Source organism: Megalops cyprinoides, chromosome 12, assembly GCF_013368585.1.
Source record: "Megalops cyprinoides isolate fMegCyp1 chromosome 12, fMegCyp1.pri, whole genome shotgun sequence".
In the NCBI taxonomy this organism is placed as follows: Eukaryota; Metazoa; Chordata; class Actinopteri; order Elopiformes; family Megalopidae; genus Megalops; species Megalops cyprinoides.
This window is the reverse complement of record NC_050594.1, coordinates 29,014,782-29,303,139: the sequence shown is the minus strand read 5'-3', so window position 1 is coordinate 29,303,139 and position 288,358 is coordinate 29,014,782. Positions and strand designations below refer to the sequence as shown.

General features: G+C 42.7%; 12 protein-coding genes across 17 annotated transcripts; 9 read left to right on the top strand and 3 right to left on the bottom strand.

Annotated features, from left to right (window-relative positions):
- Positions 1-714: 714 nt before the first annotated feature.
- Positions 715-18,881, bottom strand: bmf1 (BCL2 modifying factor 1). Of its 3 annotated transcripts, none has more exons than XM_036541580.1 (4): positions 18,667-18,881; positions 10,077-10,271; positions 7,573-7,757; positions 715-867 (listed from the first exon to the last, which is right to left on the bottom strand). In XM_036541580.1, exons 1-4 carry the CDS (start codon positions 18,812-18,814, stop codon positions 751-753), a joined length of 645 nt encoding a protein of 214 aa, XP_036397473.1. In that variant the 5' UTR covers positions 18,815-18,881; the 3' UTR covers positions 715-750. The 3 variants fall into 3 exon arrangements, with proteins under 3 accessions (XP_036397473.1, XP_036397474.1, XP_036397475.1); XM_036541581.1 differs by having other exon boundaries at positions 7,573-7,727; positions 18,667-18,880; XM_036541582.1 differs by having other exon boundaries at positions 10,077-10,267; positions 18,667-18,727.
- Positions 18,882-86,137: 67,256 nt separating this feature from the next.
- LOC118786962 (adhesion G-protein coupled receptor G2-like) lies at positions 86,138-88,900 on the top strand. The gene is made up of 3 exons (XM_036542321.1): positions 86,138-86,230; positions 88,379-88,506; positions 88,612-88,900. Exons 1-3 carry the CDS (start codon positions 86,138-86,140, stop codon positions 88,898-88,900), a joined length of 510 nt encoding a protein of 169 aa, XP_036398214.1.
- Positions 88,901-131,113: 42,213 nt separating this feature from the next.
- Positions 131,114-133,233, top strand: LOC118786658 (cytochrome P450 1B1-like). The gene has a single exon (XM_036541866.1). It carries the CDS (start codon positions 131,202-131,204, stop codon positions 132,780-132,782), a length of 1,581 nt encoding a protein of 526 aa, XP_036397759.1. The 5' UTR covers positions 131,114-131,201; the 3' UTR covers positions 132,783-133,233.
- A 5,309-nt stretch (positions 133,234-138,542) lies between these two features.
- LOC118786659 (cytochrome P450 1B1-like) lies at positions 138,543-140,480 on the top strand. Its single transcript, XM_036541868.1, has one exon. The coding sequence runs from the start codon at positions 138,875-138,877 to the stop codon at positions 140,438-140,440; it is 1,566 nt and encodes a 521-aa protein (XP_036397761.1). The 5' UTR covers positions 138,543-138,874; the 3' UTR covers positions 140,441-140,480.
- Positions 140,481-148,307: 7,827 nt separating this feature from the next.
- On the bottom strand, positions 148,308-182,352 carry LOC118786960 (regulator of microtubule dynamics protein 3-like). The gene is made up of 12 exons (XM_036542320.1): positions 182,301-182,352; positions 181,569-181,758; positions 180,964-181,104; positions 179,593-179,899; positions 178,184-178,286; positions 174,722-174,782; positions 161,154-161,229; positions 160,559-160,636; positions 153,975-154,073; positions 152,975-153,028; positions 150,344-150,421; positions 148,308-149,488 (listed from the first exon to the last, which is right to left on the bottom strand). Exons 1-12 carry the CDS (start codon positions 182,350-182,352, stop codon positions 149,438-149,440), a joined length of 1,290 nt encoding a protein of 429 aa, XP_036398213.1. The 3' UTR covers positions 148,308-149,437.
- A 2,885-nt stretch (positions 182,353-185,237) lies between these two features.
- Positions 185,238-188,609, top strand: LOC118787266 (GTP cyclohydrolase 1 feedback regulatory protein). Its single transcript, XM_036542771.1, has 3 exons — positions 185,238-185,442; positions 186,272-186,366; positions 187,294-188,609. The coding sequence occupies exons 1-3, from the start codon at positions 185,275-185,277 to the stop codon at positions 187,421-187,423; spliced, it is 393 nt and encodes a 130-aa protein (XP_036398664.1). The 5' UTR covers positions 185,238-185,274; the 3' UTR covers positions 187,424-188,609.
- Positions 188,610-190,554: 1,945 nt separating this feature from the next.
- Positions 190,555-241,128, bottom strand: dnajc17 (DnaJ (Hsp40) homolog, subfamily C, member 17). The gene is made up of 11 exons (XM_036541522.1): positions 240,969-241,128; positions 232,102-232,171; positions 229,535-229,593; positions 229,316-229,403; positions 228,101-228,177; positions 227,370-227,484; positions 226,223-226,272; positions 222,099-222,176; positions 219,705-219,785; positions 219,034-219,165; positions 190,555-191,628 (listed from the first exon to the last, which is right to left on the bottom strand). The coding sequence occupies exons 1-11, from the start codon at positions 241,044-241,046 to the stop codon at positions 191,503-191,505; spliced, it is 954 nt and encodes a 317-aa protein (XP_036397415.1). The 5' UTR covers positions 241,047-241,128; the 3' UTR covers positions 190,555-191,502.
- LOC118786466 (cdc42 effector protein 3) lies at positions 205,009-209,163 on the top strand. Of its 3 annotated transcripts, none has more exons than XM_036541525.1 (3): positions 205,009-205,233; positions 205,352-205,475; positions 207,797-209,163. In XM_036541525.1, the coding sequence occupies exon 3, from the start codon at positions 207,899-207,901 to the stop codon at positions 208,478-208,480; it is 582 nt and encodes a 193-aa protein (XP_036397418.1). In that variant the 5' UTR covers positions 205,009-205,233; positions 205,352-205,475; positions 207,797-207,898; the 3' UTR covers positions 208,481-209,163. The 3 variants fall into 3 exon arrangements, with proteins under 3 accessions (XP_036397418.1, XP_036397416.1, XP_036397417.1); XM_036541523.1 differs by having other exon boundaries at positions 207,794-209,163; XM_036541524.1 differs by lacking the exon at positions 205,009-205,233 and having other exon boundaries at positions 205,348-205,475; positions 207,794-209,163.
- A 5,332-nt stretch (positions 241,129-246,460) lies between the features above and the next one.
- On the top strand, positions 246,461-263,152 carry LOC118787038 (inverted formin-2-like). Its single transcript, XM_036542438.1, has 5 exons — positions 246,461-246,589; positions 259,450-259,866; positions 260,623-260,738; positions 261,436-261,595; positions 263,115-263,152. Exons 2-5 carry the CDS (start codon positions 259,467-259,469, stop codon positions 263,150-263,152), a joined length of 714 nt encoding a protein of 237 aa, XP_036398331.1. The 5' UTR covers positions 246,461-246,589; positions 259,450-259,466.
- A 507-nt stretch (positions 263,153-263,659) lies between these two features.
- Positions 263,660-271,032, top strand: LOC118786959 (inverted formin-2-like). The gene is made up of 16 exons (XM_036542319.1): positions 263,660-263,749; positions 264,105-264,237; positions 264,732-264,812; positions 265,095-265,352; positions 265,513-265,672; positions 265,958-266,060; positions 267,491-267,576; positions 267,845-267,945; positions 268,345-268,415; positions 268,606-268,713; positions 269,363-269,433; positions 269,592-269,712; positions 269,801-269,965; positions 270,164-270,266; positions 270,377-270,473; positions 270,794-271,032. The coding sequence occupies exons 1-16, from the start codon at positions 263,660-263,662 to the stop codon at positions 270,942-270,944; spliced, it is 1,899 nt and encodes a 632-aa protein (XP_036398212.1). The 3' UTR covers positions 270,945-271,032.
- Positions 271,033-274,785: 3,753 nt separating this feature from the next.
- LOC118787100 (adenylosuccinate synthetase isozyme 1 B-like) lies at positions 274,786-282,203 on the top strand. 2 transcript variants are annotated; one of them, XM_036542527.1, is made up of 13 exons: positions 274,786-274,992; positions 277,414-277,516; positions 277,650-277,712; positions 277,840-277,890; positions 278,045-278,111; positions 278,243-278,350; positions 278,496-278,577; positions 279,904-280,030; positions 280,245-280,399; positions 281,049-281,173; positions 281,345-281,442; positions 281,807-281,956; positions 282,151-282,203. In XM_036542527.1, the coding sequence occupies exons 1-13, from the start codon at positions 274,804-274,806 to the stop codon at positions 282,201-282,203; spliced, it is 1,371 nt and encodes a 456-aa protein (XP_036398420.1). In that variant the 5' UTR covers positions 274,786-274,803. The 2 variants fall into 2 exon arrangements, with proteins under 2 accessions (XP_036398420.1, XP_036398421.1); XM_036542528.1 differs by having other exon boundaries at positions 277,650-277,721.
- Positions 282,204-284,749: 2,546 nt separating this feature from the next.
- On the top strand, positions 284,750-287,899 carry siva1 (SIVA1, apoptosis-inducing factor). The gene is made up of 4 exons (XM_036543074.1): positions 284,750-285,016; positions 286,547-286,732; positions 287,241-287,394; positions 287,780-287,899. Exons 1-4 carry the CDS (start codon positions 284,896-284,898, stop codon positions 287,826-287,828), a joined length of 510 nt encoding a protein of 169 aa, XP_036398967.1. The 5' UTR covers positions 284,750-284,895; the 3' UTR covers positions 287,829-287,899.
- The last annotated feature ends 459 nt before the right edge of the window (positions 287,900-288,358 follow it).

Below are 288,358 nucleotides of genomic sequence, written 5' to 3'. Positions count from 1 at the left end.
CACTGAGAAACATTTTAAGACTACAATAAAACGGACTCATTGAAACATACCGGAAGAACAAAGAATATTCAACAATTAAGAAAACTTTTTTTTGTTAATACCAGTACGGAATAGTACGACTTGAGGTGCAAAAAAAGTTTTGTTCTGAGAAACTGCCTCTTTGGAAATGCATTTGCTGTCAAGTTAATCTGGTTACCTGGGAAACTTCAGAACAGAACCCCTGAAAAAGTGAGATTAAGGTTCCTGCCTTTCTGTACCCCAACCCCGCATCTGATTCTTTGTCCCGTTTTTTCCCTTTCCCTAATATTTAACAGTCATTCCACTGCCGCAGAAGAGAATAAGGCATTCCCAGGACAAATGGAGGTCGTTCAAAATGTACATGTACAGAAGTGCAAAAAAAAAAAAAAAAAAAATTAAGAAATCCAAAATAAACAATAAACAAGAACATACTGTCATACTGTACAAAATACTATCTTACATGTTTATGAAAATAGGGACATGTTCCTGTAGACGAATCTCATGAACAGCATGGCTTCCTCTTGGAAAAAAAAAAAAAACTTAAAAAAAAAAAAAAAAAAAAAAAAGTAGTCTCCGTCCCGCGGCGACCTTTGTTTTTTTTCCTTGTTTTTTTTTCCTTTCTTTTTTCCAAACCCGTGTTCAATCTTACAGTGCCATCTAAAGTTCAGTCCCTCATTGAGAAAGGGCAGGGGGGCAGGGGGGGGGTGGGAGCTGGTGGGGAGCCCAGCTTTCTCACCTCTGGTCAGGTCGCCGTCGTCGAGCAATACCCTCTCTTTCGAACACAAGTGTGTACAAAGCTATTGCCAGGCGCCACCATGCTGGCTGCTGGTTCCTTTGGTTTCTGTGGTACTGCAAGGAAAAACAAACAGAGAGGGAGAGTGTCAGACAACCAGCGGACGGCAAACAAGGAGGATGCGCTCAGGCCGTGCTTCAAACCAGCCCCGCTGTATTTATTTGCCATCGGTGCCCAGTTTCAGCCTTTTATTTGTGTTGTTTTGTGACGCAATCTGAATGGCATTGTAGCTTCTTAACTGCAAGGAATGAACTGGGGCGAACTTGCCAAGACCAGACACCAGAACAGCGCTGATATTTTCACAACAACCTGTGTTTGTGCCCAACAGAGCTGTCACGCTGTCTATTCTACACAAGTGATCAAGAGCGACTCCCTGCCGCTGCAGTTTCCAAAGGTAATTACTGCCTTTATACCACCGCCTTGTGTTAGCTGAAAGTGATTCATTGTGAACTTGACGAACTGAAAATGATTAAGGTATTCAAAAGCTGAGCCTTCAAATTCAGATGTGTAAATAAAATGAGTTTGACTGCATTTACTCAAAACGTACTATTATTTCCTTGTGTTTGAACTTCCTGGTTATGAGGGGTAAAAGCAGGGGCAGGAATATACAAACGCATCGTCACAACAGTGATAGTCACGAGTGATTACAGCTCTTAACACCTCCTCAAGCTCACATAAGAACATTATTTCATAATGTTCCCACAGACAATTGTTTTCTTTAGTTTTTTTTTTTTTAGTGATGAATACAAATAGAGAAGTCATGTGCTGGGGTAGTGAACTACACCACCTCTCTAACACCTAACACACACACACACACACACACACACACAGGCACATACACACACACACACGCACACACACAGAGGAAGAACTGGTCAGCTGCATGGAGGCGTGTTGCAGGGACGAACTGAGAGGTCAACACGAGGGCAGCCTTTTCTCAAGAGTCCTGGCAGCTTGCAGTGTTTAGCAGTAGGTGTGCTGAGGGCCCGTGATGCCGCCAGTTTTTTTTTTAGGAGCCAATACCTTGCCCTCCAGCAGAGGCTTCCTTCCTCCTAACCCCCAGAGAGGCCAGCGCGGGTCCCGTGCGTCCCCGCCAGCGGCCGTGCCAAACTCTGATCCTGATGCATAAACAGCGCGGCATGGGCTGGCACAAGCCGTCCTATGCAACACAGCATGGTGAAGCGTGGGGGGAGGCAATGCCAAAAGCCAGCCACCTCTCTGAGGAACCGCAAAAAACCACCGAGTAACGCAGGAGCACGACCCCAGGCAAGGTCCAGCAAAGGCGGACCGCTACAATTCCAAGGCTACTTAAAAGCATCTCTGGAGCATCTCAGACTAACTGCTCTGAAAGTTTTGTATCTTCAACTGTCTGATAACATTTTTTTCCCCCCCCAAAGTTGCTGATGGTGCCTTTCTTTGCTGGCAGCAGAGCTAGTGGGATTTTCTACTATTTTGAGGATAATGATATCAGTCCCATTGAGAAGGGGAGATAAGATAATTGCACTAAATAGGATTAGGGAGCTCTGGAGGCAGGAGCGTGACTGGTTGGAAAAGATATCCTCATGAGAGCTGAGGCTGGCCTCTCTGAAGGATCCCATCCCTGCGCTCCATGCACAGAACGACAGGGCCAGATAAGACGGGGCCTACCATTACGGGGGGGAAGAGACGCCATATCAAAAATAGGACAGGTTAAAAGAAAGAATGATTTGCATGGCATGGCAACAAAAGAGTGTGCTTGTGATGTACCAATGAGCTTCTCTCCATTTTTCAGTGTGTTCTACATCAGTGTGCAGCACTCATCGGATCAAACATTTTTGGAGGCGCTTAATATTCCCTAATTATATCCACCGAAATCAGTCAGGATTTTACAAAAAACACCAACCTCACAGACGGCAGACAGACAATGAGCTGTTTACATTAAGGCTTTTTCCCCCTCCATATTTATGAGGTACAGGCTGCTCTTCTCAGCTGAGCACAGTGAAAAATTGCACTACATTGCATAAGCCCTGCTAGCTTCCAGCAGTCTCCGGAACGCTCTCCACAGACCAGTTTTTGCAATTTGTCCCTCTAAAATCAGGAGCCGCCATCAGCTATTTGAAGTACCGCCGAGGATTTTAATAGCTCTAGTTTTCTGTTGTAGCATTTTTTAAACAGTACCCTAGGATATTTTGACAAGTGCCTTGTTAGACAATCGGCAGTTGAGATTCTTCCTTCCCTCCCCATGGGGCTGTTTAATGTTAAAGGAGAACACACAAAGATGGTGTGGGGTGGACACTGTTAGAGTTTACTCAGAACAGATGCACGGGGTATTTGCCCATTGGACTCTGAGCGGGAACAATGCTCTCTTTATTGGCAGCACTTAGTAACCAAATACAGTAATGACCGAGGCACCTCTCTACGCAATCCTGATAACAACCAGACGGCAAATATCGTCCCGTTTCCCTAGTTACCAATTTAAACAGGTACACACAATGGGCAGTCAAACCCAGGCTCACAGGTCTGCAAACAAATGTAGAGATTATGTTTGGGGAGGTCAGGCCACACCAGGGACCGACAACTGTTGCTGGTGCATAAATTGAGTACACTTTGACTGCAGTGGTAAGCCTTCTCTCGTTGGAGCTTTTTTTCCAGCAAGTTTGATTTTCCAGTTAGTCATGCAAAATGTAACTCAGCAAAGCTGTAGAGCAGCACACTGGCAAACTTTTATTCCAGCCCTCACAGTCGACAGTGGTGATACAACCCATTCATATTCACTCAGTTACAACTGTGCAACACAATGTCAATAAACTTGCATAGTGTCTCCAACACAGCTCCTCCTCTTTGCACACATTCAAACAGAAGTACAAAAGACAGCAGTTTCAGACCAGCCTAGGCTGTTTTAAACAGAGAAAACAGTTTCAGAAAGTCCCTGAGAGTGACCTTTCTCAAGAGTTGAGAGTCAGTCAGGTGAGCACGGCATTGTGGGTAAGTCACGTTACTGGCTGCCGAATATGAGTCAGAGGCTAAATATAGCCGCAGATATAAACACGGAGTAGAGTTTACCCAGACACGCAGTTTGCCGTTGCTCGCACACTGCTCTGCTGGGTCTTATCTGTGCCTCGCGCTGGCTCAGTCTCAACTCTAGCACTACAGATATGCCTGCTTATCAGCTAGCCATACTACACTCATTAACACCCCTAATTGTGTCATATTTAAATCCACAGAATTGATTGCTCAATGCAGAGTTTCAGAGGTTTATGCCAGATAGAAAAAAACAAAAAAGAAAAACACAAAGAGTACACAGATTATTTTTTTCTGTTTAAGGCCAGGGAGACTGAAGATCAGAAACTCAGGTCTGACACCGTACACTGCAGACACGAAGGACATTCAGCTTGCTTTTCACATCGACGCTGACAGCACCCGAAGGCTTTTGCAGAGGCCATAGGAGGGATACATTTCAGACCCCTGTTTTTAATAAACCCCGTAACCCAACTCTGGTCCCTCTATACTTTGTCTGTGCAAATTATGGCTGCCATCCCATAATTGCCACTGTCATTGATGCCATAGCTGACACGGACTCCTCTATTCACTTCACCTCTGGCACAGGTACTTCAGCATCCCTTTCAGACTGAAGAGCAATTTACCTTTCAGCAAGACCACATTCTTTAACACTCCATGGTAAGTTAGTCTACAGCATGCCATTAGTGCAGTGTTATTAAAGGGCAAAAAAGCGACGGTGGGGGGGGGGGGGGGGGGGGGGGGATCATCAGATTTGGTCAAACATAAAGGGGCTTGTTTTCTAGTCAGTTTGAAGAATTAGGATTTGTGTGCTCTGGTGAGACAGCTCTGCTCTGTCACTCACACCAAATCAAAAATGAAAAAAAAAACAACACAAAGTAAATGTCCATTTTCTCCTGCCTGAAACACAGATGTGCCAGTATGAAGCTGAGGTTAGGCAAGGCCAACTGTTCCTTCTATTGCCCAAAAACGAATCTCCTGCATCCAATATTCAAAGCAGGCCTGTGTGTTGCCATGGGAAGGCAGACACAAAGACTTTTCCTTTCAGACTGTGTGCTTCCACATTCTTCCTCCACCGGCTTTTGGGCAGAGATCTTTCTCAGCAACGTCAAACATCACCGCTTCTCCCTTAGCGTTTCGGTTTTGAGAACTTTATCATCCGGTGTAGGAAGACTCCCTCTCCCAGGCAGCAGCTCTTTCTGCAGTTACCCACTCGCAGCCAGCTCTACTCTGAGGCATCTCCTCGCCTGGTTAGTTTTAATGGAGCTCAGTTATCACCAAGTATCTGTGACATGCCGCATTCACCTGGAACATTCGTTGAGTAGCAAAACAGATCAAATCAGGCAGAGGGGAGGTGCGGAGTATTCCATCGCCTGAGGTGTCTTACCTGCCTCGTGGCTGACAGCTTAATTACACAGCTTGTCCTGTCAAGCTACCCTTCCAAGAATAGCAACCCCTGGGTAACTGGAAGATCACGCATCCACAACCACACAAATCTGTCTGGGTTTCTCTCCTGAATGATTTGACCTCAGCAGTACACCACTGGAGCCTCCCATTATTATAACAGACCCATGGTTTCCCCAATTACAGACTCTTATATTTAGAGTCAGTTTAATGAGAACCACACTCACCCTTCAACAGCCAGCACACTCAAAGAGGCATTGTGCACTGCAGCACAACTCACTACAACTCCCTATTTATCGAAAAAATTCTGTTTCACCAAAACATCCTGTAAACTATCTGCAAGGTGTTGTAAAAAGGTGTTGTAATGCACATATCTACCTGCCCCACAATAATAGTCCTATTTCATTGTAAATTCAGACCTAGCCTGGGTTGCTTAGTTTAGCTTTTAGGTAATTTCAAAGACTTTTTTGTAACTGCATCAGCTAAACCCACTTTGGTTTCTAATACCAGCCCACTTATAAGTGAGCCACGGGCTGGGTTGTAAGCTACGTACCTCAACTCTCTCAGTGACAAAACTAAAGATAAGCTAAACAAAAGACTCGTGGAACAAATTCAAGATGAAAAAACAACTGAAGCTAGTCCCAGCATGACCTCATGCTTCATCCTGGTGAACCTGGGGGTCTGCAACACTGCCCACTGTGGCAGGAGACTTTCAGAGAGTGTCTGCCATCAGATGCTACGGCTCCGGTTGCAGGTAATAAAAAGGATGAGTGCCGGCCCACACAGCTTTGGCTGCAGCTCAAGCCAGCCTAGTGCCAGCTCCAGTATAAAGGTGTATTGTCAATTTGGCTCCTCCTTACATTGTCGGGGAGGCCCAAGGAGAAATTCAATGGGCAAATAAGCATGACTCATCGTCACAGCCCATATGAAGCAAGTCTTAGCTTTGCTTCTGTACCCCTCTGCCCCATTGCTGTGTCACTCCTCTCCATCCGTGTCAGACAGCATAGATTCGCGTGTGAGGTCTTGTGACACCACAATGTTTGCTCAATATCAAACCCCTCAGTATCCACCACAAGAATGCAGTGATATTATCAGGCTTAAAAAGTAATAAACAACTCAAAGAGAGACTACGGTCAAAAAGAAACCCCACTGATTCAGTCCTCTCAGTAAATTCAATTAGCAGTTCACGGCTCTAAAAAAATTCCCCAAGCGCACTGCTTTATGACACACAAAGCACATTAAAGGGACTTAATTTTAGTGGCTTGAGAGAAAGAGATCTTTGGTTTGCTTTAAAACAGAGATTTAAGATGGGCTCCAGTCTGTGAGGATGAGGAAGGCCCAGGATGCTCCTAAAATGAACCCTTTGGGCTGCCTAGAGTGGCCCTGCTGCCCTCCCCACCCCCCCCCAGTGAGACACCCTCCGACAGGGGTAGCAGGCTCTTATTTGGGAGGCTGGCAGGACTCGCTGGAGACTCCCTAACCACAGCCGCTCCCCGGCTCACGAGTTTGGCTTCGGGTTACAACATGTTTATCTTGTCCAGCCACTTCTTCTTTTTCTAAGTGTGTGTGTGTGTGTGTGTTCCTTCCTTTTCTTTTTCTTTTTTAAACACACACACACACACGTGGCCATGTTGCAATGACTCTCTCAAAGATGCTTAAGTTAACACAAACTCGACAGGTGGTTTAAGCATCTCTAGTTGTTTTAATCAGACCCTGCCAAAAAGCCTGGAAAACATCACTCCTCTGAGGGGAGGCTGATTGGAGAGTTGATGCGGTCAAACTCAATGGAGACTCAGCTGTGTTGACGGCTACCATGCTGCAATCCAGCATTGTGGGGCATAATTCCTTAACCTAAGTGTGCCTGGCCTTCATGTCATCTGCTCCCCACCACCTGCAGAGGCAAGCTTCTGGGGGAATGAGGAAAAACAGGAAGTTGAGAGTGAGAGGGCCGGTGGGGGGGGGTCAGGGTGCAGCTGTGTCTCCGGGTTGGATGGGAGGTCAGAACACAGGGTCTGCACTTGGGAAACAGGCTGGCCCCAATCCAGCCCAGAGAAATTAATCGTGGCCTCTTCGCATGCTCCTATAGGGCTGTGCTTGGTTGTTAAGTTCCCATAATAGCCTTTGCATTCAGAGCTGATGGGAGGAAAATATCTCAGTGCTACATAACTCTTAACATGACATGTAGAGTGTGAGTGAAATACAACATCAGCTTCTTGCCTTCCCAGAAAATGTACAAAAAACTAAAATTGTCACTAGTGTCTGTCCTGAAGAATCTGTGGACTGCTCTGAAGAATCTTTGGACTGCTCTGCAGAATCTGTGGACTGCAGAGTGTTCCCCGATCGTGTGCTTTTCTCCTTACCAGCTGGAGGTGTTCTTGGTGGAACTGGTCTCCGATCATCTGGAGCTTCTGGCCGATGCGAACCTCAGCGCTCAGTGCTGGCTGTTCTGCCGACCGCTCTGCCTCCCGCTGTCCCTCCTCCTCCTGCTCTTGGTCCCCAACGTGCTCAAACCGCGCTGGGAAGTGCAATCGAAAGCCTGCGTTACCTGGGCCAAGGACAAAGTCGACTTTGTTAAACTTTGAATCAACCGCAATGTGGAATCTACCTCCTAGTCCCACCTCCCACTTTAATATCACATGAAGCTGACAATGAGTAAGAACCAGAATCCTTCAGTCACTGTAGGTTTCTCCAGGAGACTACTGTCTCCTGCCTAGGGGACCAGACTGCCTTCCAGATAGTGGCACTGTACACTGTGTGACAGAGGGTAAAGCACAAACAAGTTCTCAGACAACAGCTTTAACCATTTCAGTGGAGGCTTATCTTCTGTTTTCAATCATCATATAAACACTCTCTCCCCTCCAGTCTAGTAAGAGCACGCACGTTCTTGATTTACTGCTAGGGTTTATGACCCAGACATAACAATCTCTTTTCCTCAGCGTAAACCTGGCATGCGTACCGTATTTACAGCGTGTGCCACTGTATCACTGTCAGAAACACAAAACCGGTTCTATCAGATCTGCTCAGGCTGCTGAACTACAGATAATGAAGTACATCTTACTTTTTCAGGACACAGTGACGAAAGGGGAAGGTGAGGCCTGAATCAAGCATGAACAAGGGGAGAGAAAGCACAACTGAAACAAAACCCAATACCATATAGCCAAAGGCGATCAGAGGCGAGCCTATCTGTGCGTGGCTCTGCCCACCACTTGAAACATAAGTTTTTTTGAAAATATACATACTCCAGCTTGTTTAATTAAAAAAGTGGTTGTTGTTTACACTGTAAAATTGGAAGATAAGTGAAAAACTGTGCGATAAACTTTTTCTCTCTCACTTACAGAAATGCCCACTGGTCTTTTTTTAATTTGATTTAAATACAACTTATTGATAAAGTTATTTAATTATTTGTTATTTTTAGTGTGGAACTCTGAGTCCTCTCCAAAGTCAGTTGTCTGCGGAGAGGAAGGGGAAGAGGGTGTAGAGATGTGGCCAGGCACGTGGGCTCCTGTTTCTGTGGGAGGTGTCCGGTGACAGCTACAGCTGCGTGTTATGGAACAGGGCGCACGGCACAGGTAGCCAGCTCACCTGCGTTCCAGCGAGTGGCCAGACAAAAGGATGACTGACACATCTCTCAGCAGGAGCCTATGCTGCCGGCACATTAGGACGCCTTTTGAATTGCAAAGCAATTCGGTACACAGCAGCGTAAGAAAAAAAAAAAGCAGACTGGGATTGGCAGGACCGGGGACAAGGGACACTATCCCAGAAATGAAAACAGACGGTATCACATCTCAGACAAATGGTGCCACAGGTGATGCAATTCAAAATTTTCCTCACCATTTGTGCAACATGGTGAATTCTTAATTCCACGAAGAATTGATCCTACGCAACAAAAGCACTTACACTCTACGGAATGTGCTCCCTTTTATCTCCCTTTATGAGTGCATCCTGGAGTAGAAATGTACCTCCTGGCCCCGAGGTATAATGTTGGGTAAATAAATGACACCTCCTGGTAAATGGTTCATATACACAATCTCGCAGGAAAACGCTCTAACTGTGGCAGTTTGTTTTGAGATGGGGCTAGGCATGCGGGCTCTTGCTTCTAAGAGAGGTACCCGGTGACTGTGTTACAGCTATAAGGATAAACGGCAAGGCTTGAGGAATTTTGATGTTTACATTGCATAAAAGGAGCCAATCTACTGCATTAAAATTTCACATGAAAAACATAAAGGTTCCTTTAAAAATTAAAAAACCTTAAAATTTGTTCAGTTCAAGTGTGCTGATTGAGAAAGAGAGTGAGCAATATGCCCTACAGTGCTAAAATTAAATATTCATAAATGTAAAGTTTTGTTGCTGAATTGTAAAATGAGCTGTCATAATTATTTGGTAAAATAACAAATGCAAAATGATTATAACAAAATTGCTATTATTTTCATAACATCAGAATTAATTGTACTTAACAACTACTATGCATTTCCAGTAATTTAGTATTCAGTAGGTTGCTGAGGGCTATTTGTAGGGCATCAAACACAATTTGGCAATGTACAATAATACTGGTGTATTGACAGCTCAAATAAGACCCGAATTAATTCAAATTCATTCAGGAAACTGCAACAAATTTTCCATAAACTGTTATTCAAATGCTTCTTTGTGTCAGTATTTTCACTATGCAAACCTAAAATTCCATCCAAATGCTCTCCTCTCATCTGGTCTGTAGTGCCTTACCCACAAGTACAGCACCTTAAGGAACACATGCTGAGCAGGGTCAGAATGGCCTTATCTTAAGCTGACGTGCTGACGCAGCCTTTTTCAGATACCTGATCACATGCGCCTGCGTTGCCCCGAGGCAGGCAGTGAGGCCCCTCCTTACCGTAGAAGAGTCTCCGTGGTTCCTGCGCCACGCCGCAGGGCAGCATGTTGTCGCCCTGTCCCAGGGCGGGGCTGGGTGTCTGCGTGCCCCTGTCCTCGTACTTTATCTCCCTGAAGTGGGTGTTCCAACAGATCGGGATACGCTGGAACACGTCGTCTTCATCATCGTCCATCAGGAGCCTCAATGATAATCTGCCTGGAGTCAGAGACAGGGGGCGTTAATGCCTCTGAACAGTGGGCATGAGCAGGAAGCTCAGGTCCAGCCCTTCCAGCTGGCTGTAGTTCGCTCGGAATCATAATGAAACAGACTACATACGCAGAGTTATTCTGTGCTTTGGCTTATTAATATATATATATATATATATATATATATATATATATACCCAATAGACCACTCAGGAAGGTGAGCACTCATGCCAAGGGAATTTCACCACCTATTATCAGCAGTTCCCCCTGCATTTTGAAGTCACAGGCTAAAAGATACACATAGCCAGCTAAATCCCAAGCAGGCTAAGGGGGTCCGGGGGCCCCAGTGGTCTCTGGTGCATTCTATTCTACTCAGTTTCTCTCAAAATGCACAGCTTGACTCCCCAGTGTTTTCTGTTTAGCTTACTGGTCGTATCGCCTGTCTTTGTTGCATCCACAGAATGTCAGTGGTGTAAAAGCAGTGTATATTTCTTTAAGTGTTTGATAATGTAGTCAGCAGCGCACTCATTACCATATCAATTCAGTACTAAGAGTTGGTGTGCCAACTTATGTCAATGAAACTACACTTTCTCTGACAAAGGCAGAGAGGGACTCTTTCCATCCTTTCTCTAGAAGAAAAAAAGAAAAAAAAGAATAGGTTGAATCTCATGGGTTTTTTTCATAAATAATATTCACAATGTCAAAAATATTGTAAATTTAATTTTATCCCACCATAACTTGGAAGGATATTTCACCTTATCATGTATTAAGGACACTACAATTTACTTTGAAAGTAGGTGTAAAGCCTTTAAAGTTAGCACGGTTAACCAGTACATTATTTTTTTCGATATTCAATATCGATTTCCTGATCATTTAAAATACTACAAAAACATGCACACTTTATTGTGCACAACCTCAGTGCTACAGAAGAATAGTCCAAACACTTTGTATACATGCATACGTACAATGACTCATTTGTTGCTACTTCCATCTCAGATGGTATCAGAGACCTTATGAGGCCCAGCAAGGCATTCCTTAATTGGCTACCAGGTGCCAAACCTGGCATTTAGCGCAGGTTGACAGTGGCAATGCCCACCGTCAACCAATTAGCCGGCCTGATTGCTTCTCACACTAAGTAGCTAGTTAAATCAGCTAGTTAGCTTGCTTCACCTTGGCTCAAGTCGCACTCTGATAGTTATACTTTGATTGATACCTTTAAAGGCAATTTCTGTGCACTCAATTTTGCTACAAATTTTGCTAAAATAAATTGACACATAACCACAACTATCAAGTAAGCTCTAAATGAAAGATGTAACTGTCCATCACCTGCTTCTGCCTTCCTTTTAGGTTGCACAATGTCACAATAAAGAGCCAGAGTGGCCTGGCAAAGTCAGAGGAAAGTCTGCATAGGTTACAGTGAGCTTGGCGCTAAATTATCTTCATGTTCCATAATATTGTCTTGGAGAGACCGGTTGCCAGTAAAACTCATTCATTCATGAGATCCCACTGAGCAGCCTGAGAAATGCTCTTCAGAGTGACTCTCTTGTGCACTAACAGCTTAGTCTTACATCTGAGAAAGGCCAAGCCCAACTGTAAATTTGCGTTTCTGACCAGAACATTCAAACAGCACTAAAATACTACACTAAAGAGTTGTAATGAACCATTTCTTGGAGGTCAGTGTCACTTGGAAAGAAACGATTCTCTCCCTCTCTACTATCTATGACAAAAACAAGAAACCCCAAGATCCTATCGCACTGTTCAAATTCAAGTAAGGAACCACTGATTTCTGCAATTATGCAAACAAGGGTGTTATGCCTGTGTGTTAGTGAGTGGGCATAGGAACTCCTAATGCCTCTTAGTTTCTATAGTTAAATATTTTATTATAATAATCATTTAGTGGCATGGCGGCTGTACTCTAGGAATGGTGGCTGGTACGGGAAATTGGGACACCTTGTCTCCTGATTGGGCGCCGGTCGGTCATGGGGAGGGCTTTTCTTTTTAAAAAGCCAAAACGGAGGGAAACGGTGCATGTTGGAATGCACCTGGGACCTGCGTGCCTGTCAGAGAAAGCTAACCACCCCCCATTTCTTTGTCCAGGCTGTTTTGTTTTGTTTCCGTGTGCCATGCTTTTAGAAAACTCTTACATAAACTAAACTCGAAAACAAAAAAGACGCGGAGCGGCAGCTTGGGCTTGCCCGGTGAACTTATGAAGCGACCTGGTGAAGGTAAGTTCCAGTTTTCCTTCCAGTTTCACCATTCCAGGCCAGCTGCCTTCTTTTGTAACCGAAATTATACCCCTAGACAAACGTGACCACGACAAAGAGGTTATCTGCAAAGTACCTAGCTCAAACCACTAGGGCAACCGCCAAGAGAAAAAAAAAAATCAGCCTGTATGTTGACAAAAGAAACCAAAGCAGAAATATTACAGCAATTTGCAAAGACCCATACAATCTTAAAAGAAAAAAAAAATGAATAATACATGTTCACATCAGGTATGACAAAGAGAGGCAAGAGCAAGTGAGAACTGGCAACCTGTGGTGGCCCTCGGCTCTGGGCCAAATGCTGAAAATCTCTGCCTTAACTGTCAGTGGGAGAGGTCTCAGAAGGGATTCAGTGCAGTAGTAAATTCTCAGAGGCACACATTGAGAAAAACCACATCAGGCTGGGATGCTACCCCCTGAGGGAATCATACTGTGCAAACAAGAGCACCAGCTGTAGGATATGAGAGGGCGGAGGTTGCTTGGAGGCAGAGACATTACTTTACATTGACCCACCTTAACTCTTGAATACAGGTAGGCTCATAACCATTACTAGCTCGCTTTAGCTAAGTAGCTGCAGTAAATGTGGGCTGGCTGATCTCTGGACGCAAAATCCCTCTGACCTTCCAAAGAAGCCTTACCATTATAAACAAAATAATGCTCATAACAACAAAATAAAACTATCCCAAATTACTCTCTGGAAACACCAAGCCTCAGAAGTCCCTGCAGATTTTTAGAGACACACACAAAGACACCCAGGGGAGAACATAAGGCGTTGACCATTTAGTGGTAAAAGTGGCCGTTTCTTTCATTTTGAGAACATTACCCCCTGGCAGCTCTCCATAGGGCCAGTATTTTAAAATGTGGAATAATAAAAATGAAAGTGGAGATTAGCATAGCTCTTGCGGACGATCCTTGTTCTGATTTAGATAAATAGAGTTTGTGACAGTGATGAAACCACACTGCTGGCTGTGGTTAGACGGCTCGTTTACTAAATTTATCGAAGTGGAGGTTTAGCGGCTTGGGGTGGGAAGCCATGTCTCCATTTCCCTTAGTGTGTGTGCTTTCTGAGCTGCTCAATTGTGGCTCCAGTTCTGGCTCCAGGTCAAGAGCTACCTGGAGGTAGTGGCTACCAGCTGTGCACACACCCACCACACGAAACAGGCCGCCCATTCTGAAAATCGTTATCCACAAACAATTTGTCATAGAGATGAAATCGAAAAAAGGTGAGGTTGATCAAAGCAGCACAGACACGTCAATGAGAAGGACGGCCGAAGTCTCTGCTGTTACGGTATTGCTGGCTTCAAATCCACTAATTCTCAGCAAATCCTTCATACGAGACCAAGAGCCTCTCTGCTACAATAACATGGTGAAATATTGATGGTGTTTCTTTTCTCTCAGGGTAAGGGCTGGGGCTCCACGTTGCTTTGACATGACTGTCGGCTGCTGGTAGGGCCGAGCCATTACTGCTTCAGAATCAAGTAAAGCCCTTTTGCAAGCACAGTCACACCAACCAATCAGCAGGGCCTTGTGTATCTGGCATGCAGTGCTGTGCACTGTGTCTACCTGCAATGTTGGTTCGTTACAATCTGAACAGAGTGGCTTTGTAAATTTGGACTGCCTGTGCTACTCCTGCTCACCCACATTCATACCCTCTTTGTACGAGAACTGAACTACAAGGCCATCAACTCAGGAACATATCTGAAGTGGTTAGCTCAACATCACACTGGGTTATATCAAAACAGACACATTTTCCACTGAAGGCCCTACGCAACTGCTTAATTACCAAAAAAGCAAAGACTGAAACCACAGTCCTTTCCTCACACCTGTCACCCTGCCAGCTTTTTAAGGTCTTCTTCGATCTATTTTTGGCATATGGTTATGTTTTTGTTTTGCTTTCAGTGCCACATGAGACAATGACAAACAATGAGGCTTTCCAAATGGCGAGTTAATCTGTTATGCGCTGACATGATGAAAAGCTGTCAACACAAGATGATTGCCGCAAAAGGGAAGTTTCCCTTCATCCAGCTGCGCGATAACATCAAAATCGAATTACATACTGAACAGACAACTGTGACTAGAGAGAATCACACACAAACATGATTATGCTGCATCCCTAGACATGGGATATGAGACTGGTGCTGTCAATACCCAGTCATTGACTGTCTGTGTCTGAGCAGACTGTACACAATCCAGGACAGCCATCTGAGAAAGGGAGCTAAATGGGCCATCCTGGCTCGTGAGTATTACGCTCGGAAGTGTGTCAGGCTGTTCGGCACTTGCCCCTGTTTGGGCCAAAGAGACAGATGCGAAAGGCAGTAGAGCGGCTGGGGAAATAATGTTGAAACAAAGTGAAATCTGAGGGTGCCGTTGAGGGCAAGCGTCGGAGCTCCTCTGCCCGCCCGCCCACCCCGTCATATCCCGGGGACCCGGTAGACGCGTGAGGACCCGCTGCGCGCCGGTGACAGAGCAGGTCCCTGCAGCCGGCGCAGCGTCAGCGCACAGCTCCCTCTGCTGCATCAGCCCGTGCCACTCTGCCACTTCCCTCAGCCACAGCGGCGAGCGCCGCGGGCCTCAGCCCCCTCTCCCTCTCTCTCTGTCGCACAGCCACGCAGCGCACGCTGCTGCCGAAACACACGCAGGCCGAGGCCGGGAGGTGTCACAGAGGCCCTGGCCCGCACAGGAACTGACGACACCCTGGCCCCCGCTCGCGACAGTGCAACGGAACTCCCATGTGTCACAATGCCCAAATAAACCCCACATCTCAGATGACATCGCACGATTGAGGTCAGCTCTTTCAAGTCCTCTTGCTCAGACATTAGGTGGAATCTGACTGACCTCAAATCTACCACACCCTCTGACTTTCAGTGACAAGAATTAAATACAACACCTCCTGACAATGTAATTCACTGATCATTTTTCTAACCTCAAAAATCAATACCTGCCTTGTGCTTATCTGAAACACACTTAAGGCTAAATAGGCTTCCCACAATCAGATTCATTTCTATTGCTTTCGTTTAAGTGTCCCCCATAAAGGGAACCGATTAGCACATATTATGAGCAACTGTGACCCTAATCACCTTAAAAATGACTTGAAAAATGACTGTGCGTCTCATAGACCAATGAGTCACATGAACAGCAGTCTAGAACTTCCCTTTCCTTACAAGCGGTTCAAACAAAACATTCTTAAGGCTCGAGAAAACTGAAAGCAAACAGATTTGCTCTTAAATGTCTCTCTACAATCACCTGCTGACTTCAGTTAGAGCCTTCTCTAATTTGCAAGTAATAACATTCAACACATTTCATATTTAGCATGCAAGTGAGCATGTGAGAAAGTATATAAGCCAAATTCTTGTCCTAAGGTAGACACTTTCAAAAAAATATATCCCTTGCCGGAGTAAAAATGCTACATAGCAAACAGTAAACACTGGTTGTTAGTGGTTACCTGCAGGACAGCCACATTATAAGATTAATGCTGCAGTTCTCAAGAGTTAAGGCTTTATGAAAGACCTATGTTTGTTTAGGACCCAGGAGAAATAATTGAATGGCATCTCCCTGTCTCACTCAATACACAAACCATGTTGCATCATTTCTTGAATCACGTACATGCCACAGGATGGTTTAATTGACACAGTTTGAGGGGGCGGGGGGCGGCAAACATTTCCAACAGCACCAAATCTGTAATGTTGAATTGGATTGTTAACGTTAACTGTTGTAAACTTTACAGCTCCATTTGCTTTCATTAGACTATTACCATACCTAGCCAGAGGTCCTTGCATGAAAAGTCTTTACTTTTTTTTATATTTTAGTTTTCAGTTTTAAGTGTTCTGTTAAATAAATGTTTTCATTCACCTCCTCTTTCAAAAATTCGTCTGCAGGAGAATAACTCCGATCCACGTCTTCCAGGCAACCGTCGGAAAAACATATTTTTCCCCACCCAGATAGAGGGCGGTCATCGCTCTGCGAACTACTACAGTGAGACGGGAAAAACTGTAGGGCGCGACCGCTTCAGAAGAACAGGGTAGGACGGCGATTTGCGAATCACAAAACCTTCACTTTTACTCCCTTTAGACATATATAACGTTATTTTATGTAGAGCTAAAGGAACTTTACGACGACGCGTCGACTGAAAATGTAGCTAAGGCAGACTATGTAACTAGCAAGCTAGGCAATAATTTCCTTTTGACGACCATTTATCGTAAATAACCCTAAATTGGCACTGGAAGCGGACAAACGGTAGCTAACGAGTCGAGTCAACAATCCGAAGAGAAAACGCCAGTTTGCAAACGTTTGCTAGATCTAGCTAGACAAGCTAGCTAACGTTAGCTAAACGCCAAACCAACGTACCGCAGGTTAGTCATTACAATTTAGATGGCAAACTAAAACTATAGTGAGTAGCAGTTAGCTAGCTGTATTTGCCTATCTACAACAGGTTAAAATATAACGCTATATAGCGAGTAAAATTACAGACAGCGCGAACGAAATATGTATCCACCTACCCATTCATAACTAGGTCTAGCAAGATATAAGATATAATTTACCCAACATTAACAGATCTGGACTAGATACTGTTAATTTCACGTTAGTGCTATGAAGCTGAAAAAATATGGCCAGGACTAAATGTAATTAGACAGCTAGACTAATGTCCTAACTTGGGTACGAGCTGACAGCGAACTATCTTTTTTTCCATAATTCGAATAAAAGTGGCGGTCTACACCAGAAAATCTCACCGAAATCTGCGGCGTTTAGATCGCTAATCTAGCGACGATAGGGACATATATATATAGCAATGCAGTTAGCCACACCGGACTGTTAACAGTTTGTGTGTGTGTGTTTGACGCTGATGTTGGACTCTAAACTTGGCGCTGCACATCAGATCATTTTATTAATCACTTTTGTTTCTATATGAAACATGTCATCAAGAATTTGAGATTCTGCTGCAACCAACATTAGCTGTCTAATCAAGGCAGAGAACATGAGTTTAATTGTATTGAACGCCTCCTTTCCCGGATCGGTGTGGGTGTAACTGCTTTATCGTTGGCTGTTGCTGCGTGTCAACATTTCGATAATTACCATAATTTAACGGGGAACAGGAAATCAGTAGATTAAGTGATATTTTGCATGCACGAAGTGTCCATATTAAATACACTTAATGCTAGCCAGCTAGATTTGTCTGTATGCCCCCAAATAAACCACTACCACAATAATGCTACCGCTAACAGGCTACCATGTCCCGGAAGAAGCATGAACGTACACCAAAACAAAACAAACTAACTTTGCTACTCAAGCCAAACGCAGCAGGCGATTGACAGTTCCCGTAAACTTCTAGCCAACCGGTTGACTAGCAGGTGAAGTTAATCTTGTTGCCATTTCATTGCTAACGCAACGTTAGCGATCTAGTCTAGCCTGTGGTCTTGCAAAACATTTCAATTTACCTATACTGATAACTCGCTGAGTAGATTGTTTTAGCTGACTAGCGTAAACAGCATAAACACCATAGACCATTCATTATGTATTTACGGACTTGTGATAAACAGTAGTTTACGTGATGTTAGACAGCAGCCAGATATGCTGTAGATGGCTAGCAAGCTAAATGACATCTCGATAGATAGGTAGTTTATGTTCAATTTTGCCTGCCCATTAGCTGACCAGAGGCGCTTTTGGAGTGCGAACAAATCCAAACGTTTAGCTTGCCAGCCAGCTGAGATTATTAGTTTTATTTTAGTAATATAATGAACTTAGCTAGCTGGCTAACTGCGGTTAAGCAAACTAATTAACCTAACGTTAGCAAGCTATTCGATTAACTGGTTAAAAGCAATACAACTGGATCGGTGCGGTATCTTATTAACTCACTAGCTTGCTTGCTACAACATTATTTGGCTTGCAAGCTCTCAAACCCACTAGCACCACTAGCAGCCACCACGAGCATAATAAAATGAAAATAAAACATTTAAGGCAGCTATGTTCGGGGAATAAGGCAAAGCTTTTTTCCTAAGATTTGTTTTCAGACTCTAGACAACTTTTATGAAACGTTTTTTGAGGATACAGATATGACTACACGTGCGTTATGTTTGTAGAAGTTAGCTATACTTCTAGCTGCATATTCACTGTTTGTAGGAAAAATATCGCTGTAGCTGTAGTACTCACCGCCAGTTGATATGTTCTCCGACGTAACTGGTGGTATCTTGAGCCTTGAATGAGGTTGATACTTTACTCTCTTCAGACTGAATCTTGTCCTTATCCTTCCACGACAACTTTCATACTGACAGGCATTCGGCAACAAACTGGAGTTCATTTTTCTGAAACGTCAGCGGCAAATTATTCCGCCCCTTGAAAATGAACGTCACACAAGGAAAGTAAATAAATTGCTCTTAAAGTGACAGTGCATTCACTTTAATTCCGCTATTGCTCCAACATGCAAGAAGGGTGATGTGACTGTTGTTATGAAATCCAAGAAATTGCTCATTTTACGGTGGAATTATGCATCGCATAATGATAGTTGTGGTTTTATTTGGCAACAGTATTTGGCATGTGATATGTTTTATTAATATTTAGGACAGGGTTGGTAGTGTATCTTCCTTACGCCAGTGTTTTAGCATGTTAATATTCAAAAGGATATGGCAAACACTTCAATAAGGGAAATCGTTTATACCATCTCCTGCACAAGAAATGAAATCTTCCAATATGTTGAATGTGTATTATCTTAAATAAAAGGTAAATTAAACTGTAGTAAGATGTTTAAAATGCATCGTGACAAAAAAATAAATAAAAACAAATAGAAATAAATTGAGTTTTTTTTTGTTTTTTTAAATAAATAAATAAAATACGTTCTCACAATGAACTGTATTTCGTGTGCCTTTAAGGGAGTAAAGTGTTGCGCCGATGATGTATTCTAAACCAATCAGAATGTTTGTTTTGATCCCGCCTTCTATGTGGCGTATTTTGACACGTGGATGGGAAATTCCCCGTAGCCAGCGTTTCCTTCAAAACCCGGGAGGGAAGCCAAATGCATTTTGCCGCGCTTTAGTCAGCTGACAGAGACGCCGCCAACATTTTGCCGCGCTTTACTCAGCTTACTGAACTGCCTCCTGGCAAGAAGTGTCAGTTTAGCTTTAATAGGCTGTGCATTCACCACTGTTTTATGATATCAAAATGAGGACAAAATGTATGCGAGATGTGAAATTTACAGCTGCACTAACATTAGTTACAGCTGCTGCTAATCTTAGGATTTCAATATGAACAGTCACCTGTGAGCATTTTAACTGTGTGCTGAGTTCCTGTCGTGTCTAGAGAGGGGCCACATAACGTAGGAAACACAAGTCACTTTTCTCCTCCACATACAGTGCTCTTCATATTTATTACCTCTGACAAAAGAGGAACAACAAATCATGTACTTTTGGGTAATTTTTTTCCACTTACATTTTTAATTGCACAGATTGGCAGATTGTACAGAATGATTTTTACAGAAAACATGAGGGTCACATTTATTCACACCTTTAAGTAATCACTTAAAATGCAATCAGACAAAACTAAGCAGAATTAACTTTCTGCTTAGTGGAAGCCTAATTAAAGCTCCTTGAACTATGTAGGCACATGCAAAGATATCCTCTTTCCATGTAGTGTAAAAGGAGGTGACACAAAAGAGATTCATTAGTAGCATGTATTTGAGAGAGAGAGCTCTCTAAAGACTGCACTTAAATGGTCATTGAGCTCCACTAGTGGGAAAATGGGTATATAGGTATTCACAAAAAGTTGAATCGATTAATTTATTGTGTAGTCTCCATTATTAAGACATTTAAGGCTAGAGGTACAGAAGCAACCACACAAGGTATCTTGCTTGCTGTGAGACAAGTGGTTGGGGGGTGCAACCAATATAATAAAATAAGGAAAGGAAACATAAACAAATAAACAAACTGGCATCTCAAGGTTATGAAAGGTCAAAAAGAACCCTTCCAGAGTCAAAGGTTTGTTGCATTCTTGGCCAGGTTGCAAAGATGAAGAATCTTTTTGTGGCTTGCCTTCTAAACTACAGCAGCATGACTGTTGGAAGCAGGTCTTATTGTCAGATTAAATGAAAAATGAAATTAAATGAAAAATGTAAGTTCTCATCAGGTTTGTATTTGATATGTAAAGGTGAAGTTTGTGCTGTGAAAGGATCCATGCCCACTGAATTACTGTGTGTGTGTGTGTGTGTGTGTGTGTGTGTGTGTGTGTGTTGGGGGGGGATTTTGGGATTGTGTTGCATCTGCAGGTCCCTGTGCTGTTGTCTTATGTAAAGGGAGTTATTGATAACTTGTACCAGGACATTTATGTTCTCAACTGATCATTTCAATCACCAGATTTCAATAAAATTGAACACGTGGGACTTGAACTCAAGACAGCAGTTCACAGACAAAAACCAAAGGATCTTGATTTATTTGTTTTTGAAAAGATCTCAAAGAGCACACATTCATTCTGTCAGGGGGAGTAGTCAAAATTCCCATTCAGATGTGCCAGAACCTCATGAAATGCTGTACGAAGCATTTTGTCAGTGTAATCCATGCCAGAAGAGGATTTTAAAAAATACTAATTACATGTGAAGAGAATCCATTATTTGTGGATGCCTTTGCTCTGTGCAGTGCTATTAAGATTAAAGTATAACAAGTGTTTTAACAGGAAAAATTGCCCAGTGTGTGGATTTTGTTCTTGTTTTGTTTGTTCTTGTCTATTCATGAGTATGAATAGATGTGGAAAGTGTTGTATTTGATGTTCTCAGACAGATGTTAACCACCACAGGCTATCATTGTTAAACAAGTAATACAAATTTACTTATGCAAGGGGTAAGGTTTACTATAAAAACTTCCAGAACATACTGGGGGTAGTATTTTCCTGTTTATATGGGTATATATGTTACTCAGTGCAACTCTTTTTGTTCCAGTGTCTGGGTTTTGATATGGTTATAGTGTTCAGTTTCAGGTGACTGGAAAGGGGGAGACAACCCCAGAGGTGAAAAGTTCACATATCACCATTAATTTATAACCCTGACTGAGCGGATCCATTTACACAACTGTCTCTAGCTTCTCCACAAAAAATAATGTCCAAATTTGTGCCAGTATAAATACTTGCAACCTTCTGGTCAATATTAAGCGCCATATTAAGTAACACTATTCACCACAACTCTGAGTTAGTACATACTCTCATTTGTTACTGTGATTCACTACCTGTTTTGCGCAAGTCAATATACTGTCATCACATAAGATGGCAGTGCAATGTCACTGCATATTAAATGCTTCTGTTCAGCATGCTGACATTCCTTTGGTAAAGACACATTATTTCAGTTTAAATTTTGGAAATAAATCAACCATAAGCTCATAGTGTTAACCACTTGGATGGCCATACATAATTAAGAGTGCAATGTTTCTTATGATAATTTATGTGCACTTCTCCCAGGGCCATCTTCACCTATATCGATGGCTGGTACACTTGTAGGTGCACACAGCTAAGCCAAGTTAAATTACAAAGCTGTGTTAACAGCCATATTTGGTACTTGCTCTGAGTGGGAATAATTTCAACTGGCTTGGATAGCGTAGTGAGCATGTACAAGGGCACATTAAGGAGCATTAAAAATGCGAGCATCTATGAGGCCTAAAAGTTCTTCAAATAGGGGTGCAAAAACAAAAATGACAGCAATGCCACCATATCAGTCAGGGGGGTCTTTTGCATGGATTCCGTATTTCCATAGCTGCTGAGGACTTGGTATAGAAAAAAAAACAGAATTAAAGGACATACCAAAGCTGAATGTCAAAATGTGCACTTCATGGTTGGGATTGTTCCGCTGGGTTTGTTCTGGCAGTACAAGGCCGTGAAGTGTTCCAGGCTGGCATTCGACTGGCGAGAGGAGTGGGTCTGAGTGCCATGTTTGTGTCCTCTCTAGCACCCCGAGGGCAGACACTGTAAACACAAGGGCTATCTGACACTGTCTGACAGAGACAAAAATAAGAGCCCAAATGAGAGAATATAGTGCCACCAAGACTGTTTTATCTCTCCGCACAATTCAACAATTCCACTCTTACTTTGCTTTGAGGATACTGAAATGTGTGTGGATCTTATAAACAGACATTAGGAATGAGTTCCCCTGATGACACTGGATTTGAGCTTGTCAGTAAAAAACATGCTTTTGGTCAGTGATACAAACATGACCCAGGACTGTGCAAGTGGAAAGGATAAATGGAATCTGCAAGGATTTTCCTCCTTAAATGCAGGCTCACTGGTGTTTAAATTCTTACTTATTTTAAACCAGACTCCTCAATGAACATGTTCTGTTACAGGTGATATACAACAATTCCTGTAGGCTTGGTATAGAAACATTTTTATTTTGCATGATAAGGTATGGATCAACATCCACACCACTTCTGTTAACCTTTCAAAGTGTTCTGTGGGGCAAAACAATGCCCACAGACAGAAAGGAGCAGGTATTGCTTTTTTAAGATTACAGCATTTGTATCACAGGAAGCATTAATTGTAGTGTTTATATTCCTACCATTTTTTGAGCTTATTTCTGGTGAGCTGGTCATCAACAGCTTGAAGTAAACAATAGAAACTGCAGAAGTAAATTGATTTGTCGCATCAAAACTTACAGATGTGTGCATACTGTTGTAATGTTCCTTCATAAGTGGGCATGAATTTTGTGCAAATTATTTTCACAAAACTGCATATCATTTTACCTGTGTCTTTCAATTTTCATAGAAGTGTTGAGTAAGTTGAGTAAGGAGCATTAAGGTTGAGATGGGTGACATGCCATGGCATTCCATAACATATAAAACTGCATGTTTTTCACTATATCTGCAATGTGTTTTTTTTTTTTTTTTTTTTGCTTTTTTTGTCTTTCAGCCTATTTAATCACAATCATTAGGCTTTACCTAAATAAACAAACACAGTAACACCCGTGTCTCTGTTTGACAAGTTCTAGTTAGCCCTGGAATCAGACACGGTCAAACCCAGTTTGGAGGACAGGGCAGGTGGTTGTTGTTATTATCTTCTCACGTGCCCCTAGGGTATGACTAATCAATAAACACTTGGACAGCTGGGCTGAAAGGCCCACCCTGCATCTCCCCACTAAAGACAATTTCACTATCCCCGCCCTCTCTACCTCCTGAACTGTGACATTCCAGCAGTCAGCAGAATGATTAGCTGCAGTACCCTCTCCTCTTTGCACTTCATATGGTGAGAGTAGGGTGCACAGGAGTGTGCCCTGACTGTAGTGTTTGCAGAGTAGAAAAAAACGATGTGATTGAGTCACACAAGGGGGGTGAGGGGGCGAGCCTTTGGAAATGGGATGAAACATGCATGACAGATGACTGAGAAAAAAGCAAAGCTATCTCCGCTGTCTTGACAGCAGTTTGCTCCCATACCCACACCAAAACATTTTCAGCTCTGGGTTTTAAAGTGTGCTAAAGAAAGCATAGCCTCACACACATGTAGTAATTACTGAAGGACAAATGCACAAAATAACCTGATTAGCTCCTGCCAAACATTTCTGCGGGAAGTTTTCTTCAGTGGAAAGGAAAAAAAAACAACAATTTGGAGTCATCTTACATAATTGAGTGTTTGTATTCCACCTGATCTTCTGTAACTGGATGAATGTCTTTTTTACTGAGCAGGTGATTATAGGTGTGAAGACAGGTACTCACCCCCTGGAGTCACAAAGTCAGTGGCTCCCTTTGAAGAGTGACTCACGGCCTGGAAATGGTTCATCTCCTTTTTTCCTGTGACTTACACCTATTCAAATAAGTGGATAAATAATCAAGTTACTGACTAATTTAGAGGAGTAACCATTACATAGATGTTTGGCCAAACTTCTCCTATTAAACTCAAAATATTTTTATTACCACACCAATTACCAATTACCACACTTAATTTATTTACAATGATTTTCATAAAATCATTATAACACATTCTTTGAACTTCTTCTAAAATCCCTGAGGAAATTGAAGAGAAAAATCGTGAAATAAACACCCAGCAGAAAGTAATTTTCTGCTCCTTTCAGAGGACACATTTCTTATAGCAGTAATGAGTCCTTGGTGGGCCTCATTCGATAAACAAAAAATTTTATTGTTTCAGATGAGGGCCTTATTTCAGCTTAGATGTCTTTTCTTATGGTGTATTTTTCTCACAAGGGGTGTGTTTTGTGAATTACTTACGTGTATTCCTTGAATAGGTCAGATGTAAATTTCAAATTGTAGCCCCCTGGCTCAGAAAAATCCGCATTTTTTATTCACTCAGGCTGAAAGAACTTCAAAACATTCCCAGTTACCACTCTTGTTTACTTAAAATGAGAGAGTGTCCACCTGCTGAGCAAGCTCAAGAGTCTGCATCATTTCAGGAGACACGTTTTTTACTGATCAGAAGCAAGAGGGTCTTACATTGAATATGAAGCAGGCAATGGTGACAGTTCAAAGCAAGATGTTTTGACTCTTGAGGGATAGAGATATTTAATGTAGTGGTCTGAGTACATTCAGTCAAACCACAACGGTGCTTTGTCCTTACCAAGAGCAATACATTTATGCAAGTGTTGCATTCTTTTATTTAATGCATATCTTTATTAATTTGTTGCTGACTTTTTTAACAATCAATCAATCAATCAATATGGCTGAACACAAAACTCCAGTTTTTGTATTTGTTACTTTAAGTGCACAACACCATAGCTGTTTAATGGAATGCCTCCCACTTTGGATTTGGATGTGGGTATTGCTAACAGCACACTTCACTGTGCAGATACCCTCCTGTCTGTCACTGCCATGTCTTCATGAGAGGGCTTTAATTTGAGCGGCCCAGGTGCCCCCGTGATATCACAGGGCCTTTGTCCACATCCACAGTTCTATGCATTTTTAATGGCCAAAACACCAATTGCAAGTTGTCTGGCTTCCCTGCCCAAATAGTGCTATATTTAGGTTTTGAGTTTGGCCTTAATAGGATTTTTTTTCTTCAAATATTAGCATATTATTGTAGACTCTAAGTAAAACAGATGTGTCTGAGAACAAAATACACTTTGCAGTGTAACTATATTAAATTTACATTAAGTCATTTGGCAGATGCCGTTTTCCCAAGTGACTTACAACATAAGGGTGCAGACATGTCAGGCAGTCACACTAACCCGTGAGCACAATTTGTATGAAATACTATGCGAAATAACTGATTTCGAGAGATACCCTAATATGAGGTTATTAAGGATCTCCCATCGGCAATTGATGTGACTTTAGCAGATGATATAATTCTACCTCAAATGTGACGTTGCTCAGAAAAGGTTTTAACAACGGTAAGTAGCTGTCTGATACTGAAAGGCTTAAAGAGGTGTGATCATGGTAATTTTCCATATTCTATAAGCTGGACTTTATGAAATCATGTTCCTTTGCTCATAAAATATTAGTCTATTTGTAAATCTACATAAATCGCACTGCACTAGTACATGTCGTGCCTGTGCTGAAAGAGTGGCCTATGTTTCCCCTCCTGAAACTGACACACTGAGACACAGCCAGAGTTCACCCAGGCAAGCTGGGATCCCGCCAATCAATTAGTTCCTCATCAAGTTCAATCAGAGGTCATATGCATTCCTTCTTCTTGTCAAAAGTGATGAGAACGGAATAAACACAACAATGGCTTGCATTAGAGGCTTCCATGCAAAGCATTGCTCTTGTTACCTTTCTGAGCCATGGTTTGTCAATCTGGTAAACACCAAATGGATTGAACGTGGACACTACTTAATGGCATGGGAGCTGATCTATGGGTTCTCCTAATCTTCTAACCTCCTGTTAACTCACCCTTGCTGCAGATTGGTAACAGGCTGCTGCAAACTCAGCAGGTAAGTTTCTCTGAACATTGGAAGGCCTCTGCAGCAGATTAATGCCACATTCACATATGCACATTCTCTTCAGAGGGAATTTTTGGGTGGCCTCTTGGCTTGTGTGGTCAAAAGCTGCTGATTTACAAGAAGAGGAAGCAGGGCAATTTGCGTCATTGCAAAGGTGGTTTATGATTTGTTCACAGCCATGCAAATGCCCCAACTCCCACTATGACTTGTTACAAACCTTGTCATTTGTACAAATGATTATGGGCCTTTATTTTTCTTTTTGTAATTATTCAGAATTGGGAAGATTTTTTCTAAATAGTATTCATCTGCTAAATATTGCTAAAGCATCACTTAAAATCATTGGATTGCATATGAAAAGCTTGTGCAACAATGAAGTAAACAATAAATATATCATCACTCACCAAATTTCCCTCCCTCCCTTCCCGAGCGTGCCTCGTCCTGCATTTCCTCTGGATTCCGGATGGATTTCACTGAGGTCATGTCCTTAACATTGGCATAAATGTCGCATTGAGAAGATGCATCACAGACCCTGGCCGTGGTTAAATTCAGCCTCAGTTGTGTTTTGCGGACATTAATCATTCAAGTGAAAAATCACATTCAGTCACTCCCGTGGCTGTTGAATTCACTCAATTGGATATGTGGGCATGCTCCAGGTTGCATGCTTTCTGACAGAAAGTGTGTTTCTGTCACTGGCCTCAAGCAGGGGATGGGACTTTGGAGTGGGGATTGCTGAAAAGCCTTCAAGAATGTACTCCATCAATGCACCATGTGATATGCCAGTAGCAATGCTGAGAAACCTCAAAGCTCATCTGAGATGGACAGTTAGGAATTATTTTTGGTCTTATGCAGGGATTGGAGTACTTCAGCAAAGATTACAGTGAGTGACAAGGGTTAATGCTGTTAAGTAAATGTGAGAAATGCATACAAAGCTGCTATGGATAATATGTGGTTGAACTGAGCCTCTCCTTAATTCAAGACTATAAATTCTGCATCTGACATGACATTTTAATCACTGTGAGTGTGGCTTGCAAATTGCTTCTTCCTTTCTGCAATTCATACCACCAGTTTGTTCACTGATACAAGCCATGTAACATGAAAAAACTAAGATGAATCATTTATAAAAATAGACAAGGGCACTATCTTAAATAGAGAGCTTGAGTTGCCCTGTTTCTACGGTAACTGTGGATGGGGAGGTGCCAGGGATGGAAGAAGAGACAAAACAAATGGCTCTCACCGCCTCCTGGCTCAGATAGCAACAGCACCGCCATTGGCTTATGTTTCCTGTTGGAGGGAGGGAAAAAATCAACGACTAGGTCCCCAAGAAGGTGGAGAAGCCAGCGAGATGCCTCCACCGCTTTCTGTTGCATCAGAAAGCCTCCGCCAAGAAACACACACATACACACACACACATACACACACACCATACACACACATGCACACACACACGGCTGCACAATCACATGCTCCACTTCCCCTGGCAGTAGCCCCCCCCCCAATCTCTCATTCCGTCTCCCACCAAAACATCCTCAGCACATGAATCCTGCCTAGAAACTGAGGGAGGGAATTCCACCTGCTCCAATTGGACGAGCTCCCTAGCAACCGCATGTGCACAGCCAGCCAGTCAGGCATGGCAGACAAGGCACACTGACCCAATGACTGAGATCACTAGCAGCAGACCCAGGCAGGCACAGTGACCTGGTAACAGTCAGGCAAAGGATGCCGGCCGGCCAGCAGGAGCCTTCCTGGCCCCGCCCTGTCCCCACACCATTGGCTCACAACTGTCCTACCAGCACCCTGCATGCTCGCTCCTCACCAGCACTTGTTTACTTCCTTACGGACCCATTCAGCCATCCCCTCATTCATACATTTTACTTGATTTTTTCCCCCAGCTCTCAGCAAAATAGAACCCATTCTACACAGAAGGACATCTGCCCCTCAAGGTCAAGAGCCCTCAATGTCAACAAACCCGGATTGGTCCAGAAGAGCTCGAGCAGAAACTATGTTCCTAGTAACAAGATGCAGCAGCGCAGCACACACGCTGCGCCACTCTGCATAAACCCGCTGCAGGATTAGCCTCCGGTCTGGAGTCAGACTTTTAAAGTGATGTGTTGTTTTTGCTAATCTGAACATGGCTTTGAGATATTTAAAGGCAAAGGATTTTGCCACAGCACGGTGGTTGTAAAAATAATTACAGACATCCAGAGAGAGGATTTTCATGTTGTAGTTAATCAATTAGTCCTGCATATGCAACCATTTTCTAATATGTCAAAGGGAATGCTTGCTAGGATTAGAGAAAATTAGAGAAAATTTCAGTTTCTATGAATAATAATCTATGGAAAGAAAAATATCTAGGAAAACTGCTTGATGCAGTGCAGCTGAGATCAATTCACGATTTCACGTTAAGCAGTGCTCACAGGCTTACTTTCACACCTGCACAAACAACACACTTCCTGGATCGTTCTCATCCTCTCTTGTGCTTTGTTGAAATCCCCCACCACAAAATGCGGGGTGCAAAGCCCTGGGCTGTCAGGTGACCCCTGAGGAAGGTGCTTCGCACAGCCTCAGAAAGGGTGCTGGAGCAAGCCAGCCTCCTCCCCTGCCTGTGGAGGGAGACCCTGCAGGAGCGCGGGGCTGGAGGAGATGAGAGAGCCAGGTGCGCTGAGGAGTGAACTCCTCCATCTGTCACTGTCGAGGAGGGAGAGGGGGATGGGGGCTGGAGCGCGATGAGAAAGAGTTGATATCACTGCATGTGCAGATGTTTCTGGCCCCGGGACACTCCCATCGTTGCAAGAGCACACATTTACCTGTTCACTTTGATGAGGAGTGAGTCCTCGAGTAAAACCGCTGTCTCTCTGCTGTGTTGTCACCTGGGTGTCAGCAATACATGTACCAGTTACTTTTAATATTTACTGATTCACACAATACAGAGACATCACTGATCTGTTTAAGGCTCACAATCAAGATGATGGATTAGAAAAGTATTCTAGAACATTATTACAGACACTAAAGATAATGACTTCACTGACAACCAGCAGGTTGTTGGAACTCACATCTGTCTGCAAAGATTATAATCACCTGTCTTTGCGAAAATAATCCTTTAATTAACTGGTTTGCATGTAAAATGTGCTCTTAATGCAGATTGTACATGTAATTATCATTGCATTGTCTTTTATCATGAAATGCTAACAATCTAGTGAGTCCGAAAATGTGGGTTAGGCCTTAACGGCAGCTCGTGAATTGGGTCAAGGTGAGTATCACTGCTCGGACGTTAGCTGAAAAGATATTGATCTAGACAGCTTGATGTAGATCGAGGCATTGAACTACACTGTGATACCACCGATGTGGAAGAAAGCACAGCAGTTGTGCTGTCCACAGCAGTTAAACTCTCTAAGTACTAGATGTATATGTGGCCAGATTTAGAGAGAGCATTCAAAATTATTTGCAAAATCGTGGTAAAGTAAGGTAAAATAAAATAAAGTATAAAAAGAGGTGTAGGAGAAACGCAGAGGCACATGACTGGGTTCTGTGTGCCCTTTGCCTTGTGTGAATAGAAGGAGGCCAGAGAAGCAGGGGAGAGACAGAGCAGGCGACAGAAAAATGACAAGGTGAGAGGACGTCTGTAGCCCCTGCAGGTCGTCTCAGGTGAAGCCGTGGTGAATAATTGAGCAGTCAGTGGGAGAGGTAATTTCGGTCTGACCCCAGCCTCCTTGAGATTGAGAGCTGGTGAAGACGCTCTGGTTATTAGGCAATGATACCCGATCACCGGCGGGTAACCGAGAGCCCAGACACAAACGGTCACGTCTTCCTCGCTCCGTCTGGTAAACATACTTCCCGCAAACCAGAATCATCATCCTGCCCGATGACACTGTCATATCATCCATGGCCACTAGCCCAGCCCAGTTTTTATGCTGGCAATGCAAGGGATCTGCACTCTGGATAATCTGATATTCTCATATTCAAAAGCTGCCAAGATTGAATATTCATACCACTGCATGAAATTCCATTTTTGTGTTTATACATAATGGCACACTGCAAAGAGATCTACACTCATACTTTCAAGCAGGAAAATAATAGAACTTAACTTTTTTTATGTAGGCCTCTAGGCTGTCCTTCATGAATACTGAAGAGAAATAATAGGACTTTTCATTTTTTATTCATTAACAAGGATGAATATACTGATCAAAGCTATTGATTTAAGATCATATACATGATTTATATTCATGATGCTATATGATCAGTCTTCATTATTATAACTGAATATTCAGTATCATAATCATGACATGCACATTTGACTACATATTAAACAGGCCGTGGCACTGAAAACCTGAGTCTACAGCTCAACCATATACACATGGAATGAACTGAACACATCTGGCCTATCCATTGTCAAAGCAGTTTTCATAGAGAGTGGTTATATCAATGTCTCAGCCTGCATTTGTTTTTGGCATAGGGGTTGACTTTGAGGCAGTAACCCCCAGTGTTCATTAGCTGCTATGAGTTTAGCATGAGTCACAGAGCTGGGTTTGAAGAGAATAAATCTGCCTGTGTCTGTGAAAATTTGGCTTCCCCTCCTGCCTTTGGTCATGAAGAATATGCCATAGAGTTGTAATGCTGCATTACATCATATCCAAAAAGAGGGGTTTACATTTTATAATGCTCTCGCAGGGATTACACCTTTGCTGTTTTTATCACCGCAGTGACCTGTAGCGCTAAGGCCCTGGAGCTGGTTGCTGTGGTTTTCTCTGGGGCTAATTCAGTACACCATATGCTTGAACCTTGCGAAAAATCATTCCATCATAAAAATGGCATTATGGATTAATATGATGCTGTGAACTGCAAACATAATCCTGGATTTTAAATAAACTGCCATCAGCAATTCACTCAGAGAAATATGCACAATGATTAATGAAAGGGCACTCCAATTTATTTTATAATGATTGTGGGTACAGGCCAGTATTTTTTGCTTTTAATTACAAGATTATGGCAGGCAGAAACATGCTCAGACCATAACATGCCACTGCTTTGATATTAAAGAATGTTTTAACATTTAAAAAAACTTTTACTGTAACCATACCAGTTACTATTACTCTGATTCCCTCCTAGCCAATACACAATAGCTCATCCCGCAGGGTGATGCTAAATCCATACCATCCAATGCTAGATCCAGTGCACATTTTATCTTTAACCCTGGATACGATATTAAAGAACACATTTAGGTTAAAAAACTATTGCACCTCAGGTAGTCTGTGAGTGCTATGGTCCCAAAAAAATTAAACAGCCTAATCAATATTTAAAACAGTTCACACAGGTCCCGTGGAAACAGAGGCTCCTGTCTCCCAATGGGCCGTGCGGTTTTGAAGAAGCGTGCTGCTTAATGAGACCCCCAGTGACGTGACGCGTGCAGCTCTGATCTGTGCAGCCCTGTGAAGATCTTACACACAAAAGGAGGGTGGGAGCTGACCTGTCACCTCTCTGCCTCAGCATTGCGCCAGCCGGCCGAACACTCAAACGGCGCCACCAAAGAGCCCAGCATCACACGATCGCCGTTACCAACTGCAGAGCCAACCTCTGGTGAGCAGGGGAAAAGCGCCAGAGTCTTGTGGAGGACCTCGGAGGGTGAGGGTAGCTCCGAGTTCACGCTGCGGGAGTGGCACAACCTTACAGTGTGTAAACTATCAAAAAGCCTCCAGAACAATTCTTCTCCCCCTTCGGCCTGCCAACATCCTGCTTGTTATAAGCCGCATCACTAACTACAGCAGAAGTCATTGCTGTATCTCTTTGTCCCTTGGGCAGGTGAAGGTTTGAGGGCCAGAACACTGATTGGTCTTCCTGTGTATACTGGTCTAAAAAGTCTAACTTCTCTGCATTGCCAATGGGGGGGGGGGCTTTGAGGAGTAAGAAAAGGAATGATCTGAATGTTCCTGATTTCCCCAGGGAGTTCTCCTGGATTGGTAGTATCGAAGAAGAGCCTGGGCCTTATACAATGATATGATATATCAACCTATATTTTACCAGAACAATTATCTTTCTTTCTTTGCTGTTCATCTGAAAATACTCTATCAGCACACACTGCCCATCTTTGGGGTCCCCAGTTCACAGTGGGTATACTGAAGGGTTAATGATGCACAGATGGGTTAGACTGGGACTACATGCAGACTCTGGTAAAGGGAGCACCATGCAGCAGAGAAACACCATTGATATCCCTCTCTCATCAGCTGCTAATTATTCTGCCTGAGCCCAATGGATCCAGTTTCTGCCTCTGCTCCAGCTACTAAACATTTATCTGCCGCCATTCATATTTAATCACAGCCCATTATCTCACTACAATGTAGGAAGCAGACAGACAGACCCTCACCTGATACCAGACACGACTGCACACACAGACAAATGCACACAAAATCACACACAGACACCTGCATACAGACATACAGGGACTCTCTCCCTCTCTCTCTCACACACACACACACACACATACACCAGCACAGAGACACAGACTTGCTTACATACACGCACACTCACATTAACTTTCTGCAGAAACTGAACTGACCTTTCACAGCAGGATAAAATTATTAACTTTGTCAGGATTTTGTAACACTTTCATGTTCTGACACAAACTTGATTTTTTTCCTTTTAAGATCAGCCTTAAAAATCACTGTTAAGTAAAAGCCATTTCAATCAAAGGGGAAAATGTTTTCAAATAATGCCTCCCCTTCACACCAAAGCCCCTTGGTTTTTCAGCACTTCAGAAGATTCAAGTCACAACAGTGGTACAATTTCCTGAGGACAACGGGCTTGGTCCAGATATGTAGCCACGCAAACATGGCTGTGGCCGGGACCACCCACCCCAGAAAGGGAGCAGCCATTCCTCAGTGGACGAGTCACTGGCAGCCTTAGCGTGCCTGGCCTCATTAGAGCTGTGAGACTGGGAGCGCCCTTTCAAAACACGCCACATCTAAACAGTAATGAAAAGTCCCCTGATGGTGTTAAAACATGCCAGAGAAGGTTCAGTAGTGCCATACATAGGGACAAAAGTGATATCTGTTATTTGCCAAAGTTCAATAGCTTTGACTACCATGAGTGTCTGACGAGTGCTTGACCTTCCTGTAAGTGATAAACGAAAGTGCAGCCTCTTGAAACAAGAGAGACATGGCAGCTATTAGCATGTCCTGGGCCTGCAGACAGGTGTGTATGTGGGGTGGATGTTTCTCTCAGGCCCAGGTAAGAGTCAGGTGAGGGCCACTGGGGTGACTCCAGTCTGTTGCCAGAACCTCACTGACACGCATCAGCAGGTCCTTTCAAGACCCGGACCGAGCAATTTGTACTTACACCAGCCGGGATAATTATTCCCCGCTCCTCACTGCAGCTCTAGGACGCTGGCCAGCAGTAACCTTACCTGCTCCTGAAAGATGCAGGAGCTATTAAACAAAAAACACACAAATACACCCCCCTTTACACACTATAGCCTTTCAATGACTGCATTTTATTATTCTCTCTTTGTCTTTTCCCCCTCTGAGATTGACTCAAAGGTTGAATGCCACAGGATTAGGGTAAAAGTGGAAGAGTGGGGATTTAATCTACTGAGATACAATTCAAATACATCATGTTGTTCCAGGGGGGCACAAGAGAACGGTTTGTTCATGTCTTCATGGGAGGCATTAATAACCCTCAGTTTTCACGGTGGGCATGTGATCACACACACACACACACACACACACACAAGGTCTCTGACTCAGCACTGGCTCAGACCACCCAGATGGCGCACCCCGCACCCTGCAAGGCAGTGAATTATTCTTGGCAGAGGTGATCCCATCATGTCATTAAAAAGGAGCCAGGACTCCATTCAAACGACCTCTCCAAGATGAATCGGCTCACAGCTCATCCCCTGGGATGGCCACACAGGAGAGGAGGACACCACTGGTTCACATTGCCAAGACCGTGGCTGGCTTGTCACAGAACTTGCTGAATCCAGTTAGATCTCCTTTACATGACTGGAACACTAAAAGCACTTACACTAACTTTGATGCAGGAGCTAAAAAAAGCAATGAAAGGAAGAGCATAGATGCAAAGGCATTTCAAATGCCATAGAGAATCCTTTTCCTCATTTCATAATGCGTTAATCTGACTGTGAATTTTCTCAGAACAAACAAATCATGGATTTCCAGAGTTATCCTAGTTAGTGCATAACATTTTTATAATATAACTGAAATGTGAGAGCAACATTACGAGTGCTATGTGTTAGCAGTTTTGACATCAATAATTTCAGGACAATGTAAGCTACTATTTAATTGAGAGTGCCATCCAAACATAATAACCAATATAATACATATAATATAACATATCCTCCAATATAATATCTTCAATTGGTGGATTTGAGTCCCCTTTCACTCACAAAATGAAACTTCCTTAAACCTAGTTACATGTATCATTTCATATCATGTGTACCTTCCAGCTTGTGATTGCCAGTAGGTGCTAAATATGTGTTGAATAGACCATACAGACCACAAAACACAATCCTATCTCACACAGAAGTGCATTATTGGCTAATATCTAAAGAGTGGTCCATATAGCTTATAAAATAACAGGCTGTGCTTTGCCATCTCTGGCCTCCCTTTACTCAACCAGTTCAAGACAAAAATCTCTGAAAATCACAGGTGACCACTCTCAACCAGCTTTTCTCTATTTGAGCCCTTCACCTCAGGGAGAAGGTTTAGTTCTATCAAAAATAAAACTGACAATTTTTCCAAAAAAACTGAGTCCACCCAGTTCCTAAACTCAAATTAAATTATTTATTGCTGTATGCACTTTTTATAGAGATACAGTCAATTCCATCTCTACTATGCTCTGTTTTAGCCTCATGGTATTGGATAAATTGTGATTATGTTGTACTGTGTGCATTTGTGAGTGTATATGCTGTTGTGCATTCTGTATTTTTTGTATCTTTCAATGTTCATGTCCTTGCTTTAATGAGCACACCAAATGAAATTCATAACAACCAAATGGTTGTTCTGGCAGTAATGTTGACCTGAACTTGAACTTACATTCAGGGTAAGTTCTGCAAAAATTGACTGCTTGAGGATCTATCTGGAAAATGAAGGCAAATGAAATGAAAGCAGAATGAAAATGCTTGATTAAATACCTGCAAAATCTCCTCCACTGCCTTGTTCTTGTTCTCTAGCACTGTCTGACTTCTATCCCTTCTCTAAACTGAAGTCACACTTCCATTGAAGTTTTTGCCAGCGATAATGACGTAATTTGCTGCACTTACGTACATTGAGGGAACACAGAGAGAAAGTGCTGCAATGAAAGGATATCAAAACTGGATCATTGCTGTAATATGTGCATTTAAGACAGGAAAGCTTACGGTAAAAAACAGTTTAGAAATAGTAATGCTTCTGAATGACGACTGAGGAGAAGCTGCAAACATTTCAACCCACCCACAAAGCTATAATCATCAAATAGCAAGCTAATAATGTACAGTTCCATGTGGCAGAGGGACATGCGGTTAGATTGATAAGCAAAAATAAGCAAGCAAATCTTTACCTTTTTTTCATTGTTTGGCAATCCAGTTGATCTGAAAAAAATGTATGCTTACACAGTGGATGGTGTTGATATTTGTACGTGCTTTTTATTTTGCTATTAATCTCTTCACCTCTTGCAGAAAACAGAAATGAGCCTTATTCACCAGCTTTAAACTGGAAGCTTCCAGGGTAGACATTATTCTATCTAGCCAGAGGTTGGTATATTAGATGCCATTACATTTTAAGAGCGCTCAAAGCACTACCTACCACATTTAAAGTAAAATTATATAACTGATAAATAGTGGATTCTCACCTCAGCTATGAAATATTCATTATCCTTAGGCAGAGGTGCTTTTACTTCTGATAAATATCTCAGAACTGCATTAATAATGCATTTTTCCAGGTACAGCCTAATGGATAGCCACATTCTCTGGACTGAGTGGGCTCAGACTTAAATCTTCAGTGTGCTGAGAGGCTTACTATGACTTGCAGAGTTCCTTCACAGATCTGAGAGTGTGAGCACATCAAAATCAGCTGCCACAAAGAAAGGTTCTCTCACATCACACTGAATAAAGGAACTGCTGTTCCTCAGCAACCCGCTTAAAGGAGCCCTTGTTCTCCCCCCGCATCTATACAATGGGGTCAGAATTGACAGCTTGAAATTCTACTGTCGCCTCGCAAGCCCTTTGAAGGGGGAACACTGTCAGGTACCGTGCTTCATCATTTAATAGCTGTTTAAGCAACTCTGTCCGATGCTGGATCCCCGCCAAGCGCGGAACACGGCCCTAATTGTAAACCTTCTCTGCGCCTCGTGACTTTTGTTGAGCACTGCGTTCAGTGAAGCTCACCATTCAAAAACAACACTACAGAGAAAAGAGAGGGAGGAAAGTACAGTGTATCAAGTTTCAGTCAGATTTCATCTCCGGCAAGACAGCACATGCTCAGTTATATTTCTCGAGAGGCTTCAGATTTTCCTATGTCAAAAACATTGGAAAGAATAACATTTTCACACACCTTTTGCCACTTTTGGCACTAACCACATGAAAGGTGAACACTGAAAAACTGTTTAGATTTCTGTCTATAGAACAGGCATGGCATGGTTAACATGCTGGCAACACATGTTCATACACTAAACTGATGTAAGACAGCCCAGATGATGTCATGGGTTTAACAGTCACTGACTAACTTACCACAAACAATGAAGCCATTTCCTGGATGATAAAGAGGGTGGGGAGTCAACAGTAAGAAACACATTATATTATTTATATGATATAATTTATGATTTATAATTTATTATATACCTAAATATTGTCACACATATACACACAGACATATATGTGTTTAATGTCTTAATTGTTAAACACCACATAAATATGTTGATGTTGTTCATGGAAGTGGACAACAAAAATAATACAGGATGTTATTCTTGACTTGTACTCAGGATGTTCAGACATGACAATATCCTCATACCCTCTTCCATTTTATTTTGTGCTTCTTGTATATAACTTGTATTATACATAAATATTAATTTTAAAACTTCTTTTGAAGTCTCATTTCTTAAAAGGATAACCAGGTCTTTTAAAAAACACAGCATAACTGTATATAACTGCATATGAGAGAACCTGTATAGAACAGAAATACAGATTAAAATGCAATACAAAATATACATTATGCAAAATGTGCCTAAATATGTGTTGAATATACCATATCACAGATTTACAAAATTACAATGTAGCGTATTTTGTATTACATTTACAGTACATTAGAGTGACTTTAAAAGTGCTTTCAACAGGGTTAGCCACAGTGCTGTACAGACACTGAATCATTTGTGTCCTGTTTAAAATGTAGTGCATTTGTGGGAAATATTGCCACAAATGTCACAAGTACTGTCATTAGCTGCACAACCATATATTACTAATGTCAATTTTTAGCTGCCAACTTTGCACCACCACAAACTGGTATCCCCACAAATGAGCTCATCAATGAGATTTTGCTACAGCAAAGGGTTATATCGCCACCAGGTTTTTGCATTCAATGCTTAAAACCATCAAGTTTTACTGATGATCACAATATCTAGGGGAAAGAGTCTGGGGATCAAGATGTAGTCTAAAAAGGTTTGTGTTGAGTTTGTGGATGAAGATGCACAATGACCTTGTTGTCCTGACAATGATATTGACATATTTATATCAGACTTTGCTAATACATACATCACGCCACACAGGATTATAATGTAACATCACTATGCAATTAATATTTGTGGGATTTATCTGGAGAATGAGTAAAGGGGGTAACATAAGATTGACATAAAGGATTTAATTAGTTTAGTTTTTTTAAATTAAATTAGTTAATAGGTTTTTCACACTTGGTCATACAGTTATGGAAGAATTGTTGGTTCATCCTCACATCTGACACCAACCACAGAGTGTCCTTTCACTCCACTCAAAGAACAAACACCCTTGAAATGAGTGCAAATGAGGACACCTTTTATTTTAACCCATTGAGCACACATATTTACGGATCTGACCGTTATCTCCTCTATCTCTGGCTAAGCTGGTACTGTTGCGTCCATAACTCAATAAAAAGGTAGTGAATATCGCCTTCGTCTGTGCAGCAGCGTTGGCCTCGGATCAAAGGCACAAGTGTAAACAACGCATTTAAGGGTCATCCGAGCCGACGTGGGGACAGGTAATCAGGGAGTGACCTCAGACGCGGCCATATCCCGTTTCAGGCCCCATCACTGTCACACACAGGCAGCACTGGAGCAGGGAAAGTCAGCTCCTCCCGCCCTCCAACACCCTTGCCACAAACAATCACACATAACGCATACCTTTGATTTCCATCTTTTAAAATAAGAACACTGTTCCATACTGACAATGAAAAAATAATTCACTATAATTAAACATAAATATCATACTTTCTATAAGAATATGGAAATGGGATGGCCATGAAGACAGCACCAGGTCACGGTAATGAATATGCTGAAGGTGTCTTTGAGTATAATATTGAATAATTAATTGGAGCAGAGCCCTAATGATAGAAAATCAATCAGTCAATCCTTATTTGATCAAGTGTTGCTCCCCTATGTTACAGGAGAGCTTGGTGAAATACAAGCTGGAACAAAACAATCATATATCAACTGAGGAATGCCTCTTAATGTATATTCCATTAAAAATTTACACTTTCCCTCACAGAAATGCAAACATCACCCAGAGCCCCCAAACTGCTTAGTGAGATTGGTCTTCGGTTTGTCAAGCTGACCTCATGCCAAGGGGTCTGGAGGGGTGGGTGGAGGTGGAGGGGGGGTCACTTTGTCCACTCGCTTATGTGCAGAGGCCTGGCGTCCCGGGGTAATGCAGAAGGAGGGGGTCACATGCGTCAAATGACCTCCAGGCTTGGTTACGTGACCCCCCTCATGGGGCGGGATGAAGTCAGATTCTCTAATACATGGAAAACAAAAGTGCTGTCAATCAGTCGCGACGGGACATAAACAGCGCAGGGGAATTCCAGTGGAAGACTCTTAGTGCGCCTCGTAATGTCTGCATTTCACATGAATGATGAGGAAATACATGAATGTCAAAGGGGTCCGTGCTGCAGATAAACAACTTGGCCATGCGTTTGGCTTTAGATTAAGCTCTTTTATCGTGAAATTGGCCGTTAACTCCGTTGCCCTCCGTTTTTTTTTTTTCATTTATTTAGACATTGAATTCATGAGATAAAGCTCTCTGAGATGCAGTATCTCATTTTTGAGATTTAGCAGCACAGAATTTAACAGAAGCCAAACCATCAAATTAAACAAAAAAAAAACAAGCACAATAAATTACAGTTAAATATTCAGCTGCTAGAACATTCTGTTTCTCTAATAGTAGCTTTTTTAAACAAGATTACAATTGTACTGTCTTTTAGAGAGGCTGACAGGGCATTCCAGTTCAAGTGCCTTAAAACTGAAAGGCTTTGTGCCTTGGAACTTTAAAACAAATGGCTTGGCTCAGCTGATTGAAAATAGTAAAAGAGTAAACACACACACACACACACACATACACGCACACACACCACATGTTGTTATCAAACAAGTTGAATGCATCTTGTAAAATGACATCCATGTAGTCCAGCATAAGCATCAGTAAATTTTCCTTTGTGTTCAGTGTAACACATGTCTTGAGTCTACACCGAGTTTCAAGCTTGCCATTTAACCCATTTTTGCCCTTCTTGGTATGATATTATGTCCAATTTCATCCGAAAAAAAACAACATCATATCCTACGCTGGTCTGTAGACTCTCCCAATGAATATAACCCAGTTAATACAGTTGCTTTAATGCATGGGAAACTTAAGCATTAATTGTAAGTCTACAATACCTCAGTAATAGTAAGTAAGTCTAAAATACCTCAGTACTGCAATAAATAAAATCAGTAAATTCAGTTCTGGGCCATAATGTGACACACTGATCTCTAAATGTCAGTTGTCACTGTCCTTTTGAGAGGAAACTACAGAATATACATATACAGAAAGTGAGAAGGCCTAATCACAAACCATTTGGTCCTGCAAGCTTTTTAGAATGTTTTATAGAGCCCATACTGACATTTAGCGTAACCTGATTTGGTTCCCTCACTTCTAAAAATCAGAATAGGCCAGAGAAAGTGGTGTCACTGAGTGGCAAGGTCATGCAGTCCGAAAGAGTTTTTTCTAGCTTTATGCTAAGCTCAATAAGGACATGAAATAAATGACATGTTTCTGTCTTATCATATTAATTCACCTCCCTGAGCTCATGCATCATGTTATGGGTTGCTGTGTGTCATGTCTCTTTAAATCTATGTTGTCTGGTACTGTGCACATCATAACGCTTGTGTCCAATACTACATATTAAATTCCTTGCAGAAAAGCAAAGTTCTCCTCATTATAATTCTAATCCTAGTTCTAATTTTAATTCTAATTCTAAAACTGTGCCACAAAGTGTAAATATTAATCTCCAAATAGGCAGTTGCATTCTATTTCCTCATGCTTTAAATATTTTGAATCAGGTTATTTAACTGTTAATATCTCACTGCCACCTTGAAACAGGCAGTGATGTTGTGCTAATCCTCAACCACGGATAGGTTTCCTGTCTCGGGGGTGGGAAAAAATGTAGGAATGAAGTAATATACATATAAAACAAGTGTCGCTTTGAGATGGTGAGGAATACATGTCTATGTGGAGATTAGAGAAATCTCCTTAGCTCCTGCCTGTGCTTTGAACATGTCTCCTTCAACTGCAAGCTGTATTCACCAGAGGGAGGGGTTCATTGTTCTGAGGTTGCGTCTTGTTATGAGATGCACTCTCTGCCAGGGGCTGGACAGCTCCCTCATGATCACAGCCAGCCTACATGATCTCACTGTGGTAAACCCCACCCTGGTAGTTAAGGTCTACTTTTGATAGGAGCTTATATTAGTCACCTGAGGCGGCTGAGAGCAGGAGCAGTGGAACTCCCCCCGGTGCAATGACCACAACTATCCATCACTGCGCAAGAGGGCAGGGCGTTTAACATACCTTTCCTCTGGGTGGAGGTTCAAAAGCCCATTAGTGTGGGAAGAGGCAATTACACGGAGGTCCCCTGCCTCCATCAGCGAAGGTCTGCTTCTTCTGAAGTTAAACAACAAGGCCCAGTCTGTGTCTCTTATAGATCATGGAAGGTCTAAAAAAAGACATTTTTGAAAACAGGTTTGGAAACCCAGCCTAGATTAAGAGAGGAAATGGTTGTTTATTCAACGTCTGGGCAGGCCAGAGGCGTGCCAGGCACAGAAATAGCTGAAGAAATATTGCCCTTTTCCAACTGGCAGGATCCGTGGCATTCGCCTGCGTCAGAGGGGACCTGCGTCCCCTGAGCTGCACGTGCCTCCTATCCTCTTAACTCAGCAGCACATTGTGTGTGAGTGATGTCATCCCAAAAGCAGCTGCTCGTCCTGTCCCTAAACGACCTTTGTCCCAGAGAGCCACCTGCAAGCCCACGACGTGGGGAAAACAAAGCAAGGAATGGGCACAGATGGCCATGCTGAGAGAGAGAGAGAGAGGGAGGGAGAGAGGGAGGGAGGGAGAGAGAGACCTGAGCATGGAAACATTCCTGGGGCATGAAGTGACCAGGGCAGCCTGGCCCTGTGAGGAATGCCTTTCAAGGTGTTTCTGTGTGCACCGCGATCGATACACACACCGATCAAAAAAATCAGCATGCTTTCACATCAAAGCACACCACTGCAGCATGAGAGGAAACCTGCTTGCATGGTGTGCTAATTATTAATACAGTGAGCAAAGGTCTCTCCTTTTATATAAAAAAAAGAACTAAACAGAGAAATACACAATATTCCTCATAAATTTGACATGCGTCTTTCTGTACTTTCTTTTCCTTTTCCTGCTGTTCAAAGACTTGCTGTTGGTTTGATACTGTAAATCACTGTGTAAGTTACAGACCCAACTGGTCCTCACTTCAGAGCAGGTGTTGAGCTTGCTCTGAAGACTACGGTCAGAGCTACTTTTTTATTGTCTCACATCAACATTACAAAACTTGAAAACACTGGGAGACTCACATTTGGCAGTTGCTGGGGAGCTGTATGTAAACTCTTCACCCTGTTCATAGTCTGGGTTGGGTGGATTTGGCTACCACAAATGATGTTCTAGTGACCCCTGCTTTCTCTCTGAACTTTCATGCCATACAATGGACAGTTTAGGTCTCCAGCTACAAACAGGCAATTTTGAAATAAAATTCTTCACACAGCTCTATTGCACTGGTTTGACAAGGAAACCCCTTCAGACATCCCTGTGTGCTTGTTGCACATGTTCCTTTACTCTCATGTGTCTAATTAAAGCTCCGGCTTTGCTCTGCTCTGTTTCCATCACCTCTAAGCTTCCATCATCTCATATAGTCATTGTTTGTCCAAGGTTTTGTACATCCAACTCAAAACCCGACTACACTATACAAAGCACAAACCTGCCAAGCTTTGCTGATTGTCAAGTCACATTCCCCAATTTGTTCACCTGCCAGCCTAATCATCAGCAGAGGAGCTGTCACCATCAATGCTTTTAAAACATCTCCCAAAGCATCTGTTTCAAAACACCTATAGGTTTTATGTGCGGTTCTGACTCCTGCTGTGTTAAATATTCATACCCAAACCTCTTGAACATATGGATTAAAATAAATATTTCATGTTAAGAGCCACTGAACAGCAGCTCAACTTGTCTTTTACATGCCAATTGCTCTCACGATGAAAACAGCTCATCACTCCTCTCCTCGGCGCTCGCTCAATCCTTGCAGAGTTAAACACCCGTCGGCAACATCCCTCAGTTGTAGGCAAACGTAGGCACATATATCTTAATGAATCTGAGTGTGTTTTTAGGTCATCCTCCTCTGTGAAGTGCTGTGAATGCAGCTGTATTGATTTCTCAAACCAGCCAAATGTGATCTGAAATGTGCTCCAACCCCCTTTGACTGTAATCCCCTCCCGGGTAGCCTAAATAACTGTTCAAAGCTGCTGGGTGCAATGCAGAAAAGCAATACCTGTTTTTTTCAACCTGGTCCATAACGCTAAGAATCAAAGTCTGTGTTGCTGTTTGAATCTACCACAATGCCACATGCTGCTGTCTCTGACTGATAAGTCCTTTTATTGTCTGTTTTCTATGGAAATTCGATCCCCCTTGCAGAGCAAAGATGCTTTTCGACATGAGCAAAGCTGACACTGTGCTTACAGGTCTTCATATTACTGGACTAAACATTTTGAAAGCCTATAGCCTATACACCCCAGTCTCTCTGGTGTTATGGAAACATGTAACATATATGAAGTGTATATAAAATTATAAGTGTTGCACTGACTGCATCAGTTTATTTACCCAGAGACAACAGTATCTGTCCTGGAGAGGAGCACATATGTGAGCACATATGTGGCCTAGTGCTGTGTGTATGTGTGTGTGTGTGTGTGTGTGTGTGTGTGTGTGTGTGTGTGTGTGTGTGTGTGTATGTGTGTGAGTGTGTGTGTGTGTGTGAGTATGTGTCTGTGTGTGCGTGTGTGTGTGCGTGTGTGTGTGTGTGTGTGTGTGTGTGTGTGTGTGTGTGTGTCAGAGAGGGGGGCTTGTTTATAGCTTATGCGCATACTGCTCTGTGGGCTCGGCTCAACAGGAAGGGAAGACAGCATTCAGAGTGAAAGTGTGCTCACAGAAGCAGCCTGGCTGTGCTAAAAATATCCTCTGTGCATAATCCTTACCCACAAGAGTCAAAGTACTTCATGTTCCATAACATCAATGATTCTGCTGCTAATACATGTAGGAGCAAATTTAAGTTTTTTCATGGAAAAGCTGTCATGGAAGAAATTAGGGATGAGAGACATGAAGCTGCCTTTTTTTAGCCACTTCTCTTTCTAGATAGCACAAGCTAAATCGCAATTGCATGTATAATATATTAGAGAATGAACACCATTCATGCCAAACTGGTGTTTTAAATGAGCTGTTGTGTTAATAAAATCATGTCTGAAGCAAATTATCTGCCCTAAGCCATGACAAAAGAGGTCAGCACTGGTGAGGTTAATGTATGTGTGCATGCCTATTTGTATATATATGAGTGTTTGTGAACGCGTATGTGTGCGTGTGTGTCTGTGTGAAAAATGTACATGCGTGTGCACAGACGTGTGATTGGTCAGGGGGGGTGCATGGGTTTTGACACTTGCTAAATCATATTCTGCATCTTACATGACACCTACCCTGTGACTGAACCTGTGAAGAAATCACACATCATGTTATCTTTTGTAAAATTGCACGGTGGTAATTCTGATTCCCTACAACCAAAAGGCCAAGTGAATCGTGTAAAGGACGCTTTCTTATGTATGCGCTCATCAGATCATAGAGAGCTAAGAGCAAAGCTGTCACGGGGAATGAACACTTCGAAACCCTCCCTCTCCTGGGGTCCCACCCTGCTCCTTTCCATTAGAGCTTTGCCGCGGAGGAGGGGGTGAGATATACAGTGAGAGCCATCGCCGTAAAGCAGCCACGCCTCGGGGCGGCTGAGCTGCAGTATGCAAGCAGCGTTCCAGCACATTAGCCGGTGTAAACACCAAGCGGAGAGCTGAGCCCCAGTGTGAGGCAGCCTGTCACAGCCCGGGCCACTGCAGGGGGTGCTCACACCTCCGAGCTGCTGGCTCATTCAGACGCAAACGCACCGCATCGCCATTCAGGCAGGCCGTGGGCCACCTGCGGCTCGGCTGAGGGGGGAGAGGGGATGACATCACCTTCCCCAAAATGTCCCTTAACCCCTGCCTGCAAAACACAGGCATTGTCTCCAGCCTTCTTATCTGTCTCAGGCAGATGGATGACATCACTTAGTGCATATCCCTTTTTCACAGATGAGGCCGGCACGCAGTCCGAAGGACTCAGCCCAGCCCCCCCCCCCCCCCCCCCTCCACCAGCCTTCACACTTCCATTCGTCTGAGGGCTTAAAGGCACAGGATGACACTGTTCATGAGAATTCAACCTTCGCGTGCTGAATTTGTGCCCACCGGGGTTTGTTGTCCTTGCCTCAGATGGATCAGACAGCTTGGAAGAAGTCGTATCTGGCATCCATTCCATCACAATAAGCTGTTCTTGCTGGCCTTTGCTCAGCTCCACGAGTCTGAATTCAGCGAGAGTTGCCAGCCAGTCAGTTACTTTTATGACAGCCTGGCCTACAATCTCACCAGCACATGCTGTTAAATGGACGGCAGATGACACCCCCCCCCCCCTTAAACTGTGAGACATGCTTGAAACTCCTACACTAACAGCAACGGCAGTGGTGTGTGGAATCCTTCTGAAGCAGCCCCTGCCCTGCTCTTCACCCCCCTATCTATGGCCTGTCCCCAGAGATCATCATATCATCTCAACAGCTGATCCCACTCCAACCAGGCCCAGCGCTCTGCTATTTGCAGCCAATTATTTGTGTGTTTGTGTGTGTGCACGTGTATGGTGAGTATGTGCGTGTGTGTGTGTGTGTTCTAGTGCCTTTTGCATGACTTTCTAAGACTCCCTTATGCCCTGTGTACACCAAGCCAACAACTATGTGGATGACAAGTGAGATGACAAGAGATTAATAGAGTAACAGTGCTATGTGTAGGGGGACAGGGGGTACAGGCAATAGCAGAGAGTCAGAATATCAGCACCACGCTTCACCAAGCCCTCAGACACAACTTAGTTTTATGAAAAAAGAGACAAACATTATGGCAAATGACTATGAAGAGATGTTGGTGGACCTGACAAACCCCCCCCCCCCCCCCCCCCCCGCCATGTGAAACCCCACTGTTTTCTACAACATATCGGAAAAAAAATAATTCAAACAAAATTATGGGAAACACTGAAAAACTAATTAGTGGGTAGTAATAATTGTTTTTGTCTGCTATTCAGAAATGAAAGGAAGCAAGCATGAGCTCATTTTAAGCACCCCTCCTACTGTCCTTGAGTGTTCATTTTGTTTTTCTGATGCAGATTAAGTGGGACCTAGCTGCACTGTGCAGGTGGACTCTTTGTACTGAATGGTACTATAAAATGTTAATTTGTCCTGACATACAGGAAGACTGTCAGAAATCTGACAGTGAGCAGTTTATTTTGTGCTGTATTTTATGTATAGTGGTCCAGTCGTTTACAGCATTTTTTCATATAATAAACAAGGTCTCATAAAAACACCCATGTGAAGCCACAGGTGTTTCACCTGTTATTTCAACAGCTGTGACAAAGTCCTCACACAGAGCCTTCTTGTCACCATCACTGTCCCTAAAGCTGCTTTAGAGTGTTTTCTCAATCTGTCAGCATCCATGTTAAACTCACCCCCATCCTCCCCAGCATGTCTGTCTGAGGGACATCCTCTCCGATCCCGCTGGGGCTTGGCCCAGTGCCCAGGATTGCGACCTGGTGGCCCACGAGGCTTATCATTTATTCAGGAGGGTGGCAGCCACACAGAGGTTCCTCTGAGACATACATCAGTCAGGGGCATCCAGGCAATAACCAGCATGATATACTGTATCTAGCAGTGAACAGCCCATCAGGCTGCCAGTGGATGCCTAATCAGCTACTCTACCTGGATGATGTGAACAGGTACATGCTGCCCAGGCTGGTAATGTCCAATGTGCATACAGTTCTCCACAGAGCACTCTGTCTCAGTATTAACAGCAGTAGCACTGAACTGGTATAAGGCTTTCACTTTTTTGAAGGAATGATCCATGGAAAAAACGTTGCTTGAGTTTGATGCAGACAGAATGTATTCCAGCAATTTGATTTACATTATTTTAGCATCTGAATGAATTCCAGTTTGATGCTCATAACAATAACTCTAAAGTTCTTCTGTGACAGAGAACTGAAGGATGATATCCCTGTCACACAGAAAACATATCTCCATGACAACATGCAAATGGCTTCATCTGCGTTGATGCCATGAAGTTCAAGCTGTCAGCTGATCCAGCCTTAATTGGCCCTGACTCATGCAGTGGAAATTTTGCAGCATCCCTGGGACTCCAGAATGGAAGGCTAGAAGATTCCAGCACAGGGCAGAGCTTTCGGCCTGTACCCTTATTATGTATGACCAGGCTGCTTTGGATGTAAGTGTTTGCTTTCATACAAACAACCCAGCCCTAATCTACATGTGGAACATACAGCAGATATGGGCACATGAAGTTAAACCAAGCATCAAAAAATTCTTTATATATTATATATTTTATATATCTTTTAAACATATTATCTGAAACTTGTTAATGTCTTGTTAATGGCTGAAGTCACAAAACTGTCTTAGGATATGAACAATGATGCTGGTTTATGCATCTTTAATCAGGAGTTGCCATACATCCCCCAAAAAGATTACTACCCTCCTTCAAACCCAAGACACATCCTAAATGTAAACAACGATGAATAAGGAAATAATTTTCTGCAGATGAAAATTGTAATGTTATCCCCTTAATGTTACCATAAATAATAATAATAATAATAATCTGTGGCTGCACATTATGTATCAGGTTCCCGTGCTTGACATTTAAATAGTTAAATTCACACTATTTCCACTGCACAGTATTCAACCAAACATTACAAAACAAAACCGAATTGAGAGGTACATTAAATATCATTGATGCTTGACTGGCTACTGAGAATGTAAATGATTCATTGGGCAGTGTGTAAATTATCAAATAGTTTAATAGCCATAAACAAGCATGGAGCAACCAAGTCTAAGGCAGGTCTAGTAATTAATTAACTAGTGACAACTAAGGATTTAGGAGAGGCTTTACAGATTAAGTTAGGAAAGAATATACACACAGCAGGTGCAACTGAGCCCAGGTGGTAAACAGGGTTTGCTATGGGACTAGCAGAGGAGACATAAATCTTGGTTCACACGCACATTGTCTTAGTTTGGGAGAAAGTCCTATCCTGTCCAGCTGCCACACATTTCATGGAAACACAATGAATCAACGTTTAATTTTATGGTTTTGTGGCAATTGTACAGATGTGGTGTACACACCAGTCGTCAGATATGGTGATTAGTAGTGGTGTCATTACCTCACGTTTTCTCCCGAAAAGGCTTTATCTTTTTCTCCCTGAAAGATAAAGCATGTATACATGATTTGACAACTGCATTAAGTCCTGAGTTACAGTACCACAAAATGCCCGTTCCAGAAAATGGCCTGCCATCAGTTATCAATATCCATTATTAAAGTCAGAATTGCAGCCCATCATATGATCTAAAATAGTCACAAAAATAATAATGTTAAGATAGAACAACCAATACAAATGCTGCTTGGTCCTGGCCCACAGTGTAAGAACTATTAAAATGAATTATTGAAGTACCTTAATACAGGATACATTTAATATGGTAATACAGCCATTACCACCACAATGAAAGGTTCAAATAGGTTCAAACAAAAGTAGAAATCACTTCATGACTATAGTTGCCAAGACCAGAATTAGATAACATTGTTTTACAGCTTTAACAATCTTAAACACCCATCTACCAATTCACACATTTTCATTATCCAGTCTCTCTGCAATGCCTCCACAAAGCCCGCTCAGCAGGCTCCTTAATGACCCTCAATCAAAACCAGGCCCACATTCCACTACTTTTGTCTCCATTCCTCATAGAAATTTGGGGCTCTTGTCTTCCCACTTCACACCTCTATTGTGATGCTGCCCGGGTCTCTAATCCAGGACCTCTCGGGCTCTTCACACCTGTGTGTGCTCTCCATGTGATGGGATTATCTGACCACTCAGCCCCCCTGCAGCCTGGCGCCCTGTCTTCACTGTGCTCCTGTGTCACGGCCCCGGACCCGCTCCGCTTTCCTCCTGACCCACTTAAGCAAGCTGGGCCCTTTGTCCCACAGAGGCATCTGACTGCCCAGGGGTCCAGTGTAGGTTTACGCGCAACAGCCCCAGACTGCTACAGACTGATGATGTCATAGCGAGAGGTGCTGGCGCGACCTTGGGAAGCGAGATGAAGCAGGTAGAGGGACAGGCAGTTATTGACTAATCAGAAGGGTAAATATTTCAGAGCTCTTCTAAGGGAGGGGGTGAAAAAAGCCATCACCCACATCAAAGCATTCCTTGCCATATTCTTGAGCTCAGAGCAGAGGATTGTGGGCTTCTAAGGCAGGTCTCGTGGTATTCGGTGTAACAGTCATCGTTCTAAAATGCTCAACACCCTCCACCCTACCCCCCACCCCTTAATTAGAAATTCCAAGTTTCCATGCTGAAATGAGTCTGAAAGCCAGATTACAGTTCACTTTTTCCAGATGCCCTTGTTAGGTTGATATTTGTTTCAGTTTGGTTAATTTGATAAAAAATCAGATTTGAAATGAATATACGGTGCATGTCACTTCTTATAAAAATCACATCTATCCAAGATGATTTCTTTCTTATGAGCAGTCATGAGCAGTAGCTCTGAAGTAGAAGTAGGAATGAATGGATAAAATGGACATTTATGTTTTAAACATAATAATAATAAGAAGAAGAATAAGAAGAAGGAGAAGATTATTATTATTATTATTACTGTTGTTGCTGAGAATTGTCTTTAACTACATTCTTTAAGCACTATTTCATCAGAGGAATGTTTCAATGTACAGTATGTACCAGTGTGTATGTAAAATAAAGTAAATCATATTATTGCTATCAACATGTAACCATGTCAGTACAGGAATGGTTGTATACCATTATCTGTATACAGTTAATGCTTATGCCAGCAATTCTTGCCAACGGAGTGCGATGAGTCATACATATCTCTTGAATTCCAACAAATAATATATAATAACATAGGTATCTTTCCAATCATTGCTTTTGCAATGCAATATTTTATGTTAATATCATGATGTCTTTGCGTTCATAAGGAGGCAATAATATGCTAGCAATTTATTACAAATAATTAATTCACTATTGAAATTTCTGGCATTACAATCAGAGTCAGTCAAAATACTGTCTCTAATAACATGTTCAGTCATATCACCAAAGCAGATTTTTTTTTTTTTTTTTGGTTTATTTATATACTTACTTACTGTCTTATTCATTCATTGACTAATTTATTCATTCACTCATGGTGTATTATACCACCATATTAATCACAGTTAGCAGGCAGGATTAAGTCATAGGACATAGTGCACCCAATCCCACAGCAATGTGCTCATCAGGCTCCGTCAAGATGCGTTTAACAGTCTTATATTGTGCATCCTGTAAACCATATATGATTATTGCAGTATTGCCCTGTTTAATATCTTTAGGATTCTTCATCTTTTTGAAATACTCATAACTTAAACGCGATATGTCACTGGAGTGTAGACTGTTAAAGCCATGCCCGCAATGATGTTCTGAACGCAAACCACATCACAGCGATGTGTGGCTTTTTCCGTATCAGTTTGGCCAGGATGCCTTGTGTAATCTGGGAACTGCTAGAGGATTTAAACGGTCTGCGTTCACACCTTGTCCTGTGACACTATAGCCCTTTACCCACGAAAAGTTTCCACTGCCTCGTCACCCTGTGTTTTGGAGCTGGTGTTGCTTTTTGTCCTCTTGTGTTTGTTTGTTTGTGTGAGGTCTAAGAGACGTGAAGTTGACCAGTATAGGGTGCCACCTTGTGACCTTGTAAAAGAAAACCAATGAAACATTGATGTGAGAAATACGACCGCCTGTTTTGTTTCGCTTTTTAAAAGCTCTTGGGTCATAAATTATTTTTTACCCATTTTTCTCCCCTCTGTGTTTTCTTTTTTTTTGGCTTTCAGGCGATAAGCAATTGTACTTGGAGCAGCGAAAGCAGCCGCAGTAATTTAGAGGTAACAACGGAGGGCTCGGATTTCAGCGATCTGATTTATTTCACCGATGCGAAATATTTCACGGTTCTGCCGATCGGGTTTTGCAGTGGTAGTAAAGCAATCAGTGACCTCATCACAGTGTCACATTAATCATCCCTGGATGTGTTGAAACACACGAGACTGAAACCAGAATTATGCCACGAAAAAATCACTCCATCCACAGGTTTAATTCAATCATAGTAACCACAGTCTTCCATAATGACGCTAATAACATTTTTGTTATTGATAGCGCTGTACTTAAAAGGCTGATTCAAACAAAGCCAATATGCTGCATAAAGAGAACCGCGGTAGGCAATATGCACACAGGGATGCGATGTTGATGGACCTATAAATCACAATTTGGACGAACATGTGAAAATCACTGCAAACAGAATTTATAAATAACATTAAACAACCTAAGGCTACCCAGTGAGGATACCGTGGATTACATTATGCACGCAATAAAAAGCCTTTGGGGGCAGTAGGAACCATCCTGCCCAGAGGGAGGACGTTTGTGTCTGTCTACCTCGGGTTCAGTGGGAACGTGTGGGTCACCTTAGGGTCTGGCAGCCTCTGAGAGGCACCTGTTGCGGATTCCAATTCCTGTGGCCGCGCGGGTCCAGGGGAGGCATGCCCTGGCCTGCTGGGAAACACAGCCACAGTCCCAGCTGCTGTCTCCTGCTCTGATGCTATTTCTGATGTGGGGGCGGCCAGCAGCCAGGGGAAAGAGGGGTCAGCCATGCGCTGTCCCACTGAGGAACGCCCCCCCCCCGCCCCCCCACCCACCCACTCCCTCTGATGTCCCACATTCCAAGCACGCTGCCCAATTGCTGCTCCTTGTCGACCAGGACCACACCAAAAAACACCCTTTTGCCCACAGAACAAATGCCTTACTTATATGATTACTGCTCAACAGGCTCCTTTTTCATTTTTACACATGGAGAGGCATCATCACTTAGGACAAGCCACATATAAAATCTGGTGGTGAGCGGAAAACTGACACCTCATTGTCTGGCAAAGTTTGTGGAGGAGTGACTATGGTTACATCCTCTGCACTACACAAATATTGTAGGATAGTTGACTTTCTGGTTTGTTCAGTTGCCTTTCACCTTCTAATAGGCATTTTTCATAGAACTGGCCCATTAGTCACTGCTCAGCAGGAACATTTTTGTGCTTACAGATGTGACTGGAAGACATTTGTTGCCTGAGGGAGGAAAATTCAATGCAATAATAAACACAGTTTGTTATGTGTAATAAGCAAAAATAGGCAAAAGAGTTAGTCCCATGCTTTGATATAGCAAAACAAGTGCCTTCAGAAAGAAAGGCATCCAAATGCACATTTATGTAGATGGTCAGTGAAAACACAACAAGAAAATGACAAGAAAGCATCTACAAGGAAGCTAACAAAGAACCAGATTCCTCAAAATGCTGTCCTTACATGTAAGGAAAACAAGGGTGAGGACACCTGACACAGCGGATTTGGAAATGACAGGTAAGAACAACAGCAGCTGTGGGAAACAGCAGCTTGTTTCAGCATGCAGGTTCATTTCTGCACCAGTCCTGGGGTTAGCACAGCAATAACAGTGGTCACAGAGCACGCTCACAGGGTTCATTTGGGAGGGTGACAGGGTGACACTGCCTCAAAAGATCCTCAGTACAGATGGTTGAATCTGTCACAGAGATTCTCCCAAGTTTGAGAGGGGTTCTCATTTTAATGCATGTTGCCTTGGGTCACCATGCCCCGGCTGCTCAGCAGTCTGAAGGAACCCGCCCCCCCTTCCCAAACAGCTGTCCAGGACCTTGTGGTGGCCCACTGACAGACAGATGGCAGCTGGTGTTTTCAACAATATCACCAAACTGGTACCACATACGCCAAAGGGACAGCGGGTTCAGTCCCAGCGCGGCTGTCTCCCCTTGTTCCCCAGCACAGAGCACCTGCCTGTCACAGGAGGAGGCCAATGGCTCAATTATGGGCCATTAATTATTAATCACTCATACACTGCTGAACCAGTTAGTGAGATTCTTTTACCTGGAACACCTAGCCGCAGAGAAGGCTATTAACAATTCAACTGTTTAAGCTTGAAAAACAGGAGGGGGAATCCTTTGAAAAAAAGAGCAAAGAGAACATGTTTATCTCCATAGCAACTGGAATTGTGTTTATTTCCAAAATCATTATTAATTGAAGATGTTTCCCATGGCAGCTCTAATGGTGCACTTTGCTTGTTTTGTTTTTGCTTTTTTTCACCCCCACAAATGCATTGAGTTAGATTTGAATTAATTTCATTTCTGGTGTCATTTTGGTTGTTCATAAGCAGCTAAATTATCTTGTGCTGAAATGTTTAAATGAGCTATTTCAAAGCCAAATGATAACCCAGTATCTGAAGAAATGAGTCTGAATGGCCACTCCACATATTGCTGCCAGCCTCACACTCTTTGGGGACCCTAAATCAGTCCTCTTGCTACCTGTGAACAAATTCTCCCATTGTTCTTAAATTCAGAAAGGAGGACTGCCAGTGTCAGACACTGGCTGTCTTCTGAAAGCATCCACTGTCTTGAGTCGACAGGGAACTGATGGAGATATTTCCCTCCATGGAAAACTCTGTATGACATCACCCTTTGATCCTCCAGATTGATCTGGTGAGTTAACTTGAAGTCGGACTGTCAATGAAACCACAATCAATAACTCCACACTCAATGATCCCCATCAAAACGTTTTAATGTGTTTTGTTTTACTGTCAGAGAGCTAAACCAACTTAATTCTCTGACTGTGTGTGGCTTTAATTCAATTACAAACATGTTAACAGCCAAAGTGAACTGGCCAAGGCCCCTAGCGGGTTCTAAATGCATCATTAATTTGTCAGATTTTGGCCTATCATATTTTCAACTATCTATCTTGTAAATGATTTAAAATACACATAGTATAACAATATGGTATAGAGTATTACAAATGTACTTATTATGGAAACAACTTGAATTGCTGCACATCAATAGTGATAAGAAAATTAATGCATAAAAAGCACAAGAGGACATATATAAATACAAACATACATACAAGGAGTGCACTGTAGTGGTCTGTGAGACTTGTGTGAACAATGGCCTCATTGGCATACAAATGTATTGGAGGACTACACTTGTTATGTTCACAGTCACAGTGAGAGGAGCTTAATGATTGCAATTGATCATTACCAAAACTGGATTAAAATACCGAAATGCAAAAAAAAAAAAACATAAGTGAATTCTTACTCATGCCTTCAATGTCTTACCCCCACCTGAAATAAACCTAGTAAGAAAACTGCATAACTTCAGTCATGCATAGCTTCAGTCATGCATAGAGTCATGCATAACTTCAAAGGCTGACAAAGAGAAGTTAATCAGTTGGACAAATCATATGCTGCTATATTGTATGCATACTGTGTTTGTAGATTACAAGAACATACAGTGACTCATCATTTAGAGCGTATTATGTATCAATTGCCAGAGGCATATGTACGTCTTGCATACCAATGACACACTTTGAGGTCAAAATAAGTAGGTACAATATTATGTGAGAATCTATGCTAAAGTTGAAATTTGATGGGTCTTTGCAATACTGCAGTACTGCCACTGCTTCTTCATATCTTCAGAGATCTACTATATGAAACTTCTCAAGTATCCAAATGAAAGGCGTATACTGTAGTTTGCTGAGTTAATACTATGCCTGGGAAAACCACACAACCATTTCAACCAACCGTTGTCCATAATCGGTCATAACTTGTTTGATATAGTGTGAATCAATACAGAGCTAATTAATCTGTTGGGTTTACCAAAACTAACTTGTAAATAAATGGTATTTTTTAGTTCTGGTTGAAAAAATAAAATTCCTGGCCTCTGATCTGTGATACTATATCACTTATTGCTTCAACTTTATAAATGTAGCTAAAAAGATTATCTGTTATAGTCTGACAATCAAGAGCTCTGACAGCTCTGTAGCATATCAAAACAACAAGGAACAAGAGACTGTGGTATAGCAAGAACATTGTGGCACAGCTAGGTGTTTTGTTTCACACTCTAGTGTTTGCTACCGGCCCAGCCATGTCAATATTCCATATTTACCACAGGTCTCAAGTCCACTGGTGCTTTTGTAAAACACATCTGTATTCTTAAAGAAAGGATTAATTTATATTTAAAAATAATTACCACATCATAGATATCCTCCCACCACAAAATAGGGTAAAACATAGGATGTAATACTTTCAACATTTTTGAAATATTTCAATATTTTTGTCTTGAGCTATTTAACATTTCGTAGATTGTAACAGTAGAATTAATGTAGAACTTCACATAAGGTATCTGCCTAACCATGGGTTTCTAAAGTTTTTTTTTGTTTGAATTGATTTGGCTATACAAATAGCATTTAACTAACTCAAAATGTTCCAGTTTGAAGATAAAGGTAACTGACTCACTGATTAATTCAGTTCCTCTCCCCCCACCCAACAATATCAAAGAATGAATGGTGAGAGTAATTTCAGATTAACAGTGACTGGCTCTCACTTCCCCACTCACCACTTTTGACGTACATGTAAATTCAGGCCTTGAGATATTTTCTTGTTGTTGTTGTTTTAGCAGGATAAAGTACCCAGAAAAGTATGCATGTGCAGGAAACATACAATAACGGGTCTTGTGTGTTGAGGTTTCTTTGATGTTTATACGTTATACGTGTCTTGATTATTTTTGATTATTGATTATTTTGTCATGTATTATAACATATCTCATTCATAACATCAATAAAAATTGATATTCTTTGCACACCACAACCCCTTTTCACCAACTAACTGATTCATTCAGTTCCCCTGGCTCTTTCAGCACATGACTATGTGAATCTGGCTGTTTGTTCAGTGGGGGTGTTTCATTTTCCGACCACAAGGTGGCACCATGACTTTGTGATACTGTAGCATAGCTTTCACCAGCGTGTAAAAACTCAAATTTCAGCATTCCCTAAAAAACTAAAAACAAATACATTTAGTTTTTAGCAGGACTCTCATCATTAAGAAAAGTACAGGGGAGAATGAGGCTGAGAGTCTTTATGATCCACTTTGATCAGGCTGTGCTACACTGCATGATTTTGCTGCTAAACCTGCTGTCCAGGATGTGCTGACTTATCCCAGGAAGGGCAGTAATGGACTCTCTAACCCCCTCCGGCCCCGTGACTGACCAGTGGAAGCCTATCCGCGCTGACCGCTCGGGTTCCTGTGTCCATCATGTGAGCGGGGCTGTTTACCTGGCCACCCTGAAATTGAGCCCCCGATGGCTGACGATTCTGATGGCAACACAATAGCAGGCCTGATTATTGTGATATGGATAGGCCCTGACCGCAAGCATAAGACGGGGGTAATTATTGTCTGATGTTTTGTTGCTTCGACCATTGCCCTTCACAGGTGCCTGTGAAAGCTGCAGGTGGAAAACTTAACCCAGGACCACGCCCTGGATCTTGCCAAGGACTTTAATTGAGTGCAGTTGAACAAGGAGCAAGTTGACTCCAATCACACACACACACACACACACACACACACACATTTAGTGGCTGTTTTGCGCATGCCCCTGTGGATGCACGTGCTTGCAAATGCATGTGCATGAATGCACGCGCTTGCATGAATGTACATGCAAGTGTGTGTGTATTTGTGTGCATGTGAGAGTGTGCGTGTATAGGGAACACTCTGGCTGAGTGTGATCGCCTCAGTGGTATTTTCAGCCGTGGTCATTTCATGGTGATTTATGACGTGCAAGGACAGGACACAAGGGACTCATTGTTGCCGTGGACACCATGAAGTGCACGACTGCATGATGCCCGAAACCTGAGATGCTGCCCTCAGCAAACCCAGGAGCCCCCAGCTGTGAGGGATCACTAGTAGAACACAAGATTGCCTCTCCCAGGACACACCAAACACCCAGACGCCTACTTTCATAAACATTTTCATTCTGGAAGATCCGCTAGGGCACTTTTCAGACGTAGGGGACAGGGACCCTGAAAGTGAATGTAGAGATTACAAACAAAGCAATCATCTGGCATTACAGCACAGGCAATATGCAGACTTTGCTCTCTATTTCCAACCTCTCAATCCAATGTGTCAGTGTTGTACCTATATGTCTGTGCGTCATTCCAAAAGATTTGTTTGCCTCTCAGTCCAGCATTATGTGTCTAACCTTTTTTTAGGAATAACACTACCTTTGCCCCAATTGTATTGCATGTGCACCTTGTTTATGCTTTTTCCATTGTTATCCACAAGACATGAAAAAAAAACACTAAAAAATCATTTATTTCCTGACAAAGACCAGCCTTTCAGAACGCACTTTTTGTCACAGCTCACCATTCTCTGGACCAATACTGTCAACTTATCATTAGGCCTGATGATCCTGTAACATTTACTTCTGAAATTCTGCATAATAATACATAAAAAAGCAAAATCTCATAAACAGCTATTTGCTGCCAAGCTTTGAGATATGGTTTGATACTTTGGTATTGTGTGCATGGGATGGTGGCATAATACTTACATTAGATGGGTTTATATTGAGAAGGGAAATAATTTGAGAGCCTATGCACCTAACAAAGCAACAACACTTACCACCAAACTATTTATATTATCTTTGAGGCTCTATGTTCCCTTTAGATTACATTACATTAATTAACCAACAGATGGCAATATAACCTCTGCAAACTGGGAACGACAGTCCTCATTCTTTCAGTGCAGAATTTCGGTTTTACATTAAGCTGCAAAAATGGTTGTTGGTATCACTTAGCATTCTAGTGAGAATTACATTCTCTGTGTGACCATGAAACTTAGTTTGCTATTAATACTTGTTCAGGGGACAACTCTCAACTGCTCATCTAAGCTTTTAAGGGACTGCTTGTGAGCAACACATCCAGTAATACAGACACTGACCAGATTCTCTGATTGATTCTTAACATAAACTAGTATCATCTTTGTCTACGTACTCTCTGTGAGGGTGATTTTTTGTTAAAAATACAAAAAGACAAGTGGATGAGAAGAGAGATATTTAATGTCAAAGTATCTTTTAATGCTGTTCTGAAATCAAATGGTATAAAAATCAAGTGTCAAGCCATTTTATTGTCCTATGTTATGTGTTTATTTTATTTTACATTGTGCACCTCTGTTCTCAACATACTTGACTGTTGACAAGGCAATTTCCTTTTTGGATCTATTGTGGGAGGTGAAATACATTATTCAGAACAGATTCTCTATGCCCTAAATACAGCAGTAGTACACCTGAGTTTTGAATCAGTGTGGTTTCAGTAATACCAGTGTACATTTGCCAATGTCTTGACCCCAGATTTTTTTTCCCCAAGACTGACTTAATTAGATATAATAGCAGAATAATTCACAAGTCATCAAATGGGAGAATTCAAAGATGAAATCCATTCCATCACTTATACTCCATAGTACTCTTTTCCTATATTAACTGCCCATTGTCCTTTTAAAGGATGTCATTGGCTGAAAAATTACATCAGAATAAATAAAAACTATTTTGATTAGATCTTTTTCACAGTTTTATCAAAACAACAAAACATATAGTAAACCAAAACCAAGCCTGGCCCCAGTACTAAGCCTCCAGAGGAAATCCAGCTCAAAAACAGGCATGTTGATCTTACCCTAACAACAATCATGTTGTTACTTAATACTTTAATAATTTCAGACATTTTTGTTAACAACTTGTTAAAATATTTGCTGCCTTTCTTGATTTAGTATACATCACTCATAAGAATATACCAACTTCAATAAAGATGGCTGCTAGAACTAGACCTACAAACCTATTCAATATTAAATTCTTTACTGTATACCTATATTTTCCTTTGTGTGTATTAATCTTGATCATGGATTGTCAGACATGCCCCTGTTTTCTAAGCATCCCCCCACCCTGAGGAGTGAAATCAAGATATTTAAACCTATATGGCACATTCTTTTTGCCTCTGATGGAATACCTGTGACCTGACTGTTGTTACTGTGTATGTGACTGTAGATATGAATACAATCTGTGATTAAATAAAAGCCCTTCTTAAAATGCATTGTTTCATGAGCTGTGGATCGCATCATGACCACCGGTCACAGAAAAGTCCTCCCTAGCCCACCACACCATTACGACCATTTATAAAGAATTTTTAAACCATTACACACTGATCATTCGAGCTAATGCTCCACCTTCTTTCTCCCTGGCTGTCCAACACGTCCTAGATCCCTCTTGACCCTAGAATGCCCTCTACAGGCAAGCATGCATAGTATATAGTGCATACCACATATCACTCCGGTGCAGTCGTTTCTGCCTGAGGCATTGCAATCTGAGTTTAGCTTGATACTTTACACAGCATGACAGAATCTAGTGAACATCCCCTGTCTTAAGCTTGCCTAAGGCCCTATTTCAAGTGTGCAGCGATCCCACCCCACTACTACCCAGGAAGTAGAAGCTATCTGGAGCACTTCCATAGCCATCCACATATATGCAAGACATAAAAAAGTATATCGTCTCAGCTGGTGCAACTTCTTTATGTCAAGGGTGCTAAAACACACACACACACACACACACACACACACACGTGTCAGTACCTGTGTCCCTCTCGTCTGCTTCTCTCCAGGTTTGCCATGCTGCTTTACCCTTTCATCCTCCACCATTGATGTGTGGGTTTAGCTTAGCAACCGAGCTCTCCAGCTACCAGTCTCACACTCACACTACCACTCCAGAAATAAATTCCCTTAGCAGTACAATGCCCCCCCCCTTCAAAAACAAACAAAAAAATCATATGCTGATGAACACACATTTCAGTGAAATGGAAACTACATGAATGTGACAGCCAAGTCCTACATTTTAAGGCCACATTAAGATAATCAACTGTGTCTGCTATCTGTCCATTGTTGTTTTGATTGGTTGTGCACAGATCCTGCATTAATTCACTGACCCTTGTAGTTTCTGAATGGCTCATCCCATTCAATGCAAGCTCTATAATTCCTAATACTCTTTATGAAGGAGAACCTTCACCTCTTCCCCAAAACTGTTTGATTGTTCCATTTTCACTTTGTTAAATGTTTAAGGGTTGTTGTCTTTCCATTTTCAACCGTGTCAATAACTTAGTTTTCATCTGAACATGTAGATTGTTTAATTGTTTGTGGTTGCCAGTATGTGTTTTAGTAGTCGTTGTCTGTGTCAGCCAGCCCATTGGTTAATCAGCCACACCTGCCTAATTAAAGGCATATTAAGTACAGGTGTGTGGGTAGAGAACAAGAGGCTCATTTTTTTCAGCTGCCTGTGTATGTAGGCTGGTTTTGGTTTTTTTTGTTTTTAAATTAAATTATTGGGCTTTTGAACATTTGCTCTTTCTGTTCCTTTTGCGAGAAGAGTCAACCAGCTTCTCCACACTAATCATGTCGATAGGTTGATAGTGGGTATAAATGAACTAAAACTAAGGCATCTTTAAAGTAAATTGATTTGAGCAGATGCTGACAGCACATAGCTAGTTAATTTGATAACAAACATGTAAATTATTAACAAGCCTCTCAATCCATTTTGCAACCCTTGTCTTAAGTGGTATGCTTAAAAACCATATGCTACTCTTGCTACTCAGGCAACATTTATATTAAATGTAATAATATATAAGTGATAGTACTTTTACAGATTCTACTGGACTCTATTCTCAGGTCTCTGCTATTCCTGGACTGCATGCTCAACCCCCCACTCTGAAAAACTTATTAGAGTCCCAGCACATGCCAGGCCTGGCACATACTGTTAACCATGCGTGCGATGGGCTAGGACTGAACCCAAGACCAGTTTTTGTATTCATAAAAGGTTTTCACAGGATATGGTCTGTGTGCAGGAGTCTGTTCAATTTGGTCACTTAACCATTTTACTCCCAGTCCAGGCTCATTTCGCTGTCTTTTCTTATGAAATCTGCTTTCCTCAGATGCTTCTGCATGTCTTTGTGGTGGAATCACTTCCCCAGGTGCAGCTTATGCAAGCTGTTGTAGCTCTGCGGCATGATCCACATGTCAGGATCTGAGAGCATGAACTCATTTTTTTCAAATAGACACAGAGGGATGGAATTGAGAAAAAGATTTTTCATGTTAATTCAGCACTCACTGATCACAGTTATCGTTATGCAATTTGGGGTAAATACAATATTCACAAGCTGCAAACTCAGAACTGGTGCCGATATTCCAGGAAAGCACTGGAGAGAAAAATTGTTACGACCCCTGGTATAGGCTCAGGGACTGCAACTAATATAGTAAGTGGAGTAGCCCTTTTCCCGTCCCCAGCATTAATCACGACAGAAACAATTTCACAAAAAGAAAGCAAATTTATTATCATAAATAAACAAGGAAGCAAAATCAAAACTTCAGGAGGGGGAAATGCCTAAATAACAAACAGAAAATACAACTACATGATCAGATTAAGTAACTACTTACCTAACAACGAAAATTAAAATATTCAACAGAAAACTTCACCTCACTCCCTAGTTGAACATCAACAGGAGAAAGCAGACAAAAACAGCTCCCACCTCCCTATGAAGTTTCCAATAGTTTTAGGTCAGGTATTTATACTATTTACAATTTTTTTTTTCAGGGAAGACGAAGGCAACAATTCTTTTCTCAACAGCCAATTTTTTCTCAAACTACGCAATGAGTCTGAAGCGGGAGAGGGGAATCTTGACCTTCAACCCATGATTGCAGGTTTATCCCCCGTCCTCCTTAACCCCACACCAATCACGCTGGCGAAAGGCCATGTACTGGTAACCTGCAGACAGGAGAGAGGGAGGGAAAAAGATAAAAGGAAAACAAAACAGCCTAACAAAGTGCAAACTCGGCAGGATTACATAGTCTATACGCCCTTGGACATAACGCTATGTATTGTCTGACATGAAAGCACAATAAAGCTGTTTCCTGCATCAGATTTATTTCTGTAATGAATCCTGTACTGGTTTGGCTACAGGGATGACAACTTCCACAAGGTTTTTGTAATAATTTAAAATGGTTACACCATTTGCAAAAGCAATACACAGACCTTTTGGCAAATTAAATGATCTTACCCTCTCACTGAGTTCACTGGCTGTGGAGATATAATTGAGACTGTAGGTTAATTGTAAATCCTGCTTCACTGCAGAAATTCCCACTGTAATTCATTTGAATGTATTCTGTTACCACAATCTAGACTGAGGCTCCTGCTCAACCAGTACATGCTCCGAGGTGGCGCTAAATGGTTTAAGCTTTGGCACTTCTGTGAACAGCTGTTGTGGCTGAAAAGTGTTAGCTCGTACTGTTGAATTCAACAAATTCCGTGGCTCATTTGCCAGGCAGGTATGAGTCAACCTTTGAACAAATGAAATGCAAAGGCACGCCATCTGTCTTGTGTTGTGGCTGAATTAAATATCCTTTTGTTAGTTTCCCTGGAGATAACTTGTGATTGCTTACATGTTCGCTTATAAAAAGCACTTAGCTAAACTCTTTTTATTGTGAGTCTTCTTATTATTCATTTTAGTCTATTTTTTGAGAAGTGCAGTAGTGACTTTGCAATATGGCTGCAAGAAGCAAGCTTTTTTCCCAGCAACTTGGGGAGATCAAAAACAAAATGAGGGTGAATCGAAAGACTGGGGGCTGTCTATAGTCCATAGCAATTGGAAAGTGGCATTAGTGTGGTAAGGGGCAAACTCTAAGTGAACACAGGGAAGAGGATCGAAACCTGTGGTCTACTTTTGATGATTTAATGGCGATAATAACAAAACAATGAGGGAAATGGCAAATGAAATTTTGGATGTGAGGCAAAAATGTGGGGATATAGAGAGGTCTGTAGTAGCCTTGATCTCTGCACACCAGAAGGCAGGAGGGGACTGGCCCCATAGCCATTCACCAGCAGCAACACTTGGGGGGACTCCCACAATTATATGTGCAGGCTTTTCTCTACACAAATTTGATAGGAAACCATCAGAGGATACCCATCAGTTCCTTGAGTGTTTTGAACATACTCTGAGACAGAGTGGCTGGAACATTTGTATGGGACAGTGAGGGGTCATGCCAAAACATGAAAATACAAAGGGAACGTCTTTGAACATTGTGAACGGGCGTTCAGATTCATGGACTGATTTTAGACAGGCCTTTTTGGCAGGCAACAGGTACCAGCTAAGGAGAGAATTTGACAAACATTGAGTTGGATCAATTTGTAATGAGAAAATGGGAACTCTACAGAAAGCACCATCCCACTGCTGAAGAAGAGGAGATAGTACAGTTCATTGTTGGGGTGCTGCACACAAACCTGAGGAGGTTGATGATTGCTCAGATGCCCACCTCAGTCAAGGAGCTCATTCTGCGTGGCTGAATGTCGCATCAACAAGCCAGGCAGTGAGAATAATACAGAGAAGCATGGACTAACAGGGAAGGAACAGGCTAAGGAAAAAATAGTAACCAATCATGCCAAAGTATCCAATGTTTTGCTTGTAAGGGGAAGGGCCACATGAACTGTAATTGCACAGCCAGAGTGACTAAGAAGGAGGATGGGGCCAAGCTGCATGTTCCAGCACAGGACGCCAATCTGGTCGATCCTCAAGCGAGAGACAGCCTCATACCAGTCCCTGTTTAAGTAGCAGGAAAAGCATGGAAAGTGATACTCGACACACCACTGTCTCTGCCCGTGTAATATACTCAGACCCACATGCAGCTGAGCAGGTGAACCTGGCAGAAAAGACAGAGTTCCTGCTGTTGTCTGGGCTGGTATGTAATGTTAGTGGCACGGGCAAGTTGAAAATCAGGCTCTGGCGCCATAGTTGGGAAGGGGAGGTGCTAGTGATGAATAATGTGGCCCCAGTGGATATCATCTTGGGAATGGACATTATGGAGCCCCTCAGTGTGTCAGTTGATGTCAGCGAAGGGACAGCAACAGCTCTGGAAGTAACAGGGGCACCAGCTGTAACCTGCAACCTTGCAAGGGCCGCTAGAGACATACTGTCATCGTGGATGGACTTCTTGTGGAACGCACAGAGCAGCTGACATGCCAGGCAGTCATACCATCCAAGCTCAGAGAGAAAGTGCTACAGTTCATGATAGCACAGTCACTGGGCACCTTGGACACACAAAGACCTGGCACTGTGGGTATCTTCAATTCATCTGGAGAGGATTGAGGAAGGAGGTGGAATCATATGTGAAGTCCTACTCAATGCCTCAAACAGTCAAGGCGGACAATCAGAAGCCGGTGTGTCTGGTGGTGAGTAATTTAGCCAGTGGACGCTGGGTACAAGTAACCCTGGACCTCGTGGGCCCATTTCAGTTCACAGTTCACAACTTAAATTTATAGATTTGCTTGAAATAGATCTTGCCCAAATGATACTCTTTGGTTATAATATATATTGAACTCCTGAGTGAATGGATGAATGAGTGTGTATGAGTGTGTGTGCTTTCCTACACTACTCTGAAATAATCTGCATGAACAATTCCCACCCCCATAAAAAAATTCTTCATATGTGTGATTAAAGGACAACCTTAACATTATGAGGCTGCTATTTGCCTCTGGATAGCTTCTGCCATATTCATGGAGGAGCTCCAATGATGGCCAATAGGTGGAGCCAAGGGGCCGTATCCTGTGTGCCCCAGAGGCAAACACAAGAATCTGGAACAGTGAGAATTTGGGAACTTTTCCATCTGTGGAATACAGATGAAATTGTCACTGGGATATACCTGTAGTTTGTGTTTCATGGGAAAGGCATGGATTTGCTGGTAACATTTCTCCTGCTGAGATGTTATGAAATATCACTGCATTAACTTCAACATTGATAAGAAAATCCTTCCACCACCCCAGCACCTTGCTTTCTTTTTTTCCATAAACTGCTGTCAGGTGGTGCTAACAGCTCTGCCTCAGGTTCATGGGGTCCACTGCTACAAGGGCTTTATAATAACCATTTTCAGTAAGACATTGTGTTCGTGTATATGTTTATTTTTCATTTAACCAACCAATTTAGTTCTGAAACAGCTGTTAATGTCCCAGTGTGAAAAACAATAGATTAGGAAACTCCAGTGCCCTTCATAATCCTGTATCTCCCATGTCTTCCACAGTAGGTGGCTCAGTGGGGAAAGCACAAATCTTTCTGAAGAGCCTGTCAATAAAGAATCTGTGCCATACTCCTCCATGGACAAGCCCCTCTGCCAGCATGGAACCCTCTGCCCTATACTATCCAGAGAACAACACTGGGCACAGAAATAAGAATGATTAAAACATAGAAATAAATAGGCTTCAGAATGGTGTCAGAATGGTGATCAAGACACCTCCTCTCTGATGAACAGGGGACTGTCCCTCACAACTCTTATAAGAAGCCTCAAAAACTCTCTGGTTGGGCCTCCTTCATCCACTGCCCCCTTCTCCCTCCCTTTTGCAGCCAACAAAGACTGTTAACAGCTTTGAAAACAGATTAAAGGACATCCTCATAAAGGCCCCAGTTGCATTCCCCAACAGACCCTCTCTGACTATGTTCAAGAAACCTGTGTGGAGACACGCCTCCAGAGAAGTCAACCTTATCAGCCAAAGAGGCCAGTAATGTTTTCAAACTGCATCTGAAAACAAATGAAAGGAAATGCTCAAAAATAGATCTACAAATCAAGTTGAATATATATTTCAGAAAATCATATCTTTGATATCTTTATTCAGATCTTACTCTTCCTATTCCATCATGGTCTTGACGTGGGTGTTTAAACATGGGGTAGAAGAACAAGAAGAAGAGAGCACATTCCATGCAACCTCAAGAACTCCCTCCCTAAAATTAAATTTACAGCAGTAAATAATTTGAAATGAAAGGTGTTACAGTGCACAGCTATTTAGTGCTTTAGTAGTTGCAGAAAAACATACTACTGTTGTTGTATTACACAAATTTATTCACCTCCACATACACCAGGGTCTTCAACGGCTCTGCAAAGCATACTGCCATGAACAGATGATGACGTTGCCTCCTGTATCCTGAATACCTTGTGTCCTCATTCTCCCCCATGAAGTCAAATAATACCTGTTTTAAAGATGATATAGAAAGACAACTTGAAGACCTGTTTATATTCACAAATACACATCTTGACTGGAATCATGGAGAGGCTGAATTGGTCAACATTGCGTTGCCCTGTTTGGGTATTTGATTTTCACTGGGACAGCTTCAGATGACTCTGACAGGCTCACCATCCTAAACACTCTCTCGTCAATAGCCCAGTAAACAGTAGTGTCACTGTTGCGCTCTTTCACACCATAAACGTGAACATACATTTTTAATACACAAACCTTCTTTTCACTGGCATGGATGTCAAATTTGTAGATGTTAATGGCCACATGCATGCAACAGCTTAATAAAGACAATGTTCTTTAATTATCCTCAAAATGTGTGGACTATGCATGCAGGTAGATGACAGACAGATAACTCACAATACGTTTCCAACAATGGTGTGAAGCCTCACTATATGTTGAATCTTAACTGATTTTTAAGTTCTTGTTTTGTTTTTGTGTTTTGCTTTATAAAATTACAAAATACAGAGAAAGGGAAATATGTCTGTACAGAATCTACATACTGACATAAATCATACAATAAGCTTTAAATAATAATATGATCAATAATTCAACTTAGATATGCATACATTCAGTATATAAGCAAGGTAAGCTCATATATTACCAAGTTAACATGGCATGTATTGAGCTTGCCTAACAAGCTAGTTAATGCACATGCATGGCAAATGCCTAATTGACATAAGCTATTAACCTACCAGGGAACCATTACAATGGTAACGATAGGTTAACATAAAGGATCCCTATATACTTCAGTAATTTACCTTATCCCACAACTCTCCCAACTTTCTCCCCTATTTAGTAAATCATCATCATTTTACAACAGAATCCACTATGTGAGGGAGAGAGGGGTCAAAAAACATACTACTATTCTTATATTACACAAAATTATTCACCTCCACATCAAGTGACAGCCAACAAAAACAGGGCTGAAGGTCCTGTTACACTATTAAATTAGCTATCATCAATCGAGCATAAATTTGGCTACTGGGTCCTGAGACATTTTTAAAAGTGTAGGGTATATGACTACAGCTGAATTTTGATGATGTGACAAAGGTTTCCATCGATCCTGGAGTGGGGCCTTGTCCTTGGTCGGCAGTGCCTTGTTAAAATGTCCATTGTGCGCATCTACTGTAAAGTTATGAGTAATTACTGAACAATCAAAGTGAAATGTTAAATGTTAAATGCTAATGTGAAGTTCTGTCACTATGTCTATAGTCAAGTTCAAAAAACACCACAAACATAGTAAAAATACACTGATTGGTCAAGACATTATAGATTGGTTATTAAATATAAATAAATATAATATAAATATAAATATAAATAAATTGTTTCACATGTTCATTATGTTAGCATCAACACATCACAAAAGTCATGATTGTTATTTGTGGGGTGAAAAAAATTAAAAAACATCAAGAATCCCTCTGGCAACTTAGTGATGATCAGTGAAAAATAAATCATTTTTCAGATTTCTTTGATGGATTTTAAATATTAATAAGCTAGCTTGGTGTTTTATTTCACTTGCTGCCTTGAGCTCAGTCATGAGCTAGATCACCCTGCTCTTCAGTGAAGAGACTCTTCAGTGCTAGGTTAGCTTTACCTCTGAGTGGTGAGTACATTAGCAAGGATGTAACCAGCCTCCCCAAGATATTACAATGTACCACGTTATTACTGTGGGTTTTGATTTGGCATTATGTGGTTCTAAAAAAATGCCACTTGCAGAGCTGCATGTTAGAAGTGAGCATTTCTGAGATAATTCGCACTGCTATTTCAAGTACCTGTTAGCAGTATCTATAAAGGTTAGCAGAGGTCTGCTAGGCTAGTATATCATTCATTTTTTATGCATTTCATATGATCAAGCTAGTTACCCTCCTCAGAGAAAAAATAGCTATTCTAATACAAATGTCGATTTGTGCTGTACATATCACACAAAACTTGACAGAAAATATACCTAACATTACTGTAATACTGTATGATTACCTCAGTCAATAATGTTGTTAGGCTAGAAGTTGTAGGCTGTATTGACACAGCTGAATTTTTAATTTGATTCATTTTTGCTTTTAACCCAAAAACAGGTGTCAGTTTTGCAAAAAGTTTAGATTAATGTAACAGGTTAACATATTAATCAATACAAAATACAATGAATACAAATTCAAATTATGAGTACTCAGCTACACATTTTTCTCTCCTGTCAGCAGTCCAATATGTTACATCTGAATAAATTGCCATGTACCAATCCTTGGCATCTGTTTTGATGGAATTGGCAACCTTCGGAAGGATTTCCATTTGTCAAGGTGGTCTATGCGTCATTTCATTGCAGCTCTGCGCGGGGGGGGGGTTGACCATAACTGGGGGCAAGACCACAAGGTTACCTCTTTGTTTTCTGACTGGCCAATGCAACAACCTACCATGTTCTGTCAAAAGCATTTCACATACCAAGGTCCAACTAAATCATCAAAATCCTTAGAGAAGTAATTCATTTCCAAAGAGAGGATTAGCTGGAAGCAGTGGACCCTGGGTTCGCGCCACTGGTTAGTCCACCTGCCTTCAAAATCATAGGTGGAGACATAGATGACTGCCAGATCAGCATCAAACCTCCTGCAGCTGATGCCCCATGTAACCTAAACCACAAGCTGTTCCAATCTGTGCACTTACAGGCAATCTGTGATGATAGGGAGATTGATTGATGTATTTGTGGGGTACTTTGGGTCAGTGTATGACTGAAGAGTATATAAGAACAATCCCCTATGCACAAGTCAACTCTACTCACCAGAGGGATTGTAGATCTTCAAGGATGGTGGATATATCTGCGTCTCCAGCCCCATCTGTGTAATGACCCCCATAATGGAAGAAAAAACAGAGTACGCCACCCTCTGTTACGGGAGTGACCTTTGAGTTTCACATTCGTTTTTCTGTGTGGCAATGTGCAGTACACTATAAGTTGGCGATTCACTCAACCAGGGGAGCCAACTGGTAGAAATCACCTTATCATCCTATCACCGGTGAGCAGACACTGAACACAAGGCCTCATGAGCGCAGACAGGACATACAATCAAAAAAAGAAATCCAAATCCCATGTGCTGTATTGCAGCACTTTCCCAGCATCCCAGAACACTGTAATCCTTATGATTGCATACACAGTTAAGGAGAAAAACAGCGCACCGCACAAAAACACATGCGTACTGGCCTAATACAGTGAGGCAGCGTCAACAACCACCAAGCCCGAGCAGAGGAAACTTAATAACACTACTACCGCGGTCACTACATCTGCCATTTATTGGCGGTAATTGTTAAAAAAGCAAGGCATTAAAATACATTACTAGCCTGCACAAGGGGGAAGAACGTGAGTTGGGAAAAGCAATGCAACTAGTTATATAAATAAAAAAACTCGCAGGGTCCAAAATTGGCACCCACCACTTGCAAAATGTGAGTAAAAATCTATGTTGGCGAATAAAACAATTGAGGTCAGTCGCCATTGGCAGGTTGCTGAAATAGGCCTACTTCACTACAAACTTTCATCACTACAACACATAAGTTGATTGACTACATTTCGTAATCCTTTGATTGACCCTCACTGTCCACTGTCACTATAGCTATAAACCTAGCAGCAAGCGCTAGTATGTGGCGGCCCAATGCTGGAGTAGAGCAACCAAGAGCCAAGAGTGGAAGCACGGTGGAAGTACGGTTAAAAGAAAATTTAACGAGAAGTAGCGTTTTCACAGATAAGGGGGTGAGGAGAGATTGGCTTTTTTATGATAGCAACGCCAATACAATGAGCTGCAGCATTTGCCGCAGGCACTCAACAAACAGGACCTACTCGTTTGTGGTCAGAACTGTATGAAAATAGAATCTATTAAAGACCCTGAAAACTCAAAAGCCCAGATTAGCTGTGTCAGGACTTCAACAGCTGCAACATTACCCATTGCAATGACGCCAACCATGCAGAGCCTTACCGCCATGAGCGATCAAACGGCCACAAAGATGCGAAACCTGTTTCACACAGTTCATGCCCTAGCTAAGAGAGGAAGGCCCTTTTCTGACTTTGTGTGGATATGCCAGTAAGTACTTTCATTTACCTAGATATCACCGTAAGTTGGTTATGTAGCCAATTGTGTGTTCTTAATTTCACCAGGGTTATATTATATAGCGCTTAAAATGTGAACAATAACGTTTAGCCATTTACTTCTATTCAGCTAACATTAGCTAACATTACGTTAGCAGTCTCTGTGATTTATAACTAATGCTAGCTAACGTTAACGTCTAACTATTTGTACATGAGTGGAAAATTGGCTAGCCATGTTCAGATCAAGCTCAGAGTAGTGCTAGTGCTAAGAAACGTCCACTGTAGTAGGCTATACAATAAATAAATGAATAAATATGGCGTTAAATTGATAAATGCAATAGGATGACATCAATAAGATAATATGATGCATATTACTAATCTAGATTTCTGCACTTAATTTCTTTCAGATTTTGCCGATGCAGAAATCAATGCTCTTGTGGAGCACTTCTCTCAAGTCCTCTCAAACCCTGAAAAAGTCCAGTGGACCATGCTGAAAACAAAGTTGTACCTGGAACACAAATCCCTTGAAACCCTGACATAGGCAGATGTTGGTCATATGCATGGCAGCACCTGTCCAGATATAATGGACTTGATTCAGACTAGTGATGTGCAGTTTGTGAATGAACAAATCTTTTTGAACAAATCTTTGAGGTGAACTGAGTATACTGAATCACTAGTCTAAAAGATTCGTTCCTTCCTCTTTGCAAACATGCGTGCTGATTAGCTCGCATAGCAGCTATAACTCTCGCTAGCTCTTAGTATAGCAGGCTTGGGCTACATCTGCCATTGACTATGACGATGCAAAAGGAATCAGAGTGCTTCTGTGACATTATTATAGGAATTAAAACTTTTATTAAATATTATTTTGCTCACCTACCTGGGATATTATTTTATATTTACATTTTTAACAGTAGCATATTTTAGGTGTGCACAATGTATCGCAGTTCTTGTTTATCACAACTACAATTTTACACAGGCTATGATTTATTTAATGTTGACATCACATTTTCTTTTAACGTGAATAAAGTCCTTATTAATAAATACTGACAAATCAACATAGTAGGCTACAAAACAAAACAGAAATGTGATGCATAAGCCTATGTATCACATTTGTAGCATACTATGTCTACATTTACAACAAATAAAAATACATCATCACTGACTAGGCCTACAAGTATATTAAAATGTTTGGGCTTGGTTATATAAGTGGTATAAGTTTTTCGCTTCAGATATAAACGTGGCTCTTTTTCCTTAGTGCTTTTTTTAGTTTTAGCAAATGACATGTACTTGGGCTATTATTATTATTACTATATTTAATTAATTGAATTATTTAACTGATTAATTGTTTAATATAATTATTATTATATTAAAATGTGGGGTTCTATTATATTCCTAAAGACGAAGTATACTTTGCGGCTGCATGATTGTTTGAATAGCATGGTGCAGTTTCACGTAATGAATATTACGATTTAATTATTATTCATTTCATTGACATTTGGTTTCACACGTGCTGTTTTGCCGCAGAGCAGGCTAATAATGGACATGATGTTTGGAACAATGTAGAGTAATTTTTAAAATGCAGTAAAACTATTTACAGATTCGTGTATGCTGCCCGACCGGATATGGAAATGCACGAATCAGTGAGTCAAAAATTCGAATCATTTTATTGAACGAAAGGAACCGAATCACTAAAAAGAATCATTTTGAACACCACTAATTCAGACAACACAGGCTGCATCAGCAGACTGTGAGAGGGGCTTCAATGTTATGAAGATGGTGAAAACAGACTGGAGGTCAAGGCTGGGTGTGGACACTGGGTGTGTCTGACCTTCTACTGGTACAGATCACATCCCAGGCATTCCAGAGTATGACTCTGGTCCTGCAGTCGAACTGTGGCACTCAGAAAATGTGCCTCAGACGTCAGAGACCTAATTTCATGGAGCGTCGGTCTGAGAGAGAGCTTGTATCTGAGGACAATGAAATTTAAGTCATCGTCGGTTGTGTATGATATGCAGCACTGCCAGCACACAACCATAAGAGTAATTTAGAGCATTTTGAGTATATGGAGTTGAGTACACACATGTTGTTTGCAGAGTGTGTGTATGACATGTAATATCAATTAACATTTTAAAATAAAAGTTGAGTCTCCTTACAACAACATCTGAAATTTTCATTATTAAAGTTCCCTTTAAAAAGGTCAATTGAAGGGTAATTAGTAATTACATTGTTTTTAATGACATCGTATCTTATGCAGTTCTATGGCCGGTTGAAAAATATTTTGGGCCCCGGCTACCTGCACACAAAAACGCAGCAAAGACAAATAAAATCATCAGTAAATTGTAGCAGCTTCTCCCGTCTCACGGGTTCCTTACAAATTTAACTGGCCGGCCAACAACACACAAACACTTCGTGTCCATTTTAATAGATGTGACTTGGTCAAGTTGCCATCCAATTGGCTGACTGTCATGCTTATTCTCCCATTACCTTGGCAACGTGAGAGAGAGAGAGAGAGAAAAGAGAGGAGAGAGAGAGCGCATTGTGCCTGAAAAACATATGGGAGGCTGTTTAGGACGAAATCATTGATACATTTGCACGTTAACATTTCACGTGTGCATACATACGATACGAAAGACTTACACATACACACAGACTACTTGTGCATGTAAATGATATAGTTGCACATACAGATACACACGTCGATATAATAGGCTACATTGCACACACTACACACTTGTGCATCCATTCACCTGCACACACACGCTATTTATACTCAACACTGAGTGGTTGCATGCATGTGGGTGTTGTTTCATTGTAACAGGAAGGCACACTTGTGGTGCGCAGAGCAACTTTACGCTTCATTTCAAGACTAGCTGCACACCATAGTGGACAGGAATGTTACTGCCGAAGCAGTGAACATTCTGCGAACTCTTCTTGGTTCGCCTGTGCTGATTAATTCAATAGCTAATACCATAGACACGAGCTCCATGACACCTGCACATTCCAGTCAGATTGAATCTGAAATTAGTACATTGTTTTGACCGATACTGAATACTGGACAGAGGATCGTAAATGTCACCAGCCTCTAACTTTACCCAGCACACCAGCATCGGAATCCCAGACTCCTCATTATCAAGTGAGATAATACAGCAGCTGGGGGTCCAAAGGAAAGAAAAGGTATGTAACTAACGTAGTCCTAAAGGTCAACGCAGCCGATGCAACCCCCATCACGCTGGAAGGTGAAGCACTAGAAGAGGTGGCTTCACCTACCTTAACAGCATCTTCGACAAGCAGTGTGGGACAGAACCACCGTAACAACCATGAAGCGAATTCAGACATTCATCAACACCTGCCTAAGAAGGATCCTTCAGATCCACTGGCCTGACACCATCTTGACCTGAAAGTGAAGTGAAGTAAGAACCCTCCATACTAATTCATGATTTGTAGTGTTGAGAAGGTGATGTGATTTATGCCAGAGGTGACTGAGGGAGTGTATATTAAAAGAAAAAAGGTGTGATTCCTGTACATATGTTTACTTATCAGATGTTCTATAATTGACATTGCTAGCTGATGGATCTACCATCTGACCTGCAGGAACACTGCTCTTCTGTTTATGATTTTTCTGTTTTATGCTTGGTCTAAGTAAAAGAAATATGTGTCTGTTCTTTGTAAATACATGTACTTTTTTTGCTAGACTAGTGATGTGCAGTTTGTGAATGAACAAATCTTTTTGAACAAATCTTTGAGGTGAACTGAGTATACTGAATCACTAGTCTAAAAGATTCGTTCCTTCCTCTTTGCAAACATGCGTGCTGATTAGCTCGCATAGCAGCTATAACTCTCGCTAGCTCTTAGTATAGCAGGCTTGGGCTACATCTGCCATTGACTATGACGATGCAAAAGGAATCAGAGTGCTTCTGTGACATTATTATAGGAATTAAAACTTTTATTAAATATTATTTTGCTCACCTACCTGGGATATTATTTTATATTTACATTTTTAACAGTAGCATATTTTAGGTGTGCACAATGTATCGCAGTTCTTGTTTATCACAACTACAATTTTACACAGGCTATGATTTATTTAATGTTGACATCACATTTTCTTTTAACGTGAATAAAGTCCTTATTAATAAATACTGACAAATCAACATAGTAGGCTACAAAACAAAACAGAAATGTGATGCATAAGCCTATGTATCACATTTGTAGCATACTATGTCTACATTTACAACAAATAAAAATACATCATCACTGACTAGGCCTACAAGTATATTAAAATGTTTGGGCTTGGTTATATAAGTGGTATAAGTTTTTCGCTTCAGATATAAACGTGGCTCTTTTTCCTTAGTGCTTTTTTTAGTTTTAGCAAATGACATGTACTTGGGCTATTATTATTATTACTATATTTAATTAATTGAATTATTTAACTGATTAATTGTTTAATATAATTATTATTATATTAAAATGTGGGGTTCTATTATATTCCTAAAGACGAAGTATACTTTGCGGCTGCATGATTGTTTGAATAGCATGGTGCAGTTTCACGTAATGAATATTACGATTTAATTATTATTCATTTCATTGACATTTGGTTTCACACGTGCTGTTTTGCCGCAGAGCAGGCTAATAATGGACATGATGTTTGGAACAATGTAGAGTAATTTTTAAAATGCAGTAAAACTATTTACAGATTCGTGTATGCTGCCCGACCGGATATGGAAATGCACGAATCAGTGAGTCAAAAATTCGAATCATTTTATTGAACGAAAGGAACCGAATCACTAAAAAGAATCATTTTGAACACCACTAATTCAGACAACACAGGCTGCATCAGCAGACTGTGAGAGGGGCTTCAATGTTATGAAGATGGTGAAAACAGACTGGAGGTCAAGGCTGGGTGTGGACACTGGGTGTGTCTGACCTTCTACTGGTACAGATCACATCCCAGGCATTCCAGAGTATGACTCTGGTCCTGCAGTCGAACTGTGGCACTCAGAAAATGTGCCTCAGACGTCAGAGACCTAATTTCATGGAGCGTCGGTCTGAGAGAGAGCTTGTATCTGAGGACAATGAAATTTAAGTCATCGTCGGTTGTGTATGATATGCAGCACTGCCAGCACACAACCATAAGAGTAATTTAGAGCATTTTGAGTATATGGAGTTGAGTACACACATGTTGTTTGCAGAGTGTGTGTATGACATGTAATATCAATTAACATTTTAAAATAAAAGTTGAGTCTCCTTACAACAACATCTGAAATTTTCATTATTAAAGTTCCCTTTAAAAAGGTCAATTGAAGGGTAATTAGTAATTACATTGTTTTTAATGACATCGTATCTTATGCAGTTCTATGACCGGTTGAAAAATATTTTGGGCCCCGGCTACCTGCACACAAAAACGCAGCAAAGACAAATAAAATCATCAGTAAATTGTAGCAGCTTCTCCCGTCTCACGGGTTCCTTACAAATTTAACTGGCCGGCCAACAACACACAAACACTTCGTGTCCATTTTAATAGATGTGACTTGGTCAAGTTGCCATCCAATTGGCTGACTGTCATGCTTATTCTCCCATTACCTTGGCAACGTGAGAGAGAGAGAGAGAGAAAAGAGAGGAGAGAGAGAGCGCATTGTGCCTGAAAAACATATGGGAGGCTGTTTAGGACGAAATCATTGATACATTTGCACGTTAACATTTCACGTGTGCATACATACGATACGAAAGACTTACACATACACACAGACTACTTGTGCATGTAAATGATATAGTTGCACATACAGATACACACGTCGATATAATAGGCTACATTGCACACACTACACACTTGTGCATCCATTCACCTGCACACACACGCTATTTATACTCAACACTGAGTGGTTGCATGCATGTGGGTGTTGTTTCATTGTAACAGGAAGGCACACTTGTGGTGCGCAGAGCAACTTTACGCTTCATTTCAAGACTAGCTGCACACCATAGTGGACAGGAATGTTACTGCCGAAGCAGTGAACATTCTGCGAACTCTTCTTGGTTCGCCTGTGCTGATTAATTCAATAGCTAATACCATAGACACGAGCTCCATGACACCTGCACATTCCAGTCAGATTGAATCTGAAATTAGTACATTGTTTTGACCGATACTGAATACTGGACAGAGGATCGTAAATGTCACCAGCCTCTAACTTTACCCAGCACACCAGCATCGGAATCCAAGACTCCTCATTATCAAGTGAGATAATACAGCAGCTGGGGGTCCAAAGGAAAGAAAAGGTATGTAACTAACGTAGTCCTAAAGGTCAACGCAGCCGATGCAACCCCCATCACGCTGGAAGGTGAAGCACTAGAAGAGGTGGCTTCACCTACCTTAACAGCATCTTCGACAAGCAGTGTGGGACAGAACCACCGTAACAACCATGAAGCGAATTCAGACATTCATCAACACCTGCCTAAGAAGGATCCTTCAGATCCACTGGCCTGACACCATCTTGACCTGAAAGTGAAGTGAAGTAAGAACCCTCCATACTAATTCATGATTTGTAGTGTTGAGAAGGTGATGTGATTTATGCCAGAGGTGACTGAGGGAGTGTATATTAAAAGAAAAAAGGTGTGATTCCTGTACATATGTTTACTTATCAGATGTTCTATAATTGACATTGCTAGCTGATGGATCTACCATCTGACCTGCAGGAACACTGCTCTTCTGTTTATGATTTTTCTGTTTTATGCTTGGTCTAAGTAAAAGAAATATGTGTCTGTTCTTTGTAAATACATGTACTTTTTTTGCTAACAGTCATTGATTTCAATAATGGCTATCAATCTTATGTTGTGGTGCTTTTTATTTTGAATCCATCAGAGGAAGAACGAACAAAAAAGCTGGAGGACATATTAACATTTGCAACAGGATCCAATGTGGTGCCACCCATTGGATTTTCTCCTCAGCCGTCTCTAGAATTTCTTCATAACAAAGGAAGATTCCCACTGGCCAACACCTGCATCAACTGCTTTCAACTGCCAATTTATAAAACCTATGAGGACTTTGCTGTCCAAAAGGACTCAGGGTTTTGGAATGGTGTAAACTCATTAAAATGTGTAACCACTATAAACTAGACACAGTATATAACTCTCAAGAAAGAGAGTTTACGATTGTTAGAGGCACATTGTCCAATAAGTTCATGGACCAGCAGACATGCAATAATTTTGCTTGCTTTAGTGCTTCAGCTCAAATGTTCACAAGATAATAGTAGCCTCTTAGTTTTGAAATACTCTTGCTTGAAGGTGTTTACTATTGTTGGTCTGATGTTTAGTCAACTTGCAACTATGCAAAAACTTGCAAAAACGCACTTTTGATTTCAGTGGTTGTTTAAAAGACAATATAGTGGTCCTGCTTGTAGGTATTTACTACTATTGGTCTGAAATAATTAACATTTTAATTTCTGGTAGATAGAGTTGTGTCTGCCATAGTTAACAGATGCATTGTCTGCACCATAAGCACTGATTTTGCTGAGTGACAAGCTGTTTCGGTCCATGACATCAACTATTTGTTGATATACTGCGCTACTTCTCTTGTCCAAATCATCGTAAAAGTCCAATAGGCCGCGCACTACACCCTCGGTCGCTTTGAAATATTGCACAGTGTAGGGGAAGAGTTTAACGTTTCCAGAATTAGATGCATCTGAACAGACACCAACAAATGCAGCAGATTTTAAGTCCTCCTAATGGGCCAGTTCACAAAGGGAGTCTGTTCAGATTTAGAAATGGAGGAGCTTGAAATTCGGCCCCTGTGGGCCATGGCGGCCATTTTGAAAAATGGTCGCCAAATGATCATATAAAATGACTACATAAGTATACATAATAATATAAGTATACATTTAACATATTTTGAATTCAAAAGAAATGAATTATCTTGGCCTACATTTATGTTAAATTGTATATTCATTCAATTGTATATTATATATATTCATATAACACTTGGTTATATGAAATTTTTTTTGTGCAGTCTTAAAGAAATGAATGGGAGTGAATGTGGAGACACCGAAAAGGTGAAAAAAAATTGAATGTTAAATAAACTGGAGAGTGTTATTTAGTACACACAAGTGTACTAATGAATAATATTGGTAATTTATCTATGATTGATAGAGCCATTGTAGGTTTTGTCTGTTGGTTGCCATAGCAGCACACACAAAACAATTCCAGAGTTGAAAAATATTTTAACCTGGTATTTAAATCTTGACTGCAAGTGACCGGTTCAGTAATTGTGACAACTGGTGATGGCGTACACACCTGTTAGATAAATTGCAAGTGGGTTAGATGTGTTACTCACACAGCAGGCTAACATATAAGTTTCCTCACAACAAAAATAGGCGATTAGCATGTTATCAAGTAACCTATCATATTAACTTAGATCACTTCATTTAGGCTACATTTTTTGTGTCAGGACTAGGTAAAATAAAATTTTCCCAAAAAAATAATTTAGCTGACACCCTAATTCAGTTGTATTTCAGAAAACATTTTTTGTATTTTAACCAAAAGTTGTACCTTAGGCCTACCTTAATCTAATGCTATGGCTAAAACCTTTGAATTATTTAATCCTAGATCCTTGACAGAGGAGTTCTGCAGGAATGGCATGATGGTGGTTCTTCACCCTTTCAATGCAGTTTGAAATATTTGTTGTATAGTTAGCAAATGAAGTTTTTAAATGGTAAGACTAGTTGTTTAAAGTTAACTTCTCTGGTTCTTCTTAATTCAGATCACACTACATGAATTTACACCTCAATTCATTAACCTCCGTATGATAATATTTGGTATTACAGAGGCCAAATTTGTAGATCTCTGATATTTAAGTATTTAAGGACCTTCTTTGTGAGTATGTCCCTAGAATTAGATTGATTTATGGTAAAATATATACTGTAATTGTATTAGTTGCTAGTTTCTGCTTTCAATCCTTTTTCACCTAACAAAAGCCATATTTGGCCACCATTTTGAAAATTTTTTAAAAAATTGAAAATTTTCCGCGCCATCCTTTTCATTCATCTTACACTCAGCGTTCCTTTAGCTTGCTTAGAAAATAAACATTGGCGCATCTTATCTACATAGAATAAGGTGTTTTAAAATATGTAAATATGTATATTTAACTGTGGAAAAGACTCAATTGAATTTCTATAATATTTCATACCCAGTAAACATGTATACCATCAGTTTCCGGGACATTTTGCATCCCGGAATTAAAATTTATTAAAATTAAAATTATTAGCCGCCTACCTAGTTCCACATCATTAGTTTCCAGAGGACAACCGTTGTCTGTTAACTACCTATCTACAAAAAAGTGAAGGGGTCTGAATACTTTCTGAATGCATTGCACATAACCTAGATGTTTTGAATGTGTGAATACACTTCAGGGAAGACATTTGAATCCTTCTTTGTATGTTGTGGTTTGGATTTCTTGCATGAAGATTACTAAGAAATGATGCTGTGGCCTCCAGTTTCCAATGAAAAGAGGTATTCTTGCTTGAGGACTCCTGTTAGACTGTCTGGTTTACAGATTACATATTTACAGTCTGGAGATTTTAAAATCTAGTATTTCAAGTGGATTTGTCATATCACCACATGGGAGGTTTACTTGTTGGGAACAAGCACAGGTTTACCCTTCTCCCCTGCCCCACTTAATGTAAATGATGTGGTTACCTGCCCTAGCAGGGGGCTACAAACCGCATATTGTTGTACAAACCAAGTCCAACCAAGTTTGGACGAACCAAATTTGCACGACAAACTGGTCTCAACATAAATGTCACAAAAAAGTGATGTACCTCACTTCCACCGTCAGTACTCCCACCACCATCAATGGTGAGCCACCTGACATTGTTGAGGACTTTGTATATTTGGGAAGTCTGATCAGGAAAGACAATGGAGTTCAAAAAGACATCCATCTAAGACCTGCACAGCTACATCTGGAAATCGAACCAATACAGTGCAAGAACCAAAATCTGACTGCACAAAAATTTTGTAAAGACACTTCTCCTATAGGGTTCTGAATGCTGACAGGTGGCCAAGTGTGATATGAGTAAGATCAAGACCTTCAACTACAGCTGCCTAAGGAATATCTGAAGAATCTATTGGGCTAACAAAATCTCCAAATGCCTTAGTGTGATTCAAGAGGCCACCGCCTAAGATGGCTTGGACATGTTCTGAGGTGGCAACTAGACCACATACTCAAGGTGGCTTTAAAATGGACTCCTCCTGGTAAAAGAAGAAGAGGACGCCCCAAGCCCCCTCCTCCATGGCGGAGGACCATTGAGCAGGAACTGAAAGAAATGAATCTGTTGTGGGGAGAGGTACAAACAGCTGCAAAAAAGCATGGTTTGAAGACAATTGTGGATGCCTTATGCTCCACAAGGAGCAAGCAGAATAAATGAATGAATGACAAAGCATATATTGTACACTTGTACATATTGTACACAACATCATCAACAGACTTCTTTTTCAAAATATTAATGAATTTACATAGAAATGAAAGGGGAACACTCTTGCTCTTTCCAGAATGATCTCCCAACTCTGGTTCTCAAGCTAAATTTCTAAAGAGCAACTGGGCATTCTGGGTATCATTACTGTAATTTGATCATTACTTAAAAACTGTAAGTATTCAATTACAGTTCATAATTATTAATAATTAAGCAATAATTATTAATTATTCAACAGGTTACACTTTCACACACCTACCTAGTTGCTATGTTAACTTTTTTTATCAGCACACTCTTTTTTAATAATGAGCCAAGAATATATCAAGTGTATCTATATCAAATTCATATATGCATGTGATGAACCAGAAAATGAAAATGAAGTAGACATCAAAATGGACCCCATACTTCAAAATAAGCATTTTCTGTTTCCTGCTTAATGTGGTTTGTATTAGGATTGATAAACTGAAGCATGGAGCAAGTACGCCCATGATGGGCGGCAGTGTAGCATAGTGGTTAAGGAGCTGGACTCGTAACCGAAAGGTTGCTGGTTCGATCCCCGCTGGGACACTGCTGCCTTAGTAAATATCCAGCTGTATAAATGGATAACATTGTAAAGAACTGTAACCTAATGTAAGTTGCTTTGGATAAAAGCATCTGCCAAATGAATAAATGTAAATGATCTCTTAAATTGCAGACAAACCCAATTGACATAAAAAATAATTGAAAAAAAATCAACTGTGGAAATAAGCTCATGAAGCCTGCAGAGGTATGCGTGAGTATAGGCCATCATTCTTACCCTTAGATAAGAATCTCAGATACTATTTTGTTTCGCACGTTACATAGATTGAATGGCTATATTGTGTGAATGCATGTCTCTGTTTTGCAAAGCAAATTTGTCTGAGGGAGGGTGCACAAATGCAAAATCATTTATTATTAACCTGCATCCTTTTCCCTTGGACACAGCAAAATGTTACATAATCCTCCACAACCCAAGCACTCACCAGTTGGCTGTCAAATCATTCAAGGCTCTCTTCCTCTAGGTAAGTCATTTTGAGCTCTTTACCATTCTGATATAGAATTAAGAAAAGAATCCCTCAGTAGCTAATGCACAGACCGCCTATGAAAGAACAGCAGGAGATTCTGTTTCAGATGGTGTTCTTTTTTCCTATATGTAATGTTGTGTGAAATGCGTGTTCTTTCTGAGGGTTGAGAGCTCTCAGGCACTGAAACATGAGGTTGGATCCTGGATGTGAAACCACTGTTGTACCCTTGATCAAGGTTCTTTTCATGATAGCTTCATTAACACCTGACCATTCAAGTGAGAAGATGATGAGCTGTCGCATTAAATGATTGTGTCTGTGATTGTGTCGAGACTTAAGATGCTGTCCATTATGGAGTTTAAGGTCTGGAGGTGTTTACCGTTCACAGCCTTTCTGCTCATCTGCATCAGTGACCCAATAGCGTCCCAGTGTAAGTATGGGTCTTGCGTCAGCTTCTGCTTATAGAGAAGAGTAAGTACAGAGCAAATTTATAGTGTAGACTGACTTTAGAGGAGAGTAGAAGATGCTCAACCATTTTCGTTGTGCCATTTGTGAAATTGAGCAATATATACAGGTAAACCCACAGCAAATAATGTTTTGTTGTGTTTAAATCAGATGTAATAATTTTAGATGTAAGGATTAGTTAACCTATTATCCTGACAGAACTTTTTCACATACAAAATATCAAAAATTATATATTCTTCTGTCACTTCCAATTAATACGTCAAGACCTAAACAATTGATTCCTAAAACTTTGACGACATATAAATAAAATAAATTGTTTCTCTTCAGACACAATCAAGAAGGAGTATTACTCACAACAGGCAACCTGCCTGTAACTATAGCAGATGTTTCAAACAATATTTGGTGTTGTTTGGGGGTATTACTGCTGAGTTGTTTTCTCTTTGTCTTTATCAGCTCCTTGTTATGAAAGGCCTGATGTCTCAGTCAGCTCACAGAAGCAGTCTGTACTGTTTATTAATCAATCTTATACAGGACCCATGCAGAAAAACCAGTCTCAAAGTAACAACTGTTCAAGTAAGTTCTGTCCGTGCCATTTATAACCACTCTCTTGCAAGGAACATATTCTAGACAGCATTTAATGGTTCTCAAGTACCAGAACTGGGTATGGAAATCATAGAGTAAGTTCTGACTGTATTTCACAATGAAGTCAATGAAAAGTAGCATTTCTGTGAAACACTAATTTAATTTAGGTTTAGAGCACAGAAATGCATATAAACATTTTTATGTGTTTGATAGATATAGTTCTCTTTGAGTTAAAGTGAATGCTGTTATTAGGAGGTCAAATATCTAAAGTGCTTAGCCACAATATTGCTTTTGCACATTCAGTGTCTTCTATTATTATTTAGAAAAAACTAATGAAAATGTATTATTTTTGTCTTATTGTATTTGCTCATTTACCCTAGACGATAACCATCAGCTGAGAAGTTTTTACTTTTCAAGTCTGGAATTCAGGCATTTATGTATTGAAAACTGAGCTTGCTCCTCCATGGATATTAAAATGAACAAAAAGTGCTGTCTAACAAAAAATGGACATGGGTGTGGCCCAATGCATTTCGACCATGGGCAATTTTCCCTGGGTAGAGTGGTCTACTGACAAAAACAGCACCATGTGCAATATTGTATGCGCATACTTGCAAATGCTGAAGCTTCTTTAAGTTGACTTTAGATTAAACTAATAGCTGTCCTTAACGTCAGCACTGACTAAAAATGCAAAAGTAGCTGTTCACAGTTAGGGTTAGGGTTGGGTTCAACCAAAATGAAGGGCAAAATGTTTTTTAGTCAAAGTTAGAGACAAATGCTGACTGAATCCATAGGTCAGTATTTGTACCAGTGTGTAGGATGCCGATGTCATGTACATTACTGTACTGTATTTACTGTTATGTACTTACTGTACATTGTCCTCTGACAGGGAGAGGTGTGCTTTAAAATCCTAAGAAACTTTTTCCACACTCTTTGAAAGCATTCTCAACTGCACATATTTACCATCAATTAACAGTCACTTAGTAGCAGTTGACTCAGGAGAAAAAATGGCTTTTTAATGTACTATTTATGTGTATGTACACACTTTTGTCTACTATTGTGGAAGACAAAGGTATCACGTATCTCTTGTTTTCATCTGAGAAGTGAATAATTAGATTATATGAGATTGTATGCACTGAGATTGTATGCACTGTCAGTCCAACACTTGTGATGGTAATTGATTTTTTTTTTTTTCAGAATGGAAGACTACTTCCTGCAGTAGTTTTGAGAACAATTACTGCACAGTTAACACACACAAAAATGACACATGTAGGTGAATATGGTGTTTGCTGTCATAGCTTTATTTCAGTCACTAATGTCAAATCAGTATAACAGTATGACATTTCAACTGAATTCCTAATATAATTCAGATTCATACGCATCATCAAAAATACAATGTGTTGTGTTCATTTTTCCTCAGGGCAAACCCAGCATGCAATCCTTGATGTGAATAAATATGGTAAAACATACAGTGTATATTTGGAAAAGAAATATATAACCGGTCCCTCTCATATATGGTTCTTATATGAAAACACACAGAATGTGACATGTTTTCCATCAGACTGGACTGTGAAATATACATGGTCAAATTCAGGTATGGTAAAATTAAAATTCAGATCTCAGATCTTTACTGAATGTTGCATGAAACAGTACACCACTTGAATTTAGGTATCTCTCTGATAATTAACAAAAAACTTACATTAATGCAATAGTCACTTTCTGGTGCTATATCTAACTGTTATGACAGTATGTTAGGAAAAAGTAGTTGTTTCAAGTTCATCTGCTGTATAACAGCACCCCCTGTTGGCGTCACCTTATGATCATAAATGCATGTAAACCTGAACAGATCAATGTGGGTGTAATACCACTGAAGACATTTATCACTGGGTGAGGAAATACTTTGAGGTCAGATCTACAGGCTCTCCTATTTCAAAGGCTCTGCTCATCTAGAGCGTGAGAAAAATGCCATCCCTACACTACAGGCTAAACTACAGCCTGGACCTGAGTGAGCTCCCGTGCTAAGGGTGAATGCTCACAGCCCTCTGAACTGAAACTTATTACAGCTCTGAAAATTATTTACCTGTCCTCCGTTTTCTTTTTCTTCAGTGTAGTCTTTTACATTGTCTATGATGTCATATGCTTTCTTTTTTTTTTTCCAGAGACAGATAAATATCATTGCAGTTTATCAAATAAAGGTAAACTGTCCCTATTAGCAATGAAGTTGTGTTTTGGTGGCTTTGTATATGTTGTCACATTATCATTCTCTTCTCTGACATATTCCTTTAAATACTTTATATGTGTACATCTCCGTGTATATCTCATATTTACTGCCATTGATGGTAAGCAGATGTCTGTGAATGCTTTTTTCTCATTCCCTTTTTACTGTAGAATATCTTATATTGACATAACTGTTCATCTTTCCATTTTTAAAAGGTGCTTGCCCTATTTTTCCCGTGAACCCTCCAAAAATCATTAATCTACAAAAACCATATGATGAAAAGGTTTGCAAAGGTAAGAATAACATACAATACAGTTTCATAAATATAATTCTAGTTAAGTGTTTAATACACTACATGAATAGAAAACAGTATATCGATAAAATAACCATTATTGTAATTCTAAGTTTTGTCCATCTAATTTAACACCATGATCTATCCTCCTTATAAAGGTAGAAGTTATTTTGTTGAAGATCATTTTATATACTTGAATATGCATATGAATGTGATTGCCATGCAAAACTGAAATTCTTTCTCATGTTTGTCTTTTTAACTGAAGGGCGCTCAACGAGCACATACATTGTCAACATCACAATTCATGAGAAGGCTCTGGACTATGTTTGTATGAAATGTGATGAAACTGTAAAAAAGCCAGAAAAAAACATCCCTGCACCTCCAGTCAACAGTTCAGGCGGTGTCATAACTGCCACTTCTGCCTCGTGAGAACTATGAACATTATCATCAATCATCAAAATGATTGGAAAAATTATAATAAAAATATTATTATTCACATTATTGATAATACAATCATCAGTAGACGCAACAACAGTAGTAGCAGTTTATATTGGCATCCCTGGGATGACCTCAACTTTTTCCACAAGTAATATCTTGCATGTCTAGAACCTGGTTTCCCCCATTTAACTTCCTGTAACATCACTCATGATACTGTCCTCTGAAACCTCTTGTCAACGGGCGACTTTGACTGAACTACCACTATTAAAATGTCTCAATGAATTTTGAACCTTCACAGACAGGCAATGAAAAGTCTCGACTCAATTGTTGCTCAGATGGGAAATGATGACATAGCAGCTGTGACAATGGGAGATGCAGAGGGCATCCTCAAGCTCAGTCCCAAAGAGCAAGAAATAGAGGAGGTTCACTTCGGCTTCACAGCCAGCAATGATTGGGCTGTAAGTATTGTACTAGCCCACTGATACATTTCAGTGGCCACAAACATAATTTGTTTCCAATCATAACTGATATCAGTGAGATGAAAAAAAAAATTGGGGCAGTGAAATGAGATGGGCTCTATGGACATTCTGAGACTGCTGGACTGACAAGGGCCTTTTACTTTGGAGAGTGAAATTAAATGGACACATACAGGATGTGCATTCTATCAAATCTGTCCTTCGTTAACACTGTTCTGTAGGTCGTCGAAAATGTGTTCGCAGCAGCAGGAATGGTCAGAAAAACAGTATCCATCTCAAAGGAAGCATTCAAAAAAGTGCAGTTGATTAACAATGGAAGTGCCTATGTTGGTGTTTTTAATTTTCCAAGCCTGTCAAAGGTAAAATATCTCAGTTAAAATATCCATTTAAAATGTCAAATGGTTATGTTAAGGGCAAGACACGAGCTCACAATTGTATAACTGATAAAGAGTACCTTTATTCAACTATAAGCACAGCTTATTCATACAATATTAAGTGACATTTTATGGGATGAAAGAGTTCATGCCAAATAAAGTGTTGCTCCACTGCAATATATTGATGTCAATGTTTGCCATTTCTTTTAGGATGAAAAGAATAGCACGATTTTAAATAATGAGGTCATTGCCATTGAAATGGGAACTGATATTTCTAATCTAACAGACACCATAGACCTTCAATATGATCAGGTTGATAAGGTAAGAAAGATGTCTTAATCCTATTGATGAAATGTGTTGTAGACATTGAGAACATCCCCCCAATGAGAATTTACAATATATTTTATGCAGGGGGATGCCATAATATCATGCCAATCTTGGGATGGCACAGGTATTTCCATGTTTTCTATTTATTTGGTTACATTATTTATTTCTCTGCCATTCACCAGCTGACATTCTTCATAATTCATACAGCATACAATTACACAGTAGAGCTGCTGAGGCTTACTTTGTAATATTCAACAGTCAGAGTAAACTATATAGACATTAGTTTCAGAATTTTTTAAGCATGACAGCAATGTCCGAGATGGGAACAGTACAAGTAGTTCTCTAATCACAAACACTGATTTTTTCAAAGCAAGATTTTTTTCTTCATCAGTTCTGGATTTGTGTAGATGATGGTGAATCATTTAAAAGGTTAATTGAAATAAATAATGGTAATTATTAACTATATTAAATTATTAACTATATTAAATATATATTTGTCTTATTTCCTCATTTGTTTTTTCATCTTCCTAGGAACAAAACCAAACTGGACAAAAGATGGCTGTGAAACTCTGTACAGGGACAACACCATAACATGCCGGTGCAAACATTTGACATTTTTTGCTGTTCTAATGGTGAGTCCTTTGCTTCAGTGAAAAAGTCCCCATCAATAACCACTTTCAAACAAATGCAAATAAACACCTTTTCTCTCTAAAGCAAATCAGTATCAAATTTCAAAAGCAAACTTGTCAATAGCTGTTTTTGTTACCAGATGCCTATCTATCTCCCAAAATGATCTTTGAAACAAGGAAATATTTCTGAAGTAACAAGCAATTGGAATGGCAGGTATGCCATCCACCAAGTAACAAATTTCCCATACCTATTCCGCACCGAGAGTTCACCTGTTGTTTTTGGGTGGCTTCTATTTACATTAACATTTATTGATTTGGCAGTCACTTTTATCCAAAGGGACTTACAGGTGAGGCAAAGTACAACACAAGCAAAAATCCATATAAGGAGCAAACAATATTAGATGTGCTGTATGACCAAGTTGTTGACCAGACAAGGTACAAGCTAGCTGGTAGAGACACAAGTGCATTAAACCCTTAGATTTGAATTTTTTAAAAGGAAAACAAAGTCCAAGACATAAGAAACTGCTTTAGGTGGTAATGTTTCAGGTGATCATGTGAGCGCGTAGGAGCTGTCTTCAGATGTTTCTTGAAGATAGTGAGGGACTTGACAGAACAGATGAAATGTGGAAGATCCACCATAGAGGGTGACAACGGATGGATAGTAAATTTGTGCCGCAATGTGACAGGACCACCAGACACCGTTCGGTAGTAGAGCATAGTGGTTTGGAGGAAACATAGGTTTCCAACACTATTCTGAGGGCCATGACTGTTCACCTATGATTTCTTCTGCAATTCTTCAGGACTCCCCTGGAGCACAGTCAAACCTGAGTACTTCAGATGTGAAAACTCTTACGTATATCACCTACATCGGCTGTGGCATGTCAATGTTCTTCTTGGGTGTTGCTCTCTTTATGCACTTCCTTTTAAGGTACCATTTGCCTTTTCCTGCTCACATTTTTTGTAAAACAGGGCTGTACTAGCCGATTTAATAAAAAAAAATACTAACAGCTAATCAATATATGCAATTTTTCAGCAAAGCCAAGACCAGCAAAACCACCAAGATCCTCATCAACCTCTTCCTGGCCTTGTTTCTACTGAATTTGACCTTTCTGGTCAATGACTCAATCGCCAAATCGCAGAATTTATCAGCGTGCAGATTCATAGCAGGGGTCATGCACTACTCCATGCTGTCTACCTTCAACTGGTTCGCCATCCAGGCCTTCCACCTGTACCTGCAGCTAATCAAAGTCTTCAACATAAACATCCAGCGCTACCTGCTGAAGACTGCCATTGCCGGATGGTGTGAGTTCAGTGGGATGTGATGCCATTGTGCTCTGCAGTGGATGTTAAGATTTATTCAGAATTTACCTCGAACAGTGGTTATGAAGAGCTAACTTTGCTGTGAAGTGTTTTATGAAACCGTGAACTAGTGTAGAGCCGATAGTAAGATTCCAATTAAAACTGCTTACACTCCTGAATCCATTTTGCTTCTTTTTACCTGTCCCTCAGTGCCTCCTGGTCTGGTCGTGATTGTGATTTTTATATTGAATGAGTATGGTTTTATCAACATTAACACGGATGATGGGGCATCAGTACAAATGTAAGTTGTTTTGAAGCAGTTTCTCAGTCAAAGTGATTCTAAAGTTTTGAATTACACTTTTGAAATGTGAAACATTTTGAAATGAAATATGAAACTCTGAGAAGTTCTCTGTTATGTTCTGTGTAATGTATGTATTCAACACCTACAGTCCAGAAAGTATCCAGAATGTTACCAACCCTGGAAGGACACTGGGTGAATCTCTTTATCCTTTTCATTGCAGGTGCTGGATTAAGAACCATTATATTCACTACATTGTGAACATTGGATATTATGCTCTGGTGTTTGCCTTCACTTTGTTCATCTTCATAGTAACAGTGCACAAGATTATGCACCTGAAGAAAATGAGAAAGGGAAGAGCCAAACAACAGTCAAAGACAAAGGACATGTTCACCATTTTGGGCTTGTGCACCATGCTAGGCGTCACATGGGGTTTTGCCTTTTTCAGCCACGGAGCCTTTCGGATTCCTTCATATTACATATTCACCGTCCTCAACTCCTTTCAAGGTAGGCATTGCAGGACACTGCTTTAATTGGATGTTATAGCAAGTGTAACGAGTGTAGACTGTGTTGTGTATTTGACTGGATGTTACGTGGATCAGCAAGCAAGCAAGTTTCGAACCAGGGTTTTCACTGCCCGCTGACTCACTGTACCCAGATATGGTGTGAAAACCAGATGATGAGATGAGATGAGATGGGAGGTTATAGCCAATGATTTTAAAGTACTGATGACACTAGGAATCACAATTTACCTAGGTACAGTACTTAGACCCCACATTTTCATGCAGATACATATGCTACTCTTTGAAGCTGAAAATATCAAGCAGAGTATATTGCAAAGTAACACATATTAGCTCCTTCCTTGTCCAGGTTTCTTCCTCTTCCTGTACTATTACAAAAGCAACAAGCCAATTGGAGAGGAAAGCTCAAGTAGCTTCAAATCATCCAGTGGAACTTTTAAGCCAAAGTTCAAACTTAACAAGTCAAAGTCTTCTCCCAGCAAGCACACTCAAAGAAAGATTCACAGCACTAGAACAACTGAGTTTTGAATCAGCATGGTTTCAATAATTCCAGTGTACAATTGTACATTTTTTTTTTACAAGACCGCCATAATTAGATTTAATAGAATAACAATTCACAAGTCATCAAATGGGAGAATTCAATGAGGAAATCCATTCCATCACCTATACTGAAATCCATGGTACTCTATTCCCATATTAAGTGCCCATTGTCCTTTTCAAGGATGCTATATAAAATAATAAAAACAATAAAAGCAATAACAAAACAATACACAGTTTTATCAGAACAATACATATAGTAATCCAAAACCAAGCCTGGCCCCAGTACTAATTCTCCAGAGGAAATCCAGCTCAAAAACAGGCATCTTACCCTGTTCTCTTTTTTGATGAAGTAATTCTGAAACTAAATTTGTGAAATCTATACAGACACCTGATGTATATTAAGAACATACAAAGATACAAAGATACAATATTAATAGATCAAATTAATTGAAGCCTCCAGTTCACATCTCTGATCACAGTATTAAACAGACTAAAATGTAGAGATTTAGACATTTTATGTTCTTGTTTTCTGTTCTTCATGTGCATTTTATTAATTACATTACTTAATTATTAAAGAAATGTTAACAGATTGTTAAGATATTTGCTATTTTGTATAGCATACCACGTACCACATTTAAAAAAGACGGCTGCAGACATGTATACAGTGTTGCATATTATTCAATATTAAATTCTAAACTGAATACCTGTGTTTTTCTTTGTGTTTACTAACTCTTATCATGGAGAGTCAGCATACCCCTGCCTTCTGAGCATCCTTCTGCCTTGAGGGGGAAAATCATGATATCTTTTATGATAAATCTATATGGCAGTGGCATTGCTAGGTCCGATCATTTATGGCTATAGCCCCGAATATTTTAAGCCTAGCCCCGAATATTTTCGTCCTGAAAAAGGAGGTGTTTATAGCAAAACAACAGACAGACTGTGTAACAGAGCAGTACTTGACTTGCAGTGTCCGAAGGTGTAGTAATAGGCCTATTTATTTATTATAAAGGTAGATATAACCTCTCCAACCAACCGATGCCGATCTCCCTTTAGAAAAAGAACAAAAACAAGCCCCAGGGAAACTTGACTTAGCCCCTGATCTTTTCAATTGCTAGAAACGACCCTGTTATATGGCACATTCTGTTTGCCTCTGATGGAATACCTGTGACCTGGTTGTTGTTATATGTGACTGTAGATATGAAGACAATCTGTGATTAATAAAGGCTCTTCTTTAAATGCATTGTGTCATGAGCTGTGGATCGCACCACAATCACCTCTCACCATCACAGAAAAGTCCACTCTAGCCCACCACACCGTTATGGACCAAACAACTCATAAAATGTTACACGCCAATCATTCAACCTCTTTCTACCTGGCTGTCCAACACCTCCCAGATCCCTCCTGCCCCTAGAATACCCTCTACAGGCAAGCATGCATAGTGTATAGTACATATCACTCCGGTGCAGTCGTTTCTGCCTGAGGCATTGAATTGTGAGTGGAATATTGCATCATATTTTTTGACCACTATCAGATAATTATTTGCCAGAATAAGCTGTCACTATGTAGCACTTTTAAACTTGAAACCATGACAGAACTCCAAAATATATTGAACAATAATTTTGATTCAATGACACATAATTTCCATGTATTAAGAGAACTGGACAGCATCAATGTCGATATTGAGAGTGAGGAAACCTGTGCAATTTTCATGTATTCACATGAATTTCTGTCTCTGAGATTAAGAACACATTCAGTTAGTAGGGTTTAATGTGTGTATATTCACTGTGATTTAATCCTTATGGGATCCTTTAGGACAGCATTTCCCAAACCTCTCCTGGAGGACCCCTTGTCCTGCATGTTTTAGATCTCTCCCTGCTCCAACACAGATGATTCAAATGATCAACTCGTTATGAACTGCTGAAGCTGCTAAATAACAAACTGATCAGTTAAATCAGCTGTGTTGGAGCAGGGAGAGATGTAAAACATGCAGGACAAGGGGTCCTTCAGGAGAGGTTTGGGAAACACTGCTTTAGGAGGTTACTTGTTCCTAGTAATGGCTGAAATGGTTTTTCTCTGTGGCAAATACAACAGATATAACTTTGCTTTGATATATCTTAAAGCTTTGAGATATAAATGCTAGTCTTACACAGACAACATTTATAGTTACATTAGTTGTGTATACAGTAAGGCAAGGCTCTAAGTTGAACTGAAGCATATACTATACTCTTGGATATTAATGCCTTGTTTATAACTGGTGGTAGGGCAGCTATGACTGTATGTAGCTTCAGCACTTGTCCACATCCAGAGTAGATCCTTCTAATCCTCCTGGATGAAACTGGAATGAGTAACACTTTTTCTCTCCAGGTGAATGGGTGATCCAGAGCTTGAGAGAAGCAACCCAGAGAGTAAAGTTAACACAAGCAAGAGGAAACATGAATTGCAAATCAGGGTCTTGCCTGTATCAGTGTTTTTTCTGTTGTTATAAAACATGATGTCTATAACCTTTACACAGTACATTCCCACTTCACTACTGGAATTTTAATTTGTAATACTCATTTTTTTATCATTATCTTTCTATGGTTTCTGTGTATGTATTTGCATACTGCATACAAGTATTTAAGGAAGTCAGATAGATTTTGGAAGTATCACAGGCATTCAAATACAAAACTGGGAATTCATGAATATTTAAATGGTAAAATCTGAGCTTTTGAGGTTTGTATGGAGTACAGAGAGTTCAGCCCACTCTCTCTAAGAGCTTTGAAAATTGCATTGTAAATACAGTTTGGAGCATTCTATAGATGTTATTCTATTCTATACACCGGAACATGCTAAAGCCTAAACTTCTGAAAAATAGGATAAAAGAGAGGTAACTTTTTCTGTAGTCAATATTTTTAAAAATATTCTGTAAGTTCCACTCGAAAAGGAGTAGATTTTTGTCATCTGTTTCTGAAAGCCTCCATTCAATGAGAGCAAGAACATAATCCAAAGTGAAGCTTTGAAATGAATTTGAAATATCAACAGTTGGCTGACTTCAAGGTTGACCTTATCATCAATTTTTCTTTCATTTAAAATCAAATCATTGGAAGAAATCGTATCTGCAGTTTTGCCACCCATGAACTACTTAACCAGGACAGTGAAGAAGCGTGAGGTGGCATTCAAGACCTGTGCCAGTAACTTACTGCCTTTTGTTTAACATTTCAGTTGAAATTTCTCAAGAGAACAATATGGAATATATTCCAATCTTGTTTTTGCCATTAATTGGTGTTTCTGATTTTATCATCGTACATTATCATGTAGAACACATATGACTACTTGCAATGAATTCATAAAATTATTAGAGAGACTAAAATTATATGGGACAGTAAAGGAATATGAGTTTATCATTTATAGTTTGCAATGTCAAATAGAGTGGTGGTTAACTTGATCTACACAAGGGGGCAGTGAGAGATTGTTCTCAGCCTCTTCATATGCAAACTGGATATGGCAAAAATGCGGTTTTACTGCTCTGAAAGAATTTCTTGGGTTACTGTAAATCATATGAGGCTGAAGAGGTTACTCTTATGCTAAACTATACTTCTTTAGCCAAAAAGCCATTTTGATGAAGCCTCCGTGAGAATGAAACTGACCATACGAATGCCCAAAGAATCTATTCCCCAGTGATTGATTTGTTTGTGTACTACTCCTATTTCTTCCTGCTCCAGGCTGTTGAAATCCCTGCTGATTCACTCAGAATGTTTCAGAAGATTCAATGATTCATATTGACTCGTTGAGGGTAGAGAGGGGGCAACGACACCAAGTCATGCCTGAGACATTTGTGCTACACAAGGCTGCCTTATGTCCTTTTCCACTTGTGTGCTGTGGTGTACCCCAGCAATTTCAAGGAGAGGGGGAACCACAAACACCTCCCTGTTTAACAGTGCAAGCATCCATCATAGGAGCTAGGATTGCAGACCTAGGAGGAATTATTACTTGGGCAAATGATGACATATAAATACCTGACTGATATACATCACCGGATAGCCAGCAACATACTACAGAGAAGGATACCAACATAGAAAGCTTGGAAGTGTTTTCCAGCATAAGTATTTTTGTGTGAAATCCATTACTGCTTCGGCACTTCAGTGTAGTCATTGCCACAGAGTTGCAAGAGATGCGTTTGTCGCAGCCCTGACAAGTGAATGCTGTTGTGTTGTTGAGGAAAGTAGAAAAAAGCTTTTTTTTTTTTTTGGGGGGGGGGGGGGGGTCATAAACCTCACATTTCAGATGATCTGCGCAACAAGATGCAAAAGGGGCTGTTTTACATAAAAGTGTAAATATGTGGTTTGTGTACATTTGTATAATATACCCCTGTATTAGTGAAACAAAACAACTACAATGCACATCTGGACATCGTATGTGACGTCATTAATTCTTGCCAACTACAGAGTACCCACGTTGCCAGCTCCATTCAGGGTCTCTGCCCCAGGGGAACAGTACCCGCTACGTTTTGGAGCCAGAAATCCTCAACAGGAGTGCAGGCTTGTGAAATGAGACTTTCTCTGAATTTCTGTGCACAGTATGCTGGAAAAGGAACCAACAAGCTCGGGGCTGGAATCAAGTGGACTTCCGATCATATTACAAATTCCCTTGCATCAAGTTACCTCAGTTTTAGATCAATAATGTTGATCAGTACATTATGATCGTTGAAAAATAACTCAAGCGTACACCTGTGTTTATCATACTGTTCGTCAAAACCAGAATGCGGGCCATCTGAGACATGTGTTTGAAGCAGGAAATTAAACAGTGACATTCAACACATTTTATTATATATTCCGAGAGAGAGAAAAAAGAGGGCCTCTTACTCACACTCCAGTGAAACCAGGGGACTAGCATTGCGTGCCTGTGAATAATTACGCAGAGCCTACAGAGACCAGTATCCACAGACAAGTATCGCCTTAACAATCTGACTGCAAGTGATCTCATTGCTACCTACAGCAGAAAGCAGCCTGAAAGCAAAACCCTGAGTAGCATTTTCTGTTATCATCTCTGTCAGCATGGAGTAAGGTCAGAATCCAGCTTGATTTAATTGGGTAATGCTGGATTTTGAAGCTGTGTCACAGGCTGTGAAATAACGATTGAAACTCGTCCAGATTCTGTCAAATTTATGTTCATTCTTACTTAGACAGAAACGAATGAAACTTAGTTTAAAGTGTGTTTCCTTAGTGGATTGTAGAAATGTAAAATTAATTACATGTTGTTTGATGGTAAGGGAGACAAATGACTCAATTTCACATTGTGACTGCAGCCTGAGTGTTCAGAACAATTAAGAATGCGTCTATAGATGAAATAAAAAAGTGCAACTTCATGCAACCACTAAAAACTCTGAAAAGCATTGAAATGGGAAGGGAACAGAGAATGTGTAGTCTCCATAACAATTACTGATCTGTCTGCCTCTTTAGCAGGGGAGAAAGAATTGATTGCTAACCATGTAGGGATGCAGGCTAAGCAATATTTAAGTTGTCAGTCAAATAAAATGGCTAGCTGACTAGAACAACAGGAAAACATATGAAACATAATGGTATATGAATTAAGTCCATACTTGTAAGCTTGTTTACCTATGGTCATAAATAGCACTGTTCAGGTGACCCATATATAGTTGCATAAGTTAAACCACAGTAAATTCGTATTTGTTCATCCTGCTTGTCAGTGTTGTCTATCTACTAACTGTGGCTTTTTTATGTCCAGTAAGTGACAAATGTCATATGTCAAAACAGCAACCTCTGGGAACACTCAAAGAAGTTACAGGTTTATGCATGTCAGTACTCACCTGAAACATATAAAATCAAACCAACCAACAGCCATTCCCTAGAGGACACTAAAAGAATACCTTTCAATTACCACTCAAACTACAGCTGCCATCTAGTGGCATGAAGTGCATCTCCTTACATATTGAATTCAGGCAGTTCCTTATATAGTTTTTTAATGAGGATACTTATTTTATGTCACACATACATTATTTTATTGAACATGGCCGGTCATGTGATGAAAAGCCTCAGACATTTAGGAAGATCTACATCAGGATGAACACCTGAGGTTACCTTCATATACACTCAGCAGTCACTGTTCTCTCTCAGCTTTGAAACAGTTTTTGTTTCCCTGTTCCTGCTTTGACTTATCCCTCCTACGTGGTTTGACTGGAGGTGGAGGTGGTGAGCCTGGCACATGTGGGTTTGGTCATATCCACGACTCCATTCAGAGCAGAGCAGAGATCACACGGCTGTCCACAAAGACCAAAGAAGTGGCCGAGCAGCTAGGTAGTGAGTCTCCAAACCTCAAATACTTTCAGACGGATGGTACTTTAGATACATGATTTTGTCTAAAGCAATTGACAAATTGTGGAGCCCGCTTGTGCAGCCGAGACACTGACTGGGTAACGCTGGGTAACGCTGACCACCACTTAGCGACTCCTGAATCTGCCCTTTAGAAACACTACATTGAAACACTGGATCAGAATTCCTGGTTATGCAGCTGTTGCTTAAATAATGCTATAGTCTTTTGTGCTGCAAATTCCACAAAGGGTGTGTAGTTTCACTGTGAGCACAACAGTTTCCTGAATTATTTTGCAGTACACATGCTAAATTTATAACCACCCTCTGTTTATCTCGTTAAGTGGTTCACTAAGCTGATGGAGTTCATTGGCAGGTGAAGTTTGGAGTGCAGCCATATTACTGTGTCTCATGCAAAAACACAGACTGAAAAGATTGTCCCCTTGAGTCAGTCTGGCCATTATATAAAAAATAGTGAATTTTGAATGTTTGTTGCAGATTGTTGCTGATTTTAACAGCTTTCTACTGAAGCCAGGATTTTGAACACTGCATTGGTTCTCCAGCACTGTGAAGGAGCATCAGGACTCACTTGAACACTTACCTGTACAGTCTATAACGATCTCTTCATGTATACATATCCAAAAGTCACTGTGCACAGTGTTGCTCAGTTCCCTTCATTGGCACACTTGTCCTACAAAAGTACTTCAAATGGATTCCCTAAATTGTTTTCCAAACTAATTAAATTTTATTTTAAATTAATTTAAATTAAATTAATTAAAAAAAAATTTATTAAAATTTTCTCTGTTTCATTTTTGTAACTACCATTTCTGACTGCAGTTAACATTTCAGTTTGCTTCACCTGATTTTATCAGAACCTGTATGACTTCCCTTCTATCCACAGCTTTAACCATTACTGTTTAATTGCTGACTACTCTTTAAATACTGAATCTTTGAATTTTACAAAGACAACAGATTTTTTAGTTTTTAACATTGTTTATTTTGTTGTTTTTGTCTTCCTGTATAAGGTTTCATCCCAATGTTAAAAAGCCATATTCATTGGCACTAAAATTACAGAGCAGATTCTGGAACTTATTTAAACTATTATTTTAGCCAATATTGGTGATGAATTTCATATAGTGACAATGGCATTCGTGTCATCTGTGATATAAATCTTCAACTGAGCTCCAAAACACCAGTTTAGGACCATGTCTATGCACATTTCACTTTCAGGAGTTGCAGTACAGCTAATGTGTATGATTCACAACTCCCAGAGTGGAAAGAGATCAGAATAGAATTCCTACTTTGTGAGTGTGCTGTGCACCCTGACTTCTTTCAGTGATTTCAGTCCACAAGTCTGCTTCATGTAGAGCTCTGTGTACTTCCCCCAGTCCTCTGTGCTCTGTCTAAAGCATCTGCTCCCTCTCGCTTTACAAATGAAACCACAGTATCCACTTTCTCAAGCCAATACAAAAATGGCACAAAAGAGCTTCTGCCCACACTTAACGTTTTCTGGCAGCATCCTGTGTGTGGCCACAGGTTTACTGAAGTTTATAGTAATTTCCCCCCGTTATAACCCTTAGATCTTCCAGGGTTTACTGTAAATTTGAGATCTTGGGGTCAGGCAAAGAGGAGGCCCTGATGTTTTCTGAAACCGTTTGAAAATGTCAAACTGACATTTTGATGTGGCAGGATGCAAAAAAAGCAGAGCTGTCTCAGTCATCCTTGTGAAATTTGAGTGACAATGTTTTATTTTTTCTTTTTGTTATAACTAGTGGTGGAGGCTTTGGAGGGACTTGTCCAATCAAATGCTCAAATGTCAAAAAGCAGGTGCTAATTTGTATTGATTTAAGCCTGAGGCCACACGTTGTTTTATTTTTATAGATCTTATCAATTTAAAAAATAGCTTCATTTCCATTTAACAACTATAGCAATTACTTTCACATTAGATGATTCAAATTTTATTCAAAGGTTCAGAGTAAAGTGCCCTGTAGGTGTCCCTCACTGTGTCAAAAGGTGCTGTACATTAGTCATGGTCATAGGCATCATTTATGCTGGGGACGCTGGGGACATGTCCCCATCACTTTTTGTTGTGGCCCATTTTGTCCCCACCACTTTAAAAAGGTGTGAACACGTTGAACCCGTCATTGTCCCCAGCACTTTTCAAAACAAACTGACGCCCATGGTCATGGTGGCTTCAAACCCCTGATCCGATTTTCCACAACGTTTGGAGCTTCCCAGAAATTCAGTCAACGTGGTTAATGATTTTAAAAAATAGCATGCTTCTAAACACAACAATTTCTAAAAGTTTGCCAAAACTATAAATACGTTGTATAGGCATTGAATATGTTCTGCCTCCTTAAACAACAGAACATTGTGTGTGTGTGTGTGTTATCATTTCCTTTGTATTAAACCATATGGGATCACAGAGCACATATTGTTTGCATCAGGCAGTCCCTGAGTCTGGAGACAAAATTATCTGTGCATTTTACAAGTGGTATTATTTGCCTGCTTCCTTTCGACTTGTGACTGAGAAAATGTTTCGTAGTGGTGGATGTTCATTGTGCATTTTCTGCTTTCTGTGAGGAACTGACTTTACACCTCGTGTGAGATCATTTTTGAAGCCCATCCCTTTATTTAAGACCTGCACTGGATAACTACACAGCGTAGAAACCTTATGAAAAAATGTACCATACTGAGCATCATTCCACAGAGTTTGTAACAAAGCAATATTGAATCATACCAGCATCAAGAGTTAAACACTAGAATATGTGATATTCTTCCATCAGAGCTTTTTACCTAATACTGTGGCCTATAACTGTTTTTTTTTTTGGATGATACATTTTTTAACAAAAGCCTGTATGCTTAGTTTAACCCTCCATTAATTTTGCATGAGATTACTGCTTCTTGAAAGTTTAACCTGCATTAAACACACACTTGCTTGTATAACGCAGTCAGATTATGTCAGCACTAAAATAAGTAAATTATCACAATACTCCAGTCCACCTCCCTACATGAGTGTGTAAGCACACCTAGACTGAATGTGTCTAATAGCAAAGAGGGTGTTTGATTTTGTCTTTGAATTTGAATTAAATCGTAAGAATTTTTGTTCTTATGCCAGGCAGTATGTCCATAGCACTCACCACTCATTTCAGTATTTCTGACAGACAGGTCTGTAGTGTGGAATCAAAGATGGGCTCTGTGTTGATGCTAATACCATCCACATTAACACAACCTCTTGGCATGCCGTTAATAGTTATTTTGAGGATAGCTGATTCATAGTTCTGCATAAATTGTGTGAGAGGTAAGTCAGGAAAGGCTGTTTTCATAAGATACCAACCTAAAGCCCATGCTTTTTGTCAACTGTCTGTCCAGGTACTCTGACATGGATCTCCTCAGTTGTACTCAGCATAACCTGTATGGATCTATTAGTATTTGTCAGGACAAAGTTGAAACCTGAAGGCACTTATTGTTAGGTAACCCTCAGATCCTGACACCTCAGGAGCATTATCATTGATGCCAAATTTACCCTGCACAATTTGGCCATGATTTTACGTCGTTGTATGTCCTCCTGACTGTCTTTCAGGATTGGCTTGAAATCATGATGTCCCACCCAAGATGTCCGATCCTGAACTGTGGTGTCCTGAAGCTGTCTGAAGTGTGAGGATGTGTATCACTGCTACGAAAGGTTGTGCAGTTGTTAGGTGCTTGAAGAGCAGCTTTTAAACTTGAAAAAACAAAAGAGTAGTGAATCATGTTTCTGGATTTCAAAACCATTCTTGATTCTGACCCAAAAGCCTACAGTAACAAAGATTAGCACTGAAAATGAATACATTTTTGCTGAGGGGAAAAGTAAGCGGGGATAATTACATTTGAGCTGAAAGGAAAACGAAATACTTTTAATTGCTCCCAACATACCGAGTCTTGGAACCGCAGTTGTACAGTAGTGGTTTGGATAATGCCCAAGAAGTATTTCAGCACTGGCATCTCTCTCTTTTCTCAGACACCTCATTAGCAAAGAGGCCTTTTCCTCGCTCAGCTTTAATGGAACTAGACTGTGGAAGCGAGCTCCTGACTGAGAGGATGTTGCAGAGTGCAGAGGCCTCAGGTTCTTTATCAGCATCTGGCTTTGCGGGGTCTTTCCTTGGGGCTCAGTGCTGTAGATTCTGTTGTTCCAGCATGTGGAGCTTTGGTTAAGTAGCCCTTAAAGGGCGCATAGGACAATCTTCAACAAACACTATGATTGGCTTTACCTTTCAGTTATCATTAGGTGTAAGAATGTAACTGGATCTTGAATCAAATAAATGTCTGTTAGTAAAATGTTTGTAAAAGTCTGTTTGTAAAATGAACCCCAAAGCAATTGCTTTAGTTGGCCATACCAAGCACATGCCAGACCAATGGCCCTTAGAAAGCTGATTTATAAATGCTTAGAACATCCAACAAAACTTGTTGGATGTTCTAAGCAGAACCACCCTAGGTGCCCTCTAACCCCTCTGAAGCCCTTGAAGAGTGATCTTTGAAACTCCTATATCAACACCCACCAGGGTCATAGGTCATGGACTCAGAGTGATTCAGAACTCAGTATCAGATGCTAATCAGTGTGTCTGATAGTCTTATCTCCCTCTTGAAGATTCTATTCATTTCTTTAAATGCTCAAAAGCAGACAAAGAAAACATCTGGAGTAATATCTCCAGTGTGCTTTTTTCCCAGAAATCCTTACAGTCTAATTGTTTTGAAACTAGCTGTTATTGTGGGGCATGCTTGCATGAAGGTACTTTTATAACATACATATTTCACATTAAAAAAGCCCATGGCCTCACAGGTATTTGACGTCTATGGGCCTGTTCCGGATCAGGGCCGCTAAAAGCCAAATTGGCTGTCTCAGATGACCCTTAAAGCTCAGGCCTCAGTCCTTGGAAGCAGATACATCTGGGTTAAATCTGATTAGTGTAATAGAATTAGCTGAAAAGTGTCCTGAACTGTTATTTCAGAGCGGGGAAATGTTGATATACACGGAATACTTAATCACACGTAAGTCTCATATCTCTGCCTCTGTTCCACAAAGTGATCAAAGTAGCGTGAAGCCCATCTCAAGCAGTTGGCCTCGGTCCCTGAATGGAATGTGACCAGATACAAGAAGTTGAAAGGATTGCTTGTTATCACGGTCAATATCCCCTGAAGAATGGGACTCTTAGACGTTTTATCTCCCTTCACGATGAAAGAATTACGATAATGCATGAGATGGAGAAGATTGTTTTTGTTTTATGTTCTGCGGATTTGAGGAAGTTCTCTTTTTTTTTTTTAAACCCCCCTTCCAGCTGTCTCAGAGATGATTTATTTCCCAGTAACTTTTCCCTGTGAAATGGATGTGGATCCAGTGCCCTTGCGGTGTCTGCTGTTCTCGCCGCCTGCTGTAAAACCCCAGCCGAGGCCTGCTCGCGGGGCAGTCCTTGCGTGACTGCGGGACGGGAGATCGTCCGCCATGTGTTTCAGAGCAAGGGGGGCACCTGTGGGGGTGCGCACTCCTCGTGTGTCACCGCCGTGACCCTGAAATTGCACTTGGTCGAACAAATTTAAAAGGCGCTGCATTAAGCTCGCAGATTTATGGCCCACGTTTCAGACATGTCAGGAAAGCGAAGTTACTGTTGCAACGAGCATGTAAAGAGGTCCTTTTCACTTTAGTCCCAGGAAGAGAGAAGAATAAAAGCAAGATGTTTTGGGTTAAAAGCCCATAACTGAGGAAAATCCCTACCAATGTGTCTGCTCCGCAGGCTGGCACTAATAAAGTGCAGAAGCTCTCTGGAAGCAGACCAGGTGCACTAACCACGCCGTCAAGCAAAGATGTCAAAAGGCAAGGTTGGCTTTGGAGTCTGTTTCAACACACCTTCACCGTTTGAGTACCTCCATCAGGTAGGATGAAAAGAAATGGGAGAAAGCTGTGAAAGAAATTAGAACGTGAGCGTGACCTCGACTTTTATGCTTCCCTCTGCACCGCAGCTCCTCTCTGCTTCTCACGGCATGCTGGTCATAACGAGGACTTGCTTTTCTGCTGGGCCATGAATCCCACTGACCAGTATAACAGACAAGCCAACTGCATCTGGAGTCAAATGAATAAAGTCCATTTTTCAAAATGAACTGCAGAGAAATTGTTTTGGTTGACTGTATCAACCACCCGCTGGACCTTACATTACATATACTATACTGTATACTATAAAAGCTATTAAACCACACATAAACAATGTAAAACTTAAACAAAAAAAGAAAATGGTTAAAAAAAGAGAGCAGCTTTGTCACTTTAAGAGTATGAGCGCATTTGAAGCAAAAGCCATTTTAAAAACATTTTTAAATGCAGCTCAAAAGTTGTAATTCACGATGCTGGTCTGATTTGTTATGTGTTATGAGTTCTGTGACATTAATTAATCCAAAAGAGTACCCACTTCACTCTCAACAGCAGGCCGGCTTGACTGGGTATGTACTTTGCTGGAGGTCAAACTTTTAAAAGACCTCTAATAGAACTTAAAAATGAGTGCTAAAACATACAATATGGGAAATATTGTGCCTGCATCAGCAGAAATGTGTCCTCTCTCATCTGCATGACAGTCTTCCTCTTGCATCATTCAATGTTGTGAGAACAGATGAAACGGTTTGGTCTGGATGAAACAAATACATGCATTAATCTCATAGTGTCAGTCTGGGATAATACTGCTCTGACTTTTCATGTTTCTCGTGGCACTTTTGAATGAGTGAGATACTAGGACTTGGTCACAGGCATCTGTCTATATTTATCTATGTAATTCAATACCAGTCTTTCATCCTTGAAGATCACACTGCTTGTCTCTCCTTTCTTGAGTTCTATAGTCTCTATTATCTTTTCCTGGTTCTTAAACATGCATTTCTTCTCTCATCTCATTGCCATCAGCACTACCCTAACAACTGCCACTTTGGTTTTACACTTTAAAGGGATGATAACAACTGGTTAATAAGATGAGATGATCTGGCTTTCCCATAACCTTATCCGGGTGCTCTGCCACTGATCCAGGTGCCATTTACACTTTAAAAGTACATAAACTTTTTTATTGGTCAGATTTTTCTTGCACTGACTGTGTGTTCCTTTGAGTTCCGGCTGAGCATTGTGTAAAATAAATATCTGTCTTTCAACACATATTAACATGGTATTTACTCATTGATTATATTTTATTATTTATATCAACCAGGCACAGAAAAAAACCCTATTACAGCCGAAACCTGTTCAAATCTGAACTTTTATTTCATTATAGCTAAGGGTTCCTATAGACAGGCAGTCATTAGTGTGCATAGTCAAAGTTAACTTCTAGACTTTTTACATACTTGGCACACATATCCCATTCTTGAAACACCTACATTGCTCATTTCTTTCAGTTTTGAACTTGATTTTTGATTTAGAGAGCAGTGAATGCTTTAGAGGGGTAGTGAATATAGGTAGGCTTCTCTGAGATTACTTTCTGTTTTACAGTCTGTGCAATAACACTGCCGGTAAGGATGGTGCTGGAAGAAAAGGGCTGGCACTGCAGTCCGCCCTGCACTGTAGTTTGGAGTGAAGGGCAAAGACTGTGACAGGAGATGTTCACAATTATGCAGGGACCACTTTGCATCAAAGCTTCTCATATATGCAGCTTCTCCTTTTTATCCCTCTCGGACAGTAGAGAGTGACGTCCTTGACAATGTGTCTTACACTCAGCCATTCCATTCAGAACACTGGGTCCATCCTCAGTGGCAGGAATCTGCCCTGAGGGATGAACACAGGTGAGCACCCCCCACCCCCTCACCCCCGGCCACCCGCAGAGGAACAGGCGCCACTGCCAGGCATCGCTGACACGGGCCGCTGACAGCGCAGAGTGCTCATGGGATTTCTCCGGCATTCCGCTCTGCAGCAGCAGGAAAAACAAGACGCTGAAACCGCAGGGACAATCTGCCCGGAATCTGTGTCGCAGGCAGCCTTCCCCCTTTCTAAGAGTCTCCTCTTCTGGGAGTCTCCCCTCCCCCCTCTAAATTATCACTCATTAAGGTTTCCCAGGGAATATCAGCTTCCTCTGAAAAGGCCTTAAAAAACTTAAATGCTCCACATGAAATCAAAAATGTTTCCACCTTGTCAGATTTTGGCGTTGTTTTCACTGTGTTGGGGGTGTTAGAAACTATTGTACATGCCCCATTAATTTCTGATGGCGAAACGGCAGAAGCAAGTGGTCACTTTGGAGAGAAGACTGGGGAAGAATTAGGGCGGCTTTTTTTTAAGTTGTGAGAATGATTTTGCATTTCATGGCATCCTATACCCTCATGCATTTATATGAAATGTCGATGTTGTGCTGTTCATCTCATGTACGCTCTGCTGGGGCATGCCAGCACCCTCTACAGGACAGAATAGTCATTCAGGGGTAGATCCGGTAGCCACTGGGGCAGAATTTTGCTTTCATTGCTGTGGCTGGAATTTTTTACTGCACGTGGAGTGGGTGTGGCCATCAGCTGGTTGTAGCTGGTGTCCGTACACATACTGGTGTTGCTCTGTGCAAACATCACGACTCGGAAGGGGTGCGCATGATATGACTCAGCTTGTGTGTGTAATGTGTCACACCAGACCCTTGAGACTTGTGCCGTGTCACTGCCAGTGTGTGTACGAAAGCATATTGCTGGACACCATCTCACTGTCTGGGCCACATTACATTTTAATTGGAGTGCACGCATATCCTCTGAGGAAAGGGAAACAGTCTGGGAGCTTCATTACACTTAATCGATTGACTTTGGAAACCCTCAAAAGAGGAGGCAGCCCTTTCTAAAGGGGATCACTGCATTGCTGGGAGTGCAGGATGTGGTCTGCACACTTAGCTCACTGGAATCTGCTTTTGGTTTAGTGCAACTGTTGCTCAAGTGTGGCATTTCTGCGTACTGCTATTTAGACTGAACAGAGGGAGGCCTTGCTGTCTCTTAAGGGGTTTGCCTCTGGCACAATGGGCCCAAAAGCAGGAGTGGCTCTCCCATCGTTTGCAAACAGGAAACTACTTCTTTGGAGCCCCTCCAGGAGCACAAAGGGAACAGCCATCCTTCTGCCAATCCCTGTTGAAGAGCACGCATCACCTTATTTGCAGTTTTACCGAGCAGACCACCGGAAGAGTTTGTTTCTGGGAGGAATGGTGTGGATCCTGAAAATGGTTCCTTTTGTGTGTCCTGTTCGTCATTTATGGGAAGTCTCACAACAGACAGATGCGCTTCAGCAAAGCCCCTGGGCACGACCAAAATATGTGGTCACACCGCTCGTGTGTAGCGCTGCACAAACCACACAGTTTTTAAGGTTTATGACAGACATTTGGAGTGAATAAATCTTTTGTTTTATACATACGGCTTCCTCACTCTCCATTAAAGTTCTAGAGATTCTTGACAGTAAAATGCTTTCCCGTCATAGAGCATGAAGACAAGTTTCAGGCCAGCATGTAAAACTTCATAATTTGACACAAAGACCAAGTGGCCTCTAAATCTAATAACATTTGGTACCATGGCGAAAAGACAGTGCGCTGGCTGTGTTTCGTTGGTGAGCAGGATTTCCAAGGCCTGGCCCTCCACTACCCGCATAACCTGAGAGGTACTGACTGAAGCAGTGGCAGAGGTTAATCTACAACATACTTGTGAGACTGTCAGCGAGTATTATCCAGGCGGTGTTTCTCCCGGCTGATTTATTGCAATCAGCTCCTTGCTGTCCAGTGGGTCTCCTTTCTGACTTAAAGGATTAGCTTGCGTCATCTGTGCCTTCCTGTTATTTCATTTCTCACGTACTCCCAGATTGGGTGACTGATCTCTGCTCAGTTTCCGCTGTCCGTCAAAGGTTGCAGATGCGCATGTACACATGCCTGTGTGCGTGTGTCCTCTAGGTGATGCACGTTTAAACAGTGAGTTTTGGGTTTTGCCGGTTTCATTGTAGTTTGACGTTGCTGCGGGGACAACCAAACAGTAAGTGGGCCAGGCAGACACTGCTGCTGTGTGATCCTCCTGGAGGCTGTGTGCTCCTACAGTTCAGACGCACCTCTGTGTTAATCCAGTGGTAGTCTGTTTGACACTCTAGATACAAAAGAACAAAAAAATCAACATGGACAGCGCCAGAGAAATTTGCCAGGATGGTGAGAATTCAGAAGTGCTTGTGGGTTGCTCTCCCTGCTTCAGAAGGGTTCATTCACCATTTATTTAGCATTCGCATTAAGGTTCTTAACTGCAATTCATGACTCTGCAGAGCTGCGTGGGCCAGGGTATCTTAGGGTGAAGAGACTACCACCTGTTGCTTTTCATAATGGCCTCGCGAGTAGCTATGGAAAAGTGTCTACCAAATGAATAAATGTAAAGTTAGAAACAGTGGCAGATCTCAGTCTCTGGTATGACATCGAATCCCTGTTAGTGTTATGCACGGCTTACTGAGAGACAGTTGTGGTCTCCAGGTGAGTTCTCCAGGGATCCTCCTCTTCCCTCCAAGTCAAACAGGCCATGCATAACTCCCCTTGACTCCCTGTCTCTGCTAGAAACAGACATGATGTACTCTTTCAGGATGATGGAGTGGGGGGACTACATCAGCCAAGGAGCTAAATGCTGGTGCTCTCTCACTGACCTCCACAAAAGGAAGTATTTCGCTCCCCCAGAGCCATGAAGCAAATAAAAGAGAATGGAAATCATACCAATACAGGTAATTTAAAGGTAAATTTAATGTGGGTAAATGACAATATTTAAAGTTTAGTAATATTTGTTAATAACCCTGCATAATGGACACCATCTACTAATATGTTTTGAAACAAGCAAGCCTAATTGATTTAAATGGTGCAACATTTTCCTACTGTAACAATATAAGATTAATTCTTGTGCTACATAAATATTTACACAATTTGTAGTCTTCGTGACTGACAGCAGCATTGGTATAGTTTCAGAATAACCATGCATATTATTTTTATTGTCTGTAGCATACGTGACAGCATTACAATGTGTCAACTAGGATGTGAGCCTGTACCCAATTATTAGTTGGCTCCCTGGATTTGTATGGACCATTGCCACAGAACCCCAGCAATGCCATCACAGACCGCTGCTGTAGTGTAAACCAGGAGGAAATTTTACCAGTTCATTGGCCTTGTACAGAAAACCACATTTTGTCATTTTAATGTTTTATTAACTCCAATACTTGAAGCCACTGGATTCTTTGGTAATTTAGTTTGAGTTGTTTTGTGCTGTTTAAGCAAATTCAGCTTGTATTTATTTGTAGATTTTTGTGGCTATTGTGCTGTACATTTTTTCAATTGCTTTTACCTTGCATATGTAATTGGCTTCTTATGTATTTGCAACCTCTGTGCAAAGCAGGGTTTGTGCATACAGTTTGAGCTAGAGCATCTGGTGCATAAATACACTAAAAAATGAGATGCTTCATGTACTTAGACACCCAACACAAGCAGTTGCCGGGACATTAGTACAGTTAGTATTTGCTTGATCTTCCTTCACCCCTAGTATCAGGACACACTTTCTGTAGCCTGTTACAGATTCTGACCCTGCTCTACTGATTGAATGTCACTCTCTTCCCACCAACACTATCATCTACTTGTATGTGCCAAAAAATTAGATTAATCCAATTACCTCATGACAACAATGTTTGATTTCAATGTTTGCTGTGAGCAGTAGTTGCAGTTGGCTCGTATATGGCTTTGATGGTGAGAGTGTACAACAGTGCATTGAGGAGGAAAGGGTTTAAGCTCTATACAGTCTGATAAAAAGGCGTTAAAAAGAAGGCATAAACAGAGCGTGGAGGCTCGCACAACGCACAAGGCCTTGGAGGCTCATCCTCTCTGTGAAAGAAATGCTGTGTTCCAGCCCCTCCCAGATTTTGCTTGGTTGTGGGGTGGCCCACATGCTGCCCAGCCCTTGGGGATAGTGCTACACAGATACACATCTCCATTTAGAGCTAGCCACCTGGTGGAGAGCACCTCCCTGGGGTCTCTATAAAGTAATGCTGTCGAATCCTATTTATTCCTCCCTGGTCTTGCTGCCGTGAATCATTGGCTCAGTATGGTACCGATCCAAGATGGCACAAGGTGGTTTCCTGCATGTTTACAGCAGCTTGTCGTCTGCACCATTTTGCTTTTTGCGGTGGCCGGGTGCCACTTTGTGAATCAGGATGAGGGCAGCAGTGTGGTGTAGTGGTAAGGAGCAGGGCTGGTAATCATATGGTTGCTGGTTCGAGTCACTGCTGCTGTTGTTCCCTACGGCAAGGTATTTTACCCACAACTGCCTCAATAAATAGGCAGCTGTACAAATGGATAAAGTTGTAATTTATGTAAGTCACTATGGGTAAGAGTGTCCACAGTAATGTAATGTAATGTAATAACTTTGCCCCTCTCGCGGTACTAGACCAGCGTATTCATTTGTGTGGTGGAACTTGGTATAATTCACAGCCAGTGCCGTTGCGTGTACATGTGCAGCGCTGGCACAGAGAGCCTGTTGGGTCTACTGATAGGCTTTTCTGGAATCAATGGAGACTCTCCAATCTCTGCGTGCCGATTGGCAGACACAGACTCTCTAAACTCTGAGTGACCCGACGCGTGCATATTGTTCCTCAAAAGCAGCCTTCAGCAGGACATCTTTCCCCGTGACCAGGCAGGGAGGTCACACGCGCTGTCAGGCCGGGGGGCGGGGGGTAGAGGGGGGATGAGAGAAGAATGCCTCACCAGGCTTTCCTGGGCCGCTGTCCCCTCTCCTGGTGAACTCAGCCATGAACGGAACACCACCTCTCCCCGTGCCCACCCCTCCCCGCCCCCCGCTCGACCCTGCACGCTCCTCTCCGCAGCCTGGTCACAATGTGCCTTTCACATGGGCAGCCGGCCAAAGCAAATAAACCAGCAGCGCGCTGGCTAACGAGGGCGTGAAGGGGGTCAGAGGGGGCCAGCCAGGAGTGACAAGAGGGAGGGACATGGTCACGCAAAGAAAGCAAGCCCAGCCAGAGCGGGGCAGGCTTCTCACGCAGGGCCATGGACATGTGTCTTGTCATGCAACAGCCAGCCTGTCAGGCTGGATTACTGCTGACAGGGGTAATAAAGCGAGGAGGAGGAGGAGGAGGAGGAGGAGAGGGTGGGGGTGGGATGGCCAGAGTGACCAGCTCTGCTCACTCACAAGCTGTTAACAGAAAATCAATCAGTTTCTTGTTCTTTTTTGGAGGGGCGTGACCTCAGCGCAATCAATCAGCACACTCTCGCTCCTCCAGTCAAGGGATTCAGTTTGGATTTATCTGTAGTGAGCCTGATGTTTGATCTCACCTTCTACAACTCTCCGCTGTACGCAGCTAAAGGACTGTGTTTAAACGTAAAGAAGGAACTTTCCTTCCAAAAAAACGCATTGGCATCAAAATCCTCAAAGTATGGCTTGTCTCAAGCCTTCAGTCATCGTTGCTGGCATGAGGTCACACTGAGTTAGAAAGTCTGCAAGATTTCTTTTCAGGGATTCAGTTCACTGCACCCCAGAAAAATGACCACGTGTGGCATTACTCATTGTGAACAGTTTTTTGGGAGCGACATCAGCATCACCAAAAACAGACTGGTTTGGTTCTCACCAGTCAAGGAGCGCTGTTCATTCAAAAAACTTTAATCACTGATTCGCACGCTCAGTGCGTAGGTGATCATGTACCTGTTTGCTTTTTCAGGGAATCACAAAATAATTTCTTAACGCCTGCATTCGAGGGTATGGGTTAAGACGGGATTATATTATTACGAATAATATTCTGAATGGTGCTGGATTACTATTACTATTATTATTATTGTTATATCACTGCGAGGATGAGAAAAGCAAAGCTGCAGTAAGACGTGAATGTGTCTGAGAGACAGAAGAGGGCCGCAGTCCTGAAACGAGATCCGGCGTGAGGCCGTTGGAAGGCCTGTGTGTGGGGATGTAGTATAGGTGGTCTGCACCAGATGTGAGAAGTACAATGCCTCCTGGCCTCCAGAGGAGCATATGGAACACATTGTGCAAGCCAGTGCCCTCTGGGACAGCGGGGTGAGAAACTATGTGACTGGCGCGGCAGCCCCTTCTCTTTGGGAACAGGAGACGGGAGCACTGGGAAATGCATCACCTTGGGCGGGGGGAGGCCTGGAGGTCACGAGTTCCTGTCTGGTTCTGCCTCCACAGGATGGCTTGGGGCTGTGACCTGTGGAGCAGGGGGTGGGGGGAGGGCCTCAGGGTTAAAGTCTTCCTGTGGAGATGCTGCTCTGACTCCAACCCCAAGCAGAGAGAAGAAAGGGTTGGTCCTGGTCGATTTGCATGGAGTCCTGATTCAAGCTCCTCTTAATAGCTCTTCCACAGGCCACCTTTTAGCTTTGCTCACTAGCCTTTACCCATGAGAACTCTACTGCTGTTTCTTTACCTCCATGTACTTTGTATTCGTAATTTTGAGATCTTGTGTACTGTCTGCATGCATTTGTTGACCTGCAGATGGTATTGGCTTTCAACTCAGCTCTCCTTAAAGTTATTACATGCTAAAATTGCATTAAAGTGCATGAAATCAGAAAAAAAGCAAGCACGTCATTCTCAATTAAATGAGTGTCCGATGTCTGAATTCGCCACACATGCCTACAAAATTGTTCCCAAATACAAAGCGCACAGGTCACTCCAGCGAGGCCTGTGGGTTCTTCCCAATCACTCGGGACAAACAGGGCCCATTGTTCCCCGCTAACACTGTTTTCTTTGGTTTCGCTTTGTCAATTACCAAGAGTCCAGTCGGCTCCACGGCAAGCCGTCCCAGATCTCAGCAGGGGTGAGGAGGAGAGAACGCTCCTCTCGGAATCCTCACAGAAACTTTCCTAAACACAGTGTGAAAAAAGTGAGCGTGTAGGGTGATGTAACAGTGCATGAAAGCAGGGTGGCGTGTGCACGAGGCCCCACGTGATGTCTTGGTGGGAGCCCGGGGAGGAAGGCCGGGAGAGTGACGTAAGAGGAGCACACAGGAGCGTGACCGCGTGGAAGCGGTGTACAGCAAGGAACTTCTGTGGGCGTTTACCTGCACTTTCACTGGGGGAGAGATATTCTTGCACACAACGCCTTTCACTGTTGCTCTGGAGAAAAGGGGGAAGGGGAGGGGACACCGCACACAGAGACAGACATGTGCTATAACCATGATCGATCAGCATCTGACGAGAAACAATGCACAGGCCCGCTCCAGTACACTCTGGCCCAGACTGAAGGTCTCTCCTCCCATCTCTTGTACCATCCTCTTATATTTCTACCCAGTCACAGTGGAATGGAATCCTTTCTGCAGGATTGAGTCCTATTGAATGAGCAGAATCTCCAGAAAAAACACTTCTCTTATCTCACCTCCACATTATAATGCATTGCTTGTGTGCCTTGCAAACATTCCAGATAGTGTCCAGGGAGACTTGCAACACTTGCTTTTTGTTTTCTGTCCTTTTACACAGCCGGATACTTACTGAGGGGTTTCAGGTTAAGTGCCTTGCCCAGATCATCCAATCCTACCTAGAAATCAAAGCTGGTTATATGTCGCCCTCCATGGCCACAATACTACCACTCTGCTGGGGAACCTGCTCTTCCTCCAGTGGATCCATAAGATTTAGCCAGAACTGTTTTACGTGTTCAAAATAGATTTTACCACACATGAGGAATGAGTGATCATTTTATCAGCAAGAAATGGAGAATGTTTGGCTGACCTGCAAAATTCCCTACCCCAAACAAGGAACAGCAATGAAGCCCTCGACTGTGTCGTCTCTCTGACTATTGTGCCACTCACCTGCCAATTCACCAGTCATTCAGTGCACCGCGTCTCTGCCCGGCACAGAGAGCACCACATCAGACAGGGATAGTGAATTATGTGCTTGGTCGCTATGGCAGTACTTCCATGTCAGACAGGGTCACGCAAGGTGCCATGAGCCAGGGAGCCAAAGAGAAAAACAGCCCCGCCGTCCAAACAAAAGAGCTCTCTGTGCAAACAGCTGCAGGGCCTGCGTGCGAGGGGGAGGGCTGGAGGGCCGGAGGGCTGCGGCCTGGAGCATCCAGAGTAAATCCTGCAGAGAGGGTGACCTCCGACCCAAATTAGGGGTGAGAGAAAACACTGGCCTTAAGTCATGGCACCTGAAGGACTTGCGTCAGCTCAAGGCCAGTGACTTCACCTGCAATGAGTATCTGCAAAGCTCTTCATCTCACAGAGGCCACATGATGGAACTCACCGTCCAAAGAGAGAGAGAGAGAGGGAGAGAGAGGCGGGCTCATAAAGGGTGTGTCATCAATGTCATCAGCTGCCTTAAACAGGCACCCACCGCCCTCCTCTTGGCTCTCCCATGATCCCTGCCTCTCCTCAGGCCCCACTCAGCTGCAGCCACTCTGTGCCCAGCGACGTTCAGTGGGTTTACATTCCTGAATGACCTCAGGAGAACTTCGGGGGCCCTGAACTCCACATTCACGCAGCAGTGATTGCCTGTGCCACACAGAAGGAAAATCCCTTTGTTCAATTTCTTTTCATGCCTGCTGTTTCCATGTAGGAAAATATGAGGCTTGACCAAGCCGCTGAGTGATCTCTAACACAGGCGCAGTTTACTATTTATATCCGCTGAGTAGTCAGGACATTAACTGGTATTAACCTCACCCTTTTAAGTGGTCCCTGCATTTGGTCAATGAGGAGCACTCGAAAACTAAAGGCTGTCACCTGAAGCCACCAGGACTACAGCCTTTGGGGCCACAGTAGTTTCTACTTTCACTCTTTATTCCTTAGGAGCCTCTGTGTTGTCAGGAAATGATTCTCCAGGAGCATAAACGTGAAAATAAAAGTGTACTGTACAAACATCGAGGAGCACAGTCCTGCATTGTCCTCCACTGTGGTGCAAAAAACGAATGTCCCCCACAGAGCATACGTGCTCAGCTGAGCCCTTCCAAAACCTCCAAGGGAAGAAGTGCCAGATTCATAGAGAGCGCAAAATCGGTGAGCTCCTGACGTGACCATCATTGTTCCACTTCGTTACAATGACTCACTTTTCACTGCAGATGATGTCTAGAAAGAGCCCTAAAACGACATGTTTCCCAGCAATTCCCACATTAACCTCTGCCACAGCTCGAGATACGAGCAGAGCCGCAACGAATCGGGCTGGAGGAGAGAGCTCCCTGGAGCTGGCGAGACCCACACAGCTGCCAGAGTGAAATACGGCCTGCGAAGGGCCGGCATTTGAGGCCAGTGATTTGTGCGAGATGAAGCTGTGGGACACGCAAGTTACACAAATCGCCCGCAGCACGCAAATTGGATTCCTGACCCCTCGCTTCGTCCCAGGGGGTGAACCCGGTCTGCTCTACGCACGTCTTGCATGCATTGTTTTCCTTGACAATGGCTGCATTTATTATTCGAGAAACGGACAAAATCAGCAAGTGTTGGTGTTAATCTGTAACCCCAGGCATGCAGGTCATTGCTTTCACAATGATGGAAAAGAAATGAGTTGATACTTCCCCCTGTAGGCTGATACCCTTTGCTTGTAACTCTTAATGAAGGGAAGGGCTGGCATTTGAAAGACCTCAAGTGAAACGCTTGTATGAAACTAAGCCTCAAAAATCATAGGAGATCTGCAGGGCTTTTTGCTCGCTGTCTGTTGGATAAAAGAGCCTAAAGTTCTCCATCATCTAATTAGCAATTATGTTACCCAGAAAACACAACAAAACAAGACAGAGGAAGGTTAACTTGGAACATCTTCATGCCATCGAGTTGAATCGGCACACTTTCCTGGGGGAAGAAAGATATCTGTAAAGCTGCACATGCTTCACCCTGGAAGTAGACAGGGTCACGGCCATCCCTCGGGGAGGAGCTAATTTGGCAGCATAAACCTTTGGAGTGTCGCGCTGGAGGATGGCTCCAGCATTGTGTCATCCACATGGCTGACTATGATCTGGTCTTCTCCCAACTCGGCAGCTGTTTACTCTGGATTGTCCCTCATACTGTGATGATCACACATCAGTCTTCAAGATTATTCTGATCCCGCAACAGGACAGAGGAGGCCATCTGCTGGGTGTAAATCCGTATGCTTATTATGGTATTCATTTTCAATCACATACTCTTATTTTCTTCTGAGAGAATTTTCCTCTCAAAAGCTTTAAAGACACAACAGTATATATGTGTAAAAATGCAATCATACGATAGGTTAGGTAACACTTCAAAGAATAGCCCCGAGTGCCCTTTAATGCCATAATTTAAAAATGTGTTGGGACGTTGGGATATTGTGGGGGGAGCTGTTAGCTCCCTGTCAACCTCTCTGGACCAAGCTAGATGTCGAGAAATTTGATCCCAGCCATGACTTTTAGGCTGTTAACACCTATTGGGAGCTTTGCATACAGGGTGGAGTAAGTGAGGCATGAGTCTGCTGGATGAGGGACACAAGCATTCTACTGCCCACAGGGACCTGCGTTCTGGCTGAGGCCCAGTCTAGGGTCCTGATTGCTCTGGTCCATTGGTCTCTCTTATCCTTTTCATCCAGCGTTAGCCCAAAACTAACATTGTAGAGGTTAGAAACACCACCGTTTCCTGAACACAGAATCCTCTATCCAAGCACCCCAGGTCAGTGTTTGCTTTCCACGTCCCATTACAGTCATTGTGCTTCTGGGTTTTTTGCCATCCAAGTTTTAGAGAAACCCCTTGCAAGACAGAATGCCTGCTTTTAATTCCATGAAATTGCCAAAGACAGGGTTGTGCCTTGATACACATCCATCTCGCTGTGTTCATTCTGCACTCAATTTAATTTGGTCTTGGGTCACAGCCCATTGGCGCTTTTGGTGAGACTGTGTTTGGTTTTATGAAAACTCTCTTTTCCACTGAGCAACCAGCATACAGTTCATTACATTAAAGTGTGATTCTCCTGTGATTGCTCAGCCTTTAGGCATTTCATCATTTCAGGCTGTGCAATCAGCATATTGCTTTGAGTTTGTGTCCCTTAACTTCAAAAATTAGTAATGTGTGATTTATCAGAAAGGCTGGAGGGGGATCTGGAAAAATTAAAGTGAGGAACATATATCTTCACAATTTATAATCCACTGTTCTCAGCAGAATCAGATGGACTGGAAATCAAAGTTGAGGAGTCTGGAGGGGGAAAGGGAAGAGGACTAATCACATGTTTAGAAAGGACATTTATTACATGTTAGGCAATGCAGACCAGCTCACAGAGGTTGTTCATTAAAGGAGAGTACTCCTAGGGGAACGTGATTAGAAAATAATGGAGACTGACTTTGTAAATGATCTGTCAGATTCTTCCTTTGGCTTTGTATGAGTATCATGGCCAGACAAGATTTGTTTGCAGGGAGCCAATCCCATTGCAGAGAGGAAAGTAATCATTGCTGGATACAATCGGAGTGAATCCAGTTACAGATGCCCAACAGTAATTGGAGATAATCCCCCTCTCATCATAGCTGACAACAAAAGAGCCTCTAAAGTGTACAGACAAAAAGAGTTATTGTGGCAGAAATTGGGGAGACTTACATTGTGATTCTGGCATTGTGATTCAAACAGTTCAGAGGACCGTGGGGTGCACTAGAGGGGGACGCAGAGGCCTGCGGGATCAATGCAACACGCTGAATCTTACAATCCACCAGACATGCTTCTATGTAAATGATTCTCTGAAAGTCAGGGGGACAAAACACCTTATCCACTTTTTTTTCCACATGCATCTCCTCTTCTCTAAATAGCGAAAATTCATGTCCAGATGGTATGTGCCTGATGCGAAAAAGACTGATGGATTAAAGCCCCCCGCTGATGGGCAGGGTGTTTTCTGAACCACCTTCTGAAGTTCCATCCAATCCAGTCCACTTCCTGGCAGGGGCCATCAAGCGCAACGCCTGCATTCATCATCTCCACAGGCTGACAGACTGTCTCTGTCATGTTTCCCTGCTCCGCCCGTCACGCGTGTGGACAAGCTGATATTTTAACAGATTGTAAACAGATTTGAAACAGAAGGCAAGGTGTAATATGAAACAAGGGTTCCTGAACAAGTTCTTCCGACTCCGCGGGACAAAAAACATAAAGGAAAAGGAGGTCTTTAAAGTGTGCGTAGAGGGCCGACAGGGCCTTGACCTCAGCAGCTAACCAGGAGACAAGACGAACTTTTTAATAGCCTCAGAGGAGATTCTGGTATTCCAGTCTCCAGATATATGAGTCTGGTCTTGGTCAAGGCTTCTCTGAGCTGTCTTTTGGACGAGCCCTTTCAGCCCCTGTGAGAACAACTGTGGCATACATATGTGCCATTTTGAAGAGAAACATGCAGATCCACCATATGCCAATCATACTCACACTCTACTCAGTCCAAGGCCAAAGGACTGAGGGTTCCTCTCATGCCTCACAATCACTGCACAAGCCAAAATGTTAACACATTTGACACGTTTGTGAAAATTTACGCAACGTTACACATATAGCTACACATTACACAAATAGATCCTTTCGCGTGTGCCAAACTCTTGTTAGGCCTAAGTGTCAAAGCCACAAGAACCTCACTGCCATCAAGCAGCCCTAATATATGTGTTCTAGGAAAAAAAAAAAACGTTCATGCTTTTCATCCCCTACAACAGGAATGTGTTCCGCCACAAGAGCGGCAAAGCGACTGTGAGCGCATCTGAGGAGTCGGAGCACCGAAGGGGGGTAACCCGACCGTTAGCTGACCCGGCTTCATTTTCAGGATACTAAAAGGCACAGAGCCGCTGAGGCGGAACACATGGAGGTGCAAAAGAGAGGGAATCACGGAACATTATCCGCCCAATTACACAATTGGAAGAGCGACCTGCTGGCACCGGCGGTGCTGCACGTAATGTTCAGTGTGTCCTGTGAGCTGGAGACGCTGCCCTTCCCCTGCCTCCCACCTGCCGAGAGAGGGGAGCTGAAAGAGGGAGCCGCTGCGCGAGCCCAGAGACCCAACCAGAAACCAAACTGCTCATAAATTTGTAAACCTTTCACTTAAAAAAAGGAACAAAAACAAAACAGGCACTTCATGTTCCGTTTTGGTGCCTCGTGCAGATGTTTTGCAGATCATGCGGTTTTGGGCACCATGTAACCAGAGAACCGTTTTAAGCAAATGTTACAGGTAGACTTTGTGGTACGCCTACTTACATATGTGTTTTGTGCTTGTAAAGATGATTTAAAAAATAGGAAATGACCATAACTCGTAACTGGGAAATGATAACAATAACCTGCCATCTACTAACTCGTGCCCTGCCGCAAAGTTTGAATATTTGTTAATGATGCATTGAGGGCAATGTATTAGCTCTCATGTTGAAGTCGGTCGTTTTGTTTTCAGGCTCCTAGCTCAATCGGGTAAACCGTGCACTCAGAAACGGCCCCGTGTTCTACACAATATTTGTTTCAGAACGCTAAATCAGTCGTTAGAGAATACTTGGCAGAGCATCTGAGGAAAGCGCAAAGCAGCACAATCAAAACGCCACGGCCATAAACACAAAGGTATCCGTAACTTTCGAGCGGGATTAGTCACGGTGCCTCGAGCGCCGCGGAACATCCAAACCTATAGGCCGATTAGTAGAAAAGCAAGCAAACTGGCGCTCACGCTGCCAGAAAATCTCCGCTAGAAAATCCGCTCCGTCTGATGACTCCAAAACTTGCGGGGAAACACAGCGCAGCCAAATTAGGAGAATTACCAATGAAGAGGTCCACCCATATTTAGATCATTGTTATGTCTGCTGTAATTAAATTGTTGATAGTTAGATGACTGTCATAAATACTGCCAAATATAACTCACGCACAAAGGCTTTCTGCTTGTCTTCATTCCATTAATTTCATAAGCCACAGAAATATAAAGAGTGTTACCTGTTCCATGATGATGATGGTCTAACATCAGTAATGACTGGATGAGAATCTCAGCAGAAAAAAGTAAATGGAGCCAGCATTGCTGGTGTTGGTTTCCCTGTCTATGTAAACAGAAGAGACTTGGCGTTTCTTCATCTCATCCTAAGCACTCTATAATGACACGACAGACAAAAGCCTGAATGGCTATGGAGCACATCTTAGTCAATCTTATATTCTTTACAAATATGTATGATAATTAAGACAGCAGAACATGAAACTATTGCAATTTGGTCATTTTAAAGAGAACAGGAAAAGTTCCATGACAGAGCAACATCTGTGATTATTTCTTAGTCAGAGAAAAAAGATTAGGCCTACACTTGCTCTTTGCACTAATCTGAAGGTATGGTCTAAGAGGCTAAATCCTTAACATTTGCATGTTTTTCAGGTTTGACCATTAGCTACAGGAAAGAACAGAGTCTGACTCCTCGCATCTCATATTTTAATTTTGTTTTTAGTTGAGCAATAGGCCGAGAATTTGTTTTTACAAGGGGTACAACTCATACCTTGGACACATGTTAATGATTTGTTAAGTGAGTTTGCAGGTATGTGGGAGTTTAGCATGACTGCATTCAATGCATCAGCATAGGTCCATTAATTGCATACCTGTGTTACTAACCCGTCTAAAAAGAATCAAAAGACATGGAACTGCACATGACCTGCAGAGGCAACATCATTTTATAAAAGCAGTACACAGTTTTTTGTCTTGACTCTTCTCAGGCTCTGAGAAGCATTCAGAATAAAGCAGCGCTTCCCGATCGCTACACGGGACATCATTACTCGAGTAAGGCGCTGCGGGTGAAGACTGCGTAATTAAGTGCGCCTCGGCTGATCCGTCAGTCAGAGACGGATGAGCTAACTAAAACGAAACCAGGGTCATCTGGAAGCCATTTCTACTTAGCCCTTTTTTTCTTTTCCTTCTCATTTTAATCTCTTAGCAGAATCTCCACCCCCCCCCCCCCCTTCTCCCTGGGGAGGCTGGGGTTTAGTGACCAAGATCTGCACACGCTAGGCTGACATGGCACGCAAGCTCACCCCTGTCCCTCTCCCTAGCACGCAAAAACGCAGCGCAAAAGAAACAAAGAACTGTACATTATACATGGCCTCCAGTGAGCGGCACCTAATGCGAAAGCATGTCACGCAGCCCTCCTAACGGAATTGTGAAGTAATCTTTAACAAATCCAAACGGGTGTAAAACGTAAATGCAAAAAGGAAAAATGTGAGATGTTAATTGTGAGGCAGTCATTTGACAGACACAGGGCACTTGTAAAAATATATTTTTTTTAATTTTAATGTTGAAATGGCCTCTGTCTGAAATATACATATATCTGCATTTTTTAATCTGGGAAAATACATGAAATAAATATAAATAATATATAGTTATATATAGTTACATAGTGTATCAAAGATAACATAGCAGCATCAAAATTAAATATGACTGCACATTAAAAATATGTTTGTTTTAAAAAAATGCCATATTTGCTCATTGCAAAATAGTTATATCAGTCTTAACACTAATTCTTATAAAACAACAAGGGAAAAGTGGTTTCCATTTAAAAACGTTTTATTTAAAAAGCAGAATTTACTCTGGTGCAAAAGTGTTTATTTCCATATCCACCCTTAAAACCCAGCCCATCTCTTCAGTCTATGTATAAGACCCAGGAGGAATATTTAATGAATTATTTCATAGAAATTATATGTCATTTAAACATATTTTTTATATTTTATATAACCATATTTTAAAATATTAAATATATACATTTAAACCATTTTGATATTTCCTAAAGCTTCGAATAAATGTTATTCCAAATCCCAGAACCATATAAGGACATAAGTGGTCCATATTTCTGTTTCCCATCCCCTCTCAAGACTTGAATTTAAATAAAGGACTGCAAGGACTGCACCTATGCGTGAGAGCACAACCACATATGATAGCATACTACTACTGTGTACTGGCACCAGTAAAATGTATGATGCAATGAAAATTTATTTTTCCCTTTTGCATGTTCATGAACATTGTGAGAGTGAAAGGTCAGATGTTATTATTATTAGGAGTAGTAGTAATAGATAGTAGGATGAGTAGTAGTACTGCAATCATAGCATAGTAAAAGTAGTAACAGGCCTAGCAGTTACTAGCAGTAACAGAAATGCGTCTTGAGGCTCATATTTCAAAAAAAACTGATTATGCAGTCTAAACAAATAAGGTCCTGGAATAGGTGGAAGCTACAGTACAAAAGGTCTTCCGGGTTATGTGATTTGTCTCAATATCAAATACAAAGGGTGGCCTTGCCTTGCGTGCCACACATAGGAAGGTGGCTGTCAGCTCCCTTTATCAACATGGAGCTAAAGGAATGCCATGATACGGGATGAGGAATATTTCACCAACACCATCACTTCCGCAGGAAGGCTGGGTTTATTTGACTTAATTGCTTTCAGTTCTAGCTTTGATTTGCACTTCTGTGAACTTGTCGTCAGTTCAGCAGGTTACACAAACAGGCACGGAGTGGCACCAAGAGGAGCATGCTAAAATTGGGCGAGCAGGAATTTGTTTGCAGTAAGCTATCTAATTTAACCTGCCAACAACAGCTGTGCTAACTGGCCAGCAGTGTTAATCAAATCGTAGACAAAACAAGCATAACAGAAAAAAGTAATGGTAAGTCTCAAGACCTGTGACAAAGAAAAATAAACTTTTTAGACCAGTGTACCCTACAGAGATACATGATTGCAAAGAGCAAAGCGGTTGATTTAGGTCTAAAAAGTATAATCTGATTATTTCAGTTTTACTTTTTATCTCACAGAACGATCATTATTTACCAATTTAGGAAAGGTTCATTTAATTAAAATAATTGAATGCAATATGTAAAGACACTACTAACCCCAGTTTGCAAACTTGCAAATATTGTCAAAATGTCATCCAACAAATATTCCTTTGGACATAGAAGCAGCTCTATATCTATATCTGTGTTATTAATAACTACCCCTCTAATGTCGACTTAGGAGCTCTCCAAGTCTTACCAAAGCCAAAAAAAGTCCTCCTAGTACAACATGTACTTGGCTCTCAGTAAGTCAAGAGGTTAACAGCAGACACTTGAGTGGTTATCATGACGTCCCGAAGGCTTGACCCAGCTTAAATGCCAGGTTGTTTGAGGTCACCAGCTGTGCGAGAGGTGCTGTGTGGGAGCCCCTGGCTCTGACATTTCTTCTTGTCGATCGCAGTGGGTTTTTTTTTCTTCAGGATTATGTATGCAATTTAGCCCATGAAATCTGGAGTCAAGCAGAGTTCACTGTAAACAAGCCCAGGGAGACGCGGCGAAGGCCGCACGGCGAATACGCGGATAAAGAATTGCGAGTGGTCAATAATTCATGCGTCTACTGCCAGTGGCCCTCAGAGAACAGGGGGCTCGGGTTTTTGCATGGCTTCGCAAGGGCCGTCCATAGGCACAATGCATCATGTGACCTGCCGGCTCACACTGGCCGGCTCCCCTCCTCCTCTGGGGTGACTCGCTGGGTTCCCTCCGGGGCTGGACTCGTGGGAAAGGGAGAAGGTTCCTCGCATGGAACGAAAAAACAGGTTGGCGTGGCGGATGGCAGGCGTGCGCAGCATCCCTGAGTGTGGGTCACAGGGTGAACGTTCTGCACGATGAGCAATTTGGTGCTGACCTCATACCATATTTATGGCCACGCGCTATTCTATGTACAGTATATAAGTCTTCGTGTTAATCATCATTAATTCATCTCGCTCTTGTCTTGAATTATGAATCTATTGCTACAATCCATTATAGGCTGCATGCAACAAGGCCCAGAGGCACGATCAAACCCGCAGGGCAACTCCAACTTCCCTCCTCAGTGCTTTCAAGGAGAGGTTAGAATGAAAAACCACTGTGCTGAATGTGTAATTATGAATGTGTGCTGCCAACTGAGTGGAGGCACCGAAATCAATCACATTTTTTTTTACTTTTTTATAACAACTTTATTCATTTTTGGGTACGTTATGAGAAAAAGCTTATAATGTCTTCAGCATGATTTTAATTTGTTGTGTTATGTTTTGGTATAAAATGAATACTTTAGCATTGACACCCCACATATTTGGCGTGGCAGGAGTTGATGATAAAAAGGCTCCCATATTGCAATTTTAGACGGAGGGCCGAGGCCAGAGTTTGTTTTCGTTTGACCAATATTTCAATATCCTTCATGAAAACATATCAGTCGGACTCCCATATGAAAAGAGAATCACGACCAGGGAACTAAATGCTGTTTGACAGAATGGAATGGCATTTGACAGGATATAAGTCTCTTCAAAACAGGATGATTCAGAGCGGCATCATTCCACTGTAATGAAGAAAGAACCCCCAATGTTCGGCTGTCCTTTCTGAACTTCTTGCCCCTCATCTAGAGTTCTCAATCCACACCATTTTGAGGGCATCAAAACTACTGCTGCCAATCTCACAGTAATGCATTAATCACAAACATTTCATGCCAGCATTCAGTTCCCCTGACAGGCTGTGTCCAGTGGCATTCTCCTGTGCCCACTCAGATGACAAAAGCCTCAAGGAAGTGTCTGCTGTTGTTTTTGCAGAAACACAGATGTTACTTAAAATTCTGTCTTTAAGTGATCCTGTGAATGTGTGATATGCTTAAAAATTCCTTAAACGCCGCCCCCTTTTCCCCAATAGCCCCCAGCTCCTTAACTACCTTTGGGACCTCTCACCTCCCCTCACCCCCCTTCCTCCCTCTCTGGGCTATGCGTGACAGTAGCTCCCCAAGAAGTGGAAATGAGACTAGTAAACAGTGATTAGCTCCAGAGCTGGGGCAGCCTCGTCCACCGTGGGTCCCATCTCCTTGAGCCTGCCGCCAGACTTTTAAGTGCAACGTGAACCCCCACGCCCCCCCATCCACCCCCCAAAAGAGTCAGCGCAGGGTCAGGGCCAGCCTTTCACAGCCAGGTTACAGGAGATAATCACAGGCAAACACGGCAGCCACACGCAAAAAACACACATATGCGACCCGGCCACAAACCTGGCTCTAATTAGACATGATGGGGGTGTGAGTGGCCGTGTGTGCACGGAGGGGAAGGGGGGGATTTTGAGGTGTCGGGTTACGCACTGGGAGGGATTCCCCACCAGGCAGGGAGCGGAGAGGCAGGAGGCTTGCAACAGTTGCACCGACTGAGTACTGTCCTCAGAAACAACGTCGTGTCCAGCGTCTGCTTTCCTTTCTTCACTCAGTAGCCATGATATTATTAGTCTTTTCACTCAGTAGACCCATCATTTTCATCAGCCTTTCCACTCTGTAAGACTTTGCATTCAACAAACTGGTGAGCGAACCCTCAGCAATGTCCCTCTGCAACTGTAAAGGATGAAATAGGGGCAAAGGAAGAGTTGAGATTTGCTCTCCTTTAAGATGTTCTGTTAAGATGAAAAGCTCTTAGTGGCCATGAGAGAAGGTCAGGATTCCAAAGCCTCCCATGGCAGCTTTTCAGCCAGGAGATCATATAAAGTGCTGCGGTGATCTTAACATTTGACACTACAAATTGCAATCATTCTGGCTTGGCGGCCTCACAGCCAGAGCCATGTGTCACGCCTTTTATTTCAATTTCAGAACAAAATGTTGAACATTTTTTCATCACCTTATGAGCTATTTGTCATTCAAAACGAAATATTTTCATTATCTTCAACGTTCCTGCAATCACACGCAAGCAGCCAAACAAACCAAAACTCACGCTGCAAAGCAGTGTAGTCACTTCTCACCCTCCCTATGAGACCTGCAGCATAACGGTAGAACTCCGGAGCAGGGATGTTATGAGGTGCCACTCAACATTTGCCTTTCTAGGTTTTTTTCTTTTTTACACGGGAGGCTTACAAAATTGACGAATTTGCAAAAATGAACTAAAAGCTTGAGAGCACAAATTGCTGCTCAGGGCACCGTTTTTTAAGGTTACATGTAATATTAATTGGAAGTGTTTGGAGCAATATGCCTGGGAAAGCTGGGGCAGCTGAGGGAGAAGGGTTCGACCGAGCCTTGCGCACGACAAGCCAGGCTGAAAACAGGGGGCAGGCACGAAGAAGAGGCAGGCGGCGCCGCAGAGGGGAAATGATGCATGTAAAGCATAAGTGCTATACATCCTCCCATGCCCTGCGTAATGCTTTCTTTTTAACCTTTCTCTTACCTCCAGCTCCACAGCTGATTCTCCTCTGTGATTATCAGCTGTCAGGCAATTCCACCACTCCAATGGCTTCGCTCTTTTCCCTTTGAAGACCCGGGTGCAGGATCAAATGGAACTATGCAGAAAGAGATAAGTCCGAGCAGCCTTCACTCGAATCGCTCACGCAGATGCTGGAATCGCTTTGCCGTGACCAAGATTGTGTCAATTTACTGAAAACAATGCTACCAAAATGAAAGGGCTCTTTTTTCCCCTGCAGGAAGGGTGGATCCCGCCAGGTGAGGCACCCTCCCTCTGTAAGACGGCTGACCCTGTAGAATGTTCCTTTACAGACAGGGGTCAGCCGTGCGACCCTGCTGTGTTTTTCTTGCGGGTGTGTGGGGCTCATTTGCAGGTTAATTAGGGTTTTCTGACAAAGCTTTAAAGCAGTGAAAGGCTGTGGTGTCACGCACACCTTCAGCAGCGGGAAGTTTCATTCCCAAGGGAGCCCCCCTGCTATTTAAATGAACAAATAAGCTTGGTGTAGACTCTATCCCCCACTCCCCACTCCCCCACCCCAAAAAACAGTGCCCCTCACGTTCAGCCATTAACCCCACAAATGTAAACTATGCACGGCATCGCGTCATTTCAGCTTCTTCCAGTTTGAGGAGCCTGTGGAACTAAAAACTAGTAAAATAAACAAAACCTTCTATATTTCTCCTCACAATAGCTCTCTCTTTGATTTCTCAGAACCCCACATTCACTTGGAATCCCCTCTCGTGTTTTATTTTACCTACTTCATTACTGAAATTCTATTCTCCCCTTTTGAGATGATAAATAGACATGTCTAACTTTATTACAAAACCCAGTACCCAGTAGGCAGTATTTTTTTCTGGATTTACACCCTCAGAGGTACAGCATGAGAAATTTTATTCTCTAGCAATGTAAATATGACACAATAGTTCTAAATAACTATGAGAAATAAAAAAAAAAATTAATAGCTTTGTTTCTATGATGCATGATCAAATAATGTCTATAGTCTACAAATACTATATCATTCTCATCACTGATGAAACAGGTAGACAAGATTCATCACACACACACACTTTTAGTGTGGTCTTTAGTGATGCAGTGCCTGGGCTAGTTTCTCAACAGCTGTGTTTGTAATGCACTTTGAGTTAGATTTGTTTTTCCTTGACTTATTTTTGAAGATACATTATGTCAGTCAGTTTCCAGTGCGGGGTGATGTTGGTGAGCATGGTTAGTGAGTATGGTGTTCTTTGAAGGACACAAAGAGAAACTATAGAGACCCATCTCCTGTTCTATGGTCCACCAATCAGGCATGTCTCCATCTCGCTCTCTCTGTCTCTGGATGTTCAGCAGAGGCTACAGGCCTCTGACAGGGACACAGTGTGCCTTATTAAGCTGCCCTGCCCATTGTCAGCCCATGGTCAAACCTCCCAAGCTCATCTCTCTCCTACCTGGCAACTGTGTATTTCAGTGGTCACCTCACTCCTTTAGTGCTCCTGGCTCTGCCCTCTGATCGCAAAATCTCATATCCACAGAGATGCCGCAATATCCCTGTGAACACAGACGATATCCTTTTTCTTTCTCAGTTATTTTGCCCACAGTCTTGGAATGCATGAGGAGAGCTATTTTAAGAACGCCGTTAATGTTATTCAGTAGCTGGACTATTAGGCACTGTCACAAGGGCATACAATTAACCGTACAACATGTCAGTTTGGCACAGCTGCCAGCAATTACTGACATATTGCTCGCAGAGGCAAATCACACATTTAAATGAAGAAACACTGAATGGGAAAGTTGGCTCTTTAACAATCTACAGAGCTTCCTGAAATCAGGTGATAGAAGTTTTAGATGTATCATCTGTAATGGAATTTCCCTTTCACAAATAATTTTAATGAGGGGCAAGGCATCCTAGCGCGAGAGTGAGTTCGAGAGGGTAAGGTAGTAGGCGTCTTGTTAGACCTTGAAGGTGTTCAGAAGTGAAATGGGGAAAAAACACCTATTCCTCATCTTGTTGTGTAGATCCCTGACAGTATGATGTAAGGAAATGATAGTGGAGCAAAATTTTGTTATTAATGTGCTTATTGAAATATGACTGGTTTATCTTTTTGGTGAGATTATATTTGTTTAGTTAAAAAATAATTATCACTGATACATGATGTATGATCATAACCATATAGGCTATTCATCTTCTCATTGGATCATTATAATATGCATTTAAGGACCTCCTTAATAAGTATTTATCTGCATATCGGTATTATTTTATGTGGTTTTATAGTGATTTGACTATCAGAACTATTAGAGCTTTGCAATGTAACCACTGTAGCATTGACTGTTTTAACCAGCGAACAGGTCCCTAAAATGTACAATACAAAAGATAGAAATGCAGCTGTAGAAAGATATCAAGTAACAAGGCCAGTGCATACAGGATTCTTTTTAATTGACTGTAATCAGCTTAAACAAAAATAGTTTCCTTTTGATTACTCCTCTAGAGATCCCTAAAATAGACCTGTGGGGCAGCAAGCAAATTCATCCTTAACTTTCATTTCATTTCATTCAAATAAATTGCTGGAAATTATCAATTTATTTTTGTCTTTTCTTTACTCTGGGAAAACAGCAAACAATCTGAGTGAAGCACTTGTTAGCTGTGAAGCAGTGCCACTAGTTGATCCAAAATTTGCATATTTGCCACCTTTACATGTAATCCAAGTTGGAACTAGTGTTCTAGCACGGCAGTTTTTTCTATGAAGTGTCAAAATGTTTGACAGGTTTTTTTTCTTTTAGTTTTGGTGTGTGGAGTGGAACACATCTCACCACTGAGAAAACATTCACTCTGAAAACTGGCATTCAGGGCATCTGATATTTTCATTGGATTAAAATATTTCAAATTGGTTGCAACTGCTTTTTTTTTCTTAACAACACCCAGAAAGGAAGACCCCCTCCTCCTAATTCCACATGATCCAATAATGCATGACTGTACAGTGAGTACTGCCGAGGTCTCTGTCCCTCCAGCTCGCTCCTGTGCTTCGGAAATGTTTTAGTGCCTTCAATTAGGGTCATTACCTCCCTGCAAAAATAAACTTCACAGTTGGTAGAGAAACAAGAAGCATAAATTCCCTCTTTGGCACCGAGCGGAAAAAGCCTTACCAAAGGAGCTAAAATACGGCTTCAAGCTGAAAGGTTAATGGAATCAATGGAACAGGGGGTTCCACTGGGCATAAACCTTGCTTCGTAATACACGCACAGTGATGATGTGTGGTGACCAAAACAAAGTGACCAATTAAGTGCACTCACATGTCCTCACACATTTTCACTGGAAAGGGACCAGTCTGCACCCAAAATGTCAGACCTGCTGGTGTCTTCTATCAAAGCAGCATGTTTGTGTCCTGATTTTCAGAAAAGAAAAAAAAAAACTTTGAACTTTTGAGGGCAACTGAGGTGTACTGTGACATTATGTAAAGAACCGCTGAGGTGGATGTCACATAACAGAGACAAGGTTCACATGCAATATTGTAATCACTCTAATGCCTTGCAAAAGAAGGCAAAATGAAGGGGAATGAGACTCCCTGGATACACTGATATCAATTATAAATAGCATTTATGTGCTGATGGGTTTATTTTCATTTTGGGGGAGAAAAGCTCTTAAAAAGATGAAAAACTATGCTGTAGAAGCAAACTATTTGTGATTGTCAAACACAATGCCCTCCCAACCAGGACCGTACAGCAGTTATTTTCCTTGCTATTTAACTTGGAGAGGAAGCTGAAAGAAATCAACAATCAAATATTTTGGCTTCATCTGAAGCAATTCAATGTTTTGACTTTGTTTACAGCCAAAGTGTATTGCACTGCCCTCCACCTGTTTCTCCGTATCTGGATCATAAAAAAAAATGAAAACGAGAGATGCGGTTCTCTCTTCGTCTTACGTTTCCCAATATCGTTTGCATGGCATCATCTTATCTGCAGAAGTTTACAACACTTGAGTTTTTCTACATTATAATTATTATTATTCACACTCCTGGACGTTTTAAACAATTTGAGTTGATATCTTACTCAGATATACAACACATTATGTAATCTTAAACTTCAGTTCACTATTGAGGAGACATATTATTAGCCGATGCATTGTAACTACATTTGCGTAAACCACTCTGGTATAAATGATGCATATATATACAACAGATTAAATCATGTAATCTTGAACTCCAGTTGACTAACTAGGTATCTCAACTATAAAGTAGATTAGATTATTATCAAATGCATTGTGATTAGATTTGCGTAATCCACTCTGGTATAAATGGCGTGTATAGATAAACTAGTGAGATTCCACTTTGAAATGAATGTTTCAAAAATCAGATCTCTCTAGTTTTTTTATACCCACCAAACTTTATATAAAAGCCTAAGACTTTCATCTTCCAAAACAGATCACAGTTAATGGGGTAACTTTTGATGTTTTTTTTTTTTTTTTCGGCCCTTCGAGGGTACCCTTCGAGGCAGACTTACTGTACTAAAATCCTCCCGGCACTTAGCAAAATGTATGGAGTCCCCAAAGTTCTCCCGCCTGTATACCCCTCCGTGAACCTCATTGAGCAGTAGCACAAGCTGCAAGGGAATGCAGGCTGTCAGTGACTGATCACTCTTAGGGGATCCCAAACAAGCTTGTTTTCCTGATCTCCGTAGCAACTGTAGACCTACAATTCCCTGAATCACAAATGCTGACCTCATCCTTATAAAAGAATATCAGCTGATAACGAACACCTGACTCGTTTACATACAGCTACGCATACATTTTACGGAATCGAATCGCAGGCGTGCGGTCATAATCGTTCCCCACTCCAATTCACCAAAAACGGAATTCATAGAACAAGGTCAGTTTTTATATATTAAGCTCAAACGCCTGTGTTCGTACACTCCGATATGTTTGGCATCCAATAACATACAATTTTACTTCATTAATAATCCTAAATTGCGACCTGGTATCATTCAGTTATTTTATCAGTGAATATCTCTCCGGAATTTAGCATGGTTTTTTCACAAAGCTGACCAACAGGAACAACACTTACACCAAAACGAAAACAAAAATCACGAGCAATGGTATTATTTCTCATTAAACCCCTGGCGCGCAAAAAAGTTCCTGAAGAAATTAATGAGAATCAGTCGTATGGTATTCTGATTATAGAATTCCATATACAACCTTTATATTACTAAAGGGTACACGTGTGTAAAAAAGCTGGCAGTCAAAGTGTTTGACATTTTTATTGCTGTGTGTATTACAGATGAATTCGGAATGTGGAGTGGTATATTAATTGCACTTTGAAAAGTGACATTTCATCAGTTAGCAACAAAGCAAAACTAAAAGTTTTCATGTTAGCATTTACTTCTTCAGATCCCTTTCCGTTATCAATAGCACATACACTATGCTGCCTTCACGCACTACTGGCGTATGCTTACTTCTTAAAATTCCCAATTCCCCATCCCACAGAGATGGATGTAACAGAATACATCAAAAATAAGAGGATTTCTCATTCACCATCCTCACCAGATTCAACTAACAAAACACATGAAATAGTGTGCCATGTAAAATTTTATTGGCATTGATTTATAGTTTTATTGACGTATTGCCTTCAGGGGTAAATAACACCAACAGTTTCAAGTTTTGTTTATATGCGTATAAAGTGCACATGTGTTCCTGCACCGTGAATTCCCATAACCAAGCCGTTTGACTTGTTAACGAATCTTTTACACATTCACAATACAAATTTACTTACAGCATGCACACAAGCAAAATATACCTCTACGAATGCTTACGTTTCAGTTAAATACATAAACACAAGTCGTTCACAAAACGGCAAAGAAAACAAACCGTATGGGCTTAGTATTCCGAAATACGGCAGAAAGTCTTCAAAGTTTACAAATCAACTCATTTCCCAGATAATCCTGAAACCTATGAAACTCCCCATTCTCTCCCCACGCGTGTCCCCTATAAACTGCTACCTCTTCAGTCACCACTCGCTTGAGTTGTCGCCAGTTGCTTTTTTTTTTTTTTTACCTCTGCGGTCGCTCTCGCGCTTTGTCTCGCAACGCGCTCTGAAGCCCAACAGGAAAGAGATAATGTAATGGGGTCTCCGGGGCTACCACAATGGGAGGAGTATGATAATAACGCTGAGTCCGGCCCCCGAGTCCACTAACATATATAAGCAACAGAGGTATAGCTTAACCGACTATTGCGAAGTCTGAACTTAGAGAAGAAGAAGAAACTTAGAAAAAAAAAATCCTGTTTGAATGCGACAAAACGCATGCACTGCCGGGGCTTAGCTTTGCACTTGGACTGGAAGCTGACCATGTCTGCTTAGGAATACAGAGCATATTGTATGGCATCTACATAAGATCCTGAAATTTCATTAAGGGAAACAGAAACTTAATTTTTTTCAAGCATTGACTCATTTTCATGTTTGTGCATCAATTGACTTTGAACTTGAATCTGCAAGCTACCTCTTAAATCCTACTCTCAATAATCTGTGAATTTTTTTTTTTTTTTTGCAAACAGCTGTTTATTTCATTTTTAGAATTCTTCCTACATGATCATTTTTCCTTGATATCAGCATTAATTTCTGAACATAAAAAAGCAGAGGTAACCCAGCACCATGGCTCTGTGGGACACAGAGTTTGGAGTGAAGGGCAGCAGCATCATCAAGGAGTGGAGCGGTCAGGTCCAGCCGGCTCTCGTCGCCTCCTTCATCTTCCTGTTCTGCCTGGAAGCCTGCCTGTGGGTCAGGAACCTCAGGCACAAGAGGAGGCTGCCTGGCCCCTTCCCCTGGCCAGTGGTGGGTAACGCCATGCAGCTGGGGCAAATGCCCCACATCACTTTCTCCAAACTGGCCAAAAAGTACGGTAATGTGTACCAGATTCGACTCGGCTGCAACGACATTGTAGTGCTGAACGGAGACACTGCGATCCGCCAGGCACTGATCCAACATAGCACTGAGTTTGCAGGGCGACCAAATTTCATCTCTTTTCAGATGATTTCTGGAGGCAAAAGCATGACATTCAGCAACTACAGCAAACAGTGGAAGAAGCATCGCAGAATTGCTCAGTCCACCATCAGAGCTTTCTCTTCAGCAAACAGCCAGACCAAGAGAGCATTTGAGCAGCATATTGTTGGAGAAGCTTTGGATCTTGTTCAGACTTTCCTGAGACTCAGTGCAGATGGACGGTATTTCAACCCCTCTCATGAACTGACAGTTGCTGCTGCTAATGTGATCTGTGCCCTCTGCTTTGGGAAGCGTTATGGACATGATGACTTAGAGTTCAGAACTCTCCTGAGTAGAGTGGACAAATTTGGAGAGACAGTAGGTGCCGGCAGTCTTGTGGACGTCATGCCATGGCTACAGTCTTTCCCAAACCCAGTGCGCAGCATCTACCAAAATTTCAAAGAGCTGAATGAGGAGTTTTTCACCTTTGTGAAAGACAAGGTGATCCAGCACAGAGAAACATACAACCCTGAGGTAACCCGAGACATGAGCGATGCCATAATTGGTGTTATTGAACATGGAGAAGAAAATGAACTGTCTAAAGACTTTGTTGAAGGAACTGTTACAGACCTTATTGGTGCTGGACAAGACACAATGTCAACAGTCCTGCAGTGGATCCTGCTGCTGTTGGTCAAATACCCTCACATCCAAGCCAAACTCCAAGAGCAAATTGACAAAGTTGTGGGACGAGACAGGCTTCCATCCATGGAGGACAAGAGCAGCCTGGCTTACCTCGATGCCTTCATCTACGAGACCATGCGCTTCACCAGCTTTGTGCCCGTCACCATTCCCCACTCCACCACCTCAGATGTCACCATCCAGGGTGTCCACATCCCCAAGGACACTGTGGTGTTCATCAACCAGTGGTCCGTCAACCACGACCCTCAGAAATGGAAGGACCCCCATGTCTTCAACCCCTCCAGGTTCTTGGATGAAAATGGCGCCCTTGACAAGGACCTGACCAGCAGCGTCATGATCTTCTCCATAGGGAAGCGAAGATGCATCGGTGACCAGATTGCCAAGGTTGAAATATTTCTGTTCTCTGCCATCTTGCTGCACCAGTGCAGCTTTGAGAGCAACCCCTCCCAGGAAATAAGCTTGGACTGCTCCTATGGCTTAACACTGAAACCTTTACACCACTCGATCTCCGCAAAGCTCAGGGGAAAGTTTCTAGGCTTAGTCTCACCAGCATGAAAAGCTAGGAATTGTCTTACTCCAATCTAGTGACTCAAGGCCAGAAAAGACTGTAAATTTGCCAGAGACAAACTGATGCCATTTAACAGTAAGTATTAACAAATGGTTTAACCCTTGGTCAAGATGAACCTGCACTGAACACCATTGTTAAGATTTCATATTTAATATTTAATTCTTATTCAAACACAATTTATGAAGTTTATTTTTGTAAAAAGGTAGTTAAGAGTTGCTTCACAGCAAAGATTTAGTAAAAAATGGAAAGATTGTGCTGTTAGGGGGGTGAGATCCAATTTGTGCAGGGGGGGGGGGGGCATTATCTGTGAAGTGTGATACTGTACTATCAATCAGTGAAGTTTCAGGGCTTCTCAAAATGGTTCTATAAACATGTTCACCATGCCACCGTGAAGAATAATTTTGATTTTTCATAAGTATTGTGTTGAGTGTACTTTATATTCACTGCCCTGCATGTGCACCTGATAAAATAACTGCAGGAATTATATATGAAGTTATACAAGTAATTAAATACCTTTTGAAATATTCAGCAATTGTCATTATAAATATGTATCACAGTATTTATCTTGTCAATGTGTGTGTGAATAAAGCATCATCTGAATTTTAAGAATTGATTGGACTGACATCTTGAGGACTTGTTGAATTACCCTTATAATGATGCAGATGTACTGATGTATTTACCCATTTCACATAAAACAGTCACTAAAGAATTTCTTTGTAAATAGACATATATTTTGTATAAGTATGGAAGGTCTGTGTAGCAACTGAAAATAATAGATGAAATGAACTGAAATTCACCATCTACTGTAAATAAAAGCAAACAACACATGGTGTTCTGGATTAAAATGAAAGGAAGTATTGCTGACGGGAAAGAATCATAACTTTAACCTGAATTTGTTTATTTGTAATGTTTTATGAAGTCTGTCCAAAATTACAAACATTCCAGTGATCCATATTCAATCATGGTTAGCACATAGCCTGTAATGGTAAAGCAAATGTGTGTATAAGGTAAATACACAAAGCAAAAGGGAGCATTCACTAAGATTCTTCTCTTTGGAGTCAGGAATATTTGTTTGCAAGAAGCTGTCACTTCCCCTATCCCTCACACTAACCCCAACCTTCACCCTACCCCCAAAAACTACCCCACACCCTGCCCCTATCCTTCCCATATTTTTGTTTGGCCAAGTATTTCTGGCTTTATATTACTGCCTCCAAACAAATAATTCCCAATAAATGTTTCTACATGTTTGAAGAACATGCTTTGTAACATACACCTGTGCTTACACTCCCAGTGTACTATGTTGTTTCTTACACCATTACAACTTCAGGAGAAGTACAATGCTGTACTTAGAAATAGACTTGTGTTCTCTCTTGTGTGCCCAAATTTGTTGAATGTCTCTGCAGAACATTTATCACAAAGCAAATTCATATGTGGTTTTGTACTTCATGAAATAAGCTGCATCTGTTGTGAATAAACTGGTGTTATTCAAAGGACATACTGTTATGTAATTCTTCATTATTCAACACTTGCATGTTGCAGTGGAGTGTGCCATACCATGACCCCTCAGAAAAGCTCACTACAAAGGCCATCACACTAGACCAAACTTAAAATGAAAAAAGATCCGTTGAGAAACCCATACACCTGTATCATGAGCAATGACATGTTCCTAGACTAGCCTTAAGTATGTTGTATAGGAAAACACTAAAGACAGGTGTTACATTGATTACACATTTGCACTCCTTGAAGAAGATAGTCTGGTGATTAGTTTCACTTGAATATCTTTCAAAATTATTTATTTTCAAGAAACAATGTAATTAGTAATTCAAGTGTTACCTCTCAGTTTTTTTTTAAAAAAAAGGTTACTTTTTTTCTTATATGGGCAAAAACTGTAACAAAAAGAAGCACACATAACTCTTATCAGTGACCTGCACTGAGGAAGTACTTCCATTAGCATGCATGTTTTTGGCAACTTCACATGGTGAAATCAATGTAAGTCCTCACCCACTAGGGTAACTGAATTCCCATGGCACAAAGAGCAATGATGTCGCCTGGGTTCCATGGCCAAATTTCCAGTCTCACCCTATCAAAGTGGCTGTTGTAATCATTCACCAGTTCAACTGGCAAAACAGGTCCTTACCTTTTCACCACTACACTGTTTAAAGAGTGCTATGGTGAAAAATGGCTGCCGTGCATCTCATAAGGGAGTGCTACATGAGGTTCCAAGATAACCAGCGTGAAAGAGGTCAGCACCTCCATGAGTGAGATCTGAACCCCTAGCATCTTTGGCAGAACTAAACTCTTACCACCAGCATAGTTACCAGTTATGCTAAAGGCAATTTGCCCCTAGCTCCATAGGCAATGGCGCTAGTTAACAAAGTCTCGGGGTGTGACGTCATCGCTGAAAGCGCTCTGCTACCTGCCACCCTACCAGTTTCACACAGGACTCACAGAAGCTACAACTTTCAGGTCTGCCACACAAGAAGCACCAGCAACATTTAGCATTGTGGCACCTCTCAAGACAGACAAATTAATTGTTTCCACATTAACTTTGATGGCTTAACATACAGAAAAAGACTAAATTTCCTTTGAAGTGCATCATATTAATTATGCCTCAACTGCACTGTCGCTCATGATCCACCATTTAAAATGATGTTAAAATTAATGGTTGTAATAAGAAAAGTGCATGCTGACATTTTTCTCACTTTGTAAAATAAAATACATTTTCAAATAATTGTGGATTTTCAAGGAACTGCTTTCTAGGTAACTTTAGAACTGAGGCCACTGTCGTCTTAAAAGATTTACAGCCGTACCAAAATAAAAAGCATCCAATTATATCTGATGTGCTCCACTGAGAGAGTATTTCACAAGCTTAACTGAACCCAATGTCATTTCTTTTTCCCAAGTTTGTCGTATCTTGTTAAATGTTTGGAGTCACCTGTCATATAGTGGTGAAGGATATGAGAATGTGTAGGGCAAAGCTGAAAGGTGAAGAACGCATTGAGGGTGAAATATACATGAACCAGTGTTTCACTCGTCTGAAAAAAATATATGCTTTTTGCAAACGGGCGTCATTCCATTTACTGTAGCCTGAACCCTGGAAAAAAAAACTCTGTACAAAGTGTTCTAAGAACAGAGAAAGTTTGTTAGCATGGCTGGCTCTACATGTCTCCTGCCTTTATTAGGACTACATAGTCAACAACAGGCAAGACAGCTTATTTTCAAAATTCCTCATTTTTTGATGTGGGAAGCAATGTATTGTGGATTAAATTTAGTACAGAACAAAGACTCCCCCCAACACACACACACACACACACACACACACACACACACACCACCGCCACCACTCCTACCCCACAGCAATCAGATTTAAGTGAGATTTGAATTTCAGTTGAGCCCATTTTAAACTCCTTTTTAAAATCCATTATGCCAGTTCTTTGTTTCTTTATGAAGCCCTATTACTGATGTTATGGGCATAGCCTCTGTTTTTTTACCACTGTTGTCTGACCACAGCCACAATTCTAAGTATTGTATCATCTCATTTACTAAATATATTCCCATGTATTTCTGTATAGATATTTTTAACTCAAGTAAATACATACTATATTAGCACATTAAAGCCACTGCTTTCATTTTTGTGCTTTGTTGATGATGTAACACTAATATATACTTGCATATATTTAGAAATACATTTATATTTATTTATATAAACTGATATGATGTTTTATTTCAAAATGAATAAAGTGAGTTCAGTATACAGTATTTTCCTCTCAATTATTGCCATCCTTATCAAAATAATATTGTTTACTAATCTTCCTTTGATTCTGTAAAAGAGGGATCGATATTAATTGATGCAATCTATATTTAAATCAGTAGCCAAGTATATGATGTGAATATGAAATCGCGCTTTTGATTATACATATCAAATACATTTCATCACACTTTAATCCCAAAAACTATGCCAACAATTTAATGTACCTTTTTTACCACATTCTTTTACTTTTCAGAAATATGTAATCTATTCATATCATAGGAATTATATTATCAGATATATCTATTTACAGACCCCTTCAAAACAACCATTACTTCATTGTCATTACAGCTTCAGCAGCTTAACACAAGACTTTTATAACACATTGTGAAAGCAGTGATTTCCCAAAAACGGATGGTTTTTACATACAATACATGTTATGTCGATTTACCATTATGGTCTAGCTATCATTCCTGTGACCTTCTACAAACTGAGAGATAAAATGTTACATACAACATATATGGGATTCAGTATGGATGGCAAGAACAGGTTGTAAAAAGAAGGTTGCAGGGACAAATCCATAAATGTGGACAAACTATCATTCGAATAACTATTGTCCAAACCTATTTAACCTAAGCAACATTTCTTTTGGTGCTTGCAAGGTTTGGCAGGGGTTTATCTCCATTGAACAGAACAGATTTCCAGAGACAGTCTGCTAGGACTGTGACTGGAGGTTTTTATACAGTGCTCTGTCCAAACCCTAAAGCAAATACTTATGCTACTCTGCAGGCTTGGAACCATGACTTTGATTTGTTTCCTGATGAGGAGACTGGAACAGGAATTTGGGAAAATGCAAATACAATTTCCATAGGTAAGAATGGAACAAAAAGAACTTAGGAATGAGCTGAAATGTACAATGGAGGTGAGTAGACATTGTATTTAGACATGACAATTAATTATTCCAAATACTTCAGATCAATCCACTAAACTGAATCAAATGTTATTTTATATAGCTCTCTAAACTCATATGGAAATGTTCACAGAGCATATTTCAAAGAAAGAATGGATATTTCATATATATATATACAGTATACAAAGCAACACACAGCCCAAAGAAGATATATATGGATAAATATTGTTATTCCTGAGTGTCATTGGATTGGATTTATGAGAAGTTGCTCCATACACTTATGTTTGCTAAATGAAAATCAGTTTATTAAATATCTGTCCACCCACCAAAATTTGTAGACAGCATGCAACCATGTTAGGCTGAATATCTATTGAAAAAAACTTACTAGAAGAACTGCCAAATCATAGCTACAGTTCCCTTTCCAACCTGACAGGTTCCTAATTAAAGTGGCAATATTAAAAAATCAAAACAACAACAACAGAAAAACAATATGAAGTAGAAAAGCCAAACATAACAAAAATTGCGCAGTTGATCCGAGGAGCATCCCTTAAGTTTAAAAGTGTGTAAGTTTAACATGATGCCATTTACCAAACAGTGGACTGAAAATCTCTGTTCATGTGTACATTTATACAAAGTGCGCTGTAAGATATGAAAACTTTTAATAAAAAAAAACAATCTGTGATCTTATACAAACTATACATATATATATGTGTGTGTGTGTACACACACATTCGCACACATACATGAACACACACCTTTATAAAATAAATATTAAATATATTGGCAGTCACCTCCCTCTGGCTGCTCTTTCCACCCTCACAGCTCCTACTGTTGCACCGCTTGGCTTCAGGACAATACTGGTCACAGATATTTACTCTAGCTCTCCAGCGAGTTCCCAGCCTGAGAAAGACTGACATGGTGCTGGAAGGAGATCCTGTAACAGATGAATGGGGATCCTGGGGTCTGCAGTACAGCCACAATGGGAGGAGAATGGTAATAAGTCCCTGTTAAGTCCCTGCCCCTTTCAAATACAGAGATATATAAGGGAGAGTGTCAAGGCTGCAAACTGCATTCCTCTGATCTGGTCATCTGAAGGCAGACACCACAACATCACACACCACTCAACCTGATACGGCTCATTTCGCAAGTCAGGGAGGGATAGAGGAGGGGGAGCATCTGGTTGATGTCTGAAACCTTGGTTCATTGCTTGGATAACGTCTTCATTTACAGACATTAATTAATGATCTGACTCCTACGTCTCCACTCTTCCTTAAACAGGCTAAAGACTTCAGGACGACTAAACCGTTTCATGCTCGCTTTCATACTCGTAGGAAAAATAAGACCTGGACAATAGTAAATGTAGATTAAAGTCATAGATCAAATCTGAATATTGTGCCACACTCCAGGAGCAGTTGAGCACCATGTCTCTGTGGGACACAGAGTTTGGAGGTAAGGGCAGCAGCATCATCAAGGAGTGGAGCAGTCAGATCCAGCCGGCTCTCGTCGCCTCCTTCATCTTCCTGTTCTGCCTGGAAGCCTGCCTGTGGGTCAGGAACCTCAGGCACAAGAGGAGGCTGCCTGGCCCCTTCCCGTGGCCGGTGGTGGGTAACGCCATGCAGCTGGGGCAAATGCCCCACATCACTTTCTCCAAACTGGCCAAGAAGTACGGTGACATCTACCAGATACGGCTCGGCTGCAACGACATTGTAGTGCTGAACGGAGGCACTGCGATCCGCCAAGCTTTGACACAGCACAGCACAGAGTTTGCAGGGAGGCCAAATTTCGTGTCCTTTCAAGTAGTGTCAGGTGGAAACAGCATGACATTCACCAACTACAGCAAACAGTGGAAGATGCATCGCAGAATTGCTCAGTCCACCATCAGGGCTTTCTCTTCAGCAAACAGCCAGACCAAGAGAGCATTTGAGCAGCATATTGTTGGAGAAGCTTTGGATCTTGTTCAGACTTTCCTGAGACTCAGTGCAGATGGACAGTATTTCAACCCCTCTCATGAACTGACAGTTGCTGCTGCTAATGTGATCTGTGCCCTCTGCTTTGGGAAACGTTATGGACACAATGACAGAGAGTTCAGAATTCTCCTGGGAAAAGTGGACAAATTTGGGCAGACAGTAGGTGCCGGCAGCCTGGTGGACGTCATGCCATGGCTACAGTCTTTCCCCAATCCTGTGCGTAGTGTCTTCCAGAGCTTCAAAGACCTGAATAAAGAATTCTTCGCTTTTGTGAAAGACAAGGTGGTGGAGCACAGGGAAACGTACAACCCTGAGGTAACAAGAGACATGAGTGATGCCATAATTGGGGTCATCGACAGGGCGGAGAGAGAGACAGGACTGACTGGGGCTCACACAGAGGGGACTGTCTCAGATCTGATTGGTGCTGGTCTAGACACGGTTTCCACTGCCTTGCACTGGATCCTGCTGCTGTTGGTCAAATACCCTCACATTCAAGCCAAACTCCAAGAGCAAATTGACAAAGTTGTGGGACGAGACAGGCTTCCATCCATGGAGGACAAGAGCAGCCTGGCTTACCTCGATGCCTTCATCTACGAGACCATGCGCTTCACCAGCTTTGTGCCCGTCACCATTCCCCACTCCACCACCTCAGATGTCACCATCCAGGGTGTCCACATCCCCAAGGACACTGTGGTGTTCATCAACCAGTGGTCCGTCAACCACGACCCTCAGAAATGGAAGGACCCCCATGTCTTCAACCCCTCCAGGTTCTTGGATGAAAATGGCATCCTTGACAAGGACCTGACCAGCAGTGTCATGATCTTCTCCACAGGGAAGCGAAGATGCATCGGTGACCAGATCGCTAAGGTTGAAGTGTTTCTCTGCTCTGCCATATTGCTCCACCAGTGCAGCTTTGAGAATTGCCCCAAACAAGATCTCACACTGGACTGCACCTATGGTTTAACGCTAAAACCCCTCAACTTTAAGATCGCTGCCAAGCTTAGAGGAAATCAAACATAAATACACTTGTAGAAAGACTGACCCAAGTACCTGTCCGCAATAAGCCAACGCACTTCAAGGTATGTAATTTGCAGCAAATAAGTATGTTTTTGTATATAGAACAGAATATTCACTACTGCATTATTATTTTACATTTTTTTATCATTTAAATATCAAAATATCAAGCATTTTTATAAATATTTTTTTCCTGTCTGATGCTTTTGAACTTTCCTTACTTTGGAATCATAGATTTTCCTTATTTCATAATCGCATTGTCTTAATACTCATTTTTAACTTGGGTACCCAGTTTCAAAAAACTTTCAATTGAAATTCCATTAAAATTACAGATGTATAGGTATGTGTGTAATATCAGACTTGTGTATACTATGTAACATCATTTATTTATAATATTCCGTTTAGCATTTAATAACCAAAATCTCCAACGGATAACTGCACTCATCTTGCCTGTTGTTATATAAGATGTCAAACACATGATGAGATATTGCAAGCTGTGATGTGGTTGTCCAAACCACAATTCACCATAAATCTTAAGCCACTATTGTACATGATATATGGTGTTCGGCTTGGCCACTAGAATCTGGCATCTAAACTGCCTGTCAGGAAGTGAGCCATTTTAAGAGCACAGTTTCTTTTTTTGAAGTGGGAAAATTATTTGCACCCCCCAGTGGGAATCCATTGTACCCCCTCTCCCTCACATATTTAGCTAGTCACCCCATTTGAGTTGTCTTACTTGCTTGCGGTAAGTAGTGTGTCCCATCTAGACAATTACAAACAATCAATGAACAATGAAGGGTTTGAATTTGAACTAAATGCTGTGACTTTCAAGGACTGTTTACCTTAATTAAATTTAAATCACAGAAAGATTTTAAACTGCAAGATTCACATATAAAAATATAACACTGTGTAAGTGCGTGCAAAGGGTATATGCTATATGTAGATGTAAGGTTTGCACACATTTTAATAAAGTGGTGTTTTAAAATACAGAAAAATTGTGAGTGATATTTCAGACTACATATAATGGAATGGAATCATACGCAGCAAAGATGAACAGAACAGTTGTAGTCTTGAACACAAACATGGATATTTTCAAAACAACAATGGAAGTCAAAGAGATAAGAATAGAACATGATATCATGTCTGTGTGATGATATCCCTCACCTGGTAGAGTGCCATCTACATCTTAGCCCTCTCACATTTTGTGGCTTGCATACATTTTTAATGACAATTTCTAACGCTTCACTGTAAAATTGCAATAACTCCTGTAGTATTTATAAGGTTTTTAATACACTGAAGTACAGTGATTTCACATAAAAAAGCAACAGATTTTTCCCTCTTACAAAACATTTCAGAAAGAAAAAGCTGAGGAAAAATAATGTGCCAGTTATGAAATATGACACAAACCTACACATGAAGCTTCTTAATGATTAGGAAGATATGTCGCTCTGGATGAAAGCATCTATTGGATGTCAGCAAGGTGAATATAATGTTATACATACACATCTGGATTAGAGTGTCTGTAGGCGACAAAATGTAATGTGACATAGTGATAAAATAACTGCCTATACAATATTGCTGATTCTGGTCCCACTTCAGCCTGCTCCATTAACACAAACAGGTGACAGCTCTGATAATGAACACAGTGCCATAGGTATTGGTACATGGATCTGACGAGCTGTGGCTGAGGTTATTGTGATCGATGTAACATGGGGATACATGACAGGCCGCCCTCCTTAACACCGCGTGTCACCTCTCCATCTCCTGCTGGAGCTCACAGCCTGCGGGAAGGAGTACAGAGGGCAGCCTGTAAAGGAGGCTTGTTTTCAGGGAGGCGAAGTCAGAGCAGGCCATACTGTTCTTTACTGTTCCAGTCCACTCACTGGGGCTCAGGAGCACGGGGGTAGCATTAGAGCCGGGGAGACAGAGAGGTGGCCGCAGAACGTGCTTTCAGCCCAGCCAGCCAGCAGTCGCAGCACCCATATTACCCCCCCACCCCCCACCCCAAAGAAACACAGCTCTGCTGAAAGGTTCTCTTTCTCCCGGCCGCCCAGCCTGCCCACCGTCCCAAGGTCCCAGAGCTGCTGAATTTTATTCCTGACAGGAAAACAAAACTTGTACCGAACCAACTGGCTTTTTTTCCCTTCAAATTTCTTCATGTTGTGCACGTACGCATAGCCCCAGAGCGACCTCCCATATAGGCCCCCACCACCACCAGCCCCCACAGTATAGAACTGACAGCTACAAGTACCACACACAGCTACTCAAGGTCAAGTATGCTCCAGCTCTCGCTCTGATCTGAGACTAGTTTAAGGTCCATGCGTTATATAAAAGTTGGAGGAAGCATACAGAAGTAATTAAGTATCTCTGTGGAGATTTGCACACATGAGCAATCTACTCAGCCAGGTGCATTCCCTGAAAAGACATGGTGCATCGATTCACATTGTAATCTCACTCATATGGAACCTGGACACTGGTCTTCCAGAAAAATCTTACAGTGGTGAGAGATGGCAGCTGGACCCAGTCAAACTGTGTTCATTTACACACCTCACCCGAGTCCTTGCACAGCAGATGCCAGACCCACTGGCTACATTTCAATTACGTGCCTATTAAGCAGTTATTGTTTGAGGTAATTTCATTACAAAGAGCATCTACACAGGACCGAAGCACACTGAAGCCCATAAAGAGCTCCTCTCTGGAAAGAAGGGTTTCGTCCCAGATTAAAGATTCTGTGGGGCACTGTGGTGACAGAGAGAACACGGGGATGACTTTTATTGCAAGGAACACACAAAATGCGCTACCAGGAGCCTCTTGAAATGAACTGAAATTAAGTGAAATGCAGGATGGATGGCAGAGTGCTCACACAGAATTGCGAGGGGCGAACAGTCCCCTTCCGTATTCCGTATTTCTTCACATCTATAGAGTTGAATTTACTCCTCTCTGGTAGGTTGAGAAAAAAGCCTGGAGCTTCAGGGATGTATCTGGTGAAGGGAGCAGTGGTTAAACGGGAGGTGTGAGCCTTGGTGCCTCTGCGGTGTTGTCCAGAGAAACAATCATGCAGCTTTACCATTCTACCAAAAAAATTAGTTGGAGCTTTTTATTTTGGGTCTGCTTTTGATTTACAGGGTAAAAAAAAAATACATCTCACATTTCATAGCCACAAACATCCTGCTGGAACTGACGGACACCACAGGACAGGGCAGAGCAGTCCCTGGGAAAGGGTTCCAAACAGCACCCACTTAGTCTGGACCTGGTCTGGCTGTGAAATCCACTGGACAGAGTAATACCTAACCCCCCTTTACATACCATTGAATTATTCTACACAATTCCTATAGCCCAGTCAGTAAAAAATTAGAAGATCTCATTGTAGAGAGGTTTCTCTTTATTTATTATGGGGTTAATCCATTTTCATTAAAATCACACACTGAATACACATGAGTTTCAATTGTACGTACGTGAATGAGAGCGGGATCAACAGGCTGACACAAATAGGGAGCAAACCAAAAATGTGATATAAATATCAGCTTTTGGTTTGGAGTATATGGAAAATATTTAACACAGTGCAGTGTTAATACCACATTTGCAAAAGCACATCTGATAATTACATCTGCAGTATGTCTTTTATACACTAATTTTCTTATGGAGCACTGCTATACACATGTCAATACAAAATTGCTGCACAAAGGCCAACATCTTTACCAGAAGTGAAACGTTCTATTTTATCTATTTATGACATATTTATAAATGTGTTTCAGGACATTTCACTCAGTTAAAAATTGTATATCTCACAAATGACATATATTCACAACACAGTTAACAACTTACTTTGAACTTTTGAAACATTTTTAAAAGATAAAAAAAAAGTTTTGTTTTCAACACAGTCAAAGGGAAAACTGAGTACAATGCACACAAATGATTAAATTCTCATAATCACTACACAATCCAGTGGACCACAAATATTTCTCTCGCACTGTCTATATTTTACAAGGTATTGCTCTTGCAGTTAAGGATGATGACAGTGTAGTTGTAAGCTAGGCTACTAAATCTATATCTAAAACTACCTTAAATTAAATCTAAAAATAAAGTCAGTTGAAAAAAATGCATGAGGCTGTTCATATTGTCTCAGTGCTGTAATCAAACACATGTAAGAACTTGCATGGAATTCTAATTCAGCATGCTGAATCTAGTATAAAATCTTTATAATAAAGCATGAATCTGTTCCAAAGAATAACCAACACTATGAAAGATGTATAAAACAGCAGCATATGGAACTGTGACATGTAAACAAACCGTTGTCATAGAGACGGGTTTTCAGTTCAAGTGATTCTGGGGCTCCACAGGCAGCTATGCAAACTGAAGTGTTTTTCACTTGAACAGTAAAGACATGCTTGTATGCAGTGCCGTACGCTTAACACACACCTTAAGGTTGCACACAGAAAACCTTTTGTTTAGGCAGCATCTACAATGGAACCGGTCTTTTATGAATGAATGTCTATTACCTAAAATCTAGAATGTCCGGAATCTAGAATAAGTCTCTCCCAACAACAGAAAATGCATCAAGGCAGGTTCAAAAGTATATTCTGGTATTAGGGACCAGACTCTCCTTTATGCAACAAGTCTAACAATGGATCTCCACATATCTTATTTACAGTTGTTAAATCTGTTATTATTGCCAAGCTGACCTCTTATTATTCTACAGAACCAAAACTAACTATGAATCTAGTCTATGACAGACTCTACTGTTGGGAGAATGGCATCTGTGCTTTCAGCAAGAATCGTGCATTGCTTTTCTCTCAGAGACAGAAGATATTACAGTAACTAGAAATTATAGTAATATCTTCTATCTTCTACAGTGTTACACTAAAGCCTTGCATCTCTTCTCCCATGAATGCATGCTACAGTGTTTTCTCAGGTCTCCTCTGCTCCCACATCCTCCACTTCAATTCTCACAGCTCATTGGTTCCCATTTCCCTAAGGGCCTGGAGAGGTGCTGGTCTGATGGTCAACTTTCAGTTTTGACTCATGGCCGTTTCTGTTACAGTTAAAGAACAGCAAGGGCTCACGCACAGCATGCAAGGCCAACAGCCCTCACTCATTTCTCACTGAGCTCCCTGATTTCCTCCAGAGCGAATGTAAAAACAGTCAGTACAGTACCTCCCTGGGCTCTGGAGTTGGACGACCTGGGCTTCAATGGATCCAGCCTCTGCCTCTCTCCTCCCTCCACTTCTTCCCACGTCAGCCACTTCCTGATCTAATGACAGTCACACTCAGAGAGCCCCAGTTTCTACATACAATACATAAAGTGCATATATACACATATATCAATGTGGGACCATTTTATAGGTGTAAAAATGAATTACTGCAAACCATTGTTGCAGGAATGTGGGAATTGGCCAGTGCTCAGTCATAATTTTCCAGCTGCCTGTGCTGCTCTCTGCACCAGGTCTGCGCTGTCAAAATGGCGTAATCGTGCTGACTCTACCTCTTTCTTCCTCTTGTCCGTTGCATGTTACCAACATGTCTTTGTGCTGTTAAAACTGGGCACATAGACCCAGACACACAACTGTGGGCCTCACTGCCTGAGGCGCAGAAATGAAGATGTTAAAACACACTCTAAAAGGCCCCACTCTGACAGGAAAACCATGCCTGCATCCTCAGCCCTGGGCGTGTCTTATATCATCGCTTTTCCGTTACTGAAAAGCTCCAGGGTGCCTCCCTCCACACTCCAGGGCAGAGAGTGGTGTGTCACACATCTGGACACAAGCACGCGCACTGCCATCCTCCTGGCAGGAAAACGCCTTCCCTGTTTAACACACACCCATTGCCAATCACGGACAGCATGACAAAACAGGGCCCCTTTGCAGACAGTTTTTTAAATCTAAACCAACCAGACAGGCATAAGCACAATTTCCAAGTCAAAAGCCACGTTTCCACAACACACAGGATATACAGTGTACCAAACTGCATACCTGCTAGGGGACAGGAGCAAGCCAGACACAAGACATGAGAAACCGCTCATCCTGTTGTCTTCATGATACAGAGTACCTCCCATCAGAAAATTCTGACTGAATGCGTCATTGCGATTACACAAAATTTATATGTAATCATATTTTTGAGACACTTTGTGCAGCTCTCTGGAAAAATCTTATTTGAGAAGCACGCAAGGCTACAGTTTTATTCATCATTTGATTTATTAGTTTCATAAGACTAATTGTTTCATAGTTTCATTTCATAGACTAATAATTTCAGAAGAAATGGTTGTTTAAATTTAATTGACTGGTCTAATCGATCTAATGAACCATTACAGACTGATTATGTGACTATTCGAGGCCCATTCTTTTCAACAACAGCAATAAACAATGCGGGACAAAAGAGCATGTTTACACCTCAATTGCAACTATGCCATTACTAGTCCTGGGTGGATTGTGCTTGGGTGCACTTGGGAGTCACTTTACTTCTCTTTACTCCATCAGGCTTAAGTTGGTATTAGCGCTAACAGCATAAGCGGCCGCAAGGGTGTAAATTACGTCGGCCTGGTGCACTCATTGGCGCCACCACCTCATGAGTCAGCATAGCCCAGACTTTAGCACTCCTCAGAGCACCTGGAGCAGGTGACCCACCTACACACAAACCGCGGCGACCGTCCCAACGGACCCCTGGGGACTACAAGCCAGGTAACCCTGTCTGCTGCTACCTGGTCTCACTCTCACTTTAACATGACAATTTTAATGGTCCCAGCTGTGGATTTACACTATAGATAAATCACATTTACACACAGTTATAACCATTTCCTGTATAAATTGTACAGTTTGACAAATCTTCACATCCGGCACCTTTTCAAGTAAATCCGTGTGTAGTGACATCACGAATGCCTAGAGTGCCTACTTCTACACCAAACACAGCAGCAATATTCTATGTACCATACATACACTACCAAACACACAAACCATTAGGTTTTCTACATCTACCAAAAGTATTCTCTTGACCAACTTGCATAATTACCCAAACAAGGTAATCACTGTGTTGGTAAAACATGCAGGGATTTCCATTCTGAAAGTCATTAAACGTTGTCAGTACCTATAACCAGTATACGCTGTATTATCAATATGGAAAGAAAAAGAAAAGTCTATCACTATGCCTAAATTATACTTCAGCTTAATGGGACACACTTCTAGTCAGTTCAGCATAATAAAAAGCAATTTGACATTACTCGTACAAATCCGGTCCAGTTTATAGTGCAACCCTAATATATTAAAAGTGCTTTAAAAAAATTAAAGGGCAACATTTAAAAAGAGAGAAATAAATAAAATGGCTGAAATGAGCCAGAAAGAAAACAAGTAAATAAAGTGAAAAATCTGTACTGCAACCGGAAAGAAAGATCGTGCTTGGAAAAGTGCTAACCTCAGTCCGGCAGCATGAACTGGCTGTCATTTCTGGACTGAGTGGAAACCATCAGCCTGCAACTGTCAGCTTAATAAGTATGATACTTCCTTTAACACATCCTTTTTGTCTTAAAATATTTTAGTCTGTCATCAGCGTACAGAGAGAACTTAAATGTGTACAACACCCCAACATGGAAAGAGGCCTTATTTGTATATTATTTAAACTAATGTATTCCAGAATTTCTTTTGGTTCTTCTGGTTAGCCCAAAAATGTTTTTCCCTTCTTTCCAAAAGCCCTTTGGAATTATGTCATACCCGTATGCATTGCACAACATTTACAATATTGTTCCAGTGGACATTGGTCAATGTATTTCTGAGAAGAATGAATTGTCTGTACACACAAACAATATATAATATATATATATATATATATATATATATATATATATATATTTGATCAGTTAAAACTATTCTACATAAAATGTGTGCCCTAATGTGTGTCTGGGTATATGCATAAAATTTTATCGTGACACCAAAACCTGAATATTTTCTAGTCTGTTTGGCATCACAGAGTAAAACTCCCCTTTTTCTGATTTGCATCATCATCAAAGTGATGTGGATTATTTAACAGCATCTCCAATCATGGCCACAGTACTACCTTGCATATTTAAAAACTGACTCAAGACTGGTCTTAAACAGGTGGAGGGTGCTGGGCAATAACAGGGTAAAAGATTTGATTTGTTATGATGAAATATGTCCTCTGTGCTACTGATTTCATATTAATCAACTGCTGAAAAGGTGGGGCAAACAACAATTTGACCGTGGCTAGTTACCAGTTAGTTTTATGCACATTTTCCAATATGTTCAAAACAACGATCAAAATGCAATTACTTGCATTTAGTATAAACTGACTTATTTATATTTAAGTGCATGTTAGTAATTTTGTGGGCTGACGTACATCCTTACACAAATACAGAATACAAAATACTTCATCCTTCAAAACAAGCAAGAAAATGGCTTATGGCTTAGCATTCATATTCAAAACTTTGTATCTATGGTAATGCCACAATCTGCATTTCCTCAGTGTCATTACATTTGGGAAGAACACTCTGATTTCCTAAGATTCTGATTCAAATTTCCCTCATATAACAAACAAGCGTAATCACTCTCAGGGAACAAGGAGGGAAAATGGCACCCAGGTCATACATACATGGAACAAACTGCAAGCACATGGTTTTCCATATCGATGAGGTCTCTTTTTCTGGTGGCCATGTATAGCACTGCAAAATTAACCCAAGAACCAGCTCTCTTCCATGCACATTCCTGTATCAGCTGGACAGCTGTCCTTTTGTATGTGAGAAAGATGGTCAGTGTGACGTGCTGCGCTATGCAGTACATATGAAAGAATGTGTTTGGTGCTTGCTGTTACATGAGAGAGACTGTTTCCGTGTGGGGCCAGGTTAGGCCACTCGTTGTTCAGTGGAGGTGGAGAACATAATGTACATTCAGGGCAACTGCGTGTTACAGATCAACATCCTCTGGCCTCCCTGACATCGGTGGGGGTCCCCGGGCCTCCTCCTGTGTGGGCCCCTATTGTTCCCCCACCTGAAAGACGCGCTCCTCAGTTCCTCAGGGCCTCTAACGCTTCTTCCAGACCGGCGTTGTCTCCGTCCTGAGGAGCCAGGAAGAACACAGACACAAGATTTACAGCGTTAACCTCTCACGGCTTCCTCTTCGCTCCAGCGCACGGAGCTGCTGAAAAGGTGAGGTCAGCGGAGCACAGCGTGACCACGCGCACCTTTTCCTGCACGGGCCCTTCTCACCGCAGACACGCACCGGCAGACAATGTGGGAACCATGACCCAGCAGTTATGCAAGGGGTAACTGAGGCTTATGGCAAAGCGCCTCCAGATGGGCAAGTGAGGGAAAAAAAAAACAACTAGCTGGTTCATAGATCGATTGATTAAACTGGCATTGACTTATTATTGATTGACAACCAGAACAGCAGGTTCTGAATGGCAAGAGATGACAATGAATTGTCTGTCTATCAAGGGTTAGAGCAGGAAAGTATGATAGGCATACTGAGCACATAGCATGTCTGTTATCGGAAGCTACACACATGTATCTCTTTATATGTATCAGCATGCATGTTATCAGAGAATGTATGCTATCAGAGGCTCCAGAAACAGTGACAGACACAGGAAACACGCTGAATTAAGAGAGGCTGGAGACGTTCTGGCGGGGAGTCCCCTGAGCCCGCCGCTCTGACCACACGGTGCCTCCGCTACCACTGAACCGCAGCCAGAGACCGCACGGCATCTGAAGCACAATTCGAGCGCAGAGGGAGCGGTCGCCTTTGCAGGGGGGTGTTACACCACAGGAGCGAGTGGCAGCGCCTGGCTGATGCAAACTCAGGCCAATCAAAAGCCAAGACAAAAGGACCCAAGTGACAGAAGAAAAATAACGCTATGAGTGGGAAAAGAAAACCTGAGGTTTCAATGACCGCTGCGTCTGCAATACGCGCTTACCTCAGAGACCTTGGGCATCTTGAAGGCGAGCTCGGCCCAGTTCTTCGCCTCAGAAATGTTCCCCAGTTCCTTGTAGCACTAGCAGAACAAATTAAAATTAAGTGTTTAATCAAAAGCATACCCGAAAGAGCTAAGGAATATACATTTTTAACTTGCTCTGACCGCCAAACCCATTTTTCCAGCTCTCCGCCCATGACGCATGCAGTTCCCTTACGCGGGTGCCATTGGGCAGCTGACAACACAGGCTCTCGAGAAAAGCTCTGGGGCACTCTGAGGTGTGGTGACCGAGAGGAAACATTTCTCTGATGACCCCGCTACACAGTTAAGCCACAGTTAGGCTTTCACTTTACTTTATGAAAGTGAACAATTTGTTTAAAATTCAGTCGGAAGCCTGACACATGGCACTTCTCACACTGCGGAGAGTGTCGTTAAACTAATTCTTCTTCCTACCTGAGTGCTAGTCCACACTTACAGTCTACTGACCATAAATGGAAGTGCGGTGAAGTTTATGTGAATGTTTGCCTGGTTGATTGCCCCCTCCCTGCTAAGGTGAACCCCAGGAGACAGAAACGAAATAATCCCAAGCCAGATCACGATCAGATAAAGCTGGGCAGTATAGCCATCGCGATACATCGAATAGTTATTTTTAGTGCAATAACAGCTATCCCTGGCATGTGGCATTTGGTTTCTTCCCGTATTTTGTTTCCCTTTAGTCATACCTGATGTGGGAGCACACCTCCAAAGTTCAGTGAAATGCTTCCAGGGCAGAAAAATATTACTTGTATCAATATGTTGGTTAATTTACCAACTTATGTTGGTTAGCTTTGAAAAACACATATGTTTATGTTATGCATATGTTTCACTCTTTATCTTTGTAGCCATGTGCTTCTATCTACCACATAGCATAGTGCTGTTGCTGTGATATCAACATTGAATAGATATGAGTGGCGTTTTTCTTCCCTGGAAGCATTTCACATGGCCTCGGAGAACTGGAGGTGTGCTCCCGCATCAGGTATGACTAAAGGGAAAAAAAAACAGGAAGAAACCTAACGCCACATGCCGGGGCTAGCTGTTATTGCACTAAAAATAGCTATTCGATGTATCACGATGGCTATATCACCCAGCCCTACGATGAGACTATCGTCCCAAAGCCTGCGTTTCTGTCTAGAGACCTGAGAAGGTCAAAGAGACTGCCAAGGTCACTCATTATGAATTATCATGGCCCCGAAGGAAGGTACATGGCGGCAGACTGAGGGACCACACAGTTCAAACTGATCTGTTGGGAAGCAGTGTTTGGCTAATCTATGCCTTTCTCTGCGTAACTTCTCATTTCTGGAAATGGTCTAAACCCTACTTCACACCTTTCTCACACCCCACACCTCCCGTCAGACTATCCTGTGAAAGAGTTAACACAATCAGACCAATGTCTTGCTGATAAAAAAAAACATCCCTCGGTGACTTTTAGAATTCTGGGAAAACCATGACGTGACTTCAGCAGCCCCCTTGGAGGCTATAAAACTTCTATAATGTCAAAGATAACAGCACCGAAGACTCTGAGTTCAGACCAAAACACTCAGCTGGCACCAGCCTTAAGCAGTCCATGTGAGAACGTCTCAGAGCCGTGCTGCAAATTATCTGCTGTTTTCCTTTTTTTCCATTCACAGTGTATTTGCAAAATAAGTATAATGTATTTCTTTATTCCCTTGTTTATTTTCTAAAACAACAAAAACAGGAAAGGCAAGAAAGCTGGGGCCACATTTCCATGCAGGGTTACGACATGAGAAAATTTCATAAAATACTAACGTTGACAAGGCAGCCTTCAGAATCAGACACATCTGCAGCCGAGAATGGGCATAATCATTAGCATTTTCTGCTGCAGCTGCACAACAAACAGACAAAACCTCCCCCCAAATAAAATAGAGACACGACACAGAGCCACAGGGCCTTGGGTATGGTGACACCCCCCCCTTCACCAGCATGGCCTTGTGCTTTGAAGCCTGGTGCTGAAGGTGAGTAGGTGCCCCTCGATTGCATCACACCAATGAGATCATGGGAAGGGGGGCCACACCCTGACGTGTGATCTCCCCTTTGATGCCCACTAGCTTCCTGCTAGCCCTCATTTGACAAACGGCTGCAGTTGATTGGATAAACAACCATCATTTCCATGGACAGAGCAGTTCATGGAGGAAAAAAACCAAATGAAATCAGCTGCTGAATGAGTGTTACGCAACTGCTACCAAATTCAGATTGGCTTCAAAAACCCCCACCCATGTAACAAACCGGAATGCGAGAGGAGGAAAGAAAGCCAAAGCCCTCTTAGTAATCAAAGCAAACAGGGATGGCATGAGTCTGACAAGCCATTCTCCATGAATGCATGTTAAACTTTTACATTCCCTGAAGCTTCAGTGACATAAGGCTCCCTGGGTAGCCAACCACCCCGACACAGGCTTCCAGCTGGGCCCGCTCCAGCTATGGGCTACGAAGAAAATGAGACGACACATGCTGTGGCAGACCTTGCCCAAACACATCAGCTGGCCCCGCATTCTTGGCGGGCGGCGCGGTGTTTTCAGACGGACGCCTGCATGGCAGTTAATCAGGCTGCTGGGCCTACTGAAGGAAGTGTTCCGTTACCTTGGCGATGTAAAGCCTGGCTGTCCTGGAGAAGCCCGGGCTAAGTTCTTCAGCCTGTGCAGGAAAACAAAGCAGAACACAATGTAAACACAGCCAGATTATGGAAGGTCCTGGAATGAAAGAGGGGTTTTCATCCTGAAAATCATTAGCTGTTCAACTTTCCATGCACCTGCCAAGCAGGGTGCGCAATACCGAAGACGACCGCCAGTCTCCCGACTGAATGAAACTGACAAATGAGACAAGATGATTTACTGAGAACGGGCATTCGGTTGCTGGCTGACACCTTGTGGATTGGGCGGTAATCAGTCATACCTCCCAGAGAAGCGTAAGAGTGCATTTCACTGGAACATGTTTGAACAAACGCAAAAGCAGAGCTGCTGGTTCTTATCAATATCGCTTTACCCACTGCATATTGGCTCTTAAGTTCGAGAAGGTGAGATTCCCTGGTCCCATTAGGACCCCTCATCCAAAAGTTTATCTCACTGTCTTATTCAGACATATTAAAAAAAAACATGTAACTTCCATTTCCTGGCAGCTGAATTCTATAGCATTATACAAAAGAGCCATTCAAACGCACAAGCATTACGTAATGGTTTTATGGTAACAATGAGACAATAAGCAGCGGGAATACATCATTGAAGTCCTGACTACAGCTTCTCTTGAAGCCGGCATGAAAGGAGGCAGTATTGGGATGCATAAATCAATCTACCAGGTTGTCAGTGCTCATGACCTCTATATTACATGGCAAGTGACAGGAACATGCAGTACTGTTATTACGCTCACTTCAAACAGCAGAGAAAAAAAAACACTGGATGAGCTGTTCAGTCATTGCTCGTGACTTCAGCGTGAACCCCATACTCCTGACTGAAGTGTCTATAAAGAGTAAGAGTACAGACAATTACTCATTTCCTTCACCTTGCATGAGCCTGAACAGAAAGAAGGACCCTTCCGCGTGTAATGTCATTCCATCAACAGCACATTGAGCACGCAGGGGCAGTACCTTGAGGAAGTTCTCCAGGGCGTCGTGCAGCGTGGCGGTGGGAGGGGTCTCGTACAGGGCGGTGGCAGCCTTCTTCTCCAGCCATCCCAAAGACGCCACCTGGGGATGGGGGGGGTGGCAGAGAATGCTATCTGCTTAGCAGGCACACTTACTCAGAGTGATTTAATGACTTACTGTGTGCTCATGTACCTGTATATTTATAGGAGAAGTTGCGATGGCCGACACATAACCACAGTTCCCGCATCAAATAAAATTCCTTAAAGCGAAGAGGTGGCATTATTCTATGTTATTCTATATTATGTCTTAGTATATTTTTGTTCAACACCAATCAGGAACGGCTTCTAAAATTGCCCAGTTTAATTCAAAGGCCATTGTTCAGTATATGTACGCATATCTATATGTGGCGATTAATTCCTTTTGCCAATGTATTTATTGGATTTCCAGAACTGGACTAGCTTGTACTGTCTGTACCACAGGGCAGAGCCAGGAGAATAGTGCAGGTAAGCTACCTGCTCTTGGATGGCCGTTACAGTACAAGCCACTCTGTCTTTTCAGATGTTAACATGTGCTGGCTCCCTGAGACCCAGTCAGGTCGCTCCTTCAAATGTGAGATCTTCTTTCTGATGTGTCAAGGTAGTGCGCAGGGGTTTGATAACGAGGGACTCTCGTGCACCAGACAGGGAGTTATGCCGCTATCTCTCACTAACCCTCGCCGGCCACCCCACCAGGAGTAGTCCATTTCTCTTCCGCTCTTTCTTAATGCTTCTTGGCAGCACATGAGCCCAGACCATTACAGTTCAGCAATAAGAAATTTGTGTTCAGATTCATTTACAGCAGTTTTTTATTTTTTTATTTCTACTTTTTTTTGGGTAGAGGAAGGGGAGCGTCTGACTGTGCCTGTCAGTGATTTTCCAGCTTTGGTATAAACAAGGAAAGTAACTGTTAACGTCTGGAATCAATCACCCGGGGCTAAAAATACCCCATTTGGAAAGGTGAAGTGATATGTTCTGTGTGCACGGGCATTTAGGAGCAGCAGCGTGCTCGCGGCCTGCTAATCCAAGCTGAAGCCTTTTCAAATAAAGCCTGCTGGTAAGGGCCTTACATGTTCCGCTCCTTTTGCTGCTGATGCAGCTCGGCTGAATAGGAGTGGCGGCGCGAGTCTCTCCGTTTTCTCCAAGCGTGGAAACTAGCACGTGGATCCCGACCCAAGCGGGGGCCACGGGAGGCCGAGGGATCAACTGCTTTTCAATCTTGCGCTCTGCAATAATGTGCTATTTTCTGGAAATTGGTGCATGTACTAAAAAAAGTAGAAGCAGACTGCTATTCCTTAATCCTCTCGACTCTCCTGGCTACATGTTTCACTAGCACCAGCTTTGGACATATAATAGCTAAATGGGTGGGAGGGCTAGTATGTCACACAAAGACTGTCAATGGTTGAATAGTAATGAATATGTTTCCAACCGCTGTGGGAGTAGGGTAATGTCTAGGCTTCTCTGCTTGAGGTTGGAAAGGAGGGAGGGGTTAGGGGTTACTGTGTGGGGCATTTTTACCCAAATCCAAAGCCCCCCACGCACCATCTTTGGTGGTCGGACAAGCACAAAGTCCTACCTGGAATAAGTCTGCAATTTAGTGAAAGATGACACTTGAGCCATGCCTTCTCATGGGAATGCAAACAGCCCGTGCGTGTGAAATTGGTCCAGATCACACACAAGGTAGCCATTCTCTTTATGCTGTGTGTGCGTATCAACTGCAGTTTCAACAGGTATACCACGCATAGACTCTGTCTGACAAGACTACCCCAATGTACAGTATAAATGCAGGAGCTTTTGAATTCTGTGCACACTGAGTTTCACATTTTTCAGAACAGACACACACATGCATACAGAAACAATCACCAAACAAAACACCAGACCCAGGTGATGAAATACACTGCTCCTTGGTCACTGCTTCTAATTACGCAGAGGATATTGCAAGCTCAGAGTAAAAGCGCTAAATTGCTGTTGACATTTGTTACCATCTTCCACATACCTTGCACATAAAACCGACTTGCACACAGACAGCTTTGTCTAATTAAGAAGGATTTTATCATTTCAACATGCCAAAACACCCCAAAAGCAGTACCATTTCTGAACTATTTGTTAAGAAGACTTCTTAAACAAAACAAAATTCAAACAGGAGCAGGAAGAGGCTGGGAAATGTCGAAAGGCTTTTTCTCTACTGCATTCCCTCGTGCAAGAACACAGTACACTCCAATGCCTTATTCGTCAGCCATTAGATTCACTGCAGAATGCTGTCTGCAGAAAGGGTTCCACTCAGTCAGCCATACAGGTGGAATATGGCAGATGAGACACACACAAGCAGGTAAACTGTCTGACAGGAGCACAGGTGGGTGTCAGACTGAGATGATTAATGTTTAGGTACCGGCGATCACCTAAGGCCTCAAAATTACCATCTATATCACTAACATGCATGTTGTATCTTGTTACTTTACCTTTGTGTATTTTTTCTTATGAAAATGGTCAATACCGTTGTTAGCACTTAACTTTGTGTGTGACTGTAGCAAATTAAACAGTGATAGCAAATTGGAAACTTTTCACAGAAATGTGTGTTACCCTGAATATTATTCTTAGCCAAAATAAAATGGCCCCTTTAAAACCATTTAATTTACATAAATAAAAACAACTCCTATGTCACCAGGGAAATACAGATATTTTGCAATACAGTGATAATACTAATATTATGACAAATAATAACAACAATAAAACATATATATGAAGCTAATTATGAGACTATATACAATGCACCCTCAAAGTCACTGCTAAATATACATACAAAAATAAATTATTTATTTGTTATTAATTAATGCTGATCCTTTTGTCATTTTACACCTTTCTTCTTTTAACTGTCCTTCTATCCTTGTGAAGTGCTTTTTCTATTGAGTAAAAAATACCCATATTGTGGTTTTGAGGAGTTCCAAAGCGTAACGGCTGTAAAACTATATGCTGTAACCCATACAGTGCATCTTACAGAGGAGGTAAATCACAGCCTCCAAGGAGGTATACAAGGCTGAAACTGATTGCACAAGGACAAGAGCATTCAGGGCTTTAGAAGTAAGTAGAATGACTTTGTACTGTATATGAGACTTAACTTGTAGTATAGCAATTTGAATAATGTACAGTATGATTTGTTGCCCTGTGTCAGGGATCTTGGCAGAATTCAAGATTTGTGAAGAGACGCTACAGGGAAGCGCTGCACAATAATGTAGGTAACATGAGACCAAAGTACTAGAGTTAAAGCTTCATATAGTCAGAAAATTAATTTCAGAAAATTAGCATGCATCCAGTGGTTACAATTTTGCCATAAGTAAAAGAACAGGCTTGCTGTTAACCTGTTTGTTGTCAGCATGACAACTGACACCAAAACTCAAGCAGCAGTATGCAAACGATTGCGAGCACAGGGCCAACCACAGTACCTTGAGGGACACTTTGTGAAACTGGAGTCTACCCAAAGAAAGTATTTCTGTCCATCTGTTCAGTGAAAAATAAAATTGTTTACTGTTATGGCAATCTTGTTGGCTGTAAAAGTTCAGAAGCACCAGTCAGCAACTATATAGATATTATCATCCACTTTTGTCAGGGCTGTCCCAGTACTGTGACTTGTACAGAATCCAGATTGAAGGGGTTAATATAACTTAAAAGGATGACATGATAGACTGTATGCCACACGCACTCCTAGATTTTACAAGAAAAAGAGAGATTTCAGACTGAAAAATTAGCCGTAGAATCAGCATCAAGACCAGGTTTCTTGAGAACAGGAGTTATTGCAGCAGTTTCAGGCGCTAATGGTACAGTGCCAGATTTCATTGACTGGTTGATGGTATCAGTAACTGGAGTAAAGAGGGAAGGAAGTCAGGCTTTGACTAAGGCAGTAGGGATTGAATCAAGCATGCACGTAGATTTACCTCTTCCGCTGTCGTTCGACCATTGAGCCACTTGGGCAGAAAGAACACTCACAAACCAAAAAAATGTTAAAAACACTAGGAAGAACCTTGGAACGAAGCTTGCTGCTACTTGACCGCCTGACCATCGGGGCAACGTCAGTGAATTAACAAAGGGCCGCGTGAAGGCTGTGCGTTTGGTTACACAGCTGCCGGTGCCCTAGGCCTGCGGTGCATTAGCGGCCCGTGTGCAGCGAGAAAGGTAAACCCGCTTCCCCATGTGGTGCCGTGTAATAAAACATCCGAGTGGATCCTGAGACACTGCCGGACAGCGAGGCCCCGGAAGACCGGCTGAGCCGTAGCGGAGGCGCGGATCGTAAAGAATAACAGCAGGGGGATGAAGGGTGCTTACGGGGGAACGCTCCAGCTAACACCGGGTTCCGGAGACGCGGTTTACTCAGCCTGCTGCCATTAGAGGACTTTGCCTGCAGTTCCTCTCTGACTTTTAGGGCGCCCGTGAATTAAAAGTTTTCCTGATTCATGAGAAAAAGCCCACATTAATTTAGGGCTGGTGAGTTTTGTTTGTTCAATATTATTCTTCTGTCAGCCTAAGTGAGTATGAAAAAAGACAAAGCAAAAATAACAAGGGGGATAACTGTTTTCACGCATAAAAAGACATAATAAACAGTAACACTATGAACTGTCAGTTACCTCTTGTTACTGTTGTTGGGCATGAAAAGCCGCATACTGTTTGTGCACGCCATGTTGGCTCTGGGTGCCCAGCTCCATAAGACTATAGCCTGATTCTGATGTAATTATGGGTAACTGGTGGCTCCTGATTGCTCCCATGTTAAAACAACACAGACCTACCTCACAACCAACCACAGGTCCCTAAGACCAAATCCAAACTGAATGCAAAAAAGCAAACATTATTCTTCATTTTCTTCTTGAAATATTTTGTGATGCCTATAATGTAATTTGGAGCAATAACAAAAGGTATTGCCAATAAAACAAATGGCTCTAATAAATTTTTATAATATCAACTTCAAACATAAGAGTAATTATACTTTTCCTTGCCTGGTCAAAACTGCACAGGAGAATGTAACTAAGCACAATACAGTGTGGACTACACAGCGACACAGACATAGACGCGACTGCAGACATTTACACAAAAGGCAGAGAAAACTGGGCAGTCCTACATCTGTAAATAATTGTAGCTTTTTGGTAACACCAGTGTGAGAAGCTAGCCACAAGATAAGCCAGCGCTTACCGCAAATCCTTGCAGTACACCTGCATGACAACAAACACCTATTACTGCATTAAAGGTCCTTGGAAGATCTAAAATCACTGTTTGAAAAGATCAATCCAGCTCCTCGCCTGCAGCTCCTGTGAAAACCATATGTGAAGAACCCAGATGCACTGCAGACTAGCCTACCTGTGTGATTATACGTGTACACCCCCAGCTCACTCATACTGTAACCAGGACTTCAACCTTACCATATTGTTTAACATTTTGAAGTTCACGGAAAATTCACACCACCCAAAGAAAAACTGGGATTCTTTCATGAATGGGGAGTGGCCTTTTAAGGTTATGTATCTGACTACAGTCAAATAAAGTTTTAAACCATCAGAAATAATGCCTTTAAAATAAATTTAATTGCATGGTTATAATAAAGTAGTGTAGCAATTTAGTTGCAACAACAACACAACTCTAAAATTAGAAATCATTTCTGTTTTGTCATCAAACATTCCACCAGGTCAATAATTTGGGTTAAAACACAGGCCTATCTACATATTGCCTGTAAAGCACAAGAGTGCTGGCAAAAACTCAGAAGCTGAAATTCAGTTCTCTCAACATTTTTATTCATTCATTCTTCTGTTGAACATGTGTTTTTAGGAAACAGTGCACTCATCAAACCTGTTTGCAAATGAACTCCACAAACAAAGATGGTAATTCCACAGCTTTCCTCAGATTCCTTATCAGCTTATGAGATGCTACTTCTCATAGCGCTGATCAAAAGATCAAAAGAAAACAAAATAATAGTAACAAGTCTGAAAAATAATTGTTTAAAAAATGCATGGCTTAAAGAATGAAAATTACACCCATACATTCTGTCGCTTGCAAAAATCCTGATTTTAATAATTCAGTTTATATTTAGGTTTGTAATTTAGGAAATATTCTTCAGACCACACAAACTAAATTTAAACATATTTAATCTTAACTTTGCTACACAATGAGCAGGATCTCTTTATTCTTACACATACTCTCTACAAGTGCCAACGATGAATCACACAGGGTGCGAAAACCTTTTAGTTTAAAAATGCATGATTTCACACGAGTACCGCTGTGAACTAACAATGCTTGTTAAGTATGTGTTAACCACATACACAAAGCTCTCCATTCAATTGCTGCTTAGGGACTGTGACTTCAAGACAAGCACAGATGCTTTCAGTGGAGCCAGAATGATGACACTGAGACAGAATCTGATGACGCGCTTAATTCCCTGATGAGTAAAAGGGTCCAGCGATCTGTTAAAAATGTGGAGAATGCAAACATGGCTTCTAAGGTCCTCTAGCTGATTTTCAATGTGGAAAAGGGAACAGAAAGGGATTTCCTGGGATCTCAATTCCTAGTTTTCAATCTTACCTCATAGCACCACCTCCCCAGCAGGTAGAAGCACAGGGGGTCATCAGCCTTCAGGGCAATGGCTTTGTCAATGTGCTCCTGGGAATTGGAGAGGTCAGGAAGGCAGATTATTGGCACAATCACATCTGACAAGTGAAAAGTAAAACACTGCATTTCGCTGTAGTTTACATTCAATGAAAAGTATATGAAGAAAAATAAATTCTGACTCAAACTATGTTTTGAAATTCCAAGTTCACACTTTATCTGGGTCTCTCAGTCGAAGTTAATTAGGCTTTTAAAATTTCAAGATTTTTCTACGCAATCATATGTTGCAGTCTCACTCGACCCCAGCTGAATAACCAGCTCAGTGTGTTCAACTACCTGTAAACTGTAACTTTGGGGCACCAGCTGCTTTTTGTTACTTCACAAATTTCATATTAGACAATGTACATACAGCTTAATAACTGGTATAACTTACTAATAACAAAAGTTGTCAGAGTACCTTAAACTGGCATGACATACATAAAGAATCAGCTACTCAATCAACTAACGAAAGAAAAAAATTACCAGGATGTCACACAGCTGAAAGGTCAGGAGTTTGTGCACTGTGATTTACCTTAAATATGTGGCTGCTCTTCAGTTTGCCATGCATGCTCTCGTAGTGTGAGGTCAGGCCGGTGAGAACTGCGAACCTGGAGAGGACAGGCAGGGTCAAACATGGAGGAGTCATTTCCTTCATCTGTCACCCGCCTGGGTGGCATAGCCAAGCTGTGTTTATACTCTGACCGCACAAGAAGCCGGTTAGGCAATTGTCCACTAGGATGGTTTGAGACAACCCCCCCCTACACCTTGGTTGAGCCTGGGTTCGTTGTGATCATACAGCCCTCTTGGCCAAGCCATTGCAGTGGTAGGGCTGAAGGAGTCTTTCAAATGTTGGACATCTTTCCCCACAGTTAATTCAGTGACATTTTAGGTGAAGCCGTGACCTGACACTGAGTTTTGATCCACTGCCTCTCCGTCTCACGCACTGGAATGTTAACTGTACACTGCAGGCTAATGTAGGAGCTACACACACTGACGCAAGGACTGTGATTTGGCCGAGACACAGCTATTAGGCCCCTTTAGTGTGCGCGTCTCCCCAAACACTTCAGGCACAGACACGCACTCTTCGTGAGAACTCTAAGTCTAGCAAAGTGGTTTTGGATCAAACCAAATGTTTCTCGTGTTATTGTTTTTAAACTGCCCATGTGACATCTGGTAAACCTGTTTGGTGAAAAATGCGTAGCCTATGTTTTCGCATCTACAGGCTAAACAGTGTAGGCACTGTGTGCGGCGTTCCACAGAGCACTTTCTGTCTGGCTGAGAGCTCTTCGTACGGTACTGTACATTGCAAAATTCCTGCCATGCATTTCAGCCATCACCAGAATCCCTAAATCCTATGATTTAAGGCCCATTTGAGCACAATGAGAAGAACCAGAGTAAAAATAAACATTCCAGTCTAAATATTTCCCTGGTTCCGTGGTTGCAACGTTTAAAGTTACTTCAAGAAATTGCTCAGAAGCATGATCAGTCTGCTATGTTAAATGGCCCCACTGTCTTATTTACCAGATAACACACTTCAAGAGAAATCAGAGGAGAGACAAACACTGTCTCCAGTTACCTAACCCTGGCACAGAGACAGAGGCTCTATGAAGAGCGAGTATATTAAACTGTGGAGGAGTCAGGCCCTCTATATGCCATGCTTCCAATATAATTTCTGGTCCATGCAAATTAGACCTGTTTTCTTTAGCCAAAAAAAATTAATGACTAAAAATACTTCAGATCCTGGGAATGTCTAATTAATTAAGACAAATGACAGAAGCCAGGCTTCCAAGGATCAAACGTAGGATTAATTATAATTTTCCCTTCATTAGTTTAATAGACATTCGATGTTGAATAAAAGGAAGCTGATATCCAAATCCAGTCGCAACCGGAAAGCTTAAACGCGAGGAGAGGAGAGACCAAGGAGGCCTGAACCGTGTCAGCCAAGTGTGGAAACCATTTATGAGGAATTTATGACAAAATAATTTTACAATATTTCCACTCGCACAAATAACAGTGAGCAGTGTTCCTCTGTGTCCCTGTTCTTTCTCCAGCACACGGAGGCACCATGGTATCTGTACAAAATCTGGCAGCAATATCAGCTGAATCACACTAAGGACGCCATGAGAGCGGGGCAGTTACAGAGAAAGAAATTCACAAAGCTTAGATTTATTTAGACTTCATTTAAACTCCGAGGCTCAGTTTGGTCGCAGGACATGAGGTACAGAACGATCCTTCGACACGGAGGTGTGTATAGCTGTAGACCCGCCACACGGCTACACTGGGGACACGGGGCACGCTGGCAGTGAGCAGGAAAGCGCCCTCGTGGTGGGGACACAGCAGACCTCGTTTGGCGAGAGCACCAGCGAGTGCGTGACCCTAGTCAAACCACAAGATTCCAGATGGCCGCAGTTTAGTAACAATAACTTCCCCACACGGCGGTGGCAGCGGAGCTGGGGGGATCGGGGAGGGGGGGTGGGCCTCCGGAGCACCCCTCCAAGATAAAGTCCACCGCATAAGCGAGCTCAGTGAAGACAGGAGTCAGGGTGTCTGCTCCAATTCTCAGAGCTGGGATCACATAGCAGCGGAGAAGCCATTAGAGGGAGGCCTGCACTTTGGCTGACTCCCCAGCAGAGGAGGCCTCTTTCCCCTTTTAGATCCCCCCCGCCCCCCCACCTCCCCTCTATCCTCCCTCTCCTGCTGGAGGTAAGATATATGGGCCTCGGCAGCCCACCACCTCCAAGGTAGCGTTTCTCCATGCTGCCAATAAAAATAACTCCAGCCCCCTTTCTCTCTTGCCCGACCAAAGCCGTTCTGCATCACAGAAGTCCTGAGAGCTGCCAGAGACTGTTGCCAACAGCTACACTGTTTTTATGGGCTTTTTTTCCCCCCTTCTTTCAAAAAGGAGATTACTTTTCTCAAATAAATTTGCGTGGGGAGCGCGCAGCCGGTCGGGGCAGAGCGATCGCACCAGGACGGGTTACAGTGCACACACACGTTGCAGGCTACTTGTTGTGTTTATTGTTCTTTCTTTGGAAATGGGGAAATTGCACGGGTACGCAGGTATCCGTGCACTGCCGCAGGTCTGAGAACAACAAGGACGAGTTCAGGAACACACTAGCTGAGCTGAGAGGCAGTTGGGGGGATTAGTGGGGTGAAAGAGGAAACACTACATGAAACAGTTACACAATGAATATGTGACTTTGTGATATCGGGCTCCTGCCATGTGATATCAGGCTTGTTGCAGAGCTCAAACATACGTACAGTAGTTGAAACAGTGAAATGTCGGTGAAATATCACTGAAATGTCTGTGAAATATCAACTCTGCCTATCCTAAGCCCCCATATCATGCCATATCATAATGTAGAAAACACGGAGCAACATGTCACCATACAGACACCACAAGGGCACCATGTGATATCATTATCCTAAATGAAAGTGAAACAGACAGAACTGGAATTAATGCCAGGTCACAATCTATTCCAGCTAAAAACCCCTGATCTCCCCATCTTCATTTCTATGCACACAAACTGGACATAACGCATCCTAACCCTACCCCATCTATGTGAAGTGCCCTCAGTCAAGCTCTCCCTACACTCAGTCACAGATTTCAGTCCTACCCAATACTGATACTATAATCTTGATTTGTCAGCATTATCATAATTTTTCCTCGCTGTACTGGACAGACATCATCAGGCTGTTTGTAAACATTCGGGCCCTGAAAGCAAGGTGACTGTATGCTACATTGAGCTGACACTCAGAGGGACACATGCTCTGACATGTATTCACCGTCCAGCTGTTACCGTTTGTTAACCACTTGCCTGGCTCTCAGATCCATACACTCTTCTGAAGCTGTGAGCTTTAGTAGCTGCAAATTTTATAGTCTTGGCTTTTTGTGGGACTAAACTCTATTTAATAAATTATAAAATACGCTGGTTAAAAACACTGAACAATGTGACTCTCTGCACACAGCTGAGTAACCATCAGATAATGAGTCATTTCGGATATGAGGTTGTAATCGCTTTGCTTTGTAAATGAACTATTTTATTATCTTTCCAATAAAGACTCTCCGTCTGCTAAGTTCAGAGCATTAAGAAAGGACACAAACACAACCAAGCACTAAACCCAATGCAGCCAAAGAGGTCTCCCTGCCAGCAGCACTGTGAAGAAGCCTATCCAAGAACAATGACTCTGTAATGTTACAAGCTCTAAACACGATCTGGCATTTACTGAACAAGAGTCAAGTCTGGTGCCAGTGACTAGACTCCAAAAGCACAAGGTGATTAGTGAAACAAACAAATTAGCAGGTTGTACCTCTCTCTCCGCAGTCGGTCAGTCATATGGGTGTGTGAGTGAGTGGGTTTGTGATGCAGTGATTTCTGATGCTTCTCTCTGCTTTTAATTCCCATATCCGTTAGTGCATCTGTCTGCACTCCTGCTGTGCACCGCTCTGGGTGCGTGCATGGGCGCCCGGGTTGTCTGTGAGCGTGCATGTGCACTTGGGATTCCATGTGTGGCCATACGTACTGCCACCCCGAGGTTCCTTCACGCACCAGCACCTACGTGTCAGCCTGCTTTTCCACGCTCGACGCGGTTCGGCGCACAGCTTCCGAACTTGAAGCATCCCTGTTATCGGTGCCCGCCGCATAACAAGCAGACCCCGGGAGCGCGGAGCTCCGGCCCTCCCCTAGGCAGTGGCAGCTGAGAAAACATTCAGCCAGATACACTGAGGAGAAGCATTCCCAAACACGGACGCCTCATGTCTGTTTGCTGGTTTGGTTTGGCGCCCCCTGTATTGACGTCACGCGCCTCTCCCACTAGGTTCATCCGCCAGAGTCTGTCTGTGAAGCACTGATAAGATAATCCTTACGAACTAATAAATCTATCACCTTCTGAAACCACATCATAACCATGTTAGAAGCCCTGTCAGTCAGTTATAGCTTCCCCCGCATTTGCTGGCTTTAGTTAATTGGTCTCCGGTTCACTTTCAATAACAAAGGAGTTTTAAACTGACAGTTGTGTGCAGGATACTTGATGTAGCCAAAGATATTGTGCAATACACTTGTTGTGAAACCTACATCAGTTCTGCTGCAGTAAATCCAAACAACCTGTGCTGGGAAGTCATCATTATTTTGTGTTATGGTCCAAGCACTTGACTTGTCCTTTGTAATGGCCACCCTCACACAACCAAAAAAAAAAAGTTGACCAATAGTTACAACAAAGTGAACTCCCTATGACCGCGTATCAGATAACTGCATACTACGATTTACTACGCACTATAAAAGTATTCCCTCTGACTTTAAGATGGAGTAGACAGTAACAAAATACTGTACTGCTAACATAAAAATGTCTAACAACGTTAAATGTGAATTCAAAAGGTGCAGAAAGGCTTTTTTTGTCTACCTTAAATCACAAGTCCTAACTGGCAATACTGTTCATCGTCACACTACACTGCTCCATGGTACAACTGTTACTACAACTCAGATAAAAACATTTCAATGATTTTTGCTTAATGCTTTTTATTTGACTTTTTTCGGTCAGCACCACATGAATTGTAATCAATCGAATTGGGTATACTCTCTGACCCCAAATGTTTTTAATGCTACAGTACCACTTGGATTCAACCCCCTCTTGTTTTTGAGCATCTCAATTCACCTGGACATGCTGGAACTCCCTCTAAGCACCACTAAAATCTCTGATTCTCTAACAGGCTGTCCAATGGCCATCATCATATCACTGTGGATTTTAAAACTACCATATGGAACAAACATGAAAAAGGGGGAGGGGGGCCTTGAGCCCAACACGGTATACAGTATGAATACTGAACCGCCAAATCTGATTGATTGATTTGATTCATTTTCCATGTGTGCATATGGTACTACCCAGGTCTGCCACAGATTTCATACATCATTCATACATTTCATACTTTCAATGCTGAGGGAAACTTTTCAAGTGATAAGAATAAGGTCACTCAAAGGGAGATGTTCTGACAGGATGGGATGAAACCACATCTTCAGGGTGGCTTCAGGGTGTCTTCAGGCTATGAGCCATTCATCCCCCTAACTTGCAAGCCCAAAAGAGGAACTTAAGAAATGTACAAAGATGGGCTCCCGAGTGGCTCAGCTGGTAAAAGCACTCGTTCTGAGTGTAGACTGAACACTACGGCCCAGGTTCAAACCTGACTGTGTCACTAGACGACAGTGACTGGGAGCTCACAGGCGGAACACACGGGGATAGGGGTGGGTACGTCGGCAGGGGCTTCAGTCCCATTAGCAACAGCGACCCCTGCTGGTCGATCGGGTGCCTGTGGTCCACATGCTGCCAAAGCTGCATACGAAATGTCTTCCTCTGACTCATCTCTGTGCTAGCTTAGCTTGTGGACCGCAGTGCGAAAAGAAGCAGCGGCTGACACCACGTGTCTCGGAGAAGGGCACGTGACAGTGGGGGTTGTGCAATGGGACCGAACATCGATGACACATTGGGCATTCCAGAATTCGGGGAATTGGCCATTCCAAACTGGAAAAATGGGGGGGGGGGGGACACGGCACAAGAGCCAGCATTGCCACTGCAAACTCCAGGGGTTTTGCTGGATCGGTCTAGGTTACAGTGTAAAACTGCATTAATTTTAACTGGAACTCAAGCTCTGTTCTGCCGCTTCCAGATGATGAGCAAGCTTTAAGAGAGAAATGTGCAAAAGACTGACCGTTCCTTAGGAAAACAATATATTGTGTTTTTTCTCTCTGAAAATACTCTTGCCACTTATTAACTGACAGAAAAAGGCACCAGTATTTCTAACACAAGCCAAGTGGCTGGATGTTAAATAACCAAAATGATGATAACCCAGGATGTATTAGCACTGGGGCAATGAGTGAAAGGACTTTTCCATGACCCTGATGACATCATAATCCCACTGTGTGGTAATGGGGGCATTAAACTAACGTTTCGCCCGTAGATCTTGTTCAAAGACCTCACCCCAAAGAAGGGTAATGATGTCACCCTCACGGTTGCTTAAGTGCTCAAAGTGCAGCCAGCTGTAGGCCCCGGGCGCTGGCCCGCTTTGAAGGGACACCTCTCTGCCGGTTACACCGGGCCCTTGGTGCAAGCGCTCCAGCCCAGCTGACAGCAGCTGCTGCTGGAGGCTCCCGCCCCCTGGAGGCTGTCCAGCGAGATAATTCACCATGACCTCTCCAAACACGTCGCCGCTTCAAAGCGGTCAAAGGCACGACGTGTAACCACAATGAAAACGGGGGGGGGGACCAGTAAAACAACAAGAACAAAAATCAGGTTTCCCAACCTCTTAATGCAGCACTAATGCCAACCACCACACGCTTTCTCATTAATGGTCTCAGCACTTCATTTTTATTGTATTATGTTTATTTGACAGAGGAAATTCCCACTAAGCAACATTTCCACAGATGAGTCTATGGAAGTGCCAAATTTTGCTGTAACATTCATTTTCATCTGTAGCACTCTGGCAAATCAAAACCTTGAATTGAGCTCACTTGCCTGGACTGACAGATGACAACAGGCATCATAAGACAGTGCCGTTAAAGATAGATAGTGATTACAGTCGTGAAAATATCCTCAATGCTAACCTGTTTTGTTTTCTCAAAGAACAAAATATTCTGTGATATCTACATGTTAAGAAAAGCATTCATTACTTCCATGCAGCCATTCCCCTGCATGAAAGCCAATTTGCCGATGGTGGCTTTGGGATTGCTGTCCATCAAGCATGCCGCACGCCGTTTCCCATCCCTGTGCCGGCTTAACGTCTCTTGATCTTGACAAAGCTTCTTCAGTTTTACTTTTAATACATCCCTGGAGTCCCTACTATGAAAAATTGAGCAAGATTTCAAATGCAGTTCAGTTCCATTTTACTCCTACGGAGACCTTTCCCACTACTGATCTACCAGGGAGGAAGGGAAGGCTCCAATTGCATTAAGATGAATACTGCGCTGAAAGATTGACCGAGGGAGAAGAAACCACAGAAAAAGAAAACCACAATCAAAGAACTGATTGTGAACATCCTCACAGTCCAAATAATACACAAGGCCCACAATATTGAAGGAACTATAATAATCCTGAGCCATAGAAAAAGAGTAACAACAAGGAAGGGACACCAAGCAAGGACACACACAGCGCCAGGGGAACTTTAGTGACATAGCTACAAAAAAAAGCTGGAAGAAAACAGGACAGGAAAAAATTGTAGCATTGGGGGTGGGAAATCCACTATTTATTCGCAAGAGAGACCAGAAAAAAATGAATCTGAAGCAAATTAAGACACTGGCACTTCTTCACACTGGTAATGGTTAAAATATTGTGAAAATAAGATACCTGGGGACACGGCACAAGAGCCAGCATTGCCACTGCAAATTCCAGGGGTTTTGCTGGATCGGTCTAGGTTACAGTAGAAAACTGCATTAATTTTAACTGGAACTCAAGCTCTGTTCTGCCGCTTCCAGATGATGAGCAAGCTTTAAGAAGGGAACATTGAAGATAACGAAAGTTTTGGTTGAGCCCACCGGATACCGTGCCAGGGACCGGACGGAGCGTGGAGAGGGTTAACCCTGCTGGGTGGTTGTTTGTACAAGTGAGGAGGAAAGCGATAACTCTCTGCAATCCAATTTTCTGGACAATTTTCCTGGTGGACCGTAAAACACTCTGGCGGGGGAGGTGGGGGAGAGACGGGGGGGGGGGGGGGGTTAGAATATGAAAATCATTAGCTCACATACTCCTGAAGAACCCCCTGCCCAGCCTCGTCCTCCTCCTCTCTCCACTGACCCCTCAGCCGCGCTTTGGTCCACGTATGGCTCAGAGATAGGAAAGGTCTCTGGACATGCATGAAAACAATCACAGATCCCCCCCCCTACCCCGGGGAGCCAGCCACAGCCTCTCTCCACATGGCGGCACGCTGCCAAGCCAAACAGCCCGAGGTGCGGGGGACAAACCCCCCAATGGCTAACCTTTGGGACGCCACTGCTAGGATTTCCACAGAGGAGGGGGGGTATTTACATTAAGAGGGGGGAGCAGGGAGCTCTGTTGTTTCAGGGCCTTAAAAAATGAGAAACTGAGGGCTGAGGAGGGAATATGGAGGGAGGGAAGGCTCCCAGAGGCCGGAATTGGACTCCGCTTGTGTGCTGATGTCAAGGCACCTGTGTTATGCTGCTGGCCTTCCGGTGCTCCGGCGCACCGAGGCTACTCCGTCCCTGGTCCCGCCCCCCCCTGCCCCCGCGGGCTGACCTCCCCGGTGCTGCACGGCGGCGAGCCCTGCCAAGTCGCACATCTTGAGAAGCGCGGAGGTCTGGGAGCCGGAGGGGGAGAGTGCTACGTGACCGGGAGCAGGTCACTGCCGTGCGGAGGGGCGGAGAAGGGAGCTTGGCCCTGCAGTCTCCTAAACGGGGGGGGGGTATTGCAGCGACAGGGAGCCAAGAGGAAGGGCACGCAATGTAACATGCCTCTTCCCTTCTCATTCACAAATATGCCTTATGATTGACGTTTCATACTAAAAATGATGCCCGGGGCATTTTTCAGACTGCATCAAGCCGAGCATCTTCCTCAGGGGAACCACGGCACTAAGAAAGCACAAAGTCATTCAAACGTGACTCCCAGCCCTGTGATTCATGAATCTAAACCTCTGCTGCGCCCCCCTAAGCACATCTGCTCCATCAGAATATCACACAGTGCGGTAATTAGGCTGAGGTACTTGATAAGAATCTACTCCTCTGAAAATATGCAGAGCACTATATTTCAACAAACACAATTATTTCCAAGGCTGCAAATGTTGACAAAACTACTCAATCAATCTCCAAAGTCACTTCAGTGTGGGCTGAGCTGGTCCTCAGGGAATAAACCTGTGCACCTGCTCTCTGCGTGCTGAAATGTACACCATGGAGATCGAGGGGGGCACATCCACGCTATCCTAACTGAGGCTGCCCCACACAGGCAACTCTTAGCGTGATTTTCTCACTGTGTCAGAGGAAATGATTCATAAACTGGCAGCACGACAAAAAAAAAAAAGAGAGGCAGTGATGTGGACGTCCAGCACGCAAAACGAAAGGAGGCCGAGCCCCCCTCCAGGGAGAGAGGGGGTCATGCACTGTGTGCATTCTGCAATGAGGGGGAAAGCGGGCTCTGAATCAAGCGGCTGACAGCTTTCTCAGTGACCTCGCTCCTGTGCTGCCCAGCACCTCGCTTCCAGGAACACCCGACGCGCTGCCAAGGAAACTGCTGTGGTGCGTTCAACTCCGCCGCAAACCTCCCCACATCTGCTGGTACGGAGCCACTGCAAGGCATCGCAGGAGTCAAGAGTGTGTTAAAGGCAACAGAAGCACGATTCCTTCTACGACCGCTGCCATTCGCCCTATCGCTCAGATGGGCCACAATCAAGCCCAGCCAACAAGTCAGCATTTCAAGAGAGATATGCTTGTTCATACATAACAATTACCTGCTGGGACAGAGCACAAGCCTGAAAAACAAGTCTGAAAAAATGAACATTTCAAGGGCGGCAGTGAGCTTGTTCTTATATAATGATTACTGTAAAAAAAAAAAAAAGGCTACATATACATATACATATATCTCCTTTCAACAACCCTGACACCAACTGACACATCTGCCACACAACTCGGACCGAAAGAGAGCAAGGAGTCCCACTCAAGCTCCCGCCACTGCCGGTTGCAGGTATTGCTCTGGGGCTGAGGTTTAGATGAGAAGCAAAAAAGGCCCTTTGAGTCTCAGAGGCTTCGACTCCCTATAACCGTCTCTCCCCGGTGGGCACAGAGCTGGAGTTGGAAGGGAGGACAGAGACATGTGAGATACTACCCTCAGGCTGATTTACCTTCCTCCCACCCTGCTTCCCTGACAGCGCAGAGTTAGGGAGTGGGTGGGCTGTCAGCCAGTCCCCTCGCCGACCTGCCTCCACGCTCTAAGCCCGTAAAATGTGAGCTGATGAGGAATTAGATAAGTGTCTGTGAGGTACGGCCGCAGGAGAGATCTGGAGGCATCTGACAAAGTGACTCCCTGGCCTTACAGGCGTGCAGGATGGAAGAGGACTGAACCAAAAAGAAAACAAACGCAGTCAGTTGGAATAAATCAGTTGTAGATAAACTAAGATGTACTTTTGATCAAAACATCCTTTTTATGCATGAATACATTCCCTTACACAGTGCAAGCACATTCACTGTTTTTTTTTGGTATGAATCAGCTGTCCAGATAAAGGATAATTCAATTACAAGGTACAAATGAAATGTTAACATTTATTTTCTGAAGTTTAAAAAATGCATTCCATTAAGGATAAACTTCCATTTTAAAAATACTCCTGCACGCATCACATACACACAGTGAATCCATTACCATCGAACCGATGCCTGACCTGGACAAAGGTTCATTGATGGCATTCATTACCACATACGATGCGTAGCAACAGCAAAGAACAGCAAATCAATTGCATGGCAGAGGAGCTATGTTTCTAGAATGTTTCTAGAATAATATATTGAATATTGTTTAACAGCATAATCAGTCTCAGTTACAAGCCTGAAGCCTAAACACAGGTACAATGATACATATCACACATACCCCTCTATAGAGCTGTTAAATTGTTACAATTAGGCAGGTATGGGGGAATGGAATCAGTGCAAGACACACCCAAAAGGGATGCAGTTCAGATGAATGCTGTCAGCTACTGGGCAATCCACACTGGCGAATTGGGCCGGGCATGGATCCACGTGCACCCATAGCAGCCACCAGCATGACTGTGATCCCAACTGCCACCAGGCCCTGTGCTTCAGCACTGCTCTGTGAGCAGTGACAGGCTGGCTCAATGCCAGCAGGATCACAGTAACCCCAAGTCACATCAAATAGCTATTCACAGGCATTGACATTCCAGGTGCAAAGTGTCTGGCTACCAGCAGTTGCGCACAAAGCTCAATATGTCAAAACATACTGTGTTGAGAGATGCCAATCTGGCGCAAGCAACTGTGGGGTCGTGACAGTCTTCTTTGGGCCAGCGTGCGTTTAAAGAGGCTTGTATATTTCCTGACTTACAGTAAATACTTAGGCTAACTGGACAGAGAACGTCAGGGAAATAAAACAATAGCGTTGCAATCACTCACATCAAGGGCCTTGTGAGCAGCTAACCTTTACCCCAAACACGGTAATTTATTTTATAGAGAACAGTGTATTAAATGGAGGAGAGGGTCCACACACTAACCCCCTTGCAGTGGCAGATGTTAGCTCTCTTTACTCTGAAAGGGAGCATGTGGGAGAAAAAAAATACTTGGAACAACACGTACAGCTCCAGTGCTGGAACTTTATCAACTCAAAAGAGATTCTCAGATGCTCCCAGGTCCAGAGCTGTGATTCAACGATCCTCTTGGTCACCACCGAAGAACCGCGGCCGTCACCTGTACGTGTTGCACTGGCGCGAACACCAAGTTCATGACTCCACGGATGACGCAAGTGAGCGTTATCTGTCCCAGGACTGCGGTTCTTTCTTTGGCGAACAAGGCAGGGGAAAGAGCTCACTGCTGACCAGGGCCAGACAGCTCAACTCGCTGCCCGTGTCGCACCGGGCCAGCGTTTCAGCCCGGGGGTTAGTTAGCTTTGTGGATGCTGAGGTTAGAGTGCTCATTACGGTTGCGCTCCTTGAGAACCACTGTTTATCCGTATCACTCACTTAGAAACAACTGTGTGGACGGGCGCTTTCATTACATTTCCTTCAACTATATTTAGTTACTGGAACAAGGGCATCTGTGAAGAAGCCGTTTGTAGATTACACTGGATAAAGAGGCCGTAGGGGAGGGGAAGAAGGCATATACACACGTACTCTGATAGAAATACTATGCTGGAAGGACGCGGAGGAGTAGACTACACATCCCAGACACCCAGAAACGCAGTCTGCTCCATTATGTTTGATCTTTAAATACAATCCCTGTCGAGCAGTTAATCACGCGAGGATGTAAATCGTGCTGCGGCTCCAGTTCCCCATCTTCCTCAAGGTGAGAGGGAGCACACAGACCCCTGGAAACAAGCTGCTGTCACGTTCTCTAGTTTCTCTCTTTAGACAGGGGGACGGGGGAGACGCGAGTGGTTTTAATTTGCGAAATCAGAACGAACACCCCGCGGCAAGCCTGAAACATACGGACTCCATCAAACACAGTAGTCCAATGACATCATTGTCACATAATTGACTTCCATCACATGCCCCTTCTCGTGTTAAGCGTGAAGCGGTGGATTAGTTTGAGGCGCTGTGCCCTTTGTGTCATTTGCCTCTGCAATCTTGGGCATACTGTGCCTGAGCTGATGTGTTCCTCCGCAGATACCCTGGTTCACGCCATCAGTGTTCTTCCTAAAAGCCACTCCAACAAGGAGCACGCCGATTTAAGACCTTTATTTCAATGGTTCAATGATCTGCAACGTGTAACAGCATATTCAGGGGGCAAACATTCACCAACATTAAGAGTGCACAATGTAGGCACAGAAATTCAGGATTCATGATATTAAACCAAAAGCAGGCCCTTACCATGCTTTCCCAGCTACCAAAGGCTAATTTACCTTTGTTGGCAGTAACCATGATGACATGGTGTCAAATGATGTCACCAGTGACAAACTTCAGGCGTTCTCACCCATGAACCTTTATTCTCAGCCTGAACTCTGGACAGGCCCCCCCTGCCCCGCCCACCCCACACACACACCCAAAAAGACAGGCCTCCTGTCGCGTCCCCTTGCCAGCAGAGCAAAAACCAACCCAGCTGGTATCAGCAACAACGTCATAACGAATGGGTCACATTACCTCAGGTTTTGGACGCTGCTGCCGGTCATACTTTCGATACAAACAAGAGGAATTCTGCTCGCATCCTGTTCTGTACAGGCTGGGTGTCTGGACACAATTTCATTGCGCTGTTGTTGTACGTCTAACAAACTCAAGCTGTCCCAGCGCTTTCGTTTTTTTTCCCCCCCTTCCCCCTGAGAGATCATTTCCTATCCAGAGACCATGCACTGAATAGATTAGCTCCACCGGCCTGCTTGCTCATAAACGACCAGTGTACGGTGCAGCCCAGTAAACTGCGTGATGCAGACTCTGGGGTATCTGAGACCGGCCTGACTCACCACTTGTGGCATTCCGCGTTCAGGTTGTCCATCTGCAGCGCCGCTGCAGCCTCGTCACGTCCTGTGGGAAAGAGACGCGGGGTTAATGTCAGCCCCGTATTCTACCAAAACCCCATTCCAAAGGCTAAAAGACCAGAGACGTCTTCGTGACAACAGATTCTCAGACAGCACAGCTGCACTTCCCTGTGCCTTGGGAGGGAACACCTGGCAGGAACAAATAGGAAGACTCTCCTACAGACAGTGCAAGTCCTGGAAGCCCAGGGGGGAGGTGCAGGGAGGTAAACGAGGTGAGAGCCTGAAGGCCGCACTCACACAGTAGCCGGAATAGGCACCAGGGCGTGTGGGGGAGCTGTAGGCGAAAAGCATGCTTTGTACAGGAGAGGAGTGCGCAACAATTTAGCCTGAGAGCTAATGAACCCCAGCTGGGAGAGGAGCTGCGCCGTCTGACATCAGTGCCGCCACCGCAAAAGACGCAGCTGGTTCCCCCTTCAGGTGGACACACACAGACTGCATGGGCAGACCCGGCTCATCCAAGTGTGCAGGGAAACTCTAAACTCTACTAAACCGATCATGTAAGACCTGCCACGCAACCATGTTTAATGGCTGTAGTACAGGAGTAAAAAAATTTTTTTACATTTTAAAAATGAATTGATTCAATTTCAAAGAAGCAATCATTTAATTTCCCAAAAGTTATTAACTCACGGAACATCTTCCCAGGATACATGCTGGAAGAACAGACCTTTAAATTGTTCAAGGCCAGGCAAGACATGGTGCACAATAGAGTATCAGCTAAGTGACAAGTTTAGATCTCATCATTAACATCTAATGTTTGTCTGTGTTTCGCTGCTCTTAGGAGGTAAAGTAGAAAGATTCTCCCCATCCTCAGTCTTAGCCTTGAAATGGCTGGTCCTCTCACATCCTTTACATCATTTCTTCTCAAGTGTTTAAAGACTATAAATACAAAAAGGAAACGTTTACTTGCAAATAATTACTTGACCTAGATTTGTTTAGTTGTTTTCCTTTTAAGCTAGCATGCAAAAGTCTGGTTTATTTTATGATATGACTTTTCTTTCTTAATGGCTGCAATTTAAAAAGCAATTCCCCTCTCTTTTTCTGGGGAAATAAAAAATAATGAATTTGTCAGGGTGGCAGCCAGAACCCAGCTGAAGTGGAAGTTTCAGCCCTGAGAGCACTGAAATGTGTGTTCTGGTTTTCTGAGGCATCCAAAACAACCTCCAGCCAGCGGACTGTTGACGATTAATCAAAGTGGATGCAGACAGGGCCTTGGGTTGGACGCGAGAGGCGGGCCTTGGCTGCAGGAAGGCAGCGACAGGCCTCTCACTGCAGCCAGTCAGCGGCCAGTTGTTATTATCCCTTACCCACCGCACGAACTTCCACCCACAGTCCAGGCCAGCACCATTTCCAAGGCTAGCAGCACCTCCAAGGTTTTTGTTCCTGGCTTGGGAGTGACTCATTGTTGGGCTTACCTAACCAGTTAACATACCATCATCTGAAGCATGGAAATGAACTCTTCCTTCAATTCTTCTGGTAAAAATCAGCGATCCGGGGCTCCCCAGTAGTTCAGTGGTTAGGGCACTTGCCTTGAGCGCAAGCTGAGCTCCCAGGTTCAACCTCAGCTGTGTCAGTAGCAAACAATAAACAGAATGACACAGGGTCAGGGTCCCCTCATCTCTCCATTCTCAGGCGCCTGCGAGATGCTCAGATGAAGTCAGCAGAGTAGTGCCTATCCTCCAATCAGCAGCCAATTCACTGTATTGCGCTGTGTAAGCTTTAGTGCAACAGACAGCTATGCGAGGGTATCCCGGGGTGGAATTTTCCTTGCCTCAGCGCCACTCCACAAGGTTGCAATGGTGAGATGAGTCTAGTACACAAATGGCCAGAAATGGTCTTGCATAAAGAGTGAAAAATCAATAGAAAGCCAGCAAGCCAAACTGAAAGCATGTAGCACTAACTTTATGTAAGCCTGAACCTTAACTGTCCAGAACTTACAGGAACTTCATGTACAATAATTGATACAGACTTTGTAACCATTTCTCAGGGTCTATTCCTATTCAGCCAAACAAAGCTGAGAATATTAGTATCATTATTAAGTTTGGCCCTCACCATCTTCATACTCTGGCACCCCAGACCTGTTCTAGTGACTGCTGGGATACATGTGAGCCGGAGACTTCCTGTTCTCTGTCTGATCTCAGAGCAGGTTTGCGCTGCGGTTGATCTGGTTCCAGGCAAGCTGCGGTCCATCCCGTTCACCGGGCCCTGCCCAGGGGCGTCTGTTCTCCTTCCCACTTCCTCCACCCACGCCAGATCGGGCCTGAAACAGTGCTCGCACATTGTTCCGAGAGCCATTCTGGGAAGCTCTTTCATGTGCGCAACATCTGAGGCCGGCCCTTGCGAAACCATCCGGGGCTCAGCTCCTCTCCCATTAGCCGCTAATCTGGAGCAATGTTTGCGCTGCAGATGTAAAACCCTCTGCCGGCGCTCCCAGACCACAGTGTAAAAGCAGAGACCGAAATCAAAACCAATGCCACAAACGTGCACTGAGGAAATCACTGAGAAGAAAGCACAGCACACCTAGACAGAAATCCTTGCCTTTGGACGCTGTAGTCAGAATCGGACACTCAGACACAAGCTTTGCATTTGGATATGTCAGCTGACATCTTCAACACAAACAGGGTAATCCCTGCTAAAGTCATGAGTGACTGTTCAAAAATATATATGGCGGCCTGCTAATAGTACTCTGGACAGGTTCTGGAATAGTAAACAGTCTTCACCAAACACCTGATCCATCACCTGCCTCTGCTTGGCGGGATGCCTGGCCTTTGCAGACGCTCTCTACTCAACGCCTTCACTTTCAGCCGACTCCTCATTTTTCTCGAGCAGAGTAACCACAGTCACTGTACTCCTTGCTATTACATATAATCTGTCTGCTCTGTGACCCAGTCCAAAGATTTGAGAAAACCTTTTCCAGGTAGTCCCTTTTGTAATGTATTAGTGTCTGGTATTCACCCACCAATCTTCTTGGAATATAAATCGCTCCCCCGCACACTCGTCTCACGCACATCTCTCTGCTTACAGCGGCCCCCTTCCTCTTGCAGCTGTCTAGGACACACGGCTCTCCTGGCCGCCCTAACTTTGGTTATCAGTCTTCATTCCACGAGATGTCAAGTTTGTCCCAGTGGTTTCTGGGAGCAGCTAAACTCGTTAGCGAGATTTGTAGTGATGCCGGTCTTTCATTTACTCGAAAGTCTTTAGTCATTTCACTTCAGGTCTTTTCTCCTTTTGGGTCTACACATCAAATTCAGCTACCAATAATTCAGGGTGAAGAGATGGAGCATGCTTGCACAAACAATCCTCCATATTAATAAAAGCTGTCAGTGGGGTGGAGCTTTTATCTGTTAGACAGTGCTGAAAGGCAGAGAGAAAACTGAAGCCATGTATCACCTTGTTCAGCGTATAACTTCTTCTCTTCTTTGTCCTCAGTGGTCTCGCACATGTCATTGTAAGCACGAGCTAGTCGCCACAGAAACTCTTTGTTCCCTCCATACTGAAGAAAAGAAAAGGAGGAAGAGGACAAACATGGAAAGGACATATTATCCATCTATACAGCTGTACATTTACTGAAATTACCTACCACAATGATCCTGTCCAAGGATACACCACTAGGATCCCAGTGGGGATCTGAACCCTCCTGGTTCTGGTTACCAGTACAATGTCCAAACCGCAATATCACACTCTTACTGAAATGACAGTCTATACCCTGTCACAAATATTTGGAAAAACCTGATGCAGTGTGCTTTTCAAGGGATAAAATAAGGCATTTTGACAAAGACATAAAATAAGACAGCAAGTCTGCACAAAGGGCTCAAAGCCCTGGCAGCTCTGACACACTATTATATAACAGGATACAAAGTCCATAAATTTCTGAGAATAATTTTGCAGAATTACCTAATTGTAGAGCACGGGTCCATCCTGGACCAAGACCAGAGCGTTTCCTTCCTCTAAGGTGTGTAAAATATGGCTTCCTACAAAACCCTGTAGAGGAACTTAAAAGTGCTCTCCACAGCCGTAATTGACTTGTTTTGGACATATTCTAGATACTTTGCGGCTGTTTGATTATCCTGTGCAAGCCCTCGACTGATGGTGACCTTGAGGATGCTGCCAGTGCATAAACACGGGGAAAACTGTTCCAGCCTTTCAACACGCTGCATCTGCTGTGTGAAGCCCTCCCTGCAGGATCATTACCAGTTATCTGTAATTGATATAAATGACCACACACCGAACAGGCCATTTTCTCATCTGAAAGGTGCATTTTACAAAATGGTTATAATTTGATGTTTGTTCCTGCATATAAAGCCGTGTTTGTTCTCTAGCAAACATGCCCCCTTGCATCTGACAGGACGGTAACATGGTTCAGTCAGTGGTAAAAGGATTAACTGAGTTGAAACAATAGGAGAGAAAAGACACTTGCTAGTGATAAGCATTGATGTATAAACACTACTGATATTTACAGATCAGATGGGGTATTTGATTAGTGTATTTGTGTTATTATTATAATGGGAAGGATGGCATCCATCATAAAAAATACTTAAGCTCCTACTGTATCAATGATATAACTGTTTTGCTATTGTAGCTGTATTCATTATAACCAAGGTAATTACCAGGTTCGGTAATCCTATAGATCAGACAGTAAATATTAAAGAGTAATTAGTATCATGCTCAATAGAGGCTGTTGGGTTCTACTGGCATACAGCAAAACATACATCCCCATAATCAAAAGCTCTGTACAGAACTGGTGTTTAAACTCTGACCATCCCTTCCAAGAGCCATCCCAGGCTTCACCTCCCACTCACCATGGGCTTATTGCTGCAGAGCAGCTGAAACCCCTCTGCCTTCTCCTGGGTGCTCCCAGAATGCAGTGCATCGCACTGGGACAGGAGGCCAGCTAGCTCCTCCGTGGACCATTCAGCATCCAGCTGCAGCGAGTTCTCCTCGTCTTCCTCCTCCTCTTCCTGCGAGTCCTGCTTCAGCGTTCGCACCGTGGCACAGCTCTGTTCGTCCTCATCCTCGCTGTCCCTCTCCGTCTCCTTGTCTGTCTCCCGATCAGTGTCCCTGTCCGTGTCTCCATTGTAGTCAGACTCTGGGTTGGCCGTGGTGTACCTGGACAGAAGTGCAGGGGTTTGCCACAGTTTTAAAAAAGAATGCGTTTGCATTATTTCATATACATCAGTATATTACAAAAATGGCTCTGGGGTTGTCGTTTTAGGTTCTACGACTCCTCATAGAAATGGCCTTCATAGAACTTTGGAAGGAGATAACCCTGAAGCCCTTCCCAAGACAGTCCTGCTATTTCCCATGATTGTTTGGTGACTTGTCTGTATTTCCGCCCACAGGCAGGAAGGAGGGATGTTTTTAACACCTCTAACGGCTAATATCCCTCCGACTGGAAACATTTCTGAGAGGAGATGAGGGAAAGGCCCATGCCTGTGTTGTGGATGAGTAAAACCACCCCTCACACCTCTGGAGCTCTCTACCACTTCCTGCAGCCCTCCCCCGTGACCAGGCCTCATGTAAAACCAGGTCACAGGGAAAGTGGCCCTGGACATTAATAACACTCAACAGAGGAGCTGGGACAGGAAGTCACACTGGGACCATAGGAGGTTGCTGGGGCTCAAGGAATACATTCTAAAAGCGTGTTTTTTTGGCAAGATGGATTCTTAATTTGTTTGCTGACTCCAATGTTCAGCCCCACTGGTTTCCTGTTTTCTTTCCTGGACAAGGCCTCTTCTGCTCTTTGGAGAGAAAAAAAAAACTGAAAAAGACACTTACTAGACACCACCCTCCCACCCCCTGTTAAAAAGCCAGTTAACTTTTGAACACAGTTTCCCATTTCTTTTCATAGTGCCTCTCTCAAGGCCAGCAACCAGCCCCTCCTGGTAGGGGAAGGAAACCGTATGTCAGGGATCGCTGTTTCTTTGAAGTGTTTCTTTTTCTGTAACTTACCAGAAACCCAACTGTGAAATTGTGAGAAACTACTACATTCCTGTGTGCATGCACCAAGACTTATGCTTTCTAAGAATGTGTAGGTGTAAATTTACTTCCATACTACTCAAACCAGTCATTGCGCCAGGCTCAGGAATCCACCTTGATATGATCTGCTTTCTTTCTGGCCCTGAGAGGGTAACTGCAGTGAAGGGCTAGCTCACAGGTCATGCAGGACCTACCCCCCCTCACTCTCCCCATCATACAGGCTGGCACCGCTGGCTGTGAAGTAGATGGAGCTGGAGCTCTGGGAGTCACTTCGCTCACGTGGAAAAAAGTGCCTGCGCCGCCGCGCAGCCTTCTGGCTCTCCTCTATGCCAGTCCTGCACAGAAACAGTAAAGGAGAGCCATACGGTAAGTAATCACACATGCAGAATCTACAAATAGAAACTATGTGGCAAGATAAAAAATATTCTTCAATGTTATCCACCATTATTCACAAAAAGTCATGGATCCTAGGGCATGTATAATTATGTAAGTATAATTATGGATGTGCCCTGCTTTTGTGTAGTCCTATTCTGCTGGCTGTTAAAATGGTAGTTACAAGGTACATTGAGGCCAACAATATTTGGAGCAATTTAAAGAGATCTTTCAATCTGACACTGGTTATCGCGAAGAATAGAAAGTAACATTATCATCACTGCACCATTATATCACTGAAAGCCAACGTCCTAAATCAAGCTCCAGTCCTGGACTGGTTCAGGTACACAAACATTACTCAGTCATTCACTTGAGTTAATCTTGCTTTCCAGAAATCTTTTGATGGGCAGGGAAGGATGGTACTCACTTCACGTCCTGGACAATCTGCACAACAATGCCCTGCAGGCTGCTCCTAAGATCTGAGACCTCCTCCCGCAGGTTGGCAACACACTGGAGTACCTCATCCAGACGATTCTTCAGCTCCACCTGCTGCTCCGACTGCAGGTCTTGGTCTGCCCCCAGCACAAGTGCACCCTGTGACACCCGCGCTGGACTCACTACGCAATCACAGACTGAAACACAAATTGCACCATGCCAGACAATCATCCTCTGGGGCTTAGTTATGACAGACAAAAATTAGTTATGATGTTTCGGAATCTACTCAGCACTGCTTGCGTGCCTTAAGTTAACATACAGACAATCTACAAGCCTGTGACAACTTTCCCATCACACAAATAACGGAATTGGTTCATTTGAATCATTTAGTTGAATCATTTAGTTGATGCACCCCCCCCCCCAAAAAAAAAGACGACATAGACCTACATCTACAAAAGATTTAGAGTGTAATCCTTCATAAAGGTGTAGTCTAAATCTAAATAGGTCTACTTTAGTTATATATAAGGTATGTGCACCTCATAGCATTACCGCTCAGTATTTAACTTTATATACCAAATACTTAACGTTATGTCTAACTGAAAGGACAGAAACCTGCAAAGGTGTGTTTAGCGTCTGTAATACCGCTGGAAAAGCAGTACATTGAGAAAGCTGAGAACGTCTTAAGTGAATGGTTAACTTCAGTGCAATACAGACAGTACAGTACCTTGCACCTCATGCACTTGTGTTGCAACAACAGCGTTGCTTGGTCCATCCATGTTACTCAGCACGTGGGCAGGCGAGTTATTCTGTGAAATCCCGGCTCTTCTCCTTTTCGACTTTTTGTATATCAAAAATATTATCAAGGCCGCTCCTGCTGTGGCACCCACGCCAGTTCCAATCCACGCATTTCTTCCTAACCTGATCATAGTGAAGCAGGCTAGTAAAAACAATATTTTTTCTAAGGTAGCTACCTTCCTAGTCTCTGCGTTTTAACAAGTTACAGAAGTCAACGCACAGGTTGGTATGTTCTAACATGCAGCTTGCTAGCTGGCTTAATTAACTAGCTACGTATAACTTCACTAAATGATTCCAGACATAGTAGCTAGCTAGCGAGCAAACGACATTATGCATTGGCTTATTGTTGCGATCTATCATTTAATGTCACGCGTTCTCTAAAATATTAGCTGTCCCTTCTGCATCACCCAGCCAAGACAAGATGACATATGTTTATCCATCAGTGTTTGCCCTCTTGAAAAACAAAATTGTTTTTCTGTGGATGCTCTTTCGCTGTAGATACTCTTACTTCATATGACCACGGCCGTCTAGTTTTTCTATTTTTATAAAAGCGCAAGTTTTGACACTTATCTAGCTGCTACCATCGTGTTTACTCTCGTCGTAGAATGTGTTTAACTGTGCTTTCGTTTTCATTTGACAAGGGGGAATAAACCGGCGGCGTTCAGCACCCAAGAACTGTGTCACAATTTAATAATTCCGCCAGGAAACTGTAATTCCCAGTATATCCTGGTTACAAATAGCTAGCTAGCCGCAGAATTTTGTGTTGAAAAATTATACTACAGGATTTTTAAATGCATATTCGCATAGCTCTAACGCTATATAATATTTTATTTGCCTTTCTGTGCATTTTACTAAAAGACCGAACCAGTTAAATGTGATACAGTATCACACAATGTGATACTGTTTTAATAAAGGTACACATTTCCTAAATGCTCCATAAAGGCCCCTTTTCTTTGCTGCTTGCAAAGAGCATGCAGCCCGAGCAAGCAGTACATAATCAGTATTGATGAACTTTCTAGATTTTCCAGAAAGCATGGGATAAAAATGACTTGGCAGCGATTCATGTTTAGTGGTACACAGACGGATTCATTTTGTGAATGATGTCTTAGTGGTGTTGTTTTGTTGTGGTTTATGTTTTTCATTTCTTCTTGCTGCCGCACAAGACAGAGGGATTTATATTAAAGATATTATCACTTCTCAGAAACGGATATTATGAGCTCAGTCAGCAGGCACTGAGTTGTGCATTGCTGTATACTTATCCTGTAGATTGTGTTGTGCTGTCTTACACAATTATTGTTTGAAAAAGGCTGAGTATTGCCAGCAACGTCAATGTAAACAGAAAAGGAAAATAATGACAAAATAATGACATGTCCCACCACAGTGGGACAAGTCCTACCACAGTGGCTTACTGACTGAGAGAACAGAATATAAAGTATAGCATAGGATTTGGAGATTGAGTGCTGTGGTATTGAGCAAATGATTAGACCACTATGAATCTACATACCTGCATTGAAACTGAGGGGGCAGTTTCACCCGTGTACTGGGATCAGGTTGATGTTGCTGTTGCAGTGATGTGTCGGTCAGAACACAGTCACAGTCAGGTATCCAGTTCAGGGCTTTATTGAAGGAATGTGGATATGTGTGTCTCAGTGTGTGAGTATATGTGTGTGTGGTTTCATTGGCATAGATACACACAAAACGGCAATCTGTCCCCAGGAGTGTGGCATCCCCAGTTCTTCGCCCCAAACAAATTGGTGCAGCGCTGAAGTGGGAGAGGTCACCACAACTTTTGTATTGTCCAAAATCCTTGGTAGTCTATTGGTGGCCAATGGATATGGACAGGTCTGAGCACAAATGGTGACCGGGGGGCTGTCCTAGGGGGTGAGCCTGTGCCAGGGGTTACCTGCGGGGGTGCTGCTGATAAGGGACAGCAGCAGAACCGGTTTGGCCAGGTTTGAACTTTAACATGCATAGTTTATTAGAACTAACAGTAAGGTAAATAACTATGTTTAAGGAAAAGCAGACAGGTCTTTGTATTAAATTGAAATAACTATCAAGGAATGTTTGAATGCAGATAGGCCACAGATTCTTATCTCCTTAAAATGCATCTCAAATAATCATGTGACACAAGAATTAGACAAAGATGTATGCAGAATGTATGAACCAGCAAATCTTGTTCATCTTCATCCTCTTGTTGGAGAGGTCCAGTTCATCCATCTGAAAGATGCTTATTGACAAAAATGTAAAGATAAAAAAAGAAAGAAAAATGCTGAATATGTGCCCTGTTTGACTGTTTGAGAAATCAACCATTGTTCCTCATCCCTATTTGGAGGTGAAACCACACTGGATTTAATGTATGTTTTCCAAGCCACAAAATTAAAAGGGAAACCTGGGCCTCAGCTGAAACAAATCATGAGAGATGGCAAATGCTCAGAATACTGAATGCTGAGGGATGCCTGGTCCTGATTGCAACATTCCCAGAAATTCTTTACATAACATTTTCATATGTTTTCTGCTATGGAACGCAAACAAACCTAAAGACTTTATATAGGGAATTTCGTGATGGTACCCCGGAGATAAAAGTAGTTATCAGTATGAAGTTTTATGCATTTGCATTTTTCATCCAGATTAGATGATGATGATGATAATGATGATGACGATGAAAGCTGTAATATAGCGTCGTGAGACTTATTTATCCAAATTACTTTTAAATCAACTTTCTGTTCAAATGAATAATAAAACACGTGCAGGAGTCTGTCATCGAATAACAAACGAGACACCGAAGATAAAAGCGTGAGCATTGACTCCGCGGATGCAAGGTTGATTTAGGGATCTGATTGGTCTGATGCGATGGGTGTTTCCGCATTCCGGGCTGAACTGTCAGTGGAAGCGCAAGTTGGTGGATGGAAAGCGGATCTGCTGTTGGCAAGCCAAATACCTTGCCCGCAGGTCACCTAAGTAGACATTCACTTGCGACACAAACCGAAGGCCATTCATTCCCAAGGGACTACGCTTTGGAACGGCAGAAATCAAAGATGCCTTATGTTCTCATCAGCACTCAGATCCGACTGGTTCGTATCGCGTCTTGCTCTGGATTTAGGAATGTTTTTAGATAGCTCAAGTTAGATGATTGTTTGCTAGCTTTAGCTTACACACTTAAAATAATCACCGTACCCTCAGACATACCCGTGCTAGCTCTAAGCCCCGAGAAAGGTTTTTTGCATAATATGGATAATATATTGCTCTCGTTTTCTCGCTACCGACATCGGTCACCCTACGGTAGCATGCATATTGCATGAAGCTGTAAGGCTACTGAGCTAGCCAGCTTGCTAATGGTTTAACATCGATAACGAACTATCTGACGTTTCTGATGCCATTGCCAAGTGAGGGGGCTAATGTTTTGTTTCCTTCTGGTTGGATTTGTGTAGCTACATATCTAGCTAGCATATCGAGGGGATTTGGATTGAATAGCTGACTAACTAAATCGTCTGGAGATTATGCCGTGAGGTTTATCAGATTTTATTTATGACGAGAAGCTTCGGAAATGTAGCGGGACATTAACTACAGAAGACCTTGCTCTTTCTAACTTTGAACGATTTTAAAGTGGTCTCTTTGGGTTTTGGTTAGATATTTGACTCATTGTGTTAACCCCGTTGTCGCTATTAAATTACGTCCCAAAGTATTCAAGAGCACCCGAAATGTACTTATGTTGGGGGGATCTTTGTCACCCTGTTATTTTCAACAAGTAAATTATAGAAGTTTTCAACACTGAAGCCTGTTTGGTCAATCAGTGTTTCTTTGAAGATGTTTTTGGGCACTCATTTGCCCTGAAAATAGACGTGAAAATTTAAGATGTTCGGCTATGTCTGGATATGTCATGATCTGTGTTGCGCATTTCAGGAGACGGGCCCTACTATGGTCGGAGATGAGTATTCCGATCCAGCAATAATGAACTACCTGGGAGCCAGGAAGACAACCATTCTGGGTAACAACTTGTAAGTGTAAACGTCATGGATGCACGAATGAATGTGTTGTAAAATTACAAAATACAAAAAGAGAGTGTACACAAAAGAAACCACTCTTCAAAAGCTGCCAACCTTAATGTTCGTAGGTAAAAATCTCGCCTAGATCAAACAGTCTCATTGTTGAGGTATGAAATAATAAGCTGGTATTGGCGATTTAGATTTTAGTAACTGTATAGCAATTGGGAAAGGAGGAGTAAATTGATACACTCTCTGACAATTATCTGAAATATGTAGCATGCGATAAACCTTGCATTAGGGAATTTTGATTAAATCATTCGGTTTCTTCAAAGAGGCAAGAAGCTCAAACCACGTCTGTGGTTTGCTTGACTGCAGTCATATTCAAAAGGTGGGGAAAGCGGTTGTTCACCACTATCTTTCAAGAGCAACCATGCAGATTTGTCTTAGAACATTACCACAAGGGTAATCTCCAACGAAACTACAAAGAGATGAATGCTTAGCCCCTCCTGATTTTTTTCTATTCATCTGTATGCTATCATAATCTTATCAGAGACAAAGAGAACACTGGAGAGTTCACTGCTGTTTTTTGGAGTGCTGTTTGTCATCACTGCTCCTCAGTGGATGGTTTTTCCACATCATCTGGAAGACCAATAATTACAAAAAAAAAAAGAAAAGAAAAAAAACAGGAACAATTATCAGCCAGCAAAGAACAGAACAAAAGAAAGTTAATGTAAAAATGAAGTACTACCACAAGGCTGAGCTCATTTCCCAGTCTGGAAGCTGACCAGCGTACCTGATGCAGTTCAGGGCTGGGCGGCATTTTAGTGGCAGATACACAGCATGTGCTACAGACCGGTCAACCAAGGTGACCTTCAGCAAACGTAGTCTGATATTGTCCCATGGGACGTAAACCTTCCTGTGCATGTGTGTGTCTTGTAGTTCAGAGTACCACGTGGATGACCCGCCCCGTTTGGTTCTGGACAAGCTGGAGAAGATTGGGTACCGTGTGGTAAACATGACGGGAGTGGGTCAGACGTTGGTTTGGTGCCTGCACAAGGAAGCCGTTTGACCTGAGATGTGTTGTTGTTTCCTTTGAAAAAGTCTCACTTTTTGAGATAGGAGACAGGAGGCTGCAGGGATCAGGCCCAGGGCTGCAACCTCAGTACATAACTCCGGGGAGGGTGGGGGTGGCTGTATTATATTGCTGTCTTAATCCTGCCAATTCTCACCTCTTGGTTGATTTTAGAATTTTACAGAGGAACTTGCAAAAATGGAACTGCCAATGAGCAATCAGTATTATTACAGATTACTTGTACTAGGCTAATTGATTAATATGGTTTACATACTGTATATAATGTCTATAGAGCTAAATGAAATCAAAGTAGGATTTTTCTGGATAGGCACATAGACAAACCAAAATGATAATGCATCTTTTAAAGTGTATCTGTTCATCTTGCAATCAGGTGCAATTTCATTTTCCTAGTTTTACTGTTGAATGCATAATGTGCTGTTTTCATAGTAAGGATAAAGAAATATCCCTGTTCTTAATATACAAAATAAGTTTACATGAGGGTGGTGGGGGGTAATCCAATACATTTAGCCTATAGTTCCTGTCCCACCCAGGAGATTATAAATTATATGGGGGAGGAAGGGAACCATGTCAACCTAACCACATTCCAGAAAGGCTAAAAGCCTTATTAGGTATTTCCACATAATTCATTGTTTTGCCCCTGGGGGTTGAGGTGCAAAGCCTCTTCATATCATACATTCCAGACAGAATCAGAATCAGATCGCCAGATGTACATAGAATTAACATGTTTCTCCAGTAGTGAAGGGGAGTTGAAGGACTATGTACTTGCATGCAACATCAACCTGCTTCCATTGAGCCAACAGGACTTCCTTTTGTACCATTGATCTGTAGGCTTCAGAACCCATTTTATTGGGCTGAAAGGACTTAAATGTTTGAAAAGCACAATGTTTAACTTTCAGTTCAGTTTAAAGTTTTGTCAGTTTCTTTCTTACAGAGGTAATGGGTTATAAAGCTACGGTAACATGTAATTCTCTAACTGTAAGGAAGAGAGGTGATGAGGTGAAAATAAAGATGAAACCACTGGTCTTTGCTGATGGAATTGTGTTTGATTATGAAGCAGTGAAGATCTGAAGAGTAGCACTGTACTAGACCTCTGTAGGACTGGAGTTACAACACTATGCATCAGCAGCTTCTCTTGCCATATACCTAATGTGACATCACAATGCAAAGCACCCCTTTACCACAGTTCATTCTGATCAAGTAATATTAATCAATCAAGCATATACTCCTATCGAAACTGACACACACTGACCCAACTCTTACCTTGTGTTATATGGCCAAAGATTTGGTACCTTGGTTAATGACATAGTGGCAGCATCCTCATAACCTAGAACCAGTGGGTTCTGTAGGTTGTAGTAGGTTGCCAGGTAATTTTCTGGTAGCTGCGAAGTTGTGTGTCTCATGTCGTAAGCCAGGGAGGGTGGATTTCAGGAAGAATGGATATCCCTTTGGAAAGAGCGAGGCCTGGCAGGGGCAGTGGTGGCCAAACGCTGTGTGTGGTTTCATTAGAGGCTAATTTGCAGCTGCTGGGCGGCCAGCTCCTGTCTGAGGAGAGCCTGGATCAGCGGGCCCCGGCCTGGCGGCTCGCTGCTCCCAGCACCGTGACTTGGCTGCGATTTAACCCCGAACATCAAAAGCTGGGAATTTTCCTGGTAAGAGGGACTCCGAGATTCCAGGCTCCAGGTTCCCCGAGAGCTGCCAGCTCCGCACGGATTTGGAGGGTGCGTGCTGCAGGAATGTGGCCACGGCCCCTCTGCAGTTCGAATCACATATTAGGACAGCTCATCACCCCCCCCCCCCCATTCAATTTGCACGCACAGTAAGCCACTGGCGCGGGGCACCATCAGGATGTGTTTCTGGAAGGGGAGGTGTAATTGTATTTCCTCTGTTGTAATTTGGACAGGGTTTGTGTGTTTAGCTTTTTCAGGGATATGAAAGCCTGACCATCAGCGCATGAACAGAACCATCTGATGAGTGCATTTTGCAGGAGGAGAGGAACTTGGAACCACAAAGCAGATGGGCTCACACCACAGATGCGAGTTGTGTAATATGGCCACGGCTGCCACACAATTGCTTGGAAGATAGATCACTGGGGTTTGGACTCAGCAGTAAGCGACTTTTTACAGCAGGAAATATGGACTCATTCATCTAAGCACGATAATCAAGTAACAGACATGAACACTTTTTTTTTTTTTTTGAAAACTTAATTTTGGTTTTCAACTGACAACCTAACAAAGACACTTCGTTAAAGTGACGAACATCTCCCTCTTATCTCTAGTGGCTGTTCTTTCATAAGGCAACAAAGGTTGACTGAAACCAGCAGGCAGTCAAGTAAGGTTATGCTCATGTAACACCTACTAGAGTCTGAAAGTAACACTGAAAAAATCTAACATTTATCTGAGAAGCAGAGAAAGACCACATTTCGTAAATGTGCTTTGATCAAGACTTGATATGTAGAGGGAAATCAGAGCTTGGAGAAATGCATGCTGGTTTGTGAAGGAACAGCAGGAATGACCTGTCTGCAGAATCTCCCTTTTCACAATAGCAGTATTCTGTAATGTTTGGATGATGCTTTGAAAAGGGGAAAGACATATATAAATCTGTGTATCAGAATACAGCAGAAGGTCAAGAAAATAAATATAGAGGAAAGTGTAATCTAATACAACCTTTCTTTAAGAATTGTGAATTTTGCAATATTTGAAAAGAAAAAAAAAAACTCAAACTAGACATTACATATGAAAAAAGCATTTTGACCTCAACCTGTAATTTTCACTTGTCATGTTTAACCTAAGAGCAATATACAGTGTTGATTTAAAAGTTTAGAAAAATGCAAACACTGTAAACTCATAAGTAAACAGTAACACATAGGGCACTGGTCTAAAGGCATTTATTGAGTGAGTACTTGTCTGACCTGCTCTATGTTCCAGTGCCCACTGTTGTGAAATCTGTGTCCCTTCACTAACAGCTCACATTCAAACCCTCTAAACTGCTTTATTACAACAAAAACTTTTAATGACGTTTAAAAGTACCTGGCATGTTACATTGAATGCCTTGTGAAGGCACTCCATTGAACAGCTAAATCTGCATAAATTAAATATTCAATTTCTGCCTGAACAGGGGACACCAAACCAGTATCTTTCATAATGTAAGCAATAACATTTGTTATGAAACACTCTGTTATGAATACAAGGGACTGTTATGAAATATTTGTTTAAGCCTTTGTCTCGTTCCATGTGGGGATGCTGCACTTTGGAACTGAGCCCCAGATACACAAATTACAGAGCAATCATCGTGTCTGCCACAGTTATTACAGAGGAACTTCAAAGCGGGTTCACGTTTCATCACGTGAGCTCACACCATTCCCATAAAACCCACTGTTTACCATTCCCCAGGATGACCGTACGGCCTAAGGCATGCGGGATTGTCTTGCTGCCTGTGAAACATCGGACAGAAACGAGCGATTTCCTTACCCATAGATCTCCCTCTGGGAGACATAATCTGTGGTTTTGGGTTGTCCAAAAGACAGAGTACATTGCGCAGATACATACAATAAAATGTAACTATTTAATCAAGAGTAATATTGCACAAGGGAAATCAAATCATTTGCTCTTGGCTGCAATTTATGGCACGGAAACAAGTTTTTGCTCTCTTTAGAAATGAGTAGAACTGTACTGACAGATGGTAATTAAATGATAGCAGCCATGGGATTTGGAGTCCAATTGGATAGCCCTTTTCTCTGAAAAGGTCTTCTGCAGTAAAAGAGAAGTGGAAATTACATTCGTTTGTGATATGGAGCTAAAATATGACCTGATGTAAATCCCTTGTTTTGGGGTAAAAAAAAAAACACATTCTACAGTGCAATGACCTTAAATAACATGCATTGGTGCCATTATCACTGGTGCCACCATTTCCCAGTCTGGGGACAATCTACTATCCAATGAACAACAGCAGAGGTACTCTCAGCGATTAGCCTGATTATTTTTGGTAATGGTTCATAACATACAAGAAGGTTTGCTTTATTGAACTAAAGCTTAACAGTTTGTCAGTGTTACTGATGGCTAGGACCGGGCGGCCTCCTCCTCATCCTCCCTCTGCATCTCCTCGATCAGTCTCTGCCTCTCTGCCGCTTGTCTCATTCTCATCAGCACGACGCTCTCGTAGTCCCGCTCACTGCTCAAGGATCCCTGCAGGGGGCAGCAGAGGGAGAAAGAAATCTGAGCTGGTCACCTGAGCACTCCTGTATGCAATTCACCTGGTCCACAGTCACAAATTTGACACAGAATGCTTTTTAGGAGACAGTAGGAGAGGTAAAGTTTTAACACAATATTGGCATGTGGTTCTTGTTGGGCTCTGCCAGCGTCTTTCCAGACAGCAGTGGTAGGTCTCTATTCTCTATTCTCTTGTCTCCTATTGTCATCGAAAGGTGTGACAGGGCCTACAAGGGTATACTTCCTTCACTAGCAAGCTTATCATACACTGCTACTTTCCTATTGTGGAGCAATGCACTACACAGTGTCAAGTATTACAGACATCATTGCATATTCCCATAAGCCTGACTGAGCTGTCCTTTTGTTTCAAGTTATACCTTGATTGCAGCTTTTAAAAGAATGACCAAATGAACAAAAGCTTAAATTAGAAAGTAAAAGAAATCTATTTTGCTTGTAATATTAACTTTGTTTCTCTAGAGTAAATTTTCAGGTTTCACTTGTCAGACATGCTTCACAACACAGCTAAAAGGGATGGATACATAGCTAGCATGATGAATTCACACAGCTAGTTAAAATAGCCAATTAGCTATCAGACAAACCACTGCAAAATCCATTTTACAGGGCAAATGCATGCTAATTGGCTAGGTAAGTAATGTTACAAAAGAAAAAAGGCTATTGTAAATCAGCACCCCAGGTTAGTTAGCTAGCTAGCTAGCTCACTAATGAACAAGCAAATGGTTGACTGGTGCATGATAGCCGATTCATAGTTTTTAAAAAGTATTGAATCTGCACACCAGTTTTACTTAATTTATGTATAATGGTTGGACTCTTAGAGTGAGTGTGACATTCACCATTAACCACATTTGTTCTGTGGGATTTAAAACCTCCCCCTCCCTGTCATTCACCCCTTGCTCTGGGCAGAAGCTTGTCCCCTTGCTCTGGGAGGTCTCCTTCCTCTGCAACAGGTGGGCACCACACTGTACAAGATTCAGTTGCTCATGTGTGTGCAGAATGCTGTCTACACCTCTGCTGGAGTTTCATCCCTTTTTTTTGGAGGATGTGGCCTCCTTGGCGCCCTGAGGCTCATCATTCCGCCTGCTTTCAGAATTGCCGCCCAGGTCCTCCTCCTGCAAGGGCTGGAAATGGTTGTAAACCACAATTTCTGGATAGCTTGCCCCTTGTGCAATGTGCGTGCTCTTTCCTACAATTACCGTCTGCAGTCACCCAACTCTCTCTCCCAGACTGCTCTGAAGACAACCCCCCACCACCGCTTTGTGGCGTGCACACAATCTCCCTGAAGGGCGCACTGATCAATTCCTGGAACTCAAATAATTCATTACTGCGGTGGAGGCCTGCCAGTTGGACCTTGACATCAAGAATCTTGTTCTCTAGATGCTCAACCAGCTGGCAATGGCCACAAATGAATACATCCTGGACGTCTCAGTCCAGAAATGCAATCACACTGCAACTCACACACCACACTGACCACATGTTTTAATCCTGTGTCTAAGTAGCCAACTTTCCCTGAAGCCATTTAGGGTACTGTCCAGACAAAGATACCAGGTCTACAGTGCAAACTGCAACCAGAAACATAAGGGAAAAAACAGAAAACTCATCATTTAGTAACCCAGCTAGCCAGATGAATATAAATTGTTTCTTTAATCAAGCAAAAAATAGTTACCAGATAAAATTATTACTATGTTCAATGGGGTCTGAGATAACAAGCAGATAAGCCAACAAGCTTATCAGATATATAGACTGATAGCTAAGAGAAGCGATCTACTTCTTGAAGATTTAAGATTAGATTTGAAAGGGCAAAAACCACAAAACAACACATCAAGTTATCCCTCTGCCATATTAGTATAACTTAACACAAGGAATAGAATGAAAAATTCCCTCTGTCTCTTAAATGTTCTTCAAAGAACAAGTCAGGCAGAGCTCACCATAGATTGCAGACTGAAGACAACCTACACCAAAGTAATTTGATTTGGAGCAAGAAGGATAGAATACTAGCACTACCACAGCGATGAATGAATCAAGGTAACAGTAACTCATAAATCTGGAAAGACCAACAAGGGGGCAACAGCCAACAACCTCTTGAGAGTTTAAGTTTCATTACGAAGATTTCATTAAAAACAATCTCCTGGCATTGGACTCATGACTATCGTGCAGAACGTCTGTTCAGATAAATCGGATTCTCAAGCACAGACGTGCTTTTGCTGGGGAAGGCCCAATTAAATGGCCCTGAAATCCATGCATCAACTAATCAGGCAGCCTCAATTTCTTAGAGCCTCAAAGGACCTATGGATGGTGTGGGTTAACCAAACCAGCGCGGACGTATTGTACTGAAATATATCCTCATCAGCTTTACTTATGTCCTTGAATTCTGGAGTTGAGAGTGCAGGAAAGCTAGAATATTCACGCCAGGATCTGAGCTGCTTTTCTCCACATTACTAATGTCAGGCCCAAACAGCAGCTATCTGTCTTGGCATCCCTGCGGGAGATGGAGAGAGGCCTGGGTTTCCTCACTGCTATATCTTTGGACTACAGTGCAATACAGGACTGAAACGGGGCCCCAGAGTTAGAGGCACTTTTTAAACAGTCTGGTGCAGCTGATCTCGATTCTCAAATCACAAGAGACCTGACAAATATCCATTGTGCAAGGCAGGGATTTTGATTACATAGCACTATTAATTATTTACTAGCAAACAGTACATTTAGAAGTCACATGCAAGGTATACTGCAATCCAGAAAGTGTAGTGACAGTGATTTCATTCCAAAGTTCCTTATTCAAATTTAAAAGCTCTCTCAGTGTACACATATGGGATAGGATTAGTAAAGACAAGTAAACAATTTAGAACTTCTGGGTTTTACACAGGAGCACACATACACAGCATGTGCAGGAAATGTCCAAAATTTTACTTCTCCTGTCAACAGCTATATATTTTCGCTATCTGTTATCACAACAGGAACAAAAAAAGGGCCTCAAAAGGTAAGGTGATATTAATATCAATTACAAATGTGGATGACAGCAAGAAAACACACACAGGACATGGCGTCAAGAACAGTGACAAAACAATTCCGTTGCCTCAGCTGATTAGGTCCCAGATGAGGCCTCAGCTCCCGTTTCTGTTTTCCCCCCTTTGGGTGATTGCTCTGAAGGCACAGGGGCAGGGAGCAGTCTTATAAGGGATTCCCTTACTCGGAGGAATTAAGAGGCACTAGCTCCAGCCAAGACACTGTCTAGCGTCTAATCAGCCTGGATGAAACAGAAGTGCCCCAGACCTGCGCGTGTTACTCGGTTCGTACGACCACGAATCGCACCCTGCAAAGTCAGCAATAGGCCCAGTGTGGTCCCACTTTCCTAAATCCCGGCAGGGAGGGGAGGGAGAGGGGAACACTCTGCCTGGAGAATAAACCTTTGTTTTAGGGGATTAGACAGAGGAAGTCCGCTATGCCAAGGAAGTGTCTTCCTAACAAGACAGTAAGCGGAGGGGAGGGTGTGTGCCTGTGTGTGAGGCGAAGCATCTGGATGAGATGATGGGGGCTCCAGCATCCATCCGTGGTGGTGGGGGGGGGGGGGGGGGGGGTTGTGGGTAGGGAGGGTGATGCAGGAAGCACAGTCCAGTTTTCGGATGGAGGGCTGTGATTATCATTCCTGCTACGTGAGCTAAAGTCCCTGTCCAATGTGTAACCATGAAATATCACGCAAGCGTAATTAAGCAAACAAACAACTGTTCTATCTTCAATTAAACAAAACAAAACCTGTGTATCACTGAGCACAGGGAAACGATCACTCCCCACTTTGACTTATGTACATTTGCTATATCCTGACCTCTACTGTTGGCTTTTGGAAATGCGTATATGACTGACAAAATAGGAACGTGGATCTGTAGCAGTGACCAATTTTCCTGTTAAGATCAACATGAATTTGCTTTGGCTCTTAAGGTACCGCCTGCTGTCGGAAACCAACCAGCATGTTCAGCAGGCCTTGGGATTTCAGTGCCTCTGAAGGGGAAATGAGAACATACATAATAGTGTTTAGCCTCTGCGTCATAGTAGAACTAAACACTTCGGTGGGGATAAACAAGAAGAAGCAGCCGTGACTCCGAAAACCGCGGAACGCATACAGCGAGACCCACTACAAAGGGTGAGGGAACAGTATGGATGGCACAGAGGCAGGGTGCCACAATCCCCAGCCAGAATGAGTTACGTGTCGGATAGCAGTCACTGCCCTGAGGCTCCATCACGCCATGGTTTAGCCAGACCCCCATGACATCATGCCGGCCCGTGCCGTGAGTCACAGGCGTGTGGGAAGGGTCCAGCCTCACAGGTGTCGCGCACACGCCTGCGCACACACCGCCACCCTGCGATACTCGCCTACTTCATCTCTCGAGTGCGTGTTGCTAGGAATGTATATCATTTCTTTTTATACGGAGGGGAAAAACTAGCAGGGCTGGCTTGCAAATCCAGCTACCCCACAGTGAAACAATTGTAACAACATGTCTGGGTCTTTTTCCCCCCTAACTCCTCATCCTGAACATCATGGTTACAGAGAAATTACCCTCCCTCAGCTCATCCTTTCCGCTCATAAATCTACCCGCCATCGACGCTAATACCAGCACCGTGTCTGCAGCAAAGATGCCGTCCGCCTCGGTGACCCTCGGATGGAGATGATTTCATCAAGGCACCCCCATTTCGGCTCGCCCCGCTCGCGTTTCTGTCTGACCTGCCAAGACTGGAAGCCGTCAGCCAACAGCGCTCATTAACTTAGCGCGTGGAACGCGGGCTTGTGTACCAAAATGATAAACATGCAGGCTTTGAACAGCGGCCGGGGGAGAGGCGAAAGGAGCTGGATCTCGTTAGGCGCGTCCTGCTCGCTCTCCGTCGCTTTTGGGAGTTTTTTTTTTTTCCCCCTCTCAAGTTGACCCAAAAGAAAGGAGCGAGACAGAGAGAGGGAGAGGGAGAGAGAGAGAGGGACATCCCGTTCCCCGTCTGCATCTGCTCAGACGGAGCATCCAGATCTGTTTATTTACGAGACAGCTGCCATGGAAAGTAGAGGAACACAAAGCGAGGAGGTCCTCCCTGGTGTTGGGATGCAGGGGAGAGCTGTCAGCCCTAATGGCCCGGGGGGAAAGTGAGAGAGACGAACGGCCCTCACACGAGCCCGCCGCATGTGTTTATGAATGCTCATCGCGTAGGAACGCCCCGGCCGAAAGCGGACGCCCCGGACCTGCTGAATCCCGGCAGCTGGGGAGCCGCACGCTCATGTTGTCACTGTCACTGGGTAACCTTTTAAACACGCGAGCTCCAGACGAGCTCCAGGCGAGCTCACGTGAGCGCCCGGTGCTACAGCGTATCTGATACAAAGCTGCCTTCTGAGCGTTGTCAGTACATCACTTACACAATGACACAATTACCCACATAATGCATTTTACACAAGGCAAATTGCAAAGAACAGTCGCATTCATGGCAGCGAAAGGGGAAGCCTAAGTTTGTGGGTCTTTGTTACACAGTGCAAGTGGTTGCTGTGCAGCCTGCTGAAGTTAATAAGGAACCATTTCTTTGCCATTTGTGTCAGCAGGATGTGGAGCTAGTGATTTATGAGGGCCAAACAGTTATTTAGAGATCATTAGAAGTGCGATACGTGTGCCCGGGCGCTCTCGCGAACTCAAATAAACACGTGAAAGGGGAGCACACTTTGGCGGGACGCAGCACGGAGCCAAGGTGCAATCCAGGCTTTCTGTAGGACGGACGCGGTCCAGCATCGCGTGGAGGACCAGCAGATGTGCAAGCGCTTAAAGCCCAGGTCAGAGAGTCTGGGCTGCCTTCGTCATGGCAACACAAATACCACACCAAAATACTGCATTTCTAATTCTGCACTGTTTAAGCATCGGAGGTCGATGGAAAGGTGAACTGTTATAATATGAATGAATTATGTGTGAATGAATTGAGTATGAAAAAACAAACTGAATTCATCCATACCGAAAAAAAAAAAAAAACAATGGTACTGCTGCTTCACAGTACCGGCGTTTCGTGTTAAAAGAAAAGTAATCCTGTGTATAATTGCACAATCTGGACGCTCAGGCCCATAATGAACAAATGTGAGCGCTTGAACTGCACCTTAATTGCTGTTCCACTCAATAGGCAGGTTTTCTCCCTCACCTGCGTGTCACAGCATAACAGACGCTAAACTGAGCCTACTATTAAATATTGTAATTACGATTGGTGAAGCCAGTTGGTCAAGATCAAGATGTAATTCAACCAGACTGGTAGCTTTATCATTGTTTAAAGCGAAACTGGGGCAGCGAGAACAAAAGAAGGCAGGATCACACCTCAGGGAAATGGACAAAGGGCTTGAATCAGGGTGAGGCAACCGAATCAAAGGCTTCTATTGACACGGTCAAAAAAAAAACAGGATGTTTTCACATGAAAACATGATCACCTGAACAACCTATTGCAGCACACTTGTTAGAGAGGAAGACTTAAAAAGGCTCTCCGACACCATTTAAAAACTGTTTTGCCTGTTAACCCTCTCCATACTTCATATGACTCTAACACTGTTACAATCAGTCAGTGAGTCATTGCGTGTTACACCCACAAACTGTCAACCTAGAAGACTGCTCTGTGATCTGAAACTCAGCTATTAAAGACAACCTGCTTCCTTTCCTTACTCACAAGTACAGAGTGATTCTCTTGCCTTCACAATGGGGAAGGAAAAATGGTCTGTTTGTTCACATTTGTTCACAACTACATCCTACTACTGTACTTCCTATGAATAACATTACAGTGCCGGGAATGGCAGTGCTCAGCAAGGCAGCAGGGGCGAGCGTGCCGAGTGACCACTCTGGTGACAACTTGTCAGGCTGCACAGTGGCTCAGTGACAGTGCCACCCTGTAAGCTCCTGCAGGGCTGCCGTTAAATCAGCTCAGGATCAAGGGAGGAATGGGGGGAGGGGTTCTATGCTGACATCACCGTGGGTGCCAGAGAGACAGTTGCTTACAAATATGAAGACTAATGAGAACAAACAAGTGAAATAAAAATGGGGAAAAAATGAGCTTGCCCTGATGAAAGCAGCTCTCAGCTCTTCTGTTAAAAGGAGATACATGGTGCCTTCCATTTAATTCACACAAGGAAGACTATAAGATTATAAAGCTCACTTGGATTTTTTCAAGATTATAAGACCACTTTGAAAAGGAAGTGAAGTGTCTTTTGTTGTTACATTTTTCTGATCCATCAAGGCAGCAGCTGTACACAGAGCTCCTGGAGTTGTGTTAAGCACTGTAAATCTTTTACCACAGTTTGGCTTCTGTCAACCCCTCCATTCCTCAGCTGAGATCCAAACTGTAACGAAATCATTTCTCATCTGGAACAGTCATCCAGCAACCTGCCCCACCTCCCACTCCTCAAGCCCCCATGCACCCAACAACCTTACCATCCCATAACAAGCATACAGTGGCAAAGGAGGAGCAGAATGCACTGATAAAGCTACCTTTCACAATTATGAATCTAAAGTGATTGATATGAATCTAAAGTGAGGAATATATCACAGGGCTACTCTGAGAATGGCAAAGGGACTGCACCTGACATGTGTTCCTGACTGAGATAAGTGCAGGGGCTCCTAGGTGTGTAATGGCTCTTTATCTAATGAATGTGTTGAGCAAACAGTGGGTGGAATGTGGACCCCTCGCAAATGTTTACTTTACAGCCCTGGCTTTCAAAGAAATGAAAATATTCAACCCGTAATTTAATAATTGCAAATAATTCAGTGCCAGGAGGCAATGGGAGGTAAACATTCTCAGACGTCCATGACTTCAACATCCTGGAACACACGCATGCACGCATGTACACACACACACACACACACACACACACACACACACACACACACACACACATACACATAAGATAAGGAAACAACAGACTAAATATGAGGATTTTTCAGGTCATTTTCCTTGAAATGAGGTGAAAAAAATATCGCACACCAAGGTTTGGTAATAATGAGAATCTTGGCTGAAACACCCTGCATTTCACATCTGGTGTGATAAGAAGTAATGGTGTTCTGAACATGTGTCGTAAGTGTGATTTTTTTTTTCTTTTGTGGAGGGATTAGTGTAAGTCACCTTAAGGAAAATGAGCGCCAGGTAAATCTGACTCACCACTACAGACTCCAAGACAAAAGCCTTCGTGTTATGAATCAGCATGTGTGACTCATGACATTACGGTGTTAAAATTAAATTCAGTAACAGATGGACGTCTCCTAATAAAGAAAATCTGTCCAGGAGAGAGCTGGAAGAGAGTGGTAATAAGAAAAAGGTAAATAAAAGGGCAGAATCATCTAAATAATAAAATAAAGCAAATTCAGCTCGTGTGTAGACTAACACAATTAAATATATTTCTTGTAGGTTTAGGAGGCATTTGGGTGCAGTTAATAAAAGCCTTCATGGTCAAGGTTGAACCAAATGATTTGCCTGTGTTTGACTTTTTCAGTCAATATCTGTTTGAGCAGATACCTGGCCCTCCATTAACACTGAGTTTCAAATTAAAATAATATTATACACAATAAAAACCGTTTAAAGTTTAAAGTTTAAATACATTTGTAGCTTGTGACAGGGATCGACACTTTGATTCTAGGCTGAGTGCGCCACTCTTTTCCATTTTAAGTTATGCATTGGGCTTGCATTTTTGGTAATTTTATCTTCTTGGTGGTGTATTTCAGTGCTTATAAATGACTTCTAAACTCAGTTACCAATTTATAAAAATACACGACTCCAAAGCGTCTATTTTTGGTTTTTAAACAAAACAAAAACAAACAAGTATAGGACAGACATGACAACTTTGCTTTAAATCTCTCGCAATGTCTGCAAAATAAATAAACTCAGACCCAGAAGAAAGTCAGTCAAATTTGGGACAGTGTTCAACTTTGCTAGCCAAACCATCACCAAATTACGTGGTTTAGTATGTATTGCACATCAGCGTGCTAACAAGATTGGGTAACCAACTACTAACTGTGTAGTGTGCCACCACACAAAACATTCATCACATATTAGATCAGAGGAAAAAATGACTTGCACTGATATTCATAGACTTGCACTGATATTCATACACACACAAACAGGGACCTGTGAGCAGGTCTCGCTGAAGGTCTGTGGCCCTCAAAGTCTCAGAACACGACCTGGCAGCAGATGGACTCCGGCCAAAGTGGGAAGTGCTACTCATCATTGGCCAGCCCTGAACTTTAACCTCCTCTGAGGTGGGACAATATGGGGAAGTGGTGCTTTTTTCCAACAACTACTGAAGCCTACAATGATCCACAGATGGTGCATTTGCTCATACACATAAAAAAGAAAATCAGAGGCTGTCGGAATGAATAAAGGGCTAAGAACTGAAACTGGTAGCCCAAGTTTGAAATGTTATACCACACATCGGTGTAATCTGGTGTTTTATCGGTTGAGTAAAATGAAACCAAAATGAATGAGTTAAGCGGTATGTTCTTCCGGTCATTACTGGTATAAACAGAAAAAAATGCAGGCCCTATTTATGCAATATAAGCCTTTGCAGCTCTCACACATTTTTCCCACCGCTAACAGTCTACGAGAATTCCTCTCAGACAGGTGAATTTCTGGAACTGTGGATGGAACTGTGCCACAGGGCAAGTGACTGACTCATACTGTGAGACACTGTGGTTTCAAAACCACTGCTGAAGACAGTCTGTAAATCGTTTATCATTGTGGCCGTTTGCAATTTGTACATTTGTCTGCTTCTTTTGTAAAGTATTTTAAAAACAGGGCTAAGAGCCTAGGTTATTACCATTTCCTAGTTAGGATATGCTGCAAAATGGAATTGGGAGCCATGCTGGACTTGAACTTGCATCAAGTGACCGGCTCCAGCAAAAGTCCAAAATGCATACAGGTGTGTGAAATGTGTTCTAAGGTTTAGATTCAAAGTGTGCTGGAGTCATCTGATTAAATGATGACAGAGAGCCTCTGTATGGTCTCAGCTGCCCGCTGGAGGAGTGCAGGACACTGGCTCTTTCCCATGATTCTGACCGTACTTCTGCAGAGGACCGAGGGCCTCTGTTTCCAAAGAACTGGGGTTCTGGTTCAAGGAAACCCCGGGGACCACTGACGCCATCAAGGTGTGCTATCATAGCACCTTCCACAGGCTCCCGGTCATGTTTACTGTAGTTGCTATTATACTGTACATAAGCTCTATTGTGCTGTCAGTCAAGAAGCAAAGCCTTATTATGAAGGAGGCTTGCCTGTGGTTTGACATGGGTATTTGAGCACCACCTCGACACCAAGCGCCCATTTTTCATCATCAGTCACTTTAATGGCATCCGAGAGTGTTTTTACAAAGCAAGAACAGTGGACCTCTCAAGTTTGGTCAGAGGGTGATGAAAGATGGTTTTTCCTGAAAAATGGAATTACAGCTCAATTCTTGCTTACATTCTTGAGAAACGCACTTATCAACTGATGCCAGACCTACCACTAAACAGGAAGCCATTGCGAATACTCACCCATGACTCTACACATACCAAAAGTCAAATTCCTTTCGAAGCAGGCCATAAGAGCCGAGCACACAGCACAACAAACAAGAGCATGGATCATTCTAAACACAAACCTCAAATTTGCTTTTCAAAAGCCAGTTAAAACCGTATCTGGAAACACTTTCATGAATGCAGCAACAACAAAAACTGCTGCATCCTACGTTTCTGGAGAGTGCATACCTAACCAAACCGCATAACCAGGAATGGCCTGAGAAAGGGTGCAGAACCTATTCAAAAAACACATCCTTCGCACAGGAGCTAGGGCCAAAGCAATCAATCCTGGAGCCTAGATGGCATACCAATGAAAACAGAAACTGTGCTGTGGTAACTGGTGAAACAACAGGATCAGGACAAGGTTATCACCAAAGACACCAGAAGAAACCATTTCACTGTTTGATTGTCTAATAGCATGAAAATGTGGCTTCTAATTGCTCACTCAACAAAGGGGGGGGTCAAATTTGTACTGAGAGTTGCTGAGAACCTCAGTTCCAATCTTAAGTAAATGTTATGATAAGGCAGTTATTTCATTTGCGTGAGTAATTACATCTGTGAGAGCAGACCGGCAGAGATTGAGGAGAACGGGGAGGGGCTGTCTTTGTTTTTTGGATTCATTTGAAAAGACTCCAATGGAAAAGCAATCATAAGGATAAATCAATTGGCTCCTGGTGCCCTCAGAAGTTTAACCTTGGAGACCTTGAGAAATATTTGGAATCGGGGAAGAAAAACAGAAGGACCAATTACAGGCCTTTTAAGTTCAAAGCCGGGCGTTTGGTTGTTGTTGTTAAGAGCACAATGTAACTGGTAATGCTATGTTACAAATAAAAAAAAAAAAAATTACAGAGTGAGGCACAGCGATGCAGCACAGGCTATTTTAACTTCGCTCTCTATAGCGAGCGTCGCTGGCTGGAGATAACATCTAAGCTCCGCAAACAAACAGCACTCTGGGGTGAGCCCTGTGGTTTATTTAGACACGGGAGGTGGGGGGAGGATGGAGACCGTCACGCAGGTTTGCGGCCTGGCAGACAGACAGGCCCGGCCTCGCGGGGAGCACGCACGCAAAAGGGGGCGGCAGGCCCTCCGCGGATCGGGCGCTAGGGGTGGCAGCGCAGGGAGGATCGCAGGGAGTTATCACCCCCCCCCCCCCCCCCCGCACCCCTCTGAAGCGTCCACATCTGGAAGTCTTCAGCGGGTTCCTGTCAGTTTGGGATGTTCTGGAAGCTTGAGGTTCTGGTTTTGGCTTGGGGATGCGGAGGGCTTGATAAGTCCTGCTGGAGGACTTGGCCCCACACGTGAACGCCGCCGACTTGGGCCAACGCTGCGAAAGAGCTGTGCACAACAGTTCAGCTCGTGAAAGTCCCGCTGCTAATCTGCATATCCTTACCGGCACGCTGCAAGTCATTCCTGTCTGAGCCACGCGTGAAATCACGCCAAAGAAGCAGGTGTGAATATCTTCCTGTTGTAATACAAGTCTGTGGTGTTTCAACACTTTGATGAGTAAGAACACTGTTTTCAGTTGGGTAACTATCTATTCGTACATCTGAATATGCTGTTCACAGCTGGAACTATCAGAGACACACATAACATTCACACAGACAAAATGACCTAAATCCTAGACAGGATGGAATAAATTGAGCATCACACTGGAATATCAATTTGATACTAAAAGATAAAAATGAACATTTTCAAACAGTAAAGCCATGCATGGATACTACTTAACTAATTTGCCAGTGGAATATCAAATTTACCCTGGTATGTGGTAATCTGTAACATAAAAATATGATGAATGTGTAACTATATGTTCAAATTATATGTTCTAACATAAGGAACACTGCAAGTTCAACAGGAATTTTCTGGAGATCATAAATTAGCCAGGTAATTTATTTCTAAATATAACTGGTTGTTTAGATAAACCTTGCAATATAAACTACACCTTTGATGATTCAGAAGTCCCACAAATCATTTTTTAATATACTCATCTTGTAAATCACAGTCCTTTCTTTTTACCGTTTTGTGTTTGAATGACCAACTGGCTCCTGAGATTTACTCTCTCCGTTTCACTCCAGACTGACACTTTTAAACATACAAACGCCAAAAAAGCACAGGACGGTGTGAAAAACTTGGGGGTGAAAAACTCTGTAGAGCTTCAAAAGAACAAAGCCAAATATGAAATCTAGATTTTTCAATAACATACTCCTCACTGATTAATAAGGGGAATTAATTAAACAAAACACGGGGAAAGGCACCAGTGAGCGCCGCGACCTGAGAATGTGTGGGTGCTGTGTGAACATGAATCACGGCGCGCCAGCTGAGTTGTGCAACCCAGGTGACCGTGAAGCGCGTGTTTGTGCATGCTCCTCTGCTTTTTCCGTTCGCAACGCCGTGTCTTTAGTCCCTCCATTCAGTGGGAATACTCACAGCCTGTGAGTTTAGCCGAGCACACAGAGCACAGGAAGTCTGCAGCAGACAGACAATGACATGGAGATTAGGAATCGGTTAACCCTATTGCACGCGCCCCCCGCCCCCCCCCTCGCGCTTAGTAACGCCTGGCACTTTTCCCAACAAGGAACGCACTGTGCGATTCCAGCGTCCCCCTCTAACAGGACAATAAATCACAGCAAAAACGAACGGCCAGGTGACAGGTGACCTGCACACTCCACTCTGGAGACAAAGACAAAATTCTTCTCATCAGACTTGGTGGGGGTGTGTATGACAGCACCATGCAATCACCTCTCCATCCCACTCTACTCTATCAGGTTCAGTGAGAGGAAAAAAAAAAAAAAAAAACACTTCACCTGCTCATCAGCTTGCTCTTCGGCTACCTGCACTAGTCAGCCATCGTGTCTACATAAGACGGGACTATTGCAGTACGTGGGACTGACGTGGACGAGGACACTTTGAACACTGGGTGGAACGCACGTCTGCTGACTCAGGCGCTGAGAGGATACAGAGGCGGATCAGGGCAAAGGCAAAAAAGGACTTTGACCAGGAGGGAAAAGGCTCCGCCACTTTAGACCAATGCCCTGAGACTCAGGTGAGCTCTAATGCCTCTCCAGTAGAGCGACGACTCGAGTTCGCTGTGCGATCAGCGTTTCTCAGGCAGAGGCACGGTCGCCAATTCAAACCTGGCTGTTTTGCTTTCCACCCTGCAGCTGAACAAGCCCCATCACGTCAGGAGAAATGCTCTCGGTGTCTGCAGGTATCAGCCTGGTCCTGGCTTTCTGACAGACTCACCTGTGGGTGTGGGAGAAGGACGAGTGATACAGATTCACACAGGTAAGCTTACATTGTGGATTTCTTTCACTGTGAATACAGAACGAGGAAACTTTCTGAATGTAGGTCATCAATGCTTTTCTATGCCTGCACACACCTGAGGTTGAAAAGTAGAGCTCTTTATGTCAGGCTGGTAGCCCAGGAGTCTAGTGATTGCCTTGACAAAATATTGTAGATCTCACAATGTTAGGAATCAGTGTACCTTGTTGGGAGCAGCAAAGCAAATTCTTTACCGCACGGGTTTAAAGTTCTACTTTCTGCAGTGGTTGTGAAGCATTCTTCTTTTGGCTGAAGTAAGTGTAACATTCCTCCCAAGTAGGACTTACATGTTTGGAAAGGAATGCTGCTGCTTCCACACACTCTCCTCTCCTGCTGCTACAAGAGCCGATAAAACCTTTACAGCCCAACGAAACAAGATTTCTGTAGCGCATTACAAATTTTTACAAGTGAGTGTTTCAAGTCACGAATACAGATCTAATGTAGGCAAACTTGTTAAAAGGCGATATAAAGTGTATATTTTTAGAAAACAACAGTGATTGTCCACTTGAAATGGCTTCAGTAATGAACTAGGTTCTGTGTTACTCACTACAATTACTACAACCACAAGTGTCATGTGATATCGCTAAACAACCAGAGCAGCTGTGGATTTGACATGATGGAACTTATTTAGTATTGTTCCAGAACACTGATCAACAATGCAATGCTTAATCCACATTCATTTATCTATAAACTGATTATAATAGGTGTGCTCTTTACAAGTGTAACCACACACACTTGGAGCTTTTACAGTCGCTTTATGAAGTTGTTTTATGTCATATTAGAGTCAAGGAGAAAATTCCTACTGTTTTACACAGTTATGACACCTACGCCACCATCTACTACTGCCATAACGTCATGGTTTCAGGTAGCAATGAGGAAATTTCCAAAAATGGCTACCTACGACACACAGTTATTTTTCAAAATAATTGACAGATGAGGCTACGGACTGAGACCCAAATTGTAATGTTTTTCTAAGGAATTCCCAAGTTACTTCTGAGCAATAAGTAATCACTTCCCAGAACCAAAAACAAAAACTCAGCCACATACAATTTTTATTCCAGCCTTCAGTCATTGAGAAATGTGGCAGCACCAGTCAGAACAAGCCTGAGTTGCAACACTCTGAGCTCATCTGCTTCATGGAATTGAATGGAAGTAGTGATAAGGCTAGTAAAATAAAGTTAAAAAAAAACAGGGGGGCTGTTTAAAGGTTAAATAAAAAGCCTATTGCTTTTTCATGCACACTTACAGCACAATGGTTTTCACACACATCCTGGGCCCAAATCCAATTTTAATGCTCAACCAAAACCACAAACAAAAACGTGGGGAAAATAATGCCTTTTTCCTGTGATTACTTATCTGCTAGATAACACTAGCTAGGAAAACATGGATAACCAGTCAATGTTACAATTCATAGAGCACAGATGCCAATATGCCAAAATATCAGAGTATTCAGAATGGTCCAAAGTCTGCAATACAAGCAGGGAAAGAGTACACTGAAATGGCGCAATACATTCAATGGCATGTATGTATATCACACAATTTAAGGTAAATTACAGTAGAACATCAAGTTCTAGGAAATGACAGTTTCCACAAAAAATCAGAACTTTTCAAATTTTTCATAATTTAAACGCCAAAATATTTCTATTTCTATTTACGTTTGTACAAAATGTATTTCTTCATACTTTTAAGTGACATGTAATTATGGAGCTTACTGGGAATGGGTTGCATTAAGACCCATTCCACTTCTTAGTCTGGTTGCTAATGGATGAAGTGATGCAACATCAATGTAGAAAACCAAGATGGAAAACATAGCAGGCTCAGTATTTTAGTCCATTTGAGTCCACAATTGCATCAGTGTGTGTGTGTGTGTGTGTGTGTGTGTGTGTGTGTGTGTGTGTGTGTGTGTGCAAAGCACATAATACTTCAAAAGTTAGCACTTCCCAAATGAAACAGCTCTGGAGTTTTTTCGCATGGCTTTGGAACACATGTCAAAATACCTCCCCTTGTCCAAATGGTGACTAATGCCATTAGCTTGCAGCTGAAGGGAACAGGTGCATTCATTAAACAATGGCTGCTTTTCCATTGCTGTCCTTATCCACAGCCAGGGTTTGCATCTGGAGCTGGAGAGGAGCAGCAACAAATACAATTCCCTTAAACTATGAAAAATCAAACATCATCAATGGTGATGGACATCACTTTCCCTCCCATAAATTTTGGAATAAAAGTAAGTGAATAAAGATCCTACAGTTGCTCAAGTTTTTGGTTTGCTTCCTTTTTCTAAGCAGTGTCATCCCAGGGAGGATGGAACTTGGTTTCTGAGCCACCATCGTCCTCCAGCTCTTGCCCCCAGTGGTGACCCCAGCACAGCATCATCTGAGTCTCCCAGGATGCCACTTAAGACCTCCCTTTACAGGAAGTCGGGATCGGCACAGTGGCCAAGGAAGCAGCAAAAGGGGCGGGTCCTGTCCGTCAACATGATCAGCCTGCCGCTGGGCGACTTCCGCCACCTGTCCCACATCGGCACGCACGCCCACCGCGACAGCTTTGGGGACCTGTCCTTCCTGAAGAGAGGTCACAGCCTGTTCCTCCAGAGCTCGCAGAGCGAGCAGAACCTCTTCCTGGCCTGCTCGCTGCCCCCCAAGCCCCCCCGCCTCAACCTCGACGAGACGGACCCCCCAGCGAGCCCTGCCTGGGACAGGGCGGCTCTTTCCAGCGAGAGGCGGAAGAAGTGCAGCTCACTGCCCCTGCTGGACAGCGAGGACGGGGACGAGCCGCCCCCCGGGGAAGGGAGCAGCAGCACAGGGCGGCACAGCTTCTGTTCCGGCCGAGACACGGAGTCGATGCAGACCGCCTCAGAGGAGCCCCCGGCCGAGGAGGACGATGACGACTGCGCTTTCACACTCAACCTGGACCTAGGCCCATCCATCCTAGACGACGTTCTGCAAGTGATGGAGAAGCTCCACCAATGAAAACGGCAGCACTTCCCATTTCCTCATTTAACAGGGATGGTGAGTCCTTTCAATTTCATGACAGAAAAGACGGAGAAACATTCATATAAGAACAGCCACAAGTGATCGTCTTTCCTCAACAGAGTATGAACTATAGGACATTCAATTAGCTCTGTTCTCTTAATAAACTGACAAAAGCCATTGCTGGATTGACAAAAAGATGGACAGACACTCATCCTTTGCTGCGTGACCCAGTCGGTAACTCATAATGGATACATTTCACTGGAGGACTTCTGATATATTGGGACAACGTTACATAACAGGTCAATTGACTCATGGCCTGCACTGAGAGAGTCCATTTTGTTGGTAATCTGCCAAATCTGTTTATACTTCCTGTCAGCACTGGGCACAGAGACAGTAACAAATTCCCCCATCAAGCTAACTCTCTTTTTACATTTGTAACAATGGAAGATTATTTACACAGGGGCAGCCATAAGAATATCCAGGCACTCAATGTTATCCTGACAAGAGTTCTTTCTGGATGGAATTTGGACCAATAAGATGAGAAAGGGAGCCTATCATTTCAATACTGTTATTGTATAAATGTTTGTGAGCTTCACAGTGTATTGTGTCTTATAACAGATAGTTCCAGACTTGGGCTAAGTTTTACTAAAAATTTAATGTTCCTTTCTTCCTTATTCTCACTTACAGAGACAGAGTATTTATAGACATGGTTAAGGGTTTTATATATCATGTGTCAATAAATGTTTTGAAAGTCAACACTGACTGAAAATGCTCATTGAAAATAATCTCTTCCCCTTGTTTAAAAAGCAGGAGATGAATGCAACAGAAAAGATGCTAAATCATTAACCAGTTTTAACACCAAAGATTAAAGTGATGTAACACGTAGGCTTAATGCCAGAGGAATATGGACTTTTACTCAAATCTTAACCATTTTCACACTAATCAGCTGCAGACAGCTAGACACACAGGCTATGTGGAACCAGTACAGAGGGAGAATTTCAATGTTCAGCTTCCAGATCACTACTAAGCTTTGGCAGGGGTTGAATAAATATATTCATCCAAGACATAAGGCTGACTCAAAACAATTTCCTTTTTTTGCCATAAAAGCTAAATAAAGGCAAAATGAATGACAAGGAAATTCATTTGTAACACTTTGTTCTGCATTCCCTGTCACTGAAAGGAATGAGAAAAGAAGCTGAAATTTTCACCTATTTGATTTAACAGTAAGACAGTGAGTCCAAATGTTGTCCAGACTTGGAAATGCTGGAATCAGTCAAGCACACTTACCACATTACATTACATTATTGTCATTTGCAGATCCTCCTGTCCAGAGCATATACTGTGTAGGTTACAATTTTATCCATTCATACAGCTGAATATTTACCGGGGCAATTGTGGGTTAAGTACCTCGCACAAGGGTACAACAGGGCCCCAGGAAGAGAATCAATCCAGCAACCTTTTAGTTACACCACATGTAGTGGTAAGGAGCAGGGCTAGTATGTAGCCCTGTCCACAAGTATGAAATGCCCACATTTACGATAAGTACAATATATAAGCACCCACATACAGTGATTACAGCGATGGGAATGTATTTTGTAAAATGGAACAATGACTAGCTTGAGACTAGTGAGGATCCACACACATTTTTAACCCATGGTGACTCAAAAATGCTCAGCCAGCACCGGGGGGATTCCTGAATAGTGAGTCTCCCACATACAAATAAAGCATGCTGAGTCAGCATTCACCAACAACATGAATTCCGGTGGGTTACTCAGTGGGTTATTCCCCCGGACCCCTGCCTACCACCCCCACCCTTCAGTACCCTCACCATTTTCCATACTAGCCTACTCCTTCTGCTATACATTTAGCAGTGAAGGCCACCAGAGGACCACAATCGTGTCAAACTCTACTTATAGACCTCAGCACCTTTACACATCTTTAACACATTTTGTGAAACTCAAGAACAGTGCTAAGAGGGAAAAAATACACGTTAGCAAATTATTCTCAGAGAGCCAATCTATTAGCCCTGCCGGTATCTGAAACATTCCTGCTGACATCTTAGGTCACTGCCATCCTGCGTGGTCACAGGGCCAATTTTTCGGCCCGCGCAAATCCCAGCAGAGCTGCCCCCTCCTCGGTCACGTACGAAGGTAACCCCCTCGCCCTTATGCAATCGCACAGCGAAAAAAAACGGGCCGCTCTGCTTTCAATAACAGAGCCGGAGCGGGCTTCGGCCCAAAGCAGCCCGCGGGCCTGGGCTCAAACGCCGGTGCTGTTTGCTTAGCTGTAAATCTCGCCGCTCACCGCAGACTCCAGCTCCGCGAGAGGCAAAACAGCCGGGGTAAGGCGATACTTCCACATGTGCCCAGGGCCCGTGGGGCTGGGGAGCGGGGGCCATTCATTACGAGCGGGCGCCTGATGAGGCTTTAAACGCTACCTGCTGAACAAACACGCCTGCTGCCCGCCGAGCGCCGGGCCTGCCGACCCACCTGCCAGGAAAGCCTGCCGCGCGGCACGACAGGGGGCCATTGCAGGGGGGCGGGGGGCGGGGGGGATGTAGGGCCATGTGCTTCGGGCTCCAGTTACGTGCTGTCAGGCCTCCAAGCGAGCCCCGACGGCCTCCCCAACCACATTCATCCCGCTTGCTCAGAGCGGCTCCGAGCACTGCTTCAGTCGGAGTTTGTGCCAGTGATTATACATCCTATTTATTAAAACACAGCCATCCGCTTTCAGAGATTCAGATCCATGTGGATGAACAGGTGGACAATGAGTAACTGCTTGTTTTAAAAATACTCTTCTTAAAAACCAAATCCTTTGGCTATGGTGGCCAGTTCATATTAAGTGGTCCATAATCAAAGCAATAACCTACGACTATGATTTGTTTAAGAAAGCAAGTTCTGTACAATTGTGCCCCCAGGAATGAGGAATGGTTTGATGGCTGTTCTTTTCTTTGTGTGTACCATGTACTGTGGTGGAGTACATCATCTGCACGTGTGTTATTAAAAACAATATTCAGTGCAGACGTTAGCATCATTATATCTACTCTCACTGGAATACAGTGTGTAACTGTGTTTGACACATTCCCATGAAGCCCGTTTACAGAGGAAGCAATAAGAGCTTTTAACGCCAGTTTTACAACAACATTTAGATGGAGGAAACTCAGTACATGTCACGGGGCTCAGGAGTGTCCGTTTGTCTTCCTCATGACGGCTTTCACGGCTGTAATCTTTAAGCCCCTCTCTGATAAACACTCGCGTGCAGCAGCATATGATACACATGTAGTGCGGCCGTCCGCTGGCCCTGCACATGTTCGAGAAGAAGAACCAAAGATGAAAAGTCAGCTGCATGAACAGGCTCATGTTCAATATCAAGGCTCTTTCTCATTCCCCAGCATCAATGCAAAAGGCGGAAGACGCTGGTCTTCAATGAATAACAATGAATGAACAATGAACAATGAACAATGAATACAGGAAATACTGTAAGTGCTATTATATTTCAAATGTCATTAAACGGAGAAGATGAAAGGGTCATCTTTACTGTACCAAAAATGTAGCACATCAGGGCTATTGCCTGGGCAATATTTCAATCCTGTCCTGACCACATTCCTCTCTATGTTCACAGATATGCAAGGGAGAAAAATCCCAAATTCCATTTTCAGTAGGTCTGAGGTGGACCTGCCCAAATCAACATTTCAGCTGGCTTGTGCAGTACTGCTAAGACATTATGATAAATGGACACATTTGTTTTGCTTTATTACAACCATAAGGTGCCATCAAAGGCAATGGCCACATGTCTGTCATATAGTACACCTCATTAATTAAAAAAAGACAGCAATTAAAAGTACTGTAAATCTGATCCTGACAAATGTGAAGGCAAACCGTCCAAACATTGCTTGGATTACCTTAGGAAAGTAAGCTGAGGAATTTCTTAACCAACTTGTATTACTGATAATGAACTGAAAGTTGATATGAATACAGAAATGCTTAGTTGTGCACACCTCCATAATAAAGTGGAGTTACTGGAGGGTCTGAATGACAGAGGGTGTGGTTAGACCAAGTGTAAAGAATTTCCCATGAACATATGTTAATTGGAGGTAAAGTCCAATTCTTGAATTCACGGAATGTTCAAAATGAACAAAAACCCCATACCCATCTCTGGTTGTTTCTAGGATTATTCATCAAAATTTTAAAACTAATCCCTAAATAAATGACAAACCACCACCTTCCAACAATTCCTTCTCAGCAGCTCCTCTGTATCTGACTCTCAAACCAATGCAAACAATGAGTCACACTGCAGCTGTATTGCAAAGAATGATAAATAAGGAAGGTATTCACCGCATTTCCACTGAGAGGAAATGTATACGTTATTGTATGTATTATTTTCAAGATAATGGAAATGCAGGGATCAAAGATCAAGAATGTCTACCCGGTAGAGATGGCTGAAAGCAAACAGAAATAACAACATAAAAATATAAAGGCTTGAAGCGTTGAAGGGCAATGCAATCAGATTCTCCTTCAAATGAAGACATATGCCACAGCCCATTTTTCCATTTTGATCCAATGTGTTTTTTTTCCAGGCCTGACATTCAGGAGGAAATGGCTTCAGGCAGACAGTACTACAATGTCTCGCTCACACTCTAGCAGAGCATCTGTCACTGTCACCGTCAACTAACCATCTTCCAGAAACTGCACCATCCGAGAGCAAACATCTGTCTGAATTACATAGCTGGTCGGCCTAAACCACACTGCTGGCTGCGTGTGAGTGTAGAGTACATCTATGTCCCTAATCGCCTGGGAAATATCATATCCAATATTACACTCGCCATCAAACTCACACTCACATACATTTGTTTGGAATCATGAGCTTTTCCACAGATTGCAGCATTTCTCTGTCCCAGTACATTGATATCCATTGTATAATATTACATTGCCACCCTCACAACCATGACATGAAAATAGATGGGCTCTCATTTGCAGACACTGTATACTGTCTGCCCGATACCTGATAGCCTATGTGTAAATTTGGAGCAGCTGAAAGCTGTATGACATAAGACAGGGAGAACAGGATTTTAAGCAGAAAAAAGGTGTAAATCAGCTTCAGGGAGGACCAGGCTGGCAGCAGGATACCAGTGCATTTCAGTTTCCTGTCAGTTTCTCCTTTGTCTCTGTGCGACAATCGGCAAACCCGGTAACAATGCAGGTTACATTACATTACACTATTGTCATTTAGAAGACGCTTAGACGCTCTTATCCAGAGCAACTTATATAGGTTTCAATTTTTACATGTTATCCATTCATACAGCTGGACATTTACTGAGGCAATTGTGGGTTAAGTACCTTGCCCAAGAGTACAGTAGCAGTGCCCCAGTGGGGAACCGAACCTGCAAACTTTTGGTTACAAGCCCTTACCACTATGCTACACTGCTACCCGTTCAACTTCATATTTCAAATATTTATGTTTCTATCATATTATTGCTCTTTAACACTGAGGTGTACATCCAAACAAGCATATGGAGAAAATTTCATATTGTAATATGGATATCTGGAAGCAAGACTTCATTTGGTTGGCCGTGAACATTAGCCTGGTCAGCAATACAAATGTTCACAAGGGCCTTAGCATCATGGTTATTGCCTCCTTTGTCTTGCATTGTTGTGAGAGAACTCTAGCGGTTTGCCTCCTAACACTGTCTGATCTTGGCCACACTGGGTCTTTCCTGGCCCTCTTGCACACTCTCAATTCATAGTGTCCACAGTTACCATTCAGCCATCAGCAGCACAGACCCACAGGAGATCTCCACCATACACCCAGTCACAACCACAGAAGTCACAGGATGTAAGGAACCTAAGCTCTGGAAATGCACACACCTGGTTTCCTACGGCAGTCAGACAGACAGGCTTGACCTGTCCTTGGACCACTACATATCATCATCAGCAGAATGGCGGTACTCTCCCGAGAGCATTAGGAGTGTAAAGTTTTGCTTAACAAACACCGAAACACACGGCCGACGTGAAGAACAAAGGGACTGTAATTGGAAGACAAATTATCTTGGCGCTGTGCGACTGGCCAGACATTTTAAACTGCGACGTGCGCCGGCACATCTGGTACCACTTTCCCCAAAATTCCAGCTCACGATCATACAACAGAATACTGGGAAATACAAAGAGATACATATACATGCATATTTCTAAGTTTGTTTTCTTTACCAAAAATTACTTTTTGAAATACTGTTTTGACAACTGAGTCATTCCTATTGTGATTGCCTCTGACAATACAGTCTAATGCTACTGGAAATATTCAACATGTTTCAGCCAGGATTTACTTTGCTGATGCCAATTTCCCAGGCTAATATTGTTTATCAAATACTGGACAGTGTCAAAATGCATTTAACAGCTACTAGCCCCCTATGACTTAGTTTAGCAGAATTCAAATTTTTTTCCCTGCAATTACATGAGGAGAGGCAAAATAAGACAACTTGCACATTACCAGTTATTAAAAACATGCTGTAGCTACAGCCCTTATAGACAATGATCAAAATGAGTTCATCCCATGTGGCTCAGTTGGTAAAAGCACTCGTTCTGAGTGTAGACTGAATGCTATGGCCCGGTTCCAACCCGACCACGTCACCAGCCGACAGCGACTGGGAGCTCACAGGCGGAACACATTGGCTTCCTTCCGCTGGGGATAAGCGTGGGTACGTTGGCAGGGGCTTTGGTCCCATTAGCAACAGCGACCCCTGCTAGTCGATCGGGCGCCTGTGGTCCACGTGCCAAAGCTGCATATGAAATGTCTTCCTCCAACTCATCTGTGTGCTAGCTTAGCTTGTGGACTGCAGTGCGAAAAGAAGCAGCGGCTGACATCGCATGTCTCGGAGGAGGGCACGTGCTTGTCCACACTCTCCCGGATTGACAGTGGGGGTTGTGCAATGGGACCGAATGATAACAAATTGGACATTCCAGAATTCAGGGAATTGGCCATTCCAAATTGGGGAGAAAATGGGGAAAAAAGGAAAAATTTTATGTTATGGGTTTACCTTAAATCTGAGTGGTTGGCTCCTTTGTACCTCAGTGGTCAAGGCGTTCACTTTGAAAGCAAGCTGAGCTCTGTGGCCTGGGTTTGATCCAAGCTGTGTTATCAGCCGACAATGACCGGAAGCTCAGAGTGAAAACAAACTGATTTCGACAGGGGTGAGTAAGGGGGCCAGAATGTGGCCATCTTGTTACAGACTATGATCAATGGGGTCCCCACAGTCTGCCTGTTTAAAGCTGCACATGAAGTGCCTTCCTCCAACTCTCAGACCTCTCAGATCTCTGTCCGCGATAACTCTAATTGTAGATGGAGGTGTGAAAAGAAGCTGACATCACACATTTCAGAGGAGAGCACATGTGTGTCTGTGCTCTCCTAGAGGGTTTGCAGTGGCTGCAGCAACAAATGGCATTCTAATGACATAATCAGGAATTCCAAATTGGGAGAAAAAGGGGGGAAAAGCTATTTATTGTTTAAAACTCTGCACACATTGTGCCTGTGGGGCACTACCATTCTTAGTTCTGTCCTCATTTGCTAAAAAGTAAAAAGACAGAGTCTGCTATTGAAACACATGCACCCCACAGTGGGTCACCCATTCACCCCTCTCCCACCATGTATCTAAACTGTTCCGTCCAAAAAGCCTGCTGGGATCACACACCATTCCCACACATCAAATCCTTACCACAACATTTGCCCTCAGCTTCGTTTTCTCTTTTGTGTCCAAGTAAGTCTGAGCTAAATTAAATGATAATGATTGCCACCACTGACAGATGTCCCTTAACTTCCCCCATCACAACGTTTCTTTCATCCTTTAATGGTCTTTACAAAAAGTCGCAATCTTGGCCAAGCCATATCTCTTCCCAGAAAGAGAGCACTGTTACAGCTGTGAACAGCATGATTCTATCCTCACAAGGCTCTGTTCGTTTACTTTGGTGAGCTTGCACCCAATGGTGAAAGCTAGAAACAAAAACAGGATGAGGTCTCAAAATGGAAGATACGCCAGTTCCTGTTAGGCTTAGGCCAGGGCTATTCTGACTAAGTTATAAGTGTAGTGCTTCAGCAGTACTGATTTAGTGCTTGCACCAAATCAGTCTTGTAAGAAATTCTCTCAAAATGCAATGTGCTAAAATATGGGGCATTAAATCTGACATCGGGGACAAAGTGATTTATGGTGTACCAGTGTTCTGAAGGGGTTGGGCTGCAGGTGTGACTGGGACAGAAATCACCCAGGAGGCCACAGCTGGGGACTAGAATTCCACAATTCTGGGAGGTAGAGGTTTAGGAGTTGAGTTTTTTTGTTTAGTTTTTTTTTTTTTTTGCTATTGCCTGGCCTTCGTAGATCGTAAAGCCTTCGAATGCGAAGGGCTCAAAATAAAAACTATAACAAAAGCCTGATGTAGTCACTTGAATCAAATTTCACACTATTTTTCATTATTGCACTCAGACTATCATTAATATAATTTGTTTTACTTCTTCTGAGGACTTTCTATGTTATTCTGTTTCACTGGCCTTGCTCCTTGTTTAGAACATACATCCAGGGCAGCTGAGTCCAGATTTATTTGGGGGAAAGAGCACTTGGCTGCAAATCACACTGCAATGTTTGTTGACATGGGCAACATTCATTGATATTCTTCAGTATGGGCCAGAGATTTATCAATACAATTAAGCAAGCCACTTTCATAACCATGTAATCAAAGTAATACTGTTCTACCTTTGATTGTGGGAAGTAATGGAACTGTATTCACAATCATCAAAAGACTGTATAATCTTGGAACAGAAAAAAGTATGAAAATCCATAACCCAAACCAGCTTCTCAAATATTAAAATTTATTATGGCACAAAGTGGAAACAACAATTTACTGCAGTAAAAACAAATTCCAACCATATACAAACCCTCTATCCTTTTTCAGTTTCCATCTCCAGATCCTAAGAGACACAGTGAGCTGTATTCTCAGTCATTGTAAAATTAAACCTACATAGCACGTCTCCACAATGCTAATTAAAAATCAGACGGACTGATCAGGAATGGTCTTGATATCCATGCTACAAGACACCCAGCGGTACGGATCACCTGTTACAGTAAGCAATCCTCAAACAGACCTGTAAGCAGGGTGGTAAATCAGGTCTGTTACAGTGTAACTCAAGGCCCAGCTACAGCTGCGTAAGCTCCCCTGCCTCTGGAACTAGATCTCCTCATTAAAAAAGAAAGGGAAGAAACTGAGGTAACTCTTCTCCCTCAGCTCCAGTTGTACTGTGTAACTTTAGCACTGAGAACAGACTGGTGAGGTAAAAAGCGCGCCTTTATCCCACTCGACAATCGCAGCTGGTGCTCGGAAGAGGGAGCTCTGTTTCGGAATCCCACAGGGCCACCGGGACCCCCTGGGTTTCCCCTGAACGACCCCCAAGGCCAGGTGTGAGACACCATTACTAATATCGCTGGACCCCATTGAGTCACGCGGGCCTGCTCAGAGAGAGCCTTTCTCACAGAGCACTAATGTGAAAATGATCTTGTTATAATGATGTGTTCTTTTTCTTCCACAATATACTCAAAAACAGATGGTGCGCCCAGCGTTCCTAATCCATCGGACAATGTCATCTACCATAATAATAACATAAAATATAATGTAATTACAATAACAAATCCCAACGCTAAAACAGTGACCCAAAGTGCTGTTTCTGACAAGAGATTCGAATAATTGTTCTGGGCCATTTCACAGCTGAACCTCAACGTATCACATCAGGCCCAGGAGAAGAGAGACAGGGGACTATAGTAGGGGGGGGGTAGTGATGGTGGCACGTAGAGATTCTGCCTGTTCCCTTTGGGCTCTCCTGCTGCCCCGGCACCTTAGTACCCACAATGCTTCCTCTCCGCTGCCGTAGCAGGATGGGAGGCCTTTAACGTGTTGAGAACCACGTGAAGCCATTTAAAAAGCGGCGATTGTGCAAGCCATCCTCTTACCCATTACCCCCCCCCCCCCCCCCCCCCCCAAAACCACCTCCCACCACTCTTCGTTTAAGCAAGCATTCCTCCCATACTCCTGAAACAATCCCACATGTAGGTTTCCTCTTTTCGGCACGAGATCCTTTAGTAAGAATTCCCAGGTTGGATCACACCGCAGTAGATTCCGGAATGCCTGCGCTGCATGGCAAAGAGTGTGTGTGTCTGCTGGGAGGTAAAACTGCATGAAGCCCTTTGTGAAAAGCAGGCTTGGACTCCGGCGAGTAGTGGGTGAACAGGGGCCCTTTCCAAGGCAAACAAATCTAAGCCCGTTTAACCAAACACTTTGTCCAGGCCCAGATGAGAAGAGGGCGAGGGATGGGACAATATTTGCACACAGACTCGGAAATAAAACCCTACAAGTTCAAATATTTCTTAGGGGCTAGTAGCTTACAATATGTTATTTGGTTTGGAAGTCTGTGGAATATTAATTTATAGTCTTGTGCAATGTAGCAGTCTCTTAAGGGGAAAAAAAAATGACAGTCTGGGAGAACGTTGGCAGTCTGGGCAGAAATACTGGTCACGTTACCTGGACTTGTCGGAATGGCCTGTCCGTTCCATGACTGTGCAATACCGGCGCCGGGGCCTCAGGCTGTCCTTCAAGCCATGAAATTTTCAGGGGGTTTTCTATCAAGCCCATTTCATTTTTATACGCCAATTCCTGGGGGAAAAAATAATCCATAAATAAAAACGTATTATTCAAAGACAAAAGGTGCCAATCATGTTAAGTGGGGATTGAGAGGAACAAACACAAGATCACATTGTGCACTGAACTTTCACTAGCCTCCACCCGCCAAGCTGTTTGGAGACCCTCAGAGCTCCAGACGGTAACCACACTCCCCAAGCCTGGTCCCTGAGGAGGGCAGGCATGTTCTCTCAGGGGTTACCACACAGCAAAGCCGAAGCCACAACAAATAGTACACAACGACAAAAGAGATCAGACCTTTAGACATATCAGAACAATGAGGCCTCTTTGCCAAACAGGCACTGGCTCCCATTAAGAAAGTGCTCCTCTGATTTCCAATAACCGAGAGTTACCCGCAGCTGAAGACAGCGTCGACAATATGAACAGTCAGTATGGGTGCAGAAACAAAGCTATGTTTTAAAGAGATGTTCGGATGAGGAATGAATTGTATATTTGAAACAATGAAGCCCATCCAAATGAAGACAAACCCATTGCAGTGTATATGTACGGCTTACCGCGCCTTTGACTGTTGCAAATTCTGCCACTGCACTTCCTTTCTTCTTCCTCGACACCAGAACATTCAACACGTCACCATACTGAAAGCCAGCAAAGGAGAGTTAGTCATCTTATTGTAATGAAAACGCATCATGCACAAATCAAATTAAATACTTAGATTAAATTAGATTAAATTAAAACATACTTAATGCAGTTTAATATTAAATTTCTTGTTTGGTAAGAAAGCAAAATGATCAGCATCTGCGGTGGACAGGGACAGATTACTCAAATTTCTTATAAATCTGCTGGGAGGATTTAAAATACATTTCATAAATATCATCTACAACTCGAAGGGATGGCCTGCTTGGTCATGAGGCTTAACGAGGGACGGAGTTTCTGCATACAACCTTGCTACAACACCATATGCTTAATGTATGTTGTATGTTGTCTGAAGCTTAACGAAAATAAATTAACAGAATTACTCCTAAGAAGTATCTCCCATAAAGTATCTCATCTGAAGTGTATGCTGGAGTTTTCCAGAACAATTTTATGTAGGACAATGGATAATGGATATGAGGTTTCCTTTTATGAATTTTGTTCATTATATGAGATATCATGGAAAGTCTACAAGACGCTTAGTATGGTTTGAGGCAGGGCTTTGCTATAAGTTTTAATCAGTCTGACATGAGCTCCATTAGATGGTGGAGTGTAACCACAGGGTCAGAGATGGGCTCCTATGCCCATAAAATGCCTCTGACACATTTCACAGGCATTGCCAATTATCATTTTTTTTCCCCAACAATGAACAAGGCAGTGTCAGGAACTGAATGGGGTCCAGGAAGCTACTTAACATTTCAGAGAAATGACCAGTTTGTGCCAAGTTTGGGCTACTTTATAACCGAAGAGCTACGTGCACTCTATTCCAATGGACAACTGGACTTCTTCAGTTCATTCTGTTCCGTGAATGTGAGAATGCAATAAAAAAAACATATCTGCCGAAATTAGCTGCGACCTTTCTCCCAACCCCTGCCAGCAGAAACTTGGAACAGAGAGGCAGGGAGGGAACGTTCTGCCCCAAGTCGACCTGTGACCTTTGACCTTGAGAGGGGGATGTTGACATTCGAAATGTAACTTGGACTGAGTCTCCGCTGTAAAAGATGATCCCTCTCAGCTGCACAGATAATTGCAGCGGGGCTATTGATTCAGGTCAGGCAAGAATAAAACCGTTAGGCGAAACAATGGCTTCCTTGCTGCGCACGGGCGATGGCTGGTTAATGTCACCTGTAATAGGTAGAGACTCATTAAGCTGTTGCGTGCGTCCAAAAGAAGACAAGCTCAATTTCTGCACCCTTGTGAGAATACAAGCAAAGCAAGACTCCAGGAAACCTCTCTCTCCCTCGCACAGTCTCTGGGAAAAGGACAGGCCTGGAATGCAAACGTACACCCAGGACTCCAAATCTTGCCAATAGCGACAAAGGGAGTCTCCGCAGACCTCCGCTGCACGTTTCCAAATATCTGTACTGTTTTTTTTTTACCGCGCGTGATAGGCCAAAGTACGCTCAGAGCCTTTCCCACGGTTGGCGGCAGTTAGTCCTCTTGCAGTGTTACCTGTTGCTCCCGTTCCCTCACCCAGCGCCTGCTTTTCCACTCCTTTAAAACCTCCTGGTTTGGTCGTTTCGTTTTTACCCTTTCTGTCTCAGAGAAAACAAGGCTTGTTTTCCGACAATCTTTTGACCCAACTTCCCATGTTGGTGAAGATAACCCCAGCTGATAATGTGGCTGGGGAAGGTGGGGGGGGTTGAAACCGTGCCGTTTTGGACACCAGTAAGTCCTGGACTGGCCCCGCCCACATTCCTGCCAGACCGTTTGTCTGCTAATTCGCCTCCCGACTGGCCTGGGTCTGAGGTGGTACAGCATTGCATGAGAAGAGCACATTTCCTAGCGACTCCCCAGGCGCTTCTAAACCCACCGATTAACAGGGGCACTAACAATGGCGTGCCCCGCATTAGGAGGGCAGCGTTTCGCCCTCAGCAGTTTCTCTGCAACAAAACTTAATGGCGCCCGCGCGAGGGAGGGGGGGGAATAAAACATTCCCGCTCGCTGACGTCATGCAGGCCTCCGTGCGGTGCTGGACTCCTGGCAGGCTGCATGTGAAGCTGGAAATAAACGCAGGTTCCTCACACCCGTTCTCTGTCCTGCTTTTATTTCTCACAGCTCTACCAACCTGCCATTAGACGCTCAACCGACCCCTTTCCTGCTGCACGAAGGTTTCATCTTCTAAAGAATGTATATGCCACGAAAAAGTATTACTGATATTCATGTGACTGCTTAAGCCCTGTTATCACCCTTTGAGATTGGCACTGAGATTTAGCGGTGTGCCTGGGGAGTTGATTGCTGCCTCATACGGGACCCACCTTTTGTAGAAGGCCGAACAGTAGGTCTTGGGAGTAGCCACCATTCGTGTCATCCTCTTTTGAGCTCTTCCACTTCAGCTGGTGGACAGAAGGAGATGAAAAAAAGTCAGACAGACGACACTAATGTGAGGTAATTGCACCAGTGCTGAAGGGTCAGGGGTTTGAATCCTGCGCTGGATACTGTTGCAATACTACTGCAGCTTAATCTTGGATCATCAAGGAGATGTAAGGTGTTCTGGGTAACCAGGATCTGCTAAAAACATATTTGTAATGAAAAAACAGGACAAAGAGCAAGGAGTTAATTGGACTGCAGCTGTACAAAAAGCATACTGGCAGCAGGGTTTCTCTGATGACATGCATAGATTAACACAGAATGGGACCAGTGTTGGTCCAGAGAGCACTGCTAGAGGCTAGTTTGGAGCGCACCCACCACCACCTTGGAGACCTTGACTCAATTTATATTTAGCTTTCCGTGTCAGAGGGTGTGAGGCAGAAAAGGAACACAGGGGTCCAGACCAATAACAACACACTGACTCATCCCCTACATAGTGCCTGACAACCAAATATTCTCAATAACAGAGACCAGAGATGAGTTAAAGGCTTGCTTCCCTGGACATCTGCCTTTTAAAAATGCATGTGGTTTCTTACCTTTACAGTAACTGGCATTCTAAGCGAAAACCTCTTAGTTTAGTTTTAAAAATCGTCATGTGGTTCAACAGCCAACTTCATTATCTATGACCCTTATAAAAAGCCCAGAAACCACTGCTTTAATGTTTATTCTCTGTGAAAATTTGGATTGCAGGTATGCCATCCCCAAAATGACTTATCTGCATAGTAGAGAGGGCTGGGCCGTTTTAGTGTTTCCTACAAAAATAACAACAACCTTAAAGTCTTGTCCTTACAAACATTTAAGTCTGTATCATCTGACCACAAAACCATTGTTTAATTACATCACTGCATTGATAAACTCCAAACATGTAATTTGTTGCAGAGTTGAAAATCAAGTATCCAATCATGGGTGATGCATGACGGGAAGTCACACATGCTGATGTCAGTCTGTGACACTGACATGTAAGGACAAGGAGATTTCTATGCAGAGAAAGCAATTCCTCGTTTAGCATTACGTACCCATGCTAAACCATGAGGTAGGGGAATACACTTGCGGTTCAGATTTGTTATAGTCACCCTTTAATGGACTGAAAGATAATAAAGTTTATAACTAGCCTTGGAGGTAACATTGTAGTGAAGCAACTGAATTGCAAGGGTCACCAATATCTAAATGTGTTAGTCATTTTCCATCTACCATGCCCTACAGGAAAATCTGTTTCTAAGCAAAGTGCGTGCTGTGCTCTATGCCGATTTAAACGGGTGAGATAATTGTCTGAAAGGTCTGAAAACAAGATTTTAGAAGGCAGTTTCAGACCCTGAGCAATCTTCACTTGGGGTTCATTCTCTACATTCAGTGTACATAATGACACACAAAGAAAGAGGCGGAATAACACATTCAGCACTTCACATTTATAAGCGTGCAAAATAAAGGGGGAGGACATCACCATTGGATACCACCTCGTTACAACCTTGAATCATAACATGACCAAGCATTAAAAAGCTGATTAAAAACATTGTTGGCTTTTAGTTCTGGAATGCCTTGTGTCCCCACTGTTCTTCAGACATTGCCAATGATACATGAAGCAAGTGACAGGCATTCCTCTGTTAAGAGAGCTGCCTCGGTTAAGCTCCAAAGCACCTTCCGGCTAATGATTGTGAAATGAGCGAACACAAAACAGAAATCACAGTGAAACACTCAGAACTCCTGTCAGCCTGTGCAATTGTCTGGGGCTCTTCCCCATTAGGGACACAACCACCATTTTCCAGCCCAATCCATTCTTGATGAGGTGAAGCTCTGTATTAAAGTGAGAAGTAGTGTGACCCCCTCCAACCAAAACTTGCACGCACTATTTGAAAAGCTGGAGTGAACATTTTAGTAAAAATACACAGGTTACTTAGATCAACTGCTGCGCTGAAACGATTTCATTAAGCGCGTAGCAGAGCATGGTCAAGACCTTGTCTCCCTAACAGTCTTGGACAGTATTATAAATGGGGAACAGCAATGACAAGCCCAGGCCCAGATCTCTGTTCACTGTCAGAGAAAACAGTTTCTGGGAATTGCCTGTCTCTACTATTTCTATTTGAACAATTATTTTAAAAATGCACTTTCCTCCTCCCCAAGCTGTTCATTTCTCCTCCACAATAACTTTGTACCCCATTAATCTTTTGACAAGGCAGAACAGTGCTTGGGTGATACCCAGAATTTGGTCTGGTGCCGCAAACTGCTCGAGTATATGTTACTTATAGTCTAAACAACTTGAAATGGGTTTTAGGGGCTCAGAATTAGCATTCTCTGGCATTGCCCAACAGCTACAGTCCATTTGAGACTGAACCCAAACTCTCTAACCGCAAATAATAGAAAGGTTTTCAGAACAAAAATAAACACACGCTCACACACACAAAAAAATAATGCAATATAACCAGACATCAACCTCCAGAGGCCCGCGTCCCGTCTTTCTGGTCTAAATGTGGATATTACTGATCAAGTTCAGCTTTGGTCACTGTAACCCCCCCAAAATAAACAAATGTTTACGACCGCTTGACAATTGCAGGGCACACAACGGCGCCCTTCCTGGCGGCGTTTTTATGCGCTTTTGTTTCCACCACCGAAATTCCTCTAAGAAAATATTTTTGCAAAATCATTCCTTTCCGTTCCGCTTGCTCCCCAGAGCAAGTATGTCAAAACTGAAGTACCTGCCTGTGCGCACGCAATGAAAACCTAAGTAGGCCGAGAAATTAAAGATGAAAAAAACACAACACAACTCAGCCACTCACGAACCATCATTTATTTATGATTTGGGTCCAGCTCAGGTTAAGAAGTCTATGAACCCCACGATCCATCAGGTGGCAATGAGAATGAACATCAGGCCCCCCACATAAACAGCACTGGCTCCGCCGCTATGTTTACAGCCAGAATGTCAGGAATTATGACAGCTTTATTTTGACAACTGCTTCTGAAAACAATTCATTTTGGTGGGAAATTTGTTTTGCTTTGGAGATATTACTGATTAGAACGAAGGAGCCCCTTCCCCGGGACTGATGTGCTGAAAGCCTGCCAGCTTTCTGCTGTCTGGAAGAACTGCTAAAATGACCCCCCCCCCCCCCCCATCTCCTCTTTCTGAAATGTAAGGAACATTTTATTAAATCTTGACGGAGTGTAATTTTGAAAGAAGGAAAATTGATGGTGGGTGGGGGAGCGTTCAGGTAGGCAATAAAGAAAGTAATAATTCTATTCTCTTGAACTGACTGGACAGGGAGAAGTTGTAAATGCTGATGTAGTCAAAACAGGGAACCTGACTGGATGCAGGCAGACAGAAGGTAAACCTCTTTCAGGAGATATGTACTGCAAGTTGACTATGAGGGGGAGGGAAAAGAGAAATGTATAGCTGTTAATCTCCAACAGTTTAATATGCTGTTAGATATAATTGGTGGCTCAGTGGTGGCCAGTTAATTTTTTTCAAGTCTTTCAGCCAAGATACTGCTGCGTCTACAGCTAGGCTTCAAAATACTCACTCAGGCTTGCGTGTAACATAATAATAAGACTCAAAACTTGACCCAAGTGTTTATTTTCCTAGTTGAACACATAAACTTGAAATGATCTGTTATGGGATGGACTATTCCTGATGTGTATCACACAGTTTAACAAGATTAAATACATAAACACATTAGCTAATATCCCCAGTGTCCTTTAATAGATGGGGATTGAATGCTTTCCAAATGAAATACATGATTAAGTTTCGATGTAGTTACAGCTTTCTGGGTGATAGGCTAAGCAGGATGTATTAAAAAGGAACTGAATGCATACTAACTTGGGGTTGAACATGTTGGGATAAACATCTTTGGTCACCACTGTCTTTTTTTTATTATAAACCTCTCACAAATGTGAAATGTCTGGGGGATTCCTCCAGAGTTTTGTCTCACTCCTGACAGTCCCGCATCTCCCTGGGACACCAGTCTGACGTTATCCAAGGACCCACAGACACACACAATCTGAAAGCAATATTTTAACGGCTTACTTTTAATTTGGGGGTCACGCTGCTGTCGGACCGCGTCCGCCGCTCAGTGCCTGTGAGGGACAGAGAAAAAGAGAGACTCAGTTTTTTTTTTTTTTTTTTCCCATAAATTCAAAATGAGCACCATAAATAATATGACCTGTGATGGGGTGGGGGGGAGGACCGGGCTGTCAAGAGCAGGACATACAGTCCCACGGAGGGGCAGGAACGAGGTCGTCTTGCACCGTGGCCTGGGGACTCTGGCGCATATTTACAGAGTGCTGTCAGTCACACAGGACTGCTCCAGAACAACCGACGGCTTCTGGCTCGGACCCCCAAAGTGCTGAGCCAAGCAGCGACTCTGGAAGCACGTCGGGCCACTGAGGCCCGCTTGCGTGTGAGCCCGGGCTGTCCCCGCCCGCCTCGGCGCGGCCGCAGAGGGGGTTCAGGAACAAGAGCCTGTCCTCACGCCACTTCCCCCCGCCATCACCGTTCCTCCTCTTGTTTGCTTACAGAGCAGAAACCTGAGTGGCCGCCTGGCCGACGGGCTGCATTTACATTCTAGGCGGTGTCCTTTTCTCCCCGGTTATGAAAACATCAGACACGGAGACATGAAGCACGGAGGAGTCAGACGGAGCAGAGTTCAAATGCGCACGCAGCCGGTTCACACCAGGACTGCGCTGGTGGCCAAAAACGGCCGCTTGCGATATGATTCAAAAACACATGAACGTGGTCCATGTGCTTTAATGCAAGTTGCTGCCACCTGCTCCCACAGCTGCCTCAAAAGCACTCTTCAAATGTCATATCTCTGGGATGATGCTGATAATCAGAAAAAAACTACACATATACAAAATAACGAATAAAATAATGGAATAAATGGCATGCATCCATGCACGTGTGGGTAGAACTGAAGTGAATCAGTAATCACCAACGGTCAAATCTATTGACCGTTAATTGCTTTTAGCAACAACCAGCAATAATCCAACTTGTCTAATAATGTATAACACCTGGAGTAGTGTGGACTAGTTATAAACCATTTGTGTGTAGGAGACGCATAGAGAAGAGTTTTCTGAGGAGGGCAACTGCCCTGCAATTGTGCGGTGCTGTATGGACCAGTTGCGCATGGTGCTTGGAGCTGTGAGGGCAGGTGAGGGCAGGCCCTGTGCAGTACCTGGTGCTGCGCCTCCTCCATGCCCTCCTCCCTCTCTCTCCTTCTGGATCTGCTCCTTTATCAGCCTCTGTTCCTCCTGCAGCTGCCGTGAGCCCTCCTCCCGGAGCCGAGCAATCTGCGGGCGAGAGGCAGAACAGAGAGCCACCGTAAACAACCACACGACGCAGCACATCGTTATCAACATTATCAACATTATCTTCACACACCTGAAGCGAAGAGGGGGAAGGGACTGTTCTATAGGGCCAACGATCAGGCTGACATGGCCTCTATGATGGTCACTTACTTCCAAATGAGCGAGTGAGTCTGAGTGTTTGTGACAACACTCTACTGCACAACTGGACACACTGCCATCTACTGGTCAAAGCAAGCATTCGTTTTGAAAGTAGGCGTCATACCCCAGCAGTGCACCATGTACTTAACGCTCAAATGACTTCAATGCTCAAATGCTAAAATTACAGGCCTTTCCACAATATCATACAGCGTCTGTTTCTGTGATATTTACTCCGCCACCAAAACATCATAACTCACACGCCACAGCCCAATGACAGGATTTCTGATGACACCGAGGGTGGAATGCAAACATTTAGACAAGACGCAACCGCACCCCTCTTCTCAGCTGATGTTTTTCTACTGGGTGCAAATAGGGTTCTTTAGGTGACACAAAAAACCCTCCTGGCTCTTTGAAAAGGCACAGGGGGATGTTGTTGTGGGCATTGTGGGCCGCCGCTCACCTCCTCCTCTAGCGTGCGTGTGATTTTGACCTCCTCGGCGCTCTGAGCCTCGGCCTCCCTCTCGCGCGCCTCCAGGTCTGCAAAGCACACACCAGCACTGCATCAGGGATGGGCCTTCCTCCGTCGTTAAACCACACGTACCCCCACCTCATGCACCACACTCCCCACCCCACCCCACCTCTCCAACACAGCCAAACGGAAAAGAAAGGTTTATGGAGTGGAGACGTACACGTTTCTAGGGTGCCAAAGAATAACATAACACCTTGGGAACCTTTTGGGCCTGGGCTATTGTTTGGCAACCCAGCGAGCGCGACAGCGCTCCAATAACTGCCACAGGCGCGCTCGCCGGCGGCCGGTTTTACGGCCGCTTTCCGCTCCGAACGCCAAACAGCCGTCTCAGCTTCCTCAGCCGCTGCACTTCCAGGCTGATAATGGCCGCTGGACAAACAGCGGGCGAGAAATTAGCGGAGCTGGATTTCCTGAGTTCCCCTAGAACACTTCCCCCAGACAGCCATCAGGCGCGGAGACTCTGGGAGTCCCCAGAGCGGGAGGTCCGGCCGACGCACTCCACGCGGCAGCTGTCCGCTATTCCCCGCTCTCAGAAACTGCTGACGCTTTGCAAAAATCGCCTGCACATTCACTCTGAGTAACGGGCCTGTGGTCGGTCACTTGGGTATAACTGAAGCGCACCTTTATTACACACAGCAGTGTGCTGTTGCAGATCTGTTTCTCCTTTTTTAATGTGGAAAGCATAATGCTTTTCTCCCAGTTTCTCCAAATTTAGAACTAAGAGTCTCATAGAGATGGTGCTTATCGCTGCAGTCTCCATCGATAATCCGTGGGAGCATACACAAACACGTGTTCTCCTCCGAAACACATGAGGCCAAGCCCTGCTACTTCACACAGTAGTCCCCATACTATGCTTACATACACATCAGTCAGAGGAGGACACTTCATGCACAGCTTTACACAGGCAGACTGTGGGTGCTGGATCGACCAGCCGGGGTCACTGGTGTCCAATGACAGGCACAAACCCTGACCAACCTACCCACCCCTACCCCCTGGACTTCCAGTCATCATTCCAACCAGGGCCATATCATTATCACAGAGCCATAGCATACAGCTTAGCTTGCAATAAAAGTGAACACCTTGACCACTGAACTACTTGGAAGTCCCCCCTTTTCTATCTCTGTATGGGTGGAGACGTGGCCTCACCTAACTTGATCTTCTTCCTCTTGTCATCAAGCCTCCTGGTTCTCTCCTCGGCTTGTTTCTTGGCTTTGCAGATCTTGTCATAAGCAGCCTGTCATTAATAACGGGGGGGGGGGGGGGGGGTTCGGGGAGACAGTTTAAGTCAGGTTATGTACGCTTGTGTGAAAGAGGACGATATGATAAGGAGACGGACAGAGAGAGCGCAGTCTGCGTGGGACTCACCCTTGCCGCAGCATCAGTCAGGACTTCGAGGGCCTGGGAAAGCTGGTGGAAGAGCTCAGCTGAAAGAGCAAAAAGATAAAGAGTCACATCTCTGTGGTACTTCATGCTTTACACTTCATCTGGCTCAAAAATTTAGAGTGCTGACAGCAGCCTCTGATCATGACAGGCATCCCTTCAATGAAATGTAGATTTCCCTAGAAACGGGAAGGCCTTAAGATGGTCGACGGGAAGGAAAAGGTGATGACGCAGGTGGAAGCAGTTAGCGCAAGTGGCGGCGGGGTGGGGGGGTGTGTGGGGGGCGAGCTGGTGTGCGTGTGAAGGAGGACAGAACGCGGGCGTGGGGGTGCAAACAGGGGCAGGCGGCGCAGCCCGCTACCGTGCCAGCTGGGGCCGCCGTTAATGGAGACATTTCCTGCATTAAAAGGTGCCTGGAGTCTCACGCAGTCCACTTCCTCTAATGATACGCCGGGAGTTTTCCCACGTAAATCTGGGCTTCTCCCTCCGCCGCGCAGCAGGGCGCTGCGAGGGGCCACGGGCGTAATCACGCGTACCACGCAAACCCCCGACCCCCCCCGCCGCGCTGCCGCGGGTTTAATGACTCACTCGAGGGATTTTAATTCCTAACGAGCCACCGCAGGCTCTGGTTTCCCTCTTTGAGGGAGCCCGGGCTACAGGCACGGAACCGAAAACACGCAGCAATTGAGCAAGACTAGAGAGCGAGTTTTGGAGGCACCTCGGCGTGCCTGACGGTGAGGTGGGATCGGAGGCGTCTGAAACCCCGGCCTGCCGGAGAGGCTCTGAATATCATGGCACGGGGACAAGCGCGTAGGCTCCCTGTGGACTGACCTCTGCCTTGACCCCTTCTGTGCCCGCCGGGCCTCGGAGCTCTGCGCTCGTTCGTGTGACTGGGCGAATGCGCACGAAACCGAGGAGCTGGACAGCGTCTCTCCGCGGGGATTCTTTCCGTATGTTCCTACACATCCCACTTTTCCAATTCTGGGAAACGGACCCACTTTCGTATGCTCGCTCCCCATTACCTCCTTTGTTTCCCATTTATTTCACTTAATCAGGAATTGCCAGAGACATCCAGCGACCGCAGAAACCTAGCTTAACAACATGCTGTTGATTTTTTTTTTTCAAGGTGCATTTTTTTTCTGTGGCAAAATTATATTTAAATTTCCGAAACTGATTGTTTACATGTTTCTTGGCCGTGGGCCCCGGAGCTCTGGGGGAGATGCGGAAACACATGTCCCACTGTCTGCCCGCATCTTTGACCCTGCCTGGCACCGGGCTGCTAAGGACTGAGGCAGGGGCTCTAGGCTGGGGCTCTGGGCTGCTGGGGGCTGGCGCAGGGGCTCTAGGCTGGACTGAGGGCTGTTTGGGGCTCTGGGCTAGGGCTCAGGCTGTGGGGGCTGCTCTGGGCTGGAGCCTCTGCTGGTTAGGAAGCCAGAAGAACCCCAGACTCCGGGCTCTGTGGCACCGAGGCTCTGGAAACTGAGAGGGCTTCAGAATTGGTCTCCGGCCTGAGGGAACGCACTGTGCCTTGTCATGTCTCAGACAGAGGGCCGAAAACGTCTGTCCGTATCGCCCCCCCCCCGGGAGAGAGACGACATACCGTTTCATTTAGGAAACGACACGCTGGTTTATTGAAATGCTGCGTGCGAGCGCTCCGAGCTCTGGCAATGTCTGTGCTTGTAGCTGTGGTGCAGAAACACACAGGGAATGTGCGGTTGTATAAGAGCTTAATTGTTGCAGGGATCTATATTGACTGGTGAAAGAGACGCTGTTTTTGGGGGTTTACAGGTCGCACACTGCCTTCTACCCCTCGGGGCCTCTTCTCTCCAACCCGACAGCCCCACAAGCACTGGGACTGGTGATTCTCTGGGACTCATTACCGTTCTACACAGCTCAACATGCACAAGGACAGACGGGGCCGACACGGCGAGTGGTGAACGCACTTTCTGCCTGCACACAGCCAACCAAGGAGAAAGTGGCAGTGAAGCGGCTATTCTGCGCTAATCCTCCCAATCCACTGCACAAAAACAAGTTTTCGTCAAATGTCCCTCATTCATGCACTACAACTAACAGATCGCGACAGTAGGGGGAAGATGAAGTGGCATGCAAGACAGTTTCACCTTAAGATGCGACAGAGATCCACTTAACAACATGTAAGTATGTGTATGACCACGTTCTCATGCTTTTAGCTGAGCTTCTACATACATGCTCTGTACATCTGCAGTTGCTTCGGTTGATTTTTAGAGGGGTTATACAGCTCACGGCAGTTTCCCTTCCAGAGGTTCCTCTCTGCCAAACTCTGATTGGCTCAGTGGTTAAAGGCTGTTTGTTGACTCCCAACCAACATTGTGCATGTGGAGTGGAGCCACTCTGGCCTATGACTGTTCATGACTAACCTGCATAGCGAACTGACCAGATCTTATATATTGGTCTGGTCACCTAAAGACAGCTCTTAAGAGAGAGGCCTCATCTGAGCTGCTACCTAAGTATAACCTGACCTCAGAAACAGGCAGTGAGCACTGCAGCCTACCAGGTCCTCTGTCTTCACTCACCTGCTTTGGGGTTGTCTGGGTTCTTGTCCGGATGGCAAGTCAGAGCTTTCTGTCTGTACGCTTTCTTGATCTGTTGGAGAGAGGAAGGGAACAACAGCACTTAGCTCAAATCCAGCACATGCCAAGAGTGGCAGAAATGAGTCCAGCTACAACATGTGGAGTAACATCTCCACTGAAAGTCCAGGCTTAATGCAAAAAAAGCACCCCGTCTTACAGTACAGCTTACATGTTGTGTGTAGACCATAAAATTCTCAGAGTAAAATCCCAGGCAAGCTTGTATTTTACTGATACTTCAAGGCTCTTCACAATCCTCACCTCTCAGATAATATGCATCCTCTTTTTTTCAATGCTAAAATTAGGCCCAACTAAAAGTGGATAGGTATGCATAGACTATCGGAGGCTGATGAACAAGCATAACGACTGAACATGACTGAGATGAAGTTAGAGGAAAGATTTGTTCAACTACATCAACAAGAACAGTATGGACCGCAACACAACACTGTCAACAGCTATGTGAGAATGTAGCCCTCTGCAAGCTGTGCTCCAACTTTCAAAGCAGCATTTCTGGTTTGTGGCTGCCCCAACTCCTTATGGGAGGCAGTCTGGCTGCGGGCGGCGAACTTTGCTCACCTTTGGCCTTCGCAACATGGACGTTTCACCTGAATTACTGCTTTTGGAAAAAACAGAACATTCACGTGCATAAAAACCCCTTCCTAAACTCAAACTCCCAGATGAAAAACAAAAACACCCTTAAAGGCAAGTTATGAAAGCAAGCCTTGCAAAAGGTCTGAAAATGTCCAAATCCTGACCTAATAGCCAGTGCTAATGGAGTATTCTCTGAGGGTGGAAGAGGGGGAACGCTGCGAGCGAGGCTGGGAATGGTTGTGGCTTCTGGTCTGTGGGCAATCGGGCTCGCCTGCTGCACAATCAGCATCTCCAGTACCATCAGCCGTGACCCCAGAGTCCAGGGGACTGTCACAGCCGCATTGGTTGGCTGTTTGCCTTCTTAAGCTGTCTTGGCCACAACGTTCACAAAGTCCAAAGATCCATTTAATACACAGAAATAAAGTGGGTTCAGCAGAACAGATGCGATCTCTTCTTTGGGTAGGGGAGGTCCACGTGCCAGCTCAGAATATCCTTGTAAATTCATTACAGTCATTTAGCAAACACTCTTATCCAGAGCAACTAACATAGATTACAATTTTATCCATTGATACAGCAGGGTATTTTTCAAGGCAATTGTGAAATAAGTCCCTTGTCCAAGGGCACAACAGCTGTGCCACACCAGATAATCGAACCAAAAAAAAACTTTCAGTTACGAGCCCTTCTCCTTAACACTATACCACACTGCTGTCATTAGAAAAGCACCCTGAATCTCTCTGGAGATTTGCCTAGAGTTAGTGACTTAAGAAATTACATTTACATGTAATTACTTACACAAAACTGCAGTTTATTGTTTTAATAAGGCTGATTGGTGAAATGTCTCAATGAAATTAGTTGATGCTGTATATTTAAAGCAAGCAAAAAAAAAAATATACAGTTGTTCTTTGGAATGCCACCAGAGTTAGTGTTAACATGCTTTTTATTGAGGAAACAAGGTAACTTAAAATTTAAAATTTAGTCAGCTTTTCATGCTGGTTCCCTAATTCTGAAAATTTATTTTCCATCAAAAGGAATCTATGTATTGGCTGTTCTGCACGCTTTCACAGTTCGTTGCATTGGCCAATCAAACTTTGATGTGAGAAACATTAATCAAGGGCTCCTCTACGAACGTGTACCATTCCAGGCAATTGAGTCTGCGGAACGTGCCAGTGTACAAGGCCTCTCCTGCCTTTTCCCACAGCCCTGCCAGACACCAGCACCACTTCACCGGGTTTTCCACCACAATTTCTGCAGGCCAAGACACAGCTACCCTTGCAGCTCTGGCCCTGACCCTTCCAGCATAACCTATTTGGTGCTGGCCTGGTTACAAACAGGCTACGGGCAGGACTGACATATTGTGTGGTGAGGTTTTGCCAATTAGCGACAGAGCTGTAATGATGGGTCTGGCTGCAGGGCGGAGCTGGAGCCTGTGGCTGCAGCTCTCACAGCAGCCCTCCAGCCACAGGCTGGTGCAGATGCAGCTAATAAAATAAATACTGTTCATTATTGTGTTCAGACCAGATCCGACTTTAAACGGACCTGTTCTGTTTTCTTTATGTGATGACCTTGTGCTCTGCAAAACATGCACAATTGTTTGGGAAACACATGCTGAAAAACATATGGTGATGAGAGGGGTTTTGGGATGTGCATTTCTTTTGTTAAATCATCTTTTTTGAGTATTTAATTCAAGGGAATGGATGCATTTGGCAGCACTTAGCTCGTCTGACTTTACATTACCACAGAAAGAAAGGGTATTCTATAAACTGCGGAGCGCCAACAAGCATTAACGTGAAACATCGGGGAAAGCGTGCGGGACGCCGCGCGCTAACGACCCGAACGGCGACGTGCACCTTTGTCCTAAAAATCACTTTCGACACAGTTCAGCTGGAGGGCCTTCCGAAATGAAAACATCGTTAAATCTCCTCAGCACCGCTGCCTGGCACAGGGGGGTTCCCCCGGGATGCGCTGACACGCAGAGCTGCTGGCCGCGGGCCAAAGCGCCGCGCTGCCTCCCCCCGTCCCCCATCCCCTCCAGCTCCGCCTGCGTCTGCTTCCAGAGGAGCCCCGCGCGGTCAGTTCAAAGGTCTGCAGCGCGTAACTCGCGAGGGCCCTGTCCGGCCGAGGGCTCACCGGCGCAACAGCGGGCCCCTTCCTGGGCTGCAACGCCACAGGTCCCATGTGGCAAACACTTCCAGAGCAGCACACAAGAGCTACAGAAATGACAAAGGGCTCGAAATGTCGCCGGTGGGTGCTTACTTGGGACCCCGATTTACACGCATTTTTTTTGGACGCTGGCTAAAAACAAATGCTGAGGAATTTACCGGAAGGACAAACGTGGCCCCCTTTTCCATCACATGATCAGTTGAAGCGGGCAGCCACAGCTACCCTTCACCTGTCTGGACCGACGAGGCCGATGCACAACGAAGACAGGAAAAAAAAAAAAAAACCTGCAGTAAAAATGATGTAATGTGTTTTTCTGACCAGGAGGTGACCTGGAAATTGCTTCTTTTCGTAAGTACATGTTTGCGGCACTGATGCATGCTTGGATGGGAGCCAGGCAGATAGCCATCCCGTTGTGTCCGTGGCTCCAGGGTACGCAGGCACACAGGAAAGCAGAGAAAAAAACTAGAGAGAAATAAAACAGCAGGAAGGCGAACACAAATATTTATTTGTGGTGGAGAGGTTTTGCTGCACCGTAGCGGTAATTAGTCAGGAACCAGGCATGCTGGGAAGGCCCAGGCGAGGGCCTCGAGATGAGAGCCCGCATCGAGCACGCACGCGAGCTGCACAGAGGGAGAGCATCAACACGCGCCGCACCCCCACCTATAAATCCCTGCCCTCTCTCACCCCAGCATCTCCGGCCATCACCGAATCCAGGCCAGCGCACTTTCTCCCTTCCCACAGGACAGCAGCGGATCAGTGGAGACTCTGGACAAATCCAGACCCCCACCCCCCCACCCCCCCCCAACTGCAACATCCAGGTGAACCACAAGAGCAGAATTACAGAACAATGTTCTTTACCAACTTTTACTATAAACTGAATTCTGACAAAGATTTTTTTTTTTTCCTTCTTCCATTTTCTCCCCAATTTGGAATGGCCAATTCCCCGAATTCTGGAATGTCCAATTTGTTATCATTCGGTCCCATCCGAGAACCCCCACTGTCAATCCGGGAGAGCGTGGACAAGCACGTGCCCTCCTCCGAGACACGCGATGTCAGCCGCTGCTTCTTTTCGCATTGCGGTCCACAAGCTAAGATAGCACAGAGATGAGTCGGAGGAAGACATTTCACATGCAGCTTTGGCACGTGGACCACAGGCGCCCAATCGACTAGAAGGGGTCGCTGTTGCTAATGGGACCAAAGCCCCTGTCGACGTACCCATCCCTATCCCCGGCGGAACGAAGCCAGCCAATAAATGTGTTCTGCCTGCGAGCTCCCACTCACTGTCGGCTAATGACATGGTCGGGTTCGAACCCGGGCCATAGCATTCAGTCTACACTCAGAACTACCGACTGAGCCACTCGGGAGCCTTGACGAAGATTTTAAAACCACGTCCCACAGTCAGATGGGATTGATAGGAATTTAAATATTAGGAAGTATTGAAAATATTAGTTATTATAAATACACGGCGGCAGCAGGGACTTGCCGCAAACCCGCCCCTTGCGTTTAACTCCACTTCCCCACCCGTCCTCTTTTAACAAGCTTGACAGAGGCCATTATTTTCATCTCCAGGAGGAGAAGGACTGGAAGGCCAGGGCCGTAAACGAGGGAGAGGAAAAAACCCTTCTGTGATAATTAGAGCCCACATGCTGGATGCGTGCAAGCGCACGGCTCTGAAGAGGTATTAATGGCAGTGAAACGGGGCTTCTTTGGACCAGGTACAAAAGGTCGCTGGGCCACAATAAGACAAGGCAAGGCTAGCGCCAGGTTTTTTTTTTTTTTACTCTACTACTGCTGGCAAGAATATAAAAATCCTCCTGCTAGGAGTTTAACTTAAATAACACATGATTGTTCCCCAGCAGTTTTATGACACGCATGCTTCCTTTGTGCACAGACTGACAGTACGGTGGAAGACAAGGTGGGATGAGGACTGCGGAGGTGTGTTAAAGGATCTGAATTTAAGGACCCCCCCCTTGTAGCGAGGAGGTCACACATTCAGCCCCCACAACGGATGCTGCCCCTTGACTTAGAGTAAGGTACGGACACACTGTTCCACCTTAAAACCCGAAACGTTCGATATTAGCACCGCAGTCATCAGCAGCTAAGCAGCTCACCGTCCCACCTGGGCAAAAGAGGCAGCTCCCTTGGCTCTAAGGGGGAACCAATGAAACGCAGGGACGCGGGCCTTGCCGAGGCGATCCTGTCCAGTGGTAATAACAACATGACTGTAATGGGTTTGCCTGCCGAAATCAGGTCTCCTCGGCCACCCGCTGCCTGACACGGACTTTACTGGCTGCCCACATCTTTTTCTCATTACCGCAGTCTGCACTGCTTATTACCGCTGACGACCCGCTAGAATGCTGCCCGCACAACTGCCTGCTTGGCTGGCTCTTCCACCATCAGGCCATCCTCTGCAATTACCCCGATCTGCCACTTACAGGAAATTATCAGCCAGAGAGGAAGAGAAAGAGAGAGAGAGAGAGAGAGAGAGAGGGGGGCAGGGGGAAAGAGAGACGGGAGGAGGATAGCACTCCAGTTTTAGGAGTGAGCAGCGAGTGAGCGTAACTTGCCTGGCAGGAGCGCGTTTGTTCGGGACAGTGATATGATTAGTGTGAGCGGGGATCGCCTGCGCCCGGGCCCAGCCACCCACCCGAAGAAACGGTCTCCTTCTGGATGGATGACGGCACGCAGCGATGCGCACCAGAAGGCCGCGCTTTGAACTGCTGGGCGCCTGGTGGGGGGGGGCTAACTTGCTTACCCCCCGCCCCCCCCCCCGCGCACACAGAGCTCACACCAGCTCCAGCTGCTTCAGACACAGCCACTGAAGCCAGCAATGTGGAAGGTACAGGCTCATGTACAAAACAGTGCCCAGGTTAATAAGGTACGCAAGTGCCTGTGCTGAGAATTTCAAAGGCTGGTAAAGGGCAGGTGCTTTGCAGTGTTAAGGCAGCCTGTTTTAACAGTTCCCCTCTATTGACTGTTTTGTTCACACAACATCAGCTGAAATTTATTGCAACTGACTCTCAGCCGCAATGCTAACCATCCAAAATAGGAGCCCATTCATACCACGATAATGATAAAGATAATCCGAAACACGCAGTGCAGCAGGAAGCACGTCTATTAAAGGGGCCTTTACAAGCTGCGGCTGTGGTCAAATGAACATGTTCCTGGAACTGAGCTGCACCCGATGACAAACCACCATTGCTCTGGCAGCACCAGAGTAATGTTTGGCAAAGCCTGTCCTCCTTCAAGTGTTTGTGCGGAATTACAACCGAACAACTTGGGGGTGTTAATCCGCTGACATCGGAAAAAACACTCAGCGCTTGGTGTCGGGCCCTCTCCGTCCGGGGGGCAGGCGCCTCGGGCTGAAGATCGCTATCGTTTCCCGACCCCGAAGGTCTCGCGGGGCCTGGCCCCCTCCGCTCTCCAACTGAGCCCACGACCGCAAACTTCCAGAGACAGCTTTTCTGGGTCGCCCGAGCCTTTGAAAGCTAATTAAGAAATTAACGTCTTCTTTCCACCATTTGGCAACAATGTTAATTTGATTCCGGCCTCAACTCCCGAGGATCTGGAAAGTGGAAGATTGAGGTCGGCCCGCATGCTTCTCTAAAACCAGAGGGCTTTGTGGGGCAAAAACAAGCACCCCAGATTTTCATGCAATCCTCTCAAGAGCATTTTCTACATTCTGTTCCAATTAACTAACAGGAGCTTGTGGCCTCGAAGAACCACACTATGGCCAGCAATCAGATATTAAACTACGCATACTGTATAACCATATGCAGTTTGGAAACTGAAGCAGGACAGAATTTCGTGATAAACTCTGAGGCACTCAATGTCTCTGTCACAATGACTGCCAATGTCCTTATTCGTAATTATGCGCGATCAGGATTGCGGCAACATGTTTATTTCTGTAAGGTTTGCTGGGAGAATTGAAAGGTGTTCTCTGGGGTGGAGTTCACCACGCACGCATAAGCCTGAGGTTAAGGTGGTGTTAACGACAGTCTAAGATTTGATATCAATTGCGTCAAGCAGAAAAGTCTCATTCCAGTCATAAAGGAGTCCTAACTGTACAGTCACTATGAGGCGGGCCAAGATGGAAACAGACTGTCAATTTTGTGCAAAGAGCAGAGTTGAAGTTACCTTCAACATTGTTCCCTTTCTCTGGGAGCAATACTATATGTAGTTCCTGATCTCAGTTTTTCTTCTGACATTTTACAACAAACATACTGAAGGCATGATTCCAATTACACTACATGGATTAATATACTAAAATAACTATCATCATACACTTACACAATGCTCCAACAATGTCATCATGGTGGGAACTAAACAGATTGCTGTTTTACTGGTGTCTGGTTAAGTGACAGCTAGATTAAATGACTCACTGCATACCAAAACAAAATGCTAGAATGCATCAGCTTTAGTGCACTCGCCATTGACCTCTCACATCAGGTATTAGATCCAATGGCATGAGCAGTCACAGGACCATAAATTAATTTAAATGGAGTCACTTTTGTTTGTGTGTTTTGGTTACCTTCACCCAGCCTTATAGGGAGGGAGGGGGTATTTAGGAAGGGAACACAAAACAGCCCTCAGATCATACCAGAAATCCATGACTCTGGGCTCTTCTTGCCATGAAGACTAACCATAAACTGACTGAAGTGCTACTGCCTCAATGACGTGACACTCCAACATAATGTCTGAGCTGCAAAGATTAAGGCCATACTACATCTAGGAGTGAATATCTAGAGAATCTGTGCTCATTGTTGACCCTATACTACTACAACTACAGGGGTACAGCTAAAGACATTTCTTACAGGAAACTGTATCATTACGGTGGGATATTAAATCCTGTGGTTATTAAAAAATCTGGTTTAACTTACCAAAATGTAGCTCTTTTAACATCACCATAATATGAAAAAGCATCCCCTCTGCTTCAACTGAGGTGAGGTATCCTGGCCCAAAATAATAGCCTCCATGCACCCCATAAACAAAAAGGGCCCTTCGTAAAGCACCCCACTTCTATTCTTCCTTTCTTTCATTCATTAGCTTATCGATGAATTAATTTATCTGACTCCAGAGTGCTTAAATGGATTTGGACTATACCTTAAACAGTCCACATATAAATGTAATTATAACGTAAATATACACGAAAATATAAGTGAAAACAGTTATTTGTCACAGGTATAAAATATAATGTCTTTGGGATAAATGACAAACGTAATTCTCCGATCAACCAAAAATACCTATGTTCGTGCTTTATTGTGGGACACCATGCCAGAGGAAAATGTCCATCACTACGTTTTACATACATGATTTGCTTATGTTTGGTTTCCTCATTCTCCAAACCTAAATTCTAAAACAACGTCTTTAAACAGTTCTAAAGCCGGCGCAAGGTTAGAGCACTCCCATCATCTCAGGCTGTGAAAGCATGTCGGAACATTATGTGCATTCGGTAACAGCTTCACTTGTACAGCCCTCGAATCAACTTTAAACGAGATTAAAAAATGATACTTTTCCCAGATGCAACTGTAAATGCGTGATGTTACATTGCCGCTCAGTGGCCACTGGAAGTACTTGATGCAAAATATACAGCGACCATACTGACATAGCTGGCTAGTCAGCTAACAGGCTGGCTTCATACTGCCAATGAAGGATATTATTTGCTAGCTAGCTAAATCATACAACGTTAGCTAAATAAGTGGCTAGCTAACTATACAGTTATCGTAGTTTTCAAAAAAACATCATTGTATGTTTCTTTGTTTTCTAAAACCAAAAACGAATAACTACCTAGCAAGCTATGCAAGAATGAGTAACTAGCTCGGTCGCTAGCTAGCAATAACGTTAGCATACTACTATCTATACTTGTTGGAATGACAGAAGACAGTACTGTTTTGCAAGTTATCACTCCTGTACAAATCTAGCTAGCTAGGACAACAGTCAGATGCTCTTTAGCGGTACTCTTTCAACAGCTGTCTAGCTGGTTAGCCAGGCAGCCACAGTAGATGGACTAGCTATCTTGTCATTCCATACATGTTATCGTTGCTAGCTAATAATTCTCACACCTCTTTCTCGGAGGCCGCGTCTTCAACGCCGAGTAAACCGTAGAGATCCATCTGCAGCAGCTCTTTTGTCGTTGCCATTTCCTCAATTTACTTAGCCGTGAATAAACCTCTTTAAATTATATTTCAATGTTCGGCATGAATTTAGCAACTATTTCAACCTTTCACCTCAAGTCAAACACTTCCTGGGGGGAAAGCATGTCGGGACTTGTAGTAGTGTTGTCGGTGTAAACGGAAATCGGGGAATTTTATTTTTAGAAGTCAATAATACGGTAACCTAATATGAATTTATACACATTAGCAGATTTATCCGCTAATGCCTTCCATTTGTAATTTCATGATAAATAAATACCCATCAGATTGTCTGAGAAATCGAATGCACGTGTGCTGGTAATTTGCTTGCTAACAATCTAGACAGGCAGGTGTATGGCAAATTCAGAATGCAGTGTTGTTAAATTCATCTATGATCTTTTGTTGCTCCCTGTGCTAGTTACCTGTAAGTAACGAAAAAATGGCGCAATGGTTAACAACTTTGTCGAATTTGAAGGGGAAAAATGTGTAATTATTTATTCCAGCACCAGATGGCGAAATGCTATAATTAAACTTCAACTCTTAGATAATTGTAAATAGCTTTCTATTAATGTCATCAGTTTGGTTGCATATTAGTAGCATGTTTTTCGTGTCATAAATCAAATGATGATTTTTAGACCCAGTAAATATTATCAAGCTACACTAACATAAAATATTATATTATGTTTGCAGAAGAAAATAATATTTTTTCAGCATTGGGAATTCATTCTCCTTGCTGAAAGAGAACAGACCATAACTTTTGAAGTGTCACCATTTTTGTTGCTTTGAGCCTGAGTGAGACATATGTCTTTTACTCTCTCTTCTACTTTGATGGCATCCTGAAATATTTAAATCAATCCAGGTTTAATCACTATCACTGAGCATGATACAGGAAACATTTGCTTGGGTTGTTGTAATCTCTGATTAATTTATGGGCTGTGAATGAAAATTAAATGAATGAGTAACTAGCTCGGTAGCTGGGTAGCAATGACGTTAGCATTGTATTGTAATGCATTCACAAATTGCTTGGTAATCACACCAGCACCCATGAAAAAGACAAGAAGACTGTGGAACGATGTGTGGTGTGGTTTTGTTACCATCTAATGCCATCATTGCATCCATCGGCTGCTTTGGTTTGTACATTATATAGACTTGATTCCCAAATGGGCCTTTAGTTGCAGGTTGCCTGTCCATGTCATAGTGACCATGTATGGTTGAGGTTATAAGGATGTCATAGACTTTCACAGATCACTGATACAGTGGGTGTACTCTCTAAGCAGTATGTACTTGAATGGATGTTTTGTGCTTTAAGGGTCACTAGTGTCTATCTTAACAATAACATAAATTTGAAGATGAAATACTAATTTAAGCTTTTATCGGTCTTTGAGACACAATGAGCCAATCTTTCCCTCTGCCACCTACACAGTGACAGATAATTTGTGCAGGGAGAAGTGGCGACACACTGCAGCTTCTCACAGATCTCCCATTTGGAACAGACCAACCATACAGGATATAACATTTACCATTCCTTTAAATTTCTCAAAACTAACCACCACGAGTATTTCCTCTGCACAAGCTGTTGTCTGGTTCACGTTCACCTATACATAGTATGTTCCATACTATATATTATATTACAAAAAAACTCTCCCATAGATGTTAATGTGTAATGCATATTGCACTTTGTTAGATAGTCACTTATTTGAAAGGTCCAAGTGTTAAAAGAATGTCAACACTGACAATAGATTATATTTAATCATTTTCACTGGTGTGTGGTATGATGATAATTCTTGGTGCAGTCTTGGAAAGCCGGATGAGAGTTTTAGGGGCATGCAAAGAAAAATGACTCAGCCACTGATAAGGCATTGCTTGAGGCTTTCCTGAAAGGCAGGGGAACAGTATAAGGAAAAGCCAGTACAGTTTCTTTCTTTGTTAACCTCATTGTCATGACATTCTACATGCTCTAGACTGTGTCATAGCTCTTATGCAGAATGCTGTTATACAGATACACATTGCATCAAAAGGGGTAACACCAGAGCTATGACATAATCATTTTTACATTTACATTCTGTCATGTAGCTGACACTCCAGAGAGGATTACAAAGAATGAGTACAAACAGCATCTCAAAGTTGCATGAAAGGAGGTACATGTCAGACACAACTAACCATATTCAAACATGCACCGTTACCCTGGAAGATAACTGTAAATGGTAAGTACTTCCTAACCTAAGTGAGTGATGGAGAGTGAGTGCACAAAAACAAACAAAGAAACCCAAAACCTGTCATGAGGCAGAGCCTCCAATCCTAGACGGTTAAAGGTGACCTCAACTGGCTTTAGGGATATCCTCTCAGGCCAGCTCTTTTTTCCTGGCTCCTGCAGCCACTGGAGCTACTGCGGTGGGTTTGACGTTTTGTTTAGGTTATTTTCTTTCAAAATGATGGCACAAAAGCAGCCGGCCAACTCCTCGCTGCAGGGAACTGGCAGGGACATGCGACTGCAAAATGCAGGCTATGAGTCCTAGTGAAAATAAAGTGTCAAAACTAAACAACCAACTGTTACGAGCTCAAACAAATCTGTCCACTGGCCTCACTACAAAAAGAGTAATGTCCACACTCCAGAGCCAAATCAAAAACAAACTGCATAAATAACTAGTCATCAATGTCTTCAGTTGAATTCACAGTTGCTGCCAGTTTTTCCTCTCCTCCCCGTCCAGTCAGATGTTCACCTTTGATGCTTACCTTAAAGGGAAGCTGCCTCTAGCGGTGTATTGATGACAGCAGCACATGTTATGTGTGTGAGGTGTCTGTGACCCAAATCCTAAGAACAGGCTATGGTAAAACTACACAAATAAAACAAGGGGAGTTACATTTGGATATTAGAGCCAAGGTGTACTCTGAATAGGTGTACATTTAGTCTGGGATGGGCGATGTGCAGCGACTCCACTTCCTGACCACTTTGTGAATATCCTTCCCCCAGCAGGAATGCCTAGAGAGGCAGGACGAGAAACTGAGACGCTAATGAGAAAATGAGCCATTGGACTTAAGCATTATTATATTATTTGGAAGGTGTGTGTTTGTGTTATAAAAATACATCGTATACCCATGTCAAATCTGCGGGACACCTTTTAATCCCCACGCATTGCACATCTTATGGATATCAAAAAAGGGATGTAGCAATGGTCAGTTCACAGCTGGATGCTGGGAAAGGCAGGCCAGTTTTAGTACTTGTGCATTGAAGATTGCTTGAGATAGAATACAATACCTTGGGGAGAAGGCAAGCTGCTTTTCAGCTTTGGACTCCAGTCCCAAGTGAGTATCTTCAAAGTCAAGTGAGTATTGAATAGACTCTTACTATTTTGATTTGTGTGAACCTGATTCTAGAATGCCAGCCTGGACCCAAGCCCAAGTATACAAAGAGCAGAAAATAATTCTGAACCTAAATTTAATGATGGATAAAGTCAATAGAGTTGACTGGATGCAGGTTTCTGTGTTCCAATATTGCAGGTACAGTATAAACAGGCTTTGTTCTCCTTATAATCTTGTTTATTGTTTGTGTCAGTGTAGACTGTTGCGAATTCAACAGCCCTATTACTCCTGTGTGGGTGCATAGGTAGATTTGAAAGGGTTGTGTCACAGAGCTGTTACAAGATGCAACAGTGTCTGCATGCTGAAAAAATCTCACCAGTATCAACTTGTCACTGACATTCTGCTTGACATGTATTGCATTACTGTTTGAGACAATAATCATGCAGTACTTAACCAGGGACATTTCTAGCTATTGAAATGATCCGGGGCTAAGTCAAGTTTGCCTTCGGTAGGTTGGGGAGGTTATATCTACCTTTATAATAAATAAATATTATCACACCTTCGGACGCTACAAGTCAAGTTCCATTCTGTGACACAGTCTGTCTGTTGTTTTGCTATTAACACCTCCTTTTTCATGCCAAAAATATTCGGGGCTAGGCTTAAAATATTCGGGGCTATAGCTATATAGGCTATATAGAATGATCGGACCTAACGACACCACTGTACTATTAACTGGACTTTTAATGATACATTATATTACTTCCAAATCATAGGACTAGAGAAACGATTGTTTAAAGGCTGTTTTGTAGACCAGAATGAATAATAAGAAAGTTGAAATTAATCTTTCTGAGACTTTGATTCAAAGGCGCCCATACAGCATAGCCACTAGGCCAGGCAATATAACATCTTCTAGAATCGTTTCAGGAGCTTAAGGTGCATTCAAAGTGATTATCAATTTTAGTGCAAGTAACACTGTGGATGAACAACTTGAGATTTATATATTATTCAGTGAGTCCCACTTTGTCCAAGTGCCAAAGTAACTTGCATTTATTGATTCTTACGATATCTCATAAATAACATGCAACACGTTATTGTATTTTTGTCAAAGTCAGACATTGTCATACAGTAATTGTATTAATCTATATAAAAATGTGACAGCTTGAAATTCTAGCTTAGTATTTTGCAATATATCCAGGACATTGGTGTGTATGTGTACTTATGATCCATTGTTTCTGTTATCCCTGTTACTAAGGGTTCCCAAATGCTTTTTACTGTACACCTAGTTTGCAGCCATTTCCCAGTACTGACTAATCTTTAGTAAATTCCTAGTGAACAAGCACACTGAACACAATAAATGACAAGCCTAAATCGCAGAACCCCCGTGGTCTGCAGAAAATCAGAAAACCAGAACACATTAGCTGTCTTTGGGCGGCAGTGTAGGTTAAGGAGCAGGACTCGTAACCGAAAGGTTGTTGGTTCGGTCCCCGCTGGGACACTGCTGCCGTACTGTTGGGCAAGGTGCTTAACCCACAGTTGCCTTAGTAAATATCCAGCTGTATAAATTATGTATACATAACCTATGTAAGTCGCTTTGGATATAAATGTAAATGTTACACAATGTATTACATGTGGGAGATAGATGATGGCACTCACATGTCCTTCAAGTGATTACGCCCGTTTGTGACACAGCACTGCCCATTTGCTGTCTATCACACTGAAATTCAACATTTCACACAAAAGGAAAATTTCTGTAACAATGAAATATTGGTGAAACCAACACTAATTTTGGTTTGCTGTGTGATTTTAACCCAGACCCCCCCCCCCCCCCGGGGTCCACGCACACACACACACACACACACACACACACACATCTCCCTTTACCACCGTGTGAGATCAAGCAAATAATAACATAGTTTTTAAAATTGTTCTTAATTTAGTTTCAGGCAGGGAAAGTGAAAGGTTTTGGAGCAGTTAGTCATAGTCGCCAGTCTGCTGCACAGCGAGAGTCGGGGATAAGGGAGGAGCTACATCCAGCTGTGCTGCCAATAGCATCGTCTCATTCTTACACGCTTTTGCAGAAAAGCAACTTTGACAGACGGTGGTTTTGTTCATGCAGTCAACGCAGTGGATTTGTTTTAGCAAAACGTTAGCTTTTGCTGAAGACGAATATAGCCTTTAAAGGATTCAGTCTATAAGCCTTTTTGGAACGACTGCTACCTTTGTAAAACAGTTAATGGCATACGCATAACAAGGTAAGATCGTGTAAAATGTCTAAAAACATCTGACAGTTCTCTACACATTTTTAAAATTGTAGGCTTAGTGTAAAATCATTGAAAATGGCTAACGTTCGGGATTTTTATAATTTCATTACTTGGCTACTTTCTATGGCTTTATGTATGGATGTTATGATTTGCGTAGGCTTTGCAACGTGTAGAATGGTTTGCATACCTAGCGGTACACCGTAATTCGCCGTTATACCACATACTTTGCAGTTAAGAGTAACCACGATTGAGGAATAAAGAATTTTATGAAATAATTCATCAGGAATTTCACTATGAATAAAGCAACATACACTGTGCATCTTAAGTAAATGCACACGTAGTCTTCCCGTTATTTTTTCGCCTAACCAGCCATGAGTAATCCGACTCGTCAAAGTACGGGAAAATAACTGGGTGTGTAAAGAACAGAAGATCAGGGGCCCTGGAAAGGTTGAGTCACATAGCGGACATGCTGAAATTTAGTTCCAGTTTTGGATACATTTTCTTTTTCTTTTAAAGCTGAATTGAAAATAGAGCTCAAATACCATTCTGTATCATTAGCGCTTATTTGCGCCGCTTGTTTCCTGTCTGTCGCTTATTGATCTATTTAATTGTCTGAATCAAGAAAAAAGAAAATATAATAGCGTGAACTCTGTAAGGCTTAAACAAAGTAAAACTGATCTGACTGAATCCATTTGTCAGTGATGGCCAGCCACTGTTTAACGGTACACAGTAAATTCCAACCCAACCCAACATGCCACATCCATTCCCAAACTACTCCAGGATTAGTGATCAGCAAGTAGTTGCGTGGCGTCACCAAAGATACAGCTCATGTAGTGATAATAAGAGCTGATCAATAAAATCTGTATAAGTCTAGGGAAGAGGTACCAAAAGCGGCTTTAGACTTGCCTCTGATGGTGCCTCAGACCAGTACGCTTAACTGATGGGAGTGGTAGTTCTCAGCAGCGCTTTGCTGTGGATTTGCGCTTTACCTTATCACTGTGACTAGGCGTATGGTCACAAGGGAGGTGCACATACTGAACATGGTTCATTACACAGTAGAGAGATCAATGTTAAAGAGCGCAAAGCGAAGAGAGACTGGGAGAAAGCATACACAAATGTTACTATGTGTAACGAGGTGAATTTCATCCTTCTTTGGGAGACATACTTTTTTCTTTACTATAACAGATTGTGCATGATAAGGGTATAACATCACAAAGATTGGTGGTCCTTATCACATATGGAGTGTAAAACAATTAAGAAACATTAATTCTTTTATGTTTTAAATGTACTCAGAAAAAATCAGAGCTACATTAATAACTGATGTAACTTCATTGGTCATGGTAACTCGATGAAGTAATATGAAATGTTAAAGCAGTACACCATTTTAAAACATCAATGTTACATACTGCCCTGAAATTACTTAGAGTAAGGAGCACTTGTTTGCTGTTTAATTGACAGTCTCAATTTAAAGTGGCTCGTTATCAAAGCAATTGAAATTCCTAGCATTCTCATGCTATACGTATCAAGCAATTAATCAATTAAGCCTCCTGAAGACAAAAAGCACAAAGAGAGTAATACCCCTAGTTGGAGCTGGGGGAATGGGTGCTCAAATTAGTCTTTCCAGTAGAGAGGAACAGCTGGGTGAGTTATTCTCATCAGAGCAAGGTTTTTAATCACCATGTAATTTAGGTGTGGTATATCCGTAGGGCAGCTGGGTGAAGATATGCACCACATGTCGGTTTTCTATAGGATTTTTAATCGCTGGCATTTCTTGTGGCAATGGTACTTTGAGCAACAAGTCTTTTGTGTTGAAAGTGAAAATGAGTGTACATTTTAACACAGCAGGAGCTTTTGCTGTCAGCTATGGAAAGACTGATCACACCTTTTCTGGTGACAGGAGTTCACACGCTGCTTTGAAAATGTCTCCGTCGTCGAAGCTTCACAAGGTGGATGTAAAACCTGAATTCAAAAGCGTTTGCTTCTGAAAAAGCCAAACTACCAACTGTCTCCCTAGGACTGATCTGTCACCAGGGAAACGCATGAGTACCTTGGCACAGGAAAGAACAAACAGTTTTTGTTAAAATGACAAGCTTTTTGATAAAGAGCAAAAATACAGGCTGGCTTTGCAGTCAAAGCCTGGTGTGAAGTCAGTGAGCACTCAGCTGAAAAAAGCAAACCTGGCAGTTTTGCACACAACTGGTAAGAGGCTGGGCAGTATATGAACACCACATACTTTATTCTGTCTCAAGCCTCAGTTGCATAAAATTACCTCTCCTGCTGTTTGGGGGCAGATTTGAATCACCTGATATGCCGGGTGTCAAATAAGATGTTGTTTGATCTTCATCCCAGAAGGCCTTGGGGCAGGAGTTTACCTCAGTGTACAGGCTGTAGGAATTTCTGCTGTATTAATTTAGTGTGCTTACATCTGTGTGATTTGGAAAGGGATGAGGTGGAAAATGTGCCTTTATTTGATAATTGCACCAGATATGTTTTGTTTTGATTAATAAGCGTGCCAAGTTAAATAAGGATCACCTAGAGATATTGATTGCAGCTAATGTGGCAGCTTTGCCTTTCACTTTACATCAAGTAATTTTACTTGTAAATAAGAGTTGATTTGTAGGTAAATGCAGATTTCTGTTTTTGTTTACATTTTTTTCAAGTAACCAGAGTTTCTTCATGATTAAAACAGTTTAATTTGATGTATGCAAAGTGAATGCTACCACCCTAGACACAATTATGAAAAAATTAGATTGTCATGATTTAAATTGGCAAGGTTGTTAACCAAGAAATAGGGGTATGGGCATTACTGGGTTACTTCTCTGCCCCTGTCCACACCCTGGTTTTAGCCATTGGCTGGCATTATAATAATTTAATTGAAGAATTGGATAAATTACTAAATCGCATTTATTTGAAATATCAGTTTGAAAAGAGAGGACCTTTTCTGAAGTTTAGTTGCCAAGCTTATTCCATGTATCATTTGAAATCTAAAGTCAGAAATACTGTTCTGCCTGATTAGAATCACGCAGATTGTACACATGGTGTTTGGTTTAATGAGCTTGATTCTCATTACATGATGAATGTAAGCATTTCATTTATCACAAGGCAGATGTGTGTAAACATGCACTCTCATTATGATGGTTTTGCAGACATGTCTTATTGAAAACTGCTAAATCTTGTAGCTAAATTAATAAAAGCAGAATGCCAGGCTACTTTCATATCGACAATGCCAGCACAGTGGCAGTTTTGTAATATCGGCATTGCCATCCGCCAATGTACACCTCTACCGGCTACATGAGAATATCTGCCAAATTGTTGGTCAGTGGATGTCACATTACAATGGTCAGTGCCCCATTTTGCTGTATTGCCTTGGTTTACTGTTTTTATTTTAAGCATTACACAAGACTAAATGAATCTGTAAAAAATGTTTGAGAGCTTTGCTAATATTATTTGGCAGGTGCTCTTACTCAGACTGGCAAATAAAAAAGACTGTGGGCTGTTTTCATTTTATTTTCAGTACAACATGGGCTTTTATATTCTGTATCACTGCCAGTTAGTGTGTCATTAATGTTTTGTTTGCTTTCCATGGGTCTGCCCCAGTCATGGTTTTAACTTCTTTGGTCTTAGCTGATGGATATAGTTAAAAAATCAGTTGGGCAGTTTATGACACTAATTAAAATGTCAGCAAAGAATCCAGTGTTGCTTAAGCAGTTATCAGTAGTTCTGATTTTCTTGAAGCATTTAGGCAAATAGTTGTTTCAGGCAGAAAAGGAACTTGGAAAACAATGCCACTAAGATCATATATTTATTTAAATGTATTCACTCCAGCTCCTGTGAGAGGAGGAAAATGTAGGAGACTCTACCCACTGTCAGCACTGCTAGTTATATTTTTTTCAATAATGTCCTAATATTTAACTGTTCTGGCATTATGCATGTCCCTGCTGCCTTTTGAGATGAATTTTGACTTGATTTTGAGTTTCACGTACACAGTACAGTCCACAGACACTGGGCCAAATCCTAAACATTTGGAATAAGTGCACCCTAACCTGTAATGGAAGGCCTCCTCGTGATCACATATATTTTTACTTGTTACAGCCTGTGCTGTCACAGAAGTGTCAGAGGGTTTTGTTACAGCTCTGTGAGGCAATTCAGAGGGGTCAGCATGACTCTTGTATGTCATTTGGCCAGGAGCTACATGTGTAGATGTAGGTCATTTTTTCTTCTCCATTCACACTGCAATATAATGCAGATGTCATCACTTTGATAATGTTTTACTTTGAGCATTCATCCAAACGCAGCTATTGGCCCATTCACCAAACTCAATGGAATAATGATGATATTCTGTTGGAAGTAGGTGGGGTAGTGTGAAAAGGGTACAGCTGGGAAAAACCTTGGAAATTGGAAAAATTTCTTCTGGCACAGACTAAAAGAGATTCTTAAGCCTAGTCACACTTTATTGAAAAGGAGAAACACTACTCTTATGTGTAATTATCCCTGAGTAGATGAGAAGTGATCTGTGTCATCAACATGTGACTACATGATTTTTATGAACTATTTGCAGTATTCTGAAGTAATGTTTGAAGTTTTGGCAGCTTTGGTTGCTGTCTGTGTTCACAGACATCTCTTGTCTTGGCTATCAAGGCTTTGTGTTGTTTCGGGGGGAAAAAAAACCCTCAATTCTTCTGACCTGTGGAATTTGCCTCTGTACAGATGTAACCCATACAGAGATGTCAGTGTAGTGACTGAGCTGTTGGAATGTAGGCAGCTCCCCTTGAGTTGATATAGGAGTAAAGGAAATATGTGGCCCAGTACTGGCCAGGTCAGTGGGGGTGTTTTTGCGAGGGAGCCATATCATTGAAACCAGTATATCGCAGCTGGGCTCTGGAATGTACAGAGATGACAAACCAGCTCAGAATGAGGCTGTTTTATCAAGCTGTCCTGAGACTGTTAGTGCATGTGGTATAAACAGCTAAGGGGCAGGCATGTTAGCAAATATGAAATGGATTGCTCCTAAATTCAGTTCTGAGAAATGAAATTAAGAAGGGAAATGAGACATTATACGGTGGACAGATGAATATGCCTGACAGTTCCAGCCCTGAGTCATTCTTAGCTGCAGGATGTTTGGATTTCCTGTCTCTGGCTTGTCCTTCCTCCTGTACTACAGAGCTCCTGACTATAGCATTGTAATAAGTTAGGTACTTTTTTTCTCATTTTTATCATATCTTTTTCTTAAGTCTGAATGAATACTCTCAAGCAGTATTATTCTGGAAACACCCCAATTTTTTAAGCAATGTTTTTATTATGAAGAAGTAGGTTTATAAGGGAAACAGATTGGAGTGAATTATTCAACAGCGGCAATGATAATATTAATGATGATAATAATAATAATGTAATTACTTATTGTATGATGTTTTACTCATCACCAGATTACACTTATATTTTCCAAACTTGTGGGAGGATCTCCAAATTGAAGAATGAACGGAAGAGACACACACACTCACATTATGGTGGTTGTGGCTTCTTGGACCAAAGTCATTCTGTAAAGGAAACACCAGTCACATGAAATGTTCATCCCTGACTATACTAGATAATATTAAGGGGTATTGCGTTATGACCAAAGGGATGTATGATATATGTGTCTGTACTTAATAGTTCATTGTTACTTGGTCTAAACAGCACCACATTAACCACAGGGTTTCCTGAGTGGAGAAGTCCTTCGTTATAAGTGTTTTGAAGGAGGATGCCAGGCCGGTCCTCAGATTATATCATAAGACAAAAGAAAAGCAAGCAGCTAAGCAAAATGCTGTGAGAGAGACATCTCTCTCATTCTCAGGCTAATGAACAGACCGGAGAACATGAGAATGAGGTGATTTTCTCTGAAGGGCCCTTGTTTGCCAGGCTACCAAGGTAACGCGCATGCAATTCACACAAGCAGCAAAAGTCAAGCCAGAGAGAGATGACCTTTCTGCACTCTTCATGTGGGCAAACATAGCTGTTCATTTAAACTTGTAGTGTCTGAATGTTGGTATGTACTGGTAATGTCAGGAATAATCTAAGGTTTTCAGACTTTGCAATCTTACAGCTCAAATTGTGATGTGGCAAGAGATATAGGTCAGTCACTGTTTGCAGTGCACCTGATATGTACTGGTAATGAAAAGAATGAGAGAATTTGAAGGCAAATGGAAAGCATGAACACTCACATGATATGGTTGTACTGCAGTCTTAAGCTAGGGGAACACCGCTGATGATGATTACAGTTGCAGAAGTTAAGTTTGATAATGGAAGGATCTTGGTGGCAGGCATGTTGCTGATTCATTACCGGGAAAAAATGAGACGGTGGGGAATTCCTTTAAGTGCCGCATCCTTGTTAATGACAACACGGCTAACGTGAAAGTCATTTCTGGTGCTGGAATTCCAAGCACAGGAAGCTCAGCACATGCACTCGGTTATATCCTAAAAATGTAGATGCAATACATCGCCAGTCATAGTTGTGAGGGACAGACTGAGTCTGAGTGAGAGGAGGAGCGGTTGTAAACAAAGGGTAAGAAAGGCCACAGACAGAGCATGCTGGTGATTCATCACAGTCCTCTTCAGACTGCATGAGTGGGGAGCTCCTCTGAACACCCAGTCTCCCTTCAGGCCTCATAGATACGCTCTGTTGTGGATTAAATCAGACTGCCGAGTTCTAGAGCCTTCAAAATAGGCACTCCAACCACCAATTTCCCCCTCCTCCCTCAGCAGCTGTTTTCTCAGGTGAAGAGTCAATCACCCTGATTTTGGAAATGTAAGCATAGAAAAATAGCCCTCCCTAGCCTTGGCTGCTGCACAGCCAACTCGGTTACTCCTCAGTAGAACCACTGAATGGTCAGGGATTCCATGTGTTTTAATTGGAGATGTGTACTACTAACTGGACTGGAAAGTTGTAGGTTTTAATCCAGTGACAGTGCACTTGTGTACCAGTCACAAAGATGGTTTTCAACACCAAGTTACTTGTACCTAAAAATGCATATGCTGTTTAAGTCAGTGAGTGAACACCTAATTTCAACCACCACTAATGTATAGCACACCCCTGGGTGATGCACAGTGGCCATTTTGTGTCACAATGGTCACCACAAACCAGAGGTGGAGAGGGAGGGAATTATTAGCCAGTCTTAACTAGCAGATGGCTAGGTTGAGAGAGCCTGATTTTGAATTTGGCTTGGACATCTTTTTTTTGCAACAAGTACCAATGGATTTTTAATGATTACAGTCAGTGAAAACCTCTATTTAACAACTCATATGATCTGTTACAGCACAGTGTCCCCATCACTCAACTGGGGCATTATTCTACTGATTAGTCCAGAGGAAAGACTACTAACAAAATGACTTCCAAGTAGCAACTAATTTTCCCCAAGTGGTTTCCCTTCTGATTTCTAGTTAGAAGTTATAATGAATTTCTTTGGCTGTATTACCTCACACACGCTGAAACCTAGTATCTCATAGGTTCTTTTTTATAACTTGGCCCTGTGTTTTGCTCTCTGAAACACCACATTCTCTGGCTACCATAGCAACATGACAGTCATTTCAGACCTGGACTCAGAAGGAGCACAGAAACATAATTGTTATGTAGCTAGGTAGCTGGCTGGATTTTGACCCTGTTGATACGGATAATGGCTTGCTAGACCTGAAGACCTGCTGCAGAGAGTCTTGGGTGAGGATTTTAATGCCTTTGTTTTAATTGTTCTATCTTCCATTATTTACAACAATGGTATTTTTAATTTAAAAATTCAATCAATAGACATTATCCATGTATTAAAACTATAATCTTCTCTGTAGCTTGTATTTTACACTTTATAAAGGTGTCACCATGTGCAAATTAAAATCTTACATAGTAGTGTAATACCTAAATGCTCCCCAAAATATTTTTTTTTTAACATTGGCACTCCGACTAATGATACATGGAGGGAACGACTCTCTTCTTTCCTCAGAAATTCACTGCAGTTCACTCAGATGGTATGACAGGTTCAAACAAGTGGATGGGGAAAAAAAAATCCACTATTATTCAAACTGGCTCTTGTGCTGTTACGAGGAAATCATTAGTGGCAAGACAAAGCTTGGTTTGTGTGTGCAGTGAGCTGCCAAATTTTGCTGGCATTCTTAAAATGGAAAGTTTACAACTTTTTATGGGATGCTGGAAAAAGCTTTTCTTACGCTTCATGTGTGTTATAGAAGGTGCTGATATTTTCAGAATTTAGCTTTGAAGATTGGTTCTTCAGCATCTTTTTATGTCCCTCAACTGAGCTGATTTTACTGTTTGTTGTTGAAATACACCATCTCTGATTTAATTTTTGACTCTAGGAAAAGAGTTGGACTCAACTTGAAGCATACATAATTTCTGTAATTGCAGCTTTTGCTTATTGTTGGTATTGAGTTCTTCTGTGTCTTTGGTTTCCTATTTTACCATTTGACTTTTATAATTTGAAATGAGATCAGTTTGTGACTGTCAATGGTTCCAGCTAAAGGGAGCTGAGAGCAAAGCTTGCTGGTTATTTCTCAGATTACGTCTGTTTCTCATTATAGTATCTAAACCAAGCCCGACTGTGGAATCTCCGCTATTTCAACAGAGCTTAAGTCTTCAGATGTATGTAATAATGCTGAAAAACACAAACACTGAATATAGTGCTCTTTTTGCACTGTCCTTTGGTTAGAGGTTTTTCTGGCCATTGAGTTTATACTGTATATCCCTTGGCAGATATGAAGCAATTTTAGTGTTAATTCAAGAGTTACTTCAATCAAAAGTCAATCAAATTTGAAAAAAAATTAGCACCCTAAATAATTCACATGAAGCGTAACAAAAGCTTTTCCAGGCATCCTAGTTAAGGTTAAAAACCAGCAGCATGAGTAGATACCTTTGTTCCATCCTAAGAATGTCAGCACAATTTGGCAGTTCACTGTGTACAAACCAAGCTTTGGTTTATCACTAATGATCTCCTGGCAATAGCACAATCTGTGGCAGCTTGAACAACAGTGGATTCTTCTATCCCCATCCACTTGCTTGAACCTGTCATATCATCTAACTGGCCTTCAGAAAACTACACTTAATTTCTGAGGAGAATAAACAAAGGGTTCATTTATGAAGTATCATTAGTGTGAGAACGAATTATGTTTTTTATCATTTTGTTTTTGGTAGCAATATAACTAGCTATCTAGCACTTTAAATTGCAGGTGGCAACTCTTGTATTTTGTATTTTACAAGTTATGCACAAGTTGAAGGTTGGCAACGTGCACCCCATTCCTATATAGCACTAAGAACTAAGTGCTTAAAAAAATAACTCTGAGGTCTTAGGCCTTAAATTTACTTTCATCCCACTAAACTCATTTACCCACACAGCCAGATACAACTTAACAAGACCATAATTAATACCCAGACTCTTTACTTAATGCCCAAACTCTTTACTTAACTTTACTCCCAACAGCATTGCTGCAGATCCTCCAACACCACAAACAGTACTTACCACCATTTGTGTCTCCTTTCTAGATGTCTAACTTTGTCATCTTCAGCAAATCACTACATCATTTTTCATTGTAGTTAATTGCAAGACAAGCCAATACTTGGACTCCAAAAGTGCACAATTAATATGAATGTGCATTAATATGAATGTGATGCTCCTTGAACCAGATTGATTAACAGTAACTCTTCATCATGAAACTGAGCCAGCTTGCTAACTAATAATGACTAAAAGAATAACTGTTGCACTAATACATGGATGTAATATCTATTGACAGAAGAAACTAATTTTCAGAATAATGTTTTTGTAGTTAAAAATACTATTGCCTTGAACAATGGAAAATAGTCTCCCTGTTTGATGTCTTCATTTGTTATACCCTTCCACAGAATCACCATCTGAATTTTTCCCTAGTGTAGCTCCAGTGTTCACTGTGTGTCCTGGTTGCAAAACACTACATTTTACTACTTTAATACAGTCAGTTTGGAAATTTGTCATGAAATGACTAAGAGTGTTCTGAAAAGAGAATCACAGGGTCTTGGAGTGCAGGTGTTTTCACTCTGGCAAGCAGTCCACCCCACCCCCGCTCCCTATTTCCAGAGTCCATTTTCGCTGGATCACTCTGTCAAACCACCCACTCATGCCCTTTTATGATGGTCCACCTTTTTAATGATCTGTGGTTATGAATAATTTTGTTTCCTTCTGCATTGAAACACGCTAAATGTTTCATGCTGTCAGTAACTAAAATCAAATGTTGCACAGGGCAGGAGATATATAGGGAGCAGAATAGGCACATTGCATTCTGGGCTCAGACTTCAGCTCCTGTTTCTCTGAGCAATTTCTGGGATGTGTGACTGAGGGCAATACAGTGGTGGCTACCATAGACCAAGACAGGACTGAACCAAGCTGAATTCTTTTCTCCGTTGCTATTTAACTGTATATAGGTGTCAGGGGTCAGGCAGGGACTCGGGCGCAGACAGGGAGGGAGAATGCACAATGAATTTATTAAGTCCAAATCAGAATCCAAAAACAAGGTCAAAACAGGCAAAGTCAAAAAAACCAGGAAAACACAGCAAATGATACCAAAAACAGATCCGGCCGGTGGGCAGCATAACGGCTAAACCGAGATGAACTGGCAACAAGACAGAGACAAACAGGGTAGATATAGGGCAGGGCTGATGAGGGGACGGGATGCAGGTGAGCCGGCAGGCAGGTGAAGGTGATCAGGTGGGCGGGGACCGGGCGGAGAGCGGGGCAGGGCTGGAACACAGGGAAACAGTAAACAAGAGCACATGGACGGGGAAACAAAAACAAACCGGCTAAGATGCTGCAGTACTGACAGTAGGGTCTGGGAAGAGTTCAGGTCTTTGTATACCACATGCATGTTCACAGAAGCCGTCATAAGATTCCTGCTGCCCATGTTCATGGAATGTCATAATGACGTTTATGGATCAAATGGTCCATTTCCATGGTCATATTTGGTATGTGATCATTCGATTACCAAAGTCCTTTTTCTCCTGTATGGAAACAGCGATGGGAATACCTCGAAACATTGTTTCAGGAAATACTGCTGGTGACATCCACATGAAAAAAACTGGGGTAAAGATCTGTTCTTCCCTGACATCCCATCATCACTGCTGAAGAACTCCTATTTTTCACATTGAAAACAGATTTTATTATGACATATCTTGTGCAACATAGATAATCCATAGAGGGCTACAATATTAATGTCATACCATTACATTACATTACATGCATTTAGCAGATGCTCTTGTACGGAGCAACTTCCATCACAATGGGACATAAGTGTAACTATTCAGTTTAAAACTATGAACAGTGTCAGACCAGGCTCACAACACTCCCAGACCAGTAATATTTGTGTGATGTAAAAAACAAACCACAACCACATCATTCTTTCACATTCAATCATGTGGTTTGGTTTAAAGATCTGGAATCCAAGTTCTCATTCCGTGCTTTCAACTTAAGTTGCAGCAAGTAGCACCATCTTTTCAAGCAGTGAGACGTCAGCATTTTTCTTAGCTTGCTCAGTGTTTTTGGACCTGATGTCAGGGGCGCTTGATTTGGTATGCAGTAACTCCACACAGTGAAAGCTTCCATTTGCTTCCACAGTGTGGAATGTGACTTTGTTTACATCCAGCTCTGAATAGCTGACTGTATGGCCCTTCCTTTCAGACTGGATCAGGGGGTGGTTATTTGGCAGGGCCAGTGCAGAGAGAACTACCAGCACGTTGCTCACTCACCCTCCAAAATGTGCAGCGCTGTCACTTCCCCTCAATGTGCTCGGCGGTGATAAAGGCCAGTGTCCCGCATCCTTATAATAAAGCTATCATTTAACCTAGCCTATAATGGACAGATGCTATTCAGTAGTACAAACAATGCCCATTTGTCAAAGACTGGTATTAAGCTGCCTCTAGTAACCCAGTTGTGGCCACAACATTCTTCTGTGTAATTTGTTTGGAGCATGAAACTCAAAGGTTTTATTGGTTCACACCAAAGGCATTACCATGACCAAATAAAAGCTCAACTGTAATTATTGAACAGTAATTTCCAAGTTGGTATGTATATTCATGTTTTTAATTATAATGAGAGAGTCATCTTAACTGTTATCATGGTTTGATAGATATTGTTACACAAACATTCTGTCTTCCACGTAGGTTTTTTTGTCTTGGAATGTCCTGCTCTGTGTTGGACCAGGACCTTCTCTGTTCACTGGATGTCTGGTTCCATTGTTGCCCATTCAGTCTGATGGCCTTACTAAGGAGAAAGATTTTCAAATGACAATTGAGCACAGAGGGGCCCTATGGCAGTGAAATGCCTGTATGAAACAAAGGGAGGTCTTGTAGTAAAGCCACATGGTCCTGTGCCCAGATTCCAGGGATTTGTGATCTCGGTTCAGTTGCTCTCCCAGCACTCCTGCTTTCCCTGTCTGTTACATTATTTGTCATCACTTGTGTCTGCAGCGCTCCATCCAGTTAATGACTTTACCTTTTTACTGTTTTTCCGTGCTCTGGAATGCAGATGTTTCTGCTGTTTTTGCATACTGAAAGTCTTTTGCATTCATTGCCCTGAAATCATAGAACTGCTGAATTGTGTCTGTTCTGATACAGACCACGGGAAGGAGAGAAAATATGGAATTCCATAAACTACATATGCATGTAGTATAATCTTTCATGCAGTGTGATATCACATATTCATACAAACTGTATGAACGCAACTTTGTCATAGTTCTTCCCCTGGGAGACAATGTTTACAACTAGCACAAAGAATTTGTGATTACACCACTTAAGCAAATCCATATGAAGGATTTCCCTTTCAGCAAAACTGAACGGGTGTGACTCTCTTCTGCAGCTCCGGTGTCCATCAGCATGTCCGTGAAGTCAGAGGGAGCCCAGCGGAAGTGGGCGGCCGTGAGGGGCCGCCTCGGCTCCTCCCAGGACTCGGACTCCCAGCCGGAGGCCAACCTGGAGAGCGCCGACCCAGAGCTGTGCATCCGGCTGCTGCAGGTGCCCACGGTGGTCAACTACTCGGGCCTGAAGCGCCGTCTGGAGGGCAGCGACCAGGCATGGATGGTGCAGTTCCTGGAGCTGAGCGGGCTGGACCTGCTGCTGGAGGCTCTCGACCGGCTGTCGGGGCGCGGCTGCTCGCGCATCTCGGACGCCCTGCTCCAGCTCACCTGCGTCAACTGCGTGCGCGCCGTCATGAACTCCTCCGCTGGCATCCACTTCATCATAGACAACGAGGGCTACATACGGAAGCTGTCGCAAGGTGGGGGAGCCCACTGGGTCGCGCGTTTACCTGACGACCTGTTCGTGAATGATCCTATGCCTTGAAGGCGTTCAAGGCATGGCATTTTAAAGGATCTGGATCGATTCACGACTCTGTGTTCATTAACTGATGACTCTTAAATTTTTTGAAGAAAAAAAACATATTTACGTGTTCCACATATGTGTTTATGTTCGTGTTAACTAAACATACCATGTTTTGTCAATGTAACCAGGGTATTTTGTTTTTTTAGAGGCTTGCAATTTTATCAAAAACAGCCTCACAACAGGCCCATTGAGTCACACAAATAAGACTGAAGACTGCATTGTGCTCACCAAACAAATTAAATGAGCTCTTTGTTCTAGTCTCTCTAATTGTTCCAGTGGTCCTGAATACATAAAACTAATACACACAGATACATTTGTGAGCTCATTATGTATTAATTTAGGCAGAGAGGAAAAGAGTTCCTGTTAAACCAGAATTGCATGTTGAGTTTGCTGTTCACATATGAAAGGGTATCACAAAGTCTGGCCCTTCTTTGAGCACCTTGTAAGATTAACAGTGTGGTGCTGTATACTTTTAAGGCAGAGATATTTTATATCTACTCCCTGGCCTCCTCTCTCCCATTTGTTGGTCTCTCAAAATTTGCATAGAACCACCTGGTCATAAAGATATTTGACAGAAAAAAATGTGTGGAAAAAGGCATGAGAAGCAGGCCTAAAATGAGATGTGACAAATTATTGATGCCATTTCCCTCAGCCTTGGACACCTCCAATACCATGGTGAAGAAGCAGGTGTTCGAGCTGCTGGCTGCCCTCAGCATGTTCTCAGTGGATGGCTACAACCTGGCCTTGGATGCGCTCGACCACTACAAGGCAAGTGTCAGTTGCCAACAGGATGTGCTTAACTGGATGTCAAACCAGTGATGTGTTTGTGTTTAGAGATTATCAAAGAAAACACCCTTTGTATAGGAAAAGCCGGAAACAGCTCCGAAGCATGTTTGTGTGTTTTGTTACAAAGACGCAGAGGATGTGTAGGTCAAAATGTCCTTGGGAGCTTTCCACAGTCTTTGGAGGAACATAGAAGAGGATCTGTGAAGTTCTCATTATTACTTTTGAAAGTCAAAAGTGCAGTCAAAGACATCACCATCAAAGCTTAGCCACCTAAATACATGGTATTTGTTTTGTAAATATTAAATATTAAATAGTAATTATTTCTGTGACATGCCTTTATAATGACCTTGAACATGACAGTACAGGAGGGCTCTTCAGCTAATTTTTTGCATATTAATATGTATTATTGTTTTTCAGTGATCTCAGTGACCAACAGGAAGTTCATAGTGTTCTGTATTTGCCAGCAAGGCCACTAGTGGAATAGTAGCTGAATAGTCAACTGTGTCTTTACATTACAGCAGGTTAGAGGAAATGCACTGCCATGTGCAATAGACACTTTGTTAAAACTAGTAACACTTGGTATAAAGTCATACTGTTGCTAATCTGTATCTGATCCTTCTACTGTTTTGGCGTGATTTCTGACTGTAACACTGTGTGTTACAATGGTTTGTCCTCACAGGGCGTGAAGACTCAACAGTACCGTTTCAGTGTCATTATGAATGAGCTGCATGCCACTGACAACGTGCCCTACATGGTCACCCTCCTCAGTGTCATCAATGCTCTCATCTTCGGGGCCGAGGATTTACGGCAGAGGGACAAACTGCGGAAGGAGTTTGTCGGTATGTTAGCTGGCGCCGGCCATTGATGATTCATGCATGCCCCAGACCAAAGGAAAAAGCCATTCATTGGAGAGAAATTGCCATTCAAGGCTTGTGGTTTGTGGGACAAACTGCTAGTTGCCTGTAATTCTGTGGAAACCTGCCCTCCTGAAAAGACCTTGAGAATTTAGGACAGTAGGTTAGATGGTAGTATTTCTGCACCTAATCTATGTCACCTGGTCCTGCTAAAATTAGTATTGTCCTGAATCTTGGCAAGAATTAACAACTATCAATGTACCCTAGATAACACTATTATTATGCAATTTGTCCCAGTTTTCCTGCATTAGGGGAAGACGTCTCCCTGGAGTTTCAGAGATTGGGGGATGTCAGGGATCTAGGTGGATGCAAGTCATCAAAACTACCACAGCTTATTATACATGTGTGTACAGAGAAAAAGCAGAACAGTAGGGTGCAGCTCACATGAAGTCTAAATTGTTTTACTTTATATACCATTTCAACTGTCATCTTCATCTTACTGTTACCTCTTTGTGCCAGAGAGAACTGGGCCTCGTCTTGGATTTATGGTGACCAGCTCAGTACCATCCTGCCTTTTTCCTAACACATAAAATTATGTGTGTGTACCTACTTATTTGAGGAAGCATGCCATCCTCATAACCATTAAGTTCTATGTTCTAAACATAGCAGTGCTGTCTGCCCTATATGCAGAAGAAATGCTGAGTTTAGTCGTAGGCCCCTTTCAGCCTCCTCATTCCTCTGGTGCTTGGTGATAAATTTCCAAAAAAGAAAGTGAAGCCACGCTTACCATGACTTCCCTCTCCTGCCACTCTTTTGTTTGCATTTTTTTCCGAGAACGGAATATAATAGCTAAGCGTCTATGCCAGCTAAAGGAATTAATAATTATGAAACGAAATAATAAACGGTCGTTACATCGTCCACGAACTGGCCAAGCTGTCAAATACTTAATGCTTGCAACGATCAATTCATCTGCGATGACAGAATTTACGGGAACATATATTCAGCAGAGCACCTGTTATTTTACGAGTGCTAATCTTGCGAACTCCTATGATGATGAATTTGAGTTATGGCGTCTTAAAGCGAATTAAAGTGAATATTTAGCTTTGCTATATTTCATGTGGCATCTAAATAGAATTAAAAAATTCGAATATGTTTATTTCTTTATTTGATCTTTTGTTTTATGTATGTGAAGTACGTTCAGATCCACTTGTAATGAAAATCCCGTTAAAACTCATATTTTTGTATTCGCTGTCATAAAATAGGCTAACAATTAATTTATCCAGTTGTCCAGCTGGGCTTACGTGCCTAGTTGACGCTTAGCGCGCTTTAATTGAGCACACCTTTACTTTAATTAAACCGCGCTAACCACGGTCATGTAGTTCAAGTACGAGATTTTTATTTTTTTAATCCCTGGGGAATACAAGGACTCACAAGACGTGCACACATCTCTGAATTGTCATGTCAGACATCCCATATGAACGTGCATTTGAATTTTGTCTTGTAGGGCTACAGTTATTGGATATATTACCCAAATTAAGGTAAGAGTTGTTTTTTTCCACCTACTTTGTTTAAAAATCAGATGCAACCAAACTAACAAAATGAGTCACTCAAGGAAACAACTTTCCTTGAGGCCAGACCTGTTTAATCCTTTTGATAAAAATGCTTGAGCTTTCTGTTAAGGATATTTACCCTGTGAAGTTAAAAGCACAAAACAGTTGGGAGGCATTCTCAAATCTTAGATTGTTGAAGTCTCAGCAAATGCTGTGCATGGATGCATGAGATGTATAGTTTGTTGTTGTTTCATGTGATCATCCCACTGGTTGCAAATCAGTTGCAATCCTATAATTATTGTTTCTAATACATGGATTGTGACAAAAACTTCAGAAGATAACCCATTTAGTTGTCAACCTTTGTTATGGGGCCTTTGCTTACTTACATCTGTCAGCCTGATATTTGTCTGCAGTGGCAGTTCAGTTGTGGATGTGTGTCTGTGATAGAGAGCAGGAGGATGAAGACTTGATCATCCAGTGTGAGGCATTTGAGGAAACCATGGCTGAGGATGAGGAGGAACTGCTGCGGGTCTATGGGGGTATCGACATGAGCAACCACCAGGAAGTGTTCACCACTCTCTTTAACAAAGTGAGCAGGCCAGCATGGGAACGTTGTGTAGTGTACAGAAGTGATGGGAACAGTACAGGTCACAAGTGACTTGTTTCATCAGGAAGTCAGGTTTACTTCCTTTTTTGTATATGAATATTTTCAGTGACATGAAGGTCTTGGCATGGACCCTGTGGTGAAAGGCAACATATACTCAGTGAACGTTGCTGCACAGGGTGGAACATTACTGCTCCCTCATGGATATGTATTGACAAGGACAATCACGTTATAATTTACTCACTGATGATGGCAATTGCACTACTAGTCATTTAGTTAGTGGGTAATTGCTGCAGCATTTGTAATGGAGGTCATAATGTTGCTCCCCTCTGTCCTCCAGGTGAGTAGCTCCCCAGCCTCCCTCCAGCTGCTCTCCATCCTGCAGGCCCTGTTACTGCTGGGTCCAGACCAGGCCAACGTGTGGGAGGCCCTGGAGGTCCTCACCAACCGAGCCATACTGCTGGCACAGGACTGTGAGTCCCTGGTCGGGCAAACAGGACAGACTTTTAGAGAGAGTGGGCGGAGAAGAGTTTTATAGAAATGGAGTATAAACAAAGACCGTTTTAGTTTTCCCCTCCAAGCTGCACTAGAAATGATATTTTGTCCATTTGGAGCAGTTATAGTTGGGTGAAAAAATAAGAAACACAAAATAATAGAAACTATGAAGATGTAAGGCACATACAAACAAATTGATGATCGTTATTGTTACTTTCCTGTGAGACAGGTGATGTCACTATTTTGTAAATCAATTCTTATACTCTTGAACCAAACTACTTATGAAAATATGAGAGGTGAATTGTAGCACCTAATTACAATATGTAAGGAATGGAACTGATTTGCATCTTGAGAGATTTGACTTTTTTGGGAAGGAAAGATTTTTAAGGCAGAAATTAACTGAAACTAATTGTTCTGAGAAAAGAAGTGCATGGTCTTAAGGAGAGAATTAAAGAAAGTTGTTGTCTTTCAGCTCAGATGGACTCTGCTGAGAAGATCATGGAGCGGCTGGTGTTCTCCAAGGGTCGATCCAGTGGTCAGCATGCTGTGGATGGTCAGCAACCAAAAAAGATTGACAGGGCAGTTCAGACAGATGTGGTGGAAGAGGCTGTCCCAGATGCTCAGATCCGTCCCAAAGTGTCATCTGCTAGTCAAAACAGCTCAACGGTAGCAGCTCCTCCACCTCCCCCTCCTCCCCCTCCCCCTCCTCCTCCACCCCTTCCTCCCCCCAACATTGCTGGCCCACCCCCACCTCCTCCCGCCCCACCTCTGCCAACCATGGGAAGTGGAGTGCCACCACCACCCCCGCCTCCACCCCCACTGCCTGGTGCTCCAGGAGTACCTCCACCTCCTCCCCCGCCTCCGCCCATGCCCGGAATGGACGGTGGAGGCCCGCCACCACCTCCACCCCTCCCTGGCATGCCTGGCCTCCCACCTCCACCCCCTCCTCCTCCTGGCATGGGTGACATAGTGGTGGCCCAGAGCAGCTATTCCCTGGGGTGCTCTGCTCCACCCCCCCAAAAGGCAGGACGTTGCCCCACACTACGCATGAAGAAACTGAACTGGCAGAAACTCCCCTCCCGAGTGGTGACTGGTGAGGACAGGTCTTTGTTTTCTTATAATGTTTTACATTTTTTAATTTAAATGGTGGCCTAGCACAGAAAATTCAAAGCAGTAGAAGAAGAGTTTGTTTGCTTGAGCCGTGTCAGCAATATTGTTACAACTTCTCTCGCTTTCTGTCCCTCCCCACACAGATAGCCAGTCAATGTGGTCCTCTGTTCAGGTGGACAGTCCCCTGGAGCCAGACTACTCCAGCATTGAACAGCTCTTCTGTCTGCCTGTGGCTGAGCCCAAAGAGAAGGGAGCTGCTGCTCCTGTCAAGAAGGAGCCAAAAGAGGTTAGGCAGTTGGTCTGGTAGAGTTGTCTCCCCCTATTCTTCATGTAGGGGTCAGCACATAAGCCACTCTTGCTTGTGCCCAAGTAAATGCCCTCATCTGTCTGGTTGAATAAAGAACAAGTTTTTTTCATTTCTATCTTCAGATCTCTTTCATTGATGCAAAGAAAAGCCTGAATTTAAATATATTCCTGAAGCAATTCAAATGGTAAGTTGTTTTTAACCATTTATTTCCCATTATTTTTGTTTTATAAAGATTTTAAGTTTTAAAAGATTTTTAATTGGCTCATCTGTCTTTCCATCAGTCCAAATGAGGAGTTTGTGGCGATGATTCAGAAAGGAGACCGCTCAAAGTTTGATGTGGAGGTGCTGAAGCAACTTCAGAAGCTGCTACCGGAGAAGCATGAGGTGGGTCCAAATGGAGGAGCTGCGTGCACGCTATGCTCTAGAGCAGTGATTCTCGATCCTGCTCCTGGAGCCCCCCTGCCCTGCATATCTTCTATCCTTGCTCCAAACATGCTCTTGATTAAATCAGGTGTGCTCAGCTAATCAAAAGTGCCGCTGATGAGTTCAGTCAGGTAGGCAGAGCAGGGAAAGATGGAAAACATGCAGAGTGGGGTGGGGGACAGGAGCAGGATTGAGAATCGGTGCTCTAGAGTGAAGAGTTAGTCTTTGTATTGCTAATGGCACAGAGGCGTTTTGGTTGTGGTCTCCCCCTGGTGGACACAGTTTAAATTGCACACCCACATGGTGGGAGTTGGAGTGTGAGAGCGGAGCTAAGAATGGATCAGGTACCTCATGCAAGGACTGTGAGCACAAAATGATAATGTATCGCCCACACTCCAACTGCTTACTGGCAGCCATGTACACAGTTGCTTTTAAAGAGGAGCGGAGTGGCTGTTTTTCTCAAGTTGAGAGAAGAGTGGTCTTATTGAACAATCCCGTCTGCTCACATTATGGAGGGAATGGCATGCACACCCTTATTTTTCATTTGCTATTATGTTCTCTCTGCCCTTTTGTAAATGTGGGCTCTGAGTGGCATTTTACTGAGGTCACATAGGTACCCTCTTGGCTGCCAAGGAAGGGAACACAGTACAGCAACAGCATCATCATCACAAAGAATCCTCATGCTTTTGAAACAAAAGAGATTGCTTGCTCTGTCAGTTGGCAGGTAATATGGTTAGCTGTGCATGCTTTTGCAACTGTGAAACGGGTGTATCTAATAGCTTTGTTTTCAGAATGGAAATGTTAATACAAGTCACCTGTGCAGTACTGATGAAAAACTGATATTTAATTGTTCAGCTATCAAACTATTTGCAAATAGTTTGCTTTTAATATTTGGTTTTAGCTATAGTCATACTTGTTGGCAGAGCTGATGTTTACAGAAATACTGCAATAAAGTGTGACAAGTGAGCTATCTGGGTAAAGGCACAATATTTTACAGTAATTAGTTGGCTAGCTGAAGGTTGATTAACAAAAGCAAAATTTGACAACAGTAGGCTAGTTATCATTGCTGTATGTAGAAAGTGAGACTCTAATTAAGTATACACTATAATTTTATTTGGCTGATGTCATATAAAGGTTGTATTATAAGAAGAATGCAGTCATCCTCTTTATTGTAACATAAGTAGTCAGTCATTTGGCACTGAGAATTATGGGAGTCGAGCTGGTGCAACAGATTTTTGGCTGGTGCAACAGTGTTTTGGAACAATCCTTAAAATGGTGACCTGAGCTTCTGCCCCTCATTCTAAGGCCAGGTGTCTGGGGAAGTTTACGAAGAGCTGACCTGATAAGAACCCACAGTGTAAACTAAGTGTCGCCCTTGTATTATGCTACAGATTGAAAACCTGAAGTCCTACCAGGGGGAGAGAGACAAGTTGGCCAATGTAGACCAGTTCTATCTCCTACTCCTGGCTGTTCCATGGTAACTGGTCCATTTTTCATTTTGATTTTATTTTCCTTTTTTTATATTGATTATGTAATGGTATCTACAGTAGACTCTTTGCTATCAGTTGTGTATTTTTCATACAGTCTGTTTTAATAATTTGAAAGAAGAATGTTATGACAAAGGTTGTAATTCATTGTCGCAAACTTCCACGAGGGCATTCTGTTCATTTCCTTCAAACGAATACCGCTGTGTACCTGTGAGTCTCACTCTCCAGCCACCTCCCTCTCACTCCCCCGCTCCACAGTTACCAGCTGAGGATAGAGTGCATGCTGTTGTGTGAGGAGACGGCCTCCGTGCTGGAGATGCTGAAGCCCAAAGCGGTGCTGGTGGAGGCAGCGTGTGAAAGTACGTCCCCTCTCTCCGTGCAGGATTAGCGGCCGCCCACGCTACCTCCCTGCAGCACAAACATTAGGTCTCATAATTACAAGGCCACTTGGAGGTTATTTCCACAGAACCAAAGCACGGAAAATGATTTCTATGCGAGCTGGATCAGGCCGCCTCATTCTTGTAATGTGGTCTACCTTGAATTGTGTATCTGTCTTTACATGTTAAAATACATTCTGAAGTAAAAGAGCTCCATTGTTATAGCCTTGCTGGTTGTAATCACTACTTATTCAGCGAAAGACAAGAACTGCAGGTTGTGATATCGGTGATATTAAAGGGTCACCGTTCTGATGGTTTTACCTCAGTTTACCTGAAAGCATCTGTCCTTGAGACTTAGAGCTCATTTTTCTCCTCCCTCAGGTCTCAGAGTGAGCACTCAGCTTCCCAGTTTCTGCAGACTAGTCCTTGATGTTGGAAACTTTCTCAACTATGTAAGTCTGCTTCCCTTTCACTGTAGAAGGTGGAAATTATATTCTTTTAATGATAATTGAGATGGACAAGATTGTCTTACACACCTATAAGAAAATGTGTCTGCTGCATTTTTTTCTAATGGTTTATTTTTCTGTGAAGAGTGCACCACTAACTGACATCTTAAAAATTTTATTTCTGGCTTTCTGACAGGGAAGTCACACAGGAAATGCAGAGGGATTCAAGATCAGTACTCTACTTAAGCTGACTGAGACCAAGGCCAACAAGTCCCGCATCACCCTGCTTCATCACATCCTAGAGGTACACAGACAGGCCAGCATATCTTTTGGACATGGTTTGTTAACCATGTTATGTTAAGGGGTTTGTTGGTTTATGTCTCACCACTGAGTCAGAGTTGTTTGGAATGAGTCATGGCAGTATGCAGCAATCTGCACAATAAGAATGTGTGTGTGTGTGTCTGTCTGTCTGTGTCTGTCTGTCTGTAAGCCCACATGCGGTGGGAGGGGGCTGGGGGGGGGGGGGGGGGGGGGGGGGGAGGAATCTCCAATGGATGATAACACTTCCTGGAGGTACAAGGAAGCGTCTTCACAGTATGACCACAGCAGGACTTAACTAGGACTCGAATCAGGATACAGGCAATATGACCCTGATACTGTATAGTCTGTAAGCGTCTGTAAGTATGCCTGATGTCCTGTTGTGGCATTAGTGTGAAAACGTAGCTTAGTGGCAGCTTTCAGCATAGTGAAGTCACAAAAACATACCCATTTCTCAACAGAAGGCAGCTTGATCCTTCTTAGTACAGGAATATGTGGAGCAGGATTCTACACAGGAGATGTAGGAATGAGAAGCTTTATTTTGTGGGATATGAATTATCAATATGGTATTATCTTGAGGGGGGATAACACGAAAACTTCACTATAGTAAACCAACTATTTTTGATTCATTACAGGAGGCTGAGAAGAATCACGCTGACTTGTTAAGCCTTCCAGACGACATTGAGATTTGTGAAAAAGCTGCAGGGTACAAGAATCTATTTTGTTTGTTAAATATGTACACAGAATTCTGGGTCATGACAGGGCTCTGAGTAGGGCCATATGAATATAAATGCCATATAAATTTATGAATATAAATTTCCATTGCAGTATAACGTGGTGGATAACCACACTGTTATCCCACAGAGTGAACCTGGAATCCATCCAGTCTGAGGCGAGCTCCTTGTTTAAACGCCTGAAAGACACTGAGAAGATGATTTCATCGTCGGTGGAGGACATAAAGGAGCAGTATTCGACTCCTATTGTGGTATGAACTCTGAAAGCGATTCTGTGAAAATGCCATCTGCATCACTCACAGGAGTGAGCAATGCATTTTAATGATGTTTGTCTTTCAGAGGAATCTGGAAGCTTGCAAGGACTTGGAGGAGCGTTTTGCTGCAATTGAGAAGAGGAGGGAGGACCTGGCACTGTACCTGTGTGAAGATGCCACCCGCCTCTCCCTCGAGGAACTCTTTGGCACCGTTAAGACATTTCGTGGCCTCTTCCTCAAGGCGCTTAAGGTTTGTCTATAAAATTCAGTGATTGAAATAATTGCTGGTTGAGGTATACAGACAACAATACAAGAAACAAACAATGACCGAGCACCGTCGGCCTTGCTTAATGTGCCGTTTACCTAGGCTGTTGGGATAATGATGTTTGGACCAATCAGTTCCGGCGACCCAGCTCTCCTCTGACCCACTCCTCCCCCTCTCCTCTAGGAGAACCAGATTCGCAGGGAGCAAGCTGCTAAGGCAGAGAAGAGAAAGAAGCAGCTGGCTGAGGAAGAATCCAAAAGACAGAAAGGGGAAAATGGAAAGATAAGTGAGTTTCAGCTTCTTCTGCACCATTGCTGGTGTGGGGAAAAGATTTTCCTGCAGTGTTTGGAAAATGTATTCCGTGGTGTTTCAATGGTAGTCTGTGCCCCCATCCAGTAAGGAAAGGCCCCCCGCCGCAGGACGAGGGCTGTATTATTGACCACCTGCTGGCAGACATCCGGAAGGGCTTCCCGCTGAGGAAGACGCGGCCCAGGTGCGAAACGGAAAGCCTTCCCTCTAGTGAAATGCATAGGGAAAACGGCCAACCTGGTAAGGACAAGACGAGTCCAGCTCCCATCCCCTCCACTCCGCCTCTGGCTCTCCGGAGCCCTAACCAGGCTTTGCTGCTTCACCTCTCTGCTGCTTCAGTGTGGTAGTGGCACAGGTTCCGCCTGCATTCTGCTCATTTCAGTGGCAAGACAGTAGAGATCTGCTTGGAAGGTGTTGTGTTTTTTTTTGCCTCCTGATGATGAATGAAAAGGGGGTGCTGGGGAAAGTGCTGTTAGCTTATCCTGTCCCTCTCTTCCCCACCAGGACCAAATGTCAGACCTGCGGAAGGCGAAGTGGGAGCCTGCTCCCAAGAGGTCACCGAGAAGCCCACTCACACCCAGTCAAATGGAGGCACAGCCGAGCGACAGACTCCCACCAAAAGCCAAGAAGCGCCGGCCATGCTGTTGGCCACTGACCCACAGGCAGGACCCCAGAGTACAGGAGAGTCCCAGCCAGGCCTCCCTGTAGAATCCCCCCTCACACAGGAAGTGCCAGTTGCTAATAACACGAGCGCTCACTCCACCACTGCTGCAGTCACGGATAGCGACCCCACTGATCACAACCGGAACAGCAACAGCCAGGACACAAAGAGCGCAGCCTTGCTTGACCACCCAGTCGATGACGGTCAAAGTGATACTGGCAAGCATCACCCCGCCCTCACCACTGGCACGCAACTAGATGTTAATGGAAATGGTACCTGTGAACGTGCCGAATGCATTGACCTCGGGAACGGTGATGAGGATGGAGCGGGCAATGGATACATGGGCAGCAATGGTAATGATCCATCCCAGCCCACCGCTGAGAACCGGGCGTATGATGTACCCGACGGGACGGGTTCAGAAGACCCTCCCTCACCAGCTACGGACCACGTGCCTGCTGCCACCACCGAGCTTCTTGAGCCAGAAGCTAAAAGACAGCAGAAACATTTGAGAAGAAGTAAAAAGAACAGTGGTGAAGGTAATGTATTTAACTGTGGGTCAATCTAATAAAGAATATGTGTGGAAAAATGGGTTTTAAAGTGTCTGACAGCAAAATTGTGTGTCCATATTTTGAGAAAATGATTTGAACATAAATTTGTACTGCAAAGCAGAAAATGTCTGATTTAATATTAATATCCATTATTTTTTCCAGAGGAGATGCAGTTGTGAATGTTCAGATCAATGTGTGAAAGTATTGAGACTGATTCCCCCATAATACGCACACAGCCTCACTGAAAGTCCCCATGTAGATGGATGTGTAGAATTAATGTAACAAAATGAGACATTCTGACTTTTGTATATGTGATTTGCTTATTTGCACTACAGTGCTAAAAAGTCTTTGGATGGGTATATGAATGTCACATCCAAATGAAGCTGTTTCCATCAGTGTGTTTTTTTTCTTTAATCTTCTAAAACAGACAGTAACAATGGAAACCGACACACAAAACCTAAAAAAAAGGGGTGTGTGTTACACTGAGGTAGGTCAAACTGTTGGACGTCCAACTAACTGGCGCAAGGAACAAAATCAATGTGATCATCCTATAACTACATTCTTATAACTAACCGACCTACATTGATCTAACCAGGTCCATGTCAATCTGATTGCTTTAACCATTATTTCCTTTGTGCTTTTGTATTCTTTGCTCCCTCTGACAACTTCACAAAATCTATGACAATAAATCTATGAATCTGTAATTGAAAATCTTTAACATCATCCTTATCAAAACTGCTACAGATTGGTGGGCTGTTTTGTAAAACTGAGTGCAGTTGAACAGTGGATATTTATTGTCCCAGCTCCAGCGCCTTCCACAGTTGAATGATTTGGGGCTGGTCCCCATACCTGCCACCATGAGACAAGTGGAGGTCTGATCTCTAGCCGGCCAGACCATTGAAAGCCAGGAAACCTGACCTGAGGCCTTTCAATGAAATCCGGGCCTGTTGCTTCAGAGTTCTGATGTTCTGAACTGCTTTCAGCATGCTTGATCATTAAAATTATTCCCCATTCTGACAGTCCTGTTTTATTTACTCATTTGTCAGTGAACCGTGAAAGGGAGTGCAGAAGCTGCACAATTTACGTTGCGAGTCACCATATGTCAGAGAGAGTAGTTTTGTCTGTACTTGTGTGTATTTTCCAAAGGTGAATGAAGGCAGCCTTTTAAAAAATGACTTGAAACAAGGGCTTCCAGAGCTAAAAATATATAGCTATTTCTAGCGAGATGAATCTGTTCAAGGTTGGTGAAGCTTAGCAGTGGGTTGTGCTTCAGCTTAATTTTCCCATGACCCCTTACCCTTACAACAAGAGAACACTGGATTTTTTCATGTTTTATTATCAAAGAACAAGAAAACAAGATCTGACCTCAGATTTTTTAGCTGACTAACATGAATGCTCTCCATGCTTCCTGTAAACTTTCTGGTGTTTGTCCTTCATCCCAAAACAGAGTAACTATGTGTTGAATGATATAGTGGGATCCAGCTAAACGTGCCACTGTAACAACGTCTGTTTGCAAAAATCTGTCATACAAAATGATTTCTAACACCAAGGCTTCAGTGAAATAAGCCGTTTGGTCAAAATGGCAAGAGGATGTGTTTATGTGCTATTAAAAGGCCTGTCTTATTTGTGTCTGGTGTGTTAATGAAGGACAGCACTTAAGTTTCAGTTTGGCCCAGTGAACTTAGAGACATGCTCACATGCGGCCTTTGGTGTGAAATACATTTGTCTGATGAGGACATTGATTCTAGTTTTTCCCCTGTTGCAGGTTACTCCAGAAAAAAGAAGATGAAAGGAAAAAAGAAATGCTGAGTTTGAGATCAACTCCCAGCCACATCACAATGAACTGGGTCATACCAATCCATAATCACGGATTCAGTTTATGCGTGTGTGTATGTAGTAAATATATAACATACACTATATGGACAAAAGTATTCGGACACCTGACCATTACATTGTAATGACATTGTATTAAAATGCAAATTCAAATGTGGTGTTTAAGAAGGCCTTACTGAGTTGAATTGATGATGCCATGTTAAAAAAAACATACTTTGCTGTTTGGACCCGAATACACAAACTTCTTTTTTACCCTTGAAATATTGGGAAATTCCTTATTAAAATGGAAAATCAAATGTGTTAATTTAGACTGAAATATGTACAATACAATTTGATGTAACTGTTTTGTTTGTATTTGCAATCTTTTTCTGCCTGAAAGCAACCTCCATGGAGAAAATATTTTATTCTTCAGAGTATAATATGAGACCAATTATTTAGCAATGGATAGTAGTTGACATGTTAATCATCAATTTTAGAACAATTACTTTTATACCTAAAAGGGGCCAAGTCTCTGTGCTATATACAGAAGGTGTTGGGTGTGCCCCACCAACTCATAACTTGGTGGATGGTTTATATGCCATCACATAATTTCATCCAACACATCACACTGGTACTGTGGAATTGTTTAAAAAGAATGTTCAAAACCTGAAAAGGAGTTCTATCTTGTCAAAACTGTGTTGCTGTGTAGTACATTTGTATTATTCATCCCTTAAATAGTGCTTCTTCATTGCTAATTAAAACAGTAAATGCAACAGATGAATGCTGTATTAAGATGACTGAGTTTATGGGAAGCTAGGCCTTCACCAGAATTCAGGCTGTTTTAGAGAAAAACCAGTTATACATTTAAACGAGCTCTACATTTCCATTTTTGTCTTTGTATTGTGTACAAGCTGGATGCCTAACTGCAATGGTTTGAAGTGGCAGGCAGTGTTTTGAGCTGATTACATACAATTTGATATCTGCGAAGATTACTGTACTTGTACAATACAGAAGCCTTAAAAATAAAGAATAATCTAGAAGATATGACATGGAATGCCTGTGGTTGTTTCTCAATAATCTGATACAAGACAAATACACTTTGAAATACATTAATGTCAAGGGACTATGATCTGTACGGACACTCCATAAAAGCAAGCAACGAAAGTCATTATTGAAATGAATGCTCTTTTAACGAATGGACATCAGCACTGTGTGAAAATAAAATTGTCTGTCGTTCGAAAATGCGTTTTCAAGACGAAAAAAGCCTATGTCTACGGAACATGGCAACCGATAGGCTTTTTACCTTCTGTAGCCCATATGTGTACAGTGGGAATAGAGCGCTCCAATCAAAATCATGTGAGGCTGGCGCTGTGTGCGAGTGGTCTCTGACTGACTGATCCGTATTTGGTTGGTGTCAGTACCAAGTTCATAAACCGGCCGGGCTTTTTACTGAGTTCTAGACGGGCAACAGAAGCAGCTGTGTTGGTTTAAACATGTCGAGTGGCTGGTCGGGAAACTATCATATGAACTACACGAGCACCCCCATTGCAGGGGTAAAGCGACCGCGGAACGACTCTGGGAACAAGGTGACAGTTGTACTCGGTGCGCAATGGGGAGATGAAGGCAAAGGAAAAGTGGTCGATTTGTTGGCGACAGAATCTGACATCGTTTGCAGATGCCAGGTAAATAAAAAACGAAGTAAAACTGCTGATGTTTAGGTAACGCTTGAGTTGCGGTCACATGTTTTAATTGTGCAGAGCAGAAACCTAAAGTTGCCTCCCACCTCACAACACGTTCTCTCAATAAACCAGTCACTGTTACTCTCATATTTTGGTGCAGCTAGAGTTGTAAATACAGCTAATCTCTTCACTCTTTTTCATTTGAACAAAGTTTTATTTTGTGTTATTTAATCCCTATAACCGTAAAAGTGTCCAACAGATGAACAATGTGAAAATTTCCCTTGAAAATCCGAGGTGTGTCACTGTGTTAAGATATCGACGTAGAAGAGTTATTCTTTGACTGGACGTGTTCAAGTGGTATTAGTTTGTATTTCAACTTAGCCGCATGACGGTTTATGCTCCACTTTTTTGCAAAAGATTTAAGCGCAAATTCTACTTTGCCTTTACAAAAACATGGGGTCGGTGTTTAAGCATGAAAATATAGTAATACTAACTTCAGTGCCTCTCAGATTTATGGACAAATCCCCCTGCATTTAAATTGAATCCGGTCTCTGTTTCCTGATGCCTGATGGAACCACTCCAGGCAGTTCAAATCTTAATACTGTGTAATACGTTTCAATGCGGGCACACAAATTGTGATCAGCTTTTTGATATCCTGAATATCTGTACGTTTTATGAAAACTGCTTAAAGAGTGCAATCTATTCTCTTCTCTGCAGGACACTGCACACCTCAAAACAGGCTCGAGTTACACAAATGAATTCAGCAAGATGTTATTGATTCTTGTTTAATTTTATATAAATGCCTATTTTAATGGTGACATTCATTAAGAAGCCAAACTCTAAAGATCAAATTAGATTTATGCATTAAATAATTTGTTACTATTTTTGTCTATTTTGGATTATTGTGTCCTCAGAAATATCATCCTAAATGGAGATAATAGGTATTAGCAATGTACAAAATCAGTCTCCAGAATCAGGTGGGTGTGATTGTGCATAATAGACCTGCAGGGGTTTCTTTCTCCGTGATTTTAAGCAAGGACGTTGAAGGGGATGCCAGCTTAACCATTCCTTACTCCGCGTGTCACTAGTTCTTGTGGGATAAAGTGAGGTCACATTCCTGAGAAAGCAGGACATGTGAGAAGGCCAGGCTGATCATGGAGCCTGGGGAGAGAGGGTGTCGTGCTATTACAGTCATGACTGTTAAAATAGTTTCTTCAGTGGAGGTATTGAGGGGAACACCTGCCTCTTCAGATCTCCTCTGTCCTGTGAACAGGACCCATTGGCCTGATTAATGGCAGGGGATGGAGGGGGTCATAACATACTCCCAGGTTTGCTCACAAAAACAAAATGTGTTGTAATATATTAAGAAATATGTTGTTTGGCCCAAGAATATATTGTAGGTACTTTTAAAATATATTCATGCAAAGCAGAAATACATTGCAATATACCAAAACAGCAATAATTTACATATATATCAATATGTTGATTAAGCTGAAAAATGTATTCTCTAAAATACATTCCCAATATATAATTTTTGATGCATGGGCACTGAATAAAACCAGATCATAGATCCGTGGGGAATGCAATGCCAGCTTGTAAAGTTTTTAATGCTTTTTTCCTTGTATGCACCCTGTTTTGGAATGGCAAATTGTACACAGTTGTAGACTCATCTCAGTGCAATGACATCTGCATTCATGTGGGAGCACTGAGTTAAGAGGAAAGCAATCCTGGGATACACCTGCGCACAGCCGGTGACTATTTTTCACTCTGCAAGCCAAATTGCAGGGTGCCTGAAAGTGGGGAGTTGAGCAACTCCTGCTGACAAGTCCACTGTACCACAGTACCACCTAGTGGTGATGTATTGTTTCTAGCTACTATGTGTCCCTTGAGAGTCTATGTGGAAATACAGTGTAGCATTCTCAATGAAAACAAGTGTAGTTTATACTGGGTATGAAATAATATTGAAACCTTGTTAAAATAACATCTTGCTTAATTTTATGTTTGTTATATACAGTAGAAAGTTACAGTGTTGTAGGTGAGGTGCAACCTGCTCTTGTCCATCACGACATTCATGTTATAATGAAAAGATAACAACAGTTTGTTGTAAATAAAATGGGTATTGACCATGGCCAAGTTGAAAATACACCTGAATAATGTTTGTCTTATAATGGACATTCATTCCCACAAGTTTGGTGCCTGGAGCTCTTGCTGTTTTGGTGATTTTCATGACTGCTGATTGGATATGCCAGCCCAAAATATGCATTGGACAAGAATGCCCTATACACTTTTACAACTTTCTAGAACAACAGTTTACAAATCTGCTGAAAACACTGTTCTTCAGAGCAATCACATACAATGGATTGTCCAGTAGACATGGGCCGTGGACATATAGTCACTGCAGCAAGTTTTATATCTTCTTTGCAGGGAGGTAACAATGCAGGCCACACGGTGGTGGTGGATGGAAAGGAATATGACTTTCACCTCCTCCCCAGCGGGATCATCAATCCCAAAACCATCTCCTTCATTGGTGGGTAGAATTTCTGCAGTCTTTCCGCCTAAATTCTGCCTAAATGCCCACATATACTGGTGTTCTCATCTCCAGTGAGCTACTGAGTGAGACCGTCATGCTCACTGGCCCCTCGTATCCTGTCCCCTCACAGGAAATGGGGTGGTCATACACCTTCCAGGCCTGTTCCAGGAAGGAGATAAGAATGAGAAGAAAGGTAAGGGGTGTGTAGAATTTTTGGGAGTTAATTCATAACGGATTTATAATTCATACTGTGTAACTGGCTCTGTGTGACACAACAAGAGATCAAACTGTTACTTTCATACCCCTCTTCTTCTTCACAGGCCTCAAAGGCTGGGACAAGCGATTGGTCATATCTGATCGAGCTCACATTGGTAAGTTTGTTTTGGATTATCTCAGTATATAAATACAGAAAACAAACATGCACAGTATATGTGGATGTGCTCTATGTCTCACACAGCTCAAAAGCCGTGATGGTTTGGACAGAGACTATGTTAATGTGACTCGTTATTTCTTTCTGGTCAACAGTGTTTGACTTCCACCAGGCTGTGGATGGACTGCTGGAGGCCCAGAGACAAGAACAGGAAGGAACAAAGTAAGGACAGGAAACTGAGCTGCTTACAGCAGAGAGCTGGAGCAGATGATGGTACTGAAACAGCATAGAGGTCTTTGTACAGATTGTTGTTGTTGTTGTTCTGAACAGCAGCTGTGTTTATCTTTTAACAGCATTGGAACCACCAAAAAAGGCATAGGACCCACCTACTCCAGCAAGGTGTCTCGCACTGGCCTACGTATCTGTGACCTGCTGGCTGACTTCAAAGATTTTTCTGTCAGGTAAGGCCAGAGTGCTCAGACAGGAAATAGGTTCTGTTTGCAACCCGTCACAGGGGCAAAGGTGGAATTCAGGGCTCAGCACACTGTTCCTGGGCCTATATGGGGGTCTGTGTGGGGTCTGACTCCTTTGTGTTTCTGTTCTTAGATTTAAAAACCTTGCTCATCAGTACCAGTCGATGTTCCCCACACTGGAGATAGATATGGAAACTGAGCTGAGAAGACTAAAGGTGGGTGAGAGATTGTGCTTTACCTTCTCTCTTATCTAATCCAGTAATCCACCACTGCATGCCAAAGCCTCTCTATGGAGCTGTTAGGAAATGTTGAACCTTTCTGTCTGAGTCAAACCATTTATTTTGTGCCCGGTTTTGTTCGATTTTGCATTTGTGCCACCTGGGAATGCTGATTTAACACTAAATGATTACAGCATCTCATGTACGGAAAATAATTCCTCACTGTTCCACTTTTCAGAGAAATCTCCCTGGAGAAAAAATATTCTAAAATATCAAAGGCATTGCACTCAAAATTGGAGCCACACAGTCACCTCCTTATTGCTACAGGTCTATGTCATAGCAGATTTCAACAAGGAAGGAGTATGTAGTACTCCCTCTTTCGGACGGCATTAAACTAGTAATGATTCACTTTGGTTGTTAAAGGTCCCTTGGTAATTATCACAAAATGTAGAGGATTCCCTGATGTCCTGAACAAATTCCCAATCAGGCTCTTTCAGTCTAGCCATCTGATCATCCCCCAGTTTAACTGGTAGAGTAAATACATCTAGCTTCAACTTAGTTGATGCGCTGTGAATGTTACAACCCAAAATTACTGGTGTGCATCAGTCAGATGGGTGATACACTTTGGTGGTAAGTCCATGAAAGTTGCTGTATTAATACAATTCATCCATTATTATTGATAATGTTTTTCAAGTATAAATCTTATCTGTGGGCACCAGTCACGCAAATAGAGAGTCTCATATTTGCATACATAGTCACTACAGGGATACACTGGATATGGGAGGTGGCAAGATTTAATAGTTAGGGTTCAGCAGAGGTCCTTTGAAAGACAAAAGCTCATCACTTGTATGACTGATTGCAATAAGGCACACTATCAGCCTCATCCTTACCTCACTGGCAAGAGATCACACCAAGAAAAAGGATTCTTGGAAAAAAAACACAATAACCAATCGACACAATCTACATAAATCGGTTTTTAGATGCTTAAGGCTAAGGAGAATGTGCTAAGGAGTAAAATTAATGCAACAAATATGAAATATTTCCAAAAATCAAAAAGGTTTCATAAAGTTGGAGATTTGGAATTCTTGAATTAGCAGCAGAATGTGCTATCCTTGAAGAAAATATAATAAGAAGGTGTTGATGAATAAATGTGGTTTGCATGTTTAATATAGTAACTAATCAGTTTCTCCATTTAGATTAAATTAATCCTTTCATCAGTATCACTGATTAAACTGCGAAAGTCAATCAGAGTTTAATCAGTAATGTGATGTTTGAAAAGTTGATTAATTCGTCTGATAAAGATCATTTTGTTTTCCTGTGCAGGAGTATGCTGAAAGGATAAGGCCCATGGTGCAAGATGGTGTCTATTTCATGTATGAGGCTATTCATGGACCACCAAAGAAAATTCTGGTAGAAGGAGCTAATGCCGCCCTGCTTGACATTGACTTTGGTGAGGGAACACTTCCATGTGGGTGCCCTGATGGAAACTGTGGTGAAGAGCAATCATGCATTACCAGTACTGAGTGGAGAACACATAGTTGTGCTTTTACTTTGTTGGTGAAGACCACAATAACCTCCATCCCAGAATCTTTACAGCAGGGATGTAGCACCAAAATAGATTAAGATTAAATTAGTCCAACAAATAATGTATTCTCTTTCTTCAGGTACATATCCCTTTGTGACATCATCAAACTGCACTGTTGGGGGAGTGTGCACTGGACTGGGTGTCCCTCCTGTGAATGTGGGTGATGTGTATGGAGTAGTGAAGGCTTACACCACCAGGGTGGGCATTGGTGCCTTCCCCACAGAACAGCTCAATGTAAGTGGCCCCCGGAGCACAGTCCAAAGCTGATGTCCACCCTGTAAGACTGCAAACAAATAATAGACTGATTTTGTAGTGTAGTGAAGTCTGCGTGCACTAATGTTATCAGGAATGTCAGGAATTAGAACATCATGTTTCTAGCTGTCATGCCCCTATGCGGAGCATGTGACTATCAGACATATGTATTGCTGCATCTTAACACTCTAGAACATGGGTCAGATAGTGTGCGAGACCTTTAAAACCTGATAGCTGTTGATCATGTGCACAATACTTAAATTTAGGACCAGGTTCAAAGTTCAGAATAGATTCACAGACTGGTTTGGTGTCTTAGAACTCAGTAAGAGGTACCTGACGCACTTGAGTCATAATAGGTATTGTTGTGAGCTCAGTCATGAGTATAATATTTGTCAATTTTATACCTTGCTACCTCACTTTTAAAAAATGCACTATATAATTTCAGAAAAATGCTATGGATAAATGGCATGGCCCAATAGCACATTGACCCTATCATGTAGCAAAGTCATCTGTTCCATTGGATATTTTTGCCAGCCCAAGGTTAATGCATAGTTCAAAAAAGATTTTACTGTTCCTTTAGAAAAGTGGAGTAGGTTTAGATTATGAACACAAGATACTGTCAATCCTCCAGGCAGTGGGGGAGCTTCTGCAGACCAGGGGGCATGAGGTGGGTGTCACCACGGGCAGGAAAAGGCGCTGTGGCTGGCTAGACCTGGTCATCCTGCGATACGCCCACATGCTCAACGGCTTCACCGCGTGAGTAGCGTAGGCAGGCATCTCCTGTTCATCCAGGCTGACTCAGCCTGCTCACTCCCTGTCAGTGGTCTTCACAGTCACAGACTGTTCGGCACAGGCAGCACCTTTTATGATTCTCTGCTGCTGTTTATTACGTAAACTGTTGTTTTGCTGACCTCTTTTATGTTACAGCCTGGCATTAACAAAACTGGACATTCTGGATGTGCTGGATGAAATCAAAGTGGGAGTTGCTTACAAACTCAATGGCAAAAGAATTCCCTATTTCCCAGGTATAAGCTTTAAAGCCAAACAACATCAATATCACAAATCTGAAAGCAGAGACAAACATTCCTGACCAAGAATAAAGGATGCTAAAGTAAGCACTGACAAGACAATAATGCTGTGTATAAGAGTGCTGTGCAGCCCTGGTCATTGAGGACCAGAGAGGCTTGTGGCGTTTCTTCCGTCTACACCTTTATTTGTGCAACTACAGCAATACTTGGCTTGGGTGCAATCATCTGGCTATGTTAATGTGGATTAGGTATGAAATATGGCATAGCGGAAGGAATGGCCTGATGAGGTAGAGATTAGAGGTGCTGAAGTACCACAGGCTTGAGTGTATGATTTGACTGCACCCTGTTTCTCTTTACCCAGCTAACATGGAGGTCCTGCAGAAGGTGGTGGTGGAGTACGAGACACTTCCAGGCTGGAAGAGTGACACCACAGCTGCCAGGAAGTGGGAAGATCTCCCTCCCAAAGCCCAGAACTACATTCGTTTTGTGGAGAACCACGTCGGCGTGCCCAGTAAGTTTGTTTGGATGCAAAGTTAATAGAATGAGAATGTACCTAGACTCTTTTCTTTTTTAATATCGTAAAGTAATAGACGTACCAGGAGCATGGGCCTTACTAGAGGTCTGTTGCGTAATTATGTGATTCCGTGGGTGCCATCTCACAGTGCACAATGTTGATATAGCTGTTTTGGCCTTTTCTCTTTACAGTTAAATGGGTTGGGGTTGGAAAGTCCAGAGAATCCATGATCCAGATGTTCTAGAACACAATGCCTCCTTTTGCCTGATTATGCACTGATGTAACCATAATGTGTTTTCTGGCCAGCTGCACAGTACATTTCTGTTATAATGTTATATCAGCAAACTCACATAAAGGGAAGGATCAAGGTTCATGGTTGAACTACAATGTGTTTGGAGACAGGATGAAGTTGTTTAGCCAGCTGGTGTTAAAATGTAGCATTGCTCTTAATTAATATGCATTTAATATAAGATAAATGCACTTCACAATCAATGGGCAAAATTAATGTTTTATTACTCACCATGGAAGTTCATCAGAACTCATATCTGTAATCAAATAACTAAGTTTGAAATCTAATATGACACTGAAAATGTTTTGCAAGAATGTAAAGTAAAATTGTAATTTTCCTTATCACTTGTTAGAGTAACTTCTCACATATCTTGTCATAGTCTCACATTATTTTCAGAGGCACCATAATTTTCGGCAGAACCGCAGTTGTCTGTTACATTACTATCATGATCGTTAACACTGCCCCTGTGAAACACTGTTCCATCCAAGAGTAGAGAGACAGCAAAATGCATTTTGGCATTTGAGTGACTCATTGCTCTGAAGTTGTTTATACAACAACAAAAAAATTGAATAATTTTAAAGTAGCTTGTCATATTGCCTTGCAAAAAATGAATTGCTCTTCTCTGTGGATACCAACTTTCACAAAGGTGAGGAACAACACATATATTTTTATATGGTTATTATTCAGATGTTCAGATAAAACAATCCCTTTTGCTGATGGACTCAACAATCTGCTGATAGACAATTTGCTTATAGACTCAGGAATCCTTTTTGTTGAGCAATCAGATTCACATCACCCCGGGCCATGTTTACTGTACATGAAGCTTACTGACAAAAAGCTGGCTAACAGTAGTCCCGGAAAATGTAACCAAAATGTTCTCTTTTTTGATCAATATTGTTCTGCAATACATTTGACTACATTTCAGTGGTAATTAGTTCTACATTGTCATATCTCAAACACTTTGAAGATAACTCTGTAAGAGCTGACCTGTATGTTGACTGCACAGTTTCATATTTTACTGTTGACATTTATACATATGTACTAAGTGTGCCACACTGCCCAGGGAGTAGCAGCTAGTATGACCTCCTGCACTGAAGAGCACCATTCACCCTGATGCCATGGAGCTGAATGCTGTTTGTGCCAAATGCATGTAGCAGGAATTGTGTACTTTGTTCTCATTTAGGAAATTTGTACTCATTTTATTGGCTTAAAAGTGACTTTGAATAAACTGCATCAAGTTGAAAAAGGTTGGCCAGGGCTCGTTGCCAAAAACCTTGCATGCTTAGAGGACATTAATTTGTTTTTACAATTTCTACAATCCTCGAACACGTTAAACCTTTGTAATTCTGTCTTTCTAATGTGGTTAACTGTAATATCTGTCAGAGTTGGTTTTGATACGTATAAACTTAACTTATGGTTTCCAAACAGTGTTGTCGGGACCTTTGTTTTGTTTGCAGTTTTGTTTTACTTTGATTTCAGAGCTCTAAACATCAGGCATCAGAGATTTGATGTCATAGAACTAAAATGTTTTCATGTGTGCACAAATGTTCTGTACAGGGACACACTGAACGAACAGAAAAATACTGTAGGCTGACAAGTGAATATCTTTGTATTGTTAGACTGCAGAGAACAGGTTGATAATTCTACAGATTCTACCCAATAAATAAAACTGAGTGCACATTATACTCTGCTGGGTCTCGGTTTCATTTTGTGCTGCACCACAAAATCTATTTTATTCTCACATTGTGCTAAGTCAGAGTTTTCAGGAGAGTGAATTACCGAAAAACCCTAACAAACTCTTTTTTGGTCCTCAGAAAGCAGCCCTATAATATTTTAGTGCTAATTTGTATGGTTGAATCTAGTTTTGTCATTTGCTACTTCAATCAAACTACGGCTGCTACAAGTAATGAATGGCTATCAACAAACAAAAAAACAGCATATGAGGTCTACAGTATATATAACTCATACCCATCAATCTGTGCTTTTTCTAACAGAGGAAATAAGGCTATGGGTGACAATCCTAACCTATTTAATCCAATGTAATGTAATACGCAATATGTTCTGTTGTATAATATTATTGAATTTGTACACAGCGCCAGTTGTGCACAAAGACAGTGGTAATTACTCTATCAAATAATAAAAAAGACATCAAACAATTGGTCATTTTTTGCTTTTTGTTTTTTTTTTTTAATTTAATATCACAAAATATCAGGATCAGTTAAAATATTTGGGCTTTGAATTTGATCAACTTCTTTCTTTAAGTGATACCCAACACGAACATTAAATCAATAATGTACACACTTTTACCCAGATCACCGAGGCATGTCAGACATCTTCAAATTTAAAAAATACATCTGCGCGCAACCAATGTCAAGCGTACGTATTTACATATAGCGGCGATCAGTTAACGCTTGCTTCCACTTCATGCATATTCATGAGGTTAAATCCATACACATGTGCTGCTGGGGATAAATTACAATGTCACATGGACAGGGGTGAAAGTTCACCGGGTCGATTTCGCGCGAAAACCAAGACCGCTGAATGCATACAATTTCCAAACAAGCAATTAGCAAACCGCACGACTTCAAAATAAGCAAGCAGCTAGCTATACAGGCAAGGGTTGTTGTATTGTCTTTCAAACGCCGACATGCCTAAGAGATCTTACCCATTCGGTGAGACGTTCTCCTCACAGTATAAAATTCACATTGGACAAAAGGAGCTAAACAATCATGGTGTATTCGGAAACAAGTACAGGCAAGAAATATACGGTAAGGAACTTGATTTAAACTGTTTGTCGATGTGTCTGGCTTTAGCTAGTTGGCAGCATAATTTAGCATGATGTTTGCGAACAGTACTTTCTCCATTGGGGTTCGGACATGTGTTTTAATTTAGTCAGAAAGTTAACGAGCAAGGACACTTGTTGCTAACTGCGTAGCGACAGTTAAGTCTTGTTTTGAAAACGTTTTGCAAATGACTGCTTGCCAGATGCTTCATGAATGTGACCTAAGTTCCAGCGTTAGCTAGCTAGGTGGCTGACTAGCTCAATTAACATTGCATACTTAACCAGCCAGCTGAATAGCTAATCGAAGTGCGCGATTAGCTAGTCATAGTTGTAAGTTAGCTAAGTTAAACTGAACACGACTGAAGCTATATGGTGCATTTAGCTGCCCGTTAAAGTAGCTGACGAGGCCAGACAGTTTGCAAGTCAGCCTAGTACAGATTCGCATGAAGGGGCGTCCACGGTAATAAGAACACTTAGGATCAGCTGTTGGTGAGGTGGAATTGAAAGCAGGTAGCTCCAGGTACACATTGCTAACGTTAGCTACCTATTATTGTGGTCAGGGCGTAGTCACAGTGACGGAAATGGGGCTGTTTTTGCAATTAGCTAAGGAGGAAGTAGCGTGGCGCAAAGCGAGGTAAACAACACCTGTGTGTAGTCGGAAATGGCTTTTAAAGAAATTATTTGGAATTAAAATACTTAAGTAACGTGAGTACGTAAAGTAAATAAAATGAATTTTGAACATTTCCTGACAGCGGGAGACGCCTTGTGCTGCCCGAGAGGGAGACATGCCGTCTAGTTTTTCTTTTGGGTGTTTCCTGCGCATTTTTGGTGCCAAAATGACGAAACGATAGCCTCCGATAACTATAGGAGTAAATGACGCAGGAACATAACGGTCTGTTGGGTTGTTTCTGCCTTATTGGGGAGCTAGCTGGCCGTTATGTGACCGGATGATATGTTTATAGGTAGATAGGTAGGTAGGTAGGTAGAGTATGTTATTTATCCCCAGGTGGAAATTCCAGTGTTACAGTAGCAATTCACATAATGACAAAAGACGCACATAATTCACAGAAACACACACACAATGAGGTAGATAAAAAGACAGAACACAGAATTACTATATATATATATATGTATGTATGTATGTATGTATGTATGTATGTATGTATGTATGTATGTGTGTGTGTGTGTATGTATATAAACTACTAAACTAAATAGAAAAATAGAATGTGCAATTAAAAGTAAAATGTATCTCACTAGCTAGCAGTGGTTACAAGTTGCTTTCCAGTGTGAGAGGCGGGGAGGGGAAGGGGTTGACATCACACATGCTTCCGGAGCGAATTGCAGGTCAGGATAATATAAAGGGGGCGCAGGTTTTATGCATGTTTTAGATGACCCGTATCTACAGGGGCCATGAATTAGGAGTGAAACGTGCTGAATGGAATCAATACTTATGCTGCAGACGGAGGTGCCTACAAAACTAGCAAACGTCTTTTCTCTATTTAATGTTTGCATCCAGAGAAAACAAAGAATTTGCTGTTTAATGGTGCAAAAGCTGTAATTGGCAAAATCTGGAAGCTGGACGGGGAAGAGGACCACTTGGACATTGAAACCACATGTCACACCACTGTGAACCGGACACTTCTAAGAGGACAGACCTTGATTGGGTCAGATGGCAAACTGAGGAAAACTAGTCCTGTCAAAGGTGAGTTCAGGCTCCATTGCAGTGCATGTGTTAGTCCTTCCAGTTAACTTCTCTGAATTCTCTGAAGTTGTTTGTAGATCGGGGTGCTGGATATGGTGCATTGTGTCCTTGGCTCTTGCTCTGTGTGTCTGAGCTGTTGTGATACTATGTGGTTACATTACACTGCAACCAACCGCACAAACTCAGAAATTGTAGTCTGTTCTCTTGTATGTAATTAGTGTCCCACAATCAATCTTTCAGTAGTGTAAAAAGGATTCATAGTATATTTAAGAAATAACACAATGCCATTGGGCCATGAGAAAAGGCTCTGGGCACCATTGTTTTTGGAGCCTTATTTTGTTATGTGTATTTAATGTAACAATCTACAGTATAAGAATTTTTACCATCAGCACCCCATGGCCTCATTTGTCATTCTTCCTGTGCTTTAACTAGCAGCGCTCATGACTGCAGTGCAGTGTTTGACTGAAGTAACGTTGCTTCATGACGAGTCTCTGTGCTCTTGGTCTAGATGCTCCTGGAGCTCCTGTAGTGTGCTGTGTATGTCTGAAAGCCATGGGTGTGAAGAAGCCGTGCTCGCAGTGTGAGCGCTCTGCCTGCTCGTCCTGCACCAGACAGTGCACCAGCTGCTCCGGGCTCTGCTGTTCAGTCTGCACAATTGTAGAGTAAGTGTGTCTACAATTCTACACTCTTCTCCTCATGTCAAGTGTCATTGCAGGTGATTGCTTTTAAGTTGATTCCGGCTCTCTTCTACTAGTCCTCCCTGAACCAGTCATTGCAGTACCAACCATGCTGTCAAATCAAGAATGGGATGAAAAATTGGAAAATTGTAGTTTGCATATGTTTATGTTCAGTGTTCGGTGATTCCTTCAATCTGGCTGGCATCCATCTTGTTGAAATCTATAAGGTGACACTGTGCCATGACTGGTTAATGTAATGAAATTGAAGATTCATTAAGAGCACCTTAAGTTCTAGGTTTAGGGTTTAAGCTGCCCTCATTCATAATTTTTTTTTTTTTTTTCTTTAACTTGTCCTTCTTTTTTCTTTCAGTTACAGTGACCGGTACGACAGAGTTCTATGCTGTGACTGCTCAGCGTAACGAACAATAAAGGGACTGAAGAAAGCACTTAGTTTTCGGAACGTCTTCAAATGACTTTTTAATCAATTTGATATTCCTGTGCTATGTCAGCATTAGTATTTGTTGTGGTTTTTTTAATGCATTATTTGTACAATGAACCCCTGTACATATTTTTAGATTTACTTAATAAATTTGTATAAACATTTGGGTGACTGGTGTACATCTTTTTGAGCATCCTGTACAAATGTACTTGACTGCAGATAATTGTCAAGTCTCCATACATTCAAAATGGTATGATAGCTTATAGCCATTTGTAGGCCTCTATCAAAGTCAACTTTATTGTCAATTCTTCAATATGCACAGGACATACGGAGGATTGAAATTGCGTTTCTCTCAGGCCCACAGTGACACTGAGAGACAAGAACGAGAATTTTCACAGAAACAAGCTACAAATACGAAAATTCTTGTATATATAGCCATATTCTTGTTCTTATATATAACAAGTATATAGACATGCTTTAGCAATATAATACTGCAAAAATGGAAGAGGT

Coding starts and splice junctions, on each gene's coding strand:
- bmf1 (XM_036541580.1), bottom strand. CDS start 18,814: ATGAACTCCAGTTTGTTGCCGAATGCCTGTCAGTATGAAAGTTGTCGT. Junction 10,272..18,666: donor GGAGAACATATCAACTGGCG/GTGAGTACTACA, acceptor CTCTGACTCCAG/GCAGATTATCATTGAGGCTC. Junction 7,758..10,076: donor ACCACGGAGACTCTTCTACG/GTAAGGAGGGGC, acceptor TCCTTGGCCCAG/GTAACGCAGGCTTTCGATTG.
- LOC118786962 (XM_036542321.1), top strand. CDS start 86,138: ATGGGAGATGCAGAGGGCATCCTCAAGCTCAGTCCCAAAGAGCAAGAA. Junction 86,231..88,378: donor CAGCCAGCAATGATTGGGCT/GTAAGTATTGTA, acceptor GCAATTCTTCAG/GACTCCCCTGGAGCACAGTC. Junction 88,507..88,611: donor TTTATGCACTTCCTTTTAAG/GTACCATTTGCC, acceptor GCAATTTTTCAG/CAAAGCCAAGACCAGCAAAA.
- LOC118786658 (XM_036541866.1), top strand. CDS start 131,202: ATGGCTCTGTGGGACACAGAGTTTGGAGTGAAGGGCAGCAGCATCATC.
- LOC118786659 (XM_036541868.1), top strand. CDS start 138,875: ATGTCTCTGTGGGACACAGAGTTTGGAGGTAAGGGCAGCAGCATCATC.
- LOC118786960 (XM_036542320.1), bottom strand. CDS start 182,352: ATGGATGGACCAAGCAACGCTGTTGTTGCAACACAAGTGCATGAGGTG. Junction 181,105..181,568: donor CAGATTGTCCAGGACGTGAA/GTGAGTACCATC, acceptor GTTTCTGTGCAG/GACTGGCATAGAGGAGAGCC. Junction 149,489..150,343: donor AGATGCCCAAGGTCTCTGAG/GTAAGCGCGTAT, acceptor CTGGCTCCTCAG/GACGGAGACAACGCCGGTCT.
- LOC118787266 (XM_036542771.1), top strand. CDS start 185,275: ATGGAAAGCGGATCTGCTGTTGGCAAGCCAAATACCTTGCCCGCAGGT. Junction 185,443..186,271: donor TCAGCACTCAGATCCGACTG/GTTCGTATCGCG, acceptor TGCGCATTTCAG/GAGACGGGCCCTACTATGGT. Junction 186,367..187,293: donor ACCATTCTGGGTAACAACTT/GTAAGTGTAAAC, acceptor TGTGTCTTGTAG/TTCAGAGTACCACGTGGATG.
- LOC118786466 (XM_036541525.1), top strand. CDS start 207,899: ATGCCACTTAAGACCTCCCTTTACAGGAAGTCGGGATCGGCACAGTGG.
- dnajc17 (XM_036541522.1), bottom strand. CDS start 241,046: ATGGCAACGACAAAAGAGCTGCTGCAGATGGATCTCTACGGTTTACTC. Junction 228,178..229,315: donor GAGGAAGAAGATCAAGTTAG/GTGAGGCCACGT, acceptor TGTGCTTTGCAG/ACCTGGAGGCGCGCGAGAGG. Junction 191,629..219,033: donor GGCCATTCCGACAAGTCCAG/GTAACGTGACCA, acceptor TGCCCCCTGCAG/GGATCCTTGAGCAGTGAGCG.
- LOC118787038 (XM_036542438.1), top strand. CDS start 259,467: ATGTCCGTGAAGTCAGAGGGAGCCCAGCGGAAGTGGGCGGCCGTGAGG. Junction 260,739..261,435: donor ATGCGCTCGACCACTACAAG/GCAAGTGTCAGT, acceptor TTGTCCTCACAG/GGCGTGAAGACTCAACAGTA. Junction 261,596..263,114: donor ACTGCGGAAGGAGTTTGTCG/GTATGTTAGCTG, acceptor TTTGTCTTGTAG/GGCTACAGTTATTGGATATA.
- LOC118786959 (XM_036542319.1), top strand. CDS start 263,660: ATGGCTGAGGATGAGGAGGAACTGCTGCGGGTCTATGGGGGTATCGAC. Junction 265,353..265,512: donor CCCCTCCCGAGTGGTGACTG/GTGAGGACAGGT, acceptor CTCCCCACACAG/ATAGCCAGTCAATGTGGTCC. Junction 270,267..270,376: donor AGGGGAAAATGGAAAGATAA/GTGAGTTTCAGC, acceptor GCCCCCATCCAG/TAAGGAAAGGCCCCCCGCCG.
- LOC118787100 (XM_036542528.1), top strand. CDS start 274,804: ATGTCGAGTGGCTGGTCGGGAAACTATCATATGAACTACACGAGCACC. Junction 280,400..281,048: donor TCCCCACAGAACAGCTCAAT/GTAAGTGGCCCC, acceptor TCAATCCTCCAG/GCAGTGGGGGAGCTTCTGCA. Junction 281,174..281,344: donor ATGCTCAACGGCTTCACCGC/GTGAGTAGCGTA, acceptor TTTATGTTACAG/CCTGGCATTAACAAAACTGG.
- siva1 (XM_036543074.1), top strand. CDS start 284,896: ATGCCTAAGAGATCTTACCCATTCGGTGAGACGTTCTCCTCACAGTAT. Junction 285,017..286,546: donor GTACAGGCAAGAAATATACG/GTAAGGAACTTG, acceptor GTTTGCATCCAG/AGAAAACAAAGAATTTGCTG. Junction 286,733..287,240: donor GAAAACTAGTCCTGTCAAAG/GTGAGTTCAGGC, acceptor CTCTTGGTCTAG/ATGCTCCTGGAGCTCCTGTA.